Source organism: Antechinus flavipes, chromosome 3 (assembly GCF_016432865.1).
Source record: "Antechinus flavipes isolate AdamAnt ecotype Samford, QLD, Australia chromosome 3, AdamAnt_v2, whole genome shotgun sequence".
NCBI lineage: Eukaryota > Metazoa > Chordata > Mammalia > Dasyuromorphia > Dasyuridae > Antechinus > Antechinus flavipes.
The window spans coordinates 236,454,303-236,742,660 of record NC_067400.1 but is presented as its reverse complement, the minus strand read 5'-3'; the positions used below and the strand labels follow the sequence as shown (position 1 = coordinate 236,742,660).

The window sequence follows — 288,358 nt, the reverse complement described above, 5'->3', positions numbered from 1 at the left end:
GCCTTTGAGTTTATTATAAGGCAATAGGACTTAAAACTCTATGGGATCTTAAAGATTATCTAGTTCAAATTTCATTTTAGAGATGAGAAAACAACTCCAAAGAGGTTAAAAGACTTCTTCAAGCGATCACACAAAGAGTTGTAGTCACACCAAATTATTTTGTAAGAAAATGTTTGTGGTATTTACATTTATGTGCCCAAAGGAAAAACATACCAGAATTGATATAAATGGTGAAATTGCTATTTGAATCATAGCAGAATATCAGAAATCATCATCATTGACTTAAGCAAATAATTTTGTTGGTTTAACTGATATCTTGTAAAAAATTGCAGATTATTATTTAAGTTTTTTAAGCAAAGTTTATAAAGTTTATAGTGGCATTCTTATACATACATTCCCACCCTCTTAATTCATAGTTCTTCTTCCATCTTATTCAATAATATCAGTGTTGTTTTTTTCTTAGTAACTTCAGCTCTTGCTGCATTTAGGTAAGTTAGTAAAGCCAGAAGATACTCAGTTTAAAAGTTTTTTGTCATAAGAAAATTCACAGAGTAGAAATTGCCATAGTTTCAACAAAGGTGTTTCTAAAAATATATATATATATAGTATATTACAGAACTTTTGATATTTAAAGCCTTCATATTGCCACATCCTTGTCAGTTAACAAATATTTATTGAATATGAACAGAATGTAGAGCACTATACAGTGTAAGTATTGTGGGAAGAGGGCACAAAATAAAAGTTTTGATGTCTACCTAAAAAGAACTTAGACTAAGATGAGGTCTCATTAGATGTAAAAATAGATTGCCCAATAGAGAAGATGACAGAATTTTCAAGCTAGAAGGGACCGAGAGGTCATCCAGTCAAGAAAAGAACTTTGCTAAAACTTCCTAGTCACTATGACAGTATTCCAGACAATATAAAACAAAAAAGTGCCATACCAAATAATGGCCAACTGCAATGAATACTTTCATTCACCTGTGGTTGGCGGGAGAAATGCTGGCATAGTTTTGGACAGTGCCTGATAGAAAACCCTAGGGTAGGCAGATTTGCATGGACGGACCATTAGACCAGAAGAAAGGGGGTGTTTTATCCAGGAAGCCTCAGAATAGTCATGCTGTCCTTGCATAAGACTAGAGTGTTCCAGGGAGAAGACTCTGGAGAACAAAGTTCTTAAAAGGAAGATAGCTATCAGTCTGCATATTAGAGGGACTCTAATCAGCCTGAGAAGTAAGCCCCCCTTAGAAGCTTGGAGGTAATAACTAGAGGGACAGCCAAGAAGGCATTAGACTTAAGAGTCAGACCCGAGTTTAAATTTGGCTTCAGACATTTAATAGCTATGTGATCCTACTCTTTGTCACAGTTAACTCAGTTATAAAAAGGGAATAATAATAATATTTAGTTATATGGTAGTTATGAGGGAAAAAAAGTGAGAAAATATTGTAAGATGCTTTGCATAGTGGCCTGGAACATAGCAGGCACTTAAGAAATAACTTGTTAAAAAAAATTTACTAGTACTTTGTACATAGTTGATGCCAATAGAGGGAAACGATAGAACCTCAAATAAAAATAGAGGTTATACAGGAATCCACCTTCCCATCCATATGTTCAAGAACAGTTGAAACCAGGCTTTGACAAAATGTCATGATTCAAGAAGGAAGCCTTGAAATAAAAATAATTAGAATACATCAATAATAAGAAATTTTATGTATTTGGTGACATTCAAAACACAACCTAGAGAAAGAGTAACTCCATAACCACTGTGAGCAGAGCCTTAGATAAAGCTTTGAGTGTCCACAGGTCTATTAGAATTCTTGAAAGAGGTAAAACAAGAATTAAAAATAATAATAATAATAAAAGATAAAAATAAAAGAAGAGCTCTAGAAGAAATAATTGGAAGAATAAATAGCTTGATATATGAGTATAAGATCTTAACCCAAATAACTGGCTTCCTAAAAATTACAGTAGCCCACACACAACTAAATTACTCTATAAAGCAAGAAATATTAAAATAAAATAAAAAGACGGGGGAAATAGCCTAACAACTAATCTAGAAAAATGAGCAAACACAATATAAGAATCCTCAACCAGAAAAACATGATCCCTCTCCCCTTCCCTAAAAAATCAGTTTTATACCATAGTTACAAGAAATCATAAATGAAGATGGTCTAGAATTCTTAGAACAACAGGACAAAACAAATTTAAAAACAAATAATCACCATTCACATCCTAGAAGAAATTTTTAGAAAGAAACTCTCAGCCATGTTATAACCAAAATCCAGAATTTCTAGGTTAAAAGTGGAAAGAAAATTTTGAAACCAGAAAGAGCAAGCTTAGGTACCAAGGAATCACAGTCAGGATCACACAAGATTTAGCACCTAACACTTTAAAGAACAGAAGCTTGGATAAAAAAAATGTTACTCTAGAAGGGAAAAGATAAAGGTTTGCAACCAAGAATAATTCAGCAAAATTGAGTATAATCCCAGGGGGGAAGGGGAAGGTAAAAGGAATTACATCTCTCTAATTAAATAATTAAATGGATGAGACAAATAAAAGAAAGGAACTTTTAAACATTCCTATTAAATGAAGACCAGAGATGAATTCAGTCTTTGAAATGCAAACATAGAATCAAGAGAAACTTCCAAAGGCAAACATATTGGAACTGAAAGAGACTGTATGATGAAGTAGTTTTAAAAAAGAAGCAGCAATTGTCTCTTCTGAACTTTAATGTTTTTGGAATGGTCTTTGATGATCTACAGAAAAGATTAAAAAGGAAAAACGGAAAGAAAAAGTTATGTTATAGAAGGGAGGAACTTCTTATTTGCGTAATTGAAGTATATGAGGAAAAAAAAAACTTATGCAAATGTTGAGGAAAGCTTCAAGGAAGTAGAGAATCAAAAAAAAAAAATTAAGCATACATGTGTATGTACTTACATATATACACTCTAACACACTAAATTTAGTGTAGAAAAATTTATCAGACAACCAAGAAGCAAAAAGGGGACAAGAAGAAAGTCAGATTTAAGAGAGAGGATAAAGTAAAGGAAGGATTAATCATAAGTAAAATTCATCACTAGAATAAAGATAATAGAAGAATTCAAGGAAAAAAAAAAGACTAGTGAATCAACAAAAGAATCAGGGGATAGAATGGAGGGAAATATACAATTAAGCAATTGTGGTAAACATTGAGTAAACATATAAAACGAAAATTGATAGCAAAATGGGATAGAAAACAGAATTACAATAAAAGTTTCTTTCTTTATAAGAATCTGGACAAGGATTCACCTAGAATTAAACTAAGGGATTGGAGAAGAATTCATTGTACTTTAATTAGAATCAGAAAAGCAGAATTAGTAATTTAGATAATTTATATAAGTCAACAGGAAAAAAACCAGACACGAATAAAAGATGAAATGGGAAATTTTCTTTTTTGTCTAAAGATGATAAAGATAATGGATTAATACCAATATTTAACATATGTATGCTAAATATTTAAATGTTAATCAGTTTACAGGGAAAATTATAAATACTTTAGTTATGGGGGACATCCAAGTACCTTGGACAAATCGAGCAACCAAAAAAGAATCAAGAATCTAAGTAGGATTTTATAAAAGTCAGATGTGATAGCTCTCTGGTGATTATTGAATTAGAACAGAAAGGAAGTATGCACCTTTCTTATCTATGCATGGCACTTTTACAAAAATTACCGCATATTATGGCATAAAAACCTCACAAATAAGTGCACAAATACAGAACTATTAGATATCTTTTACTGACCAAAATGCAGTTAAAATTATATTCAATAAAGGGTCTTGAAAGAAAAGATCAAAAATTAATTGAAAACTGAATAGCTTAATTCTAAAGAATTTGTAGGTCAAATAAATCAATAGAAAATATAAAAGTGAAAGAAAACAGCATATTACCATTTGGGGGATATATCTACCAACACATGTTATGTTCACTTCTTTTTTTTTTTTCCTCTCTCTTATGGTTTTTCCCTTTTGTTCTGATTTTTCTTTCCCAACATGATTCATAAGGAAATCTGTATTTAAAAAGTTAATATACATGCATAACCAGAAAAAAAATAATCTGTTTTCCTGTATATTACTAACAAATTCCAATAGGAGATAGAAAGAAAGATTCCATTAAAAATAACTACAGTTAAACTATGGAGACTGAATGTGGATCAAAGCATAGTATTTTCACTTTTTTTGTTTGTTTACTTTTTTAAGAAAAAATTTTCCCCTTTTGATGTAATTTTTCTTGTATAACATATCGCATATGGAAATATGTTTAGAAGAATTGCACATATTTAAGCTTTATCAGCTTGCTTGTCTTGGGAAAGGAAAGGAAAGGAAAGGAAAGGAAAGGAAAGGAAAGGAAAGGAAAGGAAAGGAGAAGAAAAATTTGGAATTTGCAAAGGTGAATGTTGAAGACTTATCTTTGCATGTATTCAGAAAAATAAAATACTATTAAAGTAAATTAATTAAAAAATAACTATAGAATATGCAAACTATCTAGGTATCTACCTACCAAGGAAACATACAAGAACTATATGAATACAATTACAAAAAAAATTTTTATAATGGCTTTTTACTCTTCAAAATACATGCAAAGATAGTTTTCAACATTCACTCTTGCAAAACCTTGTATTGAAAATTTTTTCTCCTCCCTCAACTCTCTTCTCCCCTAGACAGCAATATAAAACAGGTGAAACGTGCACTTGTTCTAAACATATTTCCACATTTATCATACTGCACCAAAAAAAACAAAAAAACAAGCAAATAACAAAAAGGTGAAAATACTATGTTGTGATCCAGTCAGTCCTCACTGGAAATGCAGATGACTCTTTCCATCACAAAACTATTGGAGTTGGCCCTGAATCATCTCATTGTTGAAAGGAGCCAATTCCATCACAGTTGATCATCACATAATCATGTACAACATATTCTTTCAAAAACCTCAGTAAGTAAGAAAGTAATAACTGCTTATGGATGAGCTCTGCCAGTAAGACAAGTACCAAAATTTGTTTATTCAGTGCCAATCTAATGTTACTATCAAAGGATTACCTCAGAAAGCCAGAAACAAATAATTCATTTTGAAGAACAAAAGGTCAAGAATCTCAAGATAAATAGCAGAAAAACATTGGAAGAAAGGAAACCTAGTAGTACAAGATCTCAAATTATCCCACAAAATAGTAGTGATGCAAACTTTTTGGACCTAGCTTAAAAAAAAAATCACAAACACTATACAGGGGGTAAAAAAAACAAATTCAGTAACACAGTGACCCAAAGACCATTACTGCTACTACCGATACAGACTTTATTAATCAAAAAAAAAAATTGCTTAAAAAACTGGAAAGCAGTCTGACACGATTTCAGTTAGACTAAGGTCCCATACCATATTCCGCAATAAGCTCCAAATATCAGTTGATCAAAATATAAAAAATAATACCATGAATGAATTAGAGGAATATGGAAGAAAATGTCTTTTGCAGCTATCATAGAGGAGAGATTCATAATCAAAGAGCAAATATTTTAGAAGATAAAATATGAAGTTTTTGTTACATAAAAGAGTTTGTACAAACAAATCAATATGTTTAGAATTAGAAGGAGGAAAATCTTTGTAGCAAATGATGGTTGATCTTCAACATATATAAAGAAACTGATTCAAATATATAAGAATGTTAGGTAGTTGTCAATTAACAAATGGTCAAAAGATAGGAAAAAGCAGTTTTCTAAGAAAGGTATCCAACCTATCAATATCCATATGAAAAAATTACCAATTTTCCCCAAACAAATGCTTTTTTTTTTCCTTAGATGTTAATTGAGACCATAATGTATATGTCTTTTTCAGTGCCAAGCACAGTTATTTGCTGTACACCCACAATTATGAACATAGATAAAACATGTGTTTGCATGTATATGTGTGTGTATACGTGTGTGTGTGTGTAGAAAAACACAAAATAGTTCTTGGACCTGAATTACAAATAAAAAATTATGTGTTTACTGTTTACACAGAACCATTCTAGGTGCTGGGAATATAAATGAAAATAATGAATTCCTGTTCTCAGCTCCTATTCTATTTAGGGAAGACAATACAAGATTATTTTGATATTTAGAAATTCCTTGAAGTTCTAAGTGTTACAAACATATGTTACAAACATAACACTTTTCACAAAAGCTCCTCAGGAACAGGGTCTGTACAGCAGGATGAATACAGAGAGGCTTGGAGAGACTTACATGAACTGATGCTAACTGAAAAGAGCAGAACCAGGAGATCATTATATACTTCAACAACAATACTGTATGAGGATATAGTCTGATGGAAGTGGATATCTTCCATAATGAGAGGATCCAGTTCAGTTCCAATTGATCAGTGATGGACAGAATCAGCTACATCCAGAGAAGGAACACTGGGAAATGAATGTGGACTACTTGCATTTTTGTTTTTCTTCCCAGGTTATTTTTACCTTCTGAATCTGATTTTTCTTGTGTTAACAAGAGAACTGTATGGATCTGTATACATATATTGTATTTAAGATATACTTTAACATGTTTAATATGTATGAGACTGCCTGCCATCTAGAGGAGGGGGTGGAAGGAGGGAAGTGAAAAGTTGGAACAGAAGTGAGTGCAAGGGACAATGTCGAAAAATTACTCATGCATATGTTCTGTCAATAAAAAGCTATAATAATTTAAAAAAAAAAAAAAAAACCAGGGTCTGTATCATACAACCTTTGCCTCAGAGGGCCTAGAAAAAAGACATCTGGAATGAATGAATAATTCATAATGAATAATTTCTTAAATGCTTACTATGTGCAGTGGACAGAAGTTACCAATTAAAAAACAGTGCACTTCCTGCCTTCAAAGAGCTTATATTCTTAACAGGAAAGGATAACACAGATAGGGGAATATTGGATAAGTTTTGGTTAAATGACACAGCTGGTACGTGGAATCCTAGAGTAGTTAAGACATCTTTTCCCAGTGACAATGTCGGAATAAATTTGATTATGATTCCCAGAGGAAGAGGTGGAAATCAGGATTGCAAGAAGTGAAATGAAAGTGTCTTAGTATAGCAGATGGCAAGAAGGAGGTCTGAATGGTATGAGAAGTATGACTAAGACCAGCTAAGGCCAGCTAGATTTAGTAGATTGTCTTGCACACATATTAGATGCTTAATAAATCTTTGTTGAATTTGCTGTTGTTGAATTATGAATACTAAATAATTGCCACCTGTTATATGGGTGAGGTACAACTCTGCATATAACCACTTGCTCATGTAACTAAAATCAGTCACAATTTATGGAACATCTGTAGTAAAGAATGTTCTTTGAATTCATTTTACCATGCATAATATTTATTTTACATATGCACTGTATGTGTTATGCTGCCTGAGTGGTAAAAATAAGCTGGTAAATTTTGTGTACTTCCTGTAGAACCAGATTTTAATGAATAGCAAAACTCAATTAGAAAGCCTAAAATAATGACGATTTTTATTTGTGTTGAGTTTAGTTTGAAGGGCTAGGTAGTTCCATTTGCTCCATTTATTAGCAGTTTTGTTTTGTGTTAGATTCTCACTTTGAATTTAGTATAGCTTTTTCTCAGCTTCATTAACAGGACTTTTGAAACTCATATCTCAATAAAGCACATAAAATTCCATGAGAATGTTGATTTTATAACTGTTCTTAAGGGAGACCATGTTTTTATTCTGCTTTTTAGGTGGAAAAATTTGGAAAAGCTTTGAATTATGCTGAAGCAGCTCTGTCATTTATTGAATGTGGAAATGCAATGGAGCAAGGTCCAATGGAATCTAAATCTCCCTATACAATGTATTCAGAAACAGTAGAACTCATCAGGTAAGGAATTAGAAAGCAAGAATCACTTAATTATATTTCTTATTTGATTGTGTGTGAGATATAAACACAAAACATCAGCCACACTGCAAAAAATTAATGTTCAGTACAAAAAATAGTAACTCTTGGTGGGTGTTAATGGTAACTACTGAAATTGAATAACTTGGCAGGGGCACAAATGGCAACAAAGATATGCTATAATTCATCTTTAAATGACTGTCATTATTAGCAGACCTTATTGGAAAGGGTAACCACTATTGACCTATTCTTAAATATAAACATCTATAACATCACATTTTACTGTCATAATTTGCTCATATAATTTCAGCATAGGAATCTTAATGAAACCTCAAAATTTGAATTCCCTCTCTTTAATATCCCCTGCACTCCTCACCAGAGTTGAGATACAATGAGAAGATGAAAGAAGTATTCACCTATTGAATCAATCAATCTGTACCATTTTTTTTTTTCTTATGGTAACTAACACTAAAAGATGATTTGTAAGAAAGCATCTTGATATCGAAAGATAGAGCTTTAACTTTTCCTTTACATGTTTAATAGACCTATATCACTTAATTGATTAAAACTTTTGAACCTTTTTGTGCTTTTTGTCCTGTAATGAACATGCCTTTTAAACACTAACAACTTCCTAAAATTTAATGAAAAGTTTAGAATCACTCGGTAAATATTGTGATTTAACACTGACTACATCCTTATTCAATTTTATTTTTCTGTATTCAAAATTCCTAATCATTTTAAAAGAATAGACTTTTGCACCAGAGAGAATCTTTTTCTAATTCAACTCTCATTTAATAGATGAGGACACTGAGGCTCATATAAGTTATGTGACTCCAAAGTCACATTGCAGCTAAATGGCAAGCCTAGAACTACAGTTCTTCCCATGACAGCATACTTTGGAGGCAATAATCTCTCTAAAACACATTGATACAGGGGAAAGTATTTGTTATCAACTATATTACTATATACTATAAATATTTTTAGCCTTCATGATTGTCATTTTGGTATCAGAATACATAATTTTTGAAGACTGTATAAGATTGTTATGTGAGGTGTTACTGCCCTGTTCAAAAGAAAAGCTAGATATGTCTAATAACCTAAGCACTGCTGGTTTAGTTACTGCAGACCATCATGCTGCTTCAGTGTACAATATTGCCAACATAGTATGACAGCAGAACAGCAGCAGAATGAAGTTCTCAAAATTATAATCGTTTCTGGAATAAAAATTCCAGAATTTTTTACATTCCTTCCTAGAACTGTGGCCAGTACTATAAGCATGATATAATGAACCATTCATACTAATACTAATAATATAGCAAGAGTTAACATTATATAATACTATAAAGTGCTTTATATGTATTTGATTTCATCCTCAACAGCTCTGCAGAAGAGAAAAGTAAGCTGAGAGAAATTAAATTATTTACTATGGGTCACACAGTTATTAAAGAATCTGAGGCAAAATTTGAACTCTGGTCTTGCCAACTTAAGGTCCAGCAGTAGGTCCACCTTACTGCCCTAATTAAGACCATTATGTAGATAATCCAGACTACAATGCCAATTTCACTTTAACTGTCTAGGCAACGCAAATAAAAGACACTGGTTTTAATGATAGGGACAAGAAATATAATTCTCTCCAAGTTTCAACAAATATAGAAGTGGATTGAATGATCTCAAAAATTCTGCCTGTTAATTGGATGTTTTATTGAGAAAAATGAATAACTATGATTAAAGCAACAAATGGAAGGACATCCATAAAAGCCAGCAGCTTCTCATAACAAACATCTGTCGAAGTAAAAATATAGATTAAAATGTACCCAAGACACTTATACTGCTGTCAGAGTATGAGTTACAAACAAAGAAAAGAGGAAATTCAGACATTTATCTAAATGTAAGAGATGAGACTTCTCTTGGTTGCAAGCCTGGAAGTATTGAGCATTGCCTGTCTTCAGTCAAGCTACTCAGCAGTTCAGCTGTAAATTGAAATTTGTTACAGTAGAAATGTTACTGTTTAAACATGACTTATTCTTGAAATAGCAGCACTCCTAGCTACTTGTGGTATTTGAACTTGTATTATTAAAAAACAGAAAGGGGGCAGCTAGGTGCCATGGATAGAGCACCAGCTCCAAAGTCAGGAGGACCCAAGTTCAAATCCAACCTCAGACACTTAACAGTACTTAGCTATGTGACCCTGGGGAAGTCACTTAACCCCAATTGCCTCAGCAAAAAAAGAAAGAAAGTACCCCAGTGAACATAAAAATCATTCTTTTGGTCATCTTCATAATGTTAGGCCTGCTGATAATGGAGCAGCCTCAGCCAGCTTTTAAGAAAATTGTAGCAAATACTATGTAAAGCCCAGAAGGAACTGGGAGATTTGCTCTTAACAAAAAGCATATTCTACTGTTGACATGGAATAATTATGTTTACTATTTTTACTTTTTTTTTTTTTTTTGAAGGTATGCTATGAGACTAAAAACTCACTCAGGCCCAAATGCCACTCCAGAGGACAAACAATTAGCTGCATTATGGTAGGTATATCATCATTCATTTGACATCTTTAGTCCTGTCAGTGGTTTTCTTTTAAACTAGGTACTAAAAATGCCAATGAGAGGTACTTTCTGTCATCTCTCATGACCTCAAGAAAGAAGATTTTGCTTTGGAGGGTAGGGGATTCCTAGAACTCTTGAATGACTTATGAATGGCTAGTATTCTACAGGTGTGCTTGAGCGATTCATAATGATTGGTAGTTGGCAGGTCAGGTCTAGTTCATTAAGGTTATTAGTTTTTCAGCATTTGATGGGTCTGGATTTTTAATGGCTTATATACTTACTGTGCCAATGTCCATGTAATTTCTTTTGTGTTTAACATTTTAGGTGCAATCATAATAACTCACCTGTTGTTTTACATGTAGGATTAATTTAGCAGAACCAAGATAATGCTTCAAATTAAAGCCCACCAAATTTAAAATCAGATTCATTGCGTTGTTTTTAATGTATTATAAATGCAAAAAAAAAGTTTGAAAAGATTAATAAAATTTAAAAGGACAAAAAACAAAACATTTAAAACAAGAGGGAGGAAATCTTAGAGAAAATTTTTAGACTTCAATAAGGCAGAGCAAAAGAATTAGCAAAGAAAATGTTCTTGTTTGTGTCCCATGTCTGTTTTACCTAAAGTTATCACCTTTAATTTGTTTTCCTTCCTCCTTGGTAGAAAACACCTTCCATATGAATTTATAATACCCAGAGCATATACAGGTCTGGTTCTGCTCATTTAATATTATATTATCTTATTTAAGTTTCTTCTCATGTGCTTTATACTTTTTATAATATTATGATATTCCTTTAAATTATAGCAGGTCATAAATACAGGGCTAGAAGTAACCCAGAGACCCCCTAGTCAAGCTCTCATGCACGTATTTGTTCTCTCTTTACCCCTCTCTCTCTCACACTCTCTTTTTCTCTATATCTCATTATACACACACACACACACACACACACACACACACACATATATACACATATTTATTCTTTAAAGTTCAATAGATATTTGATCTCAATGATGTGAATACTCTATCCCTCCTTTTGCTTCTTCATCTTCCATAAGTAGTCTTCTCAGAGGATCTTTCTCTAGGTCCTGGTTTCAGGTACATAAAAGTAAAGCAAATGACATACATCATTTATCCCTTATCCTTATTCATATTTATTCCTACGTGACCAGCCCACCACCTTTTGTTGTCAAACATTTCTGACATCTTTTATACTGTTCTTTTATATGGTTACTCATTGGTAATAATTGATGGCCTTTCACCTATCCATTGCCTTTTAGGGATACCCCAACTTTAATTATTAAGCTGGCATTCCATGACCAGGAGCCATCATCAGAATAATACCAGTATCTAAAAAATATAAGTCATTGTTTCAGAGAGAAATCTGAGGGATTAAAAATATCATATAATTTCTCAAAGTCAGGACAACTCTTCTCCTTTTTGTTTCTGAGCTCAGAGCATTAAGCCATTCACTCTCTGTCCAAATTATACACATGAAAAGATCAGATTTATGAATTGTCTATCTAAATATTTCATAAACATTGTTCATTCCCTTGATTTTTCATGTGTATATCATAACCATATTTCATTTAATTGAATATTCACGTGGATAAATAAACAAAACTCAAATTTAAATATGTCACTCACACATAGGCACACTTAGAGGACCTCACCATCTTAGAATGAAAATTCCTTTCAAATAATGATAGTTTTCTTTTTTTGTACTTATATTCTTAGTGACAAGCACAGTGTGTGGTACATAATTGATTGCTCTATGAGGAATTCCGCCTCCATGTAGACTTTGTAGAGGATATGTGTTATAACAATAGCAAATGGAAGCATGTTTCCTTGTTTCACATCTTGCCTGATTCCAATTTTATTGTATCTTTTAAGGAATCCCATATGATCTTGATAGTATGCATAGAAGACATATTGATAGAGGAGAGCCTTGAAAAGGAATATTTTGATCTACTGAAACAAAATTTTGAAGTCAATAAACAATAAGGTGTATTATGCACATCCTTCAGTCTTTTATGGGACTGGTGAAGATAAGATCTTCCATAGAACATCATTTGCAAAAGTCTGATTATTCCCTTATCAGACCTTCATTAAACATAACTAAATATATGTAATTATTCTATTTTCATAAAGTTCAGAAAAGTTCAGTTCAGAAAGCTGGCATTTTAGGCATTATTGATATTTTTCTTGATCACTTTTGTTTTATTTTTGGACTGGACCTCAGATTTCACTGGTAAAAGGAACTCCCTCCAACAATACATATCGGTGCTTTCTCTGAAGTGTATAGTTTTAATGTTGCCAGACACATTGAGATGTTATGTGATTTGCTCATGTTATGCCATATGGCCTGTATATGTGATTCGAAATTTAGTCCTCTGTCCAAGTCACCTTTTTATGTAAAGTCCAAGTTCTTTTGCAGACTTTATCTTGCCTTCTTCTTGATAACTTTGGAAGTGATTCCTTAGTATCCTTAAAATTAAATTGTATACCACGCAGAACTTGTTTGTATGCTTAATCTAATCCAGCTATTCTTCCCATCTGTGTTCTTTAATGCCATTTCTACTTGCTCACATACAGACTTTGGGAACTATGTGGTGACTCCTCTCTCATTAATAAAGGAAATGGTTTGTTATAAAAATCTTTACAGATATTTTCAGTTTTTTGTACATTTATTGTCCCTTTATGTTTCATCCTTTAATGTATAAGGACAATTTGGCTTCCTTGGGTCTATTGCCAAATTTTCTATTTTCTTTTCCCACATTAGCCATTGTCCCAAAAACGTAGGTCTTTTTCTGAGTCTTGAGTCCCTCTCCTATGAAATGCATGCCATGCTTCATTATCCATCCTCTCAAATTAGGTCATTCTTAGAGTTCTTACAAATAAGTTTATATTCTGTATCAGTTCATTTCTCTATCTACCTAGCAAAATCAATTATTTACTGGGTGACATACATTATTTTGACCTCCTTATTGTAGCACTTGATTTACATATTTAAGTTTCAGTAGAAAAAGTGTTTATTATTTTACCTAGTTCTTCTTTCTTGGCATCAGTAACTTAATTTGAATAGTTCACATTAAAGTTGCCTCATTTGTATCTCAGATCATCTCATTTTTTAAAATACTTTCTTCCAACTTGGTATTTACAGCTTCAAATCCAATTTGATATTAATAAATAAGAAATCCAGCTGTACATAAACCCACTAATTCAGAAAAAAAAATTCCTATATACATTAACCAGTCATTTCCTGTCTGTTAAAAATATATGAAGTTTTTTATAATAATAATAACAATAATAATATTTGATTCTCTCCATGTTCGGTATCTTCCTAATCACCATTCTTATGTCTGAAAAGACTTCTTTATAATCTACAAGCCTTTGTCTTCTCTCTCTCTTTATTCCTGAACCACATCTTATTACCTTTTTTTGTTTGTTACTTTGCCCTACATCTATTTTTGCATATTAAAGTATATATTGATTTAGTTTGGAAGGTGTCATTAAATGTTTCAGAGATTTTCACTATTCATTTTTTTATAATATATGTTGACAATAATCTTCAGTTATTTTCATGGTAATCTTTTTACTACTATAGTTCACATTTGATCAAATCTCCCATGAAATAATGTTTCTTGTTTTAAATGCACAGTAAAACCAATTCCACCAACTTCATTATTTGCCTTTACAAAAGAAATCTGTGAACCATTTTTCCCTTTAGCTAAATTGTCTATTGGTTTTATTTATAGTGAGAATATCAAGTCTGATAGGATTCATTTTCTTCGATAGTATTTCCACTTGTTGGTCACTGGACAGAGCTTATATTTAGTGTAGCACCAGCTAACCTAATCGTGGTCTGGAACTCTGGTGATTCTTGGCATCCTCTCTCCTTTTTCTGCCATTCTGCCACCATCATCACTAGAGTTGTCAGAAGGACCTTTTTGTATTTTTCTTTATTGTATGGGTCATCATGGGCAAAAAATTAATTGCCAAGTGGTTAGCCTAGCATGATGGGCCTCTCTGTCCTTAGGCTGATCCTTGCAATGCAGATCTAGTCTGGTGCCAAGACCATACTGAAAACCTTTCCAACTTGGTAAAACTTGCCAGAGTTTTTGTTCGTCTGGCATAGTCTTTAGAAACTCAGGCTCTCCTGTTCATTGTAACAAAGTGGCAGACTAAGACTTTATGGAACAAAAAAATTAATGTAATATAATTTATACAGCCATTTTCCAGTTTTTTTTTAATTTTTCCTGTTTTAATAGAGTATATGTCAATATTATTATATAGGTCTTCTTTATGATGTTTTTTAGGATAAAAGTCATAGCAATGCAATTAATAAGTGATGTTATGCATAATTTTGTGACTTATTGCACACTGCCATTTGCCAAAATATTTATGCCAGTCTACAGCCCTACAACCTCTTTAGATTGCTATTTCCCACAGCTCTGCCAACTTTGCTTTTTGTTTTGTGTTTTGTTTTTTGTTTTTTACAGTTCTACAAAGTAGTATAAAGTACCATTTTTCTGATTATTAAGAAATCTGAATTTTTTTTTCCTTATGGTTAGTATTTTGTAATTCCTTCTTCATAAATTGTCTTAACTTGTAGCCTTTGACCAGTGTTTGATGGACTGTGTTAATGCCTGTAAAACTATGGATCCATTTTTTACAAATTCTTTTTCTAGATCTTTTTCTGCAGTACTTACTGTACATATTTTCCAAGCCTACATATTTTAAATTAATTTTAATAACATCACTTTTTGTTGTTTAAAATCTTTTTATTGTTGCAAGATAAAATGTATTTGTCTTGTCTTCAATGATTTCTTCTGTTAAGGTTTATCACCTTTTGATAGTAAAATGATTTATTTTAAAAATATTTACTAATACTCATCCCTTGGAGCCTTACTTTCCTCATTTGTAAGTCAAAGGAGTTGAATTGATTGATCTCTAAGGTTTATTTCCAACTCTATAAAGTTCTGTGTTTTTATGTAGTGTATAGTCATTGCATTAATACAATAACTAATAATGATGATAATGATAAATCCTGTGATCCTATCATGTCCAAAATCATACAATCCTATGTAGGGACTTAACCTACATAATGCACAAATATGACTTCTATTAATAACAGTGATAATGAGATAACAATGATTCCTCCATCCAGACTTCACAGGGCATAACACCTCACATACCTAAGTCTTTTAGGGGAAATTATTCCATATTTTTTATAAACTTCAAAATAATTCCATTGGCAGATAGTTTCTATGTACAATTTGTGATAAAAATAAAAAGATAAAATAACAAGATCATCAACTCCTTATGGACTGGGAGATCTCTACTATGATCCTTCAAGAAGATATTTCTGAATTGTGAATCTGATCATGAAGAATTGCCTGTAAAACTACAACAATAGATGATTGTGCCATAGTTGGTGTCCCAGTAAATGCTAGAGCCATTTGATTTATAAAAATATAAGAATAGTAAACTAGATAGTGGGAGATAGACACCAAAGAAAGTACACATTTTTAGAAAAAGACTATGTTCTTTTCCAGCTTTAGGTAAACTACTCCTAAAAGTACTAGATTAATTATAAAATGAGGAAAGAAAATTTGGAAGAAAAGTTTTTTTTTTGTTTTCAGCAGAAGAGATTCAAAGTCAGTTAAGCACCTGAACCTGTTAGTGTGAGAAATGGACCTAGCAATTTCCTTACACTGCTTAGTATCCAGGAATTTGTTTCTCTTGCCCTGTTCAACTCACTTTTTACAGGGAGATACTACCCTCTAGTGGTGTAAAGGAGAAACAGAGGTAATAGCCCCAAAATTCACACTCCTAAAAAAGGATTCTGAAACTGATGAATGTATTTTATTTCAGTAGATTATTTTATTCTATTGAGCAATCACTTAGGAAGTTCCGGTCTTTTTGAATTTAACTTTTTTAATGGTAGGTTTGACTTGGAGCTTCAAAACCTCAATCTATAACTAGTAAGTGCCATGAAACAAGTGAAATGTTTGAAGATATTTTTCTAGTTTTGTCTGGGATTTATGGCTACTCTTAAGACTGATTTTCTTTTTTTTGTAATATAGTTATCGCTGTCTGGCTCTCCTGTATTGGCGAATGTTTCGACTCAAAAGAGATCATGCTGTAAAGTATTCAAAAGCACTTATTGACTATTTCAAGGTATTATCTTGCTTTGTAGATTGCTTGTAATTTGACATGATTATAGAACATACTGTATATTGTTTAAAGATCCTGGTGAAAGTAAATCTGATTAGACAGAGAGAATCCATTGCTTTCAGGCAGATGACAGTTTATTCCCTGAGTGTATATATGAAACCACATCATGATCCAATCCCAAAGTTTTAAGACTGAAGACACATTAGAGAAGTCATCTAATGTGTATCCTTATTTTAGGATAGTCTATGCCTCTCCTTTCCTTCCCCTGCTAACCAGTGATATTCCTTAAACCCACAAGAAAAAGATTATACACCTAATCACTCAACATCCTGTTCCAACATTTAACCATCCTGCAAGACATCATTCCTCATAGCTAATCCAGGGGCGTCTTTCTACCCTTTATAATGCTTTGCTGTTTTTTACCTATGTGATCTTGTGCAAGTCATTTCGGTCCTCTGCTGCAGTTTCCTTTCAAATGAGAAATTTGGGCTAAATGAGCTATAAGGCCCCTTCTTGCATACCATAGCAGCAGTTCCTTCATCTGGTATCATTCCTATCAGAGATCCCTATTGACTCATGGAGAAGCAACTCTTTTGAATCTCCTATGAGAAGAAGAAAATGAAGTATTCTCCCTCCTAATCTTTTTCAGAGAAGATATTCCAATCAATGAGGACCCTTTAGGACAGGGTCAACCTTGGGGAAGGAAGGTAGCTAGTATGGAGGTGCTCCCCAAGATGTGACAAGCCCAGCCATGGATTCATCAATCAACATGCACCTCTCTGGATGTTTAGGAGTAATGGCCATCTAAATCTGTTTCCTAGCCTCAGTGGGTAATTTTGTCATGCATATGTTGGAGCCCACATGAACCATTAGTGGGAGGGAGAGGGGGAATATTCATTCTGACTATTGTCTTCATAGCATACAGCTAAACAGTCTATCCAAAATAGATTTCGTGTTCCGAGCCATAGTCAACTAAATGATGTTTTTCTCAAATGAGAAGGGTACTAGACCTTACACAGTATGGTTGTAGGAAGATGAAGTCAAAGTCAGAAATGTGGCAAATGTTTTGAACTTTGATACCTAAGAGGAAACTCTGAAAAGAGTAATCATATAAAGAGAAGATGTTAGCTTTTTATGGTTAAATGTAAGCATTGGGCATAATGAATGAAGAATGGATTGGAAAATTTCCATGATGTAATGATGCCTCTTTATTTGTGCATTGTCTCCAATTTCTCTAAGAATAGTACAGAACAGGTACCATATTGAACCTTAGGACATGATTCTTCTCCTTTGGAAATTTATAATGCAGAGTAGGTATTTACAATCAGAGATTATTGAAACAATGACTGAAATTCAGTAATTATAAAACCTTTGGGTAAAAAATGACAGCATGGTGAAAATCAATTCAATTTCCCAATGCAAAGCCAATTTTGAAAGATCATCTTTCTGTCCATGGTAGCTAGGAAGAATTAAACTTTTTTTTTTCCTGCTTACTATCCTCCCTTCTTCTAGTTCATGTACTATAGAATTCTTCTGCTCATGTTTATTGCAACCAAAGTATACTTTTAATAACTCATATTAAGTGACTAACATTTGAAAACTAGGAGAGGAAAACAAAGCTGATATATCCATCAATGTTTAAGAAAAGTGTCACTTTTGATTCTAGAAAAGAAAAATAATAGTGGCTCAGCTATTGGGAGCTCTTTCCTCTTATGAAAATGGTTTTATTTTCTTAGTAAACAGCACCATGTTTGTCTATCTTTTACTAGTAAATACAAAACTCCTTTTCATTTTCTGAATATAAGTGTTTGGCTCGTGTAATATGATCTTAATATATTAAAAAAAAAAGTAATTGCCCTTTTAAGGAAGCATGTTGAATTATGTGCTTCCAGAATGAATATAAAGCATATTCTTTATTTTTATATATTTTTTAGTTCTTTTTTATCTTTAATTTTGATTTATATGTTACTTTCTAAGTTTGCAATGAATATGTTCACTGTTTCTCTCTCAAGAAAATTGATCCCTCAATAAGTCTATTTCCCTCCACAGAATTCATCTAAAGCTGCCCAGGCCCCATCTCCATGGGGTGCCAGTGGAAAGTAAGTTGATGTTACTGAAATTAATTGTTCATGACCTTATGCAACTGCTTGTTAACATGCAAATGCATTCAAGTATTGTCTTATATATCCCACCCCACACTTACCTCTCTTTAATGTTTTACTTTTCAATCTTTTCCTGTACAGGAGCACAGGAACTCCATCCCCCATGTCTCCTAGCCCTTCTCCAGTCAGTTCAGTGGGATCTCAGGGGAGTCTCTCCAGCACTAGCACCCCTTCACCATCGTCCATAATTAGCATTCCACATCGGATCCATCAGATGGCAGCCAACCACGTCAGCATCACCAACAGCATTCTGCACAGCTACGACTACTGGGAGATGGCTGACAACCTTGCCAAGGAGAACAGAGGTACGCACTGTAAAAACAGAAACAGAACACCTGGGCTGCCAGAGAGAATCTGGAGGAGCAAATGACAGAAGGTCCCGTTGTCATAGTGTATCATAAAGAATGCTAACATGGTGGTCACAAAATGTGGGTTTGAGTCCCAGCACCCCCACTCCTCCCTCTTCCCCCACCTCACCCCCACTTCCTAGCATTAGAAGAAGCAGTGGAAGCCAAGATTCAGCTATAGTCTCAGACTATCACGTGCCCTTGGTAAAATCTCTTTATCCCTGTGCTTCTTCAGTTTTCTCATCTATAAAGTAAGCTTAATAATATCTGCAAAATATTATAAGAGAAGTACTTTGGAAATCTTAAAGAGCTATTGAACAATTCAAACTCTAACCCTATGGCAGTACCACCTATTATTATTATTATGCACCTAAGTATTAATATGCTCACTGTCATAAGTTCCTGGACATAATCACTCCTATGTCTGTATGGTAGATTTTCCAAGAGATTTGCTCACAGTAATCCTGAGATAAGCAATAAGTATTATCCCCATTTTACAAATGAGAAAACTTAAGGTTCAGAAATTTTAAGGGACTTGACAATAGATAATAAATATTAGAGCCAGGACTCAAATTCAGGTCTTCAGAATGCTATCCATCATATCATATTACTAGTGGAAAGTTCCTGTTAGAAGATTTCACTTCCTAATTAGCATTGTTTTTCTCAGTCAGATTTATTGTATATCTAGTATGATACTGTTGTATACTGTACATAGTTTTTGGTAGGGTATACATCTGACACCAAAGTGTTAACAGACTTAAAGGGAAGACAATATAAGCAACATCTGTTAAATAATAAGTGAATAATATCCCAGACCATAAGTTCTATATGAATTCAGAAGAGAACTGCCAGTTAATATGAGGTTTTGACTTCATTAAAGGATTGGAATTTGAACTAGGCCTTGAAGAATCAGTAAATAAGAGCCTGGGAAGTCCTTACAGATGGGAAAAAATGTGGGATAAGATAAGGAATTGAAAATCCTTTTTAAAGTCTTGAAAAATAGTGAATCACCATTGTCCCTGCCTAGAGAAGGGATTCATGTAAGGTAACAATAGGAAATAAAGTTGAAGCCAGATTTGAGGAAATTGTAGAATTTTAACACCGAAAGGGACTGAGAGGTTTTCTTACGTAAGGCAGTTCCCCAAAAGTGGACACTCAGTCTCCACTTAAGCATTTCCAATGGTGGGAAGAGCAATGACTTCTGCAATAAGTCCATTGTATGCTTGGATGGTACTAATTCTTAGAAAATCGTTAGTCCTATACACTGGACCAAAAAAATCTTCCATTGTTTCTAGTTATGCCCTCTGGAGCTGTGCTTTCGTGAAACTATATATAATCTCTGAACAAATAATCGCATAGAGAGCACCTCTTTAAATATTTGAAAACAATCATAGCCTCCTCTGTATCTTCTTTTCTCTAGGTTCAGTATCTCCTGCTCCTTCAATTACATCCCAAATTTTGTGGGTTCTAGACCCTTTGAGTAACCTAGTCACTTGATTCTGAACATTCTAGTTTATTAATGTCCCTCTTAAAACAAGCCAAAATTGTACATAGATGACCAGTGTGCCTCCTATGGTATGACTAAGAAGAAACAGCAGAGTAATCTGATGAAGTTGGTGGCCAGGTGGGTATAGTGGAGAGAGTTCTGGACCTGGATTAAGAAAGAGCTGACTTGAAATCCAGACCCAGTCACTTAGCTGTATGACTCCATATAAATCATTTAACCTCTGCCTCAATTTTCTTAACTTTAAAGTGAAGATCATGATAGCATCTATCTCCCAAGGTAATGAAGCTATATCTAATCTCTGGACAAATAATCACAGGGACAACATGTGATAATAAAATAAAGTGAGTTAGTATTTTAAAGTGCTTTGCAAAAAATCCTAAAGCAATGTAAGTGCTATTTTTATGAGTTATTGTTGTTGTTGCCATTACTGTTGTTATATTGTCATAGGGCCTGTACTCAGAGAATTCTACTCCACACTGACTCACTATGACAGATAATATACTCTAATATTTTCTGTATACCTGTCTCACAGAGATGTGATGGAAAATGCAAGAAATGTCAGTAAATTGCTTTCACACCCTTACAGAGAAAATAGAATATTTATGATATTTGACATAAAATAAATGTCAGATCTATAGTTAGACTCAAAGATTATATGTCTGTGTGTACACGCATACACACATGCTTTTTTTTTTTAATCCCAAGGTTGCTCAGTATCATTGGGCAGAATTCTTTGACTTCAGATTAAAGGGACATTCCATTCTAGTTGTGACCTAAAAAAAATTCCAACCTCCATTTCCCCCATTTTACTGCACCCTGTCTGCAACCCCACTAAGCCTGCGAAAATGTAAAAATAAAATAAATGTGGCCAAGTACCTCACTTGCTCAAGCACTGAGTAAAGAAAATCAATTCAAAATGACAAGGTTATTCCACAGCAAAGGAGAAAAGTCAGCCCCTAAATGGCATTCTATCATTATCCAGGGAGGTGATTATTCCCATAGCTTTATGGTTGCAGCAGAGCAAGGAAAGGTCCTGATGCCTGAGCTGTTATATATACCCAGTATATGCAGTGCATAAGAGCAGGGAATCCTCACTATTTCAATGACAAAATTCAGAGGGTGTTTTATATCAGATAATCACTTCACTGCTACTTCTGGAACTGTTTCCTGATCTTCATAGAAACCATCCCAACTTGAAAATCCAGTTCCTGGCCCTGCTTTCCTGCTTCCATCTCACCTCCTAGAATTGGCATTTCCAGGAACTTCTTGTTATAGCTTGTCCTTGTCTTGAATTTATAGTGATGCTTTGGACCCTATATTTTATTTACTAGATTGGGTGGGGGGAGGAAGGGAAGGGGTTTTACCCCAGGCCAAGTGATTTTATCAATCATTTTCTTAAATAAGACAATTTACAAATCAAGCCAGGATTTGAAACTATTTGTTGGTTTCTGAGTTATAAATATGAACACTGAAAATTTAACAACTGGTTAGGGTTCAAAACTGACACTAATAATATCTTTGCACTTCTCCAAAGTTGGTTGAAGTGTACCCCATGACTAGTGGACTAGGCTAGTGGATATGTAACAAGAAAGCCTTGAAGAGCTTGAGGCATCTGAACCATGGGATTTTATGTCCTAATATCACTGGGAGAATTATTCATTCATTGACCTCTTTGCCCTCGGCACCTCAACTCTGTGATCCCTGCCAATTTCACAGGTAAAGACTATTTTAAATGTGAGAGGAGCACCTCACAGTTAATAGTGAAGCATCACCTGGAGGACATTTTAGCATCCCATTATCCCAACGCCACCATGAGGATGTAAAACATCTTTTGAATGTTTATTAGTCAGTTCAATCAATATTGAATCCAATGACCAATTCAATTAATTCATTTTCACCATCACTTCTGTTCTTGACCATTAGGAAATGCAGGCTAACATGCTTTTACAGAAAACAGAATTTGGGTACAAGTATATCAAGTAGTCAGACCCTCCCATAAATCTTTTAATTTTATTGGACAGCACTAATATCAGGGGGCTAGATGCTTATATTCTGTCTTGAAGTGTTCATTTTCCAGGCCAACTTAACACCTACAATTGAAGAAAGGCCAGTCTCAGGTGGATTCTTATATTTCTGGTCACGCTTGTATCCTTTTCAATAATTAGAATTCCACCTTTGCCACAGAGGCTCATCATTAGACTGCAAGGCCCTGTTCTATATCTTATATACAGTCCCCTTCAACTCTTGATGAAAATGATCCGTTTGATTCTGATGAAACATCTTCAGGCATATCTAGTCTTGTGAAATATGTACTCCAACCAATGACTTTAATGGAAGGAATTGGCAGGGGGGAAGGTAGGTTTGGTGCAAATCCTGCTCACTCTCTTCTATCCCTGTGTGGCAGTAACACTAGATTTTATTTTAGATTTGTCCCCCCCAAAGAATACAGTCCCATTTTGTTAGTAGTAGACTCTTTGGCCTACATAGCCAGAATTCTCCCTCATAGTGAACATCCCATTACAGCTGGGGCGGCCAACCTGTTCCTGAAATTATCTGGTTCCACAACCTTCCCTTTCACCTCTCCATGTCAATTCTAGGGCGCATTCTTGTGTGCCCCCCAGTTAAAGATTCACCTCTCCGTGACACCATCCCTTAATCTGACATGGATAAAAGCTGTGAATAGCATCTTGGATGGTATTGCCTCTTTTCATTAGAATAACTACATAGCTCTATTTCCCAGCACAGATTTTTTTTGGTCCATTCATTCCTTTTTTTCATTCACAAACATACCCATTTTTGCAAATTTTGATTTACATCTTCAAGTTTCTCTGGAACTTCATACACACATTGTAGTTCCTGTCTTTACATAATAGACCTCATAATAATGACTTATAAACAAAGGAGCTTCCATCAACACTGTCCCACCATTCCATGGTCTCCTAGGCCGGGAAGATGTTGGCAGTCTTTCCTACTGCTTCACAGATGTAGGGATATTAGGAAATGGAAGAGGAATGCCAACATCTGGCCTTGCTTAATAAAAAGGAAAAGGCAGGAAATATCATCCCAATTAAGGAACTTCAGAGAGATTAAAAAGCAAAGGTTAGCCATTATACTTTCGCTGATATGCTGCTACATCTCTTGAGACCTACCTTGCTTTAAATCCCCACTCGGACTCCTGGCTTTCCCATTCCAAGTCATCTTTTAGATTTGACTCATCCTGATCTTTGACTTACACTTGTACTTTAGACTTCATCCTTTTTTTCCCTATGAGGGAACTCTAATCTCTTGGTTGCATTGGGTATTTTATGGAAGTTCCAACAATAATCATGCATTGGAACAACAGTATGTAACATTTATGTAGCACTTTAAGGTTTTCAAAGGACTGTCCCTGTCATCTTATTTAATCCTTGATTTCATCCTTCTGCTAGGAGCTGCTATTATTATCTTCATTTTACAGATGAGGAAACTGAGGTAGAAGGGGCTAAAGTAACTTGTCTAAGGTGACACAACTAGTAAGTATTTAAGGAGTTAACTCGGGGCTTCTGGCCTCCAAACCAAACCTAGTACCCTGCTTAAGGGACATAAGAAAATGATGGGTGAAAACTGGTCTATCAGAGTCAAAAATCATAATGTCACCATGGTTTTTTCCTGCTTATTTACTTATCTGCCTTTATGTCTATCTTTGCCTTACTCATGTTTGTATTTTTATTTAAATGTTACAGCATCAAATTTGACTTGGCTAGCTAAAAAAAAGCTAGAGGTGAATAGAAGAAGGAAGATTATAGGTTGTTACTTTCTGATTTTTGTCAGCTGTTAAATTAAGTTCATATTTTAGGAAAGTCAGTTATAAAGTAGAATAAGTTCAAAATAGAAAGTTTGGAAAGCACATTATATGAAGATTAATCAAAGAAACTGGAGAAACAAAGTCTGGGGACTAAAATATAACTTGTATTTTTGAATATTTCTGTGGAAAAGAGATTATTAGCCTTATTTTGCTTATTCCCAGATTACTATCTACACAAATATTATACATATACAGATTTTGGCTTAATAGAAAAACTTCTTGACAATTAAGAATTGTCCAAAAGTCAAATGAGATACCTCAGAAATTAGTAAATTCCTTAAAAATGGAAGTCAGGTAGTAGGGAGGTGACTACCTGTCCAGGATATGGATTGGACCAAATGATGAAGCAGATCCATTCAATTCAGGGGTGTTCTATAAGAGTAAAACTTTTTTCCTCAAAAAAAGGGTCTAGTAGTTTCTGTTGTTATTTTTAATGGTTATTCTTATCACAAAGATGGCTTGTTGGGTTAGAGAAGAGAAATTGAAGAAATGAGACTATAAATATTTACTAGGAAACACAAGGAAATACCCAATACCAGAAGGTGGCATCAGTGGCATATCGAGGCAGAGAGAATGAAAGATAAAATAGGGATCTTTTCACAACTACCCTCCAGTACTATTCCAGTAGCCTAGCATCCTCATTTCCACCATGTTTGGGAAGCAGGGCAGTTCTCCCAGCTATCTTCCCCGCAGCCATGAGGATGAAGATGATGGCAATCCCCTCTCTTTCTTATCTCTCATTACTGGTTCAACTGTGGTTACTCTACTGCCTCCAAGGTCCTTTTTCTCAATCTCAGAAACTTAATGGGTACCCTTGAGAAATATGGTACCGATGCCAGTGACACAAAAGTATCACAAGAAATATTGCTGCCTCCTTTAAACAATATGTTCAAAAGAAAACAAAACACTCAAACACTAATTAAGGCACAGATTGAGAGATTAGAATGCTGAAAAATATTATTTAGTTTGATCCCTGTATCATAATTTGTATGTCTTTTAAATATATGTTAATATAATTTTCTTCCATTTTTCTATCCTTTTTTCTTTTTCCTGATATTTATTTGTGCTAGTAACATGAATAGGACAGAATGATTTTTTTCCAAAAAATTTGTTCATTGTGGTTTCCTTCACAAATGTGACAAGATTCCTTTTTAATAATGATTGTTTCTGTTCCCTAGAGTTCTTTAATGACCTGGATTTGCTGATGGGGCCTGTTACCCTGCATAGCAGTATGGAACACCTAGTTCAGTACTCCCAGCAAGGACTACATTGGCTGCGAAATAGTGTTCACTCATCATAGTGATTGCGTGCCATTTAGCCGGACTGTGTAATAATCTCCCATGGACTGTTCGATTATTCTGGACACTGTGCTACCGAAATTCTCAGTCACAGCATTTATCCAAATGAAGGTGAATATTTCTTCAGCATCAAACAACAATATTTTTCTAGGGGGTGTGTGTGGGTGTGTGTGTGTATTTGTAAGTGTGAGTGTGTTTGAGGTTGTCTGTATATATTTGTAAAATATATGCAGCTCTTCAGAATTATTCTTCTCCTCCTGTAGTCTCCATAACCTTAGGATAGGCAGAAGTGACCAGAGGTGTCTGATTAGAGAAAATGCACACATAAAAACACACACACACATTTCTTTCTATTTCAATACTATACCTTGGATTCTTTTAAAAATTCAACCAAAATTTTATGGGTTAATCAAGTGCAATAAAGCACATTGAAAGCTTGACTGCCAATTTAGATGCTCCTAGAACATACATTAATGATCTCTTTTTTCAGTCTTAATATACTATCTTCTCCCTACTTGCAGACTGGTGTGAACTGATAAGTAATTGAAAAATGGAATTAAGTATGTTATTTTTTGTGCAGTAAGTTTCAATGGATTTCATGTTACCTTAATTATTATTCTTTTCTATTATCACTTCACCTATCACTCAACCTTATTATCACCTTAAAAAAAAAACAGTTAAGCAAAATAGATTTTTTTCCTAATTACCTTTCTTTTCCTGCTCCCTTTCCCCCAATTAGTGATAGTAATGGCACTGAAATGAACAAAAGAAAAAATCCAATGGCTTGGAACTGAATAGATAATTTTTAAAATGTGGCAAGGCTTTGCAACAGAAAAACAGAATTCACTTATACATGTGACATTGATACACATGTACATATATTTTCAATTCTCTGTCTCTTTTATAATAACCATATGGAACAATGTCTTTATCTAACTACCAGAAATTTTAAAAGTCTTTCCATGATAGCTTTCTTGCATATGTAGGCCAAATCAAGATATAATTTAGATTGTCTCCTTACCAAAAGTCTGGTTTTGCTGCTTGTCATGCTAAGAACCACTTACTGTAATATTTCCATATAATCCTCTCACTCTTCTTGCATAATATACTAGTGCAAGGCTTTAATAGTTCTTGATTTGGTAAACATTTCCAGTCACTGTTGACAAGGCTGCCTTTTACTGAGGAGAGGGCTTGAGGAATGGTACTAATCCTACAACAAAAACTACAATTTTGTTTGGGTCAACAGATCAATACCTATTTGTATCCTCTGTAGTAAGTCATATGCATATTTCCTTTGCCATCAGTGCATTTCAGTTTATTATTAACTTTTATGTTCACTCTTTTGACATCTTTTGTTTCCAGTTTCACTGGAAATATAGCTTTAATCAGATTTTTGTCACTTCTGAATTGAGTTTTGGAGTTGAGAAAATATGTTCCAGGAAAAAACCCTCTGGGTCATAAAAAAAATAGCCATATCTTTCCAAAGCCTAACATTCCCAAACTCTGTGTGTACACACATGCACATACACTTATGTATGTGTTTTATATAGGTATAATGCATCCTATTTATATCAATGTCACTATCGCATGCATAACATCAAGCCACAGTAAAGAAGGAATGTGATATAGTTAGGTTGCTTAAACTATTTAAAGGCAGTAGAGTTAGAATTTAGAAAAGATGCTGACCTCTAAGTCCTGATGTTCTCATTCCTTTGGTTGTAGCATGTTTCTTATTTTTCAGCCTAATATTTAGCTGGAAAAACATGTCCTCCAAAATTCCTTTAGTTTCAAGTTCTATGAATACTAGAGCTATCTTGGTGATAATTTTGAAGTTAATTTTATGCCTCAGTAAATGAAGACCTTACCAAACTTTTCTTGGGCTTTTGCCCTAGGATGTTTTGGTTATGTTGACAGTATTATTTTTTTCAATATTCATTTCACCTTGTGTGCCACATAGATTTTCTTTATAGGTACCTCTGATCAGTAATTGGCACATTTTTACAGCTCTATCCTCTTTTGGAAATTTTAGGTGCATATATAGAATTTAAGGTCACACATTTTTTAAATCCTTATGATCTCTGAAGAAAGGTTAGACCTCTCACTTAGATTGTGTTCCATAGAGATGCTTTCCAATTCAGGATGAATGAATACTCTCGTATGATGCTGTAGCATAGCTTGCATTACAAATATCTCTGCTAAGTCTTTTTAAGTTATGTACGCTTTATTTTTGTTTTTTGTTTTGTTTCTGGTAAGCCCTCTGGTCTAATCATGAAACTGACTTAAATGAGGGAATATATTTAGACTAATTATGTTGACAGCATTTTGGTTGGTAACTTGGCAGCCGTCAGTATTTCAAAAAAGGTTTTTAGCAGTGGGTCATTTTGTTGATGATTAGAGTAGCTGATTATATCACAGGTGTTTGTTTTCTTCTGCCCTGAATGGTGAGGCAATAGCATCTGTTTCATTTGGAAGCAGAACTGTGAGAAAAGACAATTTTTAGTGACTGGACTTCTCTTGATTGCTATTTGTGAAAGTCATTCCTATCCTAATCCTTTTCTTTCTTTTAATTTTTTATATATCTTTGCATTTGACCTCTTTTTAATTTTGGAGACAAATTCTGTTCTCAGGAACCAAATATGGGCTTGATTGAGGTCAAGCCTTCTGTGACTTTAATAGGAGTTTGTCCTTAATCACAATGACAGAATTATCTTCAAATGGAAGTAATCCAAATATATCCCAAGCCAAAATCTGGCATTTATTATACATTCCTTGTGAAATACTTTGATTAGATATGACTTCACAAGTCAGACTCATATAAAGAATTATGCAAAGAGAGAGAGAGAGATTTGGTTAAAAGACATACTTCTTAATACTGTAGATAGGAATTCAATCCCACAAAGTAAAAGAGATGGAATAGAAATAAGTTGAAGTGCTTTCAAATTGTTTACCACATTTAAGCACATGAAATGCAATACAAGGAAACTTTCTGCACTAAAAATCAGTTATATTTATAACAATTATATATGCATTGCATCTTGATATGTACATTTCTGGCACTCCATACATAATATACAGTTTGTATAAATGAATCCATTTAAATATATGTATACAATACAGTTAAACCATAAAAATGTAGTCACTCTGAAAGATATTACTAGTGCCTAAATATTGAGTACATGTCACTAGATGTTCATTTCACCTTGGAAGTGCAGTAATTGTTACAAAACTAATTAGTGCAGCTAATCATTACTTCAAATCACATCTTTGAAACTGTGCAGTAGTATTTATGTATAATATATATGAAGTATATATACACATGTATACATGTATATTTTTAAATAACATTTTTCCACAGTTTTCACAGTTTTTCCAAGACTACTGTTAAAAAAAAATCTATATTACACAAAAGAAGCAGAATTTTTTTTTCCTAAGGAAGTAGACACTCTGCACACCCAGTTAACATTGTGGTTTATCTGTTTCTAGATACCCAAGAGACTTTAGCAGTCACCAGCCTTAATGCATGTACAGAATATTCTTGTGATTTATCTGTTTTTTTTTAATTCTCATGAAATTGGAATTTATAAACATGTCTACCTTTCTGAGGTTGCAGATGTTACATTAAGTGATTTATGCTGTAAAATGGGAGAAGTTGAATTGTAAGTAAAAAATATCAACTGAATTCCATAAATTTTTTATAAGAAAAATTCAAAATTGAAATGTTTTTCAAATTAATATCTTTCATTCATGAAGCATCCTTTTTATGCATATTTTTATTGAATATCCACTAGATAATTAACATTGTAAGCCTAATTCTTGATGCAAAGATATATATTCTCTTCATGAATTCTACTGTTCCTTCTTTATGCTGCCCCTCCAAGCCTCCATCTATACATACGCACACATGTATATACACACACATACATGCCTAATTCACCAGGGAACTGTCCAAAAGAAACATAATGCCTCAAAAACACACGTATTTTTGAGTCTGACATAGATTTATCCCCAAAGTACTGTTTAGCTAATTATCTTGTGTTAGTGCCGAAATGAGGTGTCTGGGCTCATCTTTAGCCGAAGGAGCAAATGACTTGACTTAATAGTGTGCCATGTTCCAATTCCTGGCACCATTATATAATATTTACTAGCCTTTAAAAAAAAAAACCTCAATATGAATTTTAATTCAAGAACTGTAGGTATTAGAATGGTGGCTTGGCATGCTATGTCTTCCTGGGTAGAAAAAAGAACTCCCTTTTTAAAAAAATTACAACATAAGTCTTTCTCCCTTCAGAAACCTCTCTTTCTACCTTTGTCCATTTCAATGAAGTTATTTCAAGCCCTTTTGCTTTTCATCCTGCCATACTTCTTTGAGCTATTCACAAATATTTGGCCAAAAAGTAGCAATGGGTAGCTTTCAGAGGTTACATTCAACTGATCAGATTGGTTCAGTTAATCTCTGCAGCAGGGCCCTTGGTGCACTGACCATGAAGGATTGGGTCATTCTCTAAAAGAGGAGAGAGAGAGAGAATATTTTGCATTCCCTGCATTAGAGATCTTCCAATGAAGCATCCTTTGGAGTTAATGTATCCTTTGGACAGTGGTCTTTCCCACATTGGGTTCCCACTTGAGTGAAGGCTAAACTTCCAAAAGAATCACTTTTTGTTTTGCAACACTTCTATTTTAACTGCAACTTGGAACCAGTGGAGATTTATAAAACATAAAAAGAAAAGTGAAAACCAATAACAAATAAAACTGAGTTTCAAATTTGGGGTCAGTTCTCCTATTTTCTCATGTGCCCATTTCTAAAAAATAACAGCTTTTATAAATTTTAACAAATTATTCTGACTAATGAACAACAAATCAGTCAGGCTTCTGATTCGTTTTCCCTTTGTCCAAACTGAAATACTCTACTTTCAGACAGACTACACTTGTTTGTTTGACATAAGGGAAATTACAAAAACTACCCTCTTGAACTAATTGCATATGACCATGGTTCATTTTTTATAATTAATTGGTACTTTAAGTCCACTGGGGGGGGTGGGGGGGTGTACACTATTGATGGGATGCAGAGGGATTTAGCATCAAGCTCTCACTCATATTAATGGGAATCAAGGGATTAAATCCCTGTGAATTAAGTTGACAATTTACCTCTTACAGCCAATTTTAAAATGCATTGATCTGAGAAGTGAATGCAACATAGTAATTGTTAGTGAGCACTGGGCCCAGCTGAAATGTTTAAATGTCAGTAAGTATTGATGAAATCTGAAAAACTAAATAATAGCCTTTTTATTTTATATGGCAAAAACTGTTTTTATTTCTAAAAATGGTTCTTAACTTAGGAAATTTTATAGACCTTGGTATAAAATGTAAGTGTTTTTTAGTTTATTATTCCTTACCAACTATGTGACCCTGGAAAAGTTACACGCAACTTCTCTGTGCCTCGGTTTCCTCATTTGTAAAATTAGGATGTCAGACACAATGTTCTCTAAGGTCCTTTCCATCTTTACATGATTGATCACTAGATTTTTTTTTCCCCCCAATTTTTCAAAAGGCAAAATTTATATTTTCTCCCGGAATCATGTGGGGAGTCCTGGATACGCAAAACTAAGCAAACTAAAAAGAAAAGGGGGAATATAGTTATATCCAGAGATGTGCCTCTGGAGAATATCTTGCTGGATTGTGTCTTATTATTCACTGTGGCTAAAGATAACTTAGCTTTTATAGTAATTCTCTTAATATCCTTTCTATCATATTTGTCCCCGCAATATACAAATCACTTCAAAGCCAGGGCATGGCTTGTAAGTTGTGATGGCAATAATCCTATGCATAAATACCCCATTTTTGTCAGAGAAACTGTTGTAGCATCACCAAAGTCTTCACAAATACACAAACATATTTGTGTAGTAAAATATAAATATTAACTCTTCAGCAATTTGCATACTATTTAATAACCCCTTATGATTTCTAGAGTAGTCAATTCAGACCAAAATGCCCTTATATGTGACCTGCATTATTCCTTGTCTTTTTCCCCCATGGAATATTGTAAAATGCTAAATTTCACTTTTTAGTAGGACAGAGTCAAATCATGATTGGGCATTTGAGGAAGCAAAACTGCAGTACATAAGGAGATGTGACCCCTAATCCCATTCCTGCTCCTGTCTTGTTGGTGACCTTGAGCAAAGCTGCTTCTCCATGCCTCGGTTTCTTTCTTGGTAAATGAGATTCACCTACCTCACCGAGACAGCCTGAGAATCAAAGGTTTGTTCATGTATTTTGAGATCCCAAGTTACCAAGTGCTCAAGAGGTATTAATGCAGTTTCTATGGCAGCAGCACTCATAAAGAATACTCAGTACATCTGCAAGCTCCTATATTCACACCTGTGGGAATCACAAGATGAAAAAAAAATTCCCTACTGATAACCTTTTTAAAGAAAGATTCCTAGCCTCAATTTCAATTCAGAAAACTAGAAACTGGAGGGTATCTAGAATAATCTCTACCTTTGGTATTGGAGAGGAGGAAAATATAGATCCTAGACTGGAACGTTTTCCCTCTGGCCAATATGTGAAGGAGATAGATGTTAACTTTGTTGCTACCCTGTTTCTAGCCCTGTGCAAGGTCCTAATTAAACAAAAGTGTGTGTACTCTCTTGGCCAGGTGTAACAGAGTTACTAAGTAATTTATGATTGGTGAATTAGTCTCCACCCTCCTGTGACCTATACTTTTCATTGTTTGGCCTTGTGAAATATGAGATCATCTTGTTGAAAGGAGGAAGAATCTTTCTCAAGTTACTATTTCCCACCACCTCCCTACGAATAGGAAAATAAATCACTGAATATCTTCAGATATTTGCAGTAGGGTTTAAGTAGTTGCTGCTGAGCCTAGTCTAAAACTGGGAGCTATTTTCACACTAGTTTATTAACGTAAACCTTTTCTGATCTATCTCCCTATAGCCTTTAATACTATGGGACTCTCATACCTTTTTTTCCTTCTGAGGGTAAAATGTGTCAAAAAGCTGCAGGGATTTGGTGTTAAGAGTTAGATCTGCCAGCATAGGGCTTGAGTCTGTCCTAAGTTTAGGAGAAGAAAAGGTCTTCTTGGTGTAAGATGAAAAGAATTTCCAGTAGACTAAGAGAGGGCCTTTCAGACAGTCAGGTTAATTATGGACCCATCATCTGTCAATGCAAGGTGAAGGGGGAAAATTCATTATACTAGATTTGTTCAAGCCATCAGATGCTTAGTATATTTACACAGTACCAAACATCTGGATGAAAACTGGAACATGCAGCTCATCATTGAGGATTTGGGGTCATGGAAATTGTGTAAATAACAAAATGAAATTTTCATTCAATATTGAGTGTCATTTAGATACTGCATCAATTAGGTTGCCAATTGTCCCTCAAGACCCTGGCCATATAAAACAGTAACTGAGGTTAACTTCCTCTTTGGGCCACTAGGGGTAACTTTGTCAGCTCTCTCTGCTGAGGCTATCAAAATGGTCAAAGAATGTCATCCTCAAAAAACCCTGCCCAATTTAGGTAAATCCAGAGACAAAATGAAGCTTTTCTGGGATTTGTCCACAGTTCTGTGGAGTGTGAATGGTGGCTGTTTGAATGAGAAGCTCCAATATCATTGGACTAGCTGCATTAAAACCCATCATAATAGAGTGTAACTGTTAGTAATTTCTAGCAGCATCTTTTTTCCTCTACCGGAGTGTTGTTAAATATTTCTCCTATAGTAACTCTGAGTAGTTGCAGGAAACTTTCAGGGGTAGGTGTTGAATTTGTTAATCTATAGAATCAAGTTGTTGAAATACTGTTTTTAATTTGCCTCACCTCATGCAGGAACCTAAAATTCCATAGTTGTGTTTATGCCAATAATTGGTAATTATTCATAGAAATGGCAGTAGTAGTAAGTCATATAAAACAAGGATATCAAGGACCTTGTTCTGGCCTTGTGAGTTTCATCAAATTCCATTCAAGTCTTGACCATTATACATCATTTCACATTCTTGGCTTTCTGGAAGCCACTGGCAACTCAGGAGCCCAACTCATTTTCAACTAGATTTTTCCAATGACACAGACTTAAGTCTCTATAATACCAAATTATAGACCCTTCACCTGCCCCTTGCTTACAGGAATTGGTCATAGTGATTGTAGAATTGAACAATTTTTTTTAAATGGGACTATTCTGTACAGTAATTTATGCTGTAAAAATGTACATATTATCATTGTAGCACTGATGAATGATTTGAAGTGCTGTATTTATTAGGTCAGTTACCATTTTCATTTTGTCTGTTCATTCTATATTGATAACTTAATTTTATTTTTCTTACATGAGATTCATTTAGGGGATATTTGTCAATGCCCCTCTAACAGAGAAAGCCCAGGATTTATGTTGCTACACAATGGCTATTTTAATTGAAATAAGTGTGATGGTTTCACTATGCATCAAAAATGGGAAGTTATGTTACTAACAATGGTCAAAATCATATGCTTTTATCTATGTATTTTAGTAATATGAGCAAAGTGATTACTTAATGCCATGAATGCAGACCAGTGACTTTGGTGAGGTTCACGGTTTTGTTTCCTTCTAGAACTCACGAACTCTTCATTCTAAAGGAAATGAAAGTGGATACGCAGTAAACAAATCCAACCATTTTGTGACTTGTTCTTACTCCCTGGACTACTTCCTAGAAGTTTGGAATGCAAGGGCCTATATAGGTCTTGAATTTGGTGGTTGTTCATATCTGCCTAATTAAGCATATGAAATCCCCCTTTTTTTTTTCTTCTTCCTCTCTTCTTTCTATAAAAGGGCAGAAAATAAATTTGATGTCTGTTCACAGCTGTATTTGTCCCGTTCCAAACAAACAAAACCCCCAAAGCCAAGTGCATATGTTCCAATGGCAGAAGGTTTAGAAGGGGTGGGAAGCCTATCTATTATTAATGATTTGTTTCTGGTTTTTGTGTATTTTGTCTGATTTTTAAAAGTTCACATGTACAAAGATAATGGAACCATGGACAACTTGTTTTACTGTTTGGAGATTTTGCTGTTTCTATAATTCATACGAAACCCATGTAGCACAGTTTCTGGAATGGTAAAACATCTTACTGTAATGTAACAGAATGAGCCTTAAGGATTTGTAAGAATAAGCACTTTTATATTAAAAAGTAAATATTAATTCATCAGTAAGATTACTTTTTTAATGTGACAATAAACCATAAAATCAACATCTTTCTGTCTCAAGTATGTCTCATCTGTTTCTTTAAAAAAAAAAAAAAAAAAAAACCTGAATATGGAATGCTGTTGTTTATCAGACTTTGTGGTTTGCAAATGTTTCTTGTTAATCCTCAAACTAAGGTAACCAGTTTTTTCTGTCTGCTCCCTACTTTCTACCAAAGTTTAAAAACACCTAGACATCTTTTAGACGCCTTTTGAAAAAATATCATTTTTAATGTAAGGAACTAAAAATGAGTAGATAAAAGATCAATTGAGATATTGTATGTAAAATGCTTTGCAAATCTTAAAGCCTATCTAAATATAAACTGTAACTGATTCTGATAAAAAAAAATGCCATTTGATGCTTAGAAATTTGTCACTAAAGATTCTTTGGTCATTTTACCATAACAGTGAAATAGAATCACCTCTGGCAGCCAGGCCAGAAGTCATTTCTCTGGGGTTCCACTCTCTTTCATCGTTTCACTTTGTGGAAGTATTCTTCTAGACTAGAGATAGGATGATGTACTTCAAAAAGCACCTGCCTTCTGGTCTCTGCTCTATCTTTCAACTGTTAAACTCAGTGTTCTTATATATCAAAAGAGGAGATGGTATGAATAATCCCTGAGACCCCTGCTAAGTCTTCATATCTCTTCCTTTTGGGAAAAAAATTAATGCAATCATGACAGAATCTGAAATAATTTTGCTATAAGATTTTAAAATGTCAACTATTTGAGCTCCTTGGATTTGATCATTCAATATTAATGCAATTTCTTCAGGCATTTAGGCTTTTTTTTTTTTTTTAAAGCAAATAGCAACATGTACTTTAATTGTATTGTTCAGTAGCACTCCAAACAGATATTTAAGTCTTCCAGATCATTTAGTTTTGAGCTCTGCCAGTTTTAGCATGTTCAAGTTGGATTTTTAGATAGTTATTTAATTGTCATATAATCCAAAAGTTAATCTGCATTAGAGTAACAAAGAAAAATGAAGATTTCTCCCCTCTCCATTGAGGTGGCACATGTGAAGTTATACAAAACATTTCCATAGAAGTCATGTTGTGAAAGGAAACAGATTCTCCTCCACTCCCCCCCCCAAAAAAAAAATCTCAAATAAATTTTAAAGTATGCTTCAATCTGTATTCAGACACAATCTCTTATTTCTAGCATTTTTCATCATAAGTCCTTCAGAATTGTAAAGGACTTAAATTTAAAGATGACTTAGATTGTCCAAACTGTCCAAACAGAAAACCGTTAACAATTTGACCCTTCTTTAAAAGGTTCCATTTGAAGACTTACACGAAAGGGCATAAATAGAATTTAAAGTAGAACCAGAATAATATAGGACAACATTTAAAGATTTCATTGTCCAATTGGTTCTTTAGGAGACTGATGGTAAAGCTGTCAGCCTCTCAGCTAAGAAGTAGGAGTGAAATGAGGCATACATTTTCAGAAATGACTGATGTGTTGATTGTTTTGCTTGGTTTAATTTACAGACAGATCCATGTTGGAGGAAGGAGGAGTAAATTTTGGCAACTAACAGTTGTGCAACAGAAAAAGTCATCTATAAAACATTTTAAAATAAAACAAAAACAGAAAAGGTCCCATTACTTACCTGGGATTAGAAAAGCTATGAAGTGATAGAAATTTAAAAAGTAAAAGAAACCCTAGAAATCAACTAATCCAACCACTTTATAGATTGGGAAACTAAGACTAGAAGTGAAATAACATGCCCAAGATTACAGTACTATTTAATGGCAAAGTTGGGACTAGAACCCAGACCCGAATTACTACAGTAGCCATTTGTTGTATGCTGTACCTGAAATAGCCTTATTATTTACTTTGTAGCCTAGTTTCTCCCTGGCTTTACAGATATTTTGTCTTCCTTTTTTGCATTACTTTTAAGTGAAATAGCTCCTAAGAAAATATTTCTAAAAGATCCTTACTCAAGTTAACAGAATAAACATCTTCAATGAAGAGGACCTACCCTTTTAGGGTAAATGCTATTTAGGAAGTTTTGGGGGGCAGAGAACTGCTTTAAATCATAAGTCATCTTCTTTATTCTGACATATTCAACCTCCATTGCCTTTTCTAACTGGAAAAGCATAAATGATTAATTCTGCTTAGAAAAAATTATAACTTGAACAACATCTTCAGCATCTGTCCTTTTGTACAGCTTAACTAAGTTATTTGCAAATTGGGTATTTTAAGGAAATTTTGAGGTTACAGCACCATAGATTTCAAGCTTGAAGGGACCTTAAGTAGAGGCTAGTTGATGCAAATCCTTTCAGAAGGAGACATTAAGGCTCAGAGATTAAATTATTTGAAACCATTCACCATGAACTCTGGACAGAATTTAGTTAATTTGGTCTGACTCAGATTTATCTAATGTGGCAATCAGCCTTCTACCCTTTTTTTTATCTGAAAATTCCATGACATCATCTGCCACTTCTTTTCCCCAATCTCTGATAATGAAGTGATCCTTTTCCTGCCCAAGGCCAACCTCTCTATGGCTGTCCTTGGTCCTATTCCCCTCAATCACACCCTCTCACTTTTTCTCTCATTTTTAATTTCTTGATCTACTAGTTGGTTTCTTTACTGCCCTGCAATTAGAGCCAAGTGTCCCCTAGCCTTAAAACATTTGCACCCAATCATACTGTCCCCTCAATGATCCTGTTTGCCCTGCTCCAAGAAAAAGCAGTCTGTATGCTTCCGTTTCTCTTAGAATTCACTCCTCAGCCCTTTGTGATATGGCACCTGCCTGGGGTCACACAGCTATTAACTGAGGTCAGATTTGAATTTTGGAATATGAGTCTTTCTGGTTCCACGCCCAGCACTGGGCACTATGGCCCCACCAGGTATAATAAATACAGGTGGTACGAATCATTCCCTTGATAAACTCCCCAAAAGGCAGCATCTATAAGAATGGCCTCAAATATGGCCTACAGTGATGAGACTGGCTAAGATACACATGTGGCAGTGGGGATCTTACAATTCAATTTCCCTGCCTTCCTTTGTTCTATCACAGATCTTTTATTGTAACTCAGTTATTTTAGTTATGTCCTGTTTTCATTATGACCTCCTGTGGGGTTTTCTTAGCAAAGATACTGTAATGGTTGTCTGTTTCCTTCTGCAGTTCCTTTTACAAATAAAGAAACCGAGGCAAAGTGTTTTTTTCTCTAAGGTCACATAGCTAGCTAGTGTCTGAGGTCCGATTTGAATTCAGGTTTTCCTGACTCCCACAAAAAAGAAAAAAAGATGGAACCCATTTACCAAGAATTCCCCCTTCTTCCCTTCTCACATCACATCTCCCTCCTCCATCTCCTCCCTCTCTACTATCCAGTTGAAGAGATAATCTCCTTCCTAAAGTTAATTCTTGTACTTGCACCCTTGATCTTAACCCCTCCCATCATCTTTAACAAATGCCTCCAGTATCTTTCTTTATTGTCTTCAGTCTCACCCATCCTTCCTTCCTTTCTGTGTACATTTCCTGCCTGTGCCCCTCCAAGCCATGAAAATTTTTCACTTAATCCTGCTGTCCCCATTAGCCATAAACTGAGCAATAATAAGCAGTATCTGTCTAAAACCAATCATGAGCATTATTTGTAATGGGGAGAAGTTGGACGCACTCCCAATAAGATCAGAGATAAAACAAGAATGTCTGTTACCTCCACTGGCCATAAACTCTTTTCAGAAGCCATCTACTTTACAAAAGCCTCCACCTTCTCTCCACCCACTCTCTTCAAGCAGTCTGACTTCCAACATTCAGCCAAAACTCCTCTCTCCAAAGTTACAAATGATCTCTTCTTTGCCAAATATTAAAGACTGTTTTTTCAATTATCTTTCTCAGCTACTCCACGACCTTTGCCACTAGTAATCACCCTCTCCTTCAATCAGTTGTCAAATTTTGTCCTTTCTACCCTCACCACATTTCGTGTATTCTCTTCTTTCAACTCACACAGTCAATACCCTAGTATAAGTCATCATCTTTCTTGTACACAGTAGCCTAATAATTGGTCTCATTGTTCCAAGATCATCTCACTCTCAAAACCAGCCTCCATTTAGCTAATAAAGGGATTTTTCGTAATGTGCAAGTTGGCCCATGTTAGCTCCCTACTCAATAAATTTCAGTGGCTCCCTAAGAACAAATAGAAATTCTGGTATTTATAAAGTTCTTCCTACCTTTCTAGCCTTCATAATATCTACTTCCCTCCATATATCCAACTACACTGGTAAAGTTGCTGTTTATCTTTCAACTTTATGCATTTGCACTGGTTATCTATTTGCTTTCCTTCCTCATCTCTGCCTTTTAAGTTTTCCTGCTTCCTTTAAGCCATAGTTCAAATACTGTCTTATGTGATAGAACCCTTAGCTATTAGTGCTTTTCCCTTGGAGGCTGCTTTCCATCTCCTATCTAGACCTAGGTATTTACTAATTTTTTTCCCATAAGTAAATTTTCAATATTCCCTGAAGACAGAAGCTGCTTTTGCTTTTCATTTTATTTCCATCACTTAGCAAATTGTAAATACTTGTTAAAAGAACAAGTCCCTCTCCCTAACTTTCCTTTTTTTTTTTTTTTTTTTTTTGCTGAGACAATTGGATTAAGTGACTTGCCCTTGTTAAGGATCACACAGCTAAGAAATGTTAAGTGTCTGAGGCCAGATTTGAACTTAGGTCCGGTGCTCCATTCCCTGCACCACCTAATTGCCCCTAAATTTCCTATTTTTTCCAGTAGACATCACATGCTCCCAATCACTCAGGCTTATTCCCTAAATACCCCCCTCAGCTCCTCAGTCTCGCCCTCCCCTCCACATCCAATCTGTTTCCACATCCTGTCAATTCTACCCCTCATTATATGTCCTTTCTTGTGACACTGACACTACTTGGACTATTGAAGTTCCAGTTCAATGTTCAATCAGCTGCCAAAATGCTCTTCCTAAAGCGCAGATCTCCCCTTACTCAGTGATCTCAAGTGACTCCTGCCCCCTCCAGGTTTAATGGGGTTTGACACCAAATGCTGAGGCTAGAGTAGCAATTCCTATTCAAAATACCAAGGCATATGTGAAGAATTCACAATGACCTTTTTGCCAGAAAAAGATACCTTTATTTACAAGAAGAGGTTACAGACAAAATGAAGAGGTAAAATTGACACTTGGAGTGATATATATGAAATAGATTCAGGAGAGCATCAATTTAGCAAGGAAAGGGGTTTTAACAAATAAGGAAAAAGGCAAGTTCCTTAATGGAACTCACAATTAATCAAGAAAAAGAGAATATGTTATGAGGTGGTTGGGTGCTAAATCCATAGAGGAATTTAGCACCCTAAAATAATTAGCTATACAAGGAGAAAGACACTATGAAGTAGAATGCTGTGGAGGACTCACCCCAAAAGGGATTCGGCAAAGATGGCATAGGCCATATGGGCAGCTATATAGTGGAAATTTGACCTTGGGAATTTGACCCCATAACTTGGTTTCTGATTGGATATAGTAAGAGATGGTTTCCCAAGACCTCCACAGGAGTGGGACTGTAAGACTGAGCCGATCCCCCCCCAGTGCCGTTCCCTGCTTGACTCAAAGAGTATTATTATCTTATCAGTCCTTCAGGCTTTCTCTACCCACCCCATCTACTTACTCAGGATTTCATCAGGTTCAAATATAAAATTCCCTGATTTTGGAAGCCCTGCAAAAGCTACCCTGCTCTTACCTTTCCCATCTTCTTATCCCTTCTTCCCCTTCTATATACTCTGTGATCCCATGGTACTATCCTTCTTGCTGTTCCTCAAATAACATATTCCATATCTCCCATGTCAAGAACTCCTTCCCTCTCTCTCTGTCTCATAATTTCCCTGGCTTCAATCAAGCCCCAGCAAAACTCTCAACTTCTACAAAAAGCCTTTTTCCGATTTCCTTAATGTTCATTTCCTTTCTTCTATTGATTATCTCTAATTTGGCCAATGTATCTATTGTTTTGTACATAATCCTTTGCATGCTGTCTCCTCCATTAAACTATGAGCTCTTCAAGAATAGGAATTATTTCTTGCCTTTTTTTTTCTATCCCCAGCACTAAGCACATAGTAATTGCTTAATAAATACTTGCTGACTTACAATTTGGCTGCTTCCTCTTGGATAAGAAGCTGTTATGAATTATATCTCTAGACTTGATTAAAATAGAATTACTCCATTCTACCATATTTTTAATTCAGAAAGGATTAAAAAGGTTGTCATGCTTATGTATTATATAGAAAAACTTTTGCAATTGATACAGGATGGGTATAGAATTATATAGAAATTGACTTAATTGGTCCAAAAAATCTCCAGTTGCATGGAAGGGGATCAGCTAGTCTTTCTTGTAATGGATTCTCTTTGCTCTAGATATATCCCTCTCTCCTGCTCTGCTCCTCTTCTTCTTTTTTCCATGGCATAGGAGGTATCTCACTGACCAATTCCTGATGCTTATGACATCAGAGGCAGAAATTCAAATTTGAAAGATTTGAACCGAACCCCATCTCCCCATAAAACTGATCTTTCCCCTGTCATTCCCCTGCCCTATGAATAAGTAAAGAAGCAGGCAACCTCTCTATCAGCTACAACAGCATGGCATGAGGTACCTGCCAGGTGACGTTAGCTGATTCCCACAGCACCATTTTGCCTTCCCTTCTTTTTCTCATCAAGGCCTAACCTAAAGAGCTTGTTTTTCTTGTTCTTCATCATCATCATCGTGATCTTCCCCATCCTGCTTTCAAAGTGTCAGCAGATGATCTGGTTTGGGGGTTTAACTAAAATTCTAGTTGTATTCTTCTCTTCTTTTCCCTATCTTCCCTTCTGTGTTTCCATACCTAGGTTCTCACTTAAGCTTTGAGGCTTCCTTCCTTTTCATGAAAATGTATCAAATAAAGAACTTTGCTTTTAGTATCTCTGGCTAGACTAATTCTTGTGTGTTATAGTAATATTAACTAGCATTTGCATGAGGCTTTAAGATTAGAAAGAGCTATTTATACATGTATTATCTCATTTGATTTCTACAATAATGCTATGAGGTAGGTACTTTGCTATTCCCATTTTACAGATAATAAAATACACATCAGTTCAGGATTAATTCCCTCATTATGTTCCAGTCCCACAAAATTATAATCCTGTCAACTGGGCCAGACTCAGACCCAATCCCTTGGTAGTTCAGATTCAATATTGGAACAAAATGAAACAACAATAGGTCATTTAACAAAAGGAAATTTACTTAGTTGTAGCAGGAAAAGCATTAAGAAGATTTTGTGTTTGATTCAACTCAGCAAAACTCCCTTGTCCAAGTTACCCATTGTGATCTACTAAGCAACCACCAGAGTCCTTCTGAGCTCCTTACGAAACCTTTGTACCCTGGTAGAATGGTATCAGGTCTATCTCCTGACCAAGCAGATCTCAATATCTTTTAAAGAAAAGCAGTCCCTTTTCCACGGGAAGAAAGATTAAGATATTAATTCTAACACACTTCCTCTAGAAGTCCTTACAGTCTTCTAGAAAATCTTCCACCACTTAATTTACCTAATTTAAGACTACAACTGGTCAGCCTCAAGTTCTAAAACAGAGACAAAACTAAAAGGAAAACATGACAAAAAATAAAACAATATAACAATTCCTGGAAATACCAGGGGATCACTATATGCTTCAATAACAATACTATATGATGATCAATTCTGATGGACGTGGCCATCTTCAGCAATGAGATGAACCAAATCAGTTCCAATAGAGCAGTAATGAACTGAACCAGCTACATCCAGTGAAAGAACTCTGGGAGATGACTATGAACCACTACATAGAATTCCCAATCCCTCTATTTTTGTCCGCCTGCATTTTTATTTCCTTCACAGGCTAATTGTACACTATTTCAGAGTCTCATTCTTTTTGTACAGCAAAATAACTGTATGGACATGTATACTTATTTTGTAACTAACTTATACTTTAACATATTTAACATGTATTGGTCAACCTGCTATCTAGAGGAGGGGGTAGGGGGAAGGAGAGGAAAAATTGGAACAAAAGGTTTGACAATTGTCAATGCTGTAAAATTACCCATGCATATAACTTGTAAATAAAAAGCTATTTAAAAAAATTTAAAAAAAACAAAACAATTCCTGGAAATAATGACTGAATCTGGAAGAATTCTTAGAAGACCCAAGTGCAAGGTTCAAATAATCAAGTTTACATGGGGAGGGATACCAAATCTTTGCAATTTGTAGTAATTCAATGTGAAAAAAAGTGACCATAAGCAGAAATTCCACCAGAACATCAAGACTACCACAAAAAAAGGAGATAGCACTTTCAGCAAGCTCACCATTCTTCATCACAGACCACAGAGAGTTGTTCCATATCTCCATCACTAAGGGTTTCTTGGTCCATCAGTCAGGTGAACGCTTCTCTCTAGGCATTCCAAGGAAGAAGTAGGAATGGGAAATCTTTACCCCATGAGCATCCTCTGAGGGATTGTCCCCCTTCTTTTAGTAGGACTAATTAGCCACTTTCCTCACCCCCCCTTACTGCCATGAATCAATCTCTCTCCCCACAATGTCACTTGGTAGTCCCCAAGCCTGTCCTGAGGAAGACTCATGGCAACAATCATCAGTGTTTTATAGGCAACAAAGTGGAGGGGGCAGTACGTTTTACATTAGAGAAAAAAAATGGGCTATAATTTTCCTATATTTTGTCACCAAACCTACCAGTGTGTCTCTGTGTGCTGCCCACTCTGCCAGTGTCAACTGCTAGCTCCTTGGCCAGAGTAAGGCAACTGCCACTATTGGGTCCTGAGCTTAGGCCTGAGATTCATGGACCTGACTGCCCTCCAAGGCAGACAGCTTCATGAAAACCCTGATGGGTTTGGCAGGAGCTCTGTGGGTGTTACAACAGTTGGGACCAAACTGCCCTTCTCTGCGGGGGAAAATGCAAACAAAATCCAAAAAACACCAAAGCCAGAGCTTCTCTAAGCTAGCACATGTTCTATTTCCCATTCCTTCTGAGAGTAGCTAGGTGGTGGTGGGTAGAGCATTGGGCTTGCCATCTAGAAGATTCACATTTTTTAATTCAAATCCAGTCTCAGACACTATGTAACCCTGAATTTTATCTTATTTGCCTTAGTTTCTCATCTATAAAATAAGTTAGAGAAGGAAAAGGCAAAAACCAAAATGAGATCACAAAAAGTTGTATACAACTGAAACAACTCACCCACAACAATAACATTCTTTCTGAAGAAACACTCCAGGAGTCTGAGTTTTATGTTCTTCGGAGACTTTTTACAATTCAGGGGTTCAGGGATGAGAATAAAAATTTTATAAACTAACATAGCATCCCTAGCTGTCCTCTCCTGGTTAAATGGGGCATAAATGGCACATTTGCCTAAATGCCCAAACCCAGAAACATTTCTGTATTTGATATTATCCTTTCAAGTTTCTTCTCCCAAAGGCGTGCACAAAACCTATGTGACAAAATTGTATTTTGATTCTCAATTAACAAATTAAAAAACAAATGAGCCTCAAGCAAGTTTCTTGGTGAGTTGTTTGCTTAATTTTGTTGTTGTTGTGTTAGTACTTTAGATAATCCTCAAATTCCAAAACTCTATCTTAGTTTACATACTCTTACTGTAGGTATTCTTCATGCTACCCCTCGTGGTTTGACTTATGTCCATATACAATTATAAAATCCAAGACCATCTGTTTAGCTACTTTATTTCCCAAAAAATCATTCAAGACCACAAACATTTTACACAAATAAGACTCTCTGAAAGCTAGTAAGGTTCTATCTTTTAGGTGGCTTCCTCCCCAAATCCTCCAAATTAGGTGATAATGATCACTAGTCATACAAATTATCTTGTTCTAGTAAGGACTAAGCAAAGTTCTTCCAAATTTGTCCCTTTTTAAGGAGGGTAGTATCTCTCTTTCTCCCCAAAATTTAATCTTTCCAGGTTCCTTTGGAAATAAAATTAGTTCTGAAGAAATTCCTTGCTATAACTTGGAGAAGACTGTAATTACCAGCCTGGGAAGCTTTACAAAGCTATAAAGGCTAAAATGCAGTTTATCACTATTATGTTCAAATATCTCTTTCTTTTTAAAATAGCTTTTTATTTTCAAAATATATGCAGATAGTTTTCAACATTCACCCTCGCAAAACCTTGTTCCAAATTTTTCCTCCTCTCTTCTCCCACCCCCTCCCCTAGATAGCAACTAATCCAATACATGTCAAACATGTGCAATTTTTCTTATTCATATTTCTACAATTAGCATGCAACCCAAGAAAAATCAAATTAAAAAGGCAAAAAAATTAGAAAGAAAACAAAATGCAAGCAAACAACAAAAAGAATAGAATGTTATATTGTGATCTACGTTCAGTCCCCACGGTCCTCTCTCTGGGTGTAGATGGCTGCCATCATCACAAGATCATTGGAATTAGCCTGAATCATCTCATTGTTGAAGAGTCAAGTCCATCAGATCATTACATAATCTTGTTGTGTATAATGATCTCCTGGTCCTGCTCATTTCACTCAGCATCAGTTCATGTAAGTCTCTCCAGGTCTTTCTGAAATCATCCTGCTGGTCATTTCTTACAGAACAATAATATTCCATAACATTCATGTACCCTAATTTATTCAGCCATTCTCCAATTGATGGGCATTTACTCAGTTTGCCGTTTCTGGCCACTACAAACAGGGCTGCCACAAACATTCTTGCATATACAGTCCCCTTCTTTAATATCTCTTTGGGATACAAGTCCAGTAGTAACATTGCTGGATCAAAGGATATGCACAATTTGGTAGTCCTTTGGGCATAGTTCTGTTAAAAAATAACCCTTGACACAGAAAATCAGATATCAAGGAAAATTCATCAAAGAAGAATCTTAAGAAATTGTCTTAACATTTCTGGCCAGAAGAATGAGCTATGAGCAAGTTTTAAGCTTGCTAGTGTGGCTCAGCCCCTCCCTTCAGAGAAAGGATTGGTCCATTTCTTCCAGGTCTTTCTGATACGCCCACTACATGTTTCCCTTTAATATGTATAAAACATGTTCTCCCTCCATCATACATCAAACTTAAAGTAATAGTCCATCCAACCTAGACTAGTTGGGATCAGTGACAGGACTTGGCCAAATCACTACTGCCCTGCTTACTAGGCTAATTGAATATTAAATATCACACCCCAGAGGAGTTTTCCACCATTTTTGAACATGGGATGTATGAACATTTGAAATATGACTCTTTCTGATTGGCTGAATCCACCTGTGCCTTCCTAGCCCCCCAATTCCTTGTTTGCTCAAGGTTTCTATTGATCACTTAATTGCGTGGTGAATCCTAACCTTCCTTAACCTCTCACATTCTGAGAACCTCTTGGTCAGTGGACCCACTATCCCAATCCCACACAGTGGAAACCCAACTTTTCAGCATTTTTCACAGTTCCACACGCCTCTCCAGAATGGTTAGATCAGTTCACGACTCCACCAACAATGTATTAATGTCCCAGTTTTCCCACATCCCCTCCAACACATCAACTTTTCCTTTCATCTTAGCCAATCTGAGAGGTGATTGTAATACCTCAGAATTGTCTTAATTTGCATTTCTTTGACCAATAGTGATTTAGAGCATTTTTTTCATATGACTAAAAATGGTTTTAATTGACCACTTATCAATTAAAAGAACATGCAGCTTACCCTCCAATCTTCCAGGAGAGCAAAGACTCACCTTTCCAGATGTAACCATCATAAAAAAGCACCATCATAAGCAGGAAGGACAAATCCAGGCTCACTTTCCTCAATACTGCCTATTCCCCTTTCAGTGAATTCATTATGTTTCAATATTACAATGTCAGTTGATCAGGACTTGACTTGACTCAGGTATAGGAGTTTAGGACAAATATTATTTTAAAAATGAGATATCTGTGGGTCATTCAACAGTTAAAAAGAGATTTCTTTCTTTCTTTTTAAAAAACTTATCTATAGCAAAAGAAGGGTATTCAACGAGAATAGACATTAAGGACATAGAGTTGATTCAGCTGAGCAAAAATTTCCCCATCCTAACCAATTCCCCATGACTAGCTAGAGCTCCTTCCCACCCTCACCCTCCATCACCTACTCCCTTCCTACTCTGCTTTGTAGGAAGGTGATGAGAGAGTGATATCAATATTCTGAGTCAAATAGAAATCTGAAGACCAAATATTGACTTAGAAAACCACATATTAACATTATCTATGCTCTGTTATATTTCTATTTATTATTAAAGATTTCTAATTACATATTAATCTTATTCACCCCAGAGGTCAGCTTTAGTCCCCTAACCTAAACCAATCAAGTCACAAAGAAATCCTCAAGGCCTGTAAAAAACAAAAACAACAACAACAACAAAAAACCTAGCTTAATTTGCGTAATTAAGACTTAGGCTATTGTTCTCTGACACTATTATACATGCAAAAACGTGTGATAAGAGACCCTGAATGGGTTTCAAATTTCAACTCTACCACATAATGGACAAGTTACTACTCCACTGGCTTCCTCTTCCTCCTCAGACTTTCAATCCAACTGCTGTGCTCCCAATCCCTTACCCCTCTCTCCAAGGCCTCTCAGTTGGTGCATTCTCAGGAAGATTAAACTAATGCTTTTATTAGCCTGAAAAAAATATAATGAGGAAGGGAAGTACACAATCTCTCCTTCCCAACCCACCACATCAATCATCACCCAATTCAATAGTTAAATATCTCTGTCTGTCTGTCTGTCTCTCTTTCTTCCTCTCTCTCTTTCTCTCTTTCTTTTTCTCTCTCCTCTTCTTTTCTTCTTTCTCTCTTTGTCTCTGTCTCTATCTCTCTCCCTATCTGTTTCTGCCTATCTGTCTCTGTCTCTGTCTCTATCTGTCTGTCTCTCCCCCACCCTCCCTTTCTCTTTCTTTCTCTCTCTTTTTTCCTCTCTTTTTCTTTCTCTATCTCTCTCTCTCTCTGACTTTCTCTTTCTCTCTCTGTCTCTCCATCTGTCTTTCCATTTTCTCTCCTCCCCTCCTTTCTCTCTTCTCTCCTCTCTTCCCCCTCCCTTATGAATTAGTTGGGCTAGGCGTAGTGGGGTGAGGAGAGTACAAAACAGAAAACTAATAAATTTGATAATGTACCAGGGAAAGCTTGATAAGGGCAAAAGTGGAGACTAGATGAAGCAATACTGTATAAATAATCTTTCCATTATCTTTTTTTTTTTTTTTTTGGCTGAACCTGTCTCCCCTTTGAGTTTCTCTCAGCCATATCCTTAGAAAATAAGAAATAGAGCAAATGATTCTTTTCACTGATTTTGTCATTTTATTCCCCTAACATTGTCAAACAACAGGTGGGCTGGCCTGTGAAAACAAGTCTTTAAGGCATGTGCAAATATTTCCTTCCTGGTCATAGTCTAGTCAACCATATGGATGACCCAAGGTTTGTACTTTGTGAAAGTAAAAGTCTTCCAACTGGTTGAGGAACCAGAAAAACTTATTTTTGTTGGGTTGCTGACTGGGAACACAAAAGGGGCAAGCCATAACCTTATGTTGTTCTTTTTCCTTTGTGGCTGTGAAGAGGCTGGACTGCTTAAAGTTGGTCCCCAAAGTCACAGGTGGAGAAGGGGTATCAGCCCTGTTTCCCACTCAGCAATGGGAAATTTGAGCTTGTGACTATATCTATATTTATATTTTCCTGATCATAAGTGAGTAATTGAGTTAATTAACTAAGCACCTACTGTATGCTGCTAGATTAACAGTTTTAAATTTGTATTATGTCAAGGACTTAGTGTTTCCTTTGGATTGGAACTATAGCAATAGGAAAGTAACCTACAACTTGAGAAGTGAAATGACTTTGTGGATAGTAAATATGAGAGGATAGTTTTGAATCTAGATCTATTTGACATCTTGTCCAGTATTCTATCCTCTGCAATATACTTTGCCTCTAAATTTGTGTTAAGTTAAAAGACTGTCAAAGGAAAATTCAAAAACAAACTTGAAAATAATATTAATTATATTATAATTAATAAATATATTTATATATTTAATATAAAATAATTGTAAAATAAATAATTTATGAATAAAAATAAAATAATAAATTAATTGAAAATAATATTAAAATTTTATCAAGACATGGTTTTATAACCATCCTCTTAAATTAATTACCTGTGCAGGCTACCTTCCCTCACACACACACACACCACTTTGGTTCCCTCAACTACCACAGGTTCTATGTATTTTGTTGGTCAATTTTCCCCAAATTATAGTTCCTGAATCTCTTCTGATATGTTTTTGTTCAAATAGTCAATCATATATCTCATTAAATGAATAATAAAAATATTCCATTAAACAACAATTTAAATAAAGTAACAAATAGAACATTTCCCCTATAAACTTTTATCTCATTAAACACAAGCACAGTGAGTGAAAAGAATAGACTTTTAAAAATTCTATGGATCATCCACATATTGAGAATACATATAGCTAGGCCATTTCCATTAAGGAACTGGAGGGGAAAAGTTTGACCAGGACCTATTCTCATGTATTTGATACTGTAAAGTTATTGATATTTTCTACTAATGTCATTGTGTTGCTCTTTGATGGACTTGTTCCCTGCCAGGAATCTTCTTCTCCTTCTTCTCTTCTTCTCTTTTTATTTTCTTCTTCTTCTTCTTCTTCCTCCTCTTCCTCCTCCTCCTCCTCCTTCTTCTTCTTCCTTCTCCTTCTTCTTCCTTCTTTTTCCTTCTTCTTCCTTCTCCTTCTTCTTCCTTCTCCTTCTTCTTCCTTCTCCTTCTTCTTCCTTCTCCTCCTTCTCTTTCTCCTCCTCCTCCTCCTTTTTCCTTCTCCTCCTCCTCTTTTTCTTCTTCCTTCTCCTCCTCCTTCTTCCTTCTCTTCCTCCTTCTTCTTCTTCTTCTTTCTCCTCCTCCTCCTTCTTCCTTCTCCTTTTTCTTCTTCTTCTTCCTCCTCTTCCTCCTCCTCCTCCTCCTCCTTCTTCTTCTTCTTCTTCTTCTTCTTCTTCTTCCTCCTCTTCCTCCTCCTCCTCCTCCTTCTTCTTCTTCCTTCTCCTTCTTCTTCCTTCTTTTTCCTTCTTCTTCCTTCTCTTCTTCTTCTTCTCCTTCTTCTTCTTCTCCTTCTTCTTCCTTCTCTTCTTCTCTTTCTCCTCCTCCTCCTCCTTTTTCCTTCTCCTCCTCCTCTTTTTCTTCTTCCTTCTCCTCCTCCTTCTTCCTTCTCTTCCTCCTCTTCTTCTTCTTTCTCCTCCTCCTCCTTCTTCCTTCTCCTTTTTCTTCTTCTTCTTCCTTCACCTCCTTCTCCTTTTTCTTCTTTTTCCTTCTTCTTTCTTCTCCTCGTCCTGCTCCTCCTCCTCCTCCTTCTCTACTTAAGATTGCAGATAGATACAATTTAGCCCCTTTGCCTCTCTCTGAGGAGAGCAGAGTGATGGTCTCCAGCCTCAACTTCCTGTTTCCCTCCTTGCCAGACATTAAAGTCTCCCTTGAGAAGGGTGAAGAGAGAAGCAGCTAGAGATGTCTATTCTGGAATCACACAATGACAGTCTTCTCCTTACATGGAGGACTCTCTATACTTGGGGCTCTTCCCTATGTTTGTGGCCCTCTCTTTCATTACACAGGATTTAACCCAGCTTACTGAAATCTCTCCAGGGCTCTACTTACTCAAATGGAAAAAGGATTAATGACACACGTTTAGGAAATTTTTAACCTCCCCTAATCAGCCCGCCAGTTCTATGCAAACAGCAACATCTGGGCTGCCCAGAGAATTCTGAAATTCTATTGCCCTTTGTCCCATTTTGCTCAAGCTGCACAGCACAGCTAGTGCTCTCTACCCATCAAAATCCATATTCATCACTTGGGAACCACAAATTATTTTTTGAGGGGGTGGGGTTGTAGTAGAACAAGCTTTGGACTTGGAGTCAATAGGAGCAGTTCTGAATAAGTGAGTTCGAATTTGATTTCCAATATTTATTACTTAGGTAACCATAGCAAATCATTTAACCTCTCTTTGAACTTCTGTGTACTCGTTTTTTAGATTGAAATAATAATACTTCCACAATCTATCTCCTGTCTCACTGTAAGATGATGATATAACAGATAGAGTTCTGTCCCTGAAATTAGGAAAACAAACCAAATCACATCACAGATACATGCTAGTTCTGTGACAGTGGACAATTTGCTTAACATTTGTGAATCTCAGACTTACTTCAAAGATTATGTTCCAGAAGGCTGCGATTTATCTCATGGGTCAATGAAGAAAGTAAAAAGTATTATATGTGTCGATTATTATTACTCAACATGAGAAAGTTGCCATTTTCGAAGATACCCCGAAATATTTTCCACACTGTATTTTTTTATAGTGCCAATTTACATACTTCTGTTTTAGGTGGAAAATGTTTATACCTTGCAGGAGGAATTAAGATTGCTTTTGCTATCCCTATATATCTATACATATGTACAAGGAGGTATAGGAAGCATTCAGAAAGATTATTTCTTCTTCTTCTTCTTCTTCTTCTTCTCTTCTTCTTCTTCTTCTTCTTCCTCCTCCTCCTCCTCCTTCTGCTCCTTTTTTTGTATGAAGTTTTGCTGAGCCCTTTCAAAGCTGCTCATCCACCTTTGGGGTTCACCTCATTCATCCAACTCGCACCTGTGGCTCCCAGAAACTGGAGCAGGAGCAGCAGCCACACCTGGCAAACTAGACTGAAGGTAACTGACAGTCTCAAACCTGTCTGTGAGTTAGTGGGGATCTCTGTCCCATGCATGGGAAGACAATGAGCGCATGAGAATAGCTTGCTCCAATGGCCATGAAAGTGGCTGAAGCATATGGTGAGAGCCATCTACACCCAGAGGGAGAACCGTGGGAACTGAGTGTGGGCCCAACATAGCATTCTCACTCTCTCCATTATTGTTTGCTTGCATTTTATTTTCTTTCTCATTTTTTTTCTTCCTCCTTGATCTGATTTTTCTTGTGCAGCAAGATAACTGTATAAATATGTATACATATGTTGGATTTAACATATATTTTTAACATATTTACTGCCTCCATCTGGGGGAGGGAATAGGGGGAAGAATTTGGAACAGAAAATTTTGCAAGGGTCAATGTTGAAAAATTACCCATGCATATGTTTTGTAAATAAAAAGCTTTAATTTAAAAAAAAAAGGGGGGGGAAGTGGCTGAAGCAGGTGCTGGGGAGTGCTTGGAGACTAGTCAGACTTGGAAGACATCAAGATCATCCACTGCCTCCCAGACTATCACCATTCATTCCGGACTCTGCCATTTTACTTCAATGACTGGGAGAGACAGTGTATGTGATGACTGCAATTCTCCCTTAAATCCTATTCATAAAGCACATGTCAAGATTTCCCCTATGATTGGGAGGACTCTGGGATGATGGCAGAGTAGATTGGTAAATTTCAATTCAGAGGAGAACATTGAAGTAAAAAGAACTTCTTTCACCCCCAAAGAGTAATGTGAAATGGTTCCCGCCCAGAAAGAATTTATAGAACTCAAAAAATAATTTTAAAATCTAATGAGAGACATTGAGGAAAAGTTAACTAACAAAATGAATGAATAAATAAATAAAAATCATGCAAGAAGACTATGAAAAAAGTTAACCAATTAGAAAAGGAAACAGAGTCTCAAAGATGAAAAGAGCTCTTTGAAAATTAAAATTGGGCAAGGGGAAATCAGTAAAACTATGAGAGACCAAGAAATAACAAAACATTCTAAGGAATGAAAAATAGAACAGAATGTAAAACATCTTATAAGAAAAATGACAGATATAAAGAACAAATCAGAAGAGAAAATATAAGAATAATTGCACTGCCTGAAAAAACCTTGACACAATAATGCAAGAAATAAATCCAAGAAATCCAGGAAGTAATCTAAGAAAATTCAAATATGCTGCAGCTACAGTTAGAATTGTACAGAACTTATCAGCAGCCACAATAAAAGACCACAGGGCCTGGATCATATCTACTGACAATTAGGCAAAAATATATCCAGCAAAATTTTAATATTGAATGAGGAAAAATGGATATTCAATGAATTTGCAGATTTTCAGAATTTTTACCAACCAAACCTGAACTTGTAGTTCTGAAAATCTCATATCAGGAATGGATTAAATAGGCAACACTATATATATACCTTGAAGAGTACCAAAATCTATTAAAATATAAAGGGGGAAGAGATGGATGAATAGGGAAGCAAAGGTGGAGAGAAGATCAGGGAGGGATCCATGGGTGGGGAGAGATTAAGTAATAGCAAGGACAACTAAGGAGCAGAATTAAAGCAAAGAGTCAGCAGGCATAGGAAAGATATGTGTGTATGTGTAAGTGCGTATATATATACATATATCTACATAAATATATCCTTGCTTAACTATTGTCTACTTGGTAGTGATAGGGGGATGAAAGGAGGGAAAAAAGAATAAAGTAAAAAAGGTGAGTAGCAGAGAACAAAACAATTTACAAGAAAGTAAAGAAAAGATGGATACTCAATGAATATAATTTCTTCTACTAATATAAACAATTTCTTAAACTGGTAATTTGTTGTTATATATTTTGAATCCTCTCAGATAGTCTGGTGGGCATATGACTATTCTCTGTTTTGTTTTGTTTTGTATTCCTTCCCTTTTTTTATTGTTTTTTTTTTTAAAACAAAATAAATTTAAAATAGAAAAAAAGGATATTACCTGTGATATAATCAGTCTTCTGAAACAAAGGATAAACAGCAATGTATATACACATATACATACATGTATCTATTAGGCAAGTAGGTGGTACAGTGGTTAGAGAGCCAGGCTAGGAGTTAGAAAGAACTGAATTCAAATCCAGCCTCATTAATTTACTAGCTGTGTGACCCCAGACAAGTCACTTAACTCCATTTGCCTCCGTTTCCTCATCTGTAAAATGAGTCAGAGAATGAAAGTACAAACCACTCTATCTTTGCCAAGAAAACTCCAAATGAGGTCATGAACAGTTGGATATTATTGAAAAAAATAAACAATGACAAATCTATCTAAACATTTATGGATATAGAGATACTATTTTGGAAGGCTTGATGAAGCTCTCTGTTCTGGGTTGTGCAATATCCCTAACTAAACCAACTATGAAACCTGAAACTAATGGAGGTTCTGTTATGAAAAAGACTTTTTGTTTGCCTCTTATTCCCAGACGGAGTTGATTTTCTTTAATCCTAAAAAAAAAAAAAAAAAAAAAAGGCAAATTATTTTTGCAGCCAACATATACATAACCTTTCTTAGTGAATTTTTTTTAAATTGGAAAACTGTTGGCCAGTACACTCAGATAATTTGAAAATGCAAGCTTCTGAGATTCTTTTGTTTTTATTTTGTTGTTGTTCAGTCATTTGAGGTGTGTCTGACTCTCTGTGACCCCACTTGGGGTTTTCTTAGTAAAGATACTAGAGCGATTTGCCATTTCCTTCTCCAGCTCATTTGACATATGAGGAAAGAGAGGCAGATAGAATTAAGTGACTTGCCCGGGATCACACAATTAATAAATGTCTAAGACCACATGTGAACTTGGGAAATTGAGTCTTCTTGACCAGGGCTGGAGCTCCTTCCACTATTTCATCTAGTTGCCAGATAGTTGTTTTGTTGTTGGTTTGTTTTTTTAATTAGGAAGAATTAAATTATTAAATTAAGAATTCTTCCTGGTTTTTATTAGGAAAAATCAAACAATGTGGTGGTCTAGTACTGCTTACATTTTACTCAACTACCCTGACTCACTAGTGGTGGTCAGAAAGTAAGAATTCTCCTTGTTTTCCATTACTATTTCCTATTCTCCATTGACTCCATTGCCAGATTCCCCTATTCCCTTCATTACTAGGTAACCTCCTCCTCTGAGGTTCTTTCAACATAAGTTTATCATCCAATCAAATACTGGTTAACTAACAATTCCCAGGATACTTTCCTTATTTCTTTAGTGAATTCAGTGTCTGTCCCACAATATTTCCACACTATTGACTTTCTTTTGACCTCATTCCTAGGGAACTTTAATATACATATTAATGCTGCCTCAAGCACCCTAACCTTTCACTTCTTCAATCTATTCAATTCCCATGATCCCCCCTCTCACACTATCTCATTTATATTGCTCACAAGTATTCTACTTCCAACCAGGAGATCGTTGTACTCGGCAACAGCAAGATTATACAATGATCAATTCTGATGGATGTGACTCTTTTCAACAATGAGATGATTCAGGCCAGTTCCAATAGTCTTATGATGAAGAAAGCCAAACATACCCAGAGAGAGCACTGTAGGAACTGAATGTGAATCACAATATAGAATTTTCACTTTTTTGTTGTTTGAATTTTGTTTTCTTTCTCCTTTTTTTCCTTTTTGATCTAATTTTTCTTGTGCAGCATGATAATTGTAGAAATATGTATAAAAGAATTGCACATGTTAAACACATTCATTATTTGCCATCCAGGGGAGGAAATGGGGAGAAGGGAAGGAAAAAAAAATTAGAACACAAGGTTTTGCAAGGGTGAATGTTGAAAATTATCTATGCATATGTTTTGAAAATAAAAAGTTTTAATTTAAAAAAAAGAAAAGAAAAAATAAATTAAAAAAATTAAAAACAAAAACAAAACAAGTATTCTATTTCCATGTTCACAGAAGTTTGATTAGTCTTTTGTCATTCCATCTTTCCCTCTGCTTTACAATCCTTATCTCTATTCATCATCTTCACTGTGATTACCCCTCAGTTCTTCCCCAGACTACTGCATCAACTTCATTACTTATTACAATTTTTTGATGAACCAGTTCAATTCTTTTTTCCCTACCAAAATCAAATAAAGACAACATCTGTATGTTTGTAATTGAGATTTTGTTTTGTTTTCTCAATGCAGCCAAGGGAATTTGGGAGAATTAAAAAGGAGAAAATGTGTACCTGAAAATAAATAAAATTGAATTAAAAATGTATTTGTATCATGCCAAGAGATTAGAAGGGTCTCTTTTGTGAACAGTTTGTGTAATAATAAAATTATTTTTTTTCATTAAATGCTTTATAGAATTTGCTTCTAATTCTGGTTCTAGAATTTTTTCTTTGGGATTTTTCTTAAAGTCTATTCAATTTCTTCTGATATTGAGTTATTTAAATAATTTAGTTTTTTTTTTTAATGCAAATGAAAGTGGTCTAGTTGTACCAGACCTACAACTATATTATAAAACAGCTGTCATCAAGATCATTTGATATTGACTAAGAAATAGAGTAGTTGATCAGTGGAATAGGTTAAGTTCACAAAACATAATAGTTGATGACTGTAGCAATCTAGTGTTTGATAAACCCAAAGACCCCAGCTTCTGGGATAAGAACTCACTATTTGACAAAAATTACTGGGGAAATTAGAAAATATTATGGGCGAAAGTAGGCATTGACCAACACCTGACACCATAAACCCAAATACAGATGAAATGGGTTAATGATTAGACATAAAGAGTGATGCTATAAGCAAATTAGAAGAACAAAGGATAGTCTATCTTTCAGATCTGTAGAAAGGGAAAGAATTTGTAGCCAAAGAAGATTAGAATACATTATGAAATGCAAAGTAGATAATTTTGATTATATTAAGTTAAAAAGTTTTTATACAAACAAAACCAATGCAGAGAAGATTAGAAGCAGAAAACTAGGGAAAATGATTTTTTATATCCAAGGGTTCTAATAAAGACTTCATTTCTAAAATTTATAGAGAATTGATTAAATTTATAAGAAAAAAAATTCTCAATTGATAAATGGCCAAAGGATATAAAGTTAATTTTCAGATGAAGAAATTAAAATTATTTCTAGTCATATGAAAAAATGCTCTAAATCACTAATAATACAAATTTAGACAACTCTAAGGTATTACTACACACCTCTCAAATTGGCTAACATGACAAGAAAAGATTATGATAATGATAACAATGTTGGAGAGGATGTGGGAAAACTGGGACACTAATAATAATAATGTTGATGGAGTTGTGAACTGATCCAATATGGATTTCTCAAGAGCAATATGGAATTATACCCAAAGGGCTATCAAACTCTACACACCCTTTGATCCAGCAGTATCTCTGCTGGACCTGTATCCCAAAAAGATCATAAAGAAGAAAAAGGACCCACATGTGCAAAAATGTTTGTAACATCCTTTTTTTGTAGTGGTAAGGAACTGGAAACTGAATACAAATACCCATCAATTGAAGAATGGCTGAATAAGTTATGGTATATGAAAGTTATGGAATATTATTATTATTCTATAAGAAATAATCAGCAGAGGTTCACTATTTTTCAAGATGGGATATCTTGCATAAATCACTGAACCTCTCCAAGCCTGAGTTTCATTATCTATAAAAAATTTTTACTATCTCTCAAGCAAATAACATAATTTATAAAATGTAAAGTATCATAAAAATATACAATATGTTATTTATGTGTTATTATAATTCCTGGAAAGGTGACATTGAATAATATTTTGATGGATGAATTATATTTTAATGAAGAATTTACTATTGAAAGAATGCTATGATATACACATGAAATAAATTCTTAGTAAAATAAATAAAACTTCCTCACTTAAAAAAAAAAAAAAAAGAAATGATCCGCAGGATGATTTCAGAGACTTACATGATCTGATGCTAAGTGAAACGATTAGAACCAAGAGAACATTGTACACAGCAATAAGAAGATTATGTGATGATCAATTCTGATAAACATGGCTCTTTTCAACAAGGTGATTCAGGGCAATTCCAATAGACCTGTGAATGGAGAAAGACATCTGCACTCAGAGAGAGGACTGTAGGAACTGAATGTGGATAACAATATAGTTTTTTCACTTTTTCTTGTTGTTTGCTTGCTTTTTGTTTTCTTTCTCATTTTTTTTTTCTTTTTGATCTGATTTTTTTTGTATGTGCAGCATGATAATTGTGGGAAAATGTATAAAAGATTTACACATGTTTAATACATATTTGATTATTTGGTGTCTAAGGGAGGAGATGGCGGGAAGGGAGAGAGAAAGCCATTTGATACACAAGGTTTTACAAGGGTGAGTATTGAAAACTATGCATATATTTTGAAAAAAATGTCTTTTGTTAATAGAGGGTTTTGGTATAAATATTTATTCTATAAGTTATTTGATTTAATTATATTATTGGGCAAATTTGTTTCTGATAATTCTCTTTATTTCCTCTTCAACTGTTGTGAATTTTTTTCACTTTTGATGCAAACAATTTTATTTTTTATCTCCCATTATATATTAAATAAGCCATTTTTCAAATTTATGTATTTTTATTTAGGGAAAAACTCTCTAGTTTTACTTACCAATTCAATGCTAGGGTCTGAAGTTAGGAAGAACTGAGTTCAAATTCAGCACAGATTCTAATGAACTGTGTGATGATGGGTAAGACATTTAATCTCTGTTGCCTCAGTTTCTCCCAACTATAAAATGAAGACAGTAACAGCACCAACCTCATAGCTTATTGTGAGAATCAAATGAGATAATTGTAAAAGTATTTAGCATAGTGCCTAGCACATAGTAAGTAATATATAAAAGTTTATTACCTTTCCTTACCTTTCTCTCTTCTCTTCTCCTTCCTTTTGATGGATTTTCCCCTTTTCAATTTTTTAATCTCTTCTTTGTTTTGCAATATTTTTATATTATTGTTTAGTTGCTCTAGATTTTTTTTTTTGGCTGCATACCATATTCATTGATTTATCCTTTTACTTTTTGATTGATAAAAGTGTTTAAAGATAAGAACTGCTTTAACCACAACCTATTAAGTTTTGATCTATTGTCTTTTTTTGGTCATTTTCTTTAATAAAATTTTCTATTGTTTCAATAATTTGCTCTTTAACCAACCAATTCTTTAGAATTAAGTTACTTAGTCTCCAATTAATTTGAATACCTTCTTCAAAGATACTAAATATAATTTTATTGCTTTACAATATCTAAAATCACATAAATGATGTGTATAGTATCAATTTTCCATATTTGGAGGGAGGGGGGAAATGCCCTAACACATGGTCACTTTTTTAAGATACCATGGACAGCTCAGAAGTATATAAATTCATTCAATTCATTCCCATTAACTGTGGATGTCATACAAAGCTCTGTCTTTGGCCTTCTCTTTTCTCTCTATAATCCTCTTATTAATTTTACCAGATTTTATGATTTCAACTATCATCTTTATGAAGATGATTCTCAGATTTATTGATCCAATCCTAACCTCTTTCTTGATCTTCTTTCTCTTATCTCCAATTACCTATTGTCACATAGACATCTCAAACTCACAATATTCAAAGAAAAATTCATTATCTTTCCTTTTGCAATCTTTCCCATTGTTGTTCAGAACACCATTCTCTCCCCAGTCACTCAGACTGGCAACCTTGGTTTCACCTTCCTATTTATCTCATCCTATACATCCAATCTATCACCAAGTCTTGCAGTTTCTACCTCCATAATATCTCTTTTAAATGTTCTTTCTCCTGCAAATTAGAATAATTTTGAGATAACACCTCACACCTATCAGATTGGCTAAGATGACAGGAAAAAATAATGATAAATCTTGGAGGGGATGTGGGAAAAGTGGAGTACTAATTCATTTTTGGTGGATTTATGAACTGATCCAACCATTTTGGAGGGCAATTTGGAACTATTCTCAAAGGGCTATAAAAGTGTTAATACTCTTTGATCCAGCAGTGTCACTATTGAGTCTGTATCCCAAAGAGATCATTAAAAAGGGAAAAGGACCCACATGTGCAAAAATGTTTGTAGCAGCCCTTTTTGTGATAGCAAGGAATTAGAAATGGAGTGGATGCTCATCAATTGGGGAATAGCTAAATAAGAATGTAATGAAATACCATTGCTTCATAAGAAATGATGAGCAGGCTGATTTTAGAAAAGCCTGGAAAGGCTTACATGAACTGATGCTTAGTGAAGCAAGCAGAACCAAGAGAACATTGTACATAGTAATAGCAAGATTATGTGATGATCAATTATGATAGACTTACTTCTTAGCAATACACTGATCCAAGAAAATTCCAACTAACTTGAGATGGAAGATACTACCTATATCCAGAGAAAGAACTATGGAAACTGAATATGGATCAAAGCATAGTATTTTTCACCTTTTTTGTTTTTTTCTTATGGTTATTCCCTTTTGTTTTAATCTTTGTTTCACAACATAACTAAAATGGAAACGTGTTCATAATAATTGTACATATATAACCTATATCAGACTGCTTGCTGTCTTGGGGCTGTGGGAAGGGAAGGAAAGGAGAAGAAAAAATTTCAAACTTAAAATCTTACAAAAGTGAATGTTGAAATGAGGTGATTCAGGACAATAGATTTGTGATGGATCCAGAAATAAAACTGTTGGGTGTGAATACAGATCACAACATAGATTTTTTTTGTTATTGTTTACTTGTTTTTTTTGTTTTCTTTCTCATTTTTTCCTTTTTGATCTGATTTTTCTTGTGCAGCATGACAAATATGGAAATATGTATAGAAGAACTGTACATGCTTAACATATATTGGATTATTTGCTGTTTAGGGGAGGGGTGGGAGAAGGGAGGGAGAAAACTCTGGACCACAAGCTTTGCAAGGGGAATGTTAAAAACGATTTTCATATATTTTGAAAATAAAAAGCTATTTTAAAAAAGTGAATGTTGAAAACTACATGTAATTGGGGAAAAATACTATTAAGTAGAAAAAAATGTTCTTTTCTCTCTCCTGCCCAGCTACCATACTTGTGCAAGCCCTCATCACCTCACTGGAATGCTTTTGCTCTTCATCTCCCATTCTGGCTTCCTTCAAGAGTTTCCTTCAAGATTCATACTGAATCCCGCCCAGTCTTTTTTTTGATAGAAGCCCTTCCCAGTCCCCCACTGCTGATGTCTTCTGTCAGAAACTCCTTTTCATCTAGTCTCTATCTCTTTGATATGTACATAGTTGCTTGCATGCTTGCTCCATGTTAGAATAGAAGCTTCTTGAGGGCAGAGATCATTGCACTCCCCCAATGTTTGATACCTGACACATAATAAGCACTTACTTCAAAAGAACTGGCTTATTAATGATGATCATGATGATGATACAAGTTCTCTAGTTTTTATTGAAAGAGCTAAACAATGCAAAGGTCATTTGGAATTATTTATAAACACTTTTATTAAATCTTTAAGATGTTGTTTCTAACCTAACAAACAAGCTCTCTTAATAATCTGAAGACAGATCTTGATGACCTTAAAAATCTGCAGCATGAGATTGGAATGAATCTTCAAATAGTTTACTAGATGCCTATTTACTTACATAACAAAAAAAGAAAATACCAACATTAAATACAAACTTCCCTTAGTCTGAATTCTCAGATCTAGAAAGTGGACCTTTAAGGTCAGAGAACATTTGGCAGATGAAGGGGGAGGAGGAATAGATTTTGAATCCTGTCACAAATCCAGGATGATTAATGCAGCAGATAAAGATAAATAAGGAAAAGAGGATTCCCTCCTGCTCTGCCCCTCCCCCTCCTTTCATCCTTACCTCTTCTTAACTAAGATCAGAATAAGACCTGGGCAAATTGAAGCATCAGGTGAATTTTTTTTTCTTTGATTCACCTCCCCTGTGAATAACCTTCTCTCCCTTCTCAGCATCCCCCAGGTATCTAGAATTTTATTGTTGCCCTTGGGGAAAGGAACAGATAAACTAGCTCACACTGAGATGTTAAGAGATGTTTAGGTTTGTTTTGCCTCCTCTCATTCACCTGTAAGGGAACTAAAAAATTTATTAAGACCTCTGAAGAAAATAACTGAAAACTGAAAAAAAGCTGGGTATTCTAAGAGGCAGAAGTGAGAATGGAGAAACAGTCCAGTTACCAGAAAGAGACAGTTAAAACTCTGATCTCACCCAGAATATTTATTTAAAACATAAATCTTCCAAGAAAAAGATAACAAATAAATCCTCTAACATCTTAATATGAAAGTGATTGTCAGATACTTTTCTCCATTTCAAGAAGGATCAATATTCAGCCAGATCTTGAGATCTTTGGGAATAAAGAATGAGAGGAATGAAAGAGGGAGGATAGCAGAGAAAGAAAAGGATTAGGCACCCAAACCAAATTACATCCAAGGCACAGTTTTACTGAGGATAACACTGCTCTGGTGATATAAGTGCATAATTTTATGGAATGTGTTTGCCCCTAAGATCCAACCCTGAAAATAGAAACTCTTGGCATTGCTAGGACATTCTTATTTATATTTCTGGAAGACAAATGAAAACTTCTCATTGAGCTAATTTAACCATTTAAAAAATTAAAGGTGTTTATTTGGGATCTGAAGTTATGATTATAATTTATTAGAGTACTGCTTTGTATTCTAAAGGTCTTGTTCTTCATTTGGCATAAATTATATTCCTAGTGAACACATGAATGTATGTTTATTTCTATAGGGATTTGGAGAATTCATTAACTATTGTTTGTGAAGTACTTTGGATATGAAAGGTTTTTTTATAAAAGCAATCTATTATTAGTAGAACCTTCAATTTATAAATCATTTTGAATGGAATTTCATGTCTTTTTTCCACTTTGCCATGAAATTGATTATTTTTAAAAGCTACTATCACCAATGGCCAACATATATTCCAGAATAAATGCAGAAAATAGGAAAATGGGTTATAGGTGAAATGTTTACAATTTATTATCTGCATTATAGTATATGAGAGATGGCATGGTGCCATAAAGAGAATTCTCTACCAGCCAAGAGTCTAGTCCTACCTTTGCCACTAACAAAGCTATGTGACTTTGGGTGAATAAATTAATTTATTTAAGATTCAGTTTCTTCATCTATAAAATGGGATATGTGTGATAAGTGATCCTTTCAATTACTTCCGACTAAAACTGCAAGCATTTTGTCACTGGTGCTAGGAGATCCCTAGATTGTAAATGTAACACAGCCCTTCCCCACATACTAAATAGATCAGTTATTGGATCTACTCAAGCTTTGATTTTCCTATGTGATCACATATTCTAAATTGTTAGAGTTTTAAAAAAAAATCTTCAGACCCTAAAATATTTTCTCCACTTTTTTTTTTCATTTACACTGTGTGTAGCCCTGGTCATATCCTATTTTCCTGACTGTTCTGACTTTGTCTCAAGAAAAACAAAGGTCTGCTTGCAGGCACACATATTCCCAGCTTCCCCTGAGAGAGATTGCCATAGAAAACTTAATAAGGAAAGGCCCAGTTCATGAAATTTCCTTTAGGTATGCTGTCTCATTTATTTTAGATCCATGGGGATTTCCTTAATGCTGTAACATGTGGTCTAAAGCTCATTTTAATGTCTGACAGAACCTATGAAGTCATGAAAACAATATCCTATTTTGAAGATAAACTTTCTCACTTAATCTTAGATTTAGGTGGTCTGATAGGCCCCAGAAATCTGTCACCTTCCCCAGAAAGAGTCCAAATATGCACCTCAATCTTTTAATTTTTATTGACATTTCAAATATATCTTCTTCAAAAAGAATTGTTTTAAAGATTAATAGTTTTAGCCTGGTCACTTCCAAATAATTGGTTATAGACTGAAAATTCCATTCCTAGTGCTTAAGAGCTGTAATTAGTAATACTTCTCTCCCCCCCAAAAAAACCCAGACATGCTTAGTGATGAGGGGTAAGAAAATGGCAGAGTTTCCCTATTATTTTCATATATCGGTCTTAAAAAGAAACATGCTAAGAAGATGATTCAACAGAAGTGGCTGGGGAGCAGAGATTTCAATCCAAAGCTCTCTAAATCATTCTATAATTCATCATCACCCTACCATTAAAAAGTTTTATTTTGTTATGCTAAATTCAATTGGTTTATTTATTTATTTTTAATTTATTATCATTATATATAATATATACATAATAACATAACATAAAAATAATATTTAAAAAAAATTTGCTTACTTATTAAGCATCTGCTATGTACCAAGCAATATCAAAGCATTGGGGATACAAAAAAAACCAAACAATAGCTCCTTCTTTCAAGAAGTATAAAGTTGAATGCAGGAGACGAGCTGCAAACAGTCCCAAACAAACAAGATATATACAAGCTAGGAGATAATCAACAGGGAAAGCATTAAAGGGAATTAGGAAAAGCTGCTTGCAGAAGATGGGGTTTTGGAGAGTCAGAGAAACTAGGAGATAGGGGACAGCCAGTGAAAACTTTTGGAGATGGGTGAAGGAGGATTTTGTGATTGGAAGAGTAAATAGGTCAATGTCACTAAGTCAGAGTGACATTAGGGAACATGGAGGCAGGGAGAAAGCACAGAGAATAAAAAAGTTATAGACAATTCTATAAGGCAAAGAATTTTGGTATAGAGAAAAATATACTAGAATTAGAGATGAAAGTCTTGGTTTCTATTCTGAGATTAATCCTTCTGTATATGGTTGGAAGGCTGAGAATTATTATTATGTTGCTTAATTTTCTTTGTCACTATTATTCTTTCTCAATTTAAAACCTTATTTTTTGATTTATGACTCCTGTTTGGTCTCTTGATGAAGAATGTACTAAATAGGTGCTTAGGCCATCTCTGCATAATTATGATTAACTAAAAACATTCCACACTGACCTAGGTACCAGAACATTCCAGAATAAAGACCCCTGTTTTAAGCATAAAATATAGTTTATGATGTAAATTGCAAAGTTACTAGTTATGGTTTGAGGATAAGTTGTTATGTATGGAATTATATAAAGGAAATCTTCCTGGGGATAGTATAATTTGAATTACACTTTAAAACAAAGGTAGAAATTAAATAGGAAAAATGCAATATAGATATCAGTTTAAACAGTTTAAACAAAGTCCCAAAGGCAAGAAAACACAGTGCCTGTTCAGGGTCAAAATTGTCAAATTTAGCTAATACCTAGAGTGGATAGAAGGTCTGAGAAAAATAAACTGGTATCACATTATATAGAAGGCCTTGAATGCTCAGCAGAATTTGAAGGTTTATTTAATAAGTACTGAAGTCCCCGAAATCTTTTGACCAGAGAGGTATAATCCCCAGATCTGTGCATAAAACAGATTATTCTAACAGGAATATGTAAAATAAATTGTGTGGGATAAAGGGGAAAGAGTGGAAGTACAAAGGAGGCAAATTTCAGTAAAGGTATGTTAGTAATGAGAGCTTGAACTAAGATAGTAACAATGAGATGAGAAGGGAGGAAATGGATGGGAGAGATTTGAAGGGATAGAACTGTCAGATGAAGGAATGAGAAAACTTAAGCATTATAGAGTCATAGAATCTCAAAATTAAAAGGAAATCAAATAAAGGCATCTAGTCCAAACCATACCTAAATAAGAATTACTTCTACAGCATCCTTACAATTAGTCATCCAGCTCCTACTTTAGGACCTACTATTAAGGGAGGAAACCCAATCCCTTCTTTTCCTTCTTCCCTACCTTTTCCATAAATTTCACTTTGGGACAGATCCAGCTGTTAAGGTTTTTTCTCTTTCCCCAAGCCTAAAACTAGCCTCCTCCAACCTCTGCCCAATCTTAGCTATATCCTCTGAGACATAGCTTCCCAAGGCTAATCCTTCTTCTACAGAGGGATCTGTGTTGGAGAGCAAACAGGCTATTACTTTTCCTTTGCTCTCAGACATGACTTTCTATCTCCTTTTCTCCTATAATATTCATTAATCCTCTTCTTCTGTACAATCTTCAGACTTGTCAAATCATACAAATAAAACTAACAGGACCTAAAGGGTCATTTAGCCCAAAACCTTTAATTTTTTAGATAAAAGAACCGAGGTTATGAGAGGTTGAGTGCTTGCTTAGTACCCCAAAATGCCCCTCAGTACATCCTTGCTCTTTTTTTTCTTTTTTTTAAAAATTTTTATTTAATAATTACTTTATATTGACAGAATCCATGCCAAGGTAATTTTTTTACAACATTATCCCTTGCACTCGTTTCTGTTCCGATTTTTCCCCTCCCTCCTTCCACCCCCTCCCCTAGATGGCAAGCAGTTTTATATATGTTAGATATGTTGCAGTATATCTAGATACAATATATGTTTGCAGAACCGAACAGTTCTCTTGTTGCACAGGGAGAACTGGATTCAGAAGGTATAAATAACCCGGGAAGAAAAACAAAAATGCAGATAGTTCACATTCATTTCCCAGTGTTCTTTCTTTGGGTGTAGCTGCTTCTGTCCGTCATTTATCAATTGAAACTCAGTTAGGTCTCTTTGTCAAAGAAATCCACTTCCATCAGAATACATCCTCATACAATATCGTTGTCGAAGTGTATAATGATCTCCTGGTTCTGCTCATTTCACTTAGCACATCCTTGCTCTTTCACCCAGAATTCTATATACTTCTAGCTATTCTTCAATTGTAGCAAACTCTTCATGACCCATTATGGGGTTTTCTTGGCAAAGATACTAGAGTGGTTTGCAATTTCCTTCTTTAGGTGATTAAGGCAAACAGGATTAAGTCATTTGCTTGGGGTGACATAGCTAGTGACTAAAGCCAGATTTGAACTCAGTTCTTCCTGACTCCAGGCTTAATGCTATATCCACTGAATCACTTTTCTGTCTCTCTTCTACATTCTAGCAACCGATAAATTAGTCCATTCCTCTAAGACCATCTGGGTAACAATGTCCTTTTGGCATTTGGATTCACAGATCTGGAGCCTGAAGAATAGATCAAGTTGTGACATATAGATGTAGAAGTCAACAGCATAGTGGATTAGTACTGGTAATGATTTCTATTTTTTCATTGATTCCAACTTCATACTAAAAGAGAAAAACCTCAATTTGCTAAGAAATAATGACTGAAGCCCCAGAACTGAATGAGATTGCAATGGGAGAGAATATAGTGAGAAAAGAGAAGAGAGCTAGCTAAAAACTAGCCTTTGAAGACCTTACACATTTAAAAAATTGGGAAAAGATTGAGAATCCAGCAAAGAAAGGAAAAGCTGGAGAGATAAGGGGGAGCATCAAGGGAGTGTGGTGACTAAAGTCAAGGGAGAGAAAAAAAGATAGTTGGAGATGATGGTACACAGTGCCAGAAGCTATGAGGGCGAGAGGGGAGGGCAAATGGTTTGAGAACTGAAAAAGGCTATCAGATTTAGGATTTAGAACATCACAGATGATCTTAGAGAAATTTTACTAAAATACTAAAGGACAAAAGCCTGATTGCAAAGAGTGGAGAAAGAACAAAGTGACTAATGAGGAGTAGTGATATCTACTACATAAAAAATAAAATTAAGAAGCTAGGCAGTGACAAGGAGAAATAAGTGAATGAGCTTAGTACCACCCAGCTGCTGGGTGGGATAGAAAAGGTCAGGGAAGATTTCTTTAGGTTAGGGAAGATCTGAGAATTTTCATAAATGTTTCTGATTCAAAGACATGATTCTCAGAGGAAAAATTAATTTGTAACTCAGCTGCCAATGTACTGTTAGCTAATATTATAGAGCACTGTGTTTGGGAAAGCATTTGTATAGAACAAATCAGAACACAAATAAGTGAGCATTTGTACATTAATGAACAAAGGGAACATTGTTCAGTATGGTTTGTTTAGGTAAAAGACCTCTCCCTCAAACTCTTTGAAAATTTGATTGTATTTTTCACATGCTATTAAGTATGCAATTATATGTGCAATTGCCCATGGCTCTTTTCAAGAAGCATTCAACAAGAAGAAGTCCAAATTTTTCCCTTCAGTGCTCACACACTTCCTAAAATGATGCCATTAAGAAAAATATAAATATTTGTAAGCAGATGTTTTTATTTGTGAGCCTTGTAATTTCTCTTGTGAAAATCTTTCTTTTGGCATGAAAAATTGCACCTTTAATCTGAGCCATGTAATTTCAATCCAATTCAATAAACACTTATTAAATGCCTACTGTATATAAGACTAAAAGCAGAAAATATAGAGTCAAAAATGAAAGTTCCCATCCTTAAGACTTTATATTATACTGGATGGATGGAATGAATGAAATGGCAACTAAGTATATAAGCATATACAAATCCATCAGTCAATCAAAATGCATTATTAAGAAATAACAAGGCTAACCTGCCTGAAGGAGAGGGCTTGCGTTAAAGGCAGTGGAAATTAAAGTCAAGCATTAAGTGGAATGTTTAATGCTAGCCTAGAGAGTATGGAATTGATTTGGGAAGCCATAAGGAGATATCGTGGCCATCATGAGAAAGTTATTAATAAAAACAAAATTTTAGGGAGATTATTTTGGAATCAATGTATAGGTAAAATTGGAATGGAGAGAGACTCTGCTTATTACATGCCTGGCACTATTCTAGATTCCAGGTATACAAATGAATAGTACAGAATTCAGTAGTAGAAAATAAAATAATTCCTGTTCACATAAAGCTTACATTCTAAACCTGAGAAGAAAAACAAAAATGCAAGTAAACAACAATAGAAAGAGTATAAATGCTATGTTGTGGTTCACACTCAGTTCCCACAGGCCTCTCTCTGGGTGTAGATGGCTCTCTTCATTACTGAACAATTGAAATTGGTCTGAATTAATTCATTGTTGAAGAGAGCCATGACCATCAGAATTGATCATCATATAGTCTTCTTGTTGCCGTGTACAGTGATCTCCTGGTTCTGCTCATTTCACTTAGCATCAGTTCATGTAAGTCTCTCCAAGCCTCTCTGTATTCATCCTGCTGGTCATTTCTTACAAAACAATAATATTCCATAACATTCATATACCATAACTTATTCAGCTATTCTCCAATTGATGGGCATCCATTCAGTTTCCAGTTTCTTGCCACTACAAACAAGAGCTGCCACAAACATTTTTGTGCTTTGTTTTTGAAGGCAATTGGGGTTGTGATTTGCCAAGTCATACAGCTAGGAAGTTAAATGTCTGAGGCCAGATTTGAGTTGTAGGGCCAGTGCTTTAAACATTGTGCTGTCTAGTTGTCTTTCTGCTTGGGTTTTGTTAATTGAGTGTAAAAGCTCATAGCTTTTGACAAGAGCTGTCAACCTGCCCTTTTCTGGGAGAAGTTTTTTTAGGTAAGATTTTGGACCTTGTTATTTTAATTCCTAACTCTATTTTTTTCAGTGTAACTTGTTGCCTCTTTCTAATTTTGTCCTTGAATGTCCACAAGAGGATATGGCTTATTTGGTTCTCTTGTCAGACTTTATATAATTATTTTTCTCTCCACTGCTTCTCATTGTTTTACAAGGTGATATTGTTCATGACCTTCTATGATTTTCCTTTGTAAGATTTTATAAACAAGTTTACCTTTTGAAAATGGTTTCTCTCCATTCAATAAAATCAAGAGTTTTAAGTCTTAAGTCATTTGTAAATAATTTTAGCTTTCTTATTGTGGTTATTTACACTATCTAAATTGTATTACACTATAGTGATTATCAGTGTTTATGTCTGTTCTTTTATCTATTTCCAATTTTTCAATGTGGACATATTGACATTGTTTAATTGCATATATGGTCATCTCATCTTTATGCTTTCTTGTAATTTGATGGTGTTTTTGATCTCTGAACTAATTAATCTGTGGCTTGATTATACAGACAGCTGATTAAGAAATTGCCCCCATATGAATAACCAACCCTTTCCTTTCTATTAAACTACCATTTGTTAAAATGTTAGCAATTTCATTTTTGTCATCACATTAGTGTTATGTCTAATGCCTCCAGATTCCATTCTTGAAGAAGGCATTAATGCTATGTAAACTTGAGGCTTATATGTAACCTATAGATGTTTGGCCACTTTTGCTTATTACTCCTGAACCATATTTTTCACTCTCCTCTCCATGTCCACTTTTGCAATAAAGTCACTGAATATTAAAGAATATATTGATTTAATTTGGAAGATCCTATTAGTTTCTTCATAGAATCTCTTTCCTTTCTAATTTTTCTACAACAGATGTTCAGATATGGGTTGCAACTCTCTTCACAAGGGTTTCATTTAGAAAAGCTTGTCATGAGTACTGTTAAAGATGTTCAAGTATTCATGAAATCATGTTTCTTATTGCCTTTGGCTGCACATTAAAATATATCCTGCAATCTCCTTTATTTTCCTTTCCAGGGAAAACCTTTAAGACATTCTTTCATCTAGCTGCAGTTTCTTTTTGCCTTCTAATTTCATTGGCATCAAGAATGTCACAATGCATATGATTTGGTTCCTCTTATAGTATATCCATTCATTGGTCACTGGACAAGGATGCTTTTTTTATTATAGCTTTTTATTTACATGCATGGGTAATTTTACAGCATTGACAATTGCCAACCCTTTTGTTCCAAGTTTTCCCCTCCTTCCCTGCACCCCCCCCCAGATGGCAAGTTGACCAATACATATTAAATATGTTAAAGTATAAATTAAATACAATATAAGTATACATAAACAAGGATATTTTTTAAATTTTATTTAATATTTTATTTTCCCCACTTACATATAAAAATAATTTTAACATTAATTTTTTATAATTTTGACTGCCAGCCCTATTTGTAGTGGCCAGAAACTGGAAACTAAGTACATGCCCATCAAATGGAGAATGACTGAATAAATTATGGTATAGAATATTATAGAATAGTATTGTTTTGTAAGAAATGACCAACAGGATAATTTCAGAAAGTCCTGGAGAGACTTACATGAACTGATGCTGAGTGAAATGAGCCGGACCAGGAGATCATTATATACTTCAACAATGATACTATATGATGATCAATTCTGATGGACGTGGCCATCTCCAGCAATGAGATGAACCAAACCAGTTCCAATAGAGCAGTAATGAATTGAACCAGCTACACCCAGTGAAAGAACTCTGGGAAATGAGTATGAACCACTACATAGAATTCCCAATCCCTCTATTTTTGTCCGCCTGCATTTCTGATTTCCTTCACAGGTTAATTGTACACTATTTCAAAGTCCGATTCTTTTTGTACAGCAAAATAACTGTATGGACATGTATACATATACTGTGTTTAACTTATATTTTAACATATTTAACATGTATTGGTCAACCTTCCATTTTGGGGAGGGGGTGAGGGAAGGAAGGGAACAACTGGAACAAAAAGTTTTGCATTTGTCAATGCTGAAAAATTGCTCATGCATATATCTTGTAAATAAAAAGTTATAATAAAAATAAATAAAATTTTGACTGCCAAATTTTCTTCTTTTGTCTCTCCTCTCTCTCCTCATTGAAAAGTCAAGCAATTTGATATAAATTATATATGTTCAGTCATTCAGAACATATTTCAATATTTGTAATGTTGTAAAAGAAAACACAGACTAAAAAAAAATAAGAAAAATAAAGTTAAAAGAAAGGATTCTTCAATCAACATTCAGATTCTATCAAGTTCTTTCTCTGGTAATGCTTTTTTCTCCATAATACATTCTTCAGAATTGTCTTGGATCATTATATTGCTGAGAATAGTTGTCATTCATAGTTGAGCAACATACAATATTGCTGTTACTGTGTACAACTTTCTCCTCTCTCTGCTCATTTAACTTTGTATCAGTTCATGTATGTCTTTCCTAGTTTTTCTGAAACTATATTGCTTGTGAACGAATGCAAACAAGATTAGTAGGGAAGCAACAAACTGGGAAAACATCTTTACAATTAAAGGTACTGATAAAGGCCTCATTTCCAAAATATATAGAGAACTGACTCAAATTTATAAAAAATCAAGCCATTCTCCAATTGATAAATGGTCAAAGGATATGAACAGATAATTTTCAGATGAAGAAATTGAAACTATTACCACTCACATGAAAGAGTGTTCCAAATCACTATTGATCAGAGAAATGCAAATTAAGACAACTCTGAGATATCACTACACACCTGTCAGATTGGCTAAGATGACAGGAAAAAATAATGATGAATGTTGGAGGGGATGCGGGAAAACGGGGACACTGATGTATTGTTGGTGGAGTTGTGAACGAATCCAGCCATTCTGGAGAGCAATCTAGAATTATGCCCCAAAAATTATCAAATTGTGCATACCCTTTGATCCAGCAGTGTTTCTATTGGGCTTATACCCCAAAGAGATACTAAAGAAGGGAAAGGGACCTGTATGTGCAAAATGTTTGTAGCAGCCCTATTTGTAGTGGCTAGAAACTGGAAAATGAATGGATGCCCATCAATTGGAGAATGGCTGGGTAAATTGTGGTATATGAATGTTATGGAATATTATTGCTCTGTAAGGAATGACCAGCAGGATGAATACAGAGAGGCTTGGAGAGACCTACATGGACTGATGCTAAGTGAGATGAGCAGAACCAGGAGATCATTATACACTTTGACAACGATATTGTATGAGGATGTATTCTGATGGAAGTGGATTTCTATGACAAAGAGACTTAACTGAGTTTCAATGGATAAATGATGGACAGAAACAGCTACATCCAAAGAAGGAACACTGGGAAATGAATGTGAACTATTTGCATTTTTAATTTTCTTCCCGAGTTATTTTTACCTTCTGAATCCAATTCTCCCTGTGCAGCGGGAGAACTGTTCAGTTCTGCAAATATGTATTGTATCTAGGATATACTGCAACATATTTAACATATATAGGACTGCTTGCCATCTTGGGGGGGGGGTGGAGGGAGGGAGGGGAAAAAACGAAACATAAGCGAGTGCAAGGGATAATGTTGTAAAAAAAATTATCCTGGCATGGATTCTGTCAATACAAAATTATTATTAAATAAAATAAAATTTAAATAAAAAAAAGAAACTATATTGCTTGTTATTTCATTTTTACAATTCCACCAACAATATATTAGTGTCTCAGTTTTCCCAAGTCCCCTCCCACATTTATCATTATTTTTTTCCTGTCATTTTAACCAATCTGAGAAATGTGAACTTGTACCTCAGAGTTGTCTTAATTTGCATAATCAATGATGATTTAGAGCATTTTTCATATGAGTAAAAATGGCTTTAATTTTTCATCTGAAAATTGTCTGTTCATATCCTTTGACTATCAATTAGAGAATGGCTTGTAATCTTACAATTCTCTATGTATTTTAGAAATAAACCTTTTATCAGAACAACTTGGATGCAAAAAAATTTTCCCAGCTTTCTGTTGACCTTCTAATCTTGGCTGCATTAGTTTTGTATGTACAAAATCTTTTTAATTTAATATTATCAAAATTATCCATTTTGCACTTCATAATGTTTTCTAGTTCTTCTATAGCCATAATTTTTTTCCTTCCCCACAAATCAGAAAGGTAGATTATCCCTTGTTCTCCTAATTATTTGCTTATAGTATCACTTTTTACATCTAAATCATGAATCCATTTTGAACTTATCTTGGTATAGGGTATTAGGTGTTAGTCAATACCTAGTTTCTATCATACTATTTTCTAATTTTCCCAGCAATTTTTGTCAGATAGTGAGTTTTTTTTATCCCAGAACCTGCAGACTTTGGGTTTATCAAATACTAGATTACTATAGTCATTGACTATTGTCTTGTGAACCTAACCTATTCCAATGATCAACTCCTCTATTTCTTCTGCTTGTCATTTCTTATAGCACAATAGAATTCAATCAAACTCATGTACTACAACTTTTTCAGCCATCTCTAAATTATGGACATCCCTTCAGTGGATAAGAATCTTATATTTAGAGCATCAGTAGCTAAGTTAATATTTCTATGTCAGCAGAAAGTTTCTTATTCATAGCATCCTTACTCTCTTTTCTACTACTCAGGTACATATTTAATAACAATTTTGTAATTATTTTTGTTTCCTGAGTGGCAGCAAACATCATTATTCAGCGATAAGCTTCTAAGTGCTTAGCTAGACTGAAGTCTTCCTCTATTAGAACCTCCTTGAAAATATATCTTTCTACTTATATTTGAATTCTTAGTGCTTGTCACAGTACATGGTACATAGTAAGTACTTAATAAAAGTTTATCCATTTGACCTGACTTGCTGAGACCTTGACAGACTGCTAGAAGGAATTCCTAGAGCTTTAGCTCTCCTCACATTATCTTTGAGAAACCAGACTCACACCATAATCAGTGTAGGGCTCAATGAAGGCTTTCCAATGCATTTTCTATATAACATTGTGTATTATAATTATTCACATTTTTATATCTTATTTCCTTGCCAGACTTTAATCTCTATGAGAATAAAGATCAGATTTTATCTAAACTGTATCTTCTCAGCACCTAATATCATACTCTTCTGACTGTAGGCACTTAATGGTTACCGAACGAATAAATGAATAAATGGGATTCTATCAATACCTGAACCAGTTGTTGGGATTGTACTAAAGTTGATGATTCAATGAGTTTATTTGTTTTCTTTTAAAGGAACTTTCAAAGCTTGACTCTGATCAGCACCCTTCCATTTAACACACATCTCTTGATTTGCTCTTTGCTCTCAGACTAATTCATTTATTCACTCTCTGCACCAAGCTGCATTTGCCATCTGCTAGTTCAATCAATTAAGTGATCTAAATCCTTTTGAATGTGGCTGCATTGTTCCTCCTCATTTGCTCTGCCTGGCCAAATCCTCCCATCAGAGCTGCAGAGGCAGAGCTCACATATAAATAGCTGGAATTGGAATATTTCTGAGACAGAACGCATGTACTTAGATAACCCACAGGAGTTTCTTATGTTATTTATTCTGTGACACTGGAGGCCATGAAACAACCATGAAAATAAGAGCTGGACTCTATCTAGTCCCTAAAATGCATCATAGTGAACAAGAAAAAAATAAAAATAAATCAGGCAGAGAGTATAAGAAAAACCAGAAAACTAGACATTAGAACAAAAAGAAATTAGGACAAAAAATATATAGTCTTCCTCTCCTCCTTATCCTCCTTTTATTTGGATTGCTTTTAGTCCAGGTGTACAAAGGAGCAAACCTGATGAGAGAGCCCTTTGAACTGTGCTGATTTGGTTGGACATCTTAGAGTAGTGATCTGCTGCAAGGCATTGATTACCTTGACTCTCTATCTTTAGGGATCTGGACAACTGATACTCTTAAGGGAACTTTTAACAGTTGTCTACTAGTTTGAAGTGCTCAGTTATGGACTCTCAGAATCAGCTCATCTCTCCATCTGTAGACTTGCCTAAATGTTAGGATCCTCCGTATAACTTGCAGAAGAATGATCCTAGGGAAGTTGTAAAATTTCCAGGTATATCCTGAATCCTAAGATATCTCTGGGAAACAAAACCACTCGGATATCTTTGCCAAGAAAATGTCACATGGAATCACAAAGAATTGGATACAACTGAACAATAATCACAGGAGCTCTTTCTCTACTTCTTCCACTGCCAGTGCTTCCCCTCATTCAAATCACTTTATATTCTTTTTCATTTATTTTGTACATGCTTATTTGTATACCTATTGTCTCCCCCAATAGGATATAGAAAGCCCATTGAAGGTAGCAACTGTTTCTTTTTCATCTTTGTATTCCTAGCATTTAAAGAGTGTTTGGCACATAGCAAATATTTAATGAATGAATGTTGGTTGGTCAATTGTCAAAAAAATAAGAAAGCTAACCTGACTGAAGGAGAGGACTTGTGTTAAAGTCAGAGGAAGTTAAAGTCAAGGGTAAAATTGTAGAATGTTTAATGATAGCCTAGAGAGTGTGGAATTGATTTGGGAAGCAATAAGGAAGTATTGTAGTCATCATGAGAAAGTTCTTAATAAAAACAAATTTTTAGGGAGATTTTTTTGAAATCATTGTGTTGGTAAAATTGGAATGGAGAGACTCTGGGAGATATAGGTTCCACTAATTAGAAAGCTATTATACTATAAATATATTCTATATAAATGCATATATGTATTCATATGCATGAATATATATAAACATACTATATACAATATACTATATTGTAGTATATAGCCAAGAGAGTGATGAATGTTAGTAGCATTCATGCAGGCTAGTAGCAATAGGAATGAAGAAGTGGGTGTTATCTCACAACAGATTTTCATGAGCCTAGTCTACAGTAGTTGATATTTCTGTATCATTTTTTCCAGATATACTTTTTTAAAATTTTATTTTAAAATGTACATTCATTTTTTACATGTTTCCAAATTCTGGGAGAGAAAAATCAAAATAAAAAGGAAGAACCATGAAAAAGAAAAAAAAAACAGAAGGGAAAAAAGGTAAAAACAGTTCTTTCTCTTTTAATGCAGATGGTGTTTTCCAGGCAAAGTTTATTGGAATTGCCTCAGATCACTGAATTGCTGAGAAGAGATAAGTTTATTATAGTTGATCATCACACAATCTTGTGTTGCTATGTACAGTGTTTTCCAGGTTCTGCTTGCTTCGATCAGCATCAATTCATGTAAATCTTTCCAGGCTTTTCCAAAAACTTCCTGTTTATCATTTCTTATAGAAAAATAATATTCTATAACTTTGATATGCCATAATTTATTCAGCCATTCCTCAATTGATGAGCATCCACTCATTTTCCCATTCTTTGCCACCACAAAAAGAACTGCTACAAACATTTCTGCACATGTGGATCCTTTTCCCTTTTTTATGCAGATGCACTTTTTTACTTATTGGAATTTTTATTCACATTGTCACTGTTTTACATAAAGGATAATTTTATATAAGGTTCATTTACAGCATTGGTTATTTGCTAAACACTCATCCCAGAATATTATCTCTGAGGCTTTCTGGTGCTGCAGGCAGCTGAGGTGCATTTATGCATTTATAATCATTTCTACTACTCTTTCATTTTAATTCAATCTCTTGAATATCCTCTGTTTTCCCTAGAGATCAAAAGTACCCACCAGGTAAGTCTTTTCTCTTTTCCTTTATGAGTGATGAAACTGCCATTTTAAAACCTGGTCATTTCTCAGACAGACTGTATTCTCCATATCTTTTTCTTATGGGACTAAATATTTTATCTCTTGTAATGTATGTTTGTAGTCTGTGATTATGGAAGCTGCTTATAGTATTGAGCCTCTTGATTTAAAAAAATCTTTTGCTGATTAAATTTATGCAGTGATTAATTCTGCTTGTCTTTCATAATTCCCTTATTCCCATTCCATTCTTCACATACCTTTAAAAATCAAAACAATGTCTCTTTGCTCTTTGTCTTTCTTCCCTCATGTATACCTATCTATGTCTCATTTGGCTCTCTGAATTTTTACTAAATTAATTTCATTCTTACTTTACATGAATGTATTTGAAACAACTAGCCATTGCTTCTAGTAGATTATAGGATCATAGATTTAGAGCTCGAAAGAGAGTAGTTCAAACCTTCATTTTACAGGCAACTAGAATGTGGGATTGCTACCTCGACACAATATTTGATATTTCTCATAGAAAGTGTGGGTATTTGTTCTCTGAGCTGGCTTATTCAATGCAGCTTGCTTTCACACCAGCAGGTCTAGATTCACGGAGAAGGACCACTCCTCAGATTCTCTCATGGTCCTATTGTGGGGACATTTTTTTCTACTTTACACTTTGTAGCCCCCATTGATTCATTTCCATTTTCATAAACCAGCCATTCAATTATGACACCCTTTGATCTTAAACACAACTCTTTAGCAATAAGGCAAAATAAATAACATCATAGGCCTTCATATATTAAGGCAAATGCAGTAATAATAATCTATTATAATCTACTCATAAACTTGTATTACATTTTCCTGCCAGTATCTCACCAGAACTCAGTATCCTTGGGGACAAATAGTCACACACTTACAGAAACCTGCCAAGGAGGTAATATGAATGAGGAAAACACATTTTTACAGCTCTAGAATTACAAATGTTGTTATCTGTCTTTCTCAGAAACTATCCATTAAAATTCCCTGAGAAACATCTCTTCTGTGATAAATAAATACTTCCATTGCTAAGCTTAGTTCATCTATCCTGTGTTTCACTAGACATAATGTCTCAGCTAAACTAGCCGCTCTGTTGGTGACTTCTCTGATTCTGTTTCTAAGCTGTTTTTTGGTCCCCCTGGACTTATTCTTCAACAGCAATTGTTGTATTTATCATTTCTAGCTTCAAGCTTAGATGATGCAATTCTGAAATCTATCATTTAACTTTCTCTTCTTATCTCCCTGGGTTCCTACTCTAGATCCTTTTAGGAAACAATCCTTCCTTAGCTTATTATTAGTTATAAAATTCTCACCTGCTATCTATAGCAGATAAACTGGAACAGGAAAAATAGGAAGACAATTTTGATGTCCATATCTTTCCAGTGTACTATATCTCGTTTACATTCAAATGAAAATTTTTTAAAAATGTGATTCAGATTTCTGTTGGAGGAACCATCTCTGTTAGAACTTTAAGAAAACTGTTCCATGTCAAAGAGCAGAACCTTAAAAGAACAGTAATTCATCTATGAGGAAGCTGGAGCCCAAAATATTAAGAGACCTTGTGCAAAATCACATATGTATATATCAGAAGCAGGATTTAAACCTTTGTCTTGTCATTTCCAGTCTATCATTTGTTCTACTCTACTATCCTGCTCCCCATTCCAACTGATTTTATTTTTCACATTTTATTGGATTTGTGATTGTTTTCATATGAATATTTCCTCCCACAGTGGAGCTTGAACTCATCTATGCTTTCCTGGCTTGTCCATGTCTTCCCTTAAATTTCTACTGGAGATCATCCGAGGTTCTAGGAGCCTTCTTCTAGCTTTCTTGATAATGTGCAGGGAGCAGTGGAGCATAAGAATGATCTGTCCTCCTTACTATATGATCAGACTACTTCCCTTTCCATTTCATATCTGTTTTTGGTGTGGCTGGTTTGGGTATGTATTTCTGCTATCTACCCCCTTCCTGATCTTTCTTCCAAACATAGCTCCAGCCCTGCCTCCTACATGAGATATGATCCCCTCAAGTTCTCTTATATTTCTTAGTGTTTACTCAATTGTGTCCACATAGCATCTTCCCAGTAAAGTGTAAACTCCTTGAGAGCAGAGATGTCCTTATTTTGTTTTACTTTGTTTTGATTTATTCCTCATTTCCCAGCTCCTAGCAGATACATAGCAGATCTTTATATGTATTTATCAATTAAACTGAATTAAATCCAAGTCCATCATGCTCCTCTTCATTGCCCCTCAAGGGACTTAAATTTGATTCTTCAGAAACTGAGATATTCCATGACTAATCTCAATTCAGTTGACTTGAATTGACTAAGGTTCTTATGACAGAATCAAAACTAAGTCTCCAGGTCTACCAGACTTCATAGCTCTCCCAATGACATTATATGGTAGCTCTCTCAGTATTTTAGGTGCCATTTGTGTTTTTGACTACTACCATTATAATTCATTATTGTTGGAATTTATATTTTAATATTTTCCCCCTTCCTTGTATTGAAAGTCCCTGCAAAAGGTCATCCAATAATTTCCTAAACTATATTCCAGTTTTATTTCTTTTTTAAAAAATTACTTTCTCCCCAAATACATTAAGAGATAGTTTTTAACACTCAGCTTAGCAAAACCTTTTTTCTCCCTTTGTCTTCCCTTCCCCACTCCCCTAGACAGCAAACAGTCCAATATAGGTTAAACATGTGCAATTCTTCTAAACTTATTTTCATATTTGTTATTCCAACTTTATTTCTAATTCCATATCTTTAAACTTGCTAATGTTATAGTGAGGAGAGACAATTTCTAGGCTTTATTTTCAGCTCTATCATTGATCTGATATTTCACTTTGAAAATATTCCCTTCTAATAAACACCTTCTACCAACTGAAACTATACTTTAGCAGCTACTTATGGACATTATAACAATGATGGCAATATTTACATGGTACTTATATGTTTACACAATTATATATACATATATAAGCATATATTACATATATGAATATATAATTTCACTTGATACTTAACCTTGTGTGATGGGCAACACAGGTATCAAAAACTCCTCATTTTATAGATAAAGTAAATGATCTTGGTCACACAGATAGTAAATGTCAGGGACTGAATTTTGACAGAAGTTGTCCTGACTTCAAGCCAATACTCATGTCCCCATGGCATACCACATAAAATATTCTAAATAGCACAATACTATATATATATATATATATATATGTATATATATATACATATATATATATACATATATATATAAATAATTATTTGAACTAAGAGGAACATTTTTGTTTCTTGATTTACTTTTGTTTTCTAAGGATTCTAGATTTTCTTTCTTCTCATGCTTGCCCACATCTCATTTTCTATGCCTTTCTTTGAGAAATAACTAATGTAACCTCAAGGCTATCCAGTACTTTACTACTGGTTTACAAGAGTTCATGAAATCATGGAATCTCAGAGTTGGAAGGAACTTCACAAGTCATCTTGTCCAACCTAGATCTCAGACATGAATCTCCTTCCTAATATTCCTATCAAGTGTTTTTTGTTTTATTTTGTTTGTTTGTTTTTGTTGTTTCTATTTCCTGAAGACTTCTAGTAATGGGAGACCTCCTAAAGAAGTCATTCCCATTTAGCTTTCTGGAAAACCTTAATTATTAGGATTTTTTCTTCATATTGTACTGAAATCTTCCTCCTTACAGCCTATTAGTTTTATTTCTGCCAAACAGAACAAGTCTAATCCTTCTTTCACATGATTTCACAGAAATTATATGACAAGAAATAATGGCTGCTTCATTGAGCTATTCTTATGTAAATACTTCCTCAAACTGTCTTCAGGAAAACCCCAAATTCCCAGAAGCTCCATCATCAGAAATCATCTTTTTTATGAAGCTCCACCATAGTTCAATGTCATGGAAATTTGTCTGGCCTTGAAGACTTAAGCAATCTAACCATGTTCCACTCTTTCAAAAAAAAGATTTACAGAAACAGAAGACTGACTTGCTTAGCCTGTCCCCTGAATTCTTGGATGGTCAGCATGGTTTGAGTTCATAAATATTGCAAAAGGACGATTTTACTACAGAAAATTGACTATTGAGGAAATGATGTTACATCCAAAGTATTGTTATAGGACTGAGCTACTATTTTAATTGAAGTTTTCAGCCAATTTTTCAATTGAGTTATGCTCAAAACAATAAATAAAAAAATATATATATGTAATGCTATAATGTTTAGAAAGAATATATACATACTCAGATTCAAATTTCGGAAGCATTGCTTATTTCCTGGGTCACCTTGGACAAGTCACTGAGTCTCTTAGCCTGGATTTCCTCTATAATAAAATGAAAAGAGTTGGATTGATGACTTCTATGTCCTTGCCAGCTCTAAATTTATGATTCTCTTCTCATCTTAATCGTCAGGTAATTAATTTACTCCTAATGGAAATTCTTTTCTTCTTTCCTTTTTCCATTTTTAAATCCAAGGACTAAGTCGATTAACCCTATTTCATATGGAGAAATGTGTGTATATATGTAAATAGACACATATGCACACACTACATACATATTAAAATCTATGGTTTAGACAGTGGTGATCTTAAAACATAAACCATGTTGTATAAATGAACTCATGTTATAGGGTAACAATCAACTCTTATTTTCCCTATGATATCACCAAGATATTATTTGTATAATTTTATGTATTAATAATATTTAATAAAAAATAATACTTATCTTTACAGAGGTAATTCCTTCCTTCCCTTTTTCCCTCAAAGTCCTTTGAAATATAAAGTCTTGGAAGTGCTATCTAAAGTGGAATTTCACTATCTTAATTTTATTGGGTAGTTAGCTGAGGCAGCTAGATGGCACGGTGATTATAGAGTTAGGAAGACAGGAACTCAAATCTGGCCTCAGCCATTTACTACCTGAGTGGCCCTGCACAAGTCATTTAATCCTATTTACTTCTATTTGCTCATCTGTAAAATGAGCTCAAGAAGGAAATGGGAAACCATTCCAGTATCTTTGCCAAGAAACCCCAAAATGGGGACATAAAGAGTCTGAAATGATTAAACAACAATTTCATTGACTAGAAACTTGAGAAGTTATTTCTATCCAAGAATATTAAAAGAAAATATAAGTACAAGATTCAAAATTCAGCAATCCATGGTGCCTGATCTTGTGTTCATCAGTGATCAGATTAGAAATATACTCAATCCAGTGACACTGGACCAGGCACTTAACCTTTGTGCCTTAATTCATTATAGTTTATCTTCCTTATTTACCACTTTAGATTTGAATGTGGTCCCAGTTTCTGATAAAATATTACATGAGTTCATATGAACTCTTTACACATGGTTTTAACACTGATATCAGACACATTTCATACTTTATGTTTTTATTTTTTTAAAGAATATTTGATGTGGGTATTAATAAGGAAAACCCACACAGATAAAAATCTGAGGAAAGTAAAAGTCTCTGGAACCCTAGGGTATAATAAAGAGGTTTATGAAAAAAGGAAAGTGGATAACTTGGTAAAGATGAAATAAAAAGTTGTTAGAAGTGTGAAGATAATCTTAAAAAAAAACATAAAATTTGAAATTGGAAGGATAAATAAAAAACTTTTGTAAGACTTTTGTTTAGCACTGGGAAACGAATGTGAACTATCTGCATTTTTGTTTTTCTTCCCGGGTTATTTATACCTTCTGAATCCAATTCTCCCTATGCAACAAGAGAACTGTTCAGTTCTGCAAACATATGTTGTATCTAGGATATACTGCAACATATCCAACATATAAAGGACTGCTTGCCATCTAGGGGAGGGGGCGGAGGGAGGGAGGAAAAAAAAATTGGAACAGAAACGAGTGTCAATATAAAGTAATTATTAAATAAAAATTAAAAAAAAAGACTTTTGTTTAGACTAGACACTAGGAACTTATATACACTATTCTCTCTGAATGTCTGCTTTTTCTCATTATATTTCACCCTCTTTATCAGTCCTTCTGTCTCTCATTATTTTCCTCTTTAGCTATAGAGAGTAGTCAAATAGCAAATTGAGATAAAATTATTTTTCTTACTAGCCAAGGGCAAGTAACTATAAAGTTTGTATAAGTTTGCTATTAAAATAAAAAGCATATTATATATCTCTAAGACTGTTATTAAGATTTGTTAGCATAATACTTTAGTTTTTCCTTCTTGAAAAAAAAAACAGGGAAAATCTTTGACTAGAACATAGGAGAGAGAAAAAGATATTTGAAACGTAATACATTTCTTATATAGTTGTATAAGGTTATTATTCGATTTTAAAACTGTTTTTCCTATTCCCTGTTTTTGAAAATTATTGTCATTTAGGGATACACAGGAAAAAAAAAAAACAGAATAACCATGAAAACTGCTGCTTTTTCTCTAAGGAATCTCTTAGCAGATGATTTCCTTGAGTTGCCCTCTATCTAGTTGCTAGCCTGTCACAATTAAACCATTTGTTTTAATTTATGACATCTCAAAAACCATGTGACCTGAATTTGCCATTTTCGCAAAAAGAATGCTGACACTGAAGTGCATTTATGATGGTAAAACATGGTAAATTTAACACGATAAAACAAAGTGCTACAAAAAGGGACACTGTCAGAAATTTTGATTATTTTGCCCTTTTGCCTATTTCCTTTAAGAAAGTTGTCTTGATCCAATTCTTAATTTACAACGCAACAAACAAGAAATCTAAATGTCCTCAAAAGACTTCCAGACTATTTGTGAGATGGCTGGAAAGGGAAAGGATTTGCTTAAGCCTTCTTCTCCATATGTCATATTAGTGGTTTGTTCCATAAAGATTGTAATCATATGTTACCCAGACTCCTCCAACCCTATTGTTGGAGCATAATGTAAAGTATGAACATTAATGTTTCTTTTTTTAAACAAAATTTCGGGAAAAGATTTTTCTGGTCTGTTCCTCATCACTGCCCTTGAACTGAATGGCTTGGGAATGACTTTAGAAATATTTGGCCTCAGACGTAATAACAAAGCTAGCATTTCAAAAGTCGTAGGCACTGATTGGAGCCATAAGTAGTACTCACGATAGTGTTTTCCCCCGAATCTAGTGGCAAAGCTTCATCTGCGTTTACTCTGTATGGATGCTGCTTTCCCAGCTCCATCGTTACCATGACATTAGAGATATTTGAGTTAATGTGAGTCCCTTTCTCCACTAGATGTCACTGTAAATCAATTGCATTTGAGGGGATGTCAAACATGCTATACATACACATACTATACATGTTATACATATAATGCATTCCATATGATATCTATTGGACAGTGTGCTGCAAACATGAAATATAATTACATATAAAATATCGAATAGATAAAAATATCTACAGATATATACGTGTGTATAAACATATCTAGAGCTAAGAAATAAGATGCATAATATATATGCACGTATGTATCCATGTGTAATTACACAAGTATGTATATATATATATACACATATATGTGTGGAAAAGGATTTAGAACTACCCTCTATAGATTTAGTAAGGTCACCATTCCAAGAGTTGTTGGACATCAATCTGAGCATTGATTTTATTGGTGGGAAAATATTTTCTGGTCCGTTGCCCAGTTCTGCTTTTGGGCTCACACACGTATACACACGTATTGTTTTAGACAGTTACAGTTTTAATGCGAGTTGTCCCTGTCCTTCCAGCTCCCCAGGAAGTAGTAGCCGGCAGCGCTTTGCCTTAGTGGCCCGGTAGCACTACCGCTGGGGAGCCTCGCCGAGGGCCGTCTTGGTAGTGCAGGGAAGCCGTGGGTCGCGTGGGCGATCCCCGCAATGCAGCACTGTAAGGAGATGTGACCAGACTGATTTCACGTGAGTGCAGTGCTCTGGACTCTCTCCCTATGTTTGTCTCTTCCATCAGCAACTGCTGAGGCGGCTCACAAAGACTCGTGGGTTGGTTTTACCCTGGAAGTCCCGGGAAGGGGACAGAGGTGGGGTGTGGAGGATGGGGGTGGGAGGCAGGGCGGGAGGTAGCGATTCTTCCCTGGGGGCACACATACGTAGGATGCAATGCAGACTAGTCCGCAGCTCGAGTTGGAGGTGAGGAGGTAGCAGGAGGCACGAATAGCTCGGGCCTTGACTGCACTGCAGAGACCTTCCTTCCCCGCCTCTTCCCCCAGCAAGCCCCGCTGCGGGTCCGACGCAAACAGATTTTTTTTTTTTTTTTTTTTTGCTAGCGCAGAGAGCGAGGCGGGTTAAGGCCCTGCAACAGGAGCCCCGCAGCCCTGGATAGTAGCTTGGAGTTGCGGCGGGGGGTGGGGTCGAGCCAGTGGGCGGGGCCTATGCGTAGTCGCGTCCCAGCCATTGGTTGCTGGAACTGCCGTTTTGGCGGCGAGGCGGGGACGCAGCGTTCCCCTCCCTTCTATCCCCATTCCTTCTTTCACTCCCCTCCCCCTCTCCCCCCTAGTCTCTCCCTCCGCCTTCTCCGCGAGCTAGACGGTCACGTGCCCACGGAGGGAAAAGCCACCTCCGGTCGGCGGCTGCTGCAGCTACTAGGGAGAGAGAGATAGAGTGTGTGTGTGGGAGACAGGGAGGGGAGCAGGAGGAGGGACACAACAGAAGGGGCAGGGGTGTTTCTTCGTTCCGCGCGCGGCTCCCGTCGTTAGGGGTCGCCCTGGGAAGGGGTGCGAGACGTGTGCGCGTGGGTGTACGTGTGTGTATGTGTAGGCAAGAGTGTAGCTGTGGGAGTGGGTCACGCTTGGAGCCGCGCGCCGCCAGAGGAGGAGCCCGGAGATCAAGAGAGGCAGGGACCGCGCGAGCCAGCCGAGGCCCGCCCGGGATGGAAAACGCGGCGCGAGCGATGTGACTCTTCCCACCCCGCCCCCCAACCTCCCTCCCCTTCTCCTCCTCCTTTTCCTCCTCCCTTCCCTCCCCTTCCCTTCCCATCCCGGCCCGGGCCGAGGGGACCCAGCAGCAGTGGCGGCAGCCGAGGAGACGGAGCCAGTCAGGGAGGAGGCGGCCGCTGTGACCGGGCATGGTGGTCTGGGGCAAAACGAAAGGTGAGAGACACCCCCTCCTCCCCCGTTACTGGAGCCATCGGCCGGGAGGAGGGGCTGAGGACTAGGGTTGGGTTGGGTTGGGTTGGATTCCCCGGGGCCGTGGCGCCGATTAGCCTCCCCCTCCCAACCGACCCTCGAGGGATCTAATCACTGGTGTCGGCCGGGGCCGTGCCGTGGGGGAGGGGAGGGAGTCGGGCTATTCCCGGAGCCGCCGATTTAGAGCCTGGGTGGGTGGGGGAGGGGCCCGGGGTTCTCCCCTAGTCTCAGCTCCTCCTCCGGTCCTGGAGGGAGGGGGGAGCCAAGGAGGCGGTGGCTTTTCTGCACCTCCACCTCCCCCCTGCCCGCACTCGCAGGCAGCTGCCTGGTTATGTAATGTGTGACCTCCCCCTTCCCCCACCGCCACGGTTCCTCCTCATCCCCGCCGGGGTGGGGTGGACGCGGGCTCCCTTTGCACTCAATTCCTTTGCCTAGCCTCACCTGCTTTGCTCTGAAATAGATCAATTCGGGGTTAGGGGCTATCCCACCCTCCAAACCCATCACTGGAGACCCGACGTGGCCTGTCTTCTTTTCCAACACCCCTGATAGAACATAAGGGCTCGACCGAGGCTCGGCACTCCTTTCTCCACTCTCCCCTTCTTTTCACAGTCCTGTAACCTTCCTTTACCAAAGCAACCCCCCACCCCTTGTATATGCTCACCGCGTTTAACCTTCCCCCTTGACAAAATTGTCATCTCTTTCCTATAACGTAGCCTGCATTCAGATATTATAAATCTGGCATTCTCGGCTGTCTTACTTGTATGTATGCATGTCACTGCAAATTCTACTCCCCTTCACTAACCTAGGCAGGATATCTTGCACCTCTCTGGCCCCAAGAAACACAAGATTGCTTTTCTGAAAACTACTAGAAATTTCTTCCATCTGCCTCCTTTATATGTTAGATGGCTCATTCAAATTATTTTCCCCCCCAGGTGCTTACGAAAATGCAAACCCTTTTCATGCCCTTACATACACCGTTAAATTCTTCCAGACCCTGTATGCCTAGAAATGGAGAATCTCTTCTATTAGTACCTCATTCTACCACAGATGGTGCTAGGAAAGAAATGTGTCCTTGTTATTCTCAACTCCTTATTCTCAAATGCCTTTACATAACCAATCAATTGCAAGACTGTGCCTGTTGTATCCCACAAGTCTTACATCTGACCCTTTGCTAGCATAGATCCCATCATAGCTCAGATCCTCATTAGTTGTTAAACTAAAATTTTAAAATAGTTATCCTGTGTATACTTATACCTGTACTTGCTTCTCCATTAGAATGTGAATTCCTTCCTGACACGTAATAGGTACTTCATAAAGATCTCTTGTTTGATTGAATTTAACCTATACATTTAACTTCATCACAATTCTCCAAATAAATATTGATATTTTCTCTACTTACCAGAGCCTTCTTCCTCTTCAGTGCTTTTCCTGTTGTGTATCTCTATAATGCCTATTTTTAATCCTTTCTTCCCTATGGGAGAAGTTTCTTACAGATGCAAATAGTAACTCAAATAGGCACATTCCTGAACCCTTTTAATGAAGTATTACAGTATTTGTATTAAGTAGCAAACTACTTAACTTTGAGGAAAAACTCATTTGCTTTATCACATACTGGGAGACATCTTCCCTTTCTAGCTGTAATTCTATGATCAAACAATAACCTTTTTCCTTCTGTTATGTACACAGGGAGACTTCATTGCACTTTTTAGGGCTGTGGTTTCCAACTTTGGCATTGTGATATTCTGAGTTATCTTCAAATAATTCAAAGAGCATTGTTCCCTAATCTAATTTCTTGAAGCCAGCTAGTTTTGATAATATTTGCCTTGCCCTCTTCATAAACTGTGAGGGTAAAATGATAAAAAATGAAGGAGCTTTGTAAAAGGAAAAAAAAATTTTAATAGCATCCATTTCATGCCACTTGGCATTTTTTAATGGGTAGGGACTGGGAAGAGATCTCTGAAAGCATCTAATATAGAGCCTTCCTGTTACATGGCTAATTCCCCCTTCTCCCTTGAGTGCCTTCCCTCTAAGACCATATTCCATCTACTCCATATTTTGTAAAGTATTGGTTTATAATTTATTATTTATATTGCCTTCCCCATTGAAATGTAAGCTCCTTGAGGGTAGATAGGTGCTTAATGAGTGCATTTTTGATTGTTGCAAATATGAGCTATTGATGTTAATAGTAATTTTTCTAAAATTTGAGTACCTTTCCATTAATTAAAAAAATTCTTCTGTAGTCTTATTATCTAGAAGGTAAAATCTGTGTCCTTTAGCTTGGCATTTAAGGCTTTTGAAACATTGTTTCATATCTATTGCTTAAATTATCTACCATTAACTATCTTATAGAAAATCTTTAGTATCTGATCCTGAAGCAGCATGGTAAAATGAAATTATCAATGGATGTGGAGCAGGGAGACTTGGAGTTGCGTTTGGTTACCTAATGCTGTTGGGTAACCAAAGGGCACCTCACTTGAACTTCACTTTCTTCTTCAGTCCAGAGCTTTTTCTTTTCTAAACTGCCTTCATCACTGATCCTCGATTTGAGGTGCTATACATTATGGATATTTCTCATTCTGTAATACATTAGTCACCGAATCAAGAAGTAGTTAAGTATCAATTAAGATACGGGAGTATAAAGACAAAACCAAAATAATCCTTACTTTCCTTATAACAGTATGTAATTCTTATTAATACTTGGTCATGTGTTTTAAAGAATAGCTTTATACAATGTATAGAATAAACCAATCTAGGAATCCAGAAAGTCCGAGTTTAAGTCCCAACTCTGGGCAATTCACTTAACTTCTCAGAGCCCTAGGCATTTCTTCAGCTATTTAAAAAAGTTACCTACCTGTATTAGGAGAGTTTCTTATTTAGATAGTTCTTTTATACCAGTGAAATAACAGATTCAGTTGTTCTTCCTATGTCATCTATAGTAACAGTACTTAAAAAAAAAAAAAAAAAAAAAAAAACAGCAGAAGTCCTTCTCTGTCTTATGGCATAAGTATTGACTGGACATGAGGAATAGTTTTAAAGTCTTTGAATTTGTTTTTAGCTACTATGAAAACCCAAACCAGGAGGAAGAAAAATGTAAAGCACCAAATATGGGTCAGATACTGTGCTCAGCACTTAACAATTATTGTTTCATTTTATCTTTACAGTCATGTAAGGTAGGTGATATTATTATCCCCATTTTACCCATGAGGAACTATGGCAAATGAGATTAATGATTTATCCAGGGTCATTCAGTCAACTGAATTTAGCTGAGGCTGAATTTGAAATTAGGTCTTAATAACTCCTATCTATTGTAATTTTTTGGGAAAAAACAAACAAACAAACATTCTTTTGAAATCAAATTATATGGTGCAAATTTTTTTTTCTTTTCAAGGAACTGGTTGTTTATATTCAGAGTATTGTAAAGTAAATAATAATTAACTTATGCCAGATTTCTTCTAGTACTTTGGAGTGATGTAGCTATATGGTTCATGTGTACTTGAGCTTTATTTGTTCATATTTTTGTTTTTCCATATAGAGGAACATACAGTTTGTAATTATTTCAGCATGATCCTGCACAAAATTAAATATATTACTCAAAGTATATTACAGGTGACAGTTTTGTGGTTAAGATTATAAAGTATACAAGCGTTTTGTAGATGAGAAATTGTGCTATTGAAGTATTACAGTATTTGTATTAAGTAGTAAACTACTTAACTTTGAGGAAAAACTCATTTGCTTTATCACATACATTTTTCTTTTCCACTTTTCTTTTAAGATAATTAGAAATATACCAGAATAATTCCAAGCTTTGTGTCTTTTTGGACTGTATGAACCCTAAGATAAAAAGGATCAGAAGAGACACGTTCATCATTTTCCTGTGTTATAATTTAACACCTTTTCTTTGTTTAGGCCTTTCCAGTGTTCATTTTTGTTAACCTTTTCATGTTTCACTTGGGAGTTAGAATTTAATTATTTGTACTAGCTCAGGTCTTTTCAACAGACATATCTCTATCACTAAAAATTCACTTTTTTGTCCTCATGCAGGATTATATTAAGTCTTACTGGGTAAGTTATTCTTGGCTATAAACACACACATGCACACAAACATATATATACACATATGTGCATTTTGGAATATCATATTTCAAACTATTTACTCCTTTGTAGAGATGGCAACCAAATCACTTGTGATCCTGACTGTGACTCCCTGATGCTTGAGTTCATTCTTTCTGGATGTTTGCAGTTGTTGTTGTTTTGTGTTTTAATAGGGAAGCTCTGAATTTTGGCTGTAATGCTCCTGGAAGTTTTCATTTTGGGGTTTCTTTCAGCAGGTAATAAGTGGATTGTCTCTTTATTTCCACTTTGCCCTGTGGTTCTAAAAGAAATGAGCAGTTTTCTTGGAAGATTTCTTGAAATATGCTGCCAGGGCTTTGTGGTGGTGTTCATATAATACACCGATTCTCAATTTTTCTAATCCTCTTTTTGTTACCTGATCAGTTGTTACTGCTAATAAGATATTTTATATTATCTCCTTTTTTCCCTCAAGTCTTTTGATTTTGTTTTAAATATTGTTATCTTATGGAGTCATTAGTATCTATTTTGTTCATTGTAGTTTTCAGAAATTTGTTGCCTAGGCAAAGATTTTTTATATCTTGTGACAAGTTGTTAATTCTCCTTCCAATTGTTCTTTTATAGTTCTCATTTCTTTTCCAATACTTTCCACTATTGAACCCATTACATTTATTAAACATTATAACCTTTAAAAAATATTTTTTTGCCTCTTGCTTTGTGTCTCTTAGGAATTCTCACTGGATTGTCTCCAAATTGTATTTTAATTTGAAGTATTGTTTGTAGCTATTTTGACTGTGTCAAGTGCTATGCAAAATGCTGGGGATACAACTAGAAAAAAAGCAAAACAGCACCTGTTCTCACATTCTCACATGTGAAGGAGTTCACATTCCAATGGGGAGGTAATATATATATATATGGGAAATTTCAGCTATAGAGCTAATAGAAAGGCCTTGCTGGTCTTTAGTGATGTGGGTTAGGAGAGCAATTTCTGGTTTCAAATTACGTGTTGGGATTTAGCACCGAATGATGAGATTATAGACACTAAATGTTGGGGTTTGGTCACATGAAGAATTCATCATGACCATTCTTTTTGGCAAAATCTAGGTTTATTTATGAGAAAAGAGGTAACAGACTAAATGAAGAGATAATAAAATGAAGAGATACAGTAAAAATCAGGAATGGCAAATGTGAAATCGATTTGGGAGAGTATAGTTAGAAAGGAAAGAGGGTTTAACAATGGAAAGAACAAATTCCCTCGTGGAATTCAAATTTAACCAGTAGAAAGGGAACACCCCATGAAATTGGAGTGTATAACCTTAGCTGACAGACTAAATCTATAGAGGTATTTTTATACCCTAAAATAGTTAGCTATAAGAAAGAGAAAATAGAAGCATAGTGGGGGAAGAGAGATGCCCAGTGACCTGAAGGAGGGGAAAAACAGCATAAAGCAGAGTAGCTTCATAGACTGACCCAAAAGAGTGCTTAGCAAAGAGGCCTGAGCCATGGACAGATTTATAGGGGAAACTTAACCATAGTGGTTTGACATAACTTAGATTTCTGACTAGACATAGCAAGGTGGAGCTGCTCACCACCTCCTTATTGGGAGACTATGAAGTTAAAGTGATCACTATCAGTATCCTTCTCTGCCTACCCCAGGAAGCAATTCCATCAATATTCTGCCAACCACACACATTTATTTGGGACCTCATCACTTAGGGTACAGCTGCATGGACAAAGGGTCATGTTCTAATGGTCTAGAGGGATGCATATTATTAATAATGATGTTATTGTGGATTTTTGTACTTTAATTGAAATTATAACTATTTGGGCTAATGGCTAGTAGTTATGTACCTGAGACATTGTCCATTATAGAGGGGAAAAAACCCCAGCAAAAATCTAGCTTTTCTAGTTCTCTCTTAAAGACCATATTTCAAATGTCATTGAAATGATTGCTTATGTATGGGTATCTTTTTTTGTTGTTGTTGTTAAATGATGAGATAATGACCATATAAATGTTTCTGGAAATCATTAGATACTACCTAAATACAGGTGTCAAAATATGTAAGTTGAGGAGTAAGGTACAAAAGCTCTTAATTGAATATAGTACTTTCTAAAGTAGGTAGAGAAGTAGGATAATAATTTCCTGAAAAATTGTTTTGATCTTATCTGATTTTTGTTTGTGTTCATCAGTGTCAGAGCTTTTGAGAAAAGTAAAAATATTTGTTGAATAAAAGTAGTTTGTGGTAGATACATAATGTAATGATTTTAGCCATATTGAGAATTAGAAGCAATCTCAGAAGCCTCCTTAGTAGAATTCATATTTGAATAATACTTAATAAATACCAATAATACTTTTACTTGAAAATTTAGAATGGATGAGAACCAACTGTCTTCCAAGATAGTCCATTTTCCTTTGTTAATTTTTCTGTTTATCTTCTACCCATCGTTCCTATTTCTGTCAAATGGAGTAAATCTAATCCTACTTTGCCATATAATTGTCTTTCAAATTTAACTTGGAAATCATCTACTATAGTATATTTCCACCTTCCCACCTCCTCTAATGTAAATATACCCAGTTCATTTGATTAATTGTTATGGACTTGAATCTTTTTCTTTTTTTTTCCCCTGAGCCCCTTTCTGTGCAAGCTCTCCAATTTACCATTTAAAATGTGCTGCCTAGAGCTGAACAGGATGTTAGGAACAGTCATGCATTTCTTTATGTAGTCTGAGAATATCTTGTTTGTTTGTTCTGTTATATCACACATAGTGAACTTTCAGTCTACTAAAACTCTCAGATCTTTTTCCAGACAAATTATTGCTTAGTCATATTTTCCTCATATTTTTTAAAAGTGCATTTTTGAACCTAAATAACTTTATGTGTACTTAATTAAGTTATACCATTTTAGATTCAGCTCAACTGTATAGTCTGCTGGATCTTTTTGGATCTTGATTCTATTATCCTTTTTATTAACTTGTCATCTTCTGCAAATTTATTCAAAATGCCATTTTTGCTTATATCCAAGGGATTAGTAAACTAGTAAATAAACAACATTGTGCTATGCACAGATCTATAGGTGCTACCAGGAATTTTCTTCTAAGTTGATATTTTAATTTCGTCAGATCAGTGGTTTATATCTGTTTAATTCTACTATTGTCTAGTTCTCAGCTTCTTAAAATTGTGGTTTGCAAAATGCCATATGTAATTGATTTTTGGAGTCTAAAATTATGATTTATTAGCAGTAAATGTTTAAGAATTACTAATCTAACTCCACTTTAACCACAAGGATACCTTGTGGATCACAAGTTACATATAACTTGTGATAGTTATAAAGTGAAGTAGTTTTAAATTTATTGCTGTTATATATAATAATTTGGAAATCCAGGAGGGATCTACTATGTTATATGGCTAGGATTGTTGAGATTCAGAAAAGGCCCCAAAAGGTTGAGGGTCGCAGACTGGTGTCACGAAGTGTCTCAAAAGAATTTACAGTCTTGAACCCATATCCAATTCAAGGGGCAAAGTTTATTGTAATGCCAATTGAAATAAATGGGTTAAGTTGCAAAAGAATTTAACAAAGAACCAAAAGCAAGAAAATAGATTTATAGGATAGTTAGACCAGACCTTACAGGTAGGTTCGAGGGGTGGTCTATTCACTATTATCTCAGGAACTTGGTTATCATTGACCAACAGATTATTTATCTGTTGGTCAGTAATGTTTATAAGACTATCCTAAGTCCAAAAGACTTTAGAATCATTGACAGACAGACTGTTAGAACAATAGCACTCTTGGGGGGGAAGGAAGGGAGGAAGGGGGAAAAAAGGAGAGGAAACTTCAGAATCACTGATTCTAAAGCTAGAAGACTTTAGAATCATTGACAGATTGTTAGAACAAAAGCACTCTAAGGTCAGGGGACCTTAAAATGCTGTATTTCCCCTAGAAGCTGTACCTTGAATATCATGTGTATGTCAAATCAGTTTTGATTGTTTTGATGTTTAGAGGTGTTAGAGATTTCTGTTTTACGAAGGTTGTTGCAAATAGAATTAGAGCTTCTGTAGCTGCCTTTACTAGCTGAGGATAGTCATTTTTTAAATTGTAGTCAGTTTTAAATCCTAAAACCAGTGACATTTTCTAACCTAGCCAACATGTTTAATACAGTTTTACATAAGGAAGAAAAGTGTTGTGACTCCCTGGTTCAACTTTATTAATATTAAAGGTAGAAGTGATTTTTGAAAATTTTTCTGAAATGTATCCACTTAAAAGATTTCTCTTTTCAGAGAAAGAAACAGAATAGTATATCAATCCTAAATTGGTTAGCGTTCCTCCTGCATTTGAAAGTTTTCAAGTATGTTAGGCTCTACTTTCTTTCAAATTGATAGATTTTGTTGACTGTGGTTTGAAAAGTTTATCTCATTCATGTAGTCAGTTAAAAATATCTGCCATGTCAGTCAACCAGTAGATAAAATGCTTTCTTTGAAAATGTTTCAAGAGTGGGGTTGTTCTCTTTAAAAAAGAAAGAAAAACTTTTGCTTTTAGTTTGAATAAGTGCTTAAAGTTTGTCATCTTGAAAGCTGGCAAACTTCTATGTGGAAAAGAAACATTTTGCTCTCATTTTTTGACATTCTTTTAAAAAATGGAATAATTCAGAAACCTGCTTCTGATAAAGCTAGTGACTTTCATCACCATTGATAAAAATTTTCAGGATTGTTAGAAGAGTCTGTTGCCAGAATATCTGTGAAAAGTACTGAATGACAACTAAAGAGCTTTCTTTTACAATAAAGTAAACCAGATGTTTTAACAACCATTATAATAATGCAAAGTGAAGTGAAAAAAAGTAGGAAAATACTTTACACTCCAAATAGCAATATTTTGATAGTCAACTGTGAAAGATTCTGATCAATACCATGATTTGTGACCATTCCAAGACTCATGATGAAAAATGCTATTAACTTGTAGAGGGAGAAAATGGATCAAGTTGGACTTAAGATTGAATCTTTTAGCTTTTTTTTCCTCCTCCAATGTGGCTAAAGTGAACTTATGTTTTGCATGAGATATAATGAATGTTTTTACCCAGTGGGTGGGTAAAAAGGAAAATTTGGAGCTGAAATTTTTTTAAGTGAAATAATCTTCACTTAGAGAAAACAAATTGACTTGCTATTGCCTCCAGAATTAAATATAAATTCAAAACCTTTCCAATCTGGGGGAAGGAGAGCAAGCATCAAAAGAGCTCTCTTAGAGCAATTCGGAACTTTACTCAAAAAGTTATCAAATTGTATATACCCTTTGATCCAGCAGTGTTACTACTGGGCTTATATTCCAAAGAGATCTTAAAGAAGGGAAAGGGACCCCGTATGTGCTAAAATGTTTGTGGCAGCCCTTTTTGTAATGACTAAAAACTGGAAATTGAATGGATGCCCATCAATTGGAGAATGGCTGAATAAGTTGTGGCATATGAATGTTTATGGAATATTAGTGTTCTGTAAGAAATGATCAGCAGAATAATTTCAGAAAGGCCTGGAGAGACTTACATGAACTGATGCTGAGTGAAATGAGCAGGACCAGGAATCATTATATATTTCAACAACAATACTCTGTGATGATCAATTCTGATGGACGTGGCCCTCTTCAACAATAAGATGAACTATATCAGTTCCATTTGTTCAATAATGAAGAGAACCAGCGACACCCAACAAAAGAACTATGGGAAAATGAGTATGAACCACAACATAGCATTTCTTTACTCCCTCTGTTTTTGTTTGTTTACAGTTTTGATTTCCTTCTCAGGTTACTTTTACCTTATTTCTAAGTCTGATTTTTCTTGTGCAGCAAAATAACTATGGATATATTGTGTTTAACATATACTTTAACATGTATCTAGGGGAGGGGGTAGGGGAAAGAAGGGAAAAGTTGGAACAGAAGGTTTTGCAAGGGTCAATACTGAAAAATTACCCATGCATGTATCTTGTAAATAAAAAGCTATAATTAAAAAACAAAAACAAAAAGGCATTTCATCCCTCTCACATGCACAGATTTGGGTCTATGTTTGTGAAATAGTATATCAGGCTTTTTAAAAGGTTAAAAAAGAAGAGCTCTCTTAATTTAAAGAGTTTGAAGTATTTCTTTTCAGGCAGAAGTCCATTTCAAAATGTTAATGGCTTGTGTAATTTATAAACGGGACTGTCAAAATAAAAATTCTTCTTGAATGACATTAGCATGCACATAATGAACAAAAAAGGTAGCTTGCTTTTTGAGAGATACCTGTAGTTTCATCTTATTGTATGCTGAGTAAGAATAGCAAGGAGGCTTCCAAAAGTAAAGTATCAGTTATTCTAGAATGTGTTACATAATTTGACTGGTATTTTGAAATTCTTATTTCAGTCCACATACCTCAGCCATTTCTAGTGCAATGGGTTTACTCTTATCTCTCCAACACTATGGGAACTTTTATATGGAATTCCATTTAACAACTTTATAGATTATATCAAGAATCGGTTTTTGTGGAATAATAATTCCATCTTATATCTTAAATATCTTAATATTTAAATTGGGGAATATCTTAAATTTTTTCTGAGTTGAAGTTTCTTTGCAGGATGTATCTCTTATCTACATGTATTTTTCAGTATGACTATATAAAACACTCAGTTATGCTAATTTCATGATATGTTTGCAAAGCTTTTGTGTCCTGTCATGCGAAATAATGCAAATGAAAACATAATAGTTATTTTTAAACCAAACTTCCTTTTCTTTGATATTTAAACTTTGATTGGGGCCATGAAAATATAAAATACTGATGAAATATATTTGATTTAATTGATTGTAATGTCAGAGAAACTGAGGGAAGATAGAGATTAGAGAGTATTTAATAATTTATTTGAAAGGGAGAGATTTACTGGTACCAAATAGATTCATGATTTGGTCCCAGGGCTGAATGAGACTGTCATCTCCAAGAATCCAGCAAACAGATGCAGGGGCAGAGTCAGAGTGCTAAGAGCTAGGAAGGGGACTCTGACTGGGTGGGGAGAGGCATCTTGATAAAACAATATATGATATTCTGATAGATTGGGATGGGGAGAGGCATTCTGGTATTCTAAAAAAAAAGATCTTTTATCTTTATCAAATATTCTGATGATTAAGAGGGAAGGGTGGTTTGCAGAATTGAGCAGAACAATTAGAAACTGAGGCAGAACAATTCAGGGAAACTAAGGCAGGACAATAAAACAGAACTGTAGCACAAGAGACAAGTTTTGAAATTCAGTATTGTATAATTTTAAGTAGCTAATAAGTTATTTGTATGTTAAAGTATGAAATAGTCAAGAATTTGTGTGATTAGTAAAAAGCTATTAGGTTTTATGGTAATCAGAACACAAAGTTGTGCTATTTTATGATTTTACACTCATTTATGTACACAGATTATAGCACTAGCTCAGGAACTGCCCTTTCTGGAATTTGGCTATTGTATATGGATTTAAATGGGTTTATGTGCTAATATCTTAAAAGTAGTGGTTCTCTTTTCTAATATTATTTATATATTTTTTACCTTTAAATAATTTTTAAACTTTTTTGAATTCTAAATTATTGATAACCCCTTTCTCTAGTCCCTCCCCCATCCATTGAGAAAGAAGAAATATATATGTGAAGTCCTGCAAAACATTTTCATATTAGCTATGTTGCAAAAAAAACAAACAAACAAACAAAAAAACCAAATAAACCCAAACCTTAAAAAAAATAAAGTGGAAAAAAAAATGCTTTGATCTGTATCAGTTGCTCTCCATTTTCTCTCTGGAGGTGGATAACATTTTATATCATGAATCCTTTGAATTATCTTGGATCATTGCATTGTTCAGAATAGTTGATTATTGATACAGTATTACTCTTACTGTTACAGAATCTCCTGGTTCTGCTCATTTCACTCTGTATCAATTTGTTTAGCTTTTCCCAGATTTTTTTTTTTATAAATGTTTTTATTCACATAAGTCCTTCTTTTTCTTTGAGCTCTTTGATATTTAGACCTAGTAGTGGTATTGCAGGGTCAAAGAGAATACATAGCTCTATTTATAGCTTTTCATTATAGTTTCAAATTGTTTAACTAATTTACAACTATACCAGCAATGCATATGTCCCTTCAGCATTTGTTATTTTCCTTTTCTGTTAATTAATTAGCCACTAGATCTTAAATGGTACCTCAGAGTTGTTTTAATTTAAATTTCTTCAATAGTGATTTAGAGGGTTTTTCTATGTGATTTAATATTTTTAAAATTTGAGGTATTTGGGGTAGCTAGGTGGTACAGTGAATAGAGAACCAGCCAGGAGGACCTGAGTTCAAATCTGTCCTCAGACATTTAACACTTCCTAGCTCTGTGACCCTGGACAAGTCACTTAACCCCAATTGCCTCAGCCAAAAAAAAAAAAATTGAGGTATTTTCACAAAATAGGATGACACACACCACTTATACAACATTGTTTGTATATTTTTACTTCATAATACAGGCATTGTACACAAAAGGAATGTGAAGAGAACGCAAATGAATGTTTATTTAAGTTCCAGGCACTTAATTTCTTTTCTTAATATTCTGCTATTCATAGAACTTATACTGAACAATTTAGTAGTAATGAGACATATCTGTATTTAAAGTAAATTGAACAATTATCTCAATCACTTTTGAACTTGTCTGATCTGCTTTTGCTTCTCTTCATATTATATGGACAGCTAAAAATGATGCTTAAAAACGAAAAAGCTAAAAATTCCCAGTTTTGCAAAACTTTAACAAACAATGAAAATGACTGACTTCCAGCTCAGTTTTTGAAGCGGTATAGTGGGATTCTACGATTGCATATTCTTTAATGTTTACATTCAGAAGCCTCAATAGGATAGTCAGATCTGATATTTTTAAAATTTATATATCTATTGAATTCATGTTGCTGTGAAAGATTATTAGTCTCCTGTTATTGTCATCTTGCATTTTGTCTAGCTTTTCTTTTTAAGAATGTGGCTATTCTGTCATTTTTTTAAAAGTTCTTATTTATAGATCCTTTGAGCATATTGCTAGTTCTTTGTTTCTCTTGCAGGTAACAGTTACACTGGGCTATGAAAGTTGAGTGAGATCTCCATAAGCTCTAAGGACATTACAGGACAATCTGAAATGATTGATGAAAGGCTTGCTAAGGATATGGTCATCTTGGGATACAAATATAAGCAAACAAGATAGCCTCTGTCCTCAAGGAGCTTACATTCTAATGAGGGAAGACACATAAAGGGGACCTGGAAAAGGTTCAGAAAGGTTGTGTACTGTAGTATGGTGTGGAGATGGATAGGAAGTGTCATAGAAACCTAGTTCTCAGCAAGCAAGAAGACAAAGAGATTGGCATAGAGATCTGGTTCCTGCTAAGCTCAGTGTATATAAAAAGAAGCTCCACCTCTGATATGTAGTAGCCATGACCCTAAGCAAGTTCTAACCTCTCTCAGCTTTATGAGGACATAGAATTATAGATTTATATCTGGAAAGGACCTACTCATTTTATAAATGAAGAAACCGACTCATAAGGTTAAATTATTTGTGTAGGGTATTATACAACAGGTGTCTGAGAAAGAATTTGAACCTTTGTCTTACAGATTCCAAGTTTAGTATTATATCCATTACATCCAAGATAACAAAACACATAGCCCTCGAATATGATTCAGAATATTCTCACGAATATGATTTGAACAAAGATTAAAATATAATTCGGAAATATTCAACAAAATAAAACACAATAAGACATAGATAATGTAATATTCAGTATTTGTCTACCAAAATCCTTGTGTATGGTCTTCTGGCCCACCATCTAGGGTAACAATGCCTATTTCATAGGTTTGTTGAGAGGATAAGATGGAATTGTATATATAAAACATACATCTTTTTTTTTTTTTTTTTTTTTTTATAATAAATTTTATTTTATTTAATAATAACTTCGCATTGACAGAATCCATGCCAGGATAATTTCTACACGACATTATCCCTTGCAATCACTTATGTTTCGTTTTTTCCCCTCCTCCCTCCTCCCCCCCCCCCCAGGATGGCAAGCAGTCCTATATATGCTAAACATGTTGCAGTATATCCTAGATACAATACATATTTGCAGAACCAAACAGTTCTCTTGTTGCACAGGGAGAATTGGATTCAGAAGGTAAAAATAACTCGGGAAGAAAATCAAAAATGCAAATAGTTCACATTCATTTCTCAGTATTCCTTCTTTGGGTGTAGCTGTTTCTGTCCATCATTTCTCCAATGAAACTCAGTTAAGTCTCTTTGTCAGAGAAATCCACTTCCATCAGAGTACATCCTCATACAATATCGTTGTCGAAGTGTATAATGATCTCCTGGTTCTGCTCATCTCACTTAGCATCAGTCCATGTAGGTCTCTCCAAGCCTCTCTGTATTCATCCTGCTGGTCATTCCTTACAGAGCAATAATATTCCATAACATTCATATACCACAATTTACCCAGCCATTCTCCAATTGATGGGCATCCATTCATTTTCCAGTTTCTAGCCACTACAAACAGGGCTGCTACAAACATTTTGGCACATACAGGTCCCCTTCCCTTTTTTAGTATCTCTTTGGGGTATAAGCCCAATAGAAACACTGCTGGATCAAAGGTATGCACAGTTTGATAACTTTTTGGGCATAATTCCAGATCGCTCTCCAGAATGGCTGGATTCGTTCACAACTCCACCAACAATGCATCAATGTCCCCGTTTTCCCGCATCCCCTCCAACATTCATCATTGTTTTTTCCTGTCATCTTAGCCAATCTGACAGGAGTGTAGTGATATCTCAGAGTTGTCTTAATTTGCATTTCTCTGATCAATAGTGATTTGGAACACTCTTTCATGTGAGTGGTAATAGTTTCAATTTCTTCATCTGAAAATTGTCTGTTCATATCCTTTGACCATTTATCAATTGGAGAATGGCTTGATTTTTTATAAATTTGAGTCAGTTCTCTATATATTTTGGAAATGAGGCCTTTATCAGAACCTTTAATTGTAAAGATGTTTTCCCAGTTAGTTATTTCCCTACTAATCTTGTTTGCATTCGTTCTGTTTGTACAAAGGCTTTTTAATTTGATATAATCAAAATTTTCTATTTTGTGATTGTAATGGTCTCTAGTTCATCTTTGGTCACAAATTTCTTTCTCCTCCACAAGTCTGAGAGATAAACTATCCTATGTTCCTCTAATTTATTTATAATCTCGTTCTTTATGCCTAGGTCATGGACCCATTTTGATCTTATCTTGGTATGTGGTGTTAAGTGTGGGTCCTTGCCTAATTTCTGCCATACTAATTTCCAGTTATCCCAGCAGTTTTTATCAAATAATGAAATCTTATCCCAAAATTTAGAATCTTTGGGTTTGTCAAACACTAGATTGCTATAGTTGACTATTCTGTCTTGTGAACCTAACCTTTTCCACTGATCAACTAATCTATTTCTAAGCCAATACCAGATGGTTTTGGTGACTGCTGCTTTATAATATAATTTTAGATCAGGTACAGCTAGACCACCTTCATTTGATTTTTTTTTCATTAATTCCCTTGAGATTCTCGACTTTTTATTGTTCCATATGAATTTTGTTGTTATTTTTTCTAAATCATTAAAATATTTTCTTGGAAGTCTGATTGGTATAGCACTAAATAAATAGATTAGTTTAGGGAGTATTGTCATCTTTATTATATTTGCTCGGCCTATCCAAGAGCACTTAATATTTTTCCAATTATTTAAGTCTGACTTTATTTGTGTGAAAACTTTTTTGTAATTTTGCTCATATAATTCCTGACTTTCCTTTGGTAGGTAGATTCCCAAATATTTTATGCTATCAACAGTTATTTTGAATGGAATTTCTCTTTGTATCTCTTGCTCTTGGATTTTGTTGGTGGTGTATAAGAATGCTGAGGATTTATGGGGATTTATTTTGTATCCTGCTACTTTGCTAAAATTATGAATTATTTCTAATAGCTTTTTAGTAGAATCTCTGGGGTTTTCTAGGTATACCATCATATCATCTGCAAAGAGTGATAGTTTGGTTTCCTCATTGCCTACTCTAATTCCTTTAATCTCTTTCTCGACTCTTATTGCAGAGGCCAGTGTAAAACATACATCTTAAATTATTACAAATGTTGGCTTTTTATCATCTTAACTATTCTTTTAAAACAATTAACTGCATTATCTCAAACTGAATCAATTTTATGGAAAATAATGGAATCATTCTTTCAGTGTTGTATTTTATTGGTTCAGATCACAGTTCTTCCATCTCATCCTATGTAATTATAGTGTCTATATTTTTGTAAATAATTAAATTAGGATCTGTTCAAATGCTCATTGTCTTCATTTGGTTCTTTTAATATCTTGTGGTTTATCAGTACAAATATTTTGCTAACATTGTACATCTATAATCTCTCACTCTTGGCAAGTGACCAGCCTGCTTTTTTCCCCTAGTTATACTTATCCTTCATGTCTTGTACTCAAGTCCTCATTTTTACAGACTTCAGCTAGCCCTATGCTGGTAAATGATTAAGTAAACCATGCACACTTTAATCTGCCTTACTAACTTTTCCTCCTTTACTTGCTTAAGTCTAGACAGTCACCAAAACAAATCAAGCCTTGATTTGTAGCATTTACATATTTCAGGAATGTAAATGTTCACACTGAATATTTAACAATTATGATTTGGGAACTGATTTGAGCTTCAATATATTTCTGGTTCACCCTGGTTAGATTTACTGGTATGCTTTTACATCACCTGAAATTCTGATTAAGATCATTGTTCTAGCATTGTAGTTATTATAACCATTAAATGTTAGGAATTTAAGGATGAACTTGTGTAGTCTCTTGAAATCATTGAAAATCCTGGAGTTTCCCAATTGTAATCTATTAAGTCTTTTACCCAGGTCATTGTCCATTGGCATTGAGCATCCAAATAAAATAAATATGATGATCTAACTCATAGGGCTTCTTTCCAACTGCATTTCATAATATTGGCAATATTCATTCTTTGTCTAATTTTTAAAAACCTAATTGAGTGCTAGACATCTCTTTTGAGTAATCGTAGCTCTCTCTGGAGGTGGCTTTTATTGGTCTAGAGTCCACTGCATTGAGTAGCATGTCATCCATAAAATCTAGTGAATTGGTCTGTGGTTAGGGAATCTTTTTTTTCTATTTAGAACATTTTTTTAAAGTTTTAATATTTTTTCTAATTACATGTTAAAAACAACTTAACTTTTTACAACTTTTGAGTTCCAGATTATTTCCCACCCTCCCTCTCGTTAGGTGTTATACAGTTAAGTAATACAAAACATTTCCATATTAATCAAGTTGTGAAAGGAAAAGACAATAAAGAAAACCAGAAAAATTAAGTTAAAAAAAAAAAAACACCCAACACCCCCTCCTCCTCATGTATATGCATTCAGATTCCATTAGTTCTTGGTCTTGACATTGATAGTATTTTTCATCAGTTAGTCTGTCATCATTCCCAGTTGATCATTGTACAAGATTACTGTTACTCTGTTCAGTGTTCTCCTGATTTTGTTCATTTCGTTTTCTGTCAGTTCATACAATTGATCTTGGGTTCTGCCAGTTTTTGTATTGTGTCCTTTTTTGACAGCCTGCTGTAGTCAGTGGATCCCTTTTCACAATAAGGTTTTTAAATACATAAAATAAAATGTAGGATCACAAAAGAAACCAATTATATTGAAATAGTTATCAAAAAAATTTTTAAGTATGTTCAATCTCATTTCTCCTGTCTTCACTGTCATTGTCTTGCCATCATCCTTTCCTCTCTCTCTATTCCTTGAACTCTTCCCATCTCTTGGTTCCTTTCTTGCTACCTGTTGACACACCCAGTCTCCCCTTTCCTTAAAAACCTGATTTGATCTTACCATTCTTTCAATTTATCTCCATTTAGCAGTCAAATTCGGGGAATGGGGGAAAGGACTTGTAATCTCTCTGCTTCCTTTCTTTACTTTTAATTCTCACCCTTTAGCATTCTGGTTTCCTACCTTGTCACCAAGCTGAAACTACTTTTTCTAAAATTTTAAAATTTATAAATGATTTCTTTATTGCCATATCTGATGACTTCTTAATCTTCATCCATTTTGTTGTTTTTGTACCATTCTGTTGTTTTTCTCTCTTGGTGATTGTCAAGTTCCATGGGTTACATATGACTCTCAGATTCATATCATCAGCCCTAAGTTTTTCTTCTGATCTAATTCCCTATCATCAATTGCTTTTTGAACTGAATATCTTAAACTTAGTATATCTAAAACAACTCATTACTTTTGTCCCCCTACTACCTCATAGAAATCCCAGATTTCCACTGAGCACATTCTAGTCATAGAATTCTATTTGCTATCTTTGAAGCATTCTTGAATCCACTCTTCTTCCTATCTATTCATTTCCCAAGTCTTGTTGATTCTGTCTCTGATATCTGTCTAATCAGTCTTTTTTTCTCTATTCATACAATAGCCACAATAGTTAGGGTCTCTTCACTTCCCATCTAGATTTGACATTTGGTTTGTTTAGACTTCTTCTTTCACATTTGTTTTTCAGTAATTCTCTTGATATTCTTAACTTTTTGTTGTTGTTGTTCTTCTGGATGACTTTTTCTGACTTTATAATTTTTAGCAGTTTGATTGGCATGATATTAAATAAGTAAATATATTTAGATAGAATTGTCATTTTTATTACATTGATTCAGTCTATGAGCAATTGATATTTTTCCAATGTTTACATCTGAGTTCTTATTTTTATGAAAAGTGTTGTGTAATTTTGGTCATATAGTTTTGGATTTGTCTTGGCAGATAGATTCTCTTTTTATTTCTTTCTGGGTGTGTGTGGGGGGGGGGGAGGGAAATTGGGGGTTAAGTACTTGCCCTGGGTCTCAGCTAATAAGTGTTAAGTGTCTGAGTTTGGATTTGAACTCAGGTTCTCCTGACTTCAGGGCCGGTGCTAGGTTCTAAGCTTTGTTTGCTATATATAGAAATGCCCATGACTTGTGTAGGTTTCTTTTGTAACCTGCAACTTTGCTAAAGTTGTTAATTATTTCAAGTAATTTTTAAAATTGATGATTTGGGATTCTCTGTCCAATTTTATCATATACAAACAGTGATAGTTTTGTTTCCTTGTATGATAAAAAATAAAAATTCTAGTATGATAAAAAATAAAAATGAGTAATAATAATGGATATCTTTGATTCATCCCTGATCTTACAAGCTTCTAGCTTATCTCCGTTACATATTAGGCTTGTTGCTGGTTTGAGATAAATAGTATTTATGTTAAGAAAAGTTCCATTGATTCTAATATTTATTGCTCTTTTTAATAGAAATGAATGTTGTATTTTGTTGAAAGCTTTTTTTTTTTTTGCATCTGTTGAGGTGATCATATTAATTTCTTTTGGGTTCGTTATTGATATGATCAATTATGTGTTGACAGTTTTCTTACTATTGAACCTGCCCTGCACTCTTGGTATAAATCCCAGCTGGTCATAGTGTATGTCCTTGTGATGTACTGCTGTAATCTCTTTGCTAGCATTTTATTTAACATTTTTGCATTAATATTCATTAGGGAAATTTGTTTATTGTTTCTTCCCTCCCTCTGTTTTGCCCTTTTTTCATTTAGGTATCAGTACCATATTTGTGTCATAAAAAGAATTTGATAAGACTCTTCCTTTGCCTATTTTCCAAATAGTTTGTGTTGTATTAGAATTAATTATTCTTTAAATGGTAGAATTCACTTGTGAATTCATCTGGCCCTGAGAATTAATTTTTAGAGAGTTCATTAATAGTGGGCTTTTTCCCCCTAAGATAAGGTTATTTAAGTATTAATTTTTGTAAAAAATTCATCCATTTCCCTTACATTGTCAGATTTGTTGGCATATAATTGGGCAAAATAGCTTCTTATAATTGCTTTTAAATTCATTTGTGGTTATGATGGTGGTAATTTGTTTTTTTCTTTTTTTTATCAGATGTTTTGTTCTTTTTTTTTTTTTTAACTCCATAAAACCAGCTCTTAGTGTTCGTTCTTTCTTTCTTTCTTTCTTTCTTTCTTTCTTTTTTTTTTAAATGCTATAAAACCAGCTCTTGGTGTTATTAGTTCAATGTTTTTGTTACTTTCAAGGATGACAGGTAGATGCTGCAGTGAAGAGAATGCTGGGCCCGAAGTCTGAACAAAGTGTGTTCAGATCTAGTCTGAGATAACTTACTAGCTATATGACTGACAAGTGCCTTAATTTTTCTTGCTTCAGTTTACTCCTCTGTAAAATGAGCTGGAGAAGGAAATGGCAAGCCACTCTTGTCTTTTCAAAAAAAAACAAAAAAAAACAAAAAAACAAAACTTCAAATGGGGTTAGAAAGCCAGACACAACTGAAATGATTGAACAAAAGTTTCTTATTTTCAGTTTTATTTAGCCACCTTTAATTTTCAGCATTTTCAATTTGGCGTTCAATTGGGCATATTTAAGTTGTTTTTTAGTTGCATTTCTAATTCGATTATCTTTTCCTCTCTTTTATTGATGTAAGCATTTAGTGCTATATTCTTTTCCTTAAGTACTGCTTGGCTGCATCTCATAAATTTTGGTATGTTGTTTCATTGTTGTCATTCTCTTTAATGAAATTATTAATTGCTTCTTTGACTTGATTTTGACTCTTTTATTCTTTAGGATTAGATTATTTAGTTTCCAGTTAATTTTTAATCTTTCTACAGGCTTTTATTGTAGTTATGATTTGAAAATGATTCAGTTAATATTTCTGCTTTTCTGCATTTGATTGTACAGCATTTGTGCCCTGATACGTGGTCAGTTTTTGTGTAGGTACCTTGTACTGCTGAGAAAAAGGAATATTCCTTTATTTTCACATTCGATTTTTACTACAGTATTATATCTAAGTTTTCTAAAATTTTATTTATTTTCTTAACGTCTGTCTTATATATGTATTTTGGTTAGATTTATCTGGTTCTGAAAGGGGAAAGTGAAAAGTTCCTTACTAATATAGTTTTACTGTCTATGTCCTCCTATAACTCACGTTATACTTTTCCTTTAATTATTTTAGACCACAAAGTGATCAGAAAAAGGGATGTAAGGACACTCTCAAGGTCTCTCTTAAGAATTCTGTAAGAATTGATTATATGATGTGGGAGACACTGACACACCCAGCATGGTGTGCCCTCATCAGAGAAGGTGCTATGCTCTATGAGCAAAGCAGAATTGCATGAGCCTGGAAGAAACAGGAGTTAGAGCATCTACTCCAAATATTCATAGAACTATGTGTCCGACATATGGCAGAGCATTTCAAGCTCACATTGATCTGATCAGCCACAATTGGACATAACAACTTGACTCTAACATAAATGATTTTGGTCCTCTTCTGGAATAAAGGACATCATCATCTATACTGGTAGAGCTGGAGAAGTAGATCTGAGAGTCATATGCATAGAGATGATCATTGAACTACTGGGGCCTAAGGGAAATAGAGAGGGGGAAAAACCAACTAAGGACAGAGTGCTTTGGAAGACATCTGTCTTGGTGAGCTTTGTGGCCTGAATGATGATCCAGGAAAGGAGACGACTGTTTTTACACAGTTAGGAATAGAACCAGGAGAGAGTGGTGTCAGGAAAATTTAGGGAAAAGAGTTTAACAATGTTAAAGGCTGCAAAATTCAGGAAGGATGAAGTTTGAAAAGAAGAGTATTATATCTGACAATTAAGAGGCCATTGTTAACTTTGTTTAGAGCTGTTATTTGAATAATGAGGTCTGAAGTTAGACTCAATGAATTAAGAATGTGAGAGGAAAGAAAGTGGAAACACTTCCTTTGTACGTGGCCCTTTTAAAGTGTTTAGCCACATAATAAAAAGTTCATGACAGTGGCTGTCTTTCTAGGTTCCTCTAAAACTGTCTCTTCTTGTTCCTTACAATATAGTGCTATCCTATTCCATTAATAATAATAATAGTTAAAATTTATAAAGCCCCAATTATGTGCCATATGCCATATTATCTCATTTGATCCTCACAGTTAATCCTAGGAGGTAGGGTTATTTTATTTTACAAATGAGGAATCTGAGGCACAGAGAAAGACTTGTCCAAAGCCACACAGCTAATAAGTGTGAGGGCTGAATGTGAATTCAGGTCTTTTTGACTGCAGCCTAGTAATTTATCCACTGCACCGCTGCCATAATTAGTTCCCCAATTAAGTGAACATTTCTTTCACTTCCAGTTTTTTACCATCACGTAAAGAATGCTATATAGTGCTTTATTTTTCAGTGTTCTTTCTTTAGTGCTTATTTTTAGGTCTTTTTGATTTCTGATTTTTTACATGCACATTCAGCTCATTAATCCTCTTTTTCTGTTTTGCTTTCCTCTTGATTGCTTTAGCTTCTCTAACTGCCTTCCAGAATTTTGGTATGGTATTTGCTCATTGTCATTATCTTTCACATAATTATGTTTCTGTGATTTGAGTGTTTCTCTAGAAACACTACTGACTTAATATCTTTTATTGTCTTGTTATGCCACAGTTCTCAGTTTTCTCTAATTATCCTCGCCCAGTTCTGACTCAGTTTCTCTGCTTCTCAAAGCTCAGTCCTGCAAAACCTCCCTTTCCTCTTTATCAGAATATTTGTTAAGGATAAAAGATCTTATGTTTTAGAATATCAGAATGCCTCTCCCCATCTCAAGCTACTTAAATGTCAGATACTGTCTTATCAAGATGCCTCTCCCCATGTCCGGGTGCCTACCCCTATTGTGTCATCTCATTTTTGGAGACTCACCCCACTCTGTCAGAATCCCGTTCCATACTCTCAGCATCCTGACTTCGCCTACCTCAATTTACCCCTTGAGTCTGAGCCCTGGGTATAGGTCATTGGGAACGCAAGTTGTTTGCTGGATTCTTGGAGACGATAGTCTCATTCAGCCCTGGGACCAAATCATGGATCCATTTAGTCCCAGTAAATCTCTCCATTTAATGAGTTATTAAATATTCTCTAATCTCTATCTTGCCTCAGTTTTTCTGGCATTACAGTCTTACGTATTTATTATGTCTATATTTCTTATGCATTTTCAATATTCCTTTGCCCTAAAAATTTCATATAGCATTGAAAAATACATGTATAGTTTTCATTAACAGTCCCTGGAAAATGTCCTAAGTTTTTTGTTTTTAGCTGAAGTTGATCCAGCATTTTAATTTTATCTTTCCCTGATAATTTGACCAACTCTAAAAGAATGGATAATTTTTATTTCCTGATTTTTTTTCTTATAAATAAGTCATTTTTTTCTTTAGGCTAGTTTAGAAACATTGATTTTGGGGGCATGTAAGTTTACTATTTATACTGCGTTGTTGTCTATGGTTCTTTCAATGTGTACCTATTGGTACAGATATAGGTATTGTGTACCTATATTGTGAGTTTGTTTTTGTTTCATCTACCAGTTTGATTATAACTTAATTTTTTTGGATTCACCCAATGCATATCACATTTTGTTCTTGTTTTCATTTTTTTATTTGCATGCCTTTGTTTTTTAGTTTCTTATAAGTAAAATTGTGGGATTTCATTTTTCTTAACCAATCTGTCACTTTCATTTTAGTGGATTAACATTTTAAGTTATGAAAGTTATATGAACATTTTTCTACATTTGTGCTGCTAATATTTCTTCTTTTGTGAATTAGGATTTCTTTTCTTGGTTCTTCATCTTTTTTTTTTTAGGTAGTACTTTTTTTAGTTAATTTTTGTTTAACCTATGCTAAAGCTACCCTATCCTGTAGGCTCTCTTCTCCTGAACCTTAAGGTCTTCCCTCCAATTTGGCATTCCTTTCCTTAGGTTTGAAATTTTTTTTTTCTTGTTCCTTTTTCTTTCTTTCTTTCATTATTATCCAATTTTTTCCTCTCTTTTACTCCCAATTAAGTAATTAATTAAATTTTCTGTTCTCTTTTTCCCTTCAGCTTGTTTATTAAGACTTTCTTCCCCCTCACCCCTCATTTTCCTTGCCTTTTTTTTACTAAAAAGGATTTTTTTCTTACTGCTCCTAATTATTTTGCTTTTCTTTTTATCTATTCTCATCATGAGCTTATACTTAATTATTTATTCTCTAGAGTTTTAGTATTCCTCATAGAATCAAAGCTTCTAAAAGGCCCATTTTTGAGTTACTGCTTCTAAATAATTAAAAAGAAAAAGATTGCCATGTAGATCTTTTCTCTTTTCCACCCCTTTTCTCTTGAGCCATTTCACTCGTTTTCCTGTAGTCCCTTTTCATAATGAGGGACTATTACAGATATTTTCTGTGTATTATTTACTCTTTTTTAAAAATTTTTATTTAATAATTACTTTATATTGACAGAATCCATGCCAGGGTAATTTTTTTACAACATTATCCCTTGCACTCGTTTCTGTTGCAATTTTTCCCCTCCCTCCCCTCCACCCCCTCCCCTAGATGGCAAGCAGTCCTATATATGTTAGATATGTTGCATTATATCCTAGATACAATATATGTTTGCAGAACCGAACAGTTCTCTTGTTGCACAGGGAGAATTGGATTCAGAAGGTATAAATAACCCGGGAAGAAAAACAAAAATGCAGATAGTTCACATTCGTTTCCCAGTGTTCTTTCTTTGGGTGTAGCTGCTTCTGTCCGTCATTTATCAATTGAAACTCAGGTCTCTTTGTCAAAAAAATCCACTTCCATCAAAATATGTCCTCATACAGTATCGTTGTCGAAGTGTATAATGATCTCCTGGTTCTGCTCATTTCACTTAGCATCAGTTCATGTAAGTCTCGCCAGTCCTCTCTGTATTCATCCTGCTGGTCATTTCTTACAGAACAATAATATTCCATAACATTCATATACCACAATTTACCCAGCCATTCTCCAATTGATGGGCATCCATTCATTTTCCAGTTTCTAGCCACTACAAACAGGGCTGCTACAAACATTTTGGCACATACAGGTCCCTTTCCCTTCTTTAGTATTTCTTTGGGATATAAGCCCAATAGAAACACTGCTGGATCAAAGGGTATGCACAATTTGATAACTTTTTGGGCATATTATTTACTCTTGACAATTAGGATGCATAATGCTTCTTTGGGGGGGGGGGTAACTTTCATTATCTTATTTAGTTCCACAAAACACATTGGTTCACTCAAAAGTTAGGCTTATGATTTTTACTGTATAATGTTTCAGGTTTAGTTCTCCCTATTATTTGCTTTTTAAAAGAATTTTCTTTATGGTCAATTTTGTTATTTTTCTCAGTCCCACAAGTGTGTCTCTAATTTTTATTTCCTCTTTTTTTGAAATAGTCTTTATAGAGATGATCATTTCTTTTGTTGTTTATGCCTTTCTTGGTGGTTGTATTTATTTTCCTTTTCCTGCTGTTTGATATGCTTATAAATCATAATCTGTTTGTGACTTATTTTTTTATAATATTGTTTCATGTATCTCTTCTTACTGGACAATATTTCATTAATGTTAAAAGTTCAGATTAGTCGGATATATCATTTTGAGCTGCATCTTGAGTTTTATTTGCTTTTCAGATTTATTTTATTCTCTTCTATGGCTTCTGGTGAATTCAGAATAGTCAGCTTTGACTTTTTTTTCTTCTTTCATTTATATTGATGATCTTCTCCTGGTTACTTGCACAATTTTTGTTTATTTTTTAAATAATTAAATGTAACTACTGTATGTTTTGAAGCTTGTGGCATAGGGTGCATAGGCTATCCCCCCCTAGCCCTAAAAGTCAGCTATTGATTCTTCCAAATGGTGATTTTTTTTTTTTCTTTTCAGAATTTCTTGTGTTATTTCTTACATTGTGGTGTTTGTTTTCTCCAAGATTCTTTTAATCTTTAAGTTGTCTCAGGGCACTTATTTTTAAAGATCTAAGTGTTTTTCTTGTATAGAGATAATATTTTTTAACTTTGCTTTTTTCCTTCTCTTCTTCCAGATGGTATTTCCCTCAGTATATTTGTATTGCCATTTTCTCTCTTTTTGCTTCTGGAGGGACTTGTTCTTTTGAATGTATGTTTTCCTATTTTATTCATTATTTTGCTTTGCAGACCACAAATTCTGCCATTTATTTCTTTTTAACTTTCAAAATTCAGATTTTTCTTTTGAACCATTCCAGAATATCATGCTGTGTGTGTGCTCCCTTGGTCTCTTGGGATCTCTTTGTCTTTAAAGTTTTTACTTAGAGAGCTTTGTGGCTGTTTATATGGTTTTCCCTGTTGACTTCTTGATTGTGCTTTAAATATTTTAATTTAGTTGTCTTTCTTGTCAGATTTTTGGTAGTTCTTCCCACTTATCCCCCCAATGTTGTCATCGACAACTTTCTGATTTCCTTTCTCTTTGATAACAAGTTCCCTGAGTATTAGATCATAAGACACACCCAGCTACCTCCTATATTGGGAAATTTCACTTTTCACTGGTATGAGTTCCTGGAGGGAAAAAGATTGGCTTTAGCTAGATGTTAGTCCTTTTTCCTTCAGGCCTAATACAGCCTCATTTTCAAGCTCTACTCTCCTGTTCTTTCTGTTTTTATTTTTTCCAATTGACTGTTGTTGCTATTCTCTCCCTTTCTTTGTCTCCCCTTCTCCTATAAGCAGATTGATAGAATTCAGGTATGCAACTTAGTGCCTTTGGATAAGGATAGGAATGAGCAACTAGGTGGCCCCAGACCTGGAGTCAGGAAGATGAATCATCCTGAGTTCAAATTTGATCCCAGACACTTCCTACCTGTGTGACCCTGAGCAAATCACTTAACTCTTTGTGCCTCAGTTTTCTCATCTGTAAAAATAAATTGAAGAAGGAAATGGCAAATCACTTTATTTCTGCAAAGAAAACCTCATGAAGAGTCAGATAGGATTGAAAAAGGCTGAATAACAACAAGGAAGTATTTTGATATCGATTAAATATGCACATTTTTCTCATATTTTGTCCTGTTGTGTAAGAAAAATCTAACCAAAAGGGAAAAAATATGAGAAAGGAAAAAAAAAAAGTGAAAATACTGTGCTGCACTTCATATTCATTCTCCATAGTTCTGTCTGGGTACAAATGACAGTTTCTTCCCATTCTATTGGAATTGCCTCGAATCATCCCATTGTTGAGAAAAGTCAAGTCTATCACTGTTGATCATCACATGATCTTGCTGTTGCTGTTTACAATGTTCTTTTGGTTCTGCTCACTTCACTTAGCAAAAGTTCATGTAAGTCTTTCCTGGTCTCTCTGAAATCATTCTGCTTATTATTTCTTATACAACAATAATATCCTACTATATCCAAATACTACAACTTATTCAGCAATTACCCAATTCATGGGCATCTACTCAATTTCCAATTCCTTGCTACTACAAAAAGAGTTACTACATTTTTGTACATGTAGGCCCTTTTCCCTTTTTTATGATCTTTTTGAGATACAAAACCATTATTGACATTGCTGGATCAAAGGATATGCACAGTTTTATAACTCTTTGGACGTAATTCCAAATTTGCTTTCACAACTACACCAACAATGCATTAATGTTCCAGTTTTCCCACATCCCCTCCAACGTCAATCATTATCTTTTCCTGTCATCTTAAACAATCTGAGAGATGTAAAGTGGTATGTCAGAGTTGTATTAATTTGCATTTCTCTAATGAGTTGTGATTTAAAGCATTTTTTTATGACTAGTAATGTATAATTTTTTCCCCCACTTTTTCTCTTCTAATCTTGGCTGCATTGGTTTTGTTTATGCAAAATGTAATCAGAATTATCCATTTTGCATTTCATGTTTTTCTCTAATTTTTCTTTGATCATAAATTCCTTCTCCATGGATCTAATGGATAAACTCCCTTGCTTTCCTAATTTGCTTATGGATTCATGAATCCATTTTGATCTTATCTTGGTGTAGGGTGTTGTATATTGATCACTGTCTACTTTTTGCTATCTTGTTTTCCAATTTTCCCAGTAATTTTTGTCACATGGTGAGTTCTTATTCCAAAACTGGAGTCTTTCGGTTTATCAAACCCTAGATTACTTTAGTTAAAAATAGTTGAGTTAAAAAATAGTTAGACTATTCTGTCTTGTGTCCCTGACCTATTTCTTATGAAATTAATAGGTGAGGCTTTGTAGTTTGTATTAATATAATGTATAATTATATAATTATAATAATATAAAATAATATAATATTAATTTAATATAATATCAACATAATATAATTTGTAACGTAGCAATAGGTATTGCTAGGCCATTTTTTCCCTATTTTTTCATTGATTTATTTGATGTTCTTGACCCTTTGTTGTTTTACATGAATTTATTTTTTTAGCTCTATAAAGTTATCCTTTGGTATTTTGATTGATATGACACTGAATATATAAATTAATTTAGATACGTCATCTTAATTTTTGACTTGACCTCTCCATGAACAATATTTTCCCATTTGTTTAGATATGTCTTTATTTGTGCGAAAAGTATTTTTTAATCGTATTCATATAGTTCTGTATGTGTCTTGGCATGTAGACTCTCAAGTATTTTACACAATCCATAGTTTTTTAAAAATAGAATTTTTATCTATTCCTTTTGGATTTTGTTAGTAATACATAGAATTGAAGTTATTTTACATATTACAATATTTATATCTTACAACTTTGTCAATGTTTTTAATTGTTTTGATAAGTTTTTTATTTGACTCTAGGGTTCCTTAAGTAAATTATTGTATCATCTGCAAAAAGTCATAACTTTCTTTCCTATACTTATTACTTTAATTTCCTTTCTTGACTAGCAATTGCTAGCATTTCTAATATCATTAACTAGTAATGGTGATAATAAATAATCTTTTTGGTCAAGAATTTCAAGGGAATTAGTGAAAAAAAAAATCAAATGAAGGTAGCCTAGCTGTACCAGATCTAAAACTATTATAAAGCAGCAGTCACCAAAACCATTCGGTATTGGCTAAGAAATAGGTGAATTGATCAGTGGAATAGGTTAGGTTCACAAGACAAAATAGTCAATAACTATAGCAATCTAGTGTTTGACAAACCCAAAGATCCCTACTTTTGGGATGAGAATTCACTATTTGACAAAAACTGCTGGGAAAACTAGAAATTAGTATGGCAGAAATTAGGCATGGACCCACATTTAACACCGCAAACCAAGATGAGATCAAAATAGGTCCATGATTTAGGCATAAAGAATGAGATTATAAATAAATTAGAGGAACATAGGATAGTTTTACCTCTGAGATTTGTGAAGGAGGAAAGAATTTGTGACCAAAGAAGAACTAGAGATCATTATTGATCACAAAATAGAAAATTTTGATTATATCAAATTAAAAGGCCTTTGTACAAACAAAACTAATGCACACAAGATTAGAAGGGAAGCAACAAACTGGGAAAACATTTTTACAGTTAAAGATTCTGATAAAGGCCTCATTTCCAAAATATATAGAGAACTGACTCTGATTTATAAGAAATCAAGCTGTTCTCCGATTGATAAATGGTCAAAGGATATGAACAGATAGTTTTCAGAGGATGAAATTGAAACTATTTCTACCCATATGAAAGGGTGTTTAATATAATATTAATTTAATATAATATCAACATAATATAATTTGTAATGTAGCAATAGGTATTGCTAGGCCATTTTTTCCCTATTTTTTCATTGATTTATTTGATGTTCTTGACCCTTTGTTGTTTTACATGAATTTATTTTTTTAGCTCTATAAAGTACCACTACATACCTCTCAGATTGGTTAAGATGACAGGAAAAAATAATGATGAATATTGGAGGGGATGCAGGAAAACTGGGACACTGATACATTGTTGGTGAGTTGTGAACAGATCCAACCATTCTGGAGAACAATCTGGAATTATGCCCAACCAGTTATCAAACTGTGCATACCTTTTTATCCAGCAGTGTTGCTACTGGGCTTATATCCCAAGGAGATCTTAAAGAAGGGAAAGGGACTTGTATGTGCCAAAATGTTTGTGACAGTCCTTTTTTGTAGTGGCTAGATTCTGGAAAATGAAAGGATGTCCATCAATTGGAGAATGGTTGGTTAAATTGTGGTATATGAATGTTATGGAATGTTATTGTTCTATAAGAAATGACCAGCAGGATGAATACAGAGAGGCTTGGAAAGACTTATATGAACTAATGCTGAGTGAAATGAGCAGAACCAGGAGATCATTATATACTTCAACAACAATACTGTATGAGGATGTATTCTGATAGAAGTGGATATCTTCAACAAAGAGAAGATCTAATTCAGTTCCAATTGATCTATGATGGACAGAATCAGCTATGCCCAGAAAAGGAACACTGGAAATGAGTGTGAACTGTATACATTTTTTGTTTTTCTTCCCAGGTTATTTTTACCTTCTGAATCCAATTCTTCTTGTGCAACAAGAAAACTGTTTGGTTCTGCACATATATATTGTATCTAGAATATATTATAACATATTTAACATGTATAAGACTGCCTGCCATCTAGGGAAGGGGGTGGAGGGAGGGAAGGGAAAAGTTGGAACAAGTGAATGCAAGGGATAATGTTGTAAAAAAATTACCCATGCATATGTTCTGTCAATAAAAAGTTATAATAATGAAAAAAATTTTTTTAACAAATATCCTTTTTTTCATTCTGTATTTTTTTGGAAAGGCATTCTATTTTAGAAGTTTTAGATAGATATTAACTATTTAAAAGAAAATTCTATTTATTTTTTTACTTTTAATTTTTTTTTTAGGGGCATTAGTATTGCATTTTGTAATAGTTTTCTTAGTATTGAACTGGTTCATCAATCCTGGCATAAATCTGGTCTGGTTATATTATATGATCTTTGTGATATTTTGCTATTATCTCTTTGCTGGTATTTTTATTTAAAAGTTTTGCATTAATATTAGGAAAACTGATCTATAGTTTCCTTTCTCTATTTTGACTTCTTAGTTTAGGTATCAAAATCATGTTTATGTCACAGCAAAAATTTGGTAGAACTCCCTCTACTTATTTTTCACAAAGTTTGTGTAGTTTTGGAATTTGTTGTTGTTACTCATTCAAGTCTTGAGTCTCTAATGACACCATTTGGGGTTTTCTTAGCAAAGATACTGGAATAGTTTTACCATTTCTGACCTGAGGTAAACAGTTTTAAATGACCTAAACCAATGTCATACAACTAGTAAGTGTCTGAGATCAGTCTGAAGATGCGTTTTTGTGGTTCCCAGTCTCGTGTTCTATTACCTAGCTGTCCCATTATTGAAATTAATTGTTATCTAAATATTCGGTCACATTTACTTGTAAATTCATCTCATCTGGTCCTAGGTTTCCCTCCTCCCCCCCTTTGGAACTTCATTTGTAGCTTGTTTAATATCTTTTTTCTAAGACAGTTATTTAAGTATTTTACGAATAATTCCTATTTTTAAGAGATTCATCCATTTCTTTAAATTACCAGTTTTATTAGTATATGGTAGGCAAAATAATTGCCCTGAGAGTATTTAAATGTAATTGTATGGTAGTAATCTTTTTTGATACTTAGATTTAACTAGTGTGAAAGCAGGTTGGGTGATCAGAGGAAATCTCATTTATCTTGATTTGGGTGTGAAGTTTCAAGGCGAACATGTGAGTTTGTTGTTTATAGACCCACGTTATGGCACTACATTAGTAAATTATACTTAAAAAAAATCCATCTAAAAATTTATTTTTCTCTGTTTCTAATGTATCATTGTAGCTCTTTATGATCAGGTGGTTGTTTTTTGTTATTTGTTTGCTCACTTTTCCAAACTACTTCTTGGTTTTGAACTTTAGGTTAATGTTGAGTTCTGTATATTTCTTGGGAGGAGGATGGAGGATGGGAGGAGTCTGGTTTTATCCTGCTGTTTTCATAACTCAATTTGAGGACATGGAAGTTTTCCATGCTCCCAAAAAGATAGGATCTGGAAGAAGAGGGTTGAGAGTCTTTGCAAGTTTGTTACCTAGGTTTGGGTCCTCGCTTGTTCACGGAGTTTCAATGGTCTTTTGCCAGGAATTAGTCACAATTAGCCAGATGTGAAGTTCTATAAATTCCAATGACTCACGTTGACTCCTTATGAGTCTGTAAGACTCCTGCTTTGTTTATTCTTATTACTACTGGCATCTGTGCTGGACTAAAGTTCTAAACCACTTTCCCACTGCCTTCTTCTCTGGATTCGAAGTCACAGGTACATTTCAGAATTTAGATAGCTTTAATTTAGAATTTGTTCCTTGCTTGGTACAAAGCCAGGGCCTTGCTTATGCCTGTTCTTTTCTATCATGGACCTGTGGAATTAGGTAATGAATGAGTGCTAGCTACCAGATGACATCTATTCCTGCACCTGGTGTTAGTCTAGGAATACTGTGAGAACTCTTTCTACTTCTGTGCTTCCTGCACTGGTTTTTTTTTTTTCCCCATCCTTGGGTATTGCAATGCTCCCCTTTCCTGTGGTTGTTAACTCTAGGAGCCTTCCCTAGTCCCAGTGTCTGCTTTTTTTTTTTTCCCCCCCTAACTGTTTTCTCTCTAAGCTGCCATAGGCTGGGAAAATGATTTTTTTCTTGGCTTTTCTGATCACAGTTCAGTCTTTTCATGGAGGAAGTATGCTGGATAAGTTAGGCAAAAATGCAGCCTCTTGCTTGATTCTGTCTCCTTCTTTAAATTATAGGTAGGGGGGGAGTAAGTGCTTACAAAATGTTTTCTGATTATTAACTATTGTTGGAAGATATTGATCCAAACTTAATTTCTTATCCAAAGCTTTCTCATTTTCACAGTAATTCTTGTCATATATGGAGTTCTTGTCTATATCATTTATTTTTTGATTCATTGAACACTGAGTAATTGTTATTTCTTATTCTTTGTCTAGTTCTATTAACCTGCTTTTAAATTTTTTAGCTGATACTACGCAATTAGTGCTCTATGATATACTTTGAATCTTAAAAGTTCCATTCACCTCTTATCCTTATATTTTTCATTATTTTCCTGATATTCTATCTGGCTTTGTGAAGTATTCTTTTGTTTGTATGATACTATAGAAATCTATAATTTCTCTTTGGTAGTATTGTCATTTTTTTTTTCATTCCTCAGTTATCACTGAATAAGTAACTTCTCAGTTTTTAAGTGGTTTCATTGTATATTTTTAAAGGAACATTTTCTAATTGAATCTAGATACATCTATTTAGTGTTTCTTCATCTCTTTAGTGTCTCCAATTGTTCTCCCTAAGGTTCTTAACTTAGGCTCTGTAAACTTGTTTTTGAAAATATTTTGATAAATTTACGTTACTATGAAACCTATATATCTTTGTGCCTTTAAAAAGATTATTCTATGAAGGAGGCCTACCAAATTCCTTTTATGACACAGACATGGTACTGGTACCTAAACCAGGTAGGTTGAAAACAGAGAAAGAAAATTGTAGACCAATCTCCCTAATGAATATTGATGCTAACATCTTAAATAAAATATTAGCAAAAAGATTACAGAAAATCATCCCCAGGATAATACACTATGACCAAGTAGGATTTATACCAGGAATGCAAGGCTGGTTCAATATTAGGAAAACTATTAGCATAATTGACTATATCAATAACCAAATTAACAAAAACCATATGATCATCTCAATAGATGCAGAAAAAGCATTTGATAAAATCCAACATCCATTCCTAATAAAACAAACTTGATAGGAATAAATAGGTTTTTCCTTAAAATAGTCAGGAGCATATATTTAAAACCGTCAGTAAGCCTCATATGCAATGGGGAAAAACTGGAACGTTTCTCAGTAAGATCAGGAGTGAAGCAAGGTTTTTTTTTTTTGTTGTTGTTGTTTGTTTGTTTTTTTAAATAACTTTTTATTGACAGAACCCATGCCAGGGTAATTTTTTACAGCATTATCCCTTGCACTCACTTCTGTTCTGATTTTTCCCCTCCCTCCCTTCCTCCCCCCCTCCTCCAGATTGCAGCAGTCCTTTACATGTTAAATAGGTTACAATATATCCTAGATACAATATATGTGTGCAGAACCGAACAGTTCTCTTGTTGCACAGGGAGAATTGGATTCAGAAGGTATAAATAACCCGGGAAGAAAAACAAAAATGCAAGCTGTTCATATTCATTTCCCAGTGTTCTTTCTTTGGGTGTAGCTGCTTCTGTCCATCCTTGATCAATTGAAACTGAATTAGCTCTCTTTATCGAAGAGATCCACTTCCATCAGAATACATCCTCAAACAGTATTGTTGTTGAGGTATATAATGATCTCCCGGTTCTGCTCATTTCACTCAGCATCAGTTCATGTAAGTCTTGCTAGTCCTCTCTGTATTCATCCTGCTGGTCATTCCTTACAGAACAATAATATTCCATAACGTTCATATACCACAATTTAGGAGTGAAGCAAGGTTGCCCACTATCACCATTATTATTCAATATTGTATTAGAAACGCTAGCCTTGGCAATAAGAGTTGAGAAAGAGATTAAAGGAATTAGAGTAGGTAATGAGGAAACCAAACTGTCACTCTTTGCAGATGATATGATGGTGTACTTAGAGAACCCCAGAGATTCTACTAAAAAGCTATTAGAAATAATTCATAACTTTAGCAAAGTTGCAGGATACAAAATAAATCCACATAAATCCTCAGCATTTTTATACCACCAACAAAATCCAACAGCAAGAGGTACAAAGAGAAATTCCATTCAAAATAACTGTCGATAGCATAAAATATTTGGGAATCTATCTACCAAAGCAGGGGTCCTAAAACTACAGCCCGCGGGCCAGATGCGGCAGCTGAGGACGATTATCCCCTCACCCAAGGCTATGAAGTTTCTTTATTTAAAGACCCACAAAACAAAGTTTTTGTTTTTACTGTAGTCTGGCCTTCCAACAGTCTGAGGGACAGTGAACTGGCCCCCTATTTAAAAAGTTTGAGGATCCCTGTACCAAAGGAAAGTCAGGAATTATATGAGCAAAATTACAAAAAACTTTCCACACAAATAAAGTCATATTTAAATAATTGGAAAAATATTAAGTGCTCTTGGATAGGCAGAGCAAATATAATAGAGATGACAATAGTCCCTAAACTAATTTATTTATTTATTGCTATACCAGTTAGGCTCCCAAGAAAATATTTTAACGAACTAGAAAAAATAACAACAAAATTCATATGGAGGAACAAAAGGTTGAGAATCTCAAGGGAATTAATGAAAAAAAAAAATCAAATGAAGGTGGCCTAGCTGTACCTGATCTTAAAACTATACTATAAAGCAGCAGTCACCAAAACTGTTTGGTATTGGCTAAGAAATAGATTAGTTGATAATGAAATAGGTTAGGTTCACAAGACAAAATAGTTAGTGTTTGATAAACGTTAAGATCCCAACTTTTGAGATAAGAATTTATTATTTGACAAAAACTGCTGGGAAAACTGGAAATTAGTATGGCAGAAATTAGGCATGGACCCACATTTAACACCGCAAACCAAGATCCTGCAAAATTTTGCAAGATGCAAAATGGTCCGTGATTTAGGCATAAAGAACAAGATTATAAATAAATTAGAGGAACATTGGATAGTTTACCTCTCAGACTTATGGAGGAAGAAGAAATATGTGACCAAAGATGAACTAGAGATCATTATTGATCACAAAATAGAAAATTTTGAATATATCAAATTAAAAGGCCTTTGTACAAACAAAATTAATGCAAACAAGATTAGAAGAGAAGCAACAAACTGGGAAAACATTTTTACAGTTAAAGGTTCTGATAAAGGCTTCATTTCCAAAATATATAGAGAATTGACTCTAATTTATGAGAAATCAAGCCATTCTCTAATTGATAAATGATCAAAGGATATGAACAGACAATGTTCAGATGATGAAATTGAAACTATTTCCACTCATATGAAAGAGTATTCCAAATCACTATTGATCAGAGAAATGCAAATTAAGACAACTCTGAGATACCACTACATATCTGTCCGACTGGCTAAGATGACAGGAAAAAATATTGATGAATGTTGGAGGGGATGTGGGAAAACTGGGACACTGATGCATTGTTGGTGAGTTGTGAACAGATCCAGCCATTCTGGAGAGCAATCAAACTATGCTCAAAACGTTATCAAACTGTGCATACCCTTTGATCCATCAGTGCTACTACTGGGCTTATACCCCAATGAGATATTAAAGAAGGGAAAGGGACCTGTGTGTGCCTGGTGGCCCTGTTTGTAGTGGCTAGAAACTGGAAAATGAATGGCTGCCCATCAATTGGAGAATGGCTGGGTAAATTGTGGTATATGAATGTTATGGAATATTATTGTTCTGTCAGAAATGACCAGCAGGATGAATACAGAGAGGCTTGGAGAGACTTACATGAATTGATGCTGAGTGAAATGAGCAGAACCAGGAGATCATTATATACCTCAACAACGATACTGTATGAGGATGTATTCTGATGAAAGTGGATTTCTTCGACAAAGAGAAGATCTAACTCAGTTTCAATTGATCAAGGATGGACAGAAGCAGCTACACCCAAAGAAAGAATACTGGGAAATGAATGTAAACTGTTTGCATTTTTGTTTTTCTTCCCAGGTTATTTTTACCTTCTGAATCCAATTCTTCCTGTACAACAAAGGAACTGTTCGGTTCCGCGCACATGTATTGTATCTAGGATATACTGTGACATATTTAACATGTATAGGACTGCTTGCCATCTGGGGGAGGGGTAGAGGAAGGGAGGGATAAAGTCGAAACAGAAGTGAATGCTAGGGATAATGTTGTAAAGAAATTTTTTTCAAAATAAAACAAAACAAAACATTATTCTAATATTTCTCCACAGGAGGAAAGTTAAGATATCTTTATTTTGTATGTTTTGTAGGTTTTTGAATGAGGATTTGAATTCCCATTTATTCCCTCCTGGATTTTATTATTGCTATACCAAGCTTTCTTTATAATGACTTTTCCTGAATTAGAAAAAGAGTCTATCAATTGCAGGAATGACTGAATAAGTTATGGCCTATGAAAGTAATAAAATATTATTGTTCTGTAAGAAGGAATGAACAAGCTGGTTTCAGAAAAACCTGGAAATAGTTGCATGAACTGATGCTAAGTGAAGTGAACAGAATTTAAAAAACATTGTACACAGCAATACTAAGATAGATAAGATAGTATCAACTATGATAGGACTTGGTTCTTCTCAGAAATTCAGTGATCCAAGGCATTCCAGTAAATTTTGGATGGAAAATTCCATCTACATCCAGAGACAGAAATTTGGAGACAGAATGCAGATTGAAGCATACTATTTTCGTCTTTTTTTTCTTTCTCATGTTTTTATTCCTTTTGTTCTGATTTTTTCTCCCAATATGACTCCTAAGGATATATGTGTGTGTGTGTGTGTATATGTATGTATATGTACATGTACATGTCATGTACAAACCTAAGAAAAAAGTGAAAATGAATAAAAAAATTTAATGACTGCCTTCCATTGATTCTTTTTTTTTTTTAATTTTTATTTAATAATTACTTTATATTGACACTCGTTTCTGTTCCAATTTTTTTTCCCTCCCTCCCTTCACCCCCTCCCCTAGATGGCAAGCAGTCCTTTATATGTTGGATATGTTGCAGTATATCCTAGATACAATATATGTTTGCAGAACCGAACAGTTCTCTTGTTGCATAGGGAGAATTGGATTCAGAAGGTATAAATAACCCGGGAAGAAAAACAAAAATGCAGATAGTTCACATTCGTTTCCCAGTGTTCTTTCTTTGGGTGTAGCTGCTTTTGTCTGTCATTTATCAATTGAAACTCAGATCTCTTTGTCAAAGAAATCCCCTTCCATCAAAATATGTCCTCATACAATATCGTTGTCGAAGTGTATAATGATCTCCTGGTTCTGCTCATTTCACTTAGCATCAGTTCATGTAAGTCTCGCCAGTCCTCTCTGTATTCATCCTGCTGGTCATTTCTTACAGAACAATAATATTCCATAACATTCATATACCATAATTTACCCAGCCATTCTCCAATGGATGGGCATCCATTCATTTTCCAGTTTCTAGCCACTACAAACAGGGCTGCTACAAACATTTTGGCACATACAGGTCCCTTTCCCTTCTTTAGTATTTCTTTGGGATATAAGCCCAATAGAAACACTGCTGGATCAAAGGGTATGCACAATTTGATAATTTTTTGGGCATAATTCCAGATTGCTCTCCAGAATGGTTGGATTCGTTCACAACTCCACCAACAATGCAATAGTGTCCCAGTTTTCCCGCATCCCCTCCAACATTCATCATTATTTTTTCCTGTCATCTTAGCCAATCTGACAGGTGTGTAGTGGTATCTCAGAGTTGTCTTAATTTGCATTTCTCTGATCAATAATGATTTGGAACACTCTTTCATATGAGTGGTAATAGTTTCAATTTCATCCTCTGAAAATTGTCTGTTCATATCCTTTGACCATTTATCAATTGGAGAATGGCTTGATTTCTTATAAATTTGAGTCAGTTCTCTATATATTTTGGAAATGAGGCCTTTATCAGAACCTTTAACTGTGAAAATGTTTTCCCAGTTTGTTGCTTCCCTTCTAATCTTGTTTGCATTAGTTTTATTTGTACAAAGGCTTTTTAATTTGATGTAATCGAAATTTTCTATTTTGTGATCAGTAATGGTCTCTAGTTCATCTTTGGTCACAAATTTCTTTCTCCTCCACAAGTCTGAGAGATAAACTATTCTATGTTCCTCTAATTTATTTATAATCTCGTTCTTTATGCCTAGGTCATAGACCCATTTTGATCTTATCTTGGTATATGGTGTTAAGTGTGGGTCCATGCCTAATTTCTGCCATACTAATTTCCAATTATCCCAGCAGTTTTTATCAAATAATGAATTCTTTTCCCAGAAGTTAGGGGCTTTGGGTTTGTCAAACACTAGATTGCTATAATTGACTATTCTGTCTTGTGAGCCTAGCCTTTTCCACTGATCCACTAATCTATTTCTTAGCCAATACCAAATGGTTTTGGTGACTGCTGCTTTATAATATAATTTTAGATCAGGTACAGCTAGGCCACCTTCATTTGATTTTTTTTTCATTAATTCCCTTGAGATTCTCGACTTTTTATTGTTCCATATGAATTTTGTTGTTATTTTTTCTAGATCAATAAAATATTTTCTTGGAAGTCTGATTGGTATAGCACTAAATAAATAGATTAGTTTAGGGAGTATTGTCATCTTTATTATGTTCGCTCGGCCGATCCAAGAGCACTTAATATTTTTCCAATTATTTAAGTCTGACTTTATTTGTGTGGAGACTTTTTTATAATTTTGCTCATATAATTCCTGACTTTCCTTTGGTAGATAGATTCCCAAATATTTTATGGTATCAACAGTTATTCTGAATGGAATTTCTCTTTGTATCTCTTGCTGTTGGGTTTTGTTGGTGATATATAAAAATGCTGAGGATTTATGGGGATTTATTTTGTAGCCAGCTACTTTGCTAAAATTATGAATTATTTCCAATAGCTTTTTAGTAGAATCTCTGGGGTTCTCTAGGTATACCATCATATCATCTGCAAAGAGTGATAGTTTGGTTTCCTCATTGCCTACTCTAATTCCTTTAATTTCTTTCTCGACTCTTATTGCCGAGGCTAGTGTTTCTAATACGATATTAAATAATAATGGTGATAGTGGGCAACCTTGCTTCACTCCAGATCTTACTGGGAAAGGTTCCAGTTTTTCCCCATTGCATATGATGCTTACTGATGGTTTTAAATATATGCTCCTGACTATTTTAAGGAAAAGTCCATTTATTCCTATGCTCTCAAGTGTTTTTATTAGGAATGGATGTTGGATTTTATCAAATGCTTTTTCTGCATCTGTTGAGATGATCATATGGTTTTTATTTGTTTGGTTATTGATATAGTCAATTATGCTAATAGTTTTCCTAATATTGAACCAGCCCTGCATTCCTGGTATAAATCCTACTTGGTCATAGTGTATTATCCTGGTGATGATTTTCTGTAATCTTTTTGCTAATATTTTATTTAAGATTTTAGCATCAATATTCATTAGGGAGATTGGTCTATAATTTTCTTTCTCTGTTTTCAGCCTACCTGGTTTAGGTATCAGTACCATGTCTGTGTCATAAAAGGAGTTTGGTAGGACTCCTTCAATCCCTATTTTTTCAAATAGTTTATATAACATTGGAGTTAATTGTTCTTTAAATGTTTGGTAGAATTCACATGTAAATCCATCTGGTCCTGGGGATTTTTTCTTAGGGAGTTGATTGATAGTTTGTTCTATTTCTTTTTCTGAGATGGGACTGTTTAGGATATTTACTTCTTCCTCTGTTAGTTTGGGCAAGCTATATTTTTGGAGGTATTTTTCTATTTCATTTAAGTTGTCGAATTTATTGGCATAAAGTTGGGCAAAGTAACTCCTAATTATTGCTCTAATTTCCTCTTCGTTAGGGGCGAGTTCTCCCTTTTCATTTTTAAGACTAACAATTTAATTTTCCTCTTTCCTTTTTTTAATCAGATTTACTAAGGGTTTGTCTATTTTGTTGGTTTTTTCATAGAACCAACTCTTAGTTTTATTAATCAATTCAATAGTTTTTTTACTTTCAATTTTATTGATCTCACCTTTTATTTTTAGAATTTCAAGTTTAGTGTTTGACTGGGGGTTTTTAATTTGTTCCTTTTCTAGCATTTTTAATTGCAAACCCAATTCATTGATCTTCTCTTTCTCTATTTTATACAAATAGGCCTCTAGAGATATGAAATTTCCCCTTATTACCGCTTTGGCTGCATCCCTTACATTTTGGTATGATGTCTCATTATTATCGTTTTCTTGGGTGAAGTTATTAATTATGTCTATGATTTGCTGTTTCACCCAATCATTCTTTAGTATGAGATTATTTAGTTTCCAATTATTTTTTGGTCTACTTCCCCCTGGTTTTTTGTTGAATGTAATTTTCATTGCATCGTGGTCTGAAAAGGATGCATTTACTATTTCTGCCTCACTGCATTTGAGTTTGAGGTTTTTATGTCCTAATATATGGTCAATTTTTGTATAGGTTCCATGAACTGCTGAAAAGAAAGTGTATTCCTTTCTGTCTCCACTACATTTTCTCCAGAGATCTATCATATCTAACTTTTCTAGTATTCTATTTACCTCTTTGACTTCTTTCTTATTTATTTTGTGGTTTGATTTATCTAATTCTGAGAGTGCAAGGTTAAGATCTCCCACTATTATAGTTTTACTGTCTATTTCTTCTTGCAGCTCTCTTAGTTTCTCTTTTAAGAATTTAGATGCTACCCCACTTGGTGCATATATGTTTAATATAGATAGTGCTTCATTATCCATGCTACCCTTTAGCAAGATATATTGTCCTTCCTTATCTCTTTTAATTAGGTCAATTTTTGCTTTAGCTTGATCTGAGATCAGGATGGCTACCCCTGCTTTTTTGACTTCACCTGAAGCATAGTAGATTTTGCTCCAACCTTTTACCTTTAACCTGCATGTATCTCCCCGCTTCAGGTGTGTTTCCTGTAAACAACATATTGTAGGATTCTGGCTTTTAATCCATTCTGCTAACCGCTTCCTCTTTATGGGGGAGTTTACCCCGTTCACATTTATGGTTAGAATGACCAATTCTGTATTACTTGCCATCTTGTTAACCCCGGTTTATGCTTTTCTCCCTTCTTTCCCCTTTCCCCCCCTTCCCAGTATTAAGCTTGTGAGCACCACTTGCTTCTCACAGCTCTCCCTTTTTAGTATCCCTCCCCCCACCTTAGAGTTCCTCCCCCATCTTACCCCTTTCCCTCCCAGTTCCCGTATTCCCTTCCGCTTAGCTTATTCCTTCCCTTTTCACTTTTCCCTTCTCATTTTTCAATGAGGTGGGAGAAGTTTTACCATAGATTGAATATGTCTTAAGATTTTTCACTTAAAGCCAATTCTGAAGGCAGTAAGATACCCACTATATTCATCCCCCTCCATTCTTTCTCTCAGATATAATAGGTTTCCTATGCCTCTTCATGAGATGTACTACCCCCACTTTACCCTTTTTCTGATACAATGTCCTTTCCACATCAATTTCTAGAACAAGGTATATATGTATTCTTTATACATCTATATAGTCAAAATATAGTTCCCAAGATTAAACTTTACCTTTTTAGATTTCTCTTGAGTTCTATATTTGTAGATCAAACTTTTTGTTAAGTTCTGGTTTTTTCATCAGAAATAGATGAAATTCGCTTACTTCGTTGAATGTCCATCTTCTTCCCTGGAAAAAGATGCTCATTCTCGCTGGGTAAGTTATTTTTGGTTGCATACCAAGTTCCTTAGCCTTTCGGAATATCATATTCCAGGCCCTTCGATCTTTTAATGTGGATGCTGCCAGATCCTGGGTGATCCTTATTGTGGCTCCTTGATACTTGAATTGGGTTTTTCTAGCCGCTTGCAATATTTTTTCCTTCGCCTGAGGGTTCTGGCATTTGGCCACTATATTCCTTGGTGTTTTGATTTTAGGATCCCTTTCAGTGGGTGATCGATGAATCCTTTCAATGTTTATTTTTTCCTCTGTTCCTATGACTTCTGGGCAGTTCTCTTTGATAATTTCCTGGAAAATAGTGTCCAGGCTCTTTTTTTCATCATGTTTTTCTGGGAGTCCAATGATTCTCAGATTGTCTCTCCTGGATCTGTTTTCCAGGTCTGTTGTCTTCCCCAGAAGGTATTTCACATTTTTCTCCGTTGTTTGATTTTTTTGGATTTGCTTGACTGATTCTTCTTGTCTCCTCGAGTCATTCAATTCCACTTGTTCAAGTCTGATTTTCAGTGAAGTGTTCTCTTCACTCACTTTTTTAAAATCTTTTTCTAATTGTCCAATTGAGTTCTTTTGTTCTGTGGAATTTTTTTCCATTTCGCCAATTTTGTTTTCCAGTTCACCAATCCTATTTTTCAAGGATTTTACTTCTTTATCCACTCTCTCTTTAACTTTCTCCAGGCTCTTTTGCCAAGCCTCCCTCTCCTTTTCCCAAGCCTCCCTCTCCTTTTCCCAAGCCTCACTCTGCTTTCCCCATTTTTCTTCTAGCTCCCTTGTGAGAGCCTTTTTAATCACTTCTATGAGGTTCATCTGTGCTGAGGAACAGACAATCTCCTCCTTTGGGGATTCACCTGGGGACTGTCTGTTTTTAGTCTCCTCAGGATTTAAAGTCTGCTCTCTATCTGTGTAGAAGCTGTCAAGGGTTAAAGTCCTCTTCAGCTTCTTGCTCATTCTGTCTATTAATCAGAGACAAACTACCAAAGAAAAACAGAAAAAAATGGAGTCTTTCTTTGGGGGAGGGGTTGGGTATGTTATCGAGCTTCCTCTCCAGACTGCGGGGGGCAGCAGTGAGGCACTAGCAGGACTGTGCTGCGCCTGCGCTCTGAGATCCCAGAGCGTGCTGAGTCACTGTGGGGGGGGAAGGAGAGGACGGCCAGGTCCCGAGAGACTCCAGCTGTTTGGGGTTGTATTCTTCAGCCCCGGTGTTTTTAGCTTCTCTGCTGGGCTGCTGACTTGCTGCTGGAGTAAAGTATCCAAACCTGTAGCGAAGCTTTCCCCGCAGAGACGGCTGCGATCACCCCCACCCCCTCTCCAGTCTGCTCCCGTGCTCTCACTGCCGCTGCCCTCAGCCTGCGCCTGATCTAAAACCATCCCAGCCCTCCAGTAAAGACAGACCTTTCTTGGCGGATCTCAAGGATGGCTTCTCTTGGTAACTATATGTGGGTTTTTTTCAGTCAAGCATTAATTCAGAGGCTTGTAATGAAGTGGATAGTGAGAGAAAGCGCGGAGCTTATGCAGCTGTGAGCCTCCTCTCCGCCATCTTAACCGGAAGTCCCTTCCATTGATTCTTTATGAGATTATGTCATCAAACATCTTTCTTCATAAGATTTTTATAAATGGGTGTACATTGGTATCCATTTCTTGATTTTACAAGTGAGTCTAATGCTTAGTGAGATGTTTTGTGGACATTTTTGTTTGTTTTTTTGGGACAATTTGTCTTAGTTAAAAACTTCAAGGGGTGATTCTAGCAATATCAATGTTTTTTCTCTTTATCTTCCATTTTCAATTTTTAGTTCTAGGTTAAATTGTTTCAATTGTATACCACATCTTTTTTTCTTGAACATTTTGTGTGTACATTTCTTTGTACATTTTAACACTTAGGAGTTGATGGTTAGGGGTTATGATTTCCTGACTCGGGCATCAATAACAAGTCTTTCCTATCTTAAATACAAACTACTTCATTCTTTATTTCCTAGAGAAATTGTTCTTGATAGTAGAGATACAAGGCATCTGAGTAATCTGTAAGACCATGGCCATTCTCCTTTATGAACTATACTTTCTCATTTTCCCCCTTTCTCACTTTTGTTTTGAAGTTTTCAAGTAGTAGAATTTGTATTGGTTGAATTTGGTGGGTCTTAAGAGAATTTCTCTAATTGTGGCATAAAAGCTACAGTTATATTTAAGGTTCTAATTTTTTGGTCAGTAGCGCAACATGCAATGTCTAAATATCCTATGAAATAATGGTTCTTATTGCTTTTGATTGTATAACATTTGGGGCTTTTTCTTACCAAGGGGTTCTGTTAAACTATAGTTGCAGCATACAATTCAGTTCCTCCAGCAAATATCCAAACTTGTAAATAAGTATCTTATATTTAGAGTTCCACTGATCATATTAAGATGCAGCTAGGTGGCATCGTGATTAGAGTGGCAGGCCTAGAGTCAAGAAAACTCATTTTCTTGAGTTCCTATTTGGCCTCAGACACTTACTAGCTCTGTGACCTTAGGCAAGTCACTTAATCCTGTTTGCCCCAGTTTCTTCCTGTGTCAGATGATCTGGAGAAGGAAATGGCAAACCACTCTAGAATCCCTTTCAAATGATATCACTAAAGAATTGGACAAAAGTCATCTTAAAGTTTATTGGTGGTTTAAAAATTTAATATTTCTTAAAAACCCTTTATTATCATTACCATAGAAGTAGAAAAGGGCCTTAAATACTAAAAAACCATTTATAGTTTTCATTTCTTGGGTTGATTACCTTAACCAAAGAAATTTATCACTAGGCTAGACTGCTAGTAATGTGCCTCTTTGCAATTAACTTTTATAGATCAGTCCTTGGAATATAGACTTACTAATTTGTCATAGATTTATTCTTTCCATTATACCTGAAGTCTTTCCAGCGTTGTTGAATTTGCAGAGTCCCACTGACAGCCTTCCATAACTATCCCTAGGGTTATTTTCATACCATGATGAGAGAAGCATTAGAGTAGGGCTTTTTGGGAAAATGACAAATTGAGAATATTCTACTGATATACTTGCCAGTATCAAGATAAAGAGGGAAAGTATGTACACTTCTTCCTCCCCCCTCCCCATATCTCCATGAATTTATGAGAAGATGAACTTATAGGAAGATTGGACAAGAGTAGCACAGAATGACCCAATCATGTCATTGGGTTGTACTCTGTATTGTTCAAAGGAATTCTGAAACTGAAAAATATTTTGTCATCCCAGTGAAGCAGGAGGTTGTTGCTTGTAACTAACTTTGAGGGTTTTGGAAATGGTTTGAACAGTTGTTGTAGATAGTATATTTGCTATTTCCTTTGTGATACTGCTCTCTCCTGGTTCTCCTTTTTGTCTTATAATTTCTTAGGTTCTTTTGTTGATTTATCTTCGATGGCCTTCCATATGTAAAGCCATATGACCAAATACCAGTGATTAACAAGGAAATCCAAGGGCTATTGAAACGGTGGCACCCTAGAACAATGGCCTTAATGACCTTAATGGTCTTCCTTAAGCAAATAATTCTTGAGGAAAAGGGTCTTTGTCATACCTACCACTTTTATATTTCATATTTTAGTCTTTTCCTTCAGACTTGCTACCCTTAGTTTCTTAGAAATTAACTTGTTAAACTTTTGTTTTTTATTGTCTGATTAAGACTATATTTGTCAGAATAGCTCTATAGGCTCCAGGTTTTGTGAGTCAACAGTAATTGTGTTGCCAAGGAGTTTGTCTTATCTTGGAGACAGTCAGGAGATGTTAAAATTTCTTGAATCATAAATGAGGATAAAAGTACGTAGAAGATAGATTGGAGAAGGGAGATTGGTAGGAGTGAGACCTGCTAGCATATTATTAAATCCAGATGAGAAATGATAAGGGCCTGAAGTAGAGTGGTAGCCTATGAGTGAAGGAACAGATGAAAGATTTTGTGGAAATAAAATATTCAAAACTTGACAATTGACATGAATGGGGATATGGATGAGTAAAGAAAGAATTGAGCATGACTCGTAGTAGAGCTGAGTGATGTAGCAGAGTGTGAGGGCTGATGTCCTCAAGAAATAAGGGAATTTGGATAAGGGAGGAATTGAGGTGACATTGTCCAGTATTCGGACTAGAGAGTAATTAATTCTGGATTATAAAGATTTTTGGAGTCATTTACCTAGAAGTGATTATTGCTCTTAGGAAGTATAAAGAAGAGGGCCAATGGCAGAGTCTTGAGGGAATACTCTAGGTCTTAAGTGACAAGAGTCAGAATCAAAATATTTGAAAGGAACTAGGGTCAGAAAAAATGTGTTCATAGTTTTATTGTATTCCAGTTTAATATTTTTCCTTCTATTTAATATATCATTAAGTCACAGTTTCTTGTAAATTGCTCCATAGTTTAACACTGCAGAGAAAAAACATAGGAAGAGTAGTGGATTTAGATTTAAAAGATCTGATAACTGTTTAATTGTGGGCATGTTACAGACTTTTAATTTCTAAGCCTTAGTATTCTCATTTGTAAAATGAGAATCAGTTTACGCTGTCAAATTCCCATAATTGTTATGAAGAGATCGAATTTTTAAGGTGTAAGGTGGCATATAATTTATAGTTCCCCAATAACTTTTAGTAAATATAGGATAGCAAACTTTTATGTTACTTGAAGTGGGATTTCTATGGTATTTTAAGTTGGGGGTGGGGGATGGGGAGAGAGAGAAGATTAGAAGGAATTCTTTTGAAACAAACTTCCCTGAATCAAAATTAGTTAAGACTACCTATTTGTGAGCAATAATGAAATATCAGTAAAAATGATGTAAAATATTACCAAATTAATATTAATTCTTTTCTTATGCAGAATCTCCAGTATGAGGCGAGGTGGATGGAGGAAACGAACTGAAAATGATGGCTGGAGGAAATGGGTGTGTTTAAGTACAATTTATTTTGTAACTTTTTCAACAATTTCAGCAATTATTCTGCGTTTCTAAGAATTTTGTTCTTAACAGGATAATTCTTTGAGAGATCTAAAGTTAAAGACTTGGTTACCTTTTGAAATGCTGTAATGCTTTTTCAGAAAAGAGTTGGGAAATAATGAAGTGATATAATTCTTATAAAGCTGTTCTGAATATAGAACATATGAACAAGCTTTTCCCCAGTAACTAAGTTCATCACAAATCGTACACTGTATTCTTGTAAAGTGTCTTGTAAACCTTTGCAACACTACATTAACATTGACTCTTATTATTAAGTTGTTTTAAAAATCAATGATAGTATCTCAATGACTGCATCTGCCAATTATATAATATATTGCTGATGTTTTGGACCAGGTGACTTGAACACTTCAATGTTTTGTTTTAGTTATCAACTCTCTATTTAATCACTCCTTTTTATTCTAAAATTAAGTCTTCTTTTTTTCCTATTGAGAATTGTCTTATTGATCTTTGTATTTTCAAAATGTCATTCTTGAAAGTTTTCTTTCAACTCTGTGCTGACTTCCCCACTTTCCCTATAGAATTTTAGTCAGTGAGAATCTGCCTATCCTTTTTTTCTGAACCCTTTGAAATCTACTCATCCAAAATTTAGGGTGTGTGTTATATTATTTCTAGTTTTTCCTGAGAAAATTTTCCATGAGCTTTACCTTTTTTCACATATTCTAAGATGAAGTGGTCACTTCTATCAAGGTTTCCTGTCATTTCCACAAAAGGAACACATTTTTTGATAATCATTTTGAGAATATCAATTCCTTTTTGGTTCCTGCACCTTTTAAAGATCAAATAATCATTAATGAAAGTCAATTATTTCCTCTATTTTTAGTAGAGCACTCTTAACAAATGTCTCCATGTTTGAATTTAACCATAACTACATATGTCACACGTCTCATCAGCTATTACTACATTCTGTACAGGTGATATGTATTTTGTTAAATGTCTTTCTAGATCTTTATTCCCTTCATTCTTGAATTTCCTTACCATACTACTTTCTTAACATGCCTGCAATTTAATTTCTTATCTTTACCTTCAGAATGTTTGACTTTTTTTTTTCAGGCTTAGCTTAGGTTATAACTTCTTGATGAGGATTTTTTTTTTTATCCTTCCATTAAGTGTTCTTTTCCTTAGGTATCTTGTATTATTATTTGTGAAGAAAAATGTACATTTTTACCCCTTAGAATATAGATTCCTTGAAGTTGGATTCAGGCACTGCTTTTCTTTTGTCTCTGTATTTCCAATATTTTTTAATAGTGTCTGTAATAATCAAAATTCAACAGTATTTTTGTGAAGTAGAAGGAAAGACCTTTAAATTTACAAATAGTTTAAAGTCTGGTACTAAATCAAATGCTGTTTTTTTTTTTTAAATTAATGTGTATGCACACATATGTACATATATGTGTAGACATACATAGGCTATCTGTGAAATATATTTATAACATATACATATTTTTGCAAACTGAGATGGACTTTTTATACTTCTTTTATTCCTTCCCCAAATAAGAATTTTTTTTCCAAAGTAGTCTCTCAAAAATAATTGATATATTTTATGAAATTTGTAAATGTATTGAAAAGTAAGATAAAATAATTTTTGAAAAACAGATCTTTTAAGTTTATCAGAAAAGTTTGTTTTGTCAAGCATTACAGTAGCATATCTGTTTTTAAAGAAAAGTTACATTGATACCATTTATTTTTATATATGGTTTGTGTTCCTTTTTTTGAAACTGGATTGTTTTTAATATGCTTGGGTCACAAAGAAAAAAAATTTCCTTTTTTACATTTTTTTTTTAAAGAGAAAACAAGAAAATAAAATCCAGCAAATTTGTAACTAATTATTGAAATCTTCTTTCCAATTCTAGGGTGGGTACATGGCTGCAAAGGTCCAGAAACTGGAAGAGCAGTTCCGATCAGATACTGCTTTGCAGAAGGATGGAACACCTTCTACGATTTTTAGTGGAGTTGCCATCTATGTCAATGGCTACACAGGTTGTGTATTTTTTTAATAGCTAATCTATATTAGTGTAGCTGGGGTACATTGAGTAAAAATGGAAGGTTTTGAAGTTCATCTTTAACTATTTTTAATTTAGTGAAAAATGTACAATTTTAGATTTTTGGGGGTGTTCATTAATTTAAGACCAAATTCTGCATATTCTCTGGTTTTACTTGAAAATTTGAAATAAGATATGCTGCTTGAGAATTTTTTATTTTGCCTGTTTGGCAAAAGTTGATTAAAATTAAGTTTTGTAATGAAGCAAATATGACTCATTATTTACTGATTTTAATTTAATCCAGGAATGTTATTTTCAAATTATGTTGTTCATTCTGATACTTTCATTTTAATAAGTGAAAGATCATCTATTTTATTTGAAATTAATTTCTCATTTTTTTATTTGCAAAAAAGAATTGTATCTATTTCCAATTCTACATTTTTGATTCTTTCATACTAGTTTTTGTGTATGTGTGGGACTTTTGGTCCATTTCCTCATTTTGTAGAATAGAGACATTCTTACCATTTTTTAGCTTTCTAGTGTTATGTAAAACAAGGAATATTCTAGATTAGGGCATCTGAATTTTTTTCCACTTGTGACTTCTTTTACCCATGAAATTTTAAATGACCTTGGGCATATATATTTTTTTAAATAGCTTTTTATTTACAAGTTATATGCATGGGTAATTTTACAGCCTTGACAATTGTCAAACCTTTGTTCCAATTTTTCCCCTCCTTCCCCCCACCCCCTCCCTTAGATGGCAGGATGACCAATATATGTTAAATATATTAAAGTATAAATTAAATACAAAATAAGTATACATGACCAAACCATTATTTTGCTGTACAGAAAGAATCGGACTCTTAAATATTGTACAATTAGCCTGTGAAGGAAATCAAAAATGCAGGCAGGGAAAAATACAGGGATTGGGAATTCAGTGTAATGGTTCTTAGCCATCTCCCAGAGTTCTTTCACTGGGTGTAGCTGGTTCAGTTCATTATTGCTCCATTGGAACTGATTTGGTTCATCTCATTGCTGAAGATGGCTAGGTCCATAAGAATTGATCATCATATAGTATTGTTGTTGAAGTATATAATGATCTCCTGGCCCTTGGGCATATAGTTTTATAAAATAGGTATACAAATCAAACATTTGTTGATAATAAATCATAATTTTCCAATCCTTGCATTCAATTATGTGACCCCATATGGGACTATGAACTACAATTTAAGAAACTTTGCTTTATAGAACAAAGGAGTTGAATTAGTTGATATAGAAAGAAGTCTTGGTGATTAGCTTTTGTGTAATGAATTAGCAAATGAAAATTAAATGCTTTGAACCTAGTTAAAGGGAGATCAGATTTTGATTATATAAAATTAAGAAGTTTTTGCACAGACAAAACCACCACATCTAAAATTATAAGGAAATAAGAAAACAAGGAGGGAATTTTTGCAACATATCTCTAATAAAGACCTCCTTTCTTGGCTATGTAGAGAACTAAGTCAAATTTATCAAAATACAGTCATTCCCCAATTCATAAGTGATCAAAGCATATGAACAGACAGCTTTCAGACAAAGAAATCAAAGCTACCTATAGTCATTTGAAAAAATGCTCTAAGTCATTATTGGTCAGAGAAATGCAAATTAAAACAACTCTGAGGTACCACTTATACCTAGCAGAGTGGCAAATATAATTTTAAAAAAAGGAAAATGTTGGTTGTTGGAAGGGATGTGGGAAAACTGGGATATAATGCCCTATTAGTGGATCCAAGCATTCTGGAGAGCAGTTTGGAAAACTCCATACCATCTGATCCAGTAGTACCTTCTAGGTAGGTCTATTTCCCAAAAACATCCAAAAAAAAGGGGGGGGGGGGGGAACAGCCCATATGTATAAAATATTTGTAGCAGCTCTTTTTTGTGATAGTTAAGAGTTGAAAATCAGTGATATCCATTAATTGGGAATTATTAAACGAGCTGTGTATATGGTTGTAATGGAATATTATTTTGCTATAATGGCATGACAAGTTCAGAAAAATCTAGAAAGATTTAAATGAACTTGATACAGAATGAAGTGAGCAGAACTGAGAGAACATTGTACACAATAACAGCAATATTGTTTGATGAAGAACTAAATGACTTGGCTATTCTCAGCAATACAATGATACAAAACAATCTTGTATGACTAATGATGAAGCATATTATATCCCTTCAGAGAAAAGAACTGCTAATGATTGAATAAAGCATACTGTTTCTCACTTATTTAATTTTTTTCTCTTATTCGTATAAAAATGTTCTACATAATTACATATGTATAGTGTATATCTAATTGCTTACTATCTCAGGGAAGGGAAAGTAAAGAGAAGAAGAGAGGAAAGAATTTGGAACTCAAAACTTTAAATAAAAATGTTTTTAAAAGTTGAAGGGAAAAAAGGTCAGAACCATTTAGGTACATTCAGTCCTTAATCATTTAATGGAAGATAGGGCATATGGAGATGGAGTTTTCTTACCTAGTTCAACATGGAAGTACCGATGCTACTCACGGACCAGATCCTCCTGTGACGTGGCACTGAAAGTTTGGCCTACTCTACTTCTAATCTGGCCAATTTATCCCTTCTTGTACAGCCTGGTACTTTCTTTCCCACACCCATTTCAGGGATTTTACCATGTTAGTGCTGAATTTGAAATACCCATTCAGGTTTTTATCTTTATACTGTCACATCAGCATCTTTTGAGTGCTTTATTTATTCATTCATATCTTTTTATTAAGCATTGAACTTAGTTCATTTGTTGAGTCATATATGGGAGCCCTCCTTTGGAAACAAACACAGAAGCAGTTTGGGAGCTGTTCTCTTGATTAAGTTAAAGTCATACTAGACGGGTCTGATTGTAATAGTTCTCATTGTTGCTTATTACATATAGTGCTCCAGCAAGCTCTGCTTAGGGAGGGATTATTCTGTGCTAATGGCAACACATGCATCTTTCTGCCTCTGCATTATTCAGAGAGGGATTTACGTATTATTTGCAAGCATTTGTACCTGCACAGGAGACTGTTAACAGAATCTGTTATGTTGGTGGATCTTGCTAGGAAAAGGTTTTAATAATTATTATAATGTATTCTAATCCAGTTTCCTTTCTTCTGTTGACTCTCCTCTGTGACCTTTTTTCAGACAACAAAATAGTTCTAAAGGCCATTATGGTGTGTCTTTTCTTTCCTTGAAGAAAAGGCAGAAGTCCTGTTGAAGAGAGGTACTATTCTCTCTTTATTCCTAGAAGAAGGTCTTTGAAGTCTCCATTCTTAGGCTAAAAGCATATTAATGAATTGTTTTGTATTCCTAGCCACTTCAAGTCACTCTCAGATTTCTTAGTACTTGAGTTTCTGTTCTTTTGTTATATTGTAAGGTCTTGGACTTAGACTTGGACTTGGGAGACAGTAGTCTCCCATTGAACTGGTAAAAGAAGAGGACAGAATCTATATGATTAGTAAGGAGTTGTTATCTAAAATTCGCAAGTAGACAGTAAGAAAATGCCTCACTGTTCTCCATTAGGTTTGATTATCTTGTCTAGCTGATCTCTGACTTACCAGTTCTAAAGGTCTAAGTCAACTTACAATGAGACCTTTGTTTCTCTGCCCTTTTGATGCTCTTTTTCCTTTTGAGGATACCACCATCTTTTAGTCACTGCAAATTTCATATCTTAGTCATTTGAAATTCTTAACTCTTTTGCTTCCTACCTCTCATAAGTCAGTTATAAGTTATAGATTTTATTTTTTTAATTCATCAAAGAGCCCTCCACTACTCAAATCTATCTCAATGAGAGATAACCTATTTAGTATAAGTAAGAACTTAGTTTAGGGTGATTCTGGTGTGAGCAAAGGCATCGAATGACAAAAGGTCTTCTTGCTCTTGTCTGGATTGTTGCACTTGATCATCATACCAAACTGGCCTGCATATTGTTACCTTTATACAACATTTCATCTCTCATCTCCATGTCTTTGCTTAGGTTGCCTCTTTCTCTTGGAATACTTTCCCTTCTAAACTTTAATCCCTAGATTATAATCCTTCCTTATGCTTAGCTTCTATATAAGGCTTTTCTGATTATTCTCTTCCTCCATCATTACTCCCTTGCCTCCAGTTGCTTTGTTCATATTACATATGTATATTCTACTTACTTTTATGTATGTGTTGTATCCTTTAATAAAATATAAGCATGAGGGCAGGATGAAAGTAAACTCACTGTCATTAAATTATCAGATCACATGAAATAATAGTTTTCCAAAGACTTGTTTGGTTTTTGAAAGAGGGTTAACTTGTTTTTAAAAGAATGGAGAGAAGTAGGTTTTTGCCAGGTTTTGAAGGCTTTGTGTATAAGGCCAAGGGATTTTTTTACTTGATTCATTGGACAGTTTGGAACAGAAATTTTGAGTAGAAGAAATGATATAATCTCATATATATTCATATATTGTATGTATGTATAGTGCTTAAAAGCTTACAAAGTAATTTCTCTAAAATAAACTTGAGAGACAAGTAATTTAAAATGTTGATTTTACAAATGAGGAAACTCAGTCTGAAAAGTTGCATAATTAGCTCACAGTGCTGTAGCTAATAATCATTGGAGCCCAGATTTAAACTCTGTCTCCTAGTCTAACAAAGCCTTTCAGTTCCTATCATTGCCTCAAACGATAAAATAAAAATACTGTCTTAGGAATTTTATAAAGGCAACAATAAGGATGATGGAAGTACCAAATGAATTTCTTTTTATTTGTATAGTTTAATAAGAAAAATATGTATAATCAAAAATTAGATCATAGAATGTATAAAACACAACTAGAAGATCATGTCATAGTAATTGGCTCTAGTTTTAGCTCTTTTATTAAAATTAACCCTGTAATTGACTTTGGGTTAAGTCACTTTGCCTCAGTTGAACCTCATATTTCTCATTGTCAAGTGAGAGTTAGATTAAGATGATCTCTGAAGATCTTTTCATCTGTGAATTATCAGGTTCATAATAATTATTGTGAGTTTAAAGGCTAAACTTTAGTTTGTGAGTTTGATTTTATTTACTTTTATAGAACTACTACTGAATTTTGAGCAACTTCTGCTATTAGGATTTCTCATTATCTTGAAGCCTTGACCTATTGAATTGGTTAGACATTCTTCACAGGAAAGTTTGTTAGGATCCTAATTTTTTCAATCATAATTTATATCAGTATATTTGGTTTATTCAGTTTGAACTTGCTACACTAAGAATAAATTTCAAGAAAAGTTGTTTATATCATTAGTAATAGATCTTTGCTATGGTAAGCACCACATGGTAGAAATTACTTTGTTTTGTTTGGACTGAGCCTGTGCATTCTGCTTTATCCTTCAATTTTGTGTTAGCCTTTTTTAGGATAGCCTGAATGAAAGCTTTTCTTGAAACTCATTACATAGCTGTCTATTTCTCTATTTGTGTGTGTGTGTGTGTGTGTGTATGTATGTGTAATTTTTTTATCTTAATTTTACAGATCCTTCTGCCGAAGAATTGAGGAAGTTAATGATATTACATGGAGGCCAGTACCATGTATATTATTCCAGATCCAAAACAACACATATTATTGCCACAAATCTTACTAATGCCAAAATAAGAGAATTAAAAGGTGAAAAAGTTATTAGACCTGAATGGATTGTGGAAAGGTAAGCCAAACTCCTCTTATGCAATTTGAGTCTTTCACTATGTAGTTTGGAAAACAACTTATCACTTCCAATAATGTGGGTGGTTACTTAGTTACAGATTTAGAAACTGATAATTGAATAGTTTGTTAAACTAGAGTTTAATTATGGGACCATGGTTATCTTGCATGTTTTAATAAGAAAACCAGTATACAGGATTTTTTTTTTTTAAGTACAGATTACTTAAAAGTTGAAGTATGAAAGCTGTTTCTATATTTTTATAAATGTAGATTGGATATTCTTTCATAATAAATAGATAATATATCCTTTATAGGACAATTAATTTTTAGCATGCTATGGCTAACAGGAAAGTATCTTTTCCTGTCTACTTTTGCTTTTTGATATTTTACAAATATACTTGGCATATTGATGGTGATGTTTTATTGTTTGTCTTTTATTTATGATCTCTCCTGAAAGTTGGAATTTTGAGCTCTTTCAGCCCTTTGTGGTTTCAGGTATCTTTGATTTTATGGTATTTTAATGTAACCAATATAAAACATCAACTGTAATTTGTTATGTGATGGAGTTTTCCTGTCTTCTTATCCTAGATGTTTTTTATTGCATTGGGGTGTATATCTCCAAAAATAAAGACAGACATGTCTTATGTCATTGACATTCTAACTTGCCAACTATTACACTTTGGTCCTTTTTAGTTTGTTTCCCAACAACAATTCTAAAGCTATTCACGACCTTCAGGAGGTAGAAATCAAACAGATATCTAATCCTGGCTTCTTAAAAAAGAAATTATGAACTGTTTAAATCTACATAAGAAAGGGGGAGATGGCTCCACACATTCACAACATATATTTCTCCCTTCTTAACTTCTTTGTGCTTTGATAGTTGGTTTCAGAATTCATTTGACAATAGAATTATGGGGAGATGGAAGTAAGGATATTGTGCCATAAAAATTAATTGAGGTTTGCTATGGAATAAGATAGGTGAATAGTTCAGATCTTTTAGTATTAAATTAGGTTCTTTTGTTACAGTTTGTGAAAGGATTCTTTTTATGCTATTATTTTTTTCTAAAGAAAACATTATTACTGTAGGTTAGTTCTTTAACAATAGGAAATAGGCTTTGGAATGGTAATTATTGCCATAATGGGATTTTTACTTGTGTCTTGCTTTTGTAAAGTTTTCCTAAATTTGGTTGTATTTGTTTGAGTAAAGTTTCATCAATAGTTGATAGATAAGTAATGGAAATAATAATAACAATAAAGTAGAATTATATAGCACTTTAAAGTTTGCCAAGCAAATATCATTTCATTTGATCCTCACAACAATTTTTTTTTTTTTTTTGCGGGGGGAAGGGGAGTAGATGTTATTATTCCTGTTTTACAGATGAAGGAAACAGTTAAAAGATATAAAGTAAAAGTTAAGTGACTTGCCCTGGGACATACAGTTAATAAGCATTTGGGACCAATTTTGAGTCCAGGACTTAATATTTCCATGCCTAGCATTCTATCCACTGTTTACTTATTTACTTGGAATTGGCATAAATACAGATTTGTTTTGGTAGAATTTGGTAGAATAAAACCCGAATTAAGTCTTGTCAGGATAGATGACAATAAGAGTTTAAATGTTTCTGAATAATAGTGTTTATATAATTTTTATATAAATCAAAAGATATCTTGATTCTAGGAAAACTTGTGTTCTGGTAAATTATTTTTGTAAAGAATCTCTTTGTAATTAGTTCCCTTATCTTTTCTATAAATTTTCATTTTAATGTACTGAATTGTCTTAAAGTAACCTTTCTAAAGTCCTTCTGAAGAGGATAAAAAAGTAATCCCTAAACAAAAATGTTTTTTGAAAACATGATTTATAAAGATGATTTCTCAGATGCTTTTGTCCAGAGATAAAATATTAAAATTGTCATCAGGAATGGTGGTCAGTATGAGTGGTACTTTACTATTCTGACTTCAAGTTAATAATTTCTTTTAACTGTTATAATTTTAGACTTTGGGCGAGGAGGGGGAACTTGTCATCTCTGAAGCCATTTATCTTGTGTTACAACAGGGAATTTAAATTGCTTGTCTCATTTCATGAAGACTTATAAAAATCGGATTGAGAACTCATATGTATGAAATATGATATTTATCATTGTATGCTAGGGAAACTGTCAGATACTTGTCTTCTATCATTGAAAATATCCTTAGCAATTTATTTATTCCAGGGGTAAAATAATTAAGTCAAAGAAAGATAAACATGGCTTAAAGAAATACTTTGTTTCATTTCATTTTAGCCCAATTCTGCCATTTTAAGATGTTTCAGAATGCCTCTTGTATCCCTTGAATCTTGTTCACCATGTGTCCCTTGTATACCATAAAAGGGTAGACTGAAACTGCATGAGTTTTCAGGTCTGCTTCATAGTTGTGTGGGAAAAAAAAAAACAGATGATGTTTGAAGGAGCACCACAGGAAACAAACGAATAACTAGATTTTTAGGGTGATAGTAGTATATGAGTAATTAGTTTTGCAACTGACACCCATGTTGTAATTTGGAATTTTAAAATCAATTTTTTCCCTGAGATATCTCTTTAGATTGTTGAAAAGTCATTGAAGTTATATATTTCTTATGGGGCCTATTTTTGATTCTTGATATTGTAAATATTTGGCTATCATCAAATTTGAAATGGATCAAAGGTTTAAAAAACAATAAAACTCTACATTGAAATTTCAGTGTATTACTTTTATTGTCAGACTCTTTAGAGTTGACTAGTATCTCCTCAGAGTAAATTTAATTGCTAAAATGTAGAGAAAAATCATCAGGCAGTTTCTGTGTTAAGGAAGTCTCACAGCATTTTGAGACATTAGTGAGACATTTAATAATGATAATATTTATTGAACATCTTAATGTGGTGGGAGTTTTAAAGAATATACATGTGTGACATATTAGACTTTTCCCTGTGATTTTAAATGTTAAAATAGCATTATCCTATTAGATTGTCAGCTTTTTAAAGAGTGGCAGTTGTCTTTTTAACATGTTTTTAATTTTGAGAATATCTATTACATTGCATTTGCATTTAAGGACATACTTAATAAATACATTTATGGAATGAATAAAACATCTCTCACAAAATGTAAAAATTGAGGATCCATACCTTTTTCTGAGAACATTTCATGATGTAGTATTTGAGGAATGGAAAATGCTTTCTTTCATATTGTCTTTATCCTTCTTTTCAAACATAGTATTGAAGCTATAAAGATTGAAATCCTTTAAACCACTGGCATAATTTTTACTCAAATTTTTTTTTTCTAGTCCACTTTGTAACTTCTCTTTTCAGATCATCCTACTTTTTTAAAAGTAAAGTAAATTGTATTTTTGTATGGGTAGCACATTATGATATGTGTTATGGTAACACTGTACAGTCTGAGACACAGAAAATAAAGAACTGTGTCATAACAAAAGCAAGTGATAAAATGCCTCTCAGATTTTATAAAATATATTAATTTGCCAAATATTAGACTTAACTTTTGCTTCTTTTTTATTTCAGTATTAAAGCTGGCCGTCTCTTGTCATACATTCCATATCAACTCTATACCAAGCAGTCCAGTGTTCAGAAAAGTCTCAACTTTAATCCCATATGCAAGCCTGAGGATCCCATGCCAGGTCCAAGCAATATAGCGATAGAGCTCAACAACAGGGTGTAAGTGTTTCTAGACTACCAGCACTGCACAAATCTGGGGTCTGCCAGTAGTAGTGTATGGTTTTGGTTCCTAATGTGTACTATAGATATGGTGCTAACTGTCCAAAAGTAATCAAATGAAAACATAGAATCTGGATATTTTTATGAGTTAGCAGTTTTAAAGAATTATGTTGAAAGATTCATATTAAATATGGGATAGCCAGATTTTTAAAAATTTACAGTATGTTTTCATAGAAAACAAAACAAGATAATAATGAAGATTTTCTTAAATCACTTTTGAAAAAAGTTATGAATTTAGACCAATCACTGGACCCTTTTGGTTCTGTACTTAATTGATCAATTAAATGGAAATACATAAACAATCACTTCCTTTACATTTGTGTGTGTAAGAGGGAGAGAGAGAGAAAGAGTGTGTGTGTACACAAATGAGAGCATGTTTCTGTTGTCTACAAATGCATATTACAGATGTTGAGAAATTAATATTAAATATACTATATAGTATGTCTTACTATGTTCCAAGGTCCATAATTATGTTTTGGTAAGTAAACTTTAAGTAATTTACCAGGATTATAGATTTAGAGTTGTAGATCTCATCTAATCTAACCTCCTTATTTGATATGCAGGTGAGTAAATTGAAGTTTTGAGAAGGGAAATGAGCCCATCAAGGCCACACAAATGGTCAACAGTGTTGGTATTGGGCCTAGGGCCTCTCTTACCAGAGCCCACTCTCTTCCTTCAGATTGCTTTTTTTAGGAAATGAAAGAAATAAGAGATAATACAGAGTAGAGTGTAGCCATGAGAAGACAGAGTGTTAATGAAATTAAATGAGTGATCAGTGGAGAGTTCAGGAAAAACCTCACAGAAAAAAAATGACATATGGTCTGAATATTGAAAAAATAAGTATAAATCAGCCTTAAGACAATGGGAAGAAAGAATGGAGAGCATTTCAGGTTTAGGAATTGTCTCCAAAATAGTTATCTTATCTCTCTTTTCCCTTCACACCATCACCACCACCACTACTCATCACCCTTCAGGTTCTTCTTTCCTCTTGATGAACATCCTGATGATGGATCATCTTCTGCATCTTCTCCAATCTTTGTTAACCTGCCTGTTAAATAGATATTTCTAAAACATTGTACATCATAATCTTATCATTCTCTCACTCAAGAAGTTCTATGGCTTCCATCCATATTATCTCGTTCCTTGGCATTTAAAAGCCTTTTTAATCTGATACCAAACCTGTTTTTCCAGACTGACTTCCAATTATTCCCTTCCTCTCATGCATTTTCTAGTTTTTTACTTGCTATTTAGTGTACAGGACATTATAATTCCTTTTGCATGTTTAGAATCAATGCTTTTCTTCCTTATCTCTTGCCCTATAAAAGTCTCCCAGCTTTTTTTCAATTGGATTTCATTAGAATAAATTTCCTTAAAAGCTATGTTAATGATGTAAAATTTCTTTATTTACCTTGCCTACTGCTTATTCCTTGAAAAAATTATTTTCAATTTATCACAAGGAACAAAATAATTCATTTTAAAAAAAAGTTTAATATTTATATTATCCTTTAAAGTTTACAAAGTTTTTCTCAATACAAACTGTTTGAGGTTGGTCATGCTATCATTTTTATCCTCATTTTACAGGTAGGGAAGCTTAGTGATTTGTCCAGGGTCACTTACTACATGATATGCACAAGAAGATGCAGTGGTTTATATCAATGAGAAAAAAGTATGAAATCCTTTTTAGTAATTTTCTATTTCCATTTTAGAAATCAGATAATCAAGAAGTATGAGACAGAAAATGAGATCAAAATCAATGGAATGAACAGTTGGAATGAAGAAGATACAAGTGATGATTTTACGCTTATGGAGCTGGAGCAGATTTTTCCTGGAAAGAAACAAAATGGAATTCAGCATCCTGGAGACAATACTGCAGTTCTCAATGGACATACTCTCAGCTCTAATGGTGCCTTAAAGACTAAGGATTGCTTGGTGCCCTCGGGCAACAGTGTTGCAGACAGGCTTTCTCCAGGCCCTTTGTCTGAGGAGAAGACTGAAAAAGGCAACATTGATTTTAGAGACTGCCCTATGCAGCAGTTGCATCAAAGCAACAGAAACATAGACATTTTGTGGAATCCACACAGGACTATGAGTAATTCATTCTCATCGTCACCTTTGCACAGTCATACTAAAATAAATGGTGCTCACCACTCCACTGTTCAGGGGCCTTCAAGCACAAAAAGCACTTCTTCAGTACCTGCTGTTAGCAAGGCAGCTTCCTCAGTGCTGTCCAAACCTTCAGACTGCAATTTTATTTCAGACTTTTATTCTCATTCAAGACTGCATCACATATCAATGTGGAAGTGTGAATTGACTGAGTTTGTTAACACCTTACAGAGACAAAGTAGTGGTGTCTTTCCAGGAAGGGAAAAATTAAAAAAAATGAAAGCAAGCAGGTCTGCCCTTATAATAACTGATGCAGGTAGATACTTGTTGAAGACCTTTTTTTCTTAAAGGATAACATTTGATAATTTGTTCTCATATGGAAGCTGCAATATCATACCTGATTAAGATGTACAAGATCATCAGGTCATATAATTCATGGTAGAAATAATTAGGAATATGAAAAGCATAATTGTTATCAATTGTTAAAATAGCCTTTTAAAATTTAATGTAAATTAAAACAGAAATATAAGAGTTGCCTGGTAATTTTAACAGTTTGAATTTTGAGAAGTTATTTACACATAAATTTATTGAACAAGTTTTAGGTTCTGGTCTGCATAAAATATGGTACATGTACATATAAGAATGATATTGATCCCATATAAAAACTATATAAATTGTTAGGCATGAAAATTAGAATCTGAATGAATTTAAAGGAACTTAGAAAACTAGTTTGATATATAGCAGCTTTTTTTGTTTTGTTTTGTTTTATTAAAGCTTTTTATTTTTCAAAACATATGCATGGATAATTCTTCAACATTAACCCTTGCAGAAGCTTGTATTCCAATCCCCCCCCATCCTTTATTCCCTCCCCCAAATAGCAAGTAGTCCAGTATATGTTAAACATAGTAGAAATATGTTAAATCCAATATATTATAGCAGCTTTTTAAAAGGTACTTGTATCTATAGAGAACTTTTAAGGATTAACTTTTTTTCAGTTAGAAATATAATAGCTAAATTCTTTATAATTTTCATTTTATTTTTTACTTAGTATTTATATTCCATAGAGAGAAAGTCATGCCCTTAACTATAAATTATAGAAAGGTAACAAGATTCATAAATAAAGGGTTTTGGAAAAATTCATCTTGTCTTCTGTTATAGGACACTATTTGGTTTTAATTAATGGAGCTGCTTTTAATTAATCGCTGTTCTCTGCCTTTTCCTTCCTTATTCTACTTAAACCACATGCTTTTTAATATTTGAAATATTTCAGAATAGAATTATGATAGATCCTCACATTGCCTTGGTCTTTTTTACTCATTTTAAATTTGAAAGATTAAGGGGGATGTTATAATTTAGTTTTGTGATTGAAAAAAAAAATAGAGGAAATTGGCACTTTTTTACTTTGTATGGATAGGTTTTATGGGTTAAAAATTCATCATCCAGTAGCCGTTCTGTTGAAGATGAGCTTCCGTTAAATTTCCTTTGGCTGGCTCTAGATTGTTTCTTATACATGAAGACTTTTTAGCTTGACAGAATCTATTTTGCTTTGTCTTTTTCCTCCTGCAACTCGCACATTGTCAGATAATTCAAGTTTGCCTCCATTCCTTGATGAAGTGTCAGAGCTAATAACATTTATGCTTCATACACTGACATATTTAGTAGATAATTGTTGACTTATTGAACCTTATACAATGACATGTATTATGAAACTTTAAATTTTGAATCTTTTTAAAAAAATCTATTTGTGAATATTAATATGTTAACTTTTGTGAAATTTAAATATTTTCTCTCTAGATAGATACATAATTTTACTCAATTAGCTATAGTAAGATTATACAATATAAATTAAGAAAATACAAATAATATTTAGGGATTGTACTAAAAAGAAACTTTTTTCTCATGTTTTGACATCTAACCTATTGTTTAAACTGAGACAGAATCTGGCATGATTTCATGGGCATAAGGAATTCTTGGATGAGTAAACTCTCCATGAAAGTCGAGTTGGCACTTTTTTTGGATTCTAATGGTCTTTAAAAATTGCCTAGAACACTAAGAGGTTTTGTGCCTTTCTCAGGGTCACAACGCCAGTGTGTGTCAAAGGTCTTGAAGCTAGCCTTTTCTTCCTTCTCTGGGCTATGCCTCTGCTGGATCTTTATTTTTGACAAATAAAAAGGCTTTAATTTTTGAGGCTGGAAAATTTTTCATTGTGAGTCTTGTTTAACAACTCATTGAATTTTTAGACTCTTTTATTTAGTAGATAAGTTTTTTGACACTATAAAATTAGATAAAAAATTTTTTTATTTAATTATAGGCAATATGTCTGTATTGAATCCATCCAGACATCAGAGCTGTATAATGCATGTTGATATGGATTGCTTCTTTGTGTCAGTGGGTATCCGAAATAGACCAGATCTCAAAGGTAAGTATTCTTGGTTGGCTCATTGTTAAAAATACTTGACTAGTGAGATAATTTTTAATTGTATGTTTCCTCTGACTTCTTTTTCCCAATATTTTAGTTTCCAACTTGGTTTCTTTGTGTGCGTGTGTGCGTGTGTGTATGTGTGTGTGTGTGTGGTTTTTTTTCCCTCAAGAAAGGTGTGCAGGGAATAGAAGTTGCTCACATACCGTGGGTACCTTTCCTTTTTGGCAGAAAAGGAAATGATGGAAATTTGGATTTTACTTGTCACATTTCTTAGCTAGAATAAGACCTGTTTCTGGATTTGTTATGTTATCGTGTTATGGATATTTTGTTCATAGGAAGGGAGTGTAGCCTGTATTTAAGAGGTATGCTATGTTGGATTAATACAATAAAACCTGGAAAATGATATTTGGAGTATAAGTAATTAGACTCTCAGATAGTCAGATTTTGTTATAACAGTTATAAATAGTTATAACTAGTCAAACCTTCATAGCTAAGAGGCTTTTGCAACTTTTGTTAAACAGGATTTGACTAACTTTTAATATTTTAAACTTTTAAATATTTCAAAAACATTAATAAGAATTTATGTCTGCCATCCCTAATGTCCCTTCCCCCCTAAAGGACACAAAAATCTTATAACAAATGTGTAGTTAAGGAAAATGAATGAACATACTGGCTATATTCAAAAAATGTGTTTCAGTGTGCATATTAGATAGCCATCTTCATTATCAGTCTTCTGATACCTGACTTGATTGGCGTTCTTAAGTTTTTGAAAATTTTTACACTGTCAGTATGCAGTATAAATTTTTTTTTTAGTTTTGCTCATTTTATTCTGTATCAGGTTATCCAGGTCTTTTCAGGTTTCTCTGAAATCATTCCCTTCATTAGAATTGTACAATACATATTGTTCCAGCCAAACACTAGAGATGAAATCTGAAATGTTAAAATAGCTAAAGTTGGCCCATAAATAAAGGTTCTGGTGTGCTTTGTCATATAAAATATTAGTGAGTATTCCATGCTGTTGTTTAAGAATATTGTGATTAACTTTCTTTTTACCACTTAGAAGACAAAATAGCATGTAAAAATAATATAACTTCATAATACTTAATCATTTGGATATATTGGTAAAATGGGGGGATCAAAAGATGATCCCTGCTCATATAGTGGCATTCCCTTTAGCATAAAACAGAAGGTCTCAAATGTGATCCTTTTTTATGTTATTCATTCCTTCATCATATTGCTCTGTTACATATGGAATTTTAATTCCTAAAAACATTCTTATTAAATCATTGTTTTGTCAGTGATTTGCTATTTTCTTCTACATAATGTAGAATTCAAGCTCATTGGCAGTAGTTATTTCATTTCTTGTATTTGTCCAACATAGCACAGTTATCTAGCACAGAGTAGTCACTTAACAAATATTTGTTGAACAGTTTGAATATATATAAAATATAAAACTCAAGTATGCTATTTTAAAACACCTTTATAGGTTTTTCCTTTTAGCATATTGAACATTTTAAAGGAAAATTTGCATAATTTATAAATAATTAATTTTTTTTCATCTTCAGGAAAGCCAGTAGCTGTTACAAGTAACAGAGGTACAGGAAGGGCACCCTTACGCCCTGGAGCTAATCCCCAGCTGGAATGGCAGTATTACCAGAATAAAATACTGAAAGGCAAAGCAGGTACAGATCATAAGCCCACTTTGAAGTTACTGTGCTGCTGCTGAAGAATTATGTTGTATTTTTTGATAATGTTTTGGTTGAAATGTAAGAACACAAATTAAGGACAATTGTATTCAGATGATTTTTTTTTTTAAATCAAGTCTAACATTTCAGAACAAAGTAGTATCTGACAAAAATAAGTGAGTAACCTATACGAAATATTTGTCAGAAATGATAGTATATTAATTTATGAATTTTTATTTCTCTGGAAAAGTGAAACACATTTTTAAAACTGGAATTAGTTTGCTTTCTACTCAGCATGAAAAAATTTAATTTTGCAAAAATGACTTTTTTTAAAGTTTGTAACATAAGTTGTTTGATTTATATCACAGAAAAGATAGAAAAATAATTTGAAGTTGTTAAAAGCATTTTTCAAGGAAATGAGAGAATAGTTTAAAATTTTAATTTTTTTTTTTAGTTAGGCTTAAACTTGTCCAGAGGTATGAATTTTTTTTACCCATACAATTAAAAGTACTAGCATTATGGGTTAGGTTATCTTCATAACTGTCATTTATGAAATTATTTCTTGTGACAAATGTGTATAATATTTTCTTGTTGTAGGATGGAAATGTTATATAACCAAGTGGCAGTATTAAGTGCTTTGAGACTTTTTGGTTGTAGATATTAATGAACCATATATTTTTTAAAAGGCATTTTTGTTATTTATTTTTTCTTTCTAAATGAAATTTCTGTCAAAGAGCTAATATATGAATGCATTTAGCAGTAAGTATAGGCTTTTCACTTGGTATGTGGAAAACTTCTTGTATTCTTGTTTTAGCTTTGGTGCCTTTCTGATTGATACTTATAGTGTGTTTAGAAATTAGATTAATTATGAACTTAAATTTCTATAAACGGAATAGGGTATGCTCTTTTCTTAGTGTTTTGGCCTTGTTGCTTTTTAGGAGTAAAATTTTGAATTCATTTTGAAAACTAAGCAGTTAATCTTAAGAGGAAACAAACAGGAAAGTAGTTGGATAACTTGAGCAGCCTTATACCCTGGTAGTAGCCTTTTTTGTTGATGGTAGTCATCTTTGGATGTTTCATAAAAATACTAGGCAATGTATTTATTCATGTATTTTCTATATTTTCTAAGTGTTTCAAATGGATCTCTATGTAAGAGTGTAACATCATCAGGCAAAATAATTCTAGGAATTCTTTTAGATTTCTTTTGAATAGATTGTTGTGCTGTGATATTCAACTGTTTGGATTGTTTCTTAATTGTTTGGTAGTATGATTGTGGAGTTTTTCTTTAATGGTATAGTTTCTCTATGGTATTTGGTATGAGATAAGGAAGCTTTTTTTGGTTCTCTTTGGTATTTCGTATGAAGGGAGAGAGTAATTTTAGAATGTGGAAAAGTGAACAGAAGTAAATGTAGTTTAGGAAAATTGAATATTAAAATAGCATCTCTTCTATTGTTTGTATATAAGATTACCCTTATGGGTAATCGTCACTTCTGGTTCAAGTGTACCTTTCTTATTTCAGGATGTCTTTGTCTAGAACTTTATAATCGGTATATCCATTCTCAGTGAGAAGCCAAGAGATAGTTCTCTTTTTCTTTCTTTCTTCCCTATATAGCTTAACTATGCATAGTTTTCTGAAAAGGCAGTTGGTTTTCTGGCTATCTTTATTAAGGTAGCTGAAGGTTTGTTATCACACTTTAGAGAACTTTTAAATTCATTTTCCCTTTCCTCACCTTAAAATCCATAGAATCTAAAGAGACAAATGTCAGAAGAAAATTATATTATACTTAACATCTAAAAGTTAGCATAGATTGTTCCTTAACAGGGATTAGAGAATGTCATTTAGTATCTATTCATTACTTTTTTAAAGATATAATTGAATAAAACAATCCTACACTAAGAACCTGAATATAAGCTTCCATGTATACTATAACTGGATATTATTTATTTTATGGCATTGCCATCCAAATAAATTCATTTTTTTAATGTGTTGCTATACACAAAATGAATAGGCTTATTACCTTATTGTAAGGTTCCATTACAAATAAATCCATGCATAAAACACTTACTTCATTTGTCCAGTGCCTCATATACTTTTTTCCACACAGTTTTTTTGATCTTTTTGCCTGAAGCTTATTTTTTAAAATGTCATCATTTTAAAAAGTACTTGTAGAGAAACAGTATTAGAATTAGATGGCTCCAACTGTCTACAAACTTTTTTTTTTAATCCTATTTCCACTTTTTGGCCTGTTTGTTGGTCACTATATTAGGAAAGATAGCATCTTGGATTCTTTGTATAAAAACTTCCAACTTCTTATTAGTCACATTGAAAATCTTTGTCTAACAATTTTGCTAGCAATTTTCATCTATGCCTTCACTTTGAAGCAGCTTCCTGAATGATATGCCAAAGTACCACTTTCATATTGATGGCCTTGATGTTCTGAATCAGTTTAAAGTTCATGGTTGGGGCCTTTTACCTTTCCCAGGATTCTCAAGATGCAGATATTTCCTACCCCCTCAGCATCTTCAGTTTTCATTCTAAAGAGCAACAGTTTTTAAACATCGTATTAGTCACAGATTTATTCTCAGCGATTTCTTTTTCACAGACTTGGGTCCTGGCCTCTGATTTCTCCAACCGTTCCTCCACATTCACCATGTGCCCGTCTAGTTTGTCAAGTTTTGATGAGCAGTTCTCTACCTTGCCCTCCAGTGAGGACAGTGTGTCCCTGCATTGCCCTGAATTTCACATGAAGCAACTCTATCAGCTCATGGAGGGATCCACTCTGCTGCGATGTGGAAAATCCAGGTCAGCGAGCCCAGTGAAGATAAACAAGATGGCACTGCATCTCAGGCCAGGGCGTGGGAATGCATGGACCAAAGAAATTGTTCTTCTCATTCTTTACTTTGGGCATGATTTTTCTCTAATTTGAAATTTCAAGTGTCTTTGGGTACTTAGTAAGGCTTCCAAATATAACAAATGATTTAAAAAAAAACAAACAAATTTTAGGTACATAAATTAGTAAGAGCACTTTTGAAAAGAAGCTGGTCACCTGGTTAGGCTCTATTCACATTTTGCAATGCTTTTTTGGCTTAGTGGTCCCGCTCTGACCTGATAGTTTTGTATTTCTTATAGAATTTCAGCTTAGAGTCATAGAACATTAAAACTGTTCTTTAGTTTTAAGATCCTTCAGAACTTTGTACATTTTGCACTGTAAGAGGCTGTATAAAATTGGAAGAATATAGCATACATTAGTGTAGTGTATATGAGATCATAGCTCAAACTCCATAGTCTTTGTACCTTCTTAAACGAGTCCAGGTTCCATTGAGATTTGGAAACTGAAAGTTTGATTAGAGTTTATTCTCTGTATGTATGTATGTCCTTGTGTGTGTTTGTATTCAGTAAATACTTGAAATTGGTTTAGTGAGTTGTGGGGAAAGTAGTTATTGTACTCTGAGAAGTTGTTGAATGTCACTAAGCCTTGGTTTTGTCAGGTTTTTAGGCTGGCTAGTTTTTCGTGTAACAAAATTTGTGAATTAAACAGCAAAAATAGTTCATTTGTAAGTTGTAGTGATCTCAAAATAGGATTTGAGGAGTTAGCAGATGTAATGTCTTTAGGTCTTGTTTTACCATCTAATGTTATATTTGTTTATAGTAGCATAGACATGGTGGAGAGTGTGTTTTGTAGAATGTGCAATGTGTTTTTTTTTTTTACAGCAGGCACTTCTTGAAACCTATTAATAGCATCCTGGGAGACCTATAACTGAAGCTGTTTTCTTTGCTGTCTATTTCTGAATTACTAGTGAAGCTGAAGGTTGTAAAGGAAGTGAAATGGCAAGCAGCCAGGAAGCTTTAGATTTTCTCCTTTTATGTAGTTGTGTGTGTGTGTGTGTGTGTGTGTGTGTGTGTGTATACGTGTGTGTGCATGCCTTCTTTTGTTTTGCTCTTGCTATTTAATGAAGTGTGTGTGTGTGTGTGTGTGTGTGTGTGTGTGTGTGTGTATGTGTAAAATATATATATATATATATTTGGTTTTTCAATCAAAGGGCAATTGATAAATTTGTAGGCCCATTAGCCAAAATCTACCAGGGTATACTCTGAATGTCTAGTTTTCCTTTAACCCTAAATGTTAATTGAATACAAATGATTAACTGCCATAGATATATTGTTATTTTAGTTGATATTTTATTATAATATTTAAGCTGAAGTAGGCTTGGGGTAGAAGGAGGGACTAAAATAATATGAAAATTTTTAGCAAGTATTTAGCAAGTACTATATCAAAAGGATAATATTTATTAATTATGTTGCTATTTTACTATAATATTAGGAAACATACTGTAGGAAGCTTATTGTTTCCATGGATTAAAACTTGATGTCCTTTGCAGGAGAACTCCTTTTTTAAAGAATTATGTACAGCTGGTTCTACTCCTGATCTCTGGTCATATGTGTTGATCTCCAGAGATTGTACTGATGAAGGAATATTTTATTTTGTAGCATGTTCTAAAAAAACCTCACTGTCTTATGAAAGTCTTCATAGTAAATGACTACTTTTAATTTCATAATAATGACCTATTTTTATTTAATTATAGGATAAGATAGGCAAATAATAATGGAGCACTATATTTTTCCTTATTTATAGTGATATAGCTCTCAGTCGTTGGACTTGCAGATTGATTTGTTATATATGGTTAAGTGAACGAAATGGAAAACATCATTTTGAACTAAAATCAAGCTTTTCTTACATATGATTATAACAGTCTATTATTTTCAAAGCAGATAGAGTTCCTGATGTACCAGATTCATCTCTATTGGAGAATCAGGATTCTTCACAAGCAAATGGAATTGACTCTGTTTTATCCAAAGCTGAAATTGCATCTTGTAGTTATGAAGCCAGGTATGTGGAAGTGGAATGTGATGTAAATTGTATGGAAAAATGGATTTATGAGGATAATAATATATATTCAGTGGTATATTCATTTTGACAAATACTGGCTTTGAGAACTTCATATCTCCTTTCACTCCTTGATGGCTAGGGCAGCTTTCTAGGATGAGAACATTTCAGAGAAAGGTTTATTTTGTCTTAATAAATATTTCTTTCTGGGGATTTCTACATTGTTGAAGTCAGAGATCTATCATCCTTTCACCCATTGGTTAAAAAAAAAAAAATCAGAATATTCAGCTGTGCCAGTTAATCTATAAATTCTAAAAGTTGTTTTTAAGCAAATTGTCACAGATACATCTGGAAAGGGAACATGTTCTTTTGTCTCCTTTTTCTGAGCTCATCTTTGGAAATTCATGGAAGCATGGAAAGAGAGAATATAACCTCATATGGTTGTTTTAAAGGATATATCAGATAATATTTGTAAAGCACTTTAGAAGCCTTGAAGTGCTATTTAAATATTGGCCATTATCAGAGAATCAGACACTCTTAGAAATAAGTGGGTTTTTTCCACTTGTGGACAAAAATAAGATATGGTATAATGAAGACCTTAATTCAAATCATGCTCCTCACTTAAGCTGTGCATCTTTGAACAAATCACAGAATCTTACTCTATAATCTGAAAACTTGGGCTCATATATCACATAAATGCATGCTCTTATGTCTTCCCTGAACTTCATGTTCATCATCTATAAAATGAGGATAATAAAGCTAGTACAGAACTATAGCATTGTTCTGTGAAAAGAGTGCTGAGTTTGCAGTGAGAAATTGTATCACCCTGTTAAATAAAATGATATTTATAAAACAATTCAGAAACCATGAAATGGTTCTAGATGCACAATAAAGCTTTGCTGGCTTTGGGCAGGTTCTGATAGATTAGCTCATAATGGTAAGCCTTTGCATATGGTCCTGGCAATTGACTATATGTCTCTTTTGTGATTCAGCCTAATTGAGTTTCTTCACCAGTAGACTAGCAATTTAGTAGTGAATTTCTTTCTCCACTTCCACTACAACTATGGATGCAAAGAATAGAATAGAATATACTCAGTTCTAAGTAGCTATCCTTCCACTTCTACAGTGGAAAAGGAAGAGCATAATGAAAATCCCATAGATTTTAGATTATGTTTAAATATGAAATCAGTTTGTGGTACCACAAATGCAAGTTATGTGTCAATGACAAGGAAGTAGATAAACTTCTGAAGTAACTGAATTATGTCAATCTTGAAATCTTTACTATAATTGAAATCAGAAGACAAAAGGAATTTCAAGCTAAATGGAAAGGCTCTCTTTGCTTAGTCAAGTAAAGAAGTTGGTAGAATTGTTTTTATCATGTATCCACAGGCAACAAGAAACACCATGTAATAGGTCCTTAGTCTTTGTATTACAGTGGTCATACTGAATATTTGAAAGAAGTACATCATGAAGAAAATTATAATTTACTTACCTATCTCTAATTATAGACAATAAGAAAGTAGAAAAAACTTTTATAAGACATCCACAAGCATACTTTAATTGATGGTTTTACAGGTTCTTGGTATTACAGTGGTTCTCAAAATTTTTTAGTCTCAGGATCCCTTTACACTCCTAAAAATTATCAAAGATCCTTACTCCTAAATCTTCATCTATAATATTTATTGTATTAGAACTTCAAAATTTTTAGTATTATTATGAAAGTAATTTTTACCTCGCAGGCCTGTCTACTTACTCCAGGGTTCCCTTTTGTACTTTAAAAATTGCTGATTCAGTATAGATAAAGGTGAGCATTCCTGATACTTTGAAATATATGTTGGAAAAAGATCAAGAATTTATAGAATGTACAAAATCCTAATAATTGTCTTACCCTTAATGAGCAGAGGTAGGTGGCACCATGGACTGAGTGCCCATCATGAAGTGAGGAAGATAACATATCTTCCTGGGTTCAAGTCCAGCATCAAAAAAAAAAAAAAAGTCCCTAAGAAAGTCACTTAGTCCTATTTACCCTCATTTCTTCATATGAAAAATGAGGTAGAGAAGGAAATGACAAACTATTAAAAGTACTTTGTCAAGAAAACTCCAAATGTGGAATCACAAAGAGTTGGAAACAACTAAACAACATCAAAACATTTTTACCATGTATACTTTCTTAATGATTATGGATGATAGACATTGGACTTGAAAAGCACCTAATAAAATCACCTTCTCCCCTCCAAAAAAATAAATAAATTGGCTATAATCTAATTAGAAGTAACTGGTTACCACTTTGAATCATTTATTAATCAGTTGTCTGCATATAGACTTAGAACAGTTAAAAATGAATACTAAACTAGAATTATTAAAATGAAAAGTAAGTGAAATAGTTTATTTAAACCTAAACTTTTTAATCAAACATGGATACTAAGAAATGTAAACTAATATAAAAATAACACACTATGACACAGAACATTAATATTATTTAGGCAAAATTAACTGACATAAAGACAATAAGGAGTCCAAAAGATCCTAGAAATGAACTCAGCCTATTCATGTTAGACTAAGATTACAGGCAAGAACAGCACTTTTATAGCATAAACTCATGTATAAAATTGTGTGGAGGAGAAAGGAAGTACAATGAGACCTCACAAAACAAAACCACTGAAGATGAATTCAAGCTTACAGAACATCGTAGAAACACCATAAGATCAAAGGTTTAGAGGTAAAAGGAGAGAGCCCTCTCCTTTTACTGAGAAGAGAAAACTATGTCTTAAAGATGAGTGATTTGTTCAGTGTCCAAGTAAGCCAAATTTTGCGAAGGGCATTTGGAAGGAAAGGCAGTCTTGAAGAATTTGAGAAAAAAAGATACAGTAATTGAAAAAATCTGTAAAGACTTTTCTAATAAATCTGTTTCTCAATAAATCAGTGAGTTTGGAGCCATTATATTAGAATTCTTAATGTTAAAATTTCTCATGAGGTGGAAAGAGCAGCTGAACTAGACAAAGTACACACAGAGGAGGGTGATGTCAGAATCATAATTGTGAGGGCACTGATATGTTGATTTTCAGGGTAACAGAAAGAGAAGATATGAAGATACTTGAATAGAATCAGATCTTTTATTACAAGTAAAAGATAATCTATAAAATTCACATCTTTCTGGAATCTCTGAGATTATTGTATACATATATTAAGGACTTTATGAAAAAAGAACAGGTTGATATCTTACAAAACAATGTTGTATATAGCAGATGAATATACCGTGACAGAATTTACAGGATCAGGAAATATAAAATGTCACTGCAATTAATGTCCATGATTTTAAAAGCGTTTGATGTAGTGATGTAAATAATACTTCAAAGGCTCTTCATCAAGGCATTTACCAGGACTGTTTAAAAATTAAACAACATTCCTTGAAAGGTGTCTCTTGAAAAGGGGTGATTTTGTTTGCATATTCTCTCATTTATATCTAATGAGACATAAAGCAGTAAGCTGAATACTTGCCAAATTGTTATGAATGATTTTATGCTCATTGAATGAAGCCCTGAAACATTGCAAACCCTCCTAAGTAAGTTTGTAATCATTCAAATAATTTGGCCTAAATGTCCACAGAGGAAAAATCAAGTGGATGGAGGATATCTGTTATCCAAACTATGATATGCAATTCTATGAAAAATCCACAAAGGTGATTTGTATGTGTGTATCTGGACTAGATACTGAAATGAATTAGACACAAAATTGAATAGGAACAGAAGGAACTCTTAATTGCCTTTTGAAAATTATGTGGTACTTTTAATGAATCCATTCTCTGCCTGAAGCTTCTTGATGTTCAATCATTTCAGTTGTATCCAACTCACTGTGATTTCATTTTGGGGCTTTTTCGGCAGAGATATTGGAGTGGTTTGTCATTTCCTTCTCCAGCTCATTTTACAGATGAAGAAACAGGCAGATATGCTTAAGTAGCTTGCCCAAGGTCACACAGCCAGTAAGTGTATAAAAGTTATTTGAATCTAGGAAGGAGACTATTCCTGACTTCTTGGTATTCTATCCTTTGCATTATCTAGCTAAAATAGCCCTCTAATTGATCTACTTGCTTTTGTTTTCTTTCCTCATACCAATACATCTCCTACTCAGCAACCAAAGTGATTTTCCTAAAATTTAGGTCTATTCACTTTAGTCTACTGCTCAATAAACTGTACTGGCTCCCTATTACATCAAAGATCAAATGTAAATTCTTCCATTTGATTTTTATTGTATTTTAAAACCCGGCCCATTTTTAGCATTTTGGTCTAATTTCACATTTTATTCTTTTCCACAACTGGTTCTGTTCTTCTTGTATATGACATTCTTCCCAACTGCATGAGTTTTCATTGACTGTGCCCTGTGAAGAGCTTAGAATGTTCTCCTTCAGTTTCATCTCCTGTCTCTCTTTTAATAATCCTAACACTATCCACTCTAGTCTTTAGTCTTTCTTTGATATTTTTGTTTCATGGTTTTATTTTCATTTAGGGTCTGTAGTTATCAATGCAGGCACTGACATCTTTCTTAAAAACTATACTAGGATGATATCATGTTAATTGCAAAGATTATATAATAAACCACTTAAATGTTTGATGTAATTCTAGGAGTGTTGTGCTTCGAGTTAGCAGCTATCTACCTAGGTTTGAATACTGGGTCTGAGTAATAGCTTTGTGATCATTTTAACCCATCTGAACCTCTTGTTTCCTCACCTGTACAATAAGAATAAGACGTGTTGTGTTTACCTCATGGTTTTGGGAGGAGCCTGTGAGATACAGCATCCATAAAGTACTGTGACGATTTCAGTAACTAGCTGAAATAAAACAATTATGTGAAAATCAGTTAGCTTTATTAGCCAGTAAAGTAACACCACAATTAGGAAGTTCTTAATGTTAGAAAAAAGTCATTCACCAAATTTGATACAACAATCATTTTTTCAATTCTAGATGTTGAATAATCAACAGGCATGACTTAACTATGTGGGCTGTAGTAGGAGACTGTGGAGAAGGTTTTATCTGAGAGATTGATTCCACTTTTAGCTATGGCCATCTTGAAGTGTCATGTTAAGTGATAAAACTAATGAATAGAGAAAAGGAAAAAAATGTCTAACTTAACCCAAAAGCTGAGTAGGTCGTGTTTTAGACTTGAACACAGGAAGACTTGAGTCCAGACAAATGTAATCCTGCCTCTGAAACTGGCAGTGTAACCTTAGTAAAAGTACTCAACCTTTCTGTCTCTTATTTCCTCATCTTTACAATGAGAATAATAATGGCACATACTTCATTGGATTCTTGGGAGGACCAATGAGTCAACAACATAGAAAATACTTTACAAGGGCTACTATTAATATCTCTTCCATTCCTACTGGTAAAAAGTAAGTAATGAATACATCTTATTGCTCCTGTTATGAATCTGTTATTTCCAGTTACATTTGAGTCTTTGTGATCTCATTTAGGGATTTCTGGAGTGGTTTGCCATTTCCTGCTCCAGCTTATTTTACAGATGAGGAAATTGAGGTAAACAGGGTAAGTGACATGCCCAGGATCACACAGCTAGTAAGTGTCTAAGGCCAGATTTGAATGCAAGAAGATGAGTCTTCCTCGCACTCTATCCACTGTGCCACCTAGCTGCTCTTAAAAATTAACTCAGGCTTAAGTGACTCCTCTTTAAAATGAAGGGTTAGGATGTTGGTCTCCTCCAACCCAAAATCTATGATTCTAAGTCTTTTCCTTCCCATTCTTTCTTACTGAGAAAATAAGTATTGTGTATAAAATACTCTTTAAAAATGCCTGGAAATCAATTAGATTTTTTTCCCCCCAATGTGAGTGTCTATTGATACATGGATATGTTTTTACTTGTAGTTGTTTTTTTAAAAGAAGGAACTCTTTCCATTTATTTAGAGATTTTAACTATCCCTTTTGGTGCTTTTTAATCTACCCTATCCCAAAAAAAAGTTTTCTTCAGGTCAAATGATATCTTAGGTTCACTAAGTGATCATATTGCTCCCTTATGGCCTTTCAGGTTTCTTTAACATGATTTTGTCATCTGATATTCCTGTAGTCTTCATTATGTTGTTGCATTTACATTCAAATGATTATAACTATACATATATGAATTAAATATGTGTACAAATTCAAGAATGTTAATTATTTCAATATTCTATACAGCTTGTTATTAAAGGAATCCTATGGCAAATACTTTTTATTATTTTATAATGAGTCTTCATTCCTGATAATTTTTCTGTTCCAATAATATTACTCTTTTATGTGATGTCATTAAAGAATGGGTTGATTTGAATTTTTAAAATAATTGATTACATAAACATTTATGATAAAAATCTTTGTAAAGGCAAGAGACAGTCTAGTGCATTCTATAAAAAATGTTAACAAAATTTAATCTTAAATATTTTAAATGTTATTGTAGAAGTTTTTTCCCTCAACTTCTTTGTTGAGACTTATATTAAAATCATTGTGCTTGGCCTTCTGGGTCTTTTCTCTTAAAATTAAATGTTTTGGATTGGTCTGAATAAATAAAACTGTATTTTAATCACATACAGGTAGTATGTTCTAAATGATCAGAAGTTTCTAGAAGGTCTCTGGTCATCAATTCATCTTTTTCTTCAAATAGTTTACATTTAGAGGTAGACTTAGCTATTTATTGACTGGATCAATGACTATATCTGAATATGCACATACATTACTTTTTAACCATATTTATATGCAGCTCTGTAATACTTTGAAACATGTGCTTATTTATAATTTTTTTTTTTGGTTTCCTACAAATTAATATGATGAAGATTTTGCTCATTATGTACAATTTTGTGTTTATTGATGGGTTTTTGTTTTGTTATTTTTGGTAAATGGTCCAAATACTGAAAAACATTTAGATAAAATTTAAATTTGATACTTTATCAAGTATAATATAATCATAGTGGAGTTTTTACTAGCGTCTAGAATTAGTCAATTGTGAATTGTGAGTGATTAAGTACATTTCTGCTGTAAAGCTTGTTTTAGGTAGTTTCTTAATCTTTTAAGTCTTTAGAGATAAATGTTTGCTTAGAGGATTCTTAAACAATAAATTCCTATTCTTTGATTTTGATTTCAACAATGTATGGCATGTTAGTGACCCAGCTAAATGACAGAGGTATAAAATTCAGTGGAATCAGCCTTTTCCCTTATAAAATTTAAAAAAATAAACCTCAAACCAATTGCCAAATATTGTTTCTTGCATTAATATAAATATTGTGTGTGGGTAGGCTAGATATGGGATACTGGATAGAGTATCAGCCCTGGATTCAGGATGACCTGAGTTCAATCCAGTCTTAGATAGTTACTAGCTGGGCAAGTCACTTAATCCCAGCTCCCTGATCTCCTCCCGAAGTGCATGCACGTGTGTGTGTGTGTGTGTGTGTGTGTGTGTACGTGTGTGTGTACACATATAAATAGTTTTAAAGATGTAAAGAATAAGACAAAATTTTTAAATACTACCAGTGTGGGAAATTTGTTTGTCAATGTATATTATAATTTTCTTGTTTTTTTATTTTCCAGTCTGCTTAGGAATGGGAGAGATAGGGAAGATTAAGGATTAAGGCACCCAAAGGAAAAAAAAATTTTTTTAAGTGGCAAAGTCATTGAAGCATTTTCAAAAAGATGAACAGTAAAGAAAATAAGGAAAATTAAAAAAAGAAAGAAAGAAAGACTAGCAAGGCAACTTTAAAAATTGTCTAGTCCTCTTTTTCCTGTTCTGCTGTGTATTAGAAATGGCCATTTTATTTATTAAGTTCAGAATTTTTTAAAAATGTAAAAAAAAAAAATCACTCAATAAATAGTTAAGAATTGTAAGATGTTTGTTTGTTTGTTTGTTTTTAAATACCTGTTAACTACTTAGGTTAGATATATTAAAATTCTAAATGCCTGGTATAAGAAAAAAGCATTTTGGGGATTTTATTTTTATTTAAGTTAAGAAACACTTAACAGGGGCAGCTAAGTGGCACAGTGGATAAAGCACTAGCCCTGAAGTCAGGAGGACCTGAGTTCAAATATAATCTCAGACACCTAACACTTCCTAGCTGTGTTCCCTGGGCAAGTCACTTAACCCCAATTGCCTCAGCCAAAAAAAAAAAAAAAAAAGAAAGAAAGAAAAGAAAAGAAAGAAACACTTAACATAATGGATTGTTGTACTTTTGTTTTTTTCTTTAGACAAGTTGGCATAAAAAATGGAATGTTTTTTGGCCAAGCCAAACAACTGTGTCCAAATCTTCAAGCAGTTCCATACGATTTTCATGCATACAAAGAGGTTTCTCGAACAATGTATGAAACATTAGCAAGGTAATGTGTATAGTTTTAATTTTAGATATTTGTGTTTCAGCATTAATATTGACTAGGATCTAGCTTAAAATAAAAAAGATTTGCCAATCATTTCAGCAATACTTCAATCCCATCCCATCTAGAGTCTTCTGATGGTTTAACTTGTTAAGAAAAAAAAATGTACATGTTATTTACATGTATATACATATACATATATAAGTGTAAATATAATGTAAAGATATGGTAGAATTTTTGAGGTATATATGAATAACAGAAATTTTAAATAGTTTGAATTTATGTTTAGTAAATTTCTACTAATTTAAGTGAATTTTGAAATTAATTTTTCACACTTTGATTTTCAAATAAACCTAAAAGGTCATTCAAGTTTATTAGACCACTGAGTGTTAAAATCTTTTTTGCAGTACCCCTAATAAATAGTCATCAAGTCTTTACTTTAATAGTTCTTTTTAAATGTCACTGAAATCAGTCCTTCAGCAAGTAGTTAATAAGTGTTGTTAGCCAAGTTTTGGTCCTAGGTCTAGCTAGTAATAAAAAGAAATGAAACATTTTTTCTTAAGGAGCTTATATTTTAATGGGAGAGAAATCATGGAATAAATATAAATGAATAAGTATTGAGGGCACAAGCAGATAGAGGGATTGGGAAATATTTCAGGTAGAAAGTTTTTCTTGAGCTGAATCTTGAAGGAAGCTAAATTCTGAAAGATGTGCATTTCAGGCATGGGGATCCACCAGTACAAAGGAATAGAGTCAAGAAATGGAGGATGATGTTTGAGGAACAGAGAAATGGCTTATTTTGCCAGATTGTAGACTAAACATCTTTGAAGGAGGAGCTTTGTCTAACTTTGAACCACTATCTCCCCACATAAAGTAAATCTTTTTTTCCTGGCTTGAGATTTATATCACAGCTCTTCGGTAAATTTATTACTGTATTTATGTTTGAAAATTTTAAAAAATTTTTAAAGTCTAATTTGACTTTTCAAGATGCAAACCATCATTATTCAGAGGAATACTGACTAAAGTGAGTAAAGAAATTTGTTTTTAAAAAAAAAAAAAAAAAGGAAGTTGTCTTATAGTGATCCAGGAAGGAGGAGTGGTAAATAATTTATCTTCCTTTCTCTTTTTTTCCTTTCAATTTTTTTCCCAATAATTCCAGGCAAAAAGTATCTTATTAAATATTGTATTCTATGTTTTTTGCATTTTTTATTTTACTTATTTTTTGTTGTTGTTGTTATATCTAATTCACTCAAAAACCATGGGCTTCATTCACATGGCTTCAAATGCACGCTCCGTGTGCAAAAACTTTGGCGTAATCTTTTTAATTGTTAATTGGGATTTAAGGACAAATTTCAAAATGTAAGAGAACACTATTTTGAAAATAACTTTAATTATAACAGTATGCAAAGATTCTATTTAATAGGTTCTCCTTTAACAATATTTAGGAAAGATAGCATTTCTTAGTATTTTAAACTTGTAAGGCAAAAAGAAATCAGAATTACACCAAAAAAAGGATTTATTTGCAACATATTCTTTCTGACAAATGTTGAGCTGTTCCTAATGACCTATTATTCCCTTCTACTTTGCTAGCTATACTCATAACATTGAAGCTGTCAGTTGTGATGAAGCACTAGTAGATATCACTGAAATCCTTGCAGAGACCAGACTTACTCCTGATGAATTTGCAAATGCCATCCGAACTGAAATCAAAGACCAGACTAAATGTGCTGCTTCTGTTGGGATGGGTTAGTATGTTATATAATTTATTTTTAGATTGCATGTTTGGGAACATTATTTCTTGTTGCGTCAGTCCACTATCATCTGATTTTTTTTTTTCAAATATTTTTTTTTTGTATTTGCCATGATATTGGGTTTTTCTATATAAATTAAAACTTTACATGTGTCTATATTAGATTTGTCCAGATACTCTAGCCTATCAAGATTTTTTTAAAAATACAAACTCTTTTATTTTGTATTTTGCCTTTTCTATGTAGCTTTTTTATCATTTGCAAATTTGATAAAAGAATATAGGGCCAAGTACGGTTGATACTCAACTATTAATGACCACTCTGGGTCTGGTCATTCATCTGGTTTCAAAACTACCTAATTGAACTATATTGTAGTCCATATGTCTCTCTGATTTATCCCATTCTACATAAAGAAGTTTGTATAGCCTTATTATATAGAAATAATTTTTGTAAAAATTCTTTTGATTCTCTCAACAAAAAAATAACCTATTTTGAAATATGCTACTGGCACTCAGGATTCTTGAATTTCATTGTGTTTGGATAATGGGAATTTGTGTGTGTGTGTGTGTGTGTGTGTGTGATTTTATAAATTATACATTACTAAAATAACAGGTCCAACGTGATACATGTGAATTTTCTGATTTGCTTTCCTGTCCCACTTGAATTGCTTAAAGCTTGGTATAATTTTGAATAATAGTGATTATTGATATGTACATACCATGTCTCCATACCACTTTACAGTTTGCAAAACATTTCTATACATTATCCCACTACAATCCCTGAGATATGTTCTACACATATCCATGTTCAGATTTAAGGAAATGAGATATGTCCATAACTTATCCATGATCAGAGGGAGAAATCTGAGGTCTTCTATGATATATTCAACTATCAGTATTTAGCAATAAGCATTAAACTGGCTGGTTATGGCTGGCCAGAAAACTCAAATGACTCTGGAGGGGAAAGTGAGGCAGGTGACCTTATGCAGCCCTCCCTTGCTTAAATGCAATTCCCTTGTATGTCATGACATCAACTCCCCAATGTCATGGTCCTCTTTGAGAATAAAGAATAAACATCAACTACTTACACACAAACATGGAGAAATATAAGGCAGTTTGAAAGGAAGGACATTAGCAATTGGGAGTCAAGAAAGATTTAATGTCGAAGTTATTATAACTATAATATGGTTATTATAGACAAGTTACATACTTGTCTATAATCCCCTCTACTAATGGAACTGATACTAGTGGATTCATTGAGATTGGGATTTCTCAGCAGCATTGGTACTCAAGCTGATAAAATGAATGCAGTAGGTTCAGCACCAATGTGGTCAACCTCCAGGAATAAGGCATTCACTGAGTTATGGAGGAATAAACTGACAGATTGGAAATAGATCAGGGTCAAAATTTAGGTATTGATAAGCATAGGATTCAACTCATAAATGGATGTTGGTATTTGGCAAGATAGGGAGACCAAGTCTTCCCCCTCCTCTTACCCCACCTGAATAAATTAGTAATGATGATCATAATAAGAATCAAAAAATCATATATATATATAATGTAGGATCAAAATTTAATGGATCTTGTCTAATGAAATCTAAACTTCAATAATATTTCTTTTAATCTTTTTGTATTAAAAGATTTCTCTTTATTCTGCCATTTAATGTAACTGATTTACTTTGAAGTATTCAACATTTTTGATAATTTTTAGTGTTCTTAATAAGGTATTAAGTCACTTTTTTTTTTTTTGCCTGTGGAGGTCTACAAAAGAAAAGAGCAAATTTTGTAGTGGATTTTTATGAAGCTGATTTCATGATTTTTGACTTTATAGGTTCCAATATTCTGCTGGCCAGAATGGCAACAAGAAAAGCCAAACCAGATGGACAATATCATTTAAAGCCAGAAGAAGTGGATGATTTTATTAGAGGACAATTAGTTACTAGTCTACCAGGTACATTCAAATTTTTTTTTTTTGCATTTTTTCTCCCTTTGCAAATGCTATTTTAATAATTGAATTTTGAGGGCAAAAATTGTGTTGTTTTTGGATTGCATCTCATGCTCTCTTGAACATGTACATTTTAATTACTCTTTTGAACATGTATACCTTAATAAAGGTTACCTTGAATTTTTATAATGAGCATCAGTTGATGGGGGGATATATTTGTATTTTTGAATATTAATAATTGATATTGTTATCTGAAATCTCCATCAAATGGTGATATCAGGGCTGTGAGCTAAAAATCTAAGCTGTCATTTGAAAATAGGAGAGGACATTGACTCATTAGTATCTGATCTTTTGTTTACTGTCCATTCAACCTCTTACAAATTTTATTTAGTTGTTTTACGCACATCTCTTCTTCTTTTCCATAAAAATAATACAGAATATTTTATGTCTTGCTAAAATCTAGATAAACTGTTGTTTGTAGTGTTTTCCTGACCCCACAGTTTAGTGACCCTGATTTTTGTTTTAAAAGATTGATCTGGAATGACTTGTGTCCTATCTTAAGGAATCTAGAAAACATTACTAAAAGTTATTAATGTTTGGGTAGGAAACTGAAAGCCTTTAGGAGAATGATTTTTGTTTTCATCCCCACTGTAATTTGAAGGTCTGTGCCTCAGAAGAGAATTCGCCTAGGAACTTATTGCTTTCAGATGGTTTGAATTTCTAACCACTGCTTAAAGTAAAGGAGGTCTTTTTTTTTTAAACCAGGGGATAGGTTACACAAATGAGAAGTAATGAAATTGTACTCGCTAAAGTCTTGCATATCTAAAGAAAGTAAAAAATAAGGGGTGAGGGCAGACTCTACCCATGTATGGCTAGATGTTTTACAGAGTAGTGGGAAGAGAAATAGCAGTAGAAATACCCATTACCTAAGAAAGGAGCCAGCCATAAGGTATATCTGGCTGCAAATAAGTGAATATAAGTGCATAAAACATGGTTAACTATCAGGATTGAATGTAAAGCATAAATGAAAGAGATAGATTTTATGCCATAATTATTAATGAGACTTTGTAGGGTGGGATTCATAGCCAGGCCTTCTCTCCTCAAGGATATATCTATCTAAAAGGATTAGCATGGTTAAAAAGAAGTGTGGGATGAATTAGTAGTGCATATTGAGAAGAGGGTTCTGAATAGAATCCCAGGAGCCAGAGATGAGAAACAAAATGAAGAGCAAAATAGAATCAATACTCTTCAGTGTAAGTGAGTATATCATAGAGTTTTAAAAATCTTTGAAAGCATCTTTTTATGCCAATTTGACAATTTAAGTACAAAGAAAGAAACCATCCCTACTTGTAAGAAACTTATATTCTAAGGAAGAGATAAGTGTACCTAGAATAGGCACAGCTTCAGTCAAACAAACCTGATGAAGACATTAGCGAGGTCTCCAACTGCAGGCAGGGCCAAATCCAATTGTCCTGATCTGTAACTGATCACTGGACCCAAATGGCTCTGGAGGGGAAAGTGAGGCAGGTGACCTTGTACAGCCTTCCCTCACTTAAATGCACTTGCTTGTCATAGTCCTCTTTGAGAATGAAGAATAAACATCAACTACTTACACACACACAAACATGGAGAAATATAAGGTAGTTTGAAAGGAAGGGCACTAGCAATTGGGAGTTAAGAAAGATTTAATGTAGAAGATGGTGCATTTGATACATCTTAAAAGAACAGAAGAATTGTAAAGTAGAGGGAATGAGGGAACCATATTTCAGGCATACAAAACACCTAGTGCAAAGGTATAGAGATGGAAAATGTGTTACGTTTGAGGAAAAGAGCCATTTTGGCAACATCACAGTGCACAAGGGGAAGATATGTCCACTAAGATTGTCAAGACACTTTAGGAACAGCTTCCATTGTGCTTTAAATGCTATGGAGGCTTTCTTATAAGTTATTGGTATATTGATCACTGTTCCTAAAACTGTTGTAATGTTTGATCCCAACTTAAATGTTTATTTTTGGGGGGAGAAGGAAATTACTATTCAGCTAAGGCAAATTTTTAAAATCACTTTTGTGAGGTAATTAGTAGCATGAATTTGGGAAGTTTCTAACTACCCACTAGGATATATCAACTTGTCCAGCAGATTTATATAGTCCTTAAAAACATATTTTAATCCAGATCACCAAAATCTTTTTTAATCAAAAAGATAATTCAAATACATAGCTTAATAGTTGTGTACTTTAGCTTCCTTCTTAAAATGGTTTACAAGGATTTTTCTGTCAGATTTTATATTTATAAAAATTGCATTGACATTCTAAAAATTCCAGTTGTACTTATAGTGATTTTCTTTGGATAATTTACTTTTACACTCTTATTGAAATTATATTTCTTCTCCCTATAGGAGTTGGTCGAACAATGGAATCCAAATTAGCATCTTTGGGAATTAAAACTTGTGGGGACCTGCAATATATAACTATGTCAAAACTGCAAAAAGAATTTGGTCCAAAGACAGGGCAGATGCTTTATAGATTCTGCCGGGGTTTGGATGATAGACCAGTTCGAACAGAAAAAGAAAGGAAATCTGTGTCAGCTGAGATCAACTATGGAATAAGATTTACCCAGGTAACCATTCATATGATAAGGCCATTGATTTATAGTATTGTATTGTATCTTTTATATTTATCCTATATTCCTAGGTAAACTGGAATCCTCTCAATGATTAGGTATCTATATTACTTTGCCAGCAATCTAGCTCAATTTTCTTTCAGCTAGGGTTGCATAAACTCATACAAGAAAGTCTTAGAACTTCTTGTCTTTCTCTGGGACTTAATTTTTGAATAATAAGAGTTATTAAGCAAAGTTCCTTCATTTAACAGGGAAATTGAGACTTGTGTAAATTAAGTAACTTGCCTGCAGTCATATAAATAGAAGTAGAATTCTGCTGTTTGTTGAAATCATTTTTTCCTACCACATCATGGATTTCAGCCTTTTTTTAGGATTGAACAACAAAATACACATTTAATAAGTATCTGTGTTAGGCACTTTCCTAAATTCTTGATATACTAAGATAATAGATTGAGATCATAAAACTCCATGGAGGAGACTAAGCTATAAGAGGACTTGAAAGTTATAAAAGGGTTAAACTCTGAAGAGTCTTAAACACCAAACAAGAGTTAATATTTGATTTTGGAAGAAAAAAAGCCATGGAACATTTTGAATTGGAAGTAAGGAGTAATTTATGCTTCTGGAAAATTTTGTGGCACTTATGTTGCATTGGATTGGAAAGTGGGGAAGATAGGTCAGGGAGTCTATTGGGAACAGAATAAAGATGGTGCAGTGAGAAGCATTTTTGCTTAGCTCAGGCAGCAAACTTTTTCCACAGTAATATAGAAAACAGTTGACTGAATTCTGAGTGGGGAAAACTGAAAAAAAGTCATAGTCATTTTTCCAGCAAAGGATAGCTTAGGGAAACAGAAAGGTCAGCAGATACCAGGACAAGGAATTAGCCATAACTGAGGAATGTTAACAGCAGGGAGCATTCCAACCTCAGGGAAAGAATGTGAGGATGAGCAAAACAAAATACTGTGGTGAGATCCACTGGAACAGGGAAAGTCTCCAGGTTGTCCCCGAACTAATACTAGGTATAGAATTCTAGCTGGAAGTTCTCTTTCCCATTACCTGGATCCAGGGTGAAGGAATGGTTGAGCATGAGTCTACCCCAACTGTGTAGTGGATAAGAAATAAACTTAAGAAACATAAAAATGCTCTAATTCCAGGAATAGAGCAGCAGGGACTCAGTTCTAGTCTTTAGCTACCACACTGAAAGGGAGTGGGAGCCAGTAGTTTAAATGCTCCATATCCGAAAAGGTCTCCTAATTAACTAAGTTCTGTAGACTGCAGCAGTCTACAGAAACATCTATAAGCCAATACACCCAAATCTGAGACAGAATTTTGTAGAGCTCAGACCAGGAGGGTGGTGAACAGGCATTTCTTGGATCATATCAGTTTAGGGACACTCAAAACTTGGATGTACCTAGACTGAATTATGAAAGCAGTGAGTCCATAAAAGGACTGAAGCTCCATACATCCACTCTTCTACTGCCCAGAAGTGAACAGAGCCCAGCAATAACAAATTCCAAAGTCAAGAAAGAGGTTGAGTTTATCATCAAACAAACAAAAAAAATGAATAGGCCCATAAAGAGTTACTCTGGTGATAAAGCTCAAGACTCAGATACAGAAGACATTGACTATAAAATAACAACATACACTCTTAAAAGTAAACATTGGGCAAAAGTCCAACAAAAATTCCTAGAATAGTTAAAAGGGATTTTTAAAATTACTTAAAACCAAATGGTAGGTTTAAATGAAAGTTTAAAAAAAATTATAAAAGAAACACAAAACATTACTTTAAAAAACTTAAAAATTACAATCAGTAGAATGGAAGGTTGATGACTAGGAGAAATGAAGAAATAATAAAACAATGTCAAAAGACTGGAAAAAAAATTGAAATCTCTCATAGGAAAAACAATTGACCTGTAAAATAAATGTAGTGGAGAAAATTTAAAATTACTAGCCCACCTGAACAAAAACATATTACCAAGAAATCTAAAAGAAAACTAGATATCTTAAAACCAGAAATTGAAAGAATCCACCAATTGTCTTCTGAAAGAAACTCTAAAATGAAAACTACCAGAAATAGTACAAACAAAATTCAGAACTCCCAGGTCAAGGAAAAAATACTGCAAGCAGCCAGAAAGAATTCAAATACAAAGGAGCCACAGTCTTAGAATCACAGTCTTCAGCAGCCATAACATTAAAGGAAAAGACATCTTTACTTTCTAGAAGGCAAGGAAATTAGACTTAAAACCAAAGATAACCTCCTTGGCAGAATCTTACAGAATAGGAAAAGAAATAGAAGTCTTTCAGACTGTTGAAAAGTATTCCTGATGAAAAGATTAAAAATAAAAGATTAAATATGACATTCAAGAGAAATATAAAAATATAAATATGGGCAAGAAGTCATAAGGATCTAAACAAGGTTATCATTTCCATTCTTATGCCACAAAATAATACTTGGAACATCTCAGAACCTCATCATCACCAGGGTTAAGGATGGCTTTAACTTCATCTGAAATCATAATTACTACTCCTGCTTTTTTTCTTACCTAATAAATTGTACTTCTGAACTTTGTTTTGTGTTTATGTGTATTGCTTATTTTCTCTTCTTCTTGATTGTTCTACTGTATTTCTACCTGCTACCTTGCCCCCTCCTATGAGTTAACCCTTCCAAAGTCTCCCCTTATCATTCTCCCCCCCCCACCCTATCCCTCTTAATTCCATTCCTTTACTTATTGCAAATTTAGAAATCCTTTTATTTTCTTCTAAATGTATTAGTTTCTCTCTAATTTAACTTAGGGTTCCCTCTAAAAATCCTCCTCTTCTCTCCCCACTTAACACTAAGGAGATTTAGGTGCGATGTTATGTTTGGATAATCTTAAAAGAAGAAAATAGAAATGTAGGGGAAAGGAATGTACTTGGATAAGGAAGGAGAGAAAGGAAAAAGAAAAATCAGGAAACTTATCGCATATAAAGGGAGTGCAAAAGAAAGAATTTATATAACAGAGGAGGTAGTGAGAGGGAGCAGACAATACTTGAAGCTTATTCTTCATCTGAACTCATTAAAGGAAAAAAGAATACACATATACTGACAGTTGAGTAGGGAAATTCATCTCACCCACTAGGGAAGTAGAAAGAAAAGGAGCTAAAGGAAAAGGAGAAAAAGAGGGATGTTAGGGAATAAAACAGAAGGTAGATGAAGAACAGCAGAAGTCAGAAGCAAAATTCTTTGAAGAGAGGGACGGCAAAAAAATGAGACAGAAAAATATAAGTGAATAGGAGGGAAGGAAAAACACAATCAACAATGATAACTATGAATGGGATGAACTTGACCACAAAATAAAGATGATAGAGTCTATTAGAAACCAGAATCTAACAATATATTATTTATTTTAATTAAACTTGAAACAAAAATAGAGATTTAAAATAAGCTGGAGCAGAGAATGTATTATGTTTCAGCTGAAATTTTTTTTTAAAAAGTGAGATAGCAGTCTTGACTTGAAATAAAGCAAAAAAATAAAAATAGACCTAATTTGAAAAGACAAACTGCTGAATGGTACTATAGATAAAATATTAATCCTCTAATATTTGTGGACCAAATGACATATTTATATGAATTCTTAAAGAATATTCTAAAGAATATAAAAGAAAAAATCATAAACTTTAATAGTGGAAGATCACAGTTTACCCCCCTTTAACCAAAATATAAATAAGAGTTAAGATGAGTAGAATTTTAGACAAATTAGATGTGATAGATCTCTGGGGAGTATTGAAGGGTAAAAAGAGTATGTGTAAGTGATGCATGACACTTTCACAAAAATTGAAAATGTTGACATGCTTGGAAGAATATTAAATGCATTCATTTCTGATCATAGTTATAATGAAAATTACATTAAGACTTCTCAAATAAACACCAAAATGAATTATCTTGAAAATCAAAAAAGAGAGTAACAAAAGTAAAACCACTGAATTAAGAAATAAAACTAGGATAGGTCTTTTTTTTTTTAATCAGTAAAATAGATAAGCATTGGATATTTTGATTTTTGAGAAACATGCCAGCTAAATTAACAATATTAAATGTGAAAAAGATGAATTTATAACCAGTAAGTAAGAAAGAAATGCAATTGTTAAGAAGTATTTTACTCTAGGTTATTCCAATAAAATTGATAATAGAAATGAAATTGAGGAATAGTCACAAAAATTTAAGTTGCCCAGATCAATAGAACAAGAAGTAGAATACATTAATAATTCTATCTTAGAAAAGGAAATTTAACAGGCCATAAACAGGCTATTTAACATTCCCAAAGAAAACAACTCTAGCACAGATATAATTAAAAATGAATTTTTACAAATGTTTAAAAAACAACTTCTTCCAATGCCATATAAACTGGGAAAGTATTTAAATAAACAGAAAGAAAACTAGACCAATTTCCCTAATGAATATTGATGCAAATTTTTAAAAATCTGAAAATTAGCAAAGGTGCTACAGCAATATACCACAAAGATCATACACAATGACAAGACTGCAGTGCTTATTCTGTATTATGAAAAAATATAAATATAATTGGCCATATTAACAACAAGCCAACAAAAAATAACAGATGCAAAAAACCATAGGCAAAATCCATACTCAGACCTGTTTAAAAAAACAAACAAACTAGAAACTATAGCAATAAAAGGAAGTTTCTTTAAAATAAACAGTACCTATCTAAATTAAGACCCAGCATTATCTGTTATGGGAATAGTCTGTCTTATCAACAGGTATGTTACATCACTGTTATTACATACATCTAAATTAAGACCCAGCATTATCTGTTATGGGAATAGTCTGTCTTATCAACAGGTATGTTACATCACTGTTATTACATACATAATAATTTCTAGCTATAGTAATAAAGTAATAGGAAGAGTAAACATAGGACAAAGGGATATAAAAATTAACACTTTTACAGATACTACAATGGATTACTTTATAGAGCAAAAAAATTAGTAAAGTTTGTCTGAAGAAACAAAAGGTCAGAAATATCAAGAGAATCATTGAAAAAAATGAGAAGAGGAAATATTAATTAAATAGTATCAGAGCTTAAACTCTGTACTACAAAGCTGTCATTATCAAATGAATTTAGTTTTGGTAAGAAATAGAAAAGTTGAACAGCTAGCAGAACAGATTAGATATGTAGTATGCAGAAGCAAATGAGGATACTAACCTTTGTTGTTTTTCAATCATTTCAATTGTACCTGAGTCTCTGTGACCCCATTTGGGGTTTTCTTGGCAAAGACACCACAGTGGTTTGTTATCTCCTTTCTAGCTCATTTGACAGAGACAGACAGGACCAAGTGACTTGCTTAGGAAGTGTCTGAGGCTGGATTTGAACTCATCATTCAAGCTCATACCAAAATAATATTTTGCTTACGAATCTTTATTAATCTTTGTAACCCCAGGCCTGGCACTGTATTCCCTGTTCCACCTAGCTGCTCCTGTTATTTGATAAACCTGAATAGATTTATCAAGATGGATATTGTGACAAGAATTCTCTACTCAACTATAAAAATAAAAAAACTATAAAGTGATATAAAATATAAAAACTAGAAAGTTATCACCTAGGTATAGACCGACACCTCGCACGGTATACTAAAACAAGCTCAGAATGATTTAAACATGAGTGGTAATACAGCAAATTAGTGGAGCACAGAAGGAATTACCTTTCAGACCTGTGGATCAGAAGAAAATTTCATACCCAAACAAGCATATGAAAAAATGTTCTGAATCACTAATTATTAGAGATATACAATTTAAAACAACCCCACACTTATCAAATTAGTGAAAATGGTATAAAAAGCACTGTGAGAGAAAAACAAATTTATAGAACCTCTTTTTGTAGTGGCAAAAAACTAGAAACTAAATGTTTGCCCATTACTTGTGTATCTGTAAATAACTATGATGTATAGTGCTTTAATATTTAGAGGCATTTTCATTTTTCTCGTAAGTCTGAGAGGGCAGTAGAATAAATATATTTTCTTCCTTTTCAAATAAGCAACATGAAACTCAAAAAATACTGAGTACCCATTTTTTCTGCTACTAAGTAGTAGATCTAGAACTTAAATACAAGTCTTGTGATTCCAAGATCACTTATTCTGAACAACATGCCATTCACATACAAATAGAAGTTATCTATTTACCTCTTCTATTTATCTTCACTTCTGAGGAAGTGATGGCATGAATAGAGTAATTATGTGGCATAGCGGATAAAGTGTCAAGTCTGGAGTCAAGAATTCTCATCTTCATAAGTCCATAGCTGTGTGACCATGGGCAAGTCACCTGGCCTTTTGCTGCCTCAGTTTCCTCATCTGTTAAATGAGCTAGAGAACAAAATGGCAGATTGCTCGGTATCTTTGCCAAGATAACTGAAAATGGGATCACAAAGCATTGGAACTGACTAAAATGAGTAGACAACAAAGTGACATAAGTAATTTTTAAGATCAGATGGAGCTGTAGAATGTGTATTTGAATATGAAAATGTCTCATGCTCTGTGAATTCTGTGTGAATCTGAAGTTTGATGAGTTTAAAAAGCTTATCTTCATACGCCATTCTCAGAATTCTGCTTGTCATGATTAAAGAGAGAGCATCATCTCTTAGACTCTTGTAAAGCCTAGCAAAAGGTGAATTCGTTGGGGATATTTCCCCAAAACTTTCCTCTGGGAAAAGGAGGAGAGATTCCTTCCTTCTAGGAGGAAAAATGTTTCAGTAATACTAGGGAATCAAGTTATAATTGTAGATAGTTAAAAGTGGGTAGTTGGGGCAGGTAGGTAATACAGTGGATAGAGCACCAGCTCTGAAGTCAGGAGGGACCTGAGTTCAAATTTGGCTCAGAAACTTAAAACTTACAAAACTTACTGGCTGTGTGACTCTAGGCAAGTCACTTAACCCCAATTACCTCAGCCACACACAAAAAAAGTGGGTTGTCATAAATGAGCAACTCCAAAAAGCAAATAAAAGAAAAAATAACCTTTACTTGGTTATTTAAGTGCACATATACACACTCACATTTTAAGTGTGATAAATATTTTATTATAAGCATCAAAAAATTTTAATGTCAGGCCTTATAACTAGGAATTTTGTGGGTTTTTCCCCCCTTAGCCAAAGGAAGCAGAAGCTTTTCTTCTGAGTCTTGCAGAAGAGATTCAACGAAGACTTGAAGCTGCTGGCATGAAGGGAAAACGATTAACTCTGAAAATCATGGTCAGAAAGGCTGGAGCTCCTATAGAAACAGCCAAATTTGGTGGTCATGGAATTTGTGACAATGTTGCCAGGTAAGTTTCTTCAAAAAGAAATATTCGTGTAATTGTTTAAAATTAATGTTACTGATAGTAAATAATGGAAAGAGGATCATGAAGCTTTTTTAACAAGTCTGCAAAGTTATTAAATATTCATTATTACTGGCTTATGTGCCACTTTACAGGCAGTCCTTGATTTGCTTAGCACTTATCATTCCCTTCAGTGAAGTTGGTCTACTTCATGATCTGTTCTGCCTATTTTTTTTCCAGAGTACAGGTTAACCTGACTTTACTGTTGAGAGATATTTAAGCTCTTTAAAAAAGAAGGAAAGGAGAAAGCAGCAGATCTCAAGGGACTATTCTATATTACCATTTACCAATATGATTGTTATATGCATGTGTATAGAGGGTGAATAAGGTCTTTTCAGAAGAGTTTGTGTTTGAACAAGGTGCTAAGATTTTATATAACACTCATTTGAATATAGAAATTCTAATTTGTTTCAGAGTATCTTTGTAGACATATTATAAATAAAGAAGAAAGCTATAAAAACTAGTAAAAAGGGGAAAAAAGGTTTAGTGATGTTCATTCAAAAAATACTTAAAGGCTACTCATAGGATTCATGGTAGACAATTTGGGTTTTATGTAACTTTTGTATATTGCTTGCTTATCCTGATTCAAACTAGTTTTTAGTGTATTAAAACACAGATGAGTCCAGAATAAGAAAAAAGAGAGGAAGTCATTATAATTAGTAAGATAAATAAGATAAAAAACAAGACCATAGAAAATAATTTTTTTTCAGATTTAGAATTTTTTTCAGAATTAGAAATAATAAGTATATTAAAAACAATTAAATTTATGTAATGATTAATTCAGGTAAGGAAAAAACATAGTATACCATAAAATGCTAAAAAAGCATAGCTATGTGGACCATTCATTTTTTTAAAAAAAGCATAAATGTTATTTACTCTGGGAAAAGATATTTTCTTGGTAAATACATAAGTAAAGTGAGGATGCCTTCCTACCCACCATTATTAATTTTCAAATTGACTAGTCACAGTAATAAGTAAATTAAAAATCATGATTATAAAGGAAAACATATTTTTACCCATTCATAGATGACCTTATATTTTAAATTTTTTAGAAAATTCTAGAGAATCATCAGGAAACCAATAGAGACTATTAATACCTTTAACAAAATTTAAAATAAATCTAAAAGAATCAATAACAAATGAGGAAGAATAATAAAAAAAATACCATTCAAAATAATTACACCATGCATAAAATATCTGGGAGTCAAACTGTGCACTAAAGATAAATACACATTTTTTTTCAATATTGATACGTATATATGTACCTATATGTGTTTATACATATAAAATCACAAAATATTCATTGAAGAAATAATAGTTCGCCATCATCAGAGGAATATTGATTGCCCTTGCTTGAGTTATGTCAATAAGAAATATTTTATTATCTAAATTAATATGATTTAGAGCTATTCCATTAAATAATTATGGCATACTTTATTAAGAGACATAATAAAATACATTTGGAAAGCATATAAGATCTTCAGTCTCAAGGGAAATAATGAAAAAGATAAAAACAAATAGGAAATAGCATTTTATATTGCAAATTGTAAAGCAGCAATCCAAAGTTTTTTGGTGCTGACTAATAAAAGTTGATCTTTGAAGAGGACAAATAAATAAGAACAGTCCAGTTAAATAATCTGTAGCTCAAGAATACAAACTAATTCGTATTTACCATGGACTGCTGAGAATCCTGGAAAGCACTGGGGCAGAAATTAGGTTTGAAACCACAAATTTATTATATACAGTGGGCGCATATATATTCTATATAATGTTATATTGTGATATATAATCTATGCTACTATAGACCCAAAGTGATTATGTAATCCCCCAAAATAAGAAGTGACACCATAGCAGAAGAAAACATAACCAAGTACTTCATATAATTGTGACTAGCGTGAAAATCCTTAACCAAATAAGGGACTGCAGACACCCAAAGGGCAAAATATATCATTAATTATATGAATTGAAACTTGCATGAACAAAAATCAGTGCCATAAGAATAATAAGGGAAACTATCAGTTGAGGGGTGGGAAATCTTTGTACAAGTATTTCTGTTAAGTGTCTAATAATGAGTGTATCTAAAAAACTTAACACAAAAATGTAAAATCAAGAGCCATTCTCTAGTGTATGAAATAGTGAAAAGCAATGAATAAAAATAACCATAAGAAAGAATGTTGCAAATAATAATAAAAATGCTAATCTTTTGATATTTTTAATCATCTGATATTTTTACCTCCCATTCAGGAAATGGGCAAGCATAACAAGATTGGAATATCTAGGTTAGTGCTGGAAATCTTACAGAAAGATAACATTGTAAACAGAGACCATAATATTGTTGGTGAAGTTTAAAATTGTTCCTTCCATTATAAGAAGCTTTTAGAAGTTTTGTAATCAGAAACTGACTGAAGCTTTCTTACCCTTTGTCCCAGAATTCTCACTATTGTACACCAAGAAATTAAAAAAATGAATGAAAGATATCATATATATCAAAATACTAATAGTAGTACTTTTTATGGTACTAAAGAATTAGGGATGGAAGGGGAAATATGTGATTCTGAAATGAAGAAAATGTATTACATAATTACAATGAAATATTACTGAGCCCCTAAAAACAATGAATTTGAAGAAAACAAACAAAAGTAGGAAGGCAAACTCTGAACAATGTAGTAAGCAGTTCAGTAAAACAATATAACAGTTTGATAAAACAAATATAATGATCACCAATGTAAATATGGGATGTTTTGTTTTTATATTATTCACTCCCCAGCAATACCTTATCTCCACCTCCCTTACTCAGTGAAATTCCCTTGTAACAAAGATGAGGGAACGATTTCTAAAAAGATCTAAACAAATCAAAAGCATGATTACATATAAGCCTTTCCAATGAAAGAAAAGTTAATAAATTCCTTTTCTCTTTACCAGGGCCATTATTGGTCACTTTAATTATGCAGCTTTCATTAAACAAAGTGAGCAGGGTTTCCTGGTTCTGCTTCAGTCTGCATCATTTCATATAAATCTTCTTGGTTCACTTCATTCATCATATTCTTTGTTTCTTTTAACACAATATTCCATTATGTCCAACTGCAGCTTTGTTTAGCCATCCCATAATCAGTGTAATTTGCTTTCTTTCCAGTCTTGGTTAACACAAACATTTATCAATTTTTTTTTTTCTCCATTAGCATCCTAGGAACATACACCAAGATGTCAGAATTTGAAATCTTGGGCTAGAAAAGTAAAAGCTAAAGAAGATATAAGTAGCATTTGGACTTATGAACTGTGGTAAACCACATAGGTTATAGTCCAATAACAGCACATATTTAATTAGTTCTGAAATTCTTGTGAATCTGTTACATCAGAACTTAAATTCAGCATGAATAAAGACAGTCAGTATCAGCAAAAGGACTAGTAATTTGTAGGAGAGGTTATACAAGAAAAGAGCCAAGACTTTATAGATATCTAAATATAAATAAACAAGACTAGAGATTTTAATTCAAAAAACAAATATGACAGGGAGTATCATTAAGAAAATAAGTAGTATTGGACTAATTGACAAGTGAGGAAATCATGAAATGAAAAGGAATACCAACTGAAGATTAAGGATCAGCAAGAAACAGTAGAAGAAGGAATAGAAACAATGTTTTGGTGATCATTTACCTGTTCACTTGGGCCAGAGGAATAAAATGGATGATGAATTTAGAAACATTGCAAATTTGAAATAGATGCAGGCTACAGTAAAAATTGGATGCTTCAAATATATAAGCTTCTACTTTCATTTTCCTTGGCTAAAGAATGATGGATATGATGAATCCTTTATTTTACTTTAATAAAAATTACACAGAATCACTAGTCTGGTTCTGAATCTGACTAATAAAAAAAGTGATTGCTGTATTAGAAATTTTGTCAACCTTGGAAGGGAAGTGGGAGGCAGAGAATGACCATTGCAGTTAGTGAATTAGTTGTCCCATGAAGGCACATGGTTCCTCGACTTCTTTTCCTCACTTTTCTGAAAATCCAGGAATTTGGCTTCTATCATCAATCAACCCAAACTTTTCCCAAAATTAGCAACAATCTCTTGTCAACTCTGGTAGTTTTAGTTCTCTTTGTTCTTTATCTCTTTGCAATGTTTAATGTTATTGAGCCCCCTATGAATTTAAATAATCCCTCCTCTAGTTTTTCAAGACATTGCTTTCTCTCCTTTACTAGTTCATTCCTGATTTCACAATGGCCAACTGTATCCAATTTTTTGTCCTAGGTTCCCTTCTCCTTTCTATTGTTTTTTGGTGATTTCATTGGTTCACTAAAATGCTTAATGTAGATGGCTCCTAGGTCTTACTTTTTCCCTTGAGCTCCAGTCCCATGCATGTAACTGCCATTTCCTTTTTTTTTTTTTTTTTTTTTAAGTATTGATAGAACGCATGCCAGGGTAATTTTTTACAGCATTATCCCTTGCACTCACTTCTGTTCGATTTTTCCCCTCCCTCCCTCCACCCCCTCCCCCAGATGGCAAGCGGTCCTTTACATGTAACTGCCATTTCCAAATGAATGATGCTGGACTTGTCTCAAACTCAAGCTGTCCAAATCAGAACTCATTATCCTCACCTGTCTCCCTACCACCTCTAATGCTGTAATTTCTTCCTATTACTGTTAAGGACACCAATAGCTTGCCAATAACCCAGCTGCCTAACCTTGGTCTCATTCTTGATTATTTTCAGCCTTATTAGTTTCCTTTTATATATGCTACTGTAGAGCCTTACCAACCGGCCTTCTTATTGTACTTTGTATGTGGCACTTCCCCTGCTTTCCTGGTGTCTTTACACTGCCCCACTTACCTGTTCTCCAGATCTGGGATGCTTTTCTTCCTCACTTTTGCTTTATACTTTTAATGTACATGTTTTCTGCATTATTATGTAAGTTTCTTATAGGGCTAGGAATATTGTTTCATATTTGTCTTTGTCTTCCAGATGCTTTATTTTTATTTATTTTATTAGAGAAGGAAATTTCGATTGTAAAGGGCTTGGCCCAGTTTAATAAAATGAAATTTAATGTAAATATAAAATTTTGCTTTTTGTTTAAAAAAAATCAGCCTTGTAAGTATAAGGAAGCATAGTATTATAAATGCTCTGTGCACTTTATAGACTACAAGGATACCTTGTCAGCATTGTGACTTGGCAGTCAAATAGACTAATTCCTGGACTGTTTTGTTTGTTTCTGGCTACCACATTTTAGGAAAGATGTTGACAAGTTGCAGAGTAAAGGAAAGAAAATAGCCAGGATGGTAAGATGACTTAAGACCAAGCCATATTAGGAAGGAATTAAGTTATGTCTAAAGAAGAAAAAACTTAGGGTGCATGATTATATCCCACATTAATGTGGAATATTGCAACAGTAACATCCTTACAATTCTTTTCTACCTCTCTTTACATTTCTTTCATATCATTAACTCTAAGTGATCTTTATAAATTTGCATATGAAACTATAATTACTGTATTTTAAGTAGTTCACAGTTGTTGTTGTTTTTTTTTTTTTTAAACTATTCTTTGGCCTTATATAATGTGCCTCAAAAGAACAACTGTTACTCTTCCAACCCTAAAAAGACTCATCATTATAGGAGAGTTTTCAAGAGTAATGCAATGGAAAGAGCACTACATTTGGAATTAATGAAATTTATTCCCTACATCAATTGCTTGTTCATGGGAAATCACTTACTCTTCTCTGGGCTTCGATTTCCTTCACACTGGAATCTTTTGAAGTTTGAGTCATAACAGAAAAAATTTTACTTATGTATCTGAATTATGGTAGATGTTCTTGGTTAGAGAAAACTTAAATATATTCCATGCTATGAAAGGTGGTAGAGATATTTTGGACACTGATGCAGCCAGACATGCTACTTGAAAAAAGCTTCACTAGAAATCATAAGGACAGGATTGAGAAGTTTTCTTTTTGGACTCTAATAATAGTGCCCATAAATGTTCATAATAAGCTAAATTTCCTGGTTTTCTGTCTTATCTTTGAAAGTGGGCTTCAAATAGACAAGTGATTATTAGGCATACATACATTTCCATTCATAATATTGAATGAAATGTGAGTGTTTGTAAGTGTTATGATATACATGTCTGGATCTGATCAAATCTATTAAATTGCAAAAGTTCTATTTTCAACACAAGCCAAATTTTTTTGTGGCTTTTTGTCATCATAGAAGCCAAATTAGGAATTTAACAGAACTGTATTTTATGTTAGTTTTAAAGTCATAAGATAGTTTTTATACATTTGTATATGCAAATGTAAAAAGGCATATATAACATTAATGTTATGATTCTCAGAATCTTACCCATTGCTCATATTATAAATCATCACATATGAGAACTGTATATTGAAATTCAACAATTCATTAGATTTGTAGATTATTTAGGTAGGATTTTTACTACTGTAGAACACAAAGAAAGTGGTTTATACTACCAAATAAATATATAATGAAAGTCTTCTAATTTTTCTTTCTGTGAAAAAATTGTTCTTTATAGGACTGTCACACTTGATCAGCCAACAGACAGTGCACAAATAATTGGAAAAGCAACATTAAATATGTTTCATACAATGAAATTGAACATATCAGATATGAGAGGGGTAAGTAAATAAAATTTTAAGGCTCTTGATGTCTCTCTCTACACTGTTTTCTCTTTTTAGATCTGTTGTCAGTAAGACAGACAATACATGTGTTCATTTATATTATACATCCTTGTGCTTGGTTTTCTCTCCCTCTTCATGCAAAAATTATGTGAAAATGCTTAAAATTGTTGAGGTTAGAAATCCTGCCGTATCTTAAGTAAAGGATACTAAATAAAAAATGTGCTCAGTATAAGATAATAGATATCTTTATTTCTCAAAGGTGTCAGATTTAGCCTACTTAAAAACAACAATAATTTGGAGTCCTATCAAACCTTGCTTCTAAGGAACTGAGAAGTGTATATGTGTGGTGTATGTGAAGTTGAATAGTATTCACAAAATAAAAGTCAAGTGGCATGGTGAGGAAAATTCTGTATTTGTAGTTAGAGGCTCCAGGTTGAAAGTCCAGTTCTGCTACTTACTAATTTGAATTTATTTTCCCTGAATTTGTTTCCTTAATTAGAAAATGATTGGACCAAGTAACCTATCTCAAATATCTCTTCTACCACTATATCTTAAATCCTAGAACATACCAAACATATTTTTAAATGAGCTCAGTTTTGTGAGCTTTCTCTGCTCACTCAGTTAAGAACCATTTCCAAATTTCTGGCACAGTTTGGCCTTCCCTGAGAAAAGGGTACTCTTTGAAATGCTTTATTAACTTTATGATCAAGCATATGAAAACAGGTGTGGGCGTTTATTTAAGCTTTATATTTAACATATGGGAATGTTGACTTTTTTTACTTGGAAGTTCATTTAATATTTTCTATGTTTTCATTGAAAAAAGAATTTTTTGAGGAAAATAAGCCATCAAACCAGCAGTATATACTGTGTAGTTTATGGGCCAAACAAACTGTCATGATAATATCATTTTTCTTAGCAATAGGGCAGTGTGGGTATTGTTCAGGTATGTCCAATTCTTCTTGGCCCCTTTTAGGATTTCTCTTAGGTTTTCTTCTCCAGCTCATTTTACAGATGAGGAAACATGAGTTTCTTGCCCAGCTTACAGAGTATCTAAGGCCATATTTGAACTCATGAAGATGGGTCTTCCTGACTGCAGCCCTGGCACTTTCTTTATTGTGCCATTTAACTGTCCCAGAGTCGGGGCGGGAGTGGTACTTTCAGATGTTTGTCAGTTCCCTTAAGTACCTTATCCTGTCTTCATATTTCTATGCCTTCACTAGATGTGTTTGTATTGAAAAAGTTCCTGTATTGTTTCTCTTAGTATTGAAATCAAGTAACTTTTGTTTAGAAGTTTAGCTAATTGCAGTGTTAGAATTTTCTGCGTAATCAAGTACAATCTATAGGTTCAACTTTTATGTTTGAAAAATATTTTTTGAAAAATCTTATTATAGTAAGCATAACATTGTTCAATTCAATTGAATCATTCTGAATATCAGGGGGTTTTTTGGTGTTTTTTTTAAGCTTTTTTATTGTGATATATTCTTTTCCTAAAAATGGAATTAACTCAAGGTTTTGCTTAATTATCTGGTTTAGGTGTATCAGAAATTTATATTATTAATTAAGATGATTTTGATATCTGCTATTTTTGAAAATTTTGTACTGTAGCTTTGATACTTTTGATAATTTGATACTATAACTTATTCTGGTTCTAGGTTGGAATTCAAGTGAATCAGTTGGTTCCTATCAATAAAACGTCTTCAGGATGCTCCACCCATCCATCCATGCAATCTAGCCGGTTGCCAGGTGGATCACATTCTGTCCTTGATCTTTTCCAAGTACAGAAAGCTAAGAAATCCACTGAAGAAGAACATAAAGAAAGTGAGTCGATCTTGAAAATTGTTTTTAGATTCTTGATGGCACTAACTTTCCTTTATAAAAGAAATTCACCCGGAAATTATTCTGACTAGTAAGTAGAAGAGTTATCAGTCCTAATTGAGAGTTTGAAGTAATTGACTTATAAGCTTGTTAAGTGTGTACTTAGTTCTTCAGTAGAAACTTTTATGATGAGGGGGAATTCTCTATCATGAAGAATATGCATTGTGAGTTGAAGTTGGAGGTAGAATTATCACTTTGAAAAGATTATTCTGTAATCCTGATAGAAATCCTGAAATGAAAGTTGTTTGGAATTTTCTTTTTCTAAAAATATCGCATATTTTTATTCACATACATTTCCCAATTTGTAGTCCCTCCCTTAATCTCTATTACAACAAAGGGGAAAAACTAGTTTTTCAAATAGTTGGACAAATCAACAAATCTATCAATATCCATTTTAATTCCCACTGGCACAGTAAGGATATTCTAATATATATGTGTTCTAATATAATTCTATATTCTAATACCTCCTTGAAACAGTTTTGTTATTATAATCGATTTTATATAACATTGATTTTTTTGGTTTTGTTTTGGTTGATAAATGCTTAGCATTTACATCGTCATTGTTTTTGTACTTCTGCTTGCTTACTTTACTTTGCATCAGTTCATGTCTTTCCATGCTTGTGTCTTAAATCTACATGCCATAATTTGTTCCTCTCCTCCTTCCCCCCAGTTCTTAGTAGGACAGGGGATGCTACTTATATATATGGAACCTTTTCTGTTTTTTCATTTCCATGCTTAGAAATACATACTTCTAGCAGTGTAATTTCTAGATCATTTATGTAGTGTTTATGTCTTAATCAACTTTTATATTTTTGTAATTTTAGTTTTTGTGGCTGCAATGGACCTTGAAATTTCATCTGCCTCTCGAACTTGCACTTTTCTACCATCTTGTACCACACATCTGGCATCTGGCATTTCTCCAGTTGCTAGTAAAACTGAGCCTTCAGTAAAATGGAATGGGCTCCATTCTCCTGTCAGTGTGAAATCTAGACTTAACCTAAGTATAGAAGTCCCTTCACCTTCTCAGGTAGGTTTCTGCCTCCATTATCTTTTGTATATAATCATTTTCATTGTACACGCATGATGGAAAAAACCTCTATCTTCAAATTCATGCAGAAGGGAGAAATGATGCTGCTGAATTCCAGTATGCATTGTGTAATTAGTAGCCACTTGCTGTCATAAACTACTTTTTCTTTATTTGGTAATCATGTCTTTACCTCCCTCATCTGTAAGAAAAGCCTGCAAATGTGAAAAGTTGTAGATAGTTCATTTGGTGTTTCTCAAATTCTGAGTTTTGACTCATGATTTATACAAAAATGCTACTAAAAATAACCTTTCCTTGGCGCTGAACTTTTATTTGTAAATTAGGAAAAAACACTCAGCCATGAATCTATCCTCCGTGTGCATGAGACCACCCCACAATTCAGAATTTTTGTGATTGCAGTCATGTAACCATATAACTACCCCAATGAAGACAGTGCTAAGAGAGGTCTCTTTATATAAAGCAGTACATATAGTTGTTTAATATTTACTTATTCATTTGCTGCTTCTAGAACCAGGAAAAGTGTAATGCTAGTTTAAATGATTGGGAAGATGAACAAGGGTTCACTTGGGATTATTGTGTTTTTATTTTATAGCTAGATCAGTCTGTTTTAGAAGCATTGCCACCTGAACTTCGGCAACAAGTAGAGCAAATATGTGCTATTCAGCAAGGAGAGACACATGGCGACAAAAAGAAGGAACCAGTAAATGGTTGTAACAGTGGAATTTTGCCACAACCAGTTGGAACAGTTTTGTTACAAATACCAGATCTTCAAGAATCAAACAGTGACACTGGAATCAATGTTATAGCCCTACCAGCATTTTCACAGGTAAGGCAAACCAAATTAAATGTTTTGTCTTTTATCTTTAAAGTTAAAGATAGAACTTTAAAATCTTTAAAGTGTTCATTTCACTTCTTAAAACCAGTATAAGTCTCCAATGATAAATCAGTAAGAATTGTCCCTCTGTCAGTAGGGCCTTTTATTTACAGACAGTGTTGCAGTCTCCCTTATTTGCTGATAAATGTTTTATCTAATTTGGAATCTTAAAAACATTCTTTGTAGATACTGGGGGGTGGGGTAGGGAACACAAATATACTTGGATGAGGATTTCCTCCAGCTTTCTTTCCAGGTCTTTCTTTTTCATCAGCCCTTTTGAAAATTGTTCTCAGAGCTCTACTTCAGTCTATTTGTTATTTCCTGAAACTATTATATTAAAATATAATTTCTTTTGAGGTATGTGAGCAAGCTGTCTTTTAAGGCATATTCTAAAATTTTCCAAGTTAAAGTTAAAACCCATTTTATTTGAATAAATTTATTCAATTTATTTCAGTTTATTGAATGCTATTTTTGTTCCTTTTTTTGTATTAATTGCTGTATATAATAGTGTTTGACTTTCATGACCTAGAAAGTTAGAAAAGCAGGGGAATCAAACGTTCTGCCAAAAAACCTAGGAATCAAGGTTCTATACATTGAATTTATCTTGACCATTTTATTTTTATTAGGTGGATCCGGAGGTGTTTGCAGCACTTCCTGCTGAACTTCAAGAGGAGCTGAAAGCTGCATATGATCAAAAACAAAGGCAATTAGAAAACTCTACCTATCAGCAACCAGCCAGCTCATTTGGTAAGCTTTGGAAGATTGCAAATGACAGACTAAAAATATTGCTATTTACTATATCCAAGAATTTCTATCCATTTAAAAAATATATTAAAACTAATATACTTACACCGTACATAGTTACGTGTTTATGTGGAAAAGATTTTTTTTTAATGTACACACAGCCTCTGAGCAATTTTAATGTTTGTTCCACTTCTTGGCACTATATATTTAAGAAATATGACTGGTAAAGTGCTCCATATGCAGAGAGAGACACTATATGCCCATCAAAGCTTTAGGGAGGTAAGGGCACATGAACAGTTTTCTTTATTTGAGCTTTTCCAAGCTTGGCTGGCACTTATATCCTGAAAGAAAGAATCTTGGGGCCACACAAGTCACAGGTTAATATTAATGAAAGGAGATTTTTATGGTCTGAGAAATACTACATTTTTAAGGCCTTTTCTTTTTGGTTTGTTTTTCAGTTTCAAAGAATCCTTTATTTCAACTAAAACAAACAGTAGTAAAAGATAAGAAGAAAAGCAGGAAAAAAACCGTCAGTCCCACGAAAAGGATCCAGAATACTTTGAACAACAAACTGCTCAACAGTCCAGTTAAAACACTGGCAACATCTACTGGAAGCCCTCAGAAGCTGATAGATGGCTTTTTGAAGCAGGAAGGTCCAGCTTTTGCTACCCTACAGGTAAGATTTGTATGCAACCTGCAACTTTTTATTTTTCTTCTTCTTGGATTGCTTTTAGTAATATTAAGTTCTTCAACAGGTTGAGCCAAGTTCATCAACTTCAGTTACGGCAGAACCTTCTTCTTTGCCACCAGAACTGGCAAGCTCCTTTAGACAACCAGCCCCTAATCTAGCTGGTGCTGTTGAATTCAATGACGTGAAGACTTTGCTCAAAGAATGGATTACCACCATATCAGGTAAAACTTATCAGGACACATCATTTTTTTTTAAACACACTAATGTTAAAAGTAATCATTTATAATATTTATAATATATAATATATATTTCCTTTCCCTGGTCTCAATATTCTGAACTTGTTTAAACAGGTTGTCAAAAATCTATGCCACACAACGGCGTATTTTAGAAAGTCCTTTTAAAGGTAAAGTTGGAAGACTTTTTTTGTATGTCTTTTGATTTTTTAAAAATCCCCAACAGATCCAATGGAGGAAGACATCCTACAAGTTGTAAAATACTGTACTGATCTAATAGAAGAAAAGGATCTAGAAAAACTGGATCTGGTCATAAAGTACATGAAAAGGTAAATATGCACATTGCATCTGAAAGAGAATATGGGGGATTTGGGGTGGAGTTGGGGAGAGAGAGGATGAGATAAACAGGAGATTCTGTTGTCATGGGCAAGGCACTTTCTATGTCAGAGATTAATACTCAGTTGAAAGTTTTTTACCTTACCTTGAGTCTATTTCCTTAGAATTGTTTTTTAAAACCCATCACCCAGTGTAATTCCTAGTGAAATCAAAGCATATAAACTGAGTAGCACTTAGCCAAATTACACATTTAAAAGCAGTACTATTTTGAGAACTCCATGCCAAAAGGCATGGAATTAAGATTCTGACTGTTAGCTTTTATAGAATAAAAGAGAGAATTTTATTTTATAGAGAGAATTGACAGTTGCCAACATATTTATGGCATTTTCTAAATTAAATATTTTGGCATAGAAATTAATTTGAGGTTTAATTCTTTTTTTTCCCCCTTGTCTCTTCCCACCTCAATCCCACCCCTTCACTTCAGGTTAATGCAGCAGTCTGTGGAATCAGTTTGGAATATGGCATTTGACTTTATTCTTGACAACGTTCAGGTGGTTTTACAACAAACTTATGGAAGCACATTAAAAGTTACCTAAATTTGTAATAAGGAGCTTGGTGAGAGAGAGCCTGGAGCTCTCTGCTAGCTGTGCCATAAGTGCTTGTGAGGTATTTGCAAAAGTGCATGATAGTAATGCTCTGAGTTTTTATAATTTTGAATTTCTTTTTAAACAGAAGTGTTTTGTACATTTCTTTTCAAAAAGTGCCAAATTTGTCAGTATTGCATGTAAATAATTGTGTCAATTCTTTTACTGTAGCATAGACTCTATTTACAAAATGTTTGTTTATAAAGTTTTATGGATTTTTACAGTGAAGTGTTTACAGCTGTTTAATAAAGAACTGTATGTATATTTTGTATTGACTTTTATTTTGTGAATCCTTAAATGTGTCCCTTTTTATTTTTCTTAGGCCAGAAGCTTGCATATCATACACTTTTAAAATTAACTATGCTTAGATAGGATCCCCTTTTTACCTATACCTCCTAAGAAACATTTTTTTTTTTTTAAGGTTAGTTGACTTTGGAAGACTCTTGAAACAGATGCCTTAAAGGAGAGTAAACAAATAGGATAAAGAATGCTTATTGTGTGAGCATCATGTGGTAAAAAACTTCATTCCTCCCATAGACCAAAATCTCTGACTCGGGGCCACTCTTATACAAAAGTGGCCTTGGAAATTAAAAAAAAAAAATCTTCCCCTCCCCTAAAGCCTTTATGTGATGTTCTGGGTCTGTTCCCTGAAAGAGCTATATGGTTACCAATTTTCAGGATTACTCGGCAACCTACATTGAAACTCTAGACTTCCTTTCTAATTTAGGTAACTGGTGAAGTAAGTAGTAGTAAATTATACTCTGCACTCCAATTCACCTCTTCCCAGCCCATTAAAAAACTTTCTTACAATTCAGATGCCAATATTTGTTTTATGTTGTGAAATGGTATATATATACCCTAGACTCTCCCCCTCAATCTTTTAAATTAAATCTACAAAGCAGCAGATTGTCAATGTGCAAAAATAAATATCCATATAACTCAATTCAAAAACATCTTATTATTTGCCAAGAATGCCATCAGGGGTTTTCCTCCCCTTTATGGGACTTTGTTCCTGATTCTAATCTACAAAGAGCTTACTTGTGGCATAATTGTGTCTAAGCATACATCACACTTGACAGTATAAGAAAAACAGTATCACCCATCTTATTCCTTCACCCACAGCATCCAACCTGGCTCGACATAAATTACAAAGCAGATTTCGCAGTGGCCCCTCCCTCGTGCATGCTACAGAAACAAACTAGCTCTGGCCCAGTTACTCCCATTTCTAATCCTCATTTAGGAAAAACTCTACCTTTCAAGGCAGCAGCTTAAAACAGCTTGTTTAATATAACAACAGTAGTTCAGAAGTGTTGTCAGATCTGCACGGTCCAAATGTCCAATATGCACTTGGACTCCGTTTCTCTGATACTTTTGCCGGCTGATCCAAAAATGGATCAATGATAATCACATGTTGAAAAAATAAGAGTTCCTGTCTGAACTCACTCTGATCCTATGTCTGTCTTGCTGGGGGAACATGTCTACAATATACTCTAATTTCTGAAAAACAAAATGCACAATACAGGAAAAATATGTTAAAGAAAATCTCTGTATAAAAATGACTGCTGCTAGGTTTTAAGAAATTTGTGAATGCTAGTTTTTTATATAAGGTATCACGGTGTCATCTAGCGAGCCTTTGTCCTTAGGACACTTGCACTGAGAAGATGACAACTAATACCAAATTTCAAGCAAGAATGATCTGTGCTTTCATTGAAGCCTAATAGAATTTGATGATCAATGTCCATTCCCTTTATTTGTGGCTCTGTATTGTAATGATTACAGTTTATGTTGACTTCCATGGACTGTACAAGCAATAAAAGGCAGCCAGCTATGCTTTACATCATTGTTTCACACAAAGCAAATACAGAAATATCATATTACCTAATTTTCTATTTTAAAAAATTCCTATAGGCACAAAGCAGAATGCTGGAAAATCACCGAGGAAAGAATATGCATAAATAAAGAAGTATTTCTTACATCAAAAAAGTCCAAGAATCACAAAGTCTGCAGAAGCTTGGTTAATCAAATACTGCAGTACTGATTTAATCAGTATAAAATTGAAAGAGCTTTAGTTCTGTAATAAAAATTCAAATTTGGGATAGGGCAAACTTTAAAACAGCAGCCAGTAAAGAAGGGAAGGGAAAGGTAGTGGGACAGGTGAACAGGCACATTGGAACTGTGGGGACATGTAAATTGACCACTGTCAAACCAGTGTAAGTTTCTTGGTTTCTCATGGAAAACATTTTATCCACCTATTTTTCCTTCCAAACTTAAGTCCATCGAAGTCCAATACATTGTTTCAATTTTTTTTTTGCTTGGTTTTCTTGGTGACATTACAACAGAATAGCAAGTATACTACTTTTCCTGCCCACGGTGGAAAAATTAGATGATTTCAAATACTTTCTTCAGCTCCACAATAAGTTGCCAGTCACTCTTCTGCATTTCATCTCTGAACCAATCCTTCAGTGCATCAATGGACTGTCGACTGATCTGCAATACACCCAGCATACAAAAAAAAATTAGCAATAGAGATGATTTACTGCTAAAAATCAAAATGCACATTTTGAAAAGTGCATTCCTCCTTAGCTAATTGTCAAAAACAAATTATTTGAATTGAGGCAGTAAATCATACACAAATAAGAGATTGACATTTTAGGGAAATTAGAAGATCCCAACTACAATGATCAAACAAGTTTGGAATTTTTGTCACCTAATTCTTAAATTATGGCATAATTAGGGGGGCACTGCCAAAAAAAAAAACTACAGAAAATAAGACATTTCAAGAAACTTCATTAGTTTTTATAGCTTGAATACACATTTAATACACACTCATACAATCCTGTATGCTTTTTTTTAGGGTTGTACTTGTGAACTTCATGTGTACCATTAGTATTAAAGGAAACTGTTATAGTATCCCAGTACTAATGCACAGCTATTAAAAATGGCCAATAAGTTTGAAATTTGAAATGACATCCCCACCCCTATCTTGCTCCTCATTATCTTGGGGCTTTCTATACTCAAACTACCAAATTTCAATCTTGAGAGTTCAAAACTAATTGGAAGAAAAAAAAAAAAGATCGATAAGTGGGATACATGCAACAAAAAACAAACAAAAAAGGTACTGTGTACCGTGTAGAAAACCCACGGATAAGAATTGCATAGCATGAGAGAACAGGCTCACCTTTTACCGATTCTCAATGTTAACGGCATTAAGAACTGAACTAACATAATAAAGTGAATTATCATCTTTCCTATGTTCAGTTATTGGAAGAAAGCACAATAAGGGAATGAATGTTGGCTTTCAGAGTCAATACATCTACAAATCTCAGGCCATCCAATGTTGTAGATGAGTGAAAGTTATGATAGAATCTGAGTGTTTCTACCATATCATTGCCCATGTCATAGTTCTCATACTCCCTAGAATATGGGCAAATTACAATCTCTATAAACTTTAGTCTTGTCAAATGGAACAAATAAGTAAGAATTGCATTTTCTCCTTATGAAATCTTTGGCAGATTTAAAGTTTTGCTGCTTTTATGTAACCAAAGTATCAATTACTATGGGTAAATACTTACCTTGCTAACAAGAATGTCTGTAGCTTCAAAATGCCTTCCGTACATTTTGGGAGACTCTCCAGGAATTGGTTCGATTTTGACACAGACTTCTTGACCCTTTTTTGCAATATCAACTTGTTTATGGTTTATTTCAATACTTGTAACTATTCCAATCTCAACAAACTGTTAAAAAAAAATATATATTGCTACAATTTGTACAAAACAATTGCATATTTATTATTACTATCACCTGGGCATACTACTTCACTACGTGTGTGTGTATGCACGCATACGTACATACACTTTTGTATATATTATTTAATCTATAATCACAAGTCATTTGTGGTTTATCAGTACAACTCCACTCCCTCTCCCCCCCCCAATCATGTTAGGTGGCAAAATTCACCAGGTCTTTATAATTTGAAGAGACAAATCAGTGCTAGAAAGGATTTTAAAGATAATATGTCCAAATGCTTTTCTGATATAGATGAGGGATTGAAGAAAGGAATTTCTCCCCCTCTCTCCCTCCCCCTCCCCAATTACTAAATGAAATTCTTACTCATTTTACTGAACTGAAGTGCGGTATTGGGAGTGGAAGATAAGGGGGAAGAAAAATGTGCTCAGGAAATCCCTCGGCAAAAAGGCCAAGAAGCTCTTATCCCCCCCTTCCTCCCGTTCTTTTCATCTGTACTTCATTGCTGATTATAAGCCCTGTGCTAACATACAATAGAAAACCTCCAGATTTGATAAATATATTTAACAGCTCACCTTAAAATATATTTTTGGGATGAAGTCGACTTATATGTACAAAATTGTTTTTACTTGCTTTAGTTGTTACAGGAAACTTGCAATGTAAGATTTTAAAGAGGGAAAGCTTAAAAACCAGCTCCTCGTTACAGGCAAATAAACTTGTAACCTCAACCTTTTTCCTCCTTAAAAAACTGATCTGAATCTGCAAATCCATTTTCAAGTGACATATATTTTATGGAATGTGCTCCTGGTTCTCATTTATTAAACGAAAGATTTACAAATACCAAAGTGATTTCCTTTTACTTTAATGAGACTTCTCATAAAGAACCAAAAAAAAACAAGTTGAAAGAATGTGACCAATACTTACATTTTTACTAGGTACACACATGGGTGTGCCTTGTTTCACTTGACCTGCTTCAACAATTACACCTATCACTATTGGATCTCGTGAATTGAAAATAAATTGGGGGAGTATCTTCATTTTACAGGGAAATACTGCAATATGCCTATGAAGAGAAAGAATATACAGGTTTTATGCTGGCACCTTGGTTTTACTCCAAATAAAGACATACACAATTTAAAGGTAGAAAAAAGTCTGTCCTTGGCTCCCAACTGCAGTTCCAGCCCAGATCATACCAGAGTTACATTGCACTCAGATGATATGCAGCAACAGCCCCACATTAAACCATTATTTAAGGACATGTAGAATAGTGACACTGATATACATTGTCCAAAGATCCAATTGTACAACTCACTTTGGTCTTTCCAAGCATATCATTTTCTCTTCCTGTCCTATTTGTCTAAAGTCCTTAGCTACGTAAAATTCAATGCTTCTCACGACACCTATAAATGACTATTTGTGACATGGAACTGAAGTAAATCCATTCCAGATAGGAATCTTGACCAAATATAGAAACTGCCCTTCAATGGTTAGTAGGCATTTCATGCATATCAAACAAAAATTTCAAAAAGCTAAAAACAAGGACTAATGTCCATAGTTGCCGAATGTATGTTATATGTCCTGTGGGTAATGTGAAAACTTGTCTGTACAGTATTCTGGTTCGAAACATTAAACTTTACTTACTATCCATTCTCCAAGTAACTTACTTGAATTCTTCTTGCTTCTGTTTCTTATAGTCTTGCCTATATTTTGTAAAAGCATCAAACAAATGGTAAATAATTTCTGCACTAAAAATTCGGACTCCTAAACTATCAGCCATTTCCTGAGCATCACGTTCAATCCTCACATCAAAGGCCAAGATTACTGCATATCTGTAATTAAAAGAAATTAATCATAAAGACAATTCAATAAAAAAAAAAAAAACTTAAGAACTTTCCTAAAGAGAAGTGAAACCACAGAAAGAACAAAAAGTGTTTTATAAATTGAACTAAAGAAATGTTTTAGAAAAATTAATAGCAGCCTAGAAATTACTTACTGAGGATCATGTTCCAACATCACTGAAGCCTTCATAACATCTTTTTTATGTACAGGGCCTATGTTAATTCCAGCATACTATTAAAGAAGGGAAGGAGAGAGAAAGAATTTTTAAAATTAGTTCATCTCGGTTATTATAAGCACTATCAATGGATATTATCTTTTGGACTACATTAGTCAACAAACATTTATAGACACTGTACTAAATTTTCATGAATCTCAGAGTCTATATAAAGGGTTGCAAAAAAAAGTTACAAATAAGGTACATAAGGGACAAACTGGAGATAATCAAGAGAGAAGGCATTACCGTTTAGGGAGACTAGTTAAGGCTTCTCGCAGATGACATATTTGCTTAGACTTGAGACAGAAGACAAGAAAGTTTGGAAGCAGAGATGGAGAAGAGAAGACATTCAGTAAAAATGCCCAGAATTGGACTGTGACATGCAAAGAAAGCTGGATTACAGAGTACAAGGAGGAGGTAAAAGTTATAAAAAGGAGGTTTTAAAAAAGGCAAACGGTTTATATTTGATGATGCAGGCAATAAGGAACCTCTGACCTCTGGGGCTGAGTGATAGCTTAGTGAAGAAAAACTTGATGAAAGGACACCAAACAGCAGACTACTGCAGTCGTTCAGGTATGAGGAAATGAAGGTGGGTGCCAGCACGGGGTATATGTGAGGGAGACTACCAAAGTAGGACTGGACTGGGTATGGTGGGATGAGAGCAGGAAGGAACCAAGGGAAGATGGCTGAGCTGTGGGTACTTAAAGTAACAGGAAGAAGAGTGGGACCTTTTACAGTAACCACTTTGAATATGTTTAATTTAAGATGCTGATAGCAGACAGGATGTGGAGGACTAAGGGGAGGCAGCTCGCTCTATGACTAGTCACAAAGGGACACGGACACCAAGTGGTCATCCTCAGGAATAGATGAAAGAAGAGTTTGGAGGCTGGGGGAGGATCTGGGCAGAAGGGAAGAAATGAGAAGACAGGAACCTTTTCTCATCCCATGTTGCTTTTGACCTCTGCAGCCCTTGGCATGGTGCTCTCTGTGACACTGCTCTCTCTTGCTTCTCCTCTCCGGCTGAACCTTCACAGTTTCCTCAGACCTATTAATCCTGGGCCCTCTTCTGTCCTTCCTCTATATACTACTTAATTGGTGATTTCATCAACTTCCTAGTTTTCGGCTGTCATCAGGCAGAGGGGCCAGCTGTGGGGTAAGCTCCTCTGAGGAGATGGAGGAGGCAGGACAAAAGCAGCAGACGACAAAGCCAGAGGTCTGAGGAAATGATCGTGATTGGAAAGAGTCCCTGAGCAGAGCATGACGGCCGAGGGGGGCTTCACAGCTCTAAAGGGGAGCCGGTAGCAGGGCCCTGGGCAGGGGATTGGTTAAGTGGGACATGAAAGAGGCAGATGGCAGAGGTGAGGCAAGACCAAGGGCTTGGCAGGGGAAGATCTCTGATACGACAGGCAAGCAAAGATATCATGGTTTTGAGAGTAAGTGGTCCATCAAAGAGTTAAGACAGTGAGGGAAGAATAAAACCAGCATAAAGATGAGGACCTGGGAAAGCACTGAGGACACAAAGGTATGGAGACCACAGGGGGACAGATGGGTTTTGGGCACAGGGAGAGATAGAAGAGCAGAAATTGTGAGCACAGAAACGGTATATTTGTAGGCAGCTGCACCCTCAAGGGTTTAATTATCATTGTCTGTAGGGTAGAGCAGGTCATAGGAAATGAACAAGGGCAGGAAGTCTAGGGTGCGTACCGGACTGTCTGTGTGTATGCTGAATTCTCCCAGTCTCAGGACAGGAGGTGGCACTGACGTGAGGAAGGAGAGGGAATGTCCTAAAGACCTTCATTCGTCCAGAATTTCTCATTTAGATTTTGTTTCTCAAACATAATTGACTTGTACCATGACCGGTGACTTGGTGGTTGAGAGGGAGGCGCTTGAAAGTACAGCTAGTGCTAGAGAAGATAGCCAGGAAAGCCATGTTCCAAGGAAGCTAGGTACCAAGCAGGAGTAGCAGCAAGAAAGGAGATTTTAAATGAAATCTAGTTTTTTAATTATACAGCAGACATCCAGTGTGCGTTTCCAGCCCACTGGAAAGTTTGGATAATTTAAAAGTAGAAAAGATCAGATTGAGGAGAATGGGAATTAAGTTATGATCAGCAATGAAAACCCAAGGTTCAGAATTGCTAGGATATGAAGAATAGGACAGAACAAAAATATTACTCATATACAAAGAAGTAATTTAATTAATATAAAGTTGGCCATTGTTACTTACTGGTACTTCGGAAGTTTTTAAAAATTCAAGTAATGCCTCTAAAGAGCCCAATGTGGACGCTTGAACATAGACACCTTTTTCTTCTAATTTGATAGCATTTAGAGTTTGCTTTAATTCATGAATCAATTCATCCTTGAAAAGAAAACATTCAAAACAAGGCTTAATCAATTTCTCTCCAATGAAATAACATAAAAATAACCAAATAAAAACAATTTGTCTTGTATTCTTGAATAAGGCACATTTATCCCACTAGGTAGAGTATTCCTTATTTGAGATTATCAATAAAGCTCTTAAAGGTTCATTGTACAGCAGAAAATAGTATGTTAAAAGGTCAGGAGACATGTTCAACACCTATCACTATCACCTAAACATGTAAAGTTCTTGCTATAGAAGAGATACTATTTGTCCTATCCATTTAGAGCAGAGTTGCGTCAAAAAAGAGATTTCAGTTATGCAAAGTATTACTCCCCCGTGTAAAAAAAAATCAGAAAAATATGCAATCTCTCAAATGCAGGTCACTCCAAGAAAACTACAAAAATTTTGTGCAAAATTTTTTTTAATTTTTGAGTGACCAAGGTATCTGAAAAGCATCAGTAGCAAGAAATATTTAAATTCTTTCCTAAAATGACAAAACAGTACTCTGCCACAATCAGATATACTCATCTGCAAAATATTTTAAAAGAAATTCTTACTTTGAGAACTGGGACTTCATCCTCTTTATGAGCCACTAGGAGTGGTAAACCAGCTAATGTTTTTTCAAGGTCTTTTCCAAGAATCTTTACACCTTGAGCAGCTTCTACTTCTTTATGTTTTTCATATTGGTTCTGAAGAGACACCCCCCCCAAAAAAAAAAAAAGTGTATTAAGATGAACATGAAGATTTTATTACTACAACATCCCACCTCTTCCCACTTTTTAAAAACAGCACAAGAATCTTAACTGGTAAAGGAACCTATGAGGGCAAACCTCAACAGTGACATTTCTATAATTAAAAGAGTAAAGTCATTATCTTTGGAACTATCCAACCTCACCTTCACTCGCAGTTCTTTCATGGGAGGAGGTAACAGAAGACCTCTAATCTGAGTAACAATGGGACCTTCCACTCCAGGAACAATAATTGTATCTCCTTCTTTTAGACGTCCATTTATCAATATTACATCTATTGTGGTACCCATGCCAGGAAGTGCTTTAACCTGAGTGGGAAAAAAATATGTAAACATACATGCATACATAAACACAAAAATAAAATTTAAGTAAATGAACTACATGCCACTATTCGACCTGTACATTAAATAATACAGAGGTAAACACAGATTAAAAAAAAAAATCCTCATTAAATGGACATTTGCTTCTGGGAAGCAAATCCATTTCTAAAATGCTATTTACCTCCATGACCTGAGCCCTCAGTTCTTCACATTGTGCCAGTCTCTTGCTCAACATAGTCTGGGTTAATTCAACAAGAAGTGCTATCAGACTTCCCATGCCATCACCAGTATGAGCCGAGGTAGGTACCAAGGAAACAAAAGTACGAGGATCCTTATTCTCATAGAACAAAGCAGCATTCAGGCCCTGGTGAACAAAAGGCAATAGCAAAATCAATGAGAAAATGCCAGACTCTGTGCATGTGTGTGAGTGAGTGCATACACATGTGTAGGGGGCAGGGGAGAGTACATAGGGAGAACAAAAAAATGTTTTTAATCGAGAATAAGACTATCGAGAAGCTGACAAATAAATAACTACAAATACTGAATTGTAACCCCATCACTATGTACTCAAAAAGTTGTCACGTTGTAGACATGACACTTAGTCTCCTTTCATCTCAATTCAAGTTTCTAAGAATAAAAAGCTTACAGAGGGTTAAATGATGGCCGCTGGATGCACCTTCATAAAATTCATCAGAAAAAGGAATTAATAAAAATGCTGTTTCATTTATATATTGAGGAAGGAAAAAAAAAAAAACCAGAAAACTGCTTTCACGGTACATACACAATGACTACAACAACATAAATGCCAAGAGAAATTGCGCATGCACACACTGAATGCTGTAATCGTAAGATCAAGACACATGATTCAAAGACATCCATTCCACCTTATGCAGAAGTGAGAGGCTCACAAGATCTGTAAACTGAAGACATTTTCAGACTTCCTGGATAGAGGACAGTTATACTGACTTACCTGCTGTGCAAACTCCACAATAATGGTCTTTGCTCGCTCCTCAAACTCATCCTTGGTGTTCTTCTTCTGCTTCTTTAGAGTTGCCGCCACATCTGAGTCCGGGCTCTTTTTCCAATCATACAATCGATCGATCTAGAATAATTTCATTAATTGTAAGATATAGAATGTTTATGTTCAGAAATGCAATATACTCTACTCATTCAATGTGATTTGATATCTAACATGACAAAGTCTGGACCTCCTTATAGCACAAAAGTGGACCTGATGATCTGGGGTAGACTACCGGCCTTTTGCCTGAGCAGGGCCTGGCCAATGATGCTTGTTATCAGGAGGGGGCTGGTGGCTGTGATGACCACCAATCATAGTTCTTCATGGCGATGATCCTGTCTAGACTAGGGTCTGGCTGGCACCACTAATTGGTCAGTGTAAGGATAAAAAGAATCCTAAAAATATTGCAAGAACTCTGCTAGGAATTAGGGATACAAGAATGATGGAAAATTAGGTAATTCCTGCTTTCATCAATCTATACAATCTGATAGAAGATTTGAAATATGGATGTAAAAGAATAGGATGAAAGATAGAATACAATTGTATTGCAAGAAACAATCAACGTGATACACAGAAAAACATGGAAAGATCTACATGGACTAATGCAAAATGAAGTACAGAGCCAAGGAAAAAAACATATACAATGATTACAATAACAAATGCCAAGAGAAATAGCACACGCACACATTGAATGCTGTAATAGTAAGATCAAGAAGCATGGTTCAAAGACTTAGGAGAAACTGCCCCCATTCCACCTTTATGTAGAAGTGAGAGGCTCACAAGATCTGTAAACCGAAGACATTTTCAGACTTCCTGGATAGAGGACCATTATACTGACTTTTTTCCTTCCTCTTTTTCCTTTTTAAAAGAAATTCCTTTAAAAACGTATTATATATATTATTATATAGGATAGCTCACTGGAAAGGGACAATGAAAGAATTATGGTGTTGGGAAACTGGAAGAATTGAGGATTTTTTAAAAATAAGAAGAATTTAAGCTTATTTCTAGAAAGATCAGTAGCAACATAGCAGCATATTCAAAATGACCATCATATCCTCCTGGGACTGCATAAGATGAGATGTTAACAGAGCAGCCCTAATGCTATTCTCTGGCACCTGTTTAATAACATACTTCACATTTTCCCATTCTGCTTTACCTGAACCGTGTAACTAGCAATTCTCCTTCATCCTTCCTCATTAGAGAGTTTGGATTCCATTTAAAGAGACTAACCAATGCAGCTGCCTCCTCATTTCCTTTCCCAGCTACAAGTGTTGTGTACCTTTTCCTTCCCCACCTTCCAGATTTAATTGTGCTTTAAGCCTCCTTGAGGGCTGAGACAATCTATTGCCTCTATATCCTTAGTGTTTAGCATAAAACTGACATGCTGTCAGTACAAATTTTTAAAATTCACCCCCAAATTATTTAATGTGTCTAAATATTAACTCATCAATTAGACTGTTCTTCTACTAGAGTACATTATGACATTCCTCCATCACGCTAAACAAAAATTAAATACTTGTGGAACTAGTTATATACATTTGTGCAATTGTTGTCCTATGACCACATCTGTAGTTTTCTTGGTTTACTGGAATTTTTCTTTTCTAGATAAACAGGGATAAGTGACTTGCACAGGACACATAACTATTTAATGGTCTGAGGCTGGATCTGAACTCAGCCTTCCTAATACCAGATCTGGTGTCCCATTTATTATACTATATAACTATCATGAATTTGGGCAAACAAAAGAGCAAATCATCTCCAACTTAGATTTTATAATTTCACAGAGTAAAATTCCATAGTTCTGAAACTTCTAGATTAGCATATTATAAATAGATGGCACTGATTTTGTGATAAAGTATATTAAGGTAAAACCTCATTAAATGCACTGTTAATATAATGAGTCATCTTAAAGAAGCCAAAAAAGTCCCTGGAGACACATATACATTAAACAAACAAGCCAGATTAAAAGCATCAAACATAGAAATCTTCAGATATAACTCTTTCCTTTTAATCCCTTCTCCTCATCTAAACCCAAGAAATAGTGAGATCCAAACATAATGTCTTTAAAAGGCTGGCAATAGCAATAAAACTGGCAGAGATCAAAGCAACTTTAAAGAAATGAAGTCACTTCTAGCAACCTTAAATACGCATATACACAGGCACACTTGTAAATTTTCTGCCCTTACCCTCCCCACATATTCAGCTTACCTTATTGAGTGCTACAATGAAGGGACACTTTTTAGATTTCAGTAGGTTGATAGACTCAATTGTCTGTGGCTCCAAACCATGCATAATATCAACAACTAAAATGGCAATATCACAAAGTGAGCTCCCTCTGTTCCTAAGATTACTATTAAAAAAAAAAAAAAAAAAGAGGGGGGAGGGAAGAAAAGGTATAAATAAGAAGATTAAACAAAGACTCTCAAACTTAATTCAGATTGCAGGATCATAAAATCTAAAGCTGGGAAAGACTTGCCAACTATCATGTGGTTTAAACGGCTCCTTCTATAAAGAAGGAATCTAAGGCTCAGGGAAATTAACCAACTTGCCCAAAACTAAAATAGTCAAATAGTCAAGCAAGGATGAAATAAAAATCCAGACTTCAAACTCTTATCCACTGCTTTAGAATTCTTTTATCCTTCTCAGCATAATCAATATTAACATGATTAAATGCAAAATGTGTTACACAGATGCTAGTAACCTTAAACTATAAGATTTGATCAAAATGAGACGAACTATATCCTGTGTTAATCAATCAGACCTAGAGTAAATTTTTTTCATATCGCAACCAATTTCACTAATAGACTTCAAGGAATATAAACAAGATTAAATGGTCATTCTATTGTTTCTTAGACCAAGCATTAGAAGCTACTCTACTGAAGCCATAATCATGTCTACTTTCCATGCAAATAATATAAACAAATTAAAGTAGGAAAAAAGTATTATTTCCAACAAAAATTTGTATGTATATAAAAACTTGCAAATATGATAATACATCACAAATTAATAACAGCCAAATTAACAGCAGGAAATCATTTAACACAGTTGAAAGAGAAAAGAGTTGAAAGGAAATCATTTGATATCAAAAACATAAGAGATTTTTTTAAAGTTTGTTTTTACCTGAAAGACTCGTGGCCTGGTGTGTCAATTATAAGCATCCCAGGAATCTTTATGTTCTCTCTGTCAAACTAACATTAGGAAATAAGACAAAACAAATATACAAGCAGCACAGACAATAATTCAAGAAGGTAGAATCTCTAAAAGCCACCCATCAATTTATAAGCTAACTACATTACCATCAACATCCAAAAGACTTTTTTCCATTTAATTTACTCTAAAAGAAAATAGCTGATTAAATAAAATAACTAAGCAAAATCCAGGACTTATTTTTAAAATTCAGAATCTAATAGGTAATACATATACACACAAATATGTGTGATACAGAAATACTCAACTCTGAAAAAACCTCTTTTCAAAAATATCATGAAAGATTCAGTTTTTTTTGTAACTAGAATGAACTTATGACAGAGTGTGAAACCTTATGTTTAAAAAGCTAAATCAAAGGGGCATTCAAGCAGTTTGAAAGTTATGTAGTTCATTTTAAAAAAAAGATTCTAAAATTATGTCTACAAGCTTCCAAGCCATATTTATCAACCTTCCCATATCAATCTCAAATTTGATAAAGAAAATATCCAGGTCTGTGTTATTTACCCAGTACAACGACTTTTGTTTTTTTCTGATAATATGTAGTTCATTTTAAAAAAAAGATTCTAAAATTATGTCTACAAGCTTCCAAGCCATATTTATCAACCTTCCCATATCAATCTCAAATTTGATAAAGAAAATATCCAGGTCTGTGTTATTTACCCAGTACAACGACTTTTGTTTTTTTCTGATAAATAAGCATATAAACAAACCACAATCAAAAAACACTGCATTACTCAGCGCTATGACCAATTTTACAAAATGTGGAAAATGCATTTCAAATACATTTTTTTTCAAATTTATATATTTTCATTATGGGACATTTCCAAAAGTGCCTCAAAATATACACAAATTTCCTTGATTATATAAGAGACTCAGGCTAGATTATTTCTAATTTAATGGAGCTTAATAGCATCTAAATACATCCATTTACATTCTTTTTTCCCCTGAGGCAATTGGGGTTAAGTGACTTGCCTACAGTCACAAACCTAGGAAGTGTTAAGTGTCTGAGACTATCCACTCTGTGCCATCTAGCCACCCTTACATTCTTTTTTATATGCAGAAAATAGCATATACATAAAAATGAATTGCAGAATTTCAGATCAAAATCCAGAAAATATTGTCTACATTCTGAAAGTAACCTGAATTACAGAGCCCCACAATACTTACATTCTTTACCATCTTTGTCTGTTCGTTGATAGCTTCAAGGGGAACATTAGTGGCCCCAATTTGTTGAGTAATACCACCAGCTTCCCCATCTTGTACATGAGTATGACGTAGCTAGAAGAAAATGGTAAATTCCAATAAGCATTCAAAAACTGATTGAAAAACAAAATACAGGAGCATGAGAACATTTTTAAACAATTTTTTTATCATTGTTAAGAAAAATTCATTTATGTTTTTAACTGCATAAATAATAGGTTAGAAATCAAAGTGTGCAATTTACTAATGATTTAAAGACATAATATTTTCTTACCTTATCTAAAATCTTAGTCTTTCCTGTATCTACATGTCCTAGTACACAGATAACAGGAGCTCTCAGTTTTTCTGCATTTACATTTTTGCTATTTTCAAGTCTTCGTTTCTAAGACAGAAAGAAATAAAATTAAATATTTCAATTTAACTCAACAAAACATTATTTTATATAAGACATCATGTTAAGTACTAGGTTACATAGCCAACTTTGATACACAGCTTGCCCTCAAAGGACAATCTTGAGAGAGAAAAACAAATGTGCACAACAAACCCACTTAAAAAAAAAATTTAATCCACAGACCCTTTCCAAGTCTATAAAGGCCAGATTAAGAACCCTAAACAGATGATGAATGAAAGAGATGAATGCAAGATCAGAATGGCCTGAAAGTCAGGGGAGGAATCTTGTACATAGGACTTTTCAACCTTGGATCACTTTGGGATATACATTGAGCAGTGTAATCTCTGATCACAAAATACACACAGTTCAGTTACTTTCTTAAAGAATCAGAAATCTGTACTCATGAATCCCTGACTCCCTTGTTAAAATGCTGCAATATATCCTCTGCCTATTATCAGTCCTGAATCAATCCTACAAAATACTACTTAATAATAGTGTCCTCCAAAAATAAGAGGGAAAGTGAACAATATGCAAAAGAGAGGTCCAGGAAAAAAAAAAATCAGAAAATGTTTGATAGAAAGCATTAATTAAAACTTTCACCACTATCCAATTTTAGCCATTCAGAAACACCCTAAAAAGAATATCAAAAACCCAGAATTTTATTAGGAAAGGAGGAAACTGGGCAGGGGAAATTAAGGAACTTTCCAAAGATCACACACCTTGTGACAATGCTGAGACCAGCATCCAAAAGTCTACCCAACATAATACAAGTAAAACTTTGCATCATAAATTACTTTTTTTAGATTCTGTCTTCTTGACAGAAAATCCCTCTCACTGACTAGTGATAGAAAACCTTCAGCAGTAGGTTTCTGGAAAAGTTTCCTTATGATCAAAGCAGTCCAAAAGAAGAATCTTAAGAGACCAGTGAAGATTGCCCAACTGGCAATCTGGCCTAGGGCACAGCCACTCATTCAGTTTAAGGCAGGAAGACAACTGCTTTCTAAACTAGCAAGAAACAAGAATTCTTAAAGTTGGGAAGAAGGAACTCACTATGTAGTCCAATACTGGGCGTTAGTTTTGAAACGGGAATAGATGTTATAATTTTAGGGACTGTAAAAAGGAGACAGATGTGATGATCTCCTGTATTGAGGCCACACAACGCTTAGAAAACAGATCAAGGTTTCAGTCTCAGTAGGTGAAGATGATGAGCTTTTCTCAAGAGCAATAAAGACCCTTAAGCAATTATGAATAGGCTTCTAACAAGACAAACCAACAAAGCAAGAGAGGAATGGATTAAAACAAATAAGGGGTTCCAAATTCTTCCTTCTTCAGCAGGGGAATCCCTTTGGCAATCTGGCAAATGTATGAACTCTCGAAGTAGGATTTTTAAACAAATAAAATATAATTAGTTAGTAAAATAAGGAAATTAATCTTTTTCCCTGTCTACATTCACAAACCCATTGAAATCAATTCGCAGACCCTTTTTAAGTCTATAAATGTCAAACTAAGAATCCAAGAGAGATGATGAATGAATGAGATGAATGAAAGAAGAGAATGGCCTGAATATCCGAATCTTGTATATAGGACCTACCTTTCTGTCTTGGATGGTTTTGGGGGTATATACTCAGCAGTGTGATCTCTGGTCAGAAAATATACACAGTTCAGTCACTTGTAAAAAGAATCAGAGTCCTGTACTCACGAGTCCCTGGCCCCCTTATTAATATGCAGGATTACATCCTGCCTAATCTCAGCCCTGAATCATTCCTACTCCATATTACAGAGCAAGGGGAAAAATCATGCTTCCATAATAAGAGGGTCCACCACAGACTTGTGGCTGACAACTACCCTTATACTCCCACTGGTGGGAGACAATCCAACGTACCTCCCTTATCAACACACTAATGCACTCTCCATAGCAGCTCTTCCAAACCTCATATTTTAGTGGGGGGAAGAGGCCATTCCCTGAAAACTCCCTTTCTCATCTCATCACTAAATCCTTTGTCCTGCACTTTTCCAGCATCCATGTCCCCACCAAGAGATTGCCCTACTCTTTGACCAAAATTAAGAACCCCTCCCTGTACAAGTAATCTTGTTCCATTCTGTTTCCTAGAGTAGACTGGCCCCTTCCAGCTGTGTTATTCACACCATTTCATTAATCTCAAAATTCTCACAAACATGCTCATGTCTCCTTCCTCCAAAGAAAAGTAACAAACCAACCTTATTTACTCCTTCCACACCTGCAACTCTACATCTTTTCTGTACTTTGTGTAAAGTTCCATTTATGATAAGTATCTCTATTTTCTTTTTTTTCACTCTTAACTCCCTACAATCTTTGGAGGGTATTGTATATACAACACTTGATGATCTACTTCTTAATATCTATTTCTCTAAAGTTTTGGGGATACCACTCTCTCTCTCCTGCTTCTACTTCTGTCTAACCACTCCTCAATCTGTTTTTCTAGACCTTTATTTTGACAACTCTAACTAGGTGGGATTCAGGGCTCTTTCTGAGTTCTCTTCTCATTCTACACATTACACTTGGTAATATGAGAAGCTCCCCAGATTTAATTCTGCATCTCTGCCAATGATTCTGCAATTTATTCAGCTCTATTTATATCCTTGTGTTCTTTATCAATTTATTAAATAAAATGTGAAATCTCAAAGTTGACTTTGATCTGCATCTATCATAAAGTCCATAAATTATTATTAGTGATTTGCAACAATATCTGATGTGAACTATTCATTCTGATCTTTGATTCATCCATTGGTAAACAGCTTTGTCTTATGTACTTGTTAGTTCCCTCTACAGATCAGATAACAAGCTTTTATTCAGAGTTTTATAATGCATAGATTTTTTTTCTTAAATTGAAATTTCCCCTACTTATGTGAGCAATAATAGATTTTTTTGTTTTTTAGTGCAAAATTCTTTGGATCATGTACTCAAAATTATTGGGGGGGAGGAGAAGGGGAGAGAAGAGGGAAGTGGTAGAAATTGCCTCTATCACTTGTTTGATTATTCTTTCCTCTAGCCAAAGCTGTGAAAGCTACACTTTTCTTTTATTTAAAAAAAAACAAACACCCTTTTCCTCTAATAAAGGTCAGCTACTTGATTTTACTTGGCACAAAATAACTTTATGTGACAAGTGTACAACCTACACATCTCAACTCAAAATTTACTTTAGATCTGGCCCTTGGAGTCTCTTGGGTAGTTTAAGCCAAAGTATAAAACATAAAGCTTAAACATTGCAGCCTGCAAATACTTCCAAGTGTAATCCAAAACAATATGGGAAACAAAAAAATAAGTAAAGTGCAATAACACATAGATAATATTAAACAAGTAGTTTTCTAAGTCAATATATACCTGTCAGGATCTTTTATGTATATAGTTTAGTGGTCCTCATTTCTACGTAAGCTTGATAGCTTAAGCTATTTTTTAATGCTCTTTTGCCAGAAAAGGAAATGCTTAGCTGCTCAGTGTGGAAATATTTTAGCTAAAACATCAGAGAACTGAAACACATGGCACCTCATCATCCGTGTTACAACCATGAGATTTCGCAGGACTGTCCAGCTGCCTTAGAGCCCCTTAGGTTTTTCCTGTAAAGCCTCGGTTTCACCTTCCATTTTTTCTATTAAGGTTTTTTTTTTTCCCCCCAAATCCCCATGTATAAAGAGATTTAAGATTTCCTTCCTATTCTCTAAAATGATAAGCCCTCAGCCATTTCAGCTTTCTATGCAGCAAAACCTAAGAACACAAATGACTTGGGAGAATGTATCTTTCTGAGAACAAATGCAGACAAAATGAGGAAGTTGTTTAGCAATAATTAAGATCAGACCAAGGTTTTCCTTGATATCCCCTAAGATCTTCAAAACGGATCAGGAACCAAGTCCAAGGCTTCCTAGAACCTCAATGCAAGAACAAGAAAATAACCAAGATTAAAAAAAAAAAAAAAAAAGGAGTAAGCCCCGACTTCTAGAAGATTTTTCTATGGAAAAACCCTCCCATATGCTTTCCTTAGAATGCCTATAAAGTGCTTTTAATTTGTTTTCCAGCCTGATGTTCCAGAGGGAGACAATATTAAGACAGGGAACACCTGAAAAATGCTGATGACTATTGGGGAGTCAGTGAAGATTAGTGTGTTCATATTTTCTGGACATGTCTATATAATAACTTTTTAACAGGAACCCAACAAATAGGTGATTAAAGGGTTCACTATACCCCAACTTTATGAACTGTGTCCCAACCACATTACTGGGGAGACAGGAGGTCTCATAACTAAATGTGAAGGTCACAAAATTATGACTTAATATCAGCAAATATTTAATTTGTACACCTATTTTATATAACTATATCCCATGGATCATGTAAGAATTCTTCAGGGAAAAGGGGTTACAAATAGAAAAGCTTTAAGAACTCCTATGCTAATCAACCTATTAGTCATCAGCAGATATTCATTACATAGCATATAGACCCAAGTTCCAGGGGCCACTCCTTGAAAAGAACTAAAAAAATATAAAGTCAGAAAGCAATAGGTTTCAAACAAGTCAAATGACTACTACTGAATTAGCTATCATCTTCTCTTAAATCCTCATGCAAAGAGCAAAACAGGGAGAGAGGAAGGAAGTAAAAGAAAGGACAAAGAACAACAGATAAAAAGACAGAGGCAAGAGAAAAAAGGAGGAAGAAAGTGAAAGAAAGAGAAGACTGGCTAATCAGCAGGAATTATTAGGTGTATGGTCCGCACTAAAGAGAATGATGCATTCTAACCAATTCTGGGATTAAAGTAGATTTTTATCTAAAGTTTGGAGACTTTGGAAATTACAAAAATGAAACAAAACTAAAACAAATGAATGTCCACATGCCAGTGTGGCATAAGGAAGGAAATGAGATGACCAAGATCATAGTCAGACCATACAATTTTGTGCTTTAAAAAAAAGGTAAGTGATACTACAGCTGTATTCCCCATACATGAAGGGTAACCAAATGGAAAATGGATATGACTTGCACTCCTAGATGGTAAAAGAAAAAAAGTATTCTTTTAGATAAATTTGGATACAGGTATTTCCTATAATATTAAAGTGCTCTTAGTATCTTTTCTTATCACTTTTTGCAAGACTGAAATACATCAGAGAAAGGTGGTCGATAAATGCCCTTTTCCTTTTTCACCCAACCTTCTCTTAAAATATTATATAGCAAATATTACCCCATAAATGAAATATTTACAGAACGAAGCAGTGGTACAAGGCATGCTTTCAGTAGGTCTCTGTATTATCAATTAAAGGCAATGAAATTTTTAAAAGAATTTTTTAAAAACATGAAACAGTATTACCAGATTGGGGGGAGAGGAGGGGAACACAGTCCTTTCCCCTAAAGGACTTGAAATGCTTAACAGTAACTGAGAAGTCTCAAAGTCTTACTGAACAGAAAAAGGGAAACACAAAGTAAGGAGGGGTAAATAGGAAAGATATTTTACCTCAATTCTCCTTTTTGCTTTATCATAAGCACGTTCTTCTTTAGTTCGATCATCATCTGAGTCGTATTCAGACTCTGAGCTAAGTTCTTTACTTTGTTTTTTATCTATTGATGGTTTCCCAGTATCTTTTTCATCTGAAACCTTCTCTTCCTCATCATCACCATCACTTCCATCACTTTCTCCTTCATCTTCATCATCCTCACTCTCTTCCTCCTCCTCCTCCTCTTCCTCTTCTTCCTCTTCCTCCTCTTCTTCAGGGTTTTCTTTTACTTCAATGTGCACAGTGTTTCTTTCTGTGAAGAAAATATTTTGACCACTTAAAAAAAGGAATTTAGAAAAACTCAGTCCCTAATTAAAAGGTAGTTTCATTGTCTAAAAATAAATAGGGACAGCTAGGTGGCGCAGTGGATAGAGCACCAGCTCTGAAGTCAGAAGAACCTGAGTTCAAATCTGATCTCAGGCACAGATCCTAGCTGTGTGACCCTGGGCAATTCACTTAACCCCAAGTGCCTCAGAAATAAATAATATATCTAGACTTAAATGTTAGATGGTACAGAAAAAATGCAGTGCTAAATCACAAATTAAGAAACCTATCCTTGCTTATCAATCTGAAAACGCAGGATTCTAGAGGAATGAGATGAAACAGTTAAGGAAAAGAAGCAATCTACAAAGCTGGCACTCTTCTTCTGGATCTCAGTGTAGTTTCAATGGAGATAGGAAAGAGAAAAGAAAACACCTGCATCTAAATGCTTGTTCTTTCACATCTCTGATCTATTTCTCATCTTTAAAACCTCGAGTAAGTACCATAGCAACTACCAAAAAAAAAAAAAAAAAAAAAAACCACCAATAAATTTGTTCTTTAATGGGTTGTCATGTATTAGAAGGATTAGTTGAGTTATATTTAATCACAGAGGGCAAAACTAGGATCAATAAACCAAAGTTGTAAAGAAGAAAATTTAAATTTTGAGATAAACCTCTCAACAATCAGAACTAGTCATCTAAATATATACTGGCGTGGAAGTTAGTACATATATAACCTCACTGGAGATGTTCAAGAAAAGGCCTGAAGTAAGAATTTTATTTTAGTAGAAATTGGACCAGATGGACAGTAAGTTTCCTTTTATAGAATTCTGTGATACAATGAAATTCTAGTTACAACTTGGCAGGATCCTTGTCCCAGGTCACCATCAGGGAAGTGACTTGGAGTTCTGAAAGTCCTTTCCTAGCAAGTGAGCAGATAGTTAAGAATCCATGACTGGTCCTGGCAGGCTGGCAGAAGATGCATTATATATGTACTGTAGTACAGGCAGATTTTAGACTTAATAGGCTCTTATGGACTGGTCTGACAACTAGTGGTTATGCTCTTTGCAGATATTGGGGAACTCGGAAAAAAGTATACTTGAAGCAAAGATACTTACAGCAGGGTGTTAACAGTGTGATTAATGCGATGATGGTTCTCTAGTTCACATATATTTAATATGGTGATATAATGTTTCTCTAGTTCACACATACTCAGTATGCTGTAATGATATAAGTGTAATAGGGTATTTAAGGGCTCAGAGAAGTGGGGACATGGTCAGTCAGAGTGAACAGACAGTGAAGGAGACAATAAAAACTTTAGACTCTATTCCTGCCCATCCTCCTGGTGACTAGCATGCTGAGATAAAGGCCTGGTCCAGAGGACCTCCAGAAAGCTAGCCTGGACATTACAATTTGCTACAGGAAAGTGCATTCACCTTCAGAAAACTAACTCGAAAACAGCAGTTTGAACTTGTGCTCCAACATACAGCAGTGATGTTTCAGGAAAAAAACAAAACCAAAAACTGTAAATAGTATTTTCAGGAAAGGATTTACTGTTAGATACTTTAGTCACACATAATTTGCAAATGTGTGCAAACTGTCATGTAAACAAAAATTTAAAAACCACTACCTTTATTAAAGCCTAGAAACATGCACTTTAAAAACCTACCTTTCTCTCTTTCCTCATCACTAGCCATTGCTTCCCAATCATCCAAACCAGTATCTTCACTTTCTTCTTCCTCTTCTGTAAATTAAAAATTAATCAAGTGAGTAAAACAATTATATGGAGGGTTTTTTTTAAACAGTATTAAAATTCTGTTATATGTAAAAGAAAAATAAAGTATGGCATACAAGCAACTGTGGATAATAACAACAAAGTAAAAATAGTCCCTGAGGCAGCTAGGTGGCTCAGTGGATAGAGTGAAGTCAGGAGGACCTGAGTTCAAATCTGGCTTCAGACACTTAACACCTAGTTGTGTGACCCTGGGCAAGTTACTTAACCCCATTTGCTTCAGCCCAAAAAAAAAAAAAAAAAAAAAAAAAAAAGTCCCAAATAAGACACTCCATATTTTGTATATGCATTCCATAATCAAAGAGGAAACAATCATTAAATCTCAGCTGGGCAGCTAGGTAGTGCAGTGGATAATGTGCTGGGTCTGAGTCAGAAGACATTTCCCCAAAGTCAAATCTGGCCTCAGATTCCTGTGAGATGTGTTACCCTGGGTAAGCCACTTAACCCTCTTTGCCTCAGTTCCCCCATCTGGAAAATGAACTGGAGAAGCAAGTATTTCTGCCAAGAAAACCCCCTGAATCTCATGAAGATTTGCAAAGGACTAAAGAACAAAATGAACAACCAAAAAAACTTAACTATTAGTAGAATTATGAACTCTGGACCATTAAATATTATAGATAAATTCATCAAGTTTCAATTTAAAGAAATTATAGAACCTAATGTAGACTAAGTTTCTCTTCAATTCCTGGACTCATACAAAAAGAGTCTATTATTAGAATAAAAATTTTAGAACCAGAGAGCAAAAAGCCCTTCACTTTACTGGTAAAAAAGCTGAAATCTAGAGAAGAAGTACTCTAATCTGCCCCAAATCATAAAAGTAACCCAAACTGGGTTTTAAAACCAAATCTTTTGATTCCATATCCAGAGAACTTTCCAGTGACACATTATTAGGTCAATTAATAACGTCTTATTCTCAATAAAATTTAATGAAGATAAATAAGGTGTCTTTCAACTAAGGCACACCTTCTGGATCTGTATTCTTCATTATGAATCTTTTTAGTTTGTGCATCTCTTTTGCTTCCCTATTCAGATCAGTAAATCTTTGGCAGATTTAAGTTTGCAACAAATTATTTTATGTTAAGTTATATATTTTCTGCCATCCACATTCAGAGAGAAAACTATGGAGAGACTGAATGTGGATTGAAGCAAAATACTTTCACCTTTTTTTTTTGTTGTTTATTTGCTTTTTCTTTCTCATGGTTTTTTCTTGCACAACATGACAATAGTAATATGTTTAAAAAAACTATACAAGTTTAACTTGTATCAGGTTGCTTGCTGCCTTGAGGAGGAGGGACGTAAAAGAGAAAGAAAAAATCTGGAACACAATATCTTGCAAAAATGAATACTGAAAAACTACCTTTACCCATATTTTAAAAAATAAAATATTATTAAGGGGAAAAAAGTTACTTATTTTAAACACAATATTCCCATTTAGGGGGCTGAATTCAAAACATTAAGACTTTTACAAATAAGAAAGTCTTTTTCAAGGTCAAAAATTCCAAACTTAGAGGCTTAACATCTGAAATTAATTTGGTTTTTAAATTAGAATTTCATTTCTATGATGTCTTCCTGTTATCCCATGATTTGAGCTTCCAAATCAATTAATCGATAAATGGAACTGAGTGATTAGCATTACCAATATGTGAAAATGGAAAGTGAAAAGGTATACATGTAGACAAAAAAAAAACCTGAATAACTGGGACCTCTGCCATCAATCATACAAAATCCACTATAAACAACAATAACAGCAACAGGGAAGAAACAGTGTTAAGAAATGTTTATCCTTTTCACTCAAAAGGAAGCTCCTTCTAGTTGTTTCTCACTCAAGCTACTTACCTGGTTCTACAAGAGGCAGGGACTCTTCTTTTTCTGGAATGGTTTGCTCTGTAACTTCCACAGGAATACTCACTTCAACTGTTTCTATTGAAATCAGAAAACAGAATTAACAAATATTTACGTATTGAAAAAGCCACTAATGGACAAAGCATTTCTCTCAATTTTACTTACAATTGGAAAAATACTGCTCAATATGAGTCAACAATGCCAGAACACTAGTGACAAAACATTCAATATATTCAAACATTTTCTTCTTCAAAAGAAAACCTGAGGTTCTTAGAAAAGGGACAAAGGATGAAAATTTTACTTTCTGGGCTCTCAAGAGTCTACTGATGTACAAGACAAATTATTTTGGAACATCCACAGTTAACTAAATTTTACTAAAAACAAGGGTGCAGATTCAAAAAAAGAGGAGGATGCGTGATTGGCAAAATGACAGAAAATTACCCAAGTATAGATTTTTTTCTTAAAGAACAAGGGTTTCCTATCTGAAAGTTACAATGGAATGGACCACACTTTTTAAGGCCAAAATTTAGCCAGAATGCTAACCTTCTTTATTTTCTTGTTGTGGCTGTGGTTTTTTCCTCTTTTTATCTTCATATATTGGTCTCTTCTTTGGCAAAGAATCTTTAGATGGCACTTCAACACCTAAAAGGAAAAAAAAATAAAAGTATAAATAACTTACCAGCTTTTTAACAGATAAAATATTTTAATTCCCCACCCTTTTAGCATTTAATTCTACATGTTAGAATTTCCTAATACATTGAGGGAAGGAAAAGAGAGAAGGTGCAGAACACCAAAGGAGATATTATATCTTATGGCAACAATAAAAACGCAAGTTCTGAAACACTTTTTAAAAAAGAAAAACATCAACTTATGATACAGAAGCTCCATCACAAAGTTCTTGGCCCAGAATACAACTATTTCATTGCCTTCACTACAAACTACTAATGTCTATTAAAAATATAATAGGCCTTCCCAGCTCCATTTCCACCACAAGCAAACTCCAAATACTGACAAAGCAGAGAGCCTATCCCTCTTTGTAGTGGTCAGAAACTTAAAACTGTGGCCCATCAATTGGAGGATAGCTGAATAAATTGTGGTATATGAATATTATGGAATATTACTGTTCTGTAAGAAATGACCAGCAGGATGAATACAGAGAGGCTTGGCGAGACTTACATGAACTGATGCTGAATGAAATGAGCAGGACCAGGAGATCATTATATACATCAACAACAATACTATATGATGATCAATTCTCATGGATGTGGCCCTCTTCAACAATGAGATGAACCAAATCAGTTCCAATGGAGTAGTAATGAATTGAACCAGCTACACCCAGGAAAAGAAGTCTGGGAGATGACTATGAACCACTACATAGAATTCCTAATCCCTCTATTTTTGTCCACTTGCATTTTTGATTTCCTTCACAGGCTAATTGTACACTATTTCAAAGTCCGATTCTTTTTGTACAGCAATATAACTGTTTTTCTTTTTTCTTACTTCACCATCTTTTCCCAAAACGTTCAGGGTGTTTTTTTCTTTGATTCTTGGTCCCATTGAATAGTGTTAGATTATTTAAATTTGTAACATGCATCCTCTAGACTTCTTCCATGGACTATCTCCTTGATTGAAGCCTTGTCTCTTAACATCTACATTTCTGAGGAGAGTTAAAATTGGGGTTTTTCTTCATCTGAACCTGTGGATTGTTGATTTGTGTTTTCCACCTCTTCTAGTTAATTTTGACAGTTTTATAGAGTGATTTCCTCTAGAATGCTAACTTTACAATCCATTGAAATTTAAACAAAGAATAAAAAATTGAAAGCAATTAATGGAAAACTCAATATTAACATGACATAAGTAAATTTTCCTTTAATGATTAATTTAAAAAAAAAAGAAAGCAAAAGATCACCTGAGGGGGTAAAGACTAAAAAAAATTTTTTACATCAGATAACCATGCATAAAGGACGTTAGCAGTAATTTCTAAACCTGATTCTTATTTTAAAAAAGGAATAAGCAAAAATGAAAATTAAAGGAAAAAAATTACATATGTAAGAAGATTAGAATCTCTGGACTTTGGTATTGGCAAAAGCTAAATATAATTGAAATTGGTTTGTTACAAAATAATAAAATGAAAAAATATATTTATCAAGCTTATGTGTGTGCAGGATTAAGATTAAGCTATTAAATAATACAACAAGCAGTAAAATAGTTCTACCATAATTTAAATAGGTCAAACACCTAAAAAAGGAGAGTGAACTGCAAAAGGATACAGAAAACAAAACCCAAAATTTATTGTTTATAATTAACACATGTAACTGCATTAAGTCAAAGCATATGGATTTAAAGGCTGCAATAAAGCCTACTGTATAATAGATAAATTTTGAAAAGCAAGAATTTCAATGATGATTTATGATGAGGCAATTAATTAATAGATAAAACACTAAGAGCAACTAGGTAAGAAACTGCATTTCAAAGCCAGGCTCCACAAATCCAGAAAGAAGATAAAGAACTCATTTATAAACTTGACCAAATTTTTTTGGGGGGAAATTTCAAAAAAAATTTCAAAGGCATAAGATCTGTGTGAGAGTGAGAGAGAGAAATTGTGTGTGTGTGTGTGTGTGTGTGTGTGTGTGTGTAGGGAACTCAGGAAAAACTGATTACATGCTAGAGAACAACTTACCTTAAATCAAAAATAGCAGAAACCATAATTACAAACCATATGCTACTTAATTTATAATCTTATTAATACTGTAGATTGCCTGCTCAGCTTATCTACTTGTGCTCATAAGTGTGCCATACAAGGTTTCACTCACTCTCTTATGTTAAATTACTTCCTAATCTGTTTAGTCCTCTAAAGAGTACAATAGTCTATGACTTAATTCATTTTGCACTATCAGAAGAATACTGATGTAAAAAAGATGAACCTTTGACTGAGGGAGATATTTAGCATTATTAAAAGAATTTTATAATTTCTCAAGACAACTCACCCTTCTTTTTAAATTCTGAACTTAACGGTTTACTGTCCATTTAAAGTTTTCTCAGAATTTTCTGTAAACAAACTGACATAAGGAATTTGTACAAGATGTTGTATGGAAAGAGGCCTCTCAGTTTCAGCTACAGTGATATCATGTAAATACAACCAATATAACTATCAAACCTAAGCCAATTCCCAACTTTAATCTACCTGAAAAATAGAACCCCCTAAATTTCTTGGAGACTAAGGGATTCTCAAGGATCACTCAAGGAGTTATACACAGATATGGGACCATCCTAATTAGGTTCTTTAAAGTTTTTATCTGATTGGAGCCAGTCCTACTAGAAGAATAAACTCCATTAGGGCTTCCCATTGTTGGATATTGGGGGCGGGGTGGGGGGTGGTAATTCAGAAGGACTAGCACCTTGGCATTCACCTATGACTTCAAGAAGCTATAACAGCGACAGTGACCACATCTCGCCAGGTGGGCTAAACTAGGTTGGGTCTAACTGATGGGTCACAAACCTGTTATGACTCAGAGATGTCTATCCTGAACAAGATTTCCCCATGTGTAACAGGCAGTTAAAAATAATTTGTTCCAATGGCCAAGGCAGTAGCTAAAAAAGACACCTTGAGGACAAGATGCAGCAACAGCACAAGAACCGTATAACATAACCTTAACTTCTTTTCCCTCAGTATATTCTTTTTCTCCCTCTTGCACAGTTCTCATGATTGAAGCCCAACAGTTTCTCAAAGGATTACTCAAAGGCAATTCTTTTGGCAGATTTTATGTCTCCATTTTATGCATCTCAAGGGAGTAATGACATATATTTCAAGAAATCTTATATTGCTTTGACATAGACATGATTAACATTGTTTTTGAAGAGCTCTGAAAGCAAAGCTTTGTGCTACTTAATCAGGTTATTTTTCTTATTTTTGGGGGGGGGGGTGGGTAGGAGGGTTAACAGTCAGCCAACAAGACTTTCATTCAATAGTGTAATGGTCAAAATATGGTCTACTATGAAGTATCAATTGTGAAAGCCTATTAACTCTCAATAACCTCAAAAAAGCAATTACCTAGTAAAATTTGATACTAACATGAATGAAAATATACCAGTAGTTACTGATAATCATTGTCATCTTTTTTAATAATAAGGTCCAAGACTCACTCCTCCCCCAATAAATGTGATACCTACCATCCCTATAAAGACTTTGAGAATTAATCCCTGAAAGTGAAATCATTTCTAAAATAAACTACCTTTGTATAGATTTGAACTATTTCTGAGGCAAAAAAAATTTGGAGCTCAAAATCTTATAAAAATTAATGTTGAAAATTATCTTTGCATGTAATTGGGGAAATAAAAACTATTAAGTTAAAAAAAAAAAAAGAAAGAAAGAAAACACACACATACAAACAACAACAACAACAACAACAAAAAACAACTAAGTAAAACGTACCCTTCACTTCAAGATGAAATACTATTTGGTAATTCCATAGTGTGCTGATACTCACTTTTGTGCAATACAGGTTTCCACGTGCCTTTCCTTTACTAATCTAACCTCTAGAAACTTAAGTGCTAGCTCAGATAAATCACTACAGGTACTTCATAAATGCCATTTTAATACGTTTTTACCTTTCAAAAGTATCTCTTTAAAAGCTCCTTCAGATAGCAACTATACTCTGTTCCTCCATATTACGAAACACTATAGGACAAAGATTTATCCTACATGAAATACTTGTTAAGCAAAGAATAGGAACTCAAGGAGAAACCCAATACTTTGTTTTACTTTCAATCATCAATTCAGCTTCATTTGACATCTAATTATTTTATGGGTAATAGTCAAGAAAAGAAATAGTCAAGAAAAAGATAATTCTTTTCTTGACTAAAGAAATGCTAGACAATGGAATACCATCACCATAGCAGATTTTTAGTGTTTACAATTTTTCAAAGTGTTTTCAGGAGAATTATCTTCTTCAAACGCCAGACCTGGTTTAAATATCTTCACAGAATTCACCAGCTTAGCGGGGTATCTGTACTTTTACTTACCCTGAGCTTGGAGAAGTTTAAGAGTAGCCTCAGCTCTCGCTCTGGCTTCTCTCTGGGATTTTGTTAAAAGCTTGCCTTCCTTTTTCAAACGTTCTTTTCTTTCTTTTTCTTTTTGCTTTTTTCTTTCCCTCTTTTCCTGCTCTAATCGTTCCTGTCAAAAATAGTATAAGATAAGTTTTGCTATCAAAAATAAATAAATAAATAAAAGAGGCATGCTTTAAGATCAGAATACTGTGTGTATGCATTCTGGCTGACACAGATTATGAGAGTTTTAAGGCAGGTCCCCCCTCAAGAAGTCCTGTTTTCTCATTGGCAAAATTTTGGGAGTTGGATAGGACTTGTAAGTTCTAAATGTCCTATGAAACCAGAAATTAGCATTTGTCACTAACCATATTGAAATATAATCAAAACATAAGGGTGTAAACCATAAATAATTATAACTCAGCACTAACTCAACCCTTTCATTTTAAAAATGAGGGAACTAAAAATTCAAGAGGCAAAGTTACTAGATAGCATCACCATCAGCACAGAACAACTTCCATGATTAGCATTTCATACAGATCTTTTAAAGTCTGAAAATAGCTTTTAATATAGCACCTCATTTGAATCTCACAACATGCTAAATTATGACAAGAGACTCAGATTATATAATGTGTTGAGGGGAATGGGAGCAGAGGGGGTTGGAGGGGTAAAGGGGATGCAGCCAGGGAAGGATAGGAAGAAAAAATGATTACAATAAAGATGTGGGTTTTCCTAAAGACAAGTCTGACTTTCTACTCAGTATACCAGATGGGTACAGGTAGTAAATTGATCATCTAACATGTGAAGATTCTAAACTAAAATGTTTAAATATCATGCATGAATATTCATGAATAATGATTTGAAAATGTGAGAAAAGTATTAAGTATAAATCATATTCTTTCATATAAACAACTTTTATGTTAACCTTCCCAGGTAGGGATAGGGACCTGAAAGGGGTTAAGATACATATCTGTCATGAAGGTTTTTCAAATCATCTGGTCAACCAAGACTTGAAATTCAATCACAATTTTTTTTAAAGACAATATAAATTTAATGGCTTTTGAGAAATCTTGCAAAATATTATTTCACTAAGAATTAAAGAAAATACACATAACCTGAATACATACCTCTTCCTTACGCTTAGCTTCTAACTCTTCAAGTCGTCGGATACGTTCTTCCTCTTCTCTCTTCTGCCTTTCTTCCTCTTCTTTAAGCTTAGCAAGGGCTTCTTGCATAGCTTTAACAGTAGCTTTGCTAGGACCTTTTTTCTTTTCTTTCTCCTCCTTTTCTCCTTTCTTTTTTTTCTTATCTTTCTTCTTCTTGTCACTTTCATTATCATCAGCTAATAGAAAAGAAAAAAAAAAAAAGATAATTCCAGTAGAACCTCTTAAAACATAAATTACAAGGGCTTTTCTTATTCATTGGCAAAAATAAAATTAGTTTTGTAAATTTAAAACACAAATTCATTGTTTCCCTTTAACATTTAACAAACTATTTGATCATAGGAACAAAAATAATCATATCTTCAAAATCAACAATTCTATTATTGGAAATAAATTCTGTTCATTTTTTTTGTTTGTTTATTGTGTAAATGCTCAATACCAAACAAAAAGGAGGGGGGTAATCCCAAAAACATAATGATTAAATTGTGGTACATTAATATTATGATATATAATCAAATCAAGACTAAGAAGTATTTGATATATAAAGAAATCAGGAAAGATCTTTGCCCAATATTGCAAAGTAAAAACAGTAAAAATACAAGAACAGAGTACACACCAACAAAAATCATATAAAAAGGAAGAGTTAATGACAAAAGAACCAGTGTACAATCACTTAGAACTAGTGAATATCATGCAATGAAATTGGCTTAACTGTTGTTTAAGTCAAATTTGATTACAGCAAAATTCAATATTGTGGTTTTACTGTTATTAAGAATAACTTACAACAAAGAGAACTTTTAAAAGAGAACTTAGAACACCTAACACCAAGGTTTTAATTTCATTAAGAATGTAAAAATAACTTATATTTAATGGCCATAAAATTTTGTAAGATTTTTTAAACTTAAAAACTGATTTCCAAGAACTATCAGGTATCAAAGTATATTTAAAAGTGGGTTTTTGTGTGTGTGGAGGGGGAGAATGGGGAGAAAATGACAAGAAGAGCAGGAGGAACAGGCACTTATAGCAAGATGGCTTTCTGTAACCAAAAGAACATACAGAAACCTATGTTCTCTAATTTTCAAGCTCAGGAAACTTTTCTAGCAGTGTAACTTAGGGGAAGTTAATTAAGCTAAAATCTCCATTCTTTATCAGTAATAGAAATGCTAATACTCTACTTCACAGAATGTTGTGGGGAAAGTGTTTTATAAAACTTAAAGCATTTACCAAATAAAAAGTCTGAAAAGAGAGAAAACCAGCGGAGATAGGGAAAGTGAGAGGGGGAGAGGGAAAAAGGGAAAAGTGGATAAATAAGAAAATAATTAAGAGAATGCAAATTTAAACAATTCCAAGATTATATTTTACTTTTAATAATGATGAATTCTTTTTTAAAATGGGGGATGGGGGTGGGGGCAGAGAAGAGCCTACATTTTATGTAGTGGTAAAGAACAAGAAACGGAAGGAGAACACAACAAATTCCTGACATATGGATAAAATCAAACATTACTATGCTGGAAAAAAAAAAAAAAAGAAACAATTTCAGAGAAAGTGAAGACCTGTACAAACTGATATAGAGTGAAATGAACAGAAAATAATTTATACTAAAAAAATTATTAAAATGAACAATTTCAAGATAATAATTCTCATTAATTGAACAATCAATCAAGACTTCACAGGACCAATATTGAAAATTACTAATGGTCTCCCTGGAAGATGATAAAATCGAAACATATACAGATTGAGACTCGATTTTTGGACGTAGTCAATAAGGTGATTATTCACTATGCATGTTTGTAAATATGCATTTTATATATATTTCTTCCCACACTCCCACCCCTTTTCTAATGGGGAAAAAAGTGGGAAGGAGGGAGAAATATGGTAATTGTCAAAACAGGTTTTGGCAATTTTTTTTTTTCAGTTGTGGTCTTAATAAATTTAAGTGCCATATAAATGATAGTGACCACTAGAAAAATCTATAAATTCAAGACCAGACACTTTAAAAACCATCATTTCATAATGAAATACTCAATATTGTAAAAACCAAGAATAAAGGTTTCCTGAAAAAACAAAAGAAAAACAAAAACAAACAAAATTTACAACTATTTTGCAAATAACTGGTCCAACCAGAGAATTGTGTATGTAAATTACTGGTAAGATCAAATTCTTACAAACATACACACAAGTCTTACAAATACACGCAAAATACCACCTGTATTTTTCTTTCCTTCCTAAGATCACCAACCTTCTGCAATTGTGAGAGTATCTCCCTTTTCTTCCGAGACAGGAGTTGGTCCAACATCAAGAGCCACTCTGGATTTTAACACATCATCCTCTGGTTTCTTTTGAGTTTCTTTCTGCTTTGTTTGCTCTTTTTTAACAGTTTCAGATTCTTCTTTTTCTTTCAATTTTCTCAATTTTGCCTTTTCTTCATCTCGCTTTTTTCGCTCTCGTTCTTTTTTTTCTGCCTTCTTTTGTGCCACTGTTTTAATTTTGAAAGAAGAGTCATCATCTTCATTACCACTTTCAACATGAAGAGATGATTTACTTTTCTGAATCTTTTTCTGTGCTTTTCTGGATTGAGAGAAGTCATCGGAATCATCACCACTACCACCTGATGAATCTGCTCTGGTCCGAGCTTTACCTTTCTTAAGGCTCTCTTCATCCTCTTCTGAACCCTCTACTTTTTTATTGGATTTCTGAGTTTTCCCTTTACCCTTCTTAGAAAGTTTATCAAAATTATCATCTTCACTTCCAGAAAGGGGCTCTATTTTTGTTTTGGAGGCCTTTTTTAATTTTGATTCTTTCTCCTCTGCTTCTTCACTATCATCATCCAAACTTTGTTTTTTGCCCTTTTGCCCTTTCTTTTTTCTTTCTTGCTTTGAAGTACTGAATTCTTCTTCATTATTTTCTGCTGCCTAGAAATTTGAAATTATTAAACATATTAGTGATTACCTCAAAATTCATGCCAAATTTTTTTTTGAAAGAAAGTTAAATGACAAATTAATGTATCAAAAATGTCTCAAACCCCCACAAACAACACACTCCAAAGAGCTTGGTGGTGGTTCTCACCATACAACAGATTCACCATTTCCTCTAAAGGAAATAAAAAAGAAAAGGTTTTCCTGAATTTTTACATTAAAAAAAATGCAATAGGATTTTATTTTTCAAATACAAGTAAAAGATTATTTTCAACATTTATTTTTGTTAAGATTTTAAGTTCCAAAATTTTTCCCCTTTCCTCCTTTACTTCCCTCCTCCCTTCAGACAGCAAGCAATCTGATATAGATTATACATGTACAATCATTTTAAATATATTTCATATTATTCACATTTGGAAAGAAATCAAAAGGAAAAAGTCACGAAAAGGGAAAAAAAGCAAAATAAGTATAATTCCATCCACATTCAGTCCTTATGGATACAGATGGCATTTTCCATCCCAAGTCTATTAGAATTGTCTTGCATCTGTGTATTGCTGAGAAGAACTAAGTCTATCATAGTTGGCTGTCACATAATCTTGCAGTTACTGTATACAAATGTTCTAGTTCTACTCAGTTCATGCCTTTCCAGGCCTTTCTGAAATCAGTCTGCTCATCATTTCTTATATCATCATTTCTTGATAACAACATGATTTCTTATAGAAAAATGATATTGCATTATGTTCAAATACCATCACTTCTTCATCCATTCCCAAATGAATTGATATGCACTTAATTTCCAATTCCTTGCCACTCCCCCCCAAAAAAGTCTACTACATTTTGAACATGTATGGTCCTTTTCCATCTGGTACTAAAAATGAGTAATAGATGAGGGAAATAGAATAAGTACATAAAGCACAGTAATAAATGACCATAATAATCTACTGTTTGATAAACCCAAAGACCCAAATCTTTGGAACTATAAGGGAAAAGTGAAAACAATTTGGCAAAAATTAGGTACAGACTAAGATCTTACATTGCATATCCAGATAAGATCAAAATGGATGCATAATTTGAACAAAAAGGGTGATAACTATAAATTACTAGGATAAGTAAGTTAATGAAGAGAAAAATATATGATCAAAGAGAGAGCATTATAAGATGTAAAATGGATGGCTTTGATCATATTTATAAGAAGTTTTTGCATGCTACAACCAAGATTAGGAGTAGTAAATTGAGAAAATTTTTTACAGCAAATTTTTTCCAAAAAAGTTAGTATTTCTCAAATATATAGAGAACTGAACAAAATTTACAATACAATTTATTCATCCATTGATAACTGTTAAAGGATATAAGCAGACAGTTGTCAAATAAAGAAATCAGTTTCCATAAACATATGGAAAAATGCTCTAAATCATTATTAATTACAGAAATGCAAATTAAAACAACTCTAAGGTACCACCAAACAATTATTAGTTTGGAAAATATGACAGAAAAGAAAAAATGATAAATTTTGGAGGGACATGGGAAAATTGAAACAAGATTACATAATTGGTAGAGTGGTGAACTAATCCAACCATCCTGGGGAACAAGTTGGGAACTATGCCCAAAAGACTAAATATGCATAACTAATAATACCAATACAAAGCAGTAAACAAATGAATAAATACGACTAAAACTATAGTTAATCCTCCACATTGCAACTTTCACTACTGCAGTTTTGATAGTCAGCATAAGAAATTAAATGAATATTTTGGGAAAGCTGCAGATGTGTGAAGGACAGTAGATAAAACAGAAAAGTTCTAGAAACTCAGAAATACATAAAACGTATAAAGTATAAACCCAAGTTTTATAATAAGATGTTGTAAACACCCCATAAAAGAAAATTATCATCTCTTACAAGCTGAGGGCCAAACAATTTTACAAAGATTTTTAAGCTCCCCAAGGCTGCACCCTCCCCCTGTGGAGGGGATAATTGCATCTGTGCAAAAATATTAATAGCAGCACTTTTTATGGTAGCAGAAAGTTGGAATTGGAAATTATGGGGATCAACAATTGAAGAATAGTTGAACAAATTGTCTCATGGATTGTAAATGAATACTACTGGACTTTAAGAAATGATAAGCAGGATGGTTTCAGAAAAATCTGGAAAGACCCAAACTCATGCAAAAAGTAACTGGAACCAGAAAGAACATTATTCTTAGCAAGACAATGATCTAAGATAATTTCAAACGACTCGAGATAAAAAAAAAAAAAAAAAAAAAAAAAAAATCCTATCCATATCCAGAGAAAAAACTGATGGGGTCTGAATGAAAATTGAAGCATACTTCACTTTCATTTTTCTTTTTGGTCTGTGTCTTTCACATATGTAAATGTTTTGCATGGTTGCTTCTCAAAACTTTTTTTACAATGCTTAAAATTTTGTTGTCATGTATTTGGAGGAAAAAAGAAAATGATATTATTTAAAATAAATTTTAAATTGTCTTTACTTATATTTGGGGAAAAGATTATTAAGAAATAAACATAAATAAATAAAAATAAAAGACAAAAGGGCAAATAGTGCATTTTCAAAAAAGAGAAATATGTGAATCCTATAAGCTGTAAGCTAATGTTGTAACACTGAATATTTCTAGAATATATTATTGAAGAAATGGAATCATCAAGGAGATCAAGAATGGCTTTATAAATAGCAAGCCAAGCAAAACCCAAATCAATTATATTTCCTTTTCTGACAAGGATTTATTGGATTGGTAGAAGAGAAGAATTGTATAGGTACAGTTCTCTAGGATTTTAATCAAACATTTCAAATTGTTTCTGGACAAGATGAAAAGAACAGCTGGAACACAACAGTTAGAAGACATAATGACTATTAATAAATGAGATGTGGGAAGCAGTAGTTACTAAGTTTTAGTGCTATTCAACACTTTAATCAGTAATTCAGACAAGGGCAGACTTGGAAAATATCAATTTACAGATGACTCAAATCTGACTACACATTAGATGACAGTCACATAATATAAGACATAACTGGGCACAAATACCCTCTAATGTTGCCAAAAAACAGATCAGACAGCTTCTGCGATGATAACCACCATTACTAGAGAATTCATGCCAATCCTAACTTTAGAAAGTTGTGTTGGAAAGCTTTTCTTCACATCAAGCCAAAACTGATTTCTGAACAATGTCTCTCCATTCCTACTCCTTTAAAAGAACAAGCCTATTCCATCCCTATTTCAACTTATCAATGCAAGAGTGATCATATTTTTTATATCTGATTAATAAAGCCTTAAATTTATCTTAGTGTTGATTTACTATTTTTATCTTCTCATGAATTGTCTAGACATATCCTTTAAATATGGATATGTCTAGGAACTTTAATAAGTTGCCTTTTTAAAAGGTTTGTATTCAAGAAAAATATATTGTCTTTTTTATATTTAGGAAAATCAAATTCAAACTTGTAATTTTTTTTCTTAAACTTTAACATACCACTCAAAATGCAAGAACAATGAAATATAAGTGCTAATTTAAGTACTAAGAACAAATTTGAGTGTTGGGAAAATTTTACTTGTTCATGTAAGAAAAGATCATGAGATTTTAGTGGCGTGCAAAGTAATTTGAGATACTCTAATAAGAAAAAAGAGATCTTAGCAAGGTTTTAGCTTCACTGAATTAATAAGATGTAAAATGTGCATCTTATTATCTATATCTAGATCCAGCTCTTATTGTTTGTGAATTTGGATTTTAAAAAAATGTTTATTTTGATAACTAAGCCAGTGTAATTTCCTTCCTTGGTATCCAATTTTTTAATCTATTATTTAATGTTGTAAATTATCAAGTTGTTGGAGTTCTTTCCAAAATACTAATAAACAAAAATACTCCTCCAAAACAATTAATTCTGTAAGTGGGTCAACTGCGGAGAAACAAAGTAAGGCCAATTCAACAAATTTATTTAATGTATTTAGAATTTTAATACTAAGAAGGAGTGCAAAAGTTTCACTAGCCTTCCAAAAAGATATAACATCAATAAAGTCAAAAACTCCTAGCACCAGCTCTGAAATCAGAAGGACCTGAGTTCAAATCCGGACTCAGACACTTAACACTTCCTAGCTGTGTGACTCTGGACACGTCACTTCACCCCAATTGCCCCTGCCAAAAAAAAAAAAAACCAAAAAATAAACAAACAAACAAACAAACAAACAAAAAAAAAACCCTGCTTCATCTAACCACTATGTACCCTGTTCATTTCTGAGGACATTTTTTGGAAAGATGTTTCACAAAATGGAAAACAACTAAGGAAGTGTAGGACATTGCAGGATATGCCATAAAAGATCAAGAGAAGGAACTTCTTGGTAATATTTGGAGACATTATGACTGCTTAAAGGGCAGTACTGTAGAAGAAAGATTGAACTCTTAGGGGGGGAAAAAATTGATCAATAATAGGAATATGTTGCAAAGAAGTATGTTTAAGTCAGATATATCTCAAAATAAAATGGACTTATTAAGGTAAAAGACCCCAATATCCCTTTCAATTGACAGGTAATAAAATTTCTACCACATGAAAAGCAACACAAATTTCTTCGAAAAAAATGAAAAGGCATTGATTGACTCAACATATCTAATAAAAAAATGATTATGAAGAAAGCCCAATTTCAAGAACCTGAAGGGAAATATGTAACTTGGGGCAAAAATTCATTTAATCACTGAATCTGAGACTACTGAACTAAAAGTAAGGGAATATCCAATAATTTTAATAATCATCTGAAATTTATATAAATTAGTTTAAAGTAGTTTTTGTCTCCTAGTAAAACTAGACACAAATTAGTAAAATTTATTGTGAACTAACAATTCCACATTTTACTTAATGGCATGTAGCTATTTAGAAGAATCAAGGTAATTCACTACGCAAGAAGACAAGTCTTTCACCTTGACTGTAGTAGTTTCTCGGTCAATTTTGACTCCCTGTGCTTCTAAAGACAACTCTTCAAGCTCTTTCAGGATATCATCCTCACTAGAAACCAAAACAAATTTTAAGAAGACAGATTAGTAAGTGAATCAAATATAAATACAGCAGAAATTATTATTATTATTTTTTTAAATAACATGCTTATACCCTTTGATCCAGCAGTGTCTCTACTGGGCCTGTAATCCAAAGAGATCATAAAAAAGGGAAAAGGACCCACATGTGCAAAAATGTTTGTAACAATCCTTTTTGGAGTGGCAAAGAACTGGAAACTGAGTGGATACCCATCATTTAGGGAATGGCTGAACAAATTATGGCATATGACTGTTATGGAATATTATTGTTCTATAAGAAATGATCAGCAGGATGATTTCAGAAAGTCCTGAAGAGACTTATATGAACTGATACTAAGTGAAGTGAGTAAAAACCAAGTGAACATTGTACATGGCAATAAGATTATATGATGATCAATTCTGACGGACGTGGTTCTTTTCAACAATGAGGAGATTCAGACCAGTTCCAATGGTCTTGTGATGGAGAGAGCCATCTGCATTCAGAGGGCTATGGGGACTAAATGTGGATCACAACATAGTATTTTCACCTTTTTTGTTGTTGTTTGCTTGCTTTTTGTTTTCTTTCTCATTTTTTTCCTTTTTGATCTGATTTTTCTTGTGCAGCATGATAATTGTGGAAATATGTTTAGAAGAATTGTACATGTTTAACATATATTGGATTACTTGCTCTCTAGGGGAGAGGGTGAGGGAAGGGAGAGAGAAAAAAATTTTGAACACAAGGTTTTTGCAAAGATGAATGTTGAAAACTATCTTTGCATGTATTTTGAACATATAAAGCTATTATTCTAAAAATAATAAAATAACATGCTTACTCAAAATCTTGTTTCTTCTTATCCTTTTTCTTTTTACCCTTTGATTTCTGAGGTTCTTGTTCCTTGGCAGCTCCAGCTCCCTCTATTTCTGCAGCCAAGGCTTCAAGATCAATATCATCCTTGGCACTTTAAAACACACACACACACACACACACACACACACACACGCACAAAAAAAAAAAGAGAATATAAATGTTAATAAGACATTTCCTTCTATCTGAGAAATTTTTAATTTAATAAAAAGTTAGTCAGAACTTAAAAGTCAAGATAAAATGCCAAAATAAAATAACCTACACTAACTAGCATGATACCAAGCAATAGTAAAAAATAAATGGGGGGAGGAAAAAAGGAGGGATGAACTTGACAATGAACAGTAACTGCAGAACTATTAGACAGGCCTATTTCCTTACAGTAGTTAAGTTCTATTCTGACTCATCAAGTGCAAAGGACCCTGGGTTCTCAAATGCTAAGTGTAAGATAGAACCTCTGGGAGGTTCTCCAATTTTACAAAATCTGCCAAGTATAGTCAGGGCCAAAAATAGAGAGATATGGTAGGGAACATAAGAATGGTGGGCAACAGAGAAATAAAAGATATCAATAAAAATGTAATTTAAAAAAATAAAAAATATTAAGTTGGTCACTAGAGAACAGTTCTGTTGATTACTGAGGTCAGAAATCAGAGAGCAAAGGGCTAGGGAATGAAACAAAGGACAGGAAACAAAAGTAGCAAGAACAAATAGCTTAAGAAATTTGGCTGACAAAAGAAAGGTACATGACTACGGTTATGAGGAATATTAGAATTTAGCGAAAGCTTTTTAAACAATCTGAAAGAAAGAGAAGAAGGGAAGGATTGAAACACAAGATTTTGTAAAGACTAATGTTGCAGAATTATCCATGCAAATGTTTTGAAAAATAAAAAGCTTTTTAAAAAAAATCTGAAAACATGTTTAAAGTTAGAACACAGAAATGGAAGTTCATAATTAGGGGAATGTTTTGAAAAAATAAAAAGGAATGGGATTAAGAGTAAATATACAGTAGTGCTAAGAAAAGTTGCCTCATTGCCATAGATGAGAGAGAACAGGAGAAGGGCAGGGAGAAGATATCCAGGAACTTGGGTTCAAAAAGAAAGAAGAGAGATCATATTGAATATCCTGACTTTTCTCAGTAAATTAAGAAACAAAGTCCTTAGCTTGTTTGAGGGATTGGGATAGATGGCAGAAAAAAGATATGTGAGGGATGAGGGAAGAAAAGAAGATTTGGAATCTAAGAGGTTTTTATCCCATTTTTACTCTAATGCCTGCCTTGATATGGTATTAAAATGTTAAAGTTGAATAAAAAATTTATAACGTGCAGTCATCTTAATTGTTTTATTTACACGAGTTCCATTCACCATCAATCACATAAGAACAGAGAGAGGTAGTTACTGGGAGTAATGGAAGGCTGAGATCTGACCAAGAATTATCAATTATAGAACAAAGCAAAGAAGAATTTTATGGTATATAGAGAATTGGGGAAAGGGAGATAAAAACAGGAACTTTTGATTAATTTCAGGATCAAGATTTGAAAGGGAAGAAAATAAAGTGAAAACAGGGGTAACTTGAGATGAGATGAGGCTAAGACAAGTGTAGAAGGGTGAAAACAGTAGGACAGAAAGTCAAAAGATTAAGATTTAAGATATGGATAATAGGGAGATTCAAGATATGACCACTCCTCTTTCAAGTTAAAATGAAGGTATACGTTTCATGGGATTTTAAGGAAATTTAGGTATTCAGATGTTAGAGATTTGACAGAATGTCAACATGAATTAAAGTTAGGAATAAGAAAGGGCTGGAGTTGGTGAGAAGAGAAAGATGATGAGGCAAATAATGAATTCTGAAAAAGAAAGGAGAAAAATGGTCTGAAGAATAAAACATAGTAGCCACCATTGATTTGAATAGGATGAAAATTTGATACTATAATCTCTACTAAAAAGACAATATCAGGCATAACAGGCATAAAGCCTAGCATGAATAATCCAAGGCATGGAAACAAACAAATTTAATTTAACAATAAATTAGATCAGTTTAGCTCAAAGAACTGTTAGAGAGTTACAGTTACTTGACCCCATTCACTGCCAATTGCTAAACTTGCTCAGCAAACAGATTGTATTTGTTTTTTTGTTTTTTCCTCTTAAGATTTCTATCCTGGTGCCCATCAATTGGAGAATGGCTGGGTAAATTGTGGTATATGAATGTTATGGAATATTATTGCTCTGTAAGGAATGACCAGCAGGATGAATACAGAGAGGCTTGGAGAGACCTACATGGACTGATGCTAAGTGAGATGAGCAGAACCAGGAGATCATTATACACTTAGACAACGATATTGTATGAGGATGTATTCTGATGGAAGTGGATTTCTCTGACAAAGAGACTTAACTGAGTTTCATTGGAGAAATGATGGACAGAAACAGCTACACCCAAAGAAGGAATACTGGGAAATGAATGTGAACTATTTGCATTTTTGATTTTCTTCCTGAGTTATTTTTACCTTCTGAATCCAATTCTCCCTGTGCAGCGGGAGAACTGTACGGTTCTGCAAATATGTATTGTATCTAGGATATACTGCAACATATTTAACATATATAGGACTGCTTGCCATCTTGGGGGGGGGGGGGGGATGAGGGAAGGAAGGGAAAAAACGAAACATAAGTGATTGCAAGGGATAATGTCGTGTAAAAATTATCCTGGAATGGATTCTGTCAATACAAAGTTATTATTAAAAAAAAAAAAAGATTTCTATCCTGGAACAAATCTTATTTTTCCCTATCTACTACTGGCTTCTTCCACAATCCTTACAAGCAATTCCATAAGCTTTCTGGGGAGAATCTGGGGAGAAAAAAAAAAAAAAAAAACACTTTAATCTTAAAAGCCCCACTAGCTATTATTCTATACATTTCTTCCCTATTTCTGCTAAATTCCTTGAAAAGGGTGTCTATTAATTCAATGCCTTCATTTTCCCTCTTCTAATTTATCTTCTATAATCTGGCTTCTCACCTAATTCAACTGAAACTGCTTTTACCAAAGATACTAATGATCTCTTCCTTAATTGCCTAATCTCTGCATCATCACGTTTGGGATTTTTTTTCCCCTCGTGATCTTTCTCTCTTCTCTCAGTTTTTATAACATTCCCCTCTTGGTTTTCTTCCTATCTGGTCACTTTTCAGGTTCCTTTTGTTGAATCATCTTTCAGATCATGTCACAAACCTTGAGTATTCCCTAAATGCTCTGTCTTGGGCCCTTTCTCTTCATATCTCCTGGCAATCTCATCAGCCTTCACGATTCAATCTCATCTATGCAGATGATTCACAAACCTGAATATCAAGCCCAAGGCTTGATTAAAAAGAAAGAGCAAAGACCCAAACTTAATTGTAACTGAACTACAGAGCAAGCAAATGGCTAGGGACAGGGGAAACTGGCCATTCTCTAGCATCAGTTAAAGCCTTACTAGTACACAGCCTGGGTACTTGGGACTATACATGACAAACAAATATACACCAATTCACACTAAGAAATAGTATTTCAGAGTCAGAGTAGAAAAGATAGAACAAAAAATGCTTCCAAAAAAACACCAGACCAAATTTTAATTGGAAAACCAAAGAAAGACTCAAAGTGAGTTATTCTTTCATCCAAAAATAATTTGGAGACAAGGAGGTGGGTTCAGCACCTAAAAAGTGAAAGCTGAGATTGGGCACCAGGGCAGGAAGATTCTATCTAGGGGATCTTTCCTTAAACTAAAGAGTCTAATCATCTGGCAGTTCTGTGTTCCAGAAGAACTGAAGAGGTAATACGTAGTTAGAGTGACAGAAAGGAACTGGCACTAGTAAGCCCTAAGCCTGTGATAAACACGAAAGACATTTAGATGCAAAAAGCAGTAGTGTGGCTCTCATTCCAGAACTATAACAGGTACTTGTTTCTAGTCTCTAGCCTAGGGAAACAAGCAAAGAACTAAAAAGAGCCTTCTCTTCATTCATCTGAAACCTGCAAAAACCTACCAGTGGGCTAATAAACAAATGTGTCCAACAGTAGGCTACTACTAACCAATCAGAAACAACCCTGAAGTTCCAAACCTAGGTCACTTAAAAGAGCTCAGACCAACAGAGCAGAGTAAGCAGACGGCCTTGGATACTATCATTTTGAGAGGTTATGAAAGCTTGTAGGTACTTGAAGACTAATCTGTGAAAGCAGCCAAGATACAAAGATCACTGTCCAGCTATTCCCTCCAGAATAAGCAAGAAGCAGGCTGGTGAGCAAACAAAAAAAAAAAAAAACTCAACATAAAGAACTCTAATAGTGACAGGGAAGTAAAAATATCTGCAAGCAAAGCCTCAAAGAAAAATGATGCCTGAACCAAAATCCTACTAGAATTTCTACAAGAGCTAGTTGTTTGTTTTTTAAAAGGAACTAAAAAATTATTTTAAAAACAAAATGAGAGACTTCCAGTTAAGATGGCGGAGAGGAGGCACACTGCTGCATAAGCTCCACGCTTTCTCTCACTATCCACTTCATTACAAGCCTCTGAATTAATGCTTGACTGAAAAAAACCCACATATAGTTACCAAGAGAAGCCATCCTTGAGATCCGCCAAGAAAGGTCTGTCTTTACTGGAGGGCTGGGATGGTTTTAGATCAGGCGCAGGCTGAGGGCAGCGGCAGTGAGAGCACGGGAGCAGACTGGAGAGGGGGTGGGGGTGATCGCAGCCGTCTCTGCGGGGAGAGCTTCGCTACAGGTTTGGATACTTTGCTCTGGCAGCAAGTCAGCAGCCCAGCAGAGAAGCTAAAAACACCGGGGCTGAAGAATACAACCCCAAACAGCTGGAGTCTCTCGGGACCTGGCCGCACCCCCTTCCCCCCCCACAGTGACTCAGCACGCTCTGGGATCTCAGAGCGCAGGCGCAGCACAGTCCTGCTAGTGCCTCACTGCTGCCCCCCGCAGTCTGTAGAGGAAGCTCGATAACATACCCAGCCCCTCCCCCAAAGAAAGACTCCAGTTTTTTCTGTTTTTCTTTGGTAGTTTGTCTCTGATTATTAGACAGAATGAGCAAGAAGCTGAAGAGGACTTTAACCCTTGACAGCTTCTATACAGATAGAGAGCAGACTCTAAATCCTGAGGAGACTAAAAACAGACAGTCCCCAGGTGAATCCCCAAAGGAGGAGATCATCTGTTCCTCAGCACAGATGAACCTCATAGAAGTGATTAAAAAGGCTCTCACAAGGGAGCTAGAAGAAAAATGGGGAAAGCAGAGTGAGGCTTGGGAAAAGGAGAGGGAGGCTTGGCAAAAGAGCCTGGAGAAAGTTAAAGAGAGAGTGGATAAAGAAGTAAAATCCTTGAAAAATAGGATTAGTGAACTGGAAACAGAAAACAGCTCTCTAAAAAACAAAATTGGCGAAATGGAAAAAAATTCCACAGAACAAAAGAACTCAATTGGACAATTAGAAAAAGATTTTTAAAAAGTGAGTGAAGAAAATACTTCACTGAAAATCAGAATTGAACAAGTGGAATTGAATGACTCGAGGAGACAAGAAGAATCAGTCAAGCAAATCCAAAAAAATCAAACAATGGAGAAAAATGTGAAATACCTTCTGGGGAAGACAACAGACCTGGAAAACAGATCCAGGAGAGACAATCTGAGAATCATTGGACTTCCAGAAAAACATGACGAAAAAAAGAGCCTGGACACTATTTTCCAGGAAATTATCAAAGAGAACTGCCCAGAAGTCATAGGAACAGAGGAAAAAATAAACATTGAAAGGATTCATCGATCACCCACTGAAAGGGATCCTAAAATCAAAACACCAAGGAATATAGTGGCCAAATGCCAGAACCCTCAGATGAAGGAAAAAATATTGCAAGCGGCTAGAAAAACCCAATTCAAGTATCAAGGGGCCACAATAAGGATCACCCAGGATCTGGCAGCATCCACATTAAAAGATCGAAGGGCCTGGAATATGATATTCCGAAAGGCTAAGGAACTTGGTATGCAACCAAAATTAACTTACCCAGCGAGAATGAGCATCTTTTTCCAGGGAAGAAGATGGACATTCAACGAAGTAAGCGAATTTCATCTATTTCTGATGAAAAAACCAGAACTTAACAAAAAGTTTGATCTACAAATATAGAACTCAAGAGAAATCTAAAAAGGTAAAGATTAATCTTGGGAACTATATTTTGACTATATAGATGTATAAAGAATACATGTATACCTTGTTCTAGAAATTGATGTGGAAAGGACATTGTACCAGAAAAAGGGTAAAGTGGGGGTAGTACATCTCATGAAGAGGCATAGGAAACCTATTATATCTGAGAGAAAGATGGAGGGGGATGAATATAGTGGGTATCTTACTGCCTTCAGAATTGGCTTTAAGTGAAAAATCTTAAGACATATTCAATCTATGGTGAAACTTCTCCCACCTCATTGAAAAGTGAGAAGGGAAAAGTGAAAAGGGAAGGAATAAGCTAAGCGGAAGGGAATATGGGAACTGGGAGGGAAAGGGGTAAGATAGGGGGAGGAACTCTAAGGCGGGGGGAGGGATACTAAAAAGGGAGGGCTGTGAGAAGCAAGTGGTGCTCACAAGCTTAATACTGGGAAGGGGGGGAAAGGGGAAAGAAGGGAGAAAAGCATAAACCGGGGTTAACAAGATGGCAAGTAATACAGAATTGGTCATTCTAACCATAAACGTGAACGGGGTAAACTCCCCCATAAAGAGGAAGCGGTTAGCAGAATGGATTAAAAGCCAGAATCCTACAATATGTTGTTTACAGGAAACACACCTGAAGCGGGGAGATACATGCAGGTTAAAGGTAAAAGGTTGGAGCAAAATCTACTATGCTTCAGGTGAAGTCAAAAATGCAGGGGTAGCCATCCTGATCTCAGATCAAGCTAAAGCAAAAATTGATCTAATTAAAAGAGATAAGGAAGGGCACTATATCTTGCTAAAGGGTAGCATGGATAATGAAGCACTATCTATATTAAACATATATGCACCAAGTGGGGTAGCATCTAAATTCTTAAAAGAGAAACTAAGAGAGCTGCAAGAAGAAATAGACAGTAAAACTATAATAGTGGGAGATCTTAACCTTGCACTCTCAGAATTAGATAAATCAAACCACAAAATAAATAAGAAAGAAGTCAAAGAGCTAAATAGATACTAGAAAAGTTAGATATGATAGATCTCTGGAGAAAATGTAATGGAGACAGAAAGGAATACACTTTCTTTTCAGCAGTTCATGGAACCTATACAGAAATTGACCATATATTAGGACATAAAAACCTCAAACTCAAATGCAGTCAGGGAGAAATAGTAAATGCATCCTTTTCAGACCACGATGCAATGAAAATTACATTCAACAAAAAAGCAGGGGGAAGTAGACCAAAAAATAATTGGAAACTAAATAATCTCATACTAAAGAATGATTGGGTGAAACAGCAAATCATAGACATAATTAATAACTTCACCCAAGAAAACGATAATAATGAGACATCATACCAAAATGTATGGGATGCAGCCAAAGCGGTAATAAGGGGATATTTCATATCTCTAGAGGCCTATTTGTATAAAATAGAGAAAGAGAAGGTCAATGAATTGGGTTTGCAACTAAAAATGCTAGAAAAGGAACAAATTAAAAACCCCCAGTCAAACACTAAACTTGAAATTCTAAAAATAAAAGGTGAGATCAATAAAATTGAAAGTAAAAAAACTATTGAATTGATTAATAAAACTAAGAGTTGGTTCTATGAAAAAACCAACAAAATAGACAAACCCCTAGTAAATCTGATTAAAAAAAGGAGAGAGGAAAATCAAATTGTTAGTCTTAAAAATGAAAAGGGAAAACTCACCACTAACGAAGAGGAAATTAGAGCAATAATTAGGAGTTACTTTGCCCAACTTTATGCCAATAAATTCGACAACTTAAATGAAATAGAAAAATACCTCCAAAAATATAGCTTGCCCAAACTAACAGAGGAAGAAGTAAATATCCTAAACAGTCCCATATCAGAAAAAGAAATAGAACAAACTATCAATCAACTCCCTAAGAAAAAATCCCCAGGACCAGATGGATTTACATGTGAATTCTACCAAACATTTAAAGAACAATTAATTCCAATGTTATATAAACTATTTGAAAAAATAGGGATTGAAGGAGTCCTACCAAACTCCTTTTATGACACAGACATGGTACTGATACCTAAACCAGGTAGGCTGAAAACAGAGAAAGAAAATTATAGACCAATCTCCCTAATGAATATTGATGCTAAAATCTTAAATAAAATATTAGCAAAAAGATTACAGAAAATCGTCACCAGGATAATACACTATGATCAAGTAGGATTTATACCAGGAATGCAGGGCTGGTTCAATATTAGGAAAACTATTAGCATAATTGACTATATCAATAACCAACCAAACAAAAACCATATGATCATCTCAATAGATGCAGAAAAAGCATTTGATAAAATCCAACATCCATTCCTAATAAAAACACTTGAGAGCATAGGAATAAATGGACTTTTCCTTAAAATAGTCAGGAGCATATATTTAAAACCATCAGTAAGCATCATATGCAATGGGGAAAAACTGGAACCTTTCCCAGTAAGATCTGGAGTGAAGCAAGGTTGTCCACTATCACCATTATTATTTAATATCGTATTAGAAACACTAGCCTCGGCAATAAGAGTCGAGAAAGATATTAAAGGAATTAGAGTAGGCAATGAGGAAACCAAACTATCACTCTTTGCAGATGATATGATGGTATACCTAGAGAACCCCAGAGATTCTACTAAAAAGCTATTGGAAATAATTCATAATTTTAGCAAAGTAGCTGGCTACAAAATAAATCCCCATAAATCCTCAGCATTTTTATACATCACCAACAAAACCCAACAGCAAGAGATACAAAGAGAAATTCCATTCAGAATAACTGTTGATACCATAAAATATTTGGGAATCTTATCTACCAAAGGAAAGTCAGGAATTATATGAGCAAAATTATAAAAAAGTCTCCACACAAATAAAGTCAGACTTAAATAATTGGAAAAATATTAAGTGCTCTTGGATCGGCCAAGCGAACATAATAAAGATGACAATACTCCCTAAACTAATCTATTTATTTAGTGCTATACCAATCAGACTTCCAAGAAAATATTTTATTGATCTAGAAAAAATAACAACAAAATTCATATGGAACAATAAAAAGTCGAGAATCTCAAGGGAATTAATGAAAAAAAAAATCAAATGAAGGTGGCCTAGCTGTACCTGATCTAAAATTATATTATAAAGCAGCAGTCACCAAAACCATCTGGTATTGGCTAAGAAATAGATTAGTGGATCAGTGGAAAAGGCTAGGTTCACAAGACAGAATAGTCAACTATAGCAATCTAATGTTTGACAAACCCAAAGCCTCTAACTTCTGGGAAAAGAATTCATTATTTGATAAAAACTGCTGGGATAATTGGAAATTAGTATGGCAGAAATTAGGCATGGACCCACACTTAACACCATATACCAAGATAAGATCAAAATGGGTCTATGACCTAGGCATAAAGAACGAGATTATAAATAAATTAGAGGAACATAGAATAGTTTATCTCTCAGACTTGTGGAGGAGAAAGAAATTTGTGACCAAAGATGAACTAGAAACCATTACTGATCACAAAATAGAAAATTTTGATTACATCAAATTAAAAAGCCTTTGTACAAATAAAACTAATGCAAACAAGATTAGAAAGGAAGCAACAAACTGGGAAAACATTTTCACAGTTAAAGGTTCTGATAAAGGCCTCATTTCCAAAATATATAGAGAACTGATTCAAATTTATAAGAAATCAAGCCATTCTCCAATTGATAAATGGTCAAAGGATATGAATAGACAATTTTCAGAGGATGAAATTGAAACTATTACCACTCATATGAAAGAGTGTTCCAAATCATTATTGATCAGAGAAATGCAAATTAAGACAACTCTGAGATACCACTACACACCTGTCAGATTGGCTAAGATGACAGGAAAAAATAATGATGAATGTTGGAGGGGATGCGGGAAAACTGGGACACTAATGCATTGTTGGTGGAGTTGTGAACGAATCCAACCATTCTGGAGAGCAATCTGGAATTATGCCCAAAAAATTATCAAATTGTGCATACCCTTTGATCCAGCAGTGTTTCTATTGGGCTTATATCCCAAAGAAATACTAAAGAAGGGAAAAGGGACCTGTATGTGCCAAAATGTTTGTAGCAGCCCTGTTTGTAGTGGCTAGAAACTGGAAAATGAATGGATGCCCATCAATTGGAGAATGGCTGGGTAAATTGTGGTATATGAATGTTATGGAATATTATTGTTCTGTAAGAAATGACCAGCAGGATGAATACAGAGAGGACTGGCGAGACTTACATGAACTGATGCTAAGTGAAATGAGCAGAACCAGGAGATCATTATACACTTCGACAACGATATTGTATGAGGACATATTTTGATGGAAGTGGATTTCTTTGACAAAGAGACCTGAGTTTCAATTGATAAATGACGGACAAAAGCAGCTACACCCAAAGAAAGAACACTGGGAAACGAATGTGAACTATCTGCATTTTTGTTTTTCTTCCCGGGTTATTTATACCTTCTGAATCCAATTCTCCCTACGCAACAAGAGAACTGTTCAGTTCTGCAAACATATATTGTATCTAGGATATACTGCAACATATCCAACATATAAAGGACTGCTTGCCATCTAGGGGAGGGGGCGGAGGGAGGGAAAAAAAAATCGGAACAGAAACGAGTGTCAATATAAAGTAATTATTAAATAAAAATTAAATTAAAAAAAAAAATGATATATGAAAAGGTGTTCCAAATCACTATTGATCAAAGAAATGCAAATTAAGACAACTCAGAGATACCACTACACACCTCTCAGGTTGGCTAAGAAACAGGAAAAGAATGAAGACTGTTGGAGGGAATGAGGGAAAACTGGGACATTGATACATTGTTGGTGGAGTTGTGAACAGATCCAACCATTCTGAAGAACAACTTGAAACTATGCTCAAAAAGTTATCAAACTGTGCATACCCTTTGATCCAGCTGTGTTACTACTGGGCTTATATCCCAAAGAGATATTAAAGAAGAAAAAGGGACCCAATGTGCAAAAATGTTTATGGCAGCTCTTTGTGTAGTGGCTAGAAACTGGAAACTGAGTGGATGCCCTCAATTGGAGAATGGCTGAATAAGTTATGGCATATGAATGTTATGGAATATTATTATTCTGTAAGAAATGACAAGCAGGATGAATACGAAGAGGCTTGGAGAGACTTACATGAACTGATGCTAAGTGAAATGAGCAGAACCAGGAGATCATTATACACTTGAACAACAATACTATATGAGGATCAATTCTTATGGAAGTGGCTATCTTCAGCAATGAAAGGATCCAATCCAGTTCCAATTGATCAATGATGAACAGAACCAGCTACACCCAGTGAAAGAACACCGGGAAATGAATGTGGAGACTGCTTGCATTTTTGTTTTTCTTCCCAGGTGATTTTTACCTTTCTAAATCCGATTTTTCTTGTGCAAAAAGAGAACTGAATTAATGTGTAGACATATGTTGTTTTTAAGATATATGTTAATATGTTTAACATGTATGAGACTGCTTGCCACCTAGGGGAGGGGGTGGAGAGAAAGAAGGGAAAAGTTGGAACAGGAGTGATTGCAAGGGTCAATGTTGAAAAATTACCCATGCAGATGTTCTGTCAATAAAAAGCTATAATAATAATTTTTTAAAAACCCTTACCCCGCCCCCCCAAAAAAAACCCCAAATGATAGAATTGCACATATTTAATATATCTGATTACTTACTGTGCAGGAGTGGGGAGGGGGAGGGGAAAAAATTTGGAACGCAAGGTTTTGTAAGGTGAATGTTGAAATTTATCTATGCATGTTTTGAAAATAAAAAGATTTTTTTAAAAAGGGGGGGTAGGGGAGAAGGTAACTCCAAATCAAAATTTTTATGTCCATTAATGGAGAATGTTCTAGATAGTGCCCCGGAAGGGTAGAAGAGGACCAAGTACCTGTTCCTTTCCACTGCCTTTTCTCTAGATCACAAAAGCCAATCTAATTCCAGAAAAGCTAAAAGAACATAGTATCTCAGGAACCAGCCTTGTTCTCAACTAATTCTCTCTTTAAGAAATCTAGATCAGTAATTCTCAAAATTCCTTTATCTTCTTATTAAAGACCCTGAAATTTTTGGTTTATGTGAGTGCTACTGATATCATATTGGAAATTAAAACTGATTACTTTGTAAATTTTTTTATTAATTTGTAGCATTTCATGAAAAACACTTTCAAAAATAAAAACATTGGCATAAAAATGAAAGTGGTAGAGAAAGCAATGAAAAAAGAAATGAGAGCTGAAGGAAGAAAATGCCTTGGAAACAGTATAAAACTTTATCCAAAAAAATTAGAACTGGTCAAATAAAAGTTAATGGCTGTCACCAATAAATACTAAAATATGATCTGAAAAAAATAACAAAATGGAAGGTTTTGCTAAGAAATAAGTGACCTAGAAAACAGATAATTAAAGCCCTGGACTACCTGAAAGCTATTACCAAAAGGAGCTTAGACACAGTTCAAGAATTAATAAAAGAAAATTGCACAATCTCTTAAAACTAGTGAACAAAATAGAAAATGAAGAAATTTTCAAATATAACCAACAAAACCTAAGTCAAAAAAATAACTAAGAAGCCAGAAAAGAAAAAAGTCAAATGAGGAGTTACAATTGGGATCACAAAAGGTCTAGCAGTCACACTATATAAAAAGTAAAGAATTTGAAACGCTATTACAGAAGGGAAAAAACCCTAAGATTCCGACCCAGGATAAATTATCCAACAAATCTGAATAGCAACAACAAGGAAAAGAATAATCATAAATTATATGACTTTTAAGCATTCTTAAACTTAAAGACTAGATTTGAATATAAAATCTGATGAAAATTTTAAAACATAAGCATTACACCATTAAAAGATAAAAAATCATAAGGTACAGTAATAATTTTATTAACTATGGGGAGATGATACATCCATCCTTTTAACTATTATCATCAGGAGTCAAGAAGGGAGTCTAATAATAAAGACTACAGGAATACTTCTATGATGTTTTAAAGAATAGAATAGATGGGGAAGAGAAATATATTAGGAGAAAAGCAAAGAATTAGAAAAATCAATTCATATAAATAAAATATGAAAACAGAAGTCTATATGAAGAAAAGAGAATGGGGGGGAGGGGGAGGAAGAGGAGGAGGAGTTGAAACCAGAACTTCACTTTCATCCAGATTAAAGAAGGGAAGAATATATATGTACCCATATGGTAAAGACATATTCATCTGACAAGCAAACTGAAGGGCAGAGGGTTAAGGGAAAAATTGGCAAGAGGGAAAGTAGATTGAGAGAGATTAGTCAACAAACAAAACAATACCATCCAAAACTTCTCTGTGGTTTGGAAACAACCTCCCCCCCCCAAAAAAAAAAGTATTAAAGAAATAGGACAGAAGGAAATAAACAACTAGTAAACATATTTATGAACATGAGAGATGAACTTACTCATAAAATGGAAGTGAAGAGAAGAAATTAAAAACCCAAATCCAACAATTATGTTTATAAGAAATGCCCCTGAAACAAAAAACCCATATAAAAGACTAGAGAAGAATGAATTCACCTTCAGCTTAAAAGGGAAGAGGAGTAATCATAATTTGGGGCAAATCAAAAGTAAGATTATATCTAATTTAAGAAGAAAAAACAAGGAAAACTATATTTTGCTAAAAAAGCACCACATAGTTGCTATTTGTGGTTCTCCTTTCTCAAAGAGGACCATGACATCAGGGAAATAATGCCATGACATGTAACTGAATTAGATTTAAATTTAAATGAAGAAGTCACCAGCACAGTGACAAGATATAAATCAGAACAGAAGGTAGCACTAGATACAGTGAGAGACTTTGGCCTTGTTAAGGTTAAAGACCTTAGCTTAAAGAAAAGGCATTATAAACAATGAAATATTTTCAGTACTAAAAAGCTATTTGCCAAATTAACACTGCATCTAAATTCTTAAAGGAGGAAACAAACAGCTAATAAAACTGTAATAGTAAAGAAACTCAATTTACCATACCTAGATAAATCTAACCAAAAAGTAACTGATGAAGCTAAATATAATTTGAGAAAAATTCGATATGAAAGAACCCTAGAAAAGCAAAATAAATAGGAATATTTCTCCACTGTGAACAATATGTTTTTTAAAAGCGCAATATACTAGTATATTAAAAATACAGAAAAGCTAAAATGCTAAATACATCACATCAACCAAAAGTCTTTGAAGCAAAGACTTAATGGAAACTAAGTATCTTAAACCTGAAGAACAAAGGATGATAGAACTCATAGACACAAACAATAATTTCATAAAAACAATGAAAATGAGACATCTCAAAAATTTAGGGATGAAGTCAAAGCAGTTTTTCAGGGAAAATTTTTATCTCCAATAAAAGAGTAAAAGAAAGATCAATAAAATGAGCCTGCAACTAAAAAATACTAGAATACCAACAATCTTTTAAAGGGCTCAATTAAACATCAAAATAGAAAATCAAGGAGATTAATAAAATTATCAGATTGTCATCAAAAATGAAGACAAATTCATAACTAATAACAACAACAAAAACTAGGAGTTATTTCTCCCAACTATATACTAATAAAACTGACAGTTTACATGAAATCAATCAATCTTTTTAAATATAAACTGTTCAGATTAACAGAACAAGAAATGCAGGACCTTACATTAGCAAGTGAATAAGCCATAAATAAAATCCCAAAGAAAGGACCACAAGATGACATACTTAAAACTAATCCTACTGAACAATTAAGAAGCAATTAATTCCACTGAGAAAAAAGGAAGGAAGCTGCAAAAATTCTCTTATAGAACTAAGATGGTCTTGATTCTTTTAAAATACTGAAGAAAAAAAACTACTGATATCCTTAATAATTTTTACATTTTAAGTAAAATACAAAGAAAAGCAGGTTATAGCAACACGGCACAAAAATTATCCATTATGACCAGGTTTGGTTTATACCAGGAATACAAAATTGGTTCAATATTAATAAAATTTAAACATGATAGTTTTAATGAAAAATAAAAATTCCATGATTCTGTCAATGCAGTCTTTGAAAAAAAACAAAATATCAACTACTAGAAAGCAAAAGAATAAATGGAGCTTTCCTTTAAATGAAACTAATCTTAATCCAAAACTAAAATCAAGCATTATTTATAATGGCGATTAAGTTAGAGGTCTAATTAAAAAGTCAGTGAATGTTTTGTAGATGATTTTTTATTTCTTACACATGGCCCAAAATTGTTTTAAAAGGTCTTTTTGATCAATTTTATCAGGAAGATGAAATACAAATGAGTTGAGTCCATCACCAACCTTCAGAAATAAAAGATCAGGGGCAGCTAGGTGGCGCAGCGGATACAGCACCAGCAAATCAGGCCTCAAACCTTAATACTTTTTAGCTGGGTGACCCTGGGTAAGTTATTTAAACCCCAATTGCCTTAGCAAGAAGGAGAGGGGAAAGAAAGAGAGGGAGGGATGAGGGGGAGAGAGAAGAGAGAAAGAGAGGGGGGTGGGGGTGGGGGGGGGAGAAAAAGACCAAGAATTGCTTCAGCCCTTATCTTCAGGTCATGCTACCTTCATCAGGTTATTTAAAAAACAACAACAACAACAACAACAACATAATCAATGGCCTAAAATAAAATGTTGCCAAAATTCTATTAAGTGCTGGAAATAATCTAAGAAGACTATAAAACCTAACTTTAATAAATTTAACTTATTCCACCTCTATTCACTTAAGTCACCAAAAACAATTGATCCTCTGCAAAACAATGGAATTTTTTCATTTTTTTTATCACTCGACAAAGAAATGTCTAACATTTCATTTCTAAGAAAATAAGACATTTCAAAATATTCTTCACAATCTAACTTCACTGTGGCATAGTGTTTTTTGGAAAGTTTTTTGGTTTTCTTGGGGGGCAAATCACATTTAGGTGGGATTGATCACTATTTTCTCTTCTCCCAAATGTTTATACGTATTGGGAGGGAGAGAAGGGGAAAACCTGAAAAAAGAGAAAATAGCAATATCACAGGAAAAAAAATATGTAAGGGCTACAATCAGCATCAGGATAAGTAACACATACATATGAAATCATGCTTCCAAAAAGCATTCTCACAGTATATAATTGATACAATAGTACAATGTGAATTTTTAAAATTAAGCTGGTTTAAATGTCTAGGAAATTCAATAATCAATCTGTCTTTCTGTCTCTCTCATACATACACTTCCCCTATGCCCATATTCCCCATATTACCAAAAAAAAAAAAAAAAAAAAAAAAAAAAACCAAAAACATAAAAAGAGCAAAGTATGGCATGCCTTTAAGGCAGTAATTGTTTACTGACTATGAAATACATCACAAATAAATGCCTTGTAACAATTTCCAATAAATGGTCCACAGTGAGAATGCTAGCAAAGCTTGAGCTGAAATAAATTTTGCTTCCTTTCAGTTTTCAAGTGAAATTAAAGATACATTATATGTAGGCTTCAATTATATGGTATACTTTTATGGAACTCCTGGGAACTTCCATATACTTTTTATGGGCAGAATTATCAAGTTAAATAAGACCAATGAACTTTTTGAATTCATCACTGAATGTCAAACATTGATTCATTAAATTAAAAAAAGAAAGAAACACATAAAAATCAAACTGGGCTTTTCTTGATGTAATAAAATCAGATCAGAATATTTTAATATTTAGCTGTTACAGTCTTTCTGGACAATTAGACATTGTGATTCTCATCTCTTTCGTCTGGTACCTAAGTTCCAATGAAAACTCCAATTCTCATCACTTTTTAGATTGTCACCTGTAGAGAAAACTTAAGTGATGATCTCACTGTCACTGGAATCAAATGAATACTTTTTTTGTTTTCACAATTCATCATCTATATTTTTTTATTTCTTGAGAACAAGCTTTATCATAATTATGCAGTGCCCAGCAAGTCTCAATTTTCAAACAATTCAAAATGAAGAATGTCAAACAAAATAGGAAAATATTCTGAAAAAAATTAAATACTGAAAAAATAGTGCAAATAATTTAAGTTTAAGAATGAACTTTTTAAACAAAACCCAACAGTTAGAGTTACAAAAAGAAATTCCATTTAAAGTAACTACTGATTGTATAAAATATTTAGGAATCTATCTGCCAAGGGAAAATCAGAAACTTTATGAGCAAAACTACAAAACACTTTCCACACAAATTAAGTCTGATCTAACCAACTGGAAAAATATTAAATGCTCTTGGATTGGGCAAGCAAATATAATAAAGATGACAATACTACCTAAATTAATCTATTTATTTAGCGCTATACCAATCAGACTCCCCAAAAACTACTTTGATGAACTAGAAAAAATAACAACAAAGTTCATATGGAAAAACAAAAGGTCAAGAATTTCAAGGGAATTAATGAAAAAAAAAAAATCAAATGAAGGTGGCCTAGCTGTACCAGATCTAAAATTATATTATAAAGCAGCAGTTACTAAAACCATCTGGTATTGGCTAAGAAATAGACTAGTTGATCAATGGAATAGGTTAGATTCAAAGGACAAAACAGCCAATAACTTTAATAATATAGTGTTTAACAAACCCAAAGACACCAGTTTCTGGGATAAGAATGCATTATTTGACAAAAATTGCTGGGAAAATTGGAAATTAGTATGGCAGAAACTAGGCATTGACCCACACTTTAACACCGTACACCAAGATAAGATCAAATGGGTTCATGACCTAGGCATAAAGAATGAGATTATAAATAAATTGGAAGAGCATAGGATAGTTTACCTCGCAGACCTGTGGAAGAGAGAGGAATTTATGACCAAAGAAGAACTAGAGATCACTAGTGACCACAAAATAGAAAGTTTTGATTATATCAAATTGAAAAGTTTTTGTACAAACAAAACAAATGCAGACAAGATTAGAAGGGAAACAATAAACTGGGAAAACATTTTTATAATCAAAGATTCTGATAAAGGCCTCATTTCCAAAATATATAGAGAATTGACTCTAATTTATAAGAAATCAAACCATTCTCCAATTGATAAATGGTCAAAGGGTATGAACAGACAATTCTCAGACAAAGAAATTGAAACTATTTATAGACATATGAAAATATGCTCCAAATCATTATTAATCAGAGAAATGCAAATTAAGACAACTCTGAGATGCCACTACACACCTGTCAGATTGGCTAGAATGACAGGGAAAGATAATGTGGAATGTTGGAGGGGATGTGGGAAAACAGGGACACTGATACATTGTTGGTGGAATTGTGAACACATCCAGCCATTCTGGAGAGCAATTTGGAACTATGCTCAAAAAGTTATCAAACTGTGCATACCCTTGGATCCAGCAGTGTTTCTACTGGGCTTATACCCCAAAGAGATACTAAAGAAAGGAAAGGGACCTGTATGTGCCAAAATATTTGTGGCAGCCCTGTTTGTAGTGTCTAGAAGCTGGAAAATGAAAGGATGCCCATCAATTGGAGAATGGTTGAATAAATTGTGGTATATGAATGTTATGGAATATTATTGTTCTGTAAGGAATTGTTAAGAGTTCAAATGTTGGAGTTTGTTCTTCTCAGAGCACAGCCGGTTTAGAGGCTTAGAGCCCTTCGGATGTCTCCAAATCCAAAGGTTCTGTCCTTCAGCCTCTGCCTCTGCTTTCTTCTGCCTCCAACAGAGATGGAAGATCTCTCTTATCTCCTTCTGGGGAGCCCAGTCACCAACTTGCCGCGGAGAGAGGGCTTCTGGCGTAGCTCCACTGAAGTCCGTCAAAAGTGTTCTCTGCAGCAGAGTCGTTCCTCTCGAGTCCAGCGCGATCAGCCAGCCAAGAGGAAAAAAGTGTATTCTGGAATGGCTGTCTCGCCTTATATGTGAACCTTCTGAGAGAATGGGATTATGGGTTTTCTCCCATAGTGCTCTCTGGCCCAAAGAGCTTTAAGGTGTGGTGTAGAAAGTGTACTTTTTGAAGCTAGCATACTTGTGGAGTCCAATGAGTAAAGGTGGGAACACAAGCCTTGTCTTGATTAGTTCTACTTAGTACCTTGTTTCAGGTTCTGGCCAAAACAACTTCTTGTAAGATTAGATCAACTCTAATTACTTAGCAGTTAGTAAGGATTCCAACAAGGAATGACCAGCAGGATGAATACAGAGAGGACTGGCGAGACTTACACGAACTGATGCTAAGTGAAACGAGCAGAACCAGGAGATCATTATATACCTCAACAACAATATTGTTTGAGGATATAGCTGATGGAAGTGGATCTCTTCGATAAAGAGAGTTAATTCAGATCAAAGATGGACAGAAGCAGCTACACCCAAAGAAAGAACACTGGAAAATGAATATAAACTGCTTGCATTTTTGTTTTTCTTCCCGAGTTATTTCTACTTTCTGAATTCAATTCTCCCTGTGCAACAAAAAAACTGTTCGGTTCTGCACACATATATTGTATCTAGGATATACTGTAACCTACTCAACATGTAAAGGACTGCTTGCCATCTAGGGGAGGGGGTGGAGAGAGGGAGGGGAAAAATAGGAACAGAAGTGAATGCAAGGGATAATGCTGTAAAAAAAATTACCCTGGCATGGGTTCTATCAATAAAAAGTTATTAAAAAAAAAAAAAAAAAGAATGTCCTCTTTAGAATTTGACAATTTTGCTGATTAAAAGAGGCAAAGTAAAACTTAAGATGTTTATGTGAAATACACTAAGTAATCCCTAGTGAATTCATATATCCAGGGCAAAATGACATGGGTAGTCATGTGGTTTGAGTACTTAAAAGATCACCCTATAGAGACCTCACACATAGAGAACTTCCTTCCTAGGGAAGTCAAGAAGAGACATTACAAGGACACTCTGAAGGTCTCTCTTAAAAGCTAGAACCCATTGTGAGATAGAAGAGACCCTAGCAAGACAGCGCAGCAGACATAGCATGCCTGCATCAAAGGGGCTATATTCTATGAACAAAGCAGAATAGAAGTCGTTCAAAAGAAACATGATACACAAATTTAGAAGTATCTCCATTCCAAATTTTCCTGTAGATTAGTTGAGCCCACCTATGGTAGCGCCAAAGTCACCATGTTAAGGTACATGTTAACACTATATGTGGTACAACATACCGATGTCATGCTGGTCTATTTTGACAAGAGGATAACCACCAATTATAACTGCTCATCTGCACAAAACCAACAATTCTGAAATAACCAGGGAACCCTGCATCCCAAAATTGTTTTGTGATTAATATTAATGAACAAATGTATATGGTTTAGCTGACAGATGAAGAGTTGGTTAACGAATGGGATAAACAGAGTAAAGACCTCTCATAAAGATGTGACCTCAAACTATGCCCTAATTGTGACTTGAGACTGCTATTGCAAGTTGAGCTATAAAAAGCTGAAGGTATTGGGTCTTGGATGAACATTTTCCTTCCTGTTTCCCCCACTTCTTAATCAACACTTAAGTACTTGATGGGTAAAGAGTTTTGTTATTTACTAGTACTCTTATTTCTGAGATAAATTTCACCCGCTTAAGTATAGGCCTGGACTCCCAAAATAGAGAAAAGGGAGGGGGACAGAGAAGGGAAGGGCTCCTGCATTAGAGTCTATAGAATCTTTTGTGTTTTGCAGTTTGTACTCCTCTACTGACACTTTGTTGGGAGTTGCCTTTTCTCAGGAGATTGTAATAAATTATTTTTTTGCTTTTTACGTTGAGAGTCTCTGATTTTAATTTGGATAAGGGTAGATGTCCTACACAGGTTTGGAGGCTCATTCTGATGTCATACACACACACACACACACACACACACACACACACACACACACACACACACACACCCATCCATCTCTTCTAGGAGAGACAGTAATAATTTTAAGGTCCCCTGACCTTGGGGGGCTTTTGTTCTAACAATCTGTCCATATCTTGTAGCTTTGGAATCTGTGATCCCAAAGCCCTCTTATCCAAGAATGTTATTGTTCTGTCAATGACTGTAAGTCTTCTGGCCTAGGAATATACTAATATTTTTTCCCTTAAATTTTAGGAAAGACATTATTAGTGACCCTGAGACTCTCTAACCTTAGTATGCTATTGTTTCAACAATCTTGTCTGTTAATGATTCTTAAATCTTCTGGCTAGGTCTGCTGGTTAGAAATAACCAAATTCCTGAAACCACTCCTCAGTTCTACCTCTAGACATTAATGATATGAACTGGATAAATTTGTCTTCTTGCTCCCGATTCTTTGCTAAATCTTTTTGGAACTTAGCTCAGTTAAATTGGCATTACAATTACAATAAACTTTGCCCATTGACTTCAATATGGGTTCATGCCTGCAAATTCTTTTCAAACATCTCACAACACAGGTCTGTGACCCCAACTTTTTGGGGTCCCTTCCCAACCTCAACAGTTTGGGGATATTTTCTGTTGTTTAGGGATCTCTTTCATACAAAATCCTTGGAAAGGCCCCCCCTTCCAGCCCATTGGATTGATTCCAGAAAAGACACTGGAAGAAAGCAATAACAGAAGTGGACTAATGAAGATAGGAGATTAATTTGACTCAGGAGATAAATCAGCTGAGAAAAGTTTGAAATTAGGTAAATTGCACACAATCCACGTAGGGCAAGCAACTGGGGGGATGGGAGGGGAGAGACTCTGAAGAGATTATGAAGCCTTTTTCTTTGCCAAGAATTGGTAAACTGCTTGGATGACTCTGATTGGGATTGGAAGAATTTAAGTGATTAAAATCTGTAAAAGCCTCCAATTTCCCTTAAATATTGGAAAACTCTAAACAGTTCAAATCTGTAAGGATTCTCCCATTTTCCTTTGGTAAGATCAAGCGAGTCCTCCATCAAAAAGGATAAGATATTGTGAACCTTGGGAAAGGAACAATGGAAGGTAGTTGGCTATAAAAACTTATATAATGTCCCCAGAAAATGGTCCAGGAAATACTGTTAGGAAATATCACTCTGAGAAATTGTCAATCTTCCTCCCCCTCCCTCCCACTGGGTATAAATTCAAAGGAGTCTTCACAGGCTAAAGGAGTAGTTACTCACTCTCTGCTCCAAAATGAGGCAAAGAATCAGAAGAGGATTGATTTATAAAAAGTCTGTGTGTGTTTTGTCTTCTGTTTCAGTCAGAATTGCAAAGGAATCTGGCTATTTGGGAATTTTTAAATTCCTGTTTTGTACATAATTCAATTTATGCAAATAGCTTTTAGCTAAAGAAAGGAAGTACTAGTTTTAGATAAGGAAAGTTTTTTAACTGCCACATTCTAACAAACACAAACAAAAAAACGAAAATCCTGACATTTTTAGGGACCTAGAACTAGCCAATTTGAGTCTACAGAAATAGTTGAAGTTATAGAACTGCTAAAACATTTTAGCAGATTCTGGGGGTTTTGAGACTAGAGTTAGTCTACTGTATTTTTAAGTAAATCTAATCTACATGACAAAAAGCCTTCTGAGTGCTTGAACAAAGAGACTTAGAGAAAAACTGCAAAAAGAAACCCATAATCCTCCTCAACCCTCACCTGGGATTTTCCAAGCTTCTCTCCCTTGGAGAGGTTTGTGGAATTTGTCCTGGCTAGGTTGTCGTCCCTTGCTGGCTGGGATTCCTCTGGGGTTTGCTTTGGTGCCCCAACATCTTTAACATGCCCCATCTCCAAGTTATGATATGTAGAACAGGCTAGTCGCTAGGCCACAGATCTGCAGCTGGGCATCTGTGCCCAAATTTCTCTGATACTCTCCCCCAGAGTGCTAAAGTTGGACAATTTCTTAAAGCCCTGTAGATGAACTCGAAAGAGCAGTTTTCTGTCACCTTAAATTTTGGGGCTGTATGTGTTTTAATTGAAATTCTGATTCTGAAATTGTATAAAGATTGTGTAATTCAGATACTTATTTAATTAAAAAAAAAAAAAAAAAAGCTGGAGAGATCTCTAAAAGCAAAGCAAAGTTTATTATCCATTCTTTCGAGATCGGGAGATCCACCTGTCCAGCAGACAATTGAAGGGAGGAGACCCTGTAGGGGGCAGGGTCAACACTTTTAATCCCTAACACAAGTAAGTACCCCCTCCCACCACTGACCCTCATCCTCATTGGCTAAGGATCTTACATTCTAAACGTGGGAACTACCCAAGAAATTGAACTTGACCAATAAGTACATAGTTGCCCATATTTGATTGAAATAGGGAGGATAACAAGAAGGGAGGATAGCATGGAGAGGATTTAAATATGCCCTTGACTTAATGCTTAAAGTCCTTCAGTCCTACTCAAACTCTGAAGTAGATGAAGCCTTACGATTTTCACAACTATCTTGAAAGATCTCACCTCATCTCATTCAAGATCATTACTATTAACTCGTATATGCTAAAATTGTGGTATAAGAGTTTAGAAATATGTGTGCCTTAATATTAAAGAATTCCTACCAGAAATTTAAATTTGTATTCGATTTGCTTTTAAGCTAAAAAAATTTTTTTTTGGTTCTCTGGTAATTTATCTAAAGAGGTGGTTACATGTTTTTATCTTCTAACTATGTTGCTTGCTAAATTACACATTGGGCAAGACAATTTGTAAAAATTGTTTGAGCTGCGTTTTAACATCGTCAGCCCCCAATTGGGTATGTGGTATAAATTTTATGAAATTTGATCCAAAATTATTTAGATATTAGCTCTGTTCTGAATCTTGAGGTTTGTCTTTCTTTAACAAAGTAAAAGCAAGAAAATCTAGCATATATGGATATGTGTAATCAAAGAAAAAATTCTATCTGAAAGGTGTGTGATATGTCTAAAGATAAACAAGGTATTGAGGAGATGTCCCTCTGGAGGGAGGGAGTCTGGCTCCAAAATATTTAAGTTAGGTTTAAATGAAATGATACCAGTAATGAAACTGAGATATAGTTAATGATTGGAAGCTTTCCCCTGAGCTCTGCTGATTTGAGAGAAATTAGGAGAATACACTGGAACAGATTGTACGTTAAGTATGGATTGGTACAGACTATTGATTCTGATAAAGGAACATATGTGTTACTTCCAAGGATTTTAAGAAATAATAGGGAGGGATTGCAAATTGATTATACTTTGGCTTCTGCCCTCATCAGGAAAAGTGGAAAGAATGAATCATTCTTAAGAAACTGATTACTAAATTGATGTTAGGGACTAAATTGCCTTGGACCAAAAGTTTGCTACTGCTTTGTTGAATTAGAACTGTCCCCAGAAGTGATCTTGGATTTTCCTCATGAGATTGGTTTATTATTTTGAGAAGATAAAAAGAAAGACCCTGTATTGAAACAAAGGATAAGTTTTAAAGGAATTATATACTGGCAGTATCCTCCTCATCTCTTTTAACCCTTTGGAAACAAGGATTGTTGGAAAGAATCCAAACAATCCACCTTTGCTGTCTGCAGTTCCAGTAGAGCTGGTGCTTACTAAGTCTTGGAAAAAGCAGAGTGGAAAGGACCTTTCCACATGTTACACATGACAGATTAAAGTTTGGAGAGTGAAATAACACCATGGTTAAAGGACCTGTGGAGGAACCTCAATAATGAATTGTTAAGGACAATTTATAACCTCTAAAATTAACTTTGCACCTGGGAAATTAGAAATGTTTTGGTGGAAGGGGAGATTAATTGTGCTTAGAGGAATTTTAATAATATTGGTGGCATACCTGTTACTTATATTTCCGGAAAAGTTTATAGGGATTCCTCAATTGGAGGAAGTTGAATTAACATTTTTTAGTATGAAGAAATTATTGTTAATTCTGATAAGGTTCTTTAATGTGAAATTAGGACAATATATTCTATATTCTATCTGAGTTTTAATTAGTTATACTGGTAATTTTAAAGATGTTCCCATTGTTTAGGGAGATTCTGAGAATAGTGGTCTATGTCTTTGTCCCTTTGAAGATGTTTTGATATAAATTGGTTATTGAGCATCTTACAGTAAAATGATTTATGTAACACTGAATTTAAAAGTCATCTACTTAGATATGAAGATAAGCTGTGAACTTTCTAGGATGAATTTCCTACTGTAAATCAATGTAAGATTATAGTCAATACTTATTTAGGATATGTGATCTTTGAGAGCTAAATTTACCTGAAGCTTTGATTAGTGAGACTTGCTGTCTAAGATAAAATCTCTTGGGACTATATCTGATATAATTTGAAGTTTTGAATTCAGGTACGATTGTCTGATGGATCACCAGGCCAGTTATCTGCCATCTGAATGTCACAACCTACCCAGAGGAATGTGATCCTGAATTGTTACAAGTGGAGATTAGTATCTGGGGAAGAATTAAGAGGACAACCTTGGCCTCCATTAAGGAGGGAGCCTTTGGACTCAGTTTCCCAATGGTTTTCCTTTGAATAAGAACCCACCAGATTATTACTGAGTGGCTTTAAGGTAGAATTGTTATTGCATACAATTAGCTAAGGATGCTTTATCTTGTCATGTATGTGCTCTCAGACTGAGTGATGCTATTATAATTATGTCCCTGCTTTTTCCTTTTATATAGCAAATTTCTATAATGGGGCAAATGTTCAGTAGAAGCTAGGAGCACAACTCAAGCATTTAAAATCTTGCAGTTTTCTATCTGAAAATATTCCTATCTGTGATCATCATATCCCAAACAAGTAGGTACGTTTTTGGCCTAGTCATCTAACTGTTGCTAGATACATGCCTGTCTATTTCTTTTAGCATTTCTGTTGTTGCCTACCTTTGGGGACACAAATGGTTGGGGTAATACATGGTCCCAGATGGAAGTTGGGCATCCAGAACCCTAATTTGTATGCTGGATAAACTCATTAGACTCCAGGCCAGGGTTGAAATAATCACTAACCAGAAGAGAAAGGCATTGCATTTGTTAATGTCAGACCTACCCACTCAGACTAGAGAAGCAGTACTCCAAAATAGACTGGTTATTAGACTATTGTTGAAGGTAGAGTTTGTGAAATTTAATTTTTGTTGTATGAACCTCTCTGCCCTGCGCCAAACCTCATCACTACCTTTGCAGTTTCAGAAGTGTCTATTAACCTAGGCACCCATTCTTTCAAGAATATAAAAGAAATCTTTCCTGCATTCAGTGAAGTTCTTGGTAAGATATTTTGCTTATTACATTAAAGAACCCCTTTTGCTAGTGCCTTCTTTCTAAAATTAGTTCCGATTTATCATAAACACACATACATAGTTTGTATTTGTCAGTGTATAGTGTTCCTCATCTGACAGTTTTTATCCGAGAGAGTCTTTGAGAGCAGGAACTAGTTTTTTGGACTTCCTTCTATTCCCAAGCACTTAACATAACACATCCTGGCCATGTTGTAGGCACTTGATAAATAGCTGACTTTACCTCTAAGGGTATTCTTTCTGAAATAGTTTAGTATCAATCCAAATGTGAAGAGACTTAATCAAGACAGGTGGTTCTGCCCTGGCCTTGCAGAGGCCATCAACACAACACAACAATTAAATTGAAATTTTATATATATATATATATATTTTTTTTTTTTCTTGTCCATGTTTATGAGTCACAAAATACATAATCTTATCCTCCCAATATCTCAGAGGTGAACATTATAGGTGTTATCATTTAACAGATGAAGAGACTGAAGTTTATGGTAGGTAAGGGAATGGCATATGATCACACAGGTTACTAAGTACGAGGGCAGTACTGAATCAGTCTGATCTTAAATTCACCATGTTTACTACTAAACTAATCTAAATGACAAATATTTGAGCAACAACTACATGCAAACACCAAGCCAGGGATTGTATTAGCTAGATACCTAGTATCCTTTTCAACTGTTCAACCTTTCTAACATTCATCCATACCAACAACTGACAAGTTTTGTCAATTTCACCTCCAAAAACTTCTACTTAATTTTTATATTGGAATTCAAGTCTTGGCCTCACTAAAACTAAAACAATAACTTTAGGATGTGTCTTATCCTGCCCCTGAGCTCTTCTTGACAAATCTATCTCCCACACAAAAGCCAAATTAATATTTCTAAATGCAGAGGTCCCTCAAAATTACAACTCAAACTAGAGAGGCTTGCCAGCAGCACAAAATACCAATTTCTCAAGATATCAAAGATGCTTTTCTGAAGTTTTCACATCCCCTTCACTCATGAATTCTATGTTAAATTAAATTGTTCAATGAGATGAACCAAATCAGTTCCAATGGAGCACTAATGAACTGAACCGGTTACACCCAGAGAAAGAACTCTGGGAGATGACTGAGAACCATTACACTGAATTCCCAATCCCTATATTTATACCTCCCAGCATTTTGGATTTCCTACACAGGCTAATTGTACAATATTTCAGAGTCCGATTCTTTTTGTACAGCAAAATAACGGTTTGGTCATGTATACTTATTGAGTATTTAATTCATACTTTAATATAATTAACATCTACTGGTCATCCTGCCATCTAGAGGAAGGGATGGGGGAAAGGAGGGGAAAAATTGGAACAAAAGGTTTGGCAATTGTCAATGCTGTAAAATTACCCATGAATATAACTTGTAAATAAAAAGCTATTTTAAAAAATTAAATTGTTCCCAGGCACAATATTTCATTTCTAGTCATCCTGCCTGTACCTAGAATTCATTTTCCTCTCACTTCCATCTCTCGGAACCTGTTGTTTGGTTCCTAGTAAAGGTTTTCCTCCCAATTATCTTGGTGTTTTATGCTTCCTCCCCAGCCACCAAGGGGGGGGGGGGGGGGGGGGGGGAGGGGACGGAGGAGGGATGTGCATTTTATAAACATTCTGTGTCTTACTTAACACAAGTTGTTAACCTTTAATAAAATGAAAACTCTTTGAAGACAGGGACTGTTTTTGACTAGGTATTCTCTATACCTTGTACAATTTGGGCCATAGAAAAATGTGAAATTAATTTAATATGTAAAAAAGCACACATATACATACCTACACACATGGGTGATTATGACAGTATGAAATTAAAATTTTATTGTTGCTAAAACAAATCAAACCAAATCCTTCAGTAGCACAACTTATTAGATCTTTCAAATATATGCATTTTAAAAATACTCTAACTTTAATTTTAATTTAATATGTAATTTTCAATATAGAAATGTTTTTAGTTTGGTTTTCAATTTTCTTTCAGCATACAGAATGCTAACATGATTATGAACTAAAAATAAGTGCATACTATGTATTCACATTTTGTGTTCTTTCCCTAACCATATCCATCCAATGTACTCTGTCTCAGAAATATAATTGTGAGAATTGGATAGAGGATTAGTTTCCACAGAGCTATGAAAAATACACACAAATAAAAGTGAAATTGGAAAACTGAAAGCTAAGAAATAGGAAGCTAGGAAGAACAAGGAAATTAAAAAAAAAAAAAAAAAAAAAGGAAAATGCAATGGGGGAGGGAAATTCCTACTTATAAAAAGAAAAGGATAATGTAATCAGGGTGGAGACCACTTACTAGTTGTGGGAAGGGGAGAATAAGTAATGATGTGATCAGAGGAGACTTAAGATTCCAATGGAGAAATTAAGACTTTTCAGATAGGTTAGTACTCAGCCAATAAGCAATCAGGGGAAGGACTGAACTATTTTCACATAAGGAAGAAGTAATGATGTAATCAAGGGTGGAGACTCAAAACTCACATGTGAGGATTAAGCACTCCTGATAGGTTGTCACCTCTGGTACTGAGCCAATGAGGCATCAAGGGAGGTCCTGGTATAAAAAAGGGACAAGTATTGATTCTAAATTCCTATTCTACTGTTCCTATTCTATAGGGCACTCACATCTGCAGTTTGTGAAATTAAAGATTTCATTCTTCCCAAATTCAACTGAGTTATTTCTCACAACAATTTCTATCAAATTCAACTAAATTTTAACACTTTGAAGAAGTTGGATTATAACTCATATCACTGAATAGCTGCTTCTAGAATGCTCTGAACATAACAGCTTTTTAAAATGTTATTTTTGATAAAAAGCTAAACAAGTTCTCATGACTTTTCCCTTTTGTTCTGATTTTTCTCCCAATATGACTCATATGGAAATATATTTTTAAAAATGTACATGTATAACCTAAAATAAAATTTAAAAGCCTAGAAAAAAAATTCTTTTTGTTTTTACATTACCATTTCCCTCTTCCAATCAACTAAGTAATCCCTCCATATATTAAATGTTCCTCGGAGCAATAAAGATTTCTTTACAAGAGGAAGGAGAGAAAGAAACAAATGAAACTAATTATATACAAAATTTCATACCCATAATCTCCCATTCTGCAAAGGTGGGGAAGGAAGTGCTTTTTCTTAATTCTTCTCTGGGGCCAAGCTTATTCATTGTAATTACACAACCCTATGGATATTACTGATCATATTTTTAAAAGGGGGTAGTAGCCAACTTGGGTTGAAAAATGACAGTCTGAAAAAGTTAACTTTTAACATCACAAAGATTTATCAACGTTAAGATATCTTGCTCTCACTTTAAGCAGATTAAGAGTGAATTTTTCTCTCACTCCTAGATAAGATCATTCATGGGGAGGGGGAGGAAAAGAGGGTTTCGCTGTTCAAAGAAATATAAATTTTGATCGCTTATAGTTCAAAAGGTATTTTGGGACTTGGGAACTAGATTTTTTTCTGCTCTACTTATTTATTACATCTTTGTTTTTTGGAAAAACTGGAACAATTAACTCTTTTGTATCATGTTTTCATTTGATTTCTAGAAATACAGCTCAGAAAAACCAGACTTTGATAAAGCTAGTTGGAATTTAAATGAAGCTACTTGTCTAAGCCTTTAAACCCAAATCATTGTTTGTCCTTCATTCTCAAAGACGACCATGACATTAGAGAGGGGATGCCATGACATGCAAGTGAAGGATTTAAGTGACAGAGGGCTTATGCTAGGTCACCTGCCTTACTTGACTGACCAATAATGATCGCTAGCCCAAGCCTCATTAATTCATAGTTTAGGTTTTGATAGACTTAGTGAGTGTAAATAGCACTTGTTTCTTACACAAGCTAGAGACTCAAAGGATCTTCCTTTCCCTCACTGATTCTTTTGTGAAGGTAATAGGCCCATCTTTTTACCTCAATTCTTATCTAGTTTTTGTCTAGGATCACATAGCTAGGAAGTATCAAGAAATTGGATTTGATTAAAAAAGAAGCTATTCTTTATCTCAATACTTATTTAGCCTTAATCACATAATGGTCAGTTGCCTTAAGTCAAACTGAGACCTATTAAAAAGCTTAGCTTAAAGGCCATGATCTGCATCTCCAGGAGTCCCGATCTGTATCTTACCCCTAGACTCAAATGGTTCTTGGGGAGAAAATGATGGTGACTCTATCCAGCCTCCTTCACTTAAATCCAATGTACTTGCATATCATTGTATCACCTCCAAGAACCTCCCTAGGTTCTTTTCAAGAACAACATGAACATGTGAATGAATGATAAAAGCAATAACTAGGTGTTTATTTTGTACCTGTCACTATAAATTCTGGAACTACAAATATAAAAGAGGAGAATAAACAACTAGAACTAGCCTTAACTACTGAAAAGGTGTTGTCTCAGACAGAAACCTAGGAAAGACCTTAGTTTAAAAAGACTAAGGTCTCTCCCACTGCATCCAAGGTCCTCATCAAGCCATCCAGATCTAAGTCCTGCCATTGGACCTAATGACTCAAGGAGAAAGTGGGGCTGATGATTTTGCACAGCTCAGTCTCACTTAAATCCAATCACCTTATAATTTCACTGAAAACAAAAGACTAACAAAACCACTAATGAAAACATGACTGAGGTACTTGGAAAAACCAATGCCAAAATTGTTTCATAGAAAAATTACTGTGCAAACTCCCTGTCTTGTACTAAGTACTTGTACTTGTGAAATTGACTTATAACTTGTAAAACTTTCCACTTAACTTTAATTCCAATTTATTGAGATTAAGTTCAACATCCTAAATTAATTGAGATCCTTTTCTACCCGTTCATTTCCAAGCTGTGTTGCTTATAAATTTACTAAATATTCCAACAATGCCATTAGCCCAGTCATTGATATAATTGTCAGAGATCAGAAATGAGATGCTTGTAGAACTTACACTATCCAAGATCATCCAAATGACACCAACCTATTAAATGATTATTATCTAAATTAGGCAACTCAACCAGTTCCAAAAATATTTAAACTGTACTATCATCTAACTCTTCATCTCATCTATAGGTTTACTAAGATGACCCACTTTTATCAAATGCTTTATAGAAATATAGATTATGTATATGCTTTCCTCTGACCCACCAACCAGTTTAATAACTTTCCAAAAAGGAAATGAGGTTATTTTGGAAGGACCAGTTTTGGATAAAGCCATTCCATCTTTGTTATCAATATTTCCTTTTGTGGCTGTTTAATAATAATGTCTTTAACAGTATTTTCCAGTATTTTACTAACAAAGTCAAGCTTGCTTGCCCATGTTTGCATACTCCACCCTCATTTTTTTTTTAATTTAGAACATTTACCCTTCTCTGATCCTGTATAAACACTCCCATTCTTCAACGGCTTTCAAAGATGATTTACTAGCTCAACCACCATTTCTTTCAAATTGATCAACTTACACTTTCCCTAGATCCACTATTTATTATCTTGAGTTTTAACTCCTTAATAGTCAAATTTTACTATTCTTTTCACTTGAGAGAATATCTTTCCTGGCAGAGAAAACTGAAAGAAAATAAAAGTTAAAATAGTCCTGCTTTCTATCATTCATAAAAAAGTACCACCTATTTCAGCAGAAATTCCAAACCTATTCTCTTTTTCTTCCAACAGTTGAAAAACAAAACAACTAACCCTTTCTGCTGCCTTAGCATTCATCAGAATCAGTTCATTCTGGGTTCTTGTTGCTCTTACTACACCGCTTATAAGGCAACATCATGGTGTTTTGTTTTGTTTTAAATCTCTATTAGCTTGTACTTACTACCAACTTCTGTACATCTTTTTGGAATCTAAGTTGGTCAAGAAATGGGACAACAATTTCACTCTCCCTTTTTTTCAACTTAATTGGATTAAATTTTTAAGACTTCAAGCAAATAAATATTTACTAGGTCATCTCTGGCCAAGAGCCCAGCTTTCCTACATTTAAAGCCAGTCTAGAAAACCATATCGCATTCTTAGATACCATCTTAAATATCTGTTCACTTCCCACATCTCTCTTGAGGCCCTTGATTTCATTTGACAACCATACCAAAAATGCCACCTGTGCTCCTACAGTATTCTGTTTCTTGTTCAGGTTTTCAAAATTCTAAGCAATGCTAGACTGCTTAAGCAATAACCATAATCTAAATTGATTTGGGCAGTTATCATTGGTGCCCACTAGAATCATCAGAAATGGATAGTATTCATCAAATTTAGTATGTCACAGAACATACGGGTCATGTCTAGGATACATGTACTAGGAAAAAAGCAAACCTCTGTATTGTTGTCAACAACCGGCTGTCTCAGTACTTTAACTATTAGGTCATCAATCATCAACTTTTCTCTCTTCTTCCTGTGATCCTTACTAGATGGCTTTTCTCCCAATTGCAAACAGTTGCTTTCCTTTTCAAATGATCTGGATGCCTAATTTTTTAAAGAGCCTCAACTCCTGTTACTTGATTCAGATCTGAGAATCAGTTTTCCTCCATTCTTCCTGTGACCAAATAATTCATCCATGATCCTCCAACTACTGATGAAAGTCAGGATTCCCCTTTTGCCTCTTCAGGTCCTTTTTTATTTGTTTTTATACTGAAGTCCTTCTTTCACTTTTTAAAAACGAAAAACACCATTAAATAGGAATGTGCTATTTGCTGAAATAATATGCTGGAGAGAACAGGCATTCTTCAGGTCCTTCTAAATTCTTCTCTGAGAGGAAATCAAATCTGTACTATGAACATTTTTATTAAGTTACTTGGCCATGACAGAAATACTTCATACTCTATGGAAGTCAACACAAAATTCACCATCCCACCATACTTTTTGAAATTGAAATCTTCAGTTCTGTTGCTCTTGCCAGTAGCTTTCAAAAGAAAGATGACTACTACAAGAGAACTTTCTCCTACTTCTTATAAATCATCTTATTTGAAGTAGGTAACATCAAAAAACTGGATCTAAATCAAAAACTTCCATTAACTATCCTAAATAACTAGGTCTATTCATTGGATTTATATTGTTTTTCAAAGTGTGGGTTTTACTTCTCCAAATAGCAGAAAAGGAAAGGCTGCAGGAAATTTCACTATAGTATATGGTACATGAGATTGGGCGAGCCAGGTGCCATAAAAATAGGCAAAGTGAGCAATCAACACAGCCAAAAAGGATGTAAATGAAAAGAATAGGGAAAAATGAACTGAATATTAGTTTCAGATATGAATCCCAGAGATTGGAATCTATTTGTCAATTTGTCAAAAACACCTGGAGAAACAAAGGTATTGTTTGCTGAATTTCATATGCACTACTAAAACAAGTCCTACAAATGTCTCTAATGTCCTAATACCTTTATTCTTTGGTTAATTTTCTATTTCAAAACTTTTTATCAGTTCCTTATCCTTTTTGTCTTATTTGTTAAGGGTGCTACTATGCTTTCAGTAACTCAGATTTACAACCTAAAACCTAACCTCATTTCCGTCCTTCATATCTAAGTTATCAAGTCCTGTCTCCTTGCAATAACATTCTCTCATCTGTCCCCTTCTCTCTAGTCTATCACTTTAATTCACACCCTCAATAATTCTCATCTGGCCCACTGGAACAGCCTCCTAATGCTGCTCCTCAAGATTCTCCACTCTCCAAATCATTATACATAGTTACTAATTTATATTCCTAAAGTATCAACAGATCTGACTATGCTACTCTACTCAAAAAGCTTCAACAATTCCTTATTCCTTGAGGATAAAATACTCTTTTTAGTATTTAATTCTTTCAAAATTCCGACACTTGCTTACCTTTTCAGGCTTATTACACATTACTCTCCTTCAAAAACCCTAATTTTTCCAGTCAAACTAACCTACATGCTGTTTTTATACATTTCTTTTTCAGTCTCCATTTTTTGCAGAGATTAATGGCTATTCCAAGAATGCAATGCCTCCTTTTTTCTGGGTATCTTAAGCACGTCACCTTATAAACTAAACTTAATAGACACGTCCAACATGAGGCCCTTTCTGTTCCTCCCAGTTGTGAATTCCCCTCCATAAACCACTTTACCTTTTTATTTACTTTGTATTTTTATTTGTGTACATGTTGTTTCCCCACAAATAACCTACAAATCCTATAAAGACAGGCATTTTTGTTATTGTTTTTGTCTTTGTACACTCAGTGCATAATACAGTGCTTGGCATTAGGTATTTAATAATTATTGAGAGATTTTTCTTTGTATTCACAAGGATAAAATAGAGAATCGCAAACAGAACATTGCTTGAGCACCTGTAAGAGTCAAACTACCTACACAGAGGCTAGGTTAAAGATACAAACATACCCTCAACTCTATAGATTACACAAAAATGACTGATCCAACACAATAAACTATAGGTTTTTACATTCTTTCCACATAGCCATCAACTAAATTGTCAACAGTCAGACAAAACCATTCAGGAAGTATTCAGGGAAATCCAAAAGGTGTGCTCTTACAACCTTTCCAAGTAAAGTATCTTCTAGAGGAGACATTTCTGTTATTTGTGCATAAATTAGTTTCCATGTGAAAATAACTGCTTTGCTCATTTTTATAGTACCCCTGATGTACAATTTTTAAATAATATGCCCTAAGGCAAAAAATGTATATATACTGAACCTTAAGAAAATCAACCACTAATAATTAACAAAGCAATAAACTCTTACTTTGTTATTATAGTAAAATGAAATTTAGAGTGGAAGAAGGCACAGCTGGAATATAAAAACTGAGAAGTCAGTTTTCTTGTTTTTGCAAGCAAAACGTAAAAAGTATAACAAAATAGAAGCATATATATAAGGTAAAAGCAATGGTATCACTCTTAACATGTAACAATTCCAGAAAAAATAAGCTGATTGGTTTCCTTGGATAGCCTGTTCAGACCCAACTCACCTAGCAAAGACTGAACTTGTAAGGCTCATCATTAAGAAAACAGAATTCTTACACCTGAAGTAGGTTCAACATCAAAGGGTCCTAGATTAACTAAAGAAATTTGTGGCACTGCCAAAATGTGAATAAACAATTTCTGCTAGGGGCTTGAAACAGCAAGTTGATTATTTACAGTGGTAGGCAAGTTCTTTAACCGTTCTGGAGTGGATTTTGAATAAATTTTTAAATAAGAGAAAAAAGTCAGGGGGAAGGAAGATTAGATAATATCACTTTCTTCATCTACAGTGACTTTTCTGGTAACCTATTGTATCTAATCAAGTCAAGTACAGTATTCTCTCTTGTCAGAAACTTGGTCAGATTAAGATTCAAATATTTTAAAACTATTGAAGTGGGAATCTGCATAAAAATATGAAGGGGAGGGGGGGAGAGGGAAGTTATATATAGCAGGCAGAGAAGTGAATTCATTTTAGGAAAGACCAAGATCTTCCAAATGCTCTCTCCAAAAGTTTGCATTCTATTCTTATATGAAGCATTTAAAAATCCTAGCTGTATGTAAATACAAAGAGCAACAGGAATAGACTCAGTAATTGCTAGAATTTGCAATATCTTTCAATCATAGTACTACCTGTTAGTTCTCTTAACTCTTAACTAAGTAAAAGATAAAACATAATACTAAAATTTAGCAGATTGAAAATCAAAAAAAAAAACCAAATCATAATAGCATTCTTCTGTAGTTTATTCTAATTTTATAACAGGACATTTTCCTTTACTACTAATGTTTCTTTTACTCTCTCAAGATAATATGATATCTTAAAGTATATTCTAATTCCTTCGTGAATGAAACTTCCAACTGGAAACTGCAGAACTTGAAAGACTCAGACCTCTATATTGTAAACTAATAGAGAAGTATCACAAGGAAGCAATTATTGGACATAGGGAAACACTGCCTCTCATTGTAGAGCTGCATACATCCCAAACCTTGTCAGAGTATATTATTAAAAGTTCGTTTTATTACTGACCCTTCAAATTAGTGGAATTTTGCATATTGTTCTTTTTTTGTAATTCATGACTTAAAAATGTAATCTATCCTCTAAACTAAATATCCTCTTAAAGGTAAGAGTTGGAAATCAAAAGCCAGGACTGACATCACTTTGATAATGCTATAAATGGTCTTTCTAATCAATTATATCTGTGTGTGTATATATATATTCATATACATGCCAGGATCTCTAGACCCTGAATTCAAAACCCTAAGGGAGAGAGACCCAAAACGTATATAGATTTCTGATAATGGACAAACACAATTACTTGATTATTTAGTTATGTCATTTTAATATCGTCTATCTGATTTCTGGTCACAAAACTTGTAAAGATAGCAAAGCTTGTATCTTGAACATAGCAATATGTAAAAGTCAGTAGTTTCATTAATTAGCATGTTATCCGCGTGCTGCCTCAGATTCACAGGGAATTTCATAAGGAAAATTTTTCCAGTGCTTTTTTCATAAACCTAACAGATGCAAAAAGAACACTTTCCTAATCAACATCTGGAATGGTGCATTGTGGAATACATCCTAAATGTTAACTCACTACAAGAAAGGAAAGTAAATCATCCCTACAGAGAATACAGGGATTTCTCAAGGTGGTACTACTATATATGCCTACAAACATGACTAAAACCTCTCACTAAGTATAGCAACCTTTTTCTATGAAAAACTAAACTCTTAAAAGAGGTGTTGTCAAAAAATCTTCACTTCGTTCTCTTAACTCCTTTTTGAAGGGGCAATTAATAAACAATGAAACCAAGAAAAAGGCTGGTCCCAGAAGGAAAATTAAAAACCATGACAAGCTGGATAATTGGACCGTGAAGAAGTGCAAGCTGTGTATGTCTAAATCGCAAGACAGAAAGAACATGTGCGTGATTAACTCTTAAGCGAGCATGACCTACGGAAACACCAAAAAACTTGATTGCATGATGCAAATTCAGCAAGGCAACTGCATAGTAGAGGACCTAATGTCCTTTTCTTACAACTACAGAAAGATATAGTAAAGAACTATATTATACAACAGGAGATGTCTTTCCCAGCGCTTATGGTCACTCAGCCCAACAATTTAAGAGTCTCTCCAGGCTACTGTGACCTCCTTAACCCCAGCCCAGCCCACCGGCGGGCCCCAGACTCTCCACCCCACCCCCAACTCCTAGAAATTGTCTCGAGCTCTTCCCCACCCCCCTCATATTCCTCAACGACAGGGACTGAGTCCCCTAGACCTCTCGCGCAGGGTCAGGTCTCCCAAGTCTCCACCTCCCTCCACCTCACCCCCCCCTCCCGTTCTCCTGATCTGAGACCAAAAAAAATTGGGTTTAGTGGAAGAGATGGGGGTGGAGACAGATCCCGGAGCGGGAAAGAGAAGATCAGGCCCTCTCCTCCGGGCCCGGCCGGCCGGTCCGCCCCAGCACATGGTGGCTTAACACTGGCGAACCCCTGCCTTCTTCCCAGCTGACCCCGGAGGACTCTTTCCTCTCCCCCGGCCGTCCCCCACCCCCGCGAGCCGGCGGGTGGACTGGGGCTCGTGACCTCTTTCCCTTCCCCAAAGCGAGACTCGTCCGCGCAGACCCCGCGCGCCCCCACTGAGCCGCCGCCGCCGCTACCTGTCCTCATTCTTGTTCTTCTGCTTCTTCCCCATCGCGTGACAGTGGCTTTCGCGACTCCAATACCTTCGTTCAGCCCTTTACTGACCCACAACCTCCTAGCTGGCCCAACTCTCAGTCTTTCCTCCGCCGCCGCCGATCCTCGGACCCGGCTCACCACAGACCCGAACACGGGGACAGGGCACATATGGTATGAACTCACACGGCGCAGGCGCATTGCCCCCGCCACCCTGGCGTGGGGACGCAAGGCGTCTCATAGAGTTCTACGTTTAAGGAAGAGCGTCTCCAGAGTCCAGCGGGTGACGCTAGATGAAGACATCGCCCCCTATCTTTAGGAATTAGAACTGCAGGGTCTTGAGTGCCTGGAGTACTAAGTATCTTCTACTGCCGAAATCCATAAACTGTTAAATCTTTTGTGTTACTATTCTGTGATAAAGTTCATGTAATCCTCCCAAGGCAGTCCAGCCATTGCGGCTATAAAGCAAACTTCTGGACGGTTGTTACATCATTTGGAACAGAAGAAGAACTTCTGTGATCCATTTGGACTTCATTCCACTGTTTAACGTCTATAATTCTGTAATTCTGATCAGCACTAAGTTCGACATGGGGGAGCTCTAAGTTAAACACTCTGCACCAGGTACACGGTTTATGGAGCTACTCAATAAATAAAACAAAGACGAAAAGAGTTTGTCCCCACTTGGTAAAATACGTTTTCAATCTTCTCTTTTTAAGAGAAAAGATTTGGTGCTTAAAAACAAAATCCTGTGAGTCATGTGCTATTCCAATTCTCATCTGGAAAAATAAGACCAGGAAATGTGTTCAAGTAAATATATGTCATCTTTTTATGTACTTTACTATAGAAAATTCATCGAGAAACCACAGGGAAAAGATTTAATCAAATAAACGGACAACATGCCCATCTCCAGAAGACTACAATGTCCAAGATGCATTGCTTCTTCCGCCGTACCTCGTACACTAAGTGCAATAATTGGAATTCTTCGGCCCGGAAGAAAGTCAAGAATCTTGGGCTTTTGCATTAGCCATAGGAAAACACACCCGAGGCAGTTCCACCCATCTTCTCAGAAACCTAGAAACTAAAGAGATGGGGAGAGGGGAAAGGAAGGGAGTGCGGAAATGTACGCAAATGAGCGGAAGAGCGCATGCGCCGGAGACGTACACTTTCTCTCTTCTTTGGTGGTAGTCAGTTCGCGTAGAGCGTAGAAAACAACCAATGAGGACTTAGTGTTTGCAACTGGCTGGTGCCCACCCGCCGCCGCCGCCTTAGCTTCAGTCGATTCAGAAGTAGCAGTGACCTTCCACCAAGTCTTCCCCATTTCTCGGGGGAGGGGACCGCAGCAATCTCCGCGATTTCAGGTGAGGTGGGCCTGAGGCGACAATGCGAGGTTGACGATGCCTGTAAGGCGACTGTAGCATGCCTTGGAGTTCTAGGAGTAAGACTGGAAACTGGGAACGGGATGGGGAAAGGGAAGGCAAGCGGGGGATAGGCCTGGTGGGGGAGGGGCCAACCCCTCTAGTGCGCAATTGCGGACAGGGCCACGCATGCGTATTTAATGGCTTTGGAGCCAAAATGTGAGGTGGGGAGTGGAAGTTACCCTCACTTCAGCTACCCTTTTCTAGTCTTGGTAGGGTGGTTCGGTGAGTTGTGAATGGAGGAGATAAAAGAGATCTCGGAGAGGAACCCGTGGCTTCGTGGCAGTTTGTGAAGAATTCAGATCTGCTCATTTCCCAAAATATAGTCCCCACTTTTGGGAAGTAAAGAAGCCTCAGGTTATTTGAGGACATGCTAGTCCTTCGCCTTCCCCTTTACACCAAAGGCAAAAAAAAAAAAAAAAAAAAAAAAGGAAAAACAAATGGACCTTAGGGATTAGCAAAGCTGGAAGGAAAGAAAGCAGAATTGAAAACCATCTTTAATAGAAGATGAGTAGGGAAATAACAGGACTATATAGTTTTCTTTTCTTGAAAGGAAATGGGATAACAGCTCGCCCCAAAGATATTGTGACTGGGTTTTAAACTGGTACATATCAGTGCTTGTGTTATCAGTCCTAGTGACTGAACAAGAACTGAGTAACGTGCAAATCACTAATCCTACTTGTATATTTATCTGAACTAGGGTATGCTGATGATGAGGAAAAGGCAGCATTTCTCTTTCAGTGTTGTGTAGACAGCTGTTCCTGGCTGAATCAGAGAAGTTTTGTTGTATTGAGCATTTTCTATGCGCTTGCACAGGGGAAACAAAGGGAAGCAGGGGGAGGAGTGGGTTGGGTGAGGCCTTAGGAAAAGCTTCCTAGCGGAGATAAAACACCTGATCTGAACTTTGAAAGTAAGTGTTTCAACAGGGATGAGGAAAGTAGGTACTTAGGACCTTGAAGGATGAAAGTTAGAGAAAACAAGATGAGACGAAAGACATTCTAACAGTTTAGCCAGAACATAGATTCCATTAAGGGGAATAGTGTGAAAGGAATGCCAAGTCAAGAGTCTTTATTTTAACCTTAATAATGAGAACAACATTGTGTAAAGAACACTAGACTAGGATTCAGAAAACCTGAGTTTGAATCCTAGCTCTACCACTGAACTTCCTCTGTGCATATTTAGTCCCTTTGGTTTTCGGTTTTCTTGTCTACAAAATGAAAATTTTGGACTAGATCACTAAATCATCTCTTAAGTTTCCTTCTTCCTCCAAAAGTAGGACCTTAGGCTATGATCCTGAGGTTTTGGAGCAGGGAAATTACATGGTCAGACCCATGCACTTAAGGTGATTACTTTGCAGTTTTGCAGGATCACTCAGAAAGGGAATAAATAGACTAAAATCAGGGAAACAAAGTAGGAGGATATTAAAATAATTCAAGTGAAAAATATTGAGGACTTGTGGTGGCAAGGGGAGTAGAAATAAAAGAAGTAGAAGAGAGCTTGGAGAGGTGCGATTGACAGGCATTAGCATCTGAATGGAGATGATGGATGAAGGAGAGGAAAAATCTAACAATACTAAAAAGTATAACTGAAATTTTGAAACTATAAGATCACATTGTTAAAAATACCTTTTTTTGGTCTTTCAGCAAATAATCCTTTTTTGTACAGTGCCTAAAGTGAATCTCATACTGAATTCTGTTTTGTAATGAATTGTGTTACAAAATATACAGCAGCAATAATGCTTGTATTGCAGATTATCATCATAGGAAATGTTTATTTGACTGTTCTATAGCCCATTTTCATTATTCTTTTTTTCCCCTATGGATTTTTTAATTTTAATAATAGTTTTATTTTCAAAATATATGCAAAGATAGTTTTCAACATTCACCTTTGCACAACCCTGTGTTCCACATTTTTCTCCCTCCCTATTGAGGGAGGGAGTATTGGATCTTAAGTGAATTACATAAATATATGTTTTCATTGGCTTAGAAATGAAACAAATAGATTACGCTCTCTAGAAGGCTCTACCAAGCTAGAAAGGTTTCAGATCTCAATAACATATATGTCTATTGTACCTGAACTAGCCTAATTTCAGAAATTTATCACAAGATTGACCGAAGAGCAATGAATTTTGCAACCAAGGCAATTTTTATTAAGTTGAAAGCCTTCTACCAAATTGTAGAGAGATTGTGATTTATTTTGGTGGCAGTTGCATCCATGTTAATGAAATCATGCATCTTTAGATTAGCATTATTATATCTTAAATAATTAAAAGTAGACAACAAATGTCTTAGTTTATTACAGAAAAAGAAGTTGAATCAAAGCCAACTCATTTTTCTCTAATCATCTTACTTTCCACATGTGCATATTCATAGTCTAGAAAAGTAAACAAATAATCAAAATCATTATGTCAATTAATTGCATGCTGTTCAAATAATGTTCCTTACTTACATTATGAATAATCTAAGGAACATGGTGTCATCTTGGCAATATTTTAATTGTGTGTTTTTATTTCCCTAGTTATAAGGAGTGAACAGTACATTCAAAAAATGGAAGCTCATACATCTGTTGATATGTTTGCAAAAGTCCTGGAGAATCAATTGCTTCAGACAACCAATATTGTGGAACAGCAGCTGGATGCTGAGATTCAAAAACTGGATCAGATGGATGAGGATGAATTGGAGCGCCTCAAAGAAAAGAGACTTGAAGCACTAAAGAAAGCACAGCAGCAGAAACAAGTAACCTAGCTGCACTGGTTTCTGAATTACTAAACAGTATGGTCCCTTATACTACTGCAGTAGTTGCTGTTGGGCCTCGTTTTAGGGGTTAATAAATTAATGTATCCTTGCCCTTGCTTAAAATTTGTATAAAGCAAGTGTTTTTAACCTAATCAGTGTAATAATCTGAATACAGATTGAGTTTTTTCGATGAAGGCTTCAGATTAAGAACACTTTGGCAAAATAATGAACTAGCAATCAAAAGACCTAAATTCCATACATGCTTTCATTAACCCTTTTGTAATTTAACCTGCCAGACTATAAAATGGGAGAGGGGGTTTTAATTACTGAAATTTTTTTAGCAGGAATGTTTTCGAGTGAAAAAAATGACTGCAAAGTAGTTTGAGAGCTATAGAGGAAAGATTTTTAGTTATTCCCAAAATATAATATTCTGCAGAGTAATGATGCCAAACTCAAATAGAAATGGATTCCTCCTGCTGCATATTTACTTAAAAATCCACAAATTAATGTTATCATTGTTGTATTGTAGTTTTGTTTATATTGTTAAACATTTCCAAATTATATTAAGATCTGCTTCTAGTAGTATTGAGGATTACTCTGTGTAGAGTGAAGGAAGAAGACAGTATATAATAATGTTGAAAGATAAGTTTAGGACGAGGTTAAGAAGAACATTAAAAGCTTCCATGGTATCCTTTCAAAGATCTCTTTCCCCTTCTTCCCCCCCAATCCTTCTATGGACATATGGGACTTCATAGTTGTTTCTATCTTTTAGTACCTTTGTAATTTTATGTCTAAATCTTAGAAAGAGAAGTAGTTTTCATCCTCAATAGTTTTCCTTTTTCAGCCTTTTAAAAAAACAGATCATGCTCTTAAACTGAAAACATAGAGTAATGATTAAAATAAACAAATTTTTAACAAATTATGAATCACTAGATTACTATTAAGTTTCAATTGTCAACATAGTATAATTTTTTACAAAGAACATGCTTAGCAACTCTTAATAAGCTAGAAGTTTTTTTTAACTACTCTCTTTTCAGAAAAGCAAATGGTATTTTAGTTTCATTAGTATGTCTTGCCAATAAGAATTATGCAAATAAAACTTATTCTCTCTCCTCCCCACCAAAAAACTAAACAGAAAGGCTTATATTTATTGGCTCCTAGAAACAATAGGGAACCATTGTAGTTCATTTAATGGCATAGTCAAATATGTGCTTAAGAAATAAGATTTAACTGGAATGAAAGACTTGAAGCAGGAAGACTAATTAGAAACCTATTAAAATACTATAGGCAGGAAGTGATGAAAGACTGAATGGAGAGAAGGCGTTGAATGTGAAGATGTTGTGAAGGTAGAAATATCAAGACTGAGCAACTTATTGGTTATGTAGGGTGAGAGAAAGTAAAGCAAAAAGAAAGCATCAGTGATAATGCCAAGGTTATAAAGCTGAGGGACTGAAAAAATAATGGTTCCTTCATCAGAAATAGGGAAATTTGAAAGAGATAAAAGGACAAATTTTGTCTTGGATATGTTGATTTTGAGATGTCCCAGAGACATGGTTTGAAATGCCTAACAGGCAGCTGGTGATACGGAACTAAAATTTGGGGAAGAAACTAGGGTTAATGATAATTTGTTAGTAAGAGATAATAATTAAACCCATAAGAATCCAGGGCAGAGCTTTAAAAAACACCTATAGTTGGGCAGTATAATATGAATGATGAGCCAGCTAAGGAGCCAAGGAAGAAGTGGTCAGATAGGTAGAAGAACCAGAAGACATCTTATAAAAGCAAAGAGAAGAGAATATCTAAGGGGAGACAGTAGTCAGTGTTGTCAAATGCAGCAGGAGAATTCAAGAAGGTTGGGGGAAAAATAAAAATAAAAACTATGTTCTTCAGAGATCATAGATAGCTTAAAGAAATTTCAATAGAATAATGAGGTCAAGATAAATGGCAAAGGGTTGAGAACTCAATAAGAAAGAAAGATAGGGGCTATGTTTGTAAAATGGCTTTTTCTAGGTAATTTGAGAATGGAAGAAGAGATATGTAGGGCAATGGTTTGAAGGATCTAGTGAAGGTTTTTTTAAAGGTGGGTAGAAACTTGGATGTGTTTGAAGGAAGATCAGTTGGTAAGGAGAAAAGCTGAAAATTAAAAGAGAAGGGATGACAAAGGATTCAGTCTGCTGATGAAGATAAGAAAATGAGGTTCAGGGATATGTTCAAAGAACTAGCCTCAGAAAGGGTGGCCACTTCATTGTTAAAAATTAGAAGATGATGGGGGCAGCTAGGTGGCACTGGATAGAGCACCAGCCCTGAAGTCAGGAGGACCTGAGTTCAAATGTGACTTCAGACACTTAATACTTCCTAGTTGTGTGACCCTGAGCAAGTCACTTAACCCCAGTTGCCTCAGAGGGAAAAAATTTAGAAAATGATGTGAAGGGATTTTGAGATGGAATAAAAAGGGAGATGAAGGAGCTCCAATTGGATAGTCTCTGTTTTCTTAATGAAGAAGCAATTTGAGTATTTAAAAGTGGTAAGGATAACGATTGGATTTTATTTACCAAGGATAAAAATTTAAAAGGACTTAGAATTACTTAAATATGTTCACAGATCTCATCTTTCAATTGATAAAAAATATTTACACTGCTTATTATCTGTCATTATACCTATTTTCACAGGGGAAGAATATTCCTAAATATTACTTGGTGTTCAATGAGGTTAAAAGAAAGAACTGCAGGATTCATTTTTTATCAGCACCTTGGGAACATGGATGTCTATAAGATCCAACATAGAATTTGATTTTATTGACAAATGACACAAGTGAAGGGAAAGAATAGCACATATACTGGATAACAGTATTCAAAAAGACCTTAGTAGAATCTCACCATGACAAAACTGACAAAATGAAATTAATAGAGATAAATGTAGAGATAAATTGGTCAGAATACCAATTGTACAAGTACAAAATGAATAATACCTAGCCAATAAGCTATCCACACAGAATTTTTTTAAAAAAGGAATGTTAGTTGATTTAATATGAGCCAAAAATATGTTGGGGTTGCAAGAAAAAGATATGCAATCTTAGGCTGAATTAATAAAAGTATTGTGTCTAGATTGAGGAATGCAATAGTTGCATTATACTCTTATGTGGTTCAGACCCACATCTGTAATAGTGGGACCAGTTTTGGATGTCACATTTTGGTAGCAGCATTGTTAAATTGGAGTGTATTCTTAAGGAGGACAACCAGATTTGTAGGTCTAGACAAAATGTTGTAAAGAATGAAGAAACCAGGAACATTTAGCCTAGTGAGAAACAGATTTGACGAGTAGAGAATATGGAAGAGATATTTAACTTGTTTTCTTTTGAAAACAAAAGGGCCACTACCTACAGATAAAAATTAAAGATAGATTTCAACCAGGATAAGGAAGAATTTTTGCCCAACAGCTGTTTACTTCAAAGATGGCATGAAATGCCTTAATCAGTGGTAAGGGAATCTCTGGACATCATAGAGATAATAAATATGGAACTAGAAGGCTCTTCAGAGATCATCTAGTCCAACCTCATCCTCTTATGGAGGAGGGCACTGAGGCCAAAGATTACTTAACTTGCTAAGAGTCACATCACAAGCCTCAGAGACAAGTTTTAAACCCAGAGGCTATTAACTCCAGGGTCTAACAATTCTCTCTACTAGCAACATTTGATTACAAACTAAATTACATAAAGAATAATGTGGAGGGAACCCCTTTGACAGGTGGGAGTTTGAATTATTCAACCTCTAAGATTTCTTCCAAATGTTTTATATAGCTGGTCCACCTCTCCTCCTCCCCAAGAACTTGTACAAGTAAAATGATACCTGAGGCCCTGGCACTCATCAAAAAGATATATCAAAAAGATATATAAATTTCACAAATTTAATTAAACAAATTAAACTTAGCCTTTTAAAATTAACTTTTGTTTATGTCATTTTAGGGGAACTTTGGGGTAAAATTCTTCTGAGTTCAGGAACTCAACAGAAAGAGAGATATTAGTGGTTATTGACTTGCTTAAATATTAGTCTATGAATTCACATACTTAGAGTTTTCAGAAAGCTTATTTTAAAATATTCAGAGCATTATTAAATCCAAAGGATTACTGTAAACATTTTATGGGCAATTAATATCATTAAAGATAAATTTGTACCAAATAGCAAAAGATAGAAAAGATACCTTGTCAAAATTAAAAGCAAAAAAGTTCATAATTTAATTTTCATTTTTCAACATAGTCTACAAATATCTTCTAATTGCCTGCTAAGCAAGGTAAATCATAAAAGAATAAAAACACAGATCATGACCCCAAAGTATCTACATTCTATCAAAGTATACAGGAGAAAAGAGTGCTATTCTAATTAAACTTGTAAAAAGATGTAATATAAAATATAGAATGAAGACCTAGACAAGTTATTCTGTGAGAATTTGAGAATAGAGAACAATTTTAACTATGGGATAGTTGGGATACATAAAAATACAAGGAGGGAGGTAGTGTATGAACTAACCATTGAAGAACAATAAAATTCTCAAAGAAATGAAGTGGATTATCCTTGGCATGGAAAGAGAAGTAATTATATATATACCAGGCACTGTGTTAAGCACTTTTTACAAATATTTTATTTGCTCCTCACATCAACCCTATGCTATTATGATCTCCACTTTACAATTGAGGAAACTGAGACAGAAAAAGTTTAGATGACTTGCCTTACAGGGAAATGTCTGAGGCTCGATCTGAGCTCTTGAGAAAAAGCTATTGTCAATCACATGGGCAGGCAGTGGCATTCTGAATTCAGGGAATAAATTAGTGGTCCAACTTAGCTAGAAGATAGAATTTGTGAAGAAGAATATGAAGTGAAGCTAGAAAGGTAAATTGGAGAGACTTTAAATACCATATTGAAATAATATTTTATGCTCTATAATGGGGAGCCACTTGAGATTATTGAGCAAGGGAGAAACATGGGGAGATTTCTGCTTTAGGGAGATATATGAAGAAGGAAAAATTGAGTAATATGATTATAATCATTTTAAACGAGGTGTGACATAAGTAGAACGAAGAGGACAAACGTGAAAGATTTTGTAGAAGTAAGAACAGGATGTAACGATTAGATGATGATAATAACTATCATTCATATAATGTTTTAAAATTTACAAAGCAACTTAATATAAACTAAATTGCTAACACAAAAAAGATAGTAAAAGGTGGATACTACAGGGATGTCCATTCTACAAATGAAGTTGAGACTAAGAAGTTAGTGATTTAACTATAGTCACACAGATAGTATCAAAAATAGGACTTGAACCATCACTTTCCACTATGATAGGTTTCCTCTGTGGTTACAGTGATAAGAAAAATCAGTCATTGCTCCAAAATTTCAAATTTTGGGGTGATGGAGTCAATAAAAAAGTTTAGGTGAGAAAAGTGATGATTCCATTTTGATCATCTTGAGTTTGAGATACTGAATAGTAGGCTCATGTGGACATTCATGAAAATGGAGGACCAGGTGGTAGAAGGAGTAGGAGAGTAATCAGGAATGGCAGTTGACATTTTAGAATCATGTGGAGGAAAGTGACCATTGAAAATAGGAATAAATGAGATTGCCATGGACATTGTCATGGAGTAAGAGCAGGAAAAGGCTAAGGCCAAAGCTTTGGGATATAGCCACTTGTAGACGATGAGATAGATGTTGGACATCAAAAATTATTCACTTTTTGATGAAAACTGGGAGCATAGTACAAGGAGGTTAAGGACTGAGACAGGAAAAATCTTATCTAATGATAACTATCTAAATCTATCTCCTATCTAATGGAGCAGTTTGGATATCATTAACAACGTTGAGAGAGTAGTTTCATTAGGAAGATTGCCTTGAAACCAAAGAATTGGAGTCATTGAGGAAGTAGAATTGATAAGTGTAGATTACTCATTTTAGTAGAAATTTATTTTTAATTTAATTGTTCTAAAAGAAAATAATTTGCTGCAAATGATTTTAGTGATATATCAAAATTATTTTACATACTTATCTAGGACTCAACATCCCCATTTGCTGGAAATTTCAAATGTTGTTATTTACTCTTTCCAACCTAGGAATGGCTTTCAAAAGGACATGGTGAATACAGAGAAATTCCTAGTGAAAGAGAGTTTTTTCAGGAGGTCAAGGAAAGTAAAAAAGTGGTTTGCCATTTCTACAGAGATTCCACATTCAGGTAACTGAACTGATTTCTGGTGAAGGGTTTTATAATCTTAGAAAAATATAATACATAGAATGTTTAAAAGGACTTGGGAAATTTGGACTATCTGCCTCATATAAATTAACATCAGATCGTATTTTTAAAAGGTTAATTTTAGAATTTATTAACATTCATTCAAAATTGTAATAAATATTATTGGGGAAATGAGCAGTCATGTATAAATTAGTTAAATTTCTTAAATTGTCACTTCTAACAATAATCCTTACAGGTGTACTATGCAGTTTAAAACTTTTGTCAGAGGAAAAAATAATTATCTTCTTGCCCAGAGTCTTCATAGTAGTTAAGCTTCACTTGCCTGTTCTTTAGTAGAATGTCCTTGTGATTTTCCAATGAGACTCTTGTAAGTCAAGGAACTCTCTAGAAAGGAGGAACAAGATAGCTTTTTTTAGAAGGGTCTGTCAAGGCGGGGAAAAAGTACCAATGTTTGAGGGGAAAGTTGATGGCTACCTGCTTGTTAGATCTTCCTCCCACCTTCAAAAAGTCATAAGCTGTGAACCTCCAAGCTAAGATAAAACACAGAGTTGAAGATAAGACAGGGGTTCCCAAGTCTGGATTTAAGACTGGATCCTTGGAACCATTTTTCTCTCAGGTCCATTTTTAATTTACAAATACTTTCTGAAGAAGAATATGTAAACTAAAGCTTCATCGAGTAACACATAATTATCAGTTGATACTTTATCAGAATTAGTTGAAAAGTGACTGAATAGATGAAAAAATATTTGTGATTACTATATTCCAGTCATTGAATGAAAGAGAGAGGGCATATGGAATCAGAAGGGTACTTGGGAAGGGAGAAAGATTAAGGTGATACAAGAAGTGGAAAGATATCCAAAACAAATTTGCCTCACCCTTGTTGTCTACTTAAAATCATTTCTCATTTGACATTCACACAGTAGTTTGCCGACTTCATTCTGTACCTTATACCTTTTCTTAGATGTACTGCCTAAAAATTAATACCTAATTGTATAAAGTAAATACTAAAAAAATATTTTCCAAGGGAAAACTTTTAAATAGTTCCCTCCCCCATCCCTATCCCAGTACATTTAAAATGTTTGCAGGCTTTCTTTCAGGATAGTGTTTCTTCATTTAAGAGATTTTTTTTTTAAATTGGATACTTGCACACACACACACACAAACACACACACACACACACACCCATCCTCTATCTGTATTCAAGTTAAAATAATATTAAGATTAACACTTCTTTTTGTTTTCATCTCATTATTTGTCATTCACCAAAATTCTTACAAGTCAAATGCTTTTTCTGGACCATAGATGAACTCCATGTCACTGACAAAGCCTCAAGAACATTGGGACTTTAAAGATTCACAAAGTACTTAACTATGTACAAAACTAGCTTACAGGCATTTTATCTCATTCCAAAGGGTTACAACTATTTCTCTCAAGAAAAGCAGTGTCCTGACTACTTTGAAACATTTGGATTCTTTTTAAAGAACATGATTCTTGACAGCCACCTGTATTTCTAGTTACTTCCTAAATTGAGAATAATACTTTGGCAATAACAAGGTCACATAACTTAGTGCTTCTTTTTTATCTTGGTATACCCTCAACCCACAATCGTCAAAACACATGAAAGAGTAACTGTAAAACCTTAGCACCATGTCTGGAACATATTAAGCTCTATATAAATGTTAGCTGCTATTATTGTTGTTCTCATCATTTCAATCAACACTTTCAAGATCCTACTATAGAGACACACTGTCAGATCCATTTGATAGTGGATAGAGCTAAAATGATCTTGCTGATTTAATTAGAGATATTGATTATCCTTGATTCTAGTGGTATCACATACAGATTTTCATTGGCAACATTTTTTTCCTTTGGAAATTTTTAAATGGGTCCTAAATGTTCATAACTTTCTTTTCTATAGACTTGAGTATTAGTGCCTATAAGTTTCTCTCTTTGCTCCTCCCTCCTTCAATTCTTATTTCCTTCTTCAATGCTTATGAAACTCCATTTAGAAAAAAATGTTAATAGGATACAATCTGGTTTTGATTGGCCTGTTAATATGCCAGAGTTGGATATTGATAATTGATTGAAAAATATTAAAGGAAAATCTGAATTTTGAATTTCTTGAATGCCATATTTGGATTTTCTACTGCAAAGACTTATGAAATAGAAATAAAATGGTCTCTAATAAAGTCCCCACATTCTCCAATCACTATTGCTAACTCTCCTTTATATAAAAAGTGTTTGGTATATTTCATTTTTTAATTTTCATTTATATTTGGCTTTACAGATGTAAAATACTAGATAAACATTTGGCCATATTGGCCAAGAAACATTTGGAGACCAAGTTCCTGAAGCTAAATGTGGAAAAAGCACCTTTCTTGTGTGACAGACTGCATATCAAAGTTATTCCCACCTTAGCTCTGGTGAAAGATGGAAAAACGCAAGATTATGTAGTAGGTTTTACTGATCTAGGCAATACAGATGACTTCACCACAGAAACTTTAGAATGGAGACTCGGTTGTTCTGATATTATTAATTACAGGTAACTTTTTAAAATGGCTCATTTATGCCTTTGTTTATGTTTTTTGCTTTATGTTTTTGGTTGCATTTTATGATTTAGGATTATTTGGACAGAGAAAACTAGGGCTTCATTCAGGTTGTAAAAATACAAATCTTTCTAAAAAAGAAAAGTATATTTTGTAAAACCACACTTAACAAAATAAGCAGAAGAATGCCTAAGGAATGATGCAGATAGATTAAATTAAGCCAAAATAATAAAGTAATGTTTATGGATAAAATTAAATTTTGGCAAACTTTCAACTTTGATGCTTAATGTCATTTCTAAATTATTCTAATTCTTAGCTTCTTTTTAAACTGATTTCAAAACCAGTTCTGAGATTCCCCCTTTTTCAAACAAAAAAGAACTTATCTCTTTGTACAAGTCATAATATGTCACATCAGTTTTTAAGTCCCTTGCCTTGTCCACAACAACAGCAGCAGGCAAAATGTTTGAGATTGATATGTCACTATTTCTGTTCCTTGTCCCTCAAGAAGCAAAGTTCCTGGTGCATATTTGCTACATAAACTCTTTATCATTTATTCTCATTCATCACACAAGATGGTATTTTTAATAGAGAAAAAGAATCTACTTCTTCAAGAAAAATATTTTATTGCAAAGCCTCAACTCTGTAACTTTAACTGTTGAACCTGAAATTTATTCAGTCTTCCTGAGAAAGAAGCATTATTTTCCTTAAAAAAAAAAAAATATATGATTTCAATTTACCACATGCCAGGATACATTCAGCTTCCTCTTTTTTTTTTTTTTTTTTTTTTTTTTGTGGGGGAAGGGGCAAGGGGAAGCTGAGGCACTTGGGGTTAAGAGACTTGCCCAGGGTCACACAGCTAGGAAGTGTTAAGTGTCTGAGGCCAGACTTGAACTCAGGTCCTCCTGACTTCAGGGCTGGTGCTTTATCCACTACACCACCTAGCTACTACATTCAACTTCTTAAGAAAGCTTCCAATACTAAAGTTCTTCAAATTCTCAGAATTTTTTTTTTAAAGGATTTTGGATAGTTCTGTAATATATGGTAAATAAATAGAATAGTATTGAAATTAAGGAAAGGAAATAACCTGATAAAACTGTCCAAAGGTACATTAGTCAAGTGTGTCCTCAGTACTCAGGTTACTACTTACTAAGAGATAGTAAGATAACTAACTATATAGAGAAGAGTGTGAATTCTTTCTTTCCATTATGGATCATTTGGTATTGTAATGCAGAAAGTACATTTTTTACCTGCTCATTTTGTATAAAGCTAAAAATGGTTGTTTTGTAATGGGATAAAGGATAAAATTAATGTTTTCTTTATTAGAATTTTAAATTCATATTTACTTTGTAAGTAAATTTAATTGCATAGATTTAGTTTCCTAATGGGAAAAAGGATAAAATTAATGTTTTCTTTTTTATAATTATAATTTCATATTTACTCTGCAACTAAATTTAATTGCACAGCTTCATACATAGATATTTACCAGTACAATGACATTGACTACAAAAGTACAAAACAAAACGGCTTTTAAAAAAATTCACAATACAGCTTGTTATAGAACAATCTCACTTCCCAGAACACAGTATAAAACCATATTAAAACTATTAAATTGTGAATCTGTAACATATTTGTTACAGGACTAAACATCCTGTGTCTCCAGGTTATTGAGGAATTCCACTGTACTTTATGAATTTTACTAAAGATGCAATTATACCAATTTTTTGTAATAATTCATATCTAACTCATATCTTAAAAGTTCCTTTTCATATTTCTTTAATTTTTAGTGGAAATTTGATGGAGCCACCATTTCAAAGCCAAAAGAAATTTGGAACCAACTTCACAAAACTGGAAAAGAAAACCATCCGAGGAAAAATATATGATTCTGACTCTGATGATGACTAAAGCTCTGCCATAAATCTTTGTAAATCATCTTTTGTTTCTGCATACTTCAATTTTAGGAATGTTTTCTAAATCTTATTATTTTCAATACATTTGAACTTGCTGCTCATTTTCTATACAGTTTTATACAACTGAATCATGGAAAACATCTTAAATATTTTTGGTTTGGAGGTCATTTTTAGATTGAAGAAAATATCAGCTCTTTTGAATTAATAGTAGAAAGTGACTGGATTATCTCTTTATTTTTAGGATTAGAATTTATTTCCAATTGAGTTTTTCTGTCATCTCCATTTAAATATGTTTATACCATTCACTTATTAATTTAAAAAATGGCATCACAGGGAACTATTCTAGGACTAGCTTTTAACAGCATTCTTTCCTTTGTAGAGCTACATTCATGGCATTGACTAGGATCACCACTTTGCATACTTCATTTATAAAGGGTCTTTCACTTCCGGGATCAGCTGCCTAAAAACTGCCTGTTTACCAATCCTGAACACTATGTGGTAAAGTTGAATTTAACTGAAAACAAGTCAGCCATTCCAGACAATGAAAATATTGCCTTATTCAAAAGATTAGATTTTACAATTCCAGCTTTCTTTTGTAATTTTTTTAAACAAATAAATTAAAAAGTAATAAGTTATTTGATAATCAGCAAATTAAAAAAAGAAAAAATTTGGCAAGAGCACACTACCATCCAAAGAGCAGTAAATGGGATTCCCCTCAAGAACTGAAACCCTCAGAGAGCCTCTTTCACTCCTTTGGTCTCTGGACTAAAGTGAAGGGCAATGCCCAGGGCAGCTCTGCAATAATAGTATAGGCTTATACAATTCAAGAGCCACTAGGCCATCTGGCCCCAACGCCCCCCATTTAATAAATGAAAAAAACAAGTTACATAGTATGGAAAGAGGTAAGATTTGAAACTAGATCCTCTGATTTCAAATTCAATGCCCTTTCCTACTGCCTCTCAAAAAACATCTCAAATCAGTTCTTTAACATTTCTTAACATCATTAGTTGGGACTTTATTTTACCTCAGCAAGAGAAATAAAATAATCTAAATGCTAGTGTTCAGTGTCTTGGTTTTTAACATCTTTTTAGAGCAATATGTTGCTTTTCTTGTAGGAGTTTTTGGGGACCAAGTACAGTCAATTTTGTATGATTGTATTTTGAATAGGTTGTTGACAGTTTTCAAGAAGCAACTCTAAACAAGTCCAAATCTGCCCCTGGAACTCAGTCTGACACTTTTAATAAACACCTGAAATTACCCCATCATACCACAGATCGCTGTCCTATCCTGAGAGACAGATTCTCATTGGAGCCCACTGATTCCATAACCACACTTTTTTTTTTCCCTCTCCTAGTTAATGGAAAATAAATTGAGCTTTAAAAAAAGGCAAAATACTTGAAGAGTATAGTTATGTGTACCTGATAAAAGGCTTTTGGTGATTTCCCAAAAGTCAGCTTATTTTTATGAAATAAAAGGGAAAAAGTGATACAGAAATATGTAGGGCAGTGAATATAAAATGTTGACACATCCAGCTTTGTGTCAGATTTCTCTTAAAACCCAACTATCATTGCCTTAACAATATTTTAAACTATATTGTTTTCCCTTGTATACATATTCAATTGCTTTTCAAGTTCTGTTGTAGAATTATGCAACTGTTCTGTCATTGAATTATAGCTATGTCTCAATCTTGTTCTACTCTTTGGTTTTATTTCAGACAAAATCCATTTAGGAATGCCTTACTCTGCATTTTATTAGCTCTGAGTGAGTTTTATAATGTATTATACTATTATATTTCAATTGCCTTTTTTCTTTAAAAAAAAAAATTTCTTTTTTGCTAGAAATGTTTTTGGATATCCACAAAGTGAATACTCTATAACATACATCCACAAACACACAAAAATGGTGCCAAGTGGAGTGTTGTGATTTTTAAAGCTCCTAAAACTGCTCAGTCCCAAACTGCCAAAGTTATGCTTTTTTCCTTTTTTAAGTCCAGGAGCTTGTTCCCTTTCTATTATGGTCACCACACATTCTCCCACCTGAATTCTTGTCCACCAAAATATTCTAGCAGAAGAGGTGCAGATCTCTTAATTTTTTTTCCCCACTGCTGTTTTTGAAATAAGCACATGACCCTAGTCAGACTTTCTAAAAATTGTTTACTGCTGATAATTATTTTTTATCTAAACCTCTGATTTCTTCCTACTGTAAACTCCCTTAACTGAAGAAATGATATATCTGTAAAGCACTTAGCACAGTGCCTGGCACATAATAGGCGCTTAATAAATGCTTTTCCCTTCTCCCCCCTTCTGTGATGGATAGTAGTGACAGGTCTGTAGTTTATAGTCTTCATCAGAAGAGACTTCGTGACTATAGCTAGTATGTGTTAACAGTGTGATTAAGGCTGACCCCGTAGCCTTTATGTCATTCTGTCTCCCATGAAGTTTTATTATGTTTCCAATATCTTTTTGGAATGCTGCATGTCCAGATAGTTTTAATGTGAGTCATTGGAAGAGTAGTTAGATGCATAGCTGAGCCTTCAGAAATAAATTTCATGTACCTTAAGCCATACTTGTATACTTGTCAGCATTAGGTGGAGACTAGGGAGATGTGGATAACCTCAATTAAAATGGAAATTTTTAGATGGTACAGAAGAATCGATTAAAGGTCAAATATCATTCTATTGGGTTACAAATGAAAATACAGATATTTGAAAGGGATTAGGACGGAGCAACAGTAAATAAATGCCTATTTGAGATCTTAATGTGCATAAAAAGTGACTATCCATTATGTGTATATGATCCTGAGTATAGAAGTAGTTAGACCTTTAGACAAGCTCTTTTCTCAGTACTCAATGCTGGCTGTTGAGCACATGCTTCTCTTGGTTTTCCCACTTGTTAGGTCTTCTCACTCTGTTCCTGCTTTATCTTCCCTATCATGCCCCTAATTGTGCGTGATACCCCATCATTCTATCTCAGAGTCAGACTTGCACTCTGTCACTTAGAAAAGGACCTAGTCAGTTCCCATGGCTTGTACTTAATTGTTTGGATGGTGTTCATATCTCTTTATCTTTGGGGCTGTTGTTAACCATATGAGATCCTGCACTTTACAGTTCAGCCTCACTTCCCATCTTGCTGTACCCCAAACATGCCATTCATCTGTTATCTCAGCCACACATTTGTGCTGACTTGTTATCTGCTGGAAATGCACTTGCAAATTGATCAAGCACTACCCTCAACATAGTGTTTCCTCAGCTTCCACTCCCTCAGCTGTTAGTGTTCTCCCTCCAAAAAAATTTACCTTGTATTTATTTTATATGTTACATATGCAGTTATATACATGTTGTCTCCTCTGATAGACTGTAAGCTCCTTGAGAGCAGGGACTTTTATTTTTGACTTTGTATCCCCAGTGCTTAACATAGTGCCTGACAACATGGTAGGTAATTAAATGCTTATTGTTTGATCAGTCCTCAGTTTCTAAATTAAGTAATTTAAACAGAGTTTTATGACTAGTAGCCTCATCCCCTGGATCTTGTGTGCTTTGTCTTCAACTTCCACCAAGAAAGCTTTTAACTCATTTAAAAATTCAAGCCCTGTTGAAAAATATCACTTTTAAAATAGCCTTTTAGTCAGCTCATTTGCAGAGGAGATGTTGGGCTATCTTGAGCCCAAAAAGTGATGTTCTTTTTCTTGGTCCAGAAAACCACTTTCTTAAGGTTTTCTTTAATGACTTTCTACCTTCCACTTCTAATCCTACATGAATTTTTTAGAATTTTTCAGAAGAAAAAAATGCTTTACACAATAAAGATATGTTTATGTCAATATGGTAACAATAAACAATTTCTACCAGAATTCTTTATAATTCTCATAAAATCGTATCCCTGTTTGAAAGTCTGTTTCCCTGGGAGCATTTTCAAAGGTGTAGTAAAAATAGGAAAAATTCTGCACTGGGGACAGGAGAGATGGTTGGGGGAGATGATCTCTAGAATCTTTTCCAACTTTAAACTTCTGACTACCTTGTCCTGTTCTGAATTCCATTTCCAACTTGAACGCTAACAAGATTGTAACTTTGATCAAGTTCCATTATAATCAAGTTCCCTCATTTGTAAAAACAGACACACACACACACACAAAAGCAAGGGATTGAGCAAATTGACTTCCAAAAAGTGAATATAAAATTCTGTGATTTTATATACAATAAAATCAGTTTTTAATAATGTCTATGTTAAAGAACTTTATTCTACACTTGAGCTATTTCTGAATATGCTACCAATTTTAGAATCGTTTTTCACTTAGGAATTTAAAAAGTATTAACTTGGTAAAATCTCATTGGATTAAATCTGAGAAGAGGGAAGATAGTAATAGAGACTGGGTCCATGATTTTGTTGGTTTTGGGAATCTGTAGCTGAGCATATTGGCATTTCCCTACATTTTGTGGTCTTGGAGAGCTGCTTAGAGCCCTGAAAAGTTGTCTCAACCAATAAGAATTTACTGTTCCAGATATAGAGTTAACAGGTAGATGGAATTCAGTTACTATTGTCAAAGAGGACAGCAGAAAAAGAATCTCAGTCATTTCTAATTCTTGTTTTCCTTTACTCATACCTAAACCTAGGAATTCATACTCAAAGATCTGTGATCCCATCAGTTTGGGAGCTTCCTCCATCAATGCAGCTTGCAATCCATGACTACTCATCCTGTGAGTCTTACTAATATTCTATCAACATTTGCGGGGAAGGCAGGAAGGGGAACAGGAATGTGTCTATCCAACATGCAGAAGGATTTCCTGTTTCTTCCAACATATCTAAAGTAACCCTGCTTAGTTCCTCCATCATCCCTCATTCTTGTCACATGATGAGCCCATCATTTCTGCCAATGGTTACAGATAAGTAAACTGCATATGGCAGCTTTTGTTTCATTATAATAAAACAGCTGGATTGCAAAGTTCTGCTCCCACACATTCCACTTGAGCTTAACCATAGTCCCCTCTTATCCCTATCCTCTAGGTTGTACAATAGCTATTATCATCCCCATTTTACATATTGACCCAGTAAACTAAGGCTTAAAAAGGTTAGTTAAAGTGACTTGGTCACCCAATGTTTGAGTAATGAGATTCAGTTCCACTTTCTTGGATCCTATGCCCTTAGGGAAGGGGTGGATGTCCACTACTCACCTTGCTATCTTTTCTCTGCTAAATGCCCTTATTTTTGTCTTGATACAAAATGAATAAAGGAAACTTTTTTTTGAACTCTCAGATGTATCAGACAGAACAGAAATGTTCTGCTTAGTCTTGGACAAAGGTGGGGTTTAAGTCACAGTATATGATACTTTCATATTTTGTGAGTTAATGTGCCATTTGAGAGATGCTATTTCTCTAATACTGATTTCTCTGTAATGTTCTTTTTTTGAGTGTTTTAATAATCAAGGAAGTGGTGTTGGGGATGGGGACCTAACTTTTTATAATAATTAAAATTTAAATAGTTTTATGGTTTATAAGGTACTTTTATCCCCAGTTCATGTGACTTGTAAGAACAAAAAGATTTGAATTCAAGCTCCCCAGAAACATAGAGCCTTTTTTATTGCTTAGTCGTTCTTCAGTCATCTTTGACTTTTCAAGACCCATTTGGGGTT

At 34.3% G+C, this 288,358-nt stretch overlaps 4 protein-coding genes across 7 annotated transcripts in view; 3 read left to right on the top strand and 1 right to left on the bottom strand.

The window, feature by feature from the left end:
• Nucleotides 1–34,982, top strand: part of AFF3 (ALF transcription elongation factor 3) — a 658,463-nt gene extending 623,481 nt beyond the window's left edge. For both annotated transcript variants that reach the window (XM_051984722.1, XM_051984720.1), the window contains exons 16-21: nt 7,722–7,858; nt 10,327–10,398; nt 16,505–16,598; nt 18,645–18,694; nt 18,839–19,062; nt 25,634–34,982. In XM_051984722.1, coding sequence (XP_051840682.1) covers nt 7,722–7,858; nt 10,327–10,398; nt 16,505–16,598; nt 18,645–18,694; nt 18,839–19,062; nt 25,634–25,755 — 699 coding nt within the window. In that variant the 3' untranslated portion in view covers nt 25,756–34,982. The remainder of the gene's footprint in view (nt 1–7,721; nt 7,859–10,326; nt 10,399–16,504; nt 16,599–18,644; nt 18,695–18,838; nt 19,063–25,633) is intronic.
• A 50,339-nt stretch (nt 34,983–85,321) lies between these two features.
• Nucleotides 85,322–190,899, top strand: REV1 (REV1 DNA directed polymerase). Of its 3 annotated transcripts, none has more exons than XM_051984716.1 (23): nt 85,322–85,747; nt 132,946–133,009; nt 134,932–135,058; nt 140,564–140,732; nt 144,259–144,411; nt 146,178–146,890; nt 148,886–148,993; nt 150,562–150,678; nt 155,453–155,570; nt 163,778–163,906; nt 165,491–165,645; nt 167,479–167,598; nt 169,989–170,209; nt 177,343–177,515; nt 184,088–184,190; nt 185,846–186,011; nt 186,893–187,095; nt 187,706–187,939; nt 188,614–188,734; nt 189,190–189,407; nt 189,487–189,643; nt 189,882–189,984; nt 190,476–190,899. In XM_051984716.1, exons 2-23 carry the CDS (start codon nt 132,956–132,958, stop codon nt 190,585–190,587), a joined length of 3,774 nt encoding a protein of 1,257 aa, XP_051840676.1. In that variant the 5' UTR covers nt 85,322–85,747; nt 132,946–132,955; the 3' UTR covers nt 190,588–190,899. The 3 variants fall into 3 exon arrangements, with proteins under 3 accessions (XP_051840676.1, XP_051840675.1, XP_051840677.1); XM_051984715.1 differs by having other exon boundaries at nt 155,450–155,570; XM_051984717.1 differs by lacking the exons at nt 85,322–85,747; nt 132,946–133,009; nt 134,932–135,058; ... (3 more) ...; nt 148,886–148,993; nt 150,562–150,678 and adding an exon at nt 153,320–153,484.
• A 1,459-nt stretch (nt 190,900–192,358) lies between these two features.
• Nucleotides 192,359–268,054, bottom strand: EIF5B (eukaryotic translation initiation factor 5B). The gene is made up of 24 exons (XM_051984718.1): nt 267,881–268,054; nt 230,046–230,171; nt 229,123–229,207; nt 223,527–224,199; nt 221,252–221,466; nt 220,104–220,254; nt 215,625–215,723; nt 215,076–215,159; nt 213,117–213,191; nt 211,148–211,440; nt 205,560–205,667; nt 205,253–205,363; nt 203,999–204,066; nt 203,087–203,228; nt 200,831–200,962; nt 200,042–200,224; nt 199,687–199,848; nt 199,349–199,480; nt 198,657–198,788; nt 196,373–196,449; nt 196,044–196,208; nt 195,304–195,442; nt 194,208–194,369; nt 192,359–193,122 (listed from the first exon to the last, which is right to left on the bottom strand). The coding sequence occupies exons 1-24, from the start codon at nt 267,913–267,915 to the stop codon at nt 193,015–193,017; spliced, it is 3,657 nt and encodes a 1,218-aa protein (XP_051840678.1). The 5' UTR covers nt 267,916–268,054; the 3' UTR covers nt 192,359–193,014.
• Nucleotides 268,055–268,188: 134 nt separating this feature from the next.
• Nucleotides 268,189–286,947, top strand: TXNDC9 (thioredoxin domain containing 9). Its single transcript, XM_051984719.1, has 5 exons — nt 268,189–269,254; nt 271,829–272,046; nt 278,147–278,265; nt 280,571–280,825; nt 282,614–286,947. Exons 2-5 carry the CDS (start codon nt 271,858–271,860, stop codon nt 282,729–282,731), a joined length of 681 nt encoding a protein of 226 aa, XP_051840679.1. The 5' UTR covers nt 268,189–269,254; nt 271,829–271,857; the 3' UTR covers nt 282,732–286,947.
• Nucleotides 286,948–288,358: the final 1,411 nt, after the last annotated feature.

Coding starts and splice junctions, on each gene's coding strand:
- REV1 (XM_051984715.1), top strand. CDS start 132,956: ATGAGGCGAGGTGGATGGAGGAAACGAACTGAAAATGATGGCTGGAGG. Junction 133,010..134,931: donor ATGATGGCTGGAGGAAATGG/GTGTGTTTAAGT, acceptor TTCCAATTCTAG/GGTGGGTACATGGCTGCAAA. Junction 187,940..188,613: donor CCCTACCAGCATTTTCACAG/GTAAGGCAAACC, acceptor TATTTTTATTAG/GTGGATCCGGAGGTGTTTGC.
- EIF5B (XM_051984718.1), bottom strand. CDS start 267,915: ATGGGGAAGAAGCAGAAGAACAAGAATGAGGACAG. Junction 220,255..221,251: donor AAGCTAAGCGTAAGGAAGAG/GTATGTATTCAG, acceptor TATTTTTGACAG/GAACGATTAGAGCAGGAAAA. Junction 204,067..205,252: donor AGACAAAGATGGTAAAGAAT/GTAAGTATTGTG, acceptor TCCTAATGTTAG/TTTGACAGAGAGAACATAAA.
- TXNDC9 (XM_051984719.1), top strand. CDS start 271,858: ATGGAAGCTCATACATCTGTTGATATGTTTGCAAAAGTCCTGGAGAAT. Junction 272,047..278,146: donor AAGCACAGCAGCAGAAACAA/GTAACCTAGCTG, acceptor TTTCCAACCTAG/GAATGGCTTTCAAAAGGACA. Junction 278,266..280,570: donor TACAGAGATTCCACATTCAG/GTAACTGAACTG, acceptor TTGGCTTTACAG/ATGTAAAATACTAGATAAAC.